Below are 274,981 nucleotides of genomic sequence, written 5' to 3' on the forward strand. Positions count from 1 at the left end.
GGCTGGCTGCGCTCTCTCTGCGCAGGCGGAATACTATGCAGCTGTGAAAGAAAATGAGAATGGATAAAAGCGACACTGAGAACAACAGCTATGCCTGCAGTGCGTGGAATGGATCCGAGTGAGAAAAACAAGGTGCAAAACAGGGTGTATAGGGAGTCACCTTTTGTGCAAAATATTAGGGAGGTATGTACAGACCCATGCTTGATTTTCTAGTATCCTCTTCAAAGGTTTTCAAGAAGATGGTGAGGCTGACGGCAAAGGGCAGGAAAGACACTTCTTTCTTCTTCTCTCTCTCTTTTTTAATGAGTAGATATTACCTTTTAGAGAAGTTTCAGTGTACAGAAAATTGAGCAGATAGTACAGAAAGTTTCCATATGTTCCTTCAGCTCCCCCACCCCCGCCAGTTTTGTCTATTATTAACACTTTGCTTGAGTGAGGTACATTTGTTAAGACTGATGAACCCAAGCCGATACATTACTAACTGAAGTTGGGAGTCCACATGAGGGTTCACTCTTGGTGGTGCACTTTCTGTGGGTTTGGACAGATGTATAAAGACCTGTATCCACCGTCACAGTGTCCCACAGAATAGTCCCACTGCCCAAAGGCCCTCTGTGTTCCGCCTAGCCACCTGCCCCCAGCCCCTTGAGGCCGCCGATCTTTTTGCCGTCCCCCATGGTTTTGCCTTTTCCAAAAGGTGATGCGGTTGGAGCCGTGTGGTGTGCGGCCCTCTTGGACTGGCTTCTTTTACTCAGCAATGTGCAGTTAAGGGGTCTGCACATCTTCTCATGACTTGAGACCTCATTTCCTTTTCTTGCTGAATAATATTCCAGGAGGGGACATTTTGTATCACATCCATTATCACTCAGGCTGCCGAATGGGCTCATAGTCTCCAACCCTTTTGGTGGTTGGCTAACCTGAGGCCACACGAGTTGCTCCAGGTCCCCAGAGCCCTCAGCCTACCTGGCTCCCCAAGACTGGCCCCTCCAATGACTGTCTCTCCATCCGGGTTTGCTGGGCCACCTCTTCCGCCACTGAAGCACAAGTGTGAGTCGACTGTGAGGAGCTCAGGCGGACCTCGCAGGAGCTCTCTCACCGACGGCCCAGCTCCAGGGAGCACCTCGCCTCCTGAGACGGGACTTCAGAGCTGCACCCACCCTAGGAGACAGCGGGGGCTCAGCAGGACCAGGCCACCGCTGACAGGTGGTAGAGTTTGGGTTTGAACCTAGAGTCACTCTTGCACCAAAACCCTTGTTTCCTCCTTCGCGCAGCCTTTTGGAGCTGACAGCAACGATTTGGCCAAAACTCCGTCTTCTAAATTGGACCAGGTTTTCTCAGCTCCGCTCCTTCCTTCCTTCCTTCCTTTTTTTTTTTTTTTTCCCCCTCAAGGAAACTGTTTTATTCTGATTGCTGGTTATGAGCTGATTTTCGGGGGGGGGGGGGGGGGGGCGGGGTTCAGTCTTAATTTGGCTGCTTCTTTCTACCCTTGGTTATAGGAGTTCCATTCAGCTAGTCTTCAGATGGTTCTCCAGGCTGACTATTGTATAAATTAATTGTAATTTTGATGTGGTCGTGGGAGGGAACGCACACAGCGTCCACCTACTCCGCCATCCCAGTTCCTTCCTTTGTGCCTAGAAGACGGCTCTGCCAGGAAAAGGAGACGGCGCTGCGCAGTGGATCGACGCTCGGGTGCCCGGGCTCGAATCCTACGCTTCAGCTCACAAGGCTGGCTTTAAAAGACTTTGGTTTCACACCTGTTGGAATGGCTAAACTAAAAATGCCGACAGTATCAGGTGCTGATGAGGATGTGAAGAAACGACCCCTCAGATGCTGCTGGTGGGAATGCAAAATGGAACAGCGGCTCCGGAAACGTTTGGTGGTTCTTGAAACACAAACCATGTGACCACCACACGACTCCACAATCCCACTGCTGCGTAGTTAGAAGTGAAGGTTTACGTTCAAATAAAAGCCTGTACGTGAACGTATATAGCAGCTTGATTCTTGATCACCAATAGCTGGAAACAACCCAATTGCCCTTCAGTCGGTGAACATAAAACAAACTCTGGTCCACCTGCACAATAGAATATTCTTAGGTAACAAAACAGAACAAACTACTGATACAGGCCACAAAGCGTTATGCTCTAATGCTAGATGCTGCAGTGGAAGAGGCCAGACGTAAAAGGCTACATATTGCAGATTCCATTTAGATAACATTCTCAGGAAGACAGAGCTGCTGTGTGGGATAGATTAGTGCTTGCTTGCTGGGCTGGAGGAGGGGCTGGCTACAGAGGCCCAGCCTGAGGAAATGTGGGAGTGTTGTGGAGTTTTGGAGCTGACTGGCAGGATGGCAGATGGGGCGGTAGTCAGGGCTGTCCTGGAGAGATCCCACTCCTGCAGGAGCCTTGAGGCAATGCCTGACCCAGCCAGAGGGCTTCTCAGAGAAGGGGCCATCTAAGCGAAGACCTAAAGGCTGTGCTGGGTGGAGTGGGACAGGTCAGGACCTTCCAGGCAGTGGGAACAGCATGAGCAGAGGCCCAGAGGAGATGCACTCAGGAAAGCAAGTATTTGACGAGTACAGAGAATTGGTGTGTGGGTGTGAGTGATTAATCCATTTTGGGGATGAAAACTGGAGAAAAAGGAAACTGAATTTGGTGAGGTCTAAGCAGGCTTTAGGGCGCCGGGGAGCCTTGGGAGGGGATTGGAGCAGGAGAGGAAGGGAGCCAGACTTTAAATCTTGTTTTAGAAAGATTGCACTGAATCTAAAGTGGAGGGAGACTTGGAATGGAAGAGATTGGAGGTGGGAAGGAGGAGACGGAGGCGCCTGAAGGAACACAGCCAGGGGCTGGCAGTGGAGGGAAGTGGGCAGACTTGAGAGAGACTCAGAGGCAGAAGAGATGGGACCTATGTTCAATCGAAAGTGCTCTCTCCAGTTGCCTGTTTTGTGGGAAATAAGATTTGCAACGTCTGAAACCAACTAAGGTTTGAGGAACTTCCTGCAGATCAACAAGAACAGGATAGTCCCCCTGCCCCATAGGGAAAATGTGTCAAGAATAGGAATGGGTAACTCACAAAAGAGGATCCCTCTATAAATCATAACTCAATAAAATGGTTTTAAAAAACATGACCAGCCCTGGCTGGTGTGGCCCAGTGGATTGAGTGCTGACCTGTGAACCAAAGGGTCACAGGTTCGATTCCCAGTCAGGGCACATGCCTGGGTTGGGAGCCAGATCCCCAGTAGGGGGCATTCGAGAGGCAACCATACATTGACGTTTCTCTCCCTCTTTTTCTCCCTCCCCTCCCCTCTCTCTAAAAACAAATATATTAAAAACATCTTCAAAAAAACCAAAACACAACCAGAAGGTGCACAAACTTGCAAAGAGATGCGTACACTCACTGATGATCAGAGACATGCAGATTTAAACAGGAGATCACAGTACAGCCACCAGGCTGGCCAAAATCAGCAGGAGAATGCCCTGCCGTGCCCTGCTCCTGTGCTGGGGGAAGGCAAATGTTTGTGACAATATGATTGAAAGCTTTCTTTAGCCAGGAGGTGGGCAGGAAATGATAGCATCTGTAAATAACATTGTATATGGGATACAGGAGTGACCCCTGCCTCCCAACAGCCCAGGGCTGAGCCTATCCGTTCTGCCTTTGGGATCTAACCAGAATCTCAACACTTCTCTCTTCTTCCTCAGCCTCCTACCCTGGGCCAACCTCTTTCATCCTTCCCTTGACTTGCAGTCATCTCTGCCCTGCTTCCATGGCGCCTCCAGCCCTCTCCTCCCCCATGCTGTCTGTCCTGCAGCAATCAGAGGGTGCCCATGAGCACCTGGGCCAGAACACATCTCTCCTCTGCTCAGAACCTTCCAGGGCTACCATCTGACTGTGGGTAAAAAGCCCAAGTCTTCCCCATGGCCCACAAGGCCCTGTACAACCCGCCCCTGCACTCCTGCCTTTCCACCTCCCGCTCTCCCCTTGGGTCATCCAGCTTTAACCACACCAGCCTCCTTGTTCCACACACCGTTCAGCGTGGGGCCTTTGACCTTGCTGTGCCTCTGCCGGGAATGCCCGTCCCCGCAGTGTTCACGGGGCTCCCCCGCATTCTCTTTCAGGTCTCTGTTTAAAGGCCGTATCCCCAGAGACACCTTCTCTGACCACCCAGTAGAAAACGGTGTCCCTCTGCCCTGCTTTATTTTTCTTTATGGCGCACCTCTCCACTTGCCATTTCAAATCACTTTTCACATCTGTTTATCATCGCCTCCCCTCCCCATCTCCCCCTCCCCCACAGCCATGAGGTGTCAGCTCCAGGCAGGAAGGTATGCCTGTCTGCCTTGCCCAGGTCTGTGTCCTAGAACAGAGCTTGCCACATGGTAGTTACTCAATAGATCAATACTAGTGAGGTGAGGTCACCTTTTTAAGGTCACATAGCAGGTAAGTGGCAGAGCTTGGATTTGAACCCAGCCCCCTCTGGGTCCAGCCTGTGTTCATAGTCATCTTGTTTGTGCCTCCTTCCAGGCGGATAAGGGACCCCGCCCTGGGACAGCTCCAGGCTAGGCTAAGCCCTGTGACCTGAGCCCAGCCCAGTTTTATTCTCTTGCTGGTCCATCACTCCCATCTCACAGATGGGAAAACCAAGACTCAGAGAAGTCGTTATTTATCCCCTGACGTGACCTTGGGGACAGCTGTGGCACAGGGTTAAGGTCTCAGATTCTGGGGTCAGACAGGCCTGGGGTTGATGAATGTGTATAAAAAGGGTGGGGAAATCAAGGAAGGCTACGTGTGGAGGTGACACTGGAAGCTGATGGACAAAGAGAAGTTTGGTAGACGTGGACCTTGCCGGCAAGATCCTCCCAGCCTCTGCTCCAACATCCAGACGGCTGTGTCAGACGTTTTCTCTGGAGGCCGCACAGAGCAGGGAAGTGCCTGAGAACTAACGACCCCTGGAGCAGACCTCAGCTAGTGGCTCAGGGTGGGGGTGGAGGGTGGGTGGCTGCTGAATCAGTCCCCAGCTCCCTAGCCTACAGGGACATGTCCTGCCTCCTCTGGGCCATCTCCCAGAGGTCCCAATTGCCCGTGGGCTAACCAGCCCTAAAACTTCTTTTACTGGCTGCCTTCCCTCCAAGTCTCAACATTGTGATGCTCCTCCCCCTACCCTCCAGGACCTCAGAAGGGGACTGTATTTGGAGAGAGGGTCTTTAAAGAAGAGATTAAGTCAAAATGAGTCAAATGAAGGCAAAGCCCTCTCCCATCCACCCCGAGGTCCAGAGGGTGGCGTGGGTACAGCAGAGTCTCAGGGGACTGGGATCGAAAGGCCAGAGCCAGTGATGCAAGAAGAGAGGGGCCTCTGGGGGAGATAGGACCCGACCTCAGGGCAACAGAAGCCCCCAGCGCTCACTCCAAAAACCCGTGAGGAAGAGCTTCTGATGTGGGACAGGAGATCCCACAAAGGGGAACCTCCTCCGTGGTCCCAGGCCACAAAGTAAGGTCATAGACCGCTTCTTTAAGGCCACAAGGGAAATGATTACTAGTTTGGGGCTGAGCTGACCTGACCTCAGCCTTCCGGGCTGGGCGTCTCCTCCCTCCTCAGTCTTTCAAGTTTACTCACATGAGGGACAACTGACCTCAGGCCTGCCTCAGCCAGTAGCTCAGGAGCAAAAGCTATTTAAACAATTAGCTTTACTGAGATATAATTCACAGACCATGCAATGCCCCATTTAAAGTGTACGATCAGGCCCCGGCTGGGTCGCTCAGCTGGTTGGAGCAGCATCTGGTACGCCAAGGTCGTGGGTTCCATGCCTGATCGGGGCACACGCAAGAATCAAGGAATGCATAACTACGGGGAACAACAAACCGATGTTTCTCTCTCTGTCTCTCCCATCCTCTTTCTCTCTAAAAAATAAATAAATAAACAGTAAAGGCTCCAGTTCAATGGCTTTTAGTATATTCACAGACATGTGGAACCTTCATCATCTTCATCCTCTCGAAAATACACACAGCAGCCCTGCAGCTTTCAGCTCTCCGTCTCCTGTCCCTGTCCCTTTACCCGGACCCTAAGCAACCAACAATCTACTATTCTGGGCTTTCATGTGGCTGGAATAATACAATATGTGGTCCTTTGCATCCAGCTTTTTTCACTTAGGGACACGTGTTCTGGTCCATCCTCACCGTAACCTGTGTCAGAACTTCAGTCCTGGCTGTGGGCGAATAACACTCCGGTGTGTGGGTGGACCGCAATTTATTTATCTGCTCATCCGTGAAGGGGCATTGGGCTGTGAATAGTGCCACTGAGTATTTGAGCCCATGGATTTGTGTGGATGTATGTTTTCATTCCTCTTGGGTGCGTATCTAGAGGCTCATATGGTAATTTCTATACTTAATCTTTTGAGGAACTGCCAGACCGGTTTCCAAAGTGGCTGCCCCATTGTATATTCCTACCAGCAGTGCATGAGGGTATCGATTTCTCCACATCTTCATGTGAAAACACTTCTTTCTTGAGCCCTGGCCAGGTAGCTCAGTTGGTTAGAACCGGCCCGATTTGCCAAGGTTGCAGGTTAGATCCCAGTCAGGGCTCATACAAGAATCAACCCATGAACTGTGGCTAGTGTGGCTCAGTGAACTGAGCGCCCGCCTACACACCAAAGGGTTGCTGGTTCGATTCCCAGTCAGGGCACATGCCTGGGTTGCAGGCCAGATGCCCGGTGAGGGGATGCATAAGAGGCAACCATACATTGATGTTTCTCTCCCTCTTTCTCTCTCCCTTACCCTCTCTCTAAAAAAAAGCAAATAAATAAAATCTTTAAAAAAAAAACGAGTGTGTGAATGGGTGGAACAATGAATCAATGCCTTTCTCTCTCCCCCCTTCCTCTCTCTCTAAAATCCATAAATAAAAATTTAAAGAGAGAGCCCTGACTGGTGTAGCTCAATGTATTGAGCGTGTGCCTGCGAACCAAACGGTTGCTGGTTCAATTTCCAGTCAGGGCACATGCCTGGGTTGCAGGCCAGGTCCCCAGCAGGGGGTGAAAGAGAGGCAACCACACATGGATGTTTCTCTCCCCCTCTCTAAAAATAAATAAATAAACTGTTTAAAATAATAAGTAACTAAAAATCAATTTAAAAAATTGAAAGAAAGAAAACATTTCTTGGGCACATTTTATAGGTCAGGTTCAGGTACACTGAGGCCAAACAATGGATCGGGGGCCCAAAGCCAGTGAAGGGCAGAGCTAGGGCTGCACCCAGATTTCTAGACTCCAGACACAGGGTTTTTTCACTTCATTGAAGTTTGAATGAAGAGTCCATAGGCCTTTATTGACCTCCTAGTGTATACCAGGTACTGAAGGCATCAGTGAACAGAGCAGGCAGAAATCCTTGAAATTGTGGAACAGGGGTGACATAATGAGGAAAGACCCAGGTTATTTAAAATAATAATACTTAAAGATTAATACGAGGTAGATAAGTCTGGGGGAATATGTAAAATTTAAAGGGCCTCTCCCTTTCAAGGTTGCTATCAACTTTTATAATGCTTGGATGTTTTAAGACATTTTTATGCTTTTAAAAATTGTGGTAAAATTTTCCATTTTCACTATTTTTAAGTGAACAGTTTTGTGTCATTAGTTGCAGTCACAATGCATGCAATCATCACCACTATTCATTTCCAAAGTTTTTCAGCGTCCCAAGCAGAAATTCTCTACCCACTTAGCAATAATAACTTTCTCCCCTGACCCCTGGTGGCCTTTAGTTTACCTCTGTCTCCATAAGCTTGCCTATTCTAGATATTTCCTGTAAATGGAATCATAGCACAGGCTACTTTTGTGATGAAAAATGGTCAGGTTTCATTTTATTTTTGAATAATGGAAGCTAGACATTGGTGCCAGCTGCTCCACTTGTCCACACTAAACACATAAAAAGGGCCCAGTGATGCCTCAAGGGTCTTCTGATATCCAAAGGGCCAAAGGTGAAGGGTCAAAGCTTACCCCTGGCAGGCTTTGGAAGCCAGGCCCAGGAGGAAGAGACAGCGATCCGTATCTAAAGCTGGACTTCCAAATGGGACAGCTGCTGGCTCAGAGTGCCCCTGGCCTTGTGGAGGACTGAGCACTTCAGCCCAAGGAATAAGGGGGTCAGACAAGAGCCCACCATGTTGCCTTGGCAGGTGGTGAGATCCCCATCACCCAATGTTCTCAGAAAGAAGCCAGGCCCAATAATTGCGTTGTCTCTTTACACATCTGGGTCCCTTAAATATCTGAGTTCAGGACAGCGGACACTGCATCTGTCTTGTTTGGTACAGTGGTTGGCATACCCTGGGCACTCAATGGATGCTCGTTGAATGAATTAGTGAATGGGCAGCCACCACCCATCAGAAAGAAGCCTTGACTTTGGACTCAGAAGACCAGGCTTCAGATCTCAGCAGTGTGTCCTGGGGTGTGAGGTTCTCCCATTGTGCTCTGGTTTTCCATCTGTAAATTGGGTGCAACCACAACACCTACCTCCAAGGATGGGAGGGAAGATTCCATGCTACTTGTTAAGTGCCTGGCACAGAGTAAAGCCTTCAAGAAATGAGCACACGAACTCTTTCAGATCTTTTAAGAGAGAAGCACAGAAAACAGTCTGAATGCAGCCTGCGGAGGAAATTCCTGTGCTGGGTGGGACTGTTTTCCCGACCCCCAGGGTCAGCTAAGTTTCACGTCAGAGCTGGTTTTTGTTTCTGAAAATTCTTTTTTACATGAGGTTGTAGCCTCCAGCACCCCGCCAGGCTCAGCAAGGAGCATCCCCTGAGATGGTGGGAGAGCCTGCCAAGAACGCGGAGGCCCCGGCTCACGACGGGTATTCAGCGCCTTCGATCCTCCAGCCCCCGGTGCCTTTTTGCAAACACTCATAACGCCCCTCCATGTTCTCAACAATTTTTTTCTGTGTGCCAAAGGAACGCATGCCTATTATAGCCAACTTGTGAGCATTTTCAGAAAAGACTACGTACGAACAATAATGTTGCCCTAATACCTGCCCTGCACCCACGTTCCTCCCCCCCCCCCCCCCCCCCATGCTGGCACTTTTTGTAGATTCTCTTCTGGTCATTTTTGTCTAGAGGACAGGTATCTGGACTCTAGACAAAATTTTTCAAAACTGGGATTGCTCTGGAAGCACAACTTTGGAACCTGCTGCCTCCTCTTAGTAACACCTGGGGATCGCGTTTTCCCGCTGTTGAAGCTCCAAGGCCCACTGTGCTTAGGGCCCGCACCCACCCTAAATCCAGAAGGATTTGATCTTGAGATCCTTAACTGATTGCATCCGCAAAGATCCTATTTCCAACTAGGGCCATGTTTATTCCTGAAGTCAGCAGGAATAAAATCCAAGTGGTTTCACGTGGGGACTCTCCTCCTCCGACCGTCTCTCCTCCGATGCACTCACCATCGCCTTTGCTTTTTGATGGAATCGCTGCACTTCCTGGTTCCGAGTTACAGTCCTGGGTAAGGTGGCTCCTGGTTTGGTTTGTGTGATCTTACAGAGCTGTCTGGTTAAATGGGGGAAGAGCCTCTGTTCCGGGAAACAGCCCTTTGGGGAGCCTTTTGGCTGATTGGTTGACCTACCCTCCTCTATGACTAAAAAGAAAATGGTTTTTTATTGTAATAATCTTTGGCTTGTGTGTAATCTGGACTCAGGAGAGTGCTGGCCACTAAATTACTATACTACACTGCAATTAGAGTTCTTTTGTCAAAGATCAGGAGAGTGAGGCAAAATGCCTTACAGACAAGCTTTTATAACTTTACATGAGGAAGAGGCAGGATTAAAAGGAAAGAAAGTTTACCTGTGGCAGACAGCAGAACCTCAGAGAGCGGCCAGGAAGATCGGGATGTTATGGCTGCCGAGAGCATGGTCAAGTTCCCGTGGCCCCGGCAGCCCTGGAGGATCTTCCTCTTCACTCAGCGGAACTGGAGACCAGTTCACTTCCTGAACTGGAGAGCCCAGTTCCATCTCTCTATCCTGAACCTGTCAAGGAACCAAATCCGGTGAGAACAAGCCCCTGCGGAGGCGACCTCCACTGGGAGGAGGGCCAGAGGGCCAGCCCGCTGAGTAATATTGGGCACATATTCCATTTTCTACTTAGGATCTGTTGAACTGGGAAAGCTCAAACCCTTCTCATTGGGATGATCCCGCCAAAATGACTGACTGACTTACATCAGTTTTTGCCGCCCGCCATCCCCTCTGGGCAGGCATACAAGCCTTACTGAATACTTTGCTTATGGGGGGTGTGTGTGAGCGGAGGCTGGTATTGGATAAGGCAAATGAAGAGGCTCAGAGATTGCACCGAGAAAACCCAGGTGGACCTCCCAACCCTGCCAAGGCAGGACTTTTCACTGAGATCAACTGGGACTCTAATGAGAGTGGCCTTCCTCTCTTAGAGCATTATGAGAGGCGCATCCTTGAGGGACCGAAGAAAGGAGTCCCTAAGCAGGAAAGTCTGAATATGGAGCAGGCGGTGCAAAAGCCCAGATGCCGAGGGTCTGACAGAGGAAAGATTTGTTAGTTTTTGTTGACACCTTTTCAGGATGGGTAGAAGCCTATCCTGCTAGAACTGAGAAAAGTGCCCGGAGGTAGTAAAAGCCCTGCTGAAGGAAATAACCCCTTGCTTTGGCTTCCCTGGCAGCATCCAAAGCGATAATGGGCCTGCTTTTGTTTCAGAAATTACACAGAAGGTCAGTACATTTCTAGGAATCAAGTGAAGACTCCACACGGCATGGAGACCTCAGACTTCTGGGAAGGTAGAAAAGATGAATCACACCTTGAAGAAAAATATAGCCAAGCTGTGTCAGGAAGCTCATCTCCATTGGGATCGAGCTTTACCTATTGCCCCGCTCAGGGTAAGGGCGGCATCTTGAAGTGGGATGCAGTTGAGTCCTTACGAAGTTGTGAGTAGACGACCATTTCAGCCTCTGATTGGGGTGGGAGATATATATGTAGATGAAGAAGGGAAGGTACAGAACTTCCTCCAACATCTAAGTCAGACCTTGGCTGTAATTAATGACCTCACTTGTATTAGAGACCTCTCCCTGACAGGTTCGCTACATTCCTTTGAGCCTGGAGATGAGGTGCTACTCAAGACTTGAAAGATGGGAGAGCCACCTAGAAGAGAAGTGGACTGGACCTGGGGACATACTCCTCACCACCCCACCGCGCTGAAGTCGGCAGGAATAAAATCTTGGGTGCATCACACCTGAGTAAAGAAAGCACCGGAGGGACAATGGACCACCGAACCACAAGAAGACCTGAAAGTCGTCTTTTGAGAACAATGACGTATATTCTTTTCATCGCTTTTTGTTTAATTCTATGTTATAGAGAACTTCTTTTTCTTTTTTTAAAAAAGATTTTATTTTAGAGAGAGGGCAAGGGAAGGAGAGAGGGAAGGAAACACCCATGTGTGGTTGCCTTCCACTCACCCTCCACTGGGGACCCAGATGACAACCTAGGCATGTGTCCCGACAGGGAATCGAACCAGCAACCCTTTGGTTTGCAGGCCAGCACTCAATCCACTGAGCCACACCAGGCAGGGCTTATTTCTTTCAAACGAGATGAAAATATTTGGGTATATTTAGCAAAACATGTTCTGAACATCTCTGACTGGAGGAACCTATGTGGAACGAACTGTCTTTCACATCCTGTCTTACAGGTGTTTGTACCCCCCTGGAAAGCCTTACTTTGTTTCAGCATATCAATAAGAAAATGACCTACTCCGATATTTATAACTGGGCAACTGTGGTAACTCTAAAGGACAGGGAGATGTTTTCCTTAAAACTCGCTAATGTAGCCCCAGCTGGAGAGTGTGCAACTTCTGTCAACTGTGCTAAAAACTGTTTTGTGCTCTCAGCAGACGTGGAGACGGATTGCAACACCTCCACTAGTGTATCTCATGCCTTTGGTGGCGTGGAATTGCCTGCAGGATGGTTTCTAATACGCGGAAGGACCGTTTATTCCTATTTTCCAGCAAACAGTTCCGAGGGACCATGCTGTCTGGGAGACTGACAGTGTTTATGCCTCGGAAGCCCCACCCCACCTGGCTCGAGGGAAACGCTCCCCTACTCCTGATTGTAACATTTTTAGCTCTGCCAAGTATGTGTCTTTGACTATATTTGTAATGCCAACCCTGGTAACCTCTTTGAATGTAGAAATAAGTAGATTAACCTGCACTGTGGCAAAAGCTTTGAATGCCACCTCACAAGCCATCAGTGCCATCAGTCAGAATGAGGACAAGTTAGAGAAGCGGTATTAGAAAATCACGCAGCTGTAGACTACCTCCTTTTAAGACAGAATCACGGATGTGAAGAATTTAAAGGACTCTGCCGTGTCAAACTGACTGATGGTTCACAGCTCATAAAGCACAAGTAAAGGAAGTAAATGAAGTAGTGTCCAAGATAAAAGGAAAAGAGGGATTCTTTGGTATTGACTTGTCTAGACTCACCTCCTGGCTGCCTAGCATTACCAGCCTTGGAGAAGCATTTGTTCTTTTCATTCTTTTCACCTTTTCCGGTGTCATAGCTTGTTGTGGCATACAGTGTGCCCCCTTATGTGGATCTCCAATGAAGGGCACTCCTGAAGCCCCTACCAGACCGTCTAATGCTAAGATACGGGCTCGACGGCCACGTGAGCACTTCCGTATGAAACTGATCTCAGAGAAATTAGATAGTTCACACTAACAGTGCAGGAACGATGGGGGAACTCAAGAGGTAGAAAATGTTGGTTTGAAGTAATAGTTAATAAGCTTAGTAATGAATGCCTGTAAAAGCTACTGCTGCAGGAACTGAAGGTATGAGCCACCCTGACTCCAGGAGACCACAGGCAGTTCCACCTTTGTGTCGCAGGAGAGCTGTGAGCCATCTAAATGGTATGTGAGCCACTGTGCTCCAGGGGGAGACGACTGTTGCGCCTGGACACAGATAAAGAATCGCCAGGCGACTGAAGAAAGAATGCTGGGAATATTGCCGGAGTGCAGCTTTTATCTGATTAAACTTTTCCCTGAGCTCCAAGTCTCTTACCTACTTTTCCCTGAATTTCGAGCCCCTTACCTATACTTTTCTTGTTTATAAAGAGTGTCGGTTTGAAAGGAAATGTAAGACAGTCTGTTAGGGTACAAACCTGCTGTCTTCTCACGTCACTGGCCATCTGGATAAAGCGCCCATGAAGATGCAATCCCTCTCTCTACTACGGGTTCCGGCAGTGACAGGCAGCACAAACACTGACTTTTCTGGTTTCACACACACAGGTGAGACCACATGGTATTCATCTTTCCTTGTCTGGCTCATCCCACTTAGCATACTACTCTCCAGCTCCATTCACGGTGTAGCAAATGGCAAGATTTCATTCTTTTTTACGGCTGAGCAATGTTCCATTTGATGTATATGACGTCTTTTGCTGTTTAAGCCAGCCGTCGGTGGTGCTGTGTGAGGGCAGCCCTAGCTGACGAAGGCGGTTGCTTATTTCACTCACCTATTTTCAAAGCTCACCCATGTTGCAGCCGGTGTCAGAATTTCCTTCCTTTTTCAGGCTGAGTGATATTACATTGTAAAGCTATGCCACACTTTGTTTATCCAGAGTGTGGGCGAAAAGGGGGCCACGTACTAAACCTGACAAGCTCAGGGAAGGCTGCCTGGCGGCCTCACAAACTCAGAGACTTAAAGTAACAACATAAGATGGTCTGAGATAAAACTTCCTAACTGAAAGCTAGTCGGGATGGGTACTCATGTCCTAGGTCAGTATCTTTCCTGACAAAGGTCAATCTTTACCTTACCTGAGCCTGTCTCTTGTCTTTTGGCATCTAAGATAACAGAGCTTTGGGAATGTCAGGGTGATTTTCTTTTTCCAGACCCTTCAGGGCACAATCTCCTGCCAGAGCAGGAGACCACAGCCCCTCACTGCTGCTGTTGTCCCATTAATTGTTAACTGTTAGCTATCCTATACCTGCCTATGTAAAAGCAGTTGTGGCTGGCTCTGGTCGGGTAGCTCAGTTGGTTGGAGCATTGTCCTGATACACCAAGCCTATGGGTTCAATCCCCAGTCAGGGCACATGCGAGAATCAACCAATGGATGCATAAATAAGCGGAACAAACAAATTGATGATACTCTCTCAAGTCAATAAATTAAAACTTTAAAAGAATCTATAAAAATAAAGAATATGTGTCCCTTTGCTTTACTTTTCATCCACTCCCAGAGATTTCCCCACTTTCTTTCTCCTACCTCCCTAATCTATCAGCAATGGATTTCATGCAACCCCCTTACGTCTCCTCCTTTGATTGTAATGTGTAAAATAATGTGCAAAACAACCATTCTCTGGAGCATTTTCTCAATCTCTTGAGAGTTTGCTTCCCAGCAACTGTCAGTTTGGCTCAAGTAAACTCATAAAAATTCTCCTGGTTTTAACATTTCCTCGGTGACACCACTGACCCACTGATAGGTGTGGGGCTGTTTCCACCTTGTAGCCCTCGTGAACGGCGCTGCTGTGAACATTGACGCACAGACATCCGAGTCTCTGCTTCCAGTTCTTTTCCTGGATCATATAGTAATTCCATGTTTAGTTCGTGAGGATTATGTTCCTCTCTAAGACAGGAAACAAACCACCAGGTTCATTCTGTGGTTAGAACAGGCCTTGAAAGGGGGGGGGCACTTAGACAGCCATGAGCTGAGCCAAGGAGGGGCCAGGTACAGAGAGTCACCAGGGCGAAAGGCCGGGGTGCCTAGCGAGGAGCAAAACAAGACTCACCCCCAGGGTGACTTTTCTCCCACGGCAAGTCATGCAGTTAGGACCCTCTGATTGACCGTCCCTCCCTTAAAGATAAGGCCTCAATTGTGTTTCAGCTCCAGGCCCAGAAAAGTGACGCCGCTGTGGCTGCCTTAAGACCAGCTGCAATGACCAATGAGCCCCTGCCCTGGCGCTGACCAAACAGTGGAGAGCCCAACCCTGAAAGGGCACATTTGGGAAAGCTGATGAATATTCTATTGGGTCCGCCCCTGAGACCTCCCCTAAGATTCCCACCTGCAAAAGAGAGATAACCCTCAAGACAAAGGACTCATTGCCTGCTTTGCCTCTGGAGAGCACACCCATGCCTTTCCCTTCCCCCTTTCTTCCCCCACAGGTGTGCATCTCCTAAACTCTAAGGGTCCCCACCAGACTTGCAACCAGGGGAGCAGTGGGCAATGGCAGCTCCTCCTGGGCTAACCCCATGAACCTGTCCCCAAGGCCCCCTTTTCTCTGCCTTCCCAGGATGCCGAGGCAGCCCAGCCTCAGCCGGATCTCCTGTTGCTTCTGTGCTAAGCCCTTCCTTCTTTTGTCCTGAGTGTGCTTTTGCTGCGGCCAATAAATTCTTGCTTTGCTGTACTTGTCTCTTGACTGAATTATTTCCTTCAGGAAGACAAGAACCGAGACCTCACCTTCTTGCCATCTCGCCAGTAACCAAAGGATATTCACAATTTTATTTTATATTTTTAAAAGATTTTATTTATTTATTCTTAGGAAAGGAAAGAGAAAGAGAGGCAACCACATCAATGTGCATGCCCCCCAATGCGGGACCTGGCCTGCAACCCAGGCATGTGCCCTGACCGGGAATCGAACCAGGGACTCCCTGGTTCACAGGCTGGCACTCAATCCCCTGAGCCACACCATCCAGGGTGATACTGACAATTTTAAAAAGATGACAATTCTGGCTGGCATTGGCTCAGGTCTTGCCACATGCTAAGCCTATTGGGTGGAGCATATTGGGGACCTTACAGTGACCCGGGAAGCAGATGTCATCATTATCATCTTTTGGCAGGTAAGGAAACTGAGGCCCTGCCAGGTGAGTGCCATGGCTTAAGTCACTTGGCCAGCCAGCAGGGACACAGATCCGAAGAACAAGCACTATAGCCTCCCTCAAAGATCCCCAGCAAGCTCCACCGGTCTGCAGCTGTTTGGGAAAGATCAAAATGTTTCTGTTTTTATAGGGAGAGGTTAGGGTCAGATTTTTTTTTAATTTATTAATGTGAAATTCACACACATACAATTAACCATTTTAAAATGTGCGGTTCAGTGGCATGTAGTACGTTCACGATGTTGTGCAACCCTACCTCTGTCTCGTCCAGACGTTTTCATCACTACAAAAGGAAGATTCGTCCTTACTAGGCAGTCAGCCCCACTTCCCATCCCCAGCCCCTGGCAACGACACCCCTTTCTGCCTCTACGGGTTTGCCGATTCGGGACATTTCACATCAAGAGAATCGTACAACACGTTGCGTTTGGTGTCTGGCTTCTTCCATTCAGCTCGATGTTTTGGAGGTTCGTCCACATTGTGGGGTGTGTCAGAGCTTCATTCCTTCATTCTAAGGCTGAATAAAAATATTCCTTTGCGTGGACAGACCATACTTGTTTATGCATCTGTGCTTTCCATCCACGCAGCTCTGGGCCTTGTTTCTGTACCTAAGAGACTGTCACTTGGAGCTCTTCTCATGCAGGTCCCTGAGTGCTTTGGTGCTCGGCACTCATTTTCTCAGCTACAGAGGATCCCTTGGGTCTGAGTGAGCTTGGACTATTGTAACAAAACACCACAGACTGCGTGGGTTAAACAACAGATATTTATTTCCTTATTGTTTTGGAAGCTAGACGTCCAAGGTCAATGTGCCATGGTTGACTTCTGGGGAGAATCCTCGTCCTGGCTTCTTGCTGTGTCCTCACTTGGAATTTCCTGTCTGCACAGAGGGGTCTCTGGTGTCTCTTCCTCTTCTTATAAGGACGCCAGTCCTATTGGATCAGGGACCCACCTTTAGGACCTCATTTAATCTTTTTTAAAAAATCATTTAGAAAGATTTTATTTTTAAAGGGGAAGGGAGGAAGGAATAGAGGGAGATACACATAGATGTGTGAGAGGAACATTTATCGGGTGCCTCTTGCTCACCCTCAACTGGGGGCCTGGTCCGCAACCCGGGCATGTGCCCTGACTGGGAATCAAACCAGCAACCTTTTGGTTTGACTGAGGCTGGTACTCAATCCACTGAGCCATAACAGCTGGGGCTAGGACCTCATTTAATTTTAATGACTTCCAAATACAGTCACACTGGTGGGATCTGACTATATGAGTTGCGGGTGTGTGACAGTTTGGTCCGTAACACTTTCTATGGTTGGATCCTGTCATAATTAACCAGTCCCCTTGTGAAGGGCGATTAGGTTGTTCGCATTCATTTACCAACTCAAACTAGGCTTTAGAGTAGGTGTTGGTGAAACCACATCCTGCCACCTGCTTTTGTAAACAACATTCCCTTTGTTGTTTCCATCATGGTACGGCCATGCCCATTTGTCTGCATTTATTCGTGTGCTGTTTATTCACATGTTGTTTGGGCTGCAACAGCAGAATGGTAACAAAGATGCTGTGATCTGCAAAGCAAAAACTATTTACTCTGTGGATTTGCCAATTCCTGGATTATATGCATTTGAATAAATCTGTAGTATAAATTTTTTTAAAAGATTTTATTTATTTAATTTTAGAGAAGGGAAGGGAGGGCGAGAGAGAGAGAGAAACTTCAATGTGTGGTTGCCTCTCGTATGCCCCTCACCAGGCACCTGGCCTGCAACCCAAGCGTATGCCCTGACTAGGAATCGAACCAGGGACCCTTGGGTTCACAGGCCGGTGCTCAAGCCTCTGAACCACATTAGCCGGGGATGCAGTACAAATTCCTAGAAGGGGAAACGCTCCTCACATGCTTTAAAAAGTCTCATTTGCAGTTGTTATAGGTTCCTCCTGAGACATCACAGGTGCAGAATCTCTGAAGCTATTTATGAGCTTTTCAGTGGGATGGGAACAGTTTTGGCTGTCCAGGCACAGGCCACCAGGTCAGGAGAGGAAATTATAACCCTGGCCGGCCTGCTCAGTTGGTTAGAATGTCATCCTGCTACGCCAAGGTTGAGGGTTCGATCCCCAGTCAGGGCACATACAGGCGTCAACCAATAAATGCATAAGTAAGCAGAAGAATAGATCAATGTTTCTCTCTCTAAAATCAATTTAAAAAAATTTTAAAGTCGTTTTAAAAAGAAGACCCACATGATAACAAAAGCAGGAGCCTCCTTGAGGAGTGTCACCTGGTCTAGTAGCCACCCTGCCTGAAGTCTCATCAGGATTTCCCAGGCCTCCTAGTCCGGCAGAGTCGACGTCCCCGACACCTTCTGCTCTGTCTGGCTCTCTGCGGCCTGGGCAGTACTTTGTGGCTGAGTATTGTGAATATCATCCTAAATCTCTCGGTGTTCCTTAATTTACTCCCCTCTTTTCCAGAAGCTGAGTCTCTGCTGAGCTAAAGGGGTAGAAATTCTGGGTTTATATGTAGATAGAAAGAGGACAGGAGAACAGTGAGTGTCCCTATAGGATGGGGGTCTTCCTGTCTCCCCCCACCCCATCCCATTCTGCAGGCCCTCAGCACTCAGAGCACAAAGGCTCAAAAGTAAGTCAGAATGTGACAATGATGAAATACCTGGAATTTTTAAAAACCAACCAGCCGAACAAAAAAATCCCTAATGGTGGAAATGCTGTCTGCTTCTTTCTCAATTGGCAGCAATGCTTGTTACTATGATCGTCTACTGTCTTGTCAAAGATTCAGCCCACAGCGTTACAACTTGGCAACATCCATGTGCTCATCCCTGGCCAGGGCTGAGGTCTGCTGCCGGGGAACTCCAGAGTGAGGTAGCCCAGCCTCCGTGTGGACAGGCACCTTTCTTTGTTGAGCTCCAGACTTTTCTGTTGGATGCGGATTCTGATTTGTCACCTCCTCCCCCAATGATTGTTCCTAAAATACCAGAAACCACAAAATGCCTCTTGTCAGAGGTAGATCCAGGTTTTGTGGGCCCTAAACACACAAATATGTCAATGCTGCAAATTTGACGTGAACAGCGACCAGGGGAACCTATCTCCTGAGCCCCCCGTTGCTACTGGTGATGAGAAATCCAGGAATTTAAGGACAGTTCACAGACCAACATGGGCTACTGACATAAATTAACATGTGTGTGTCTCTCTGTGTGTGTATTTGGGACACTCCCTTTTCTTGCAAATTGTGCTTTTAAGAAACATCTTGTAAAATATAAGGAAGGAGACCAGGGATGTGGAGAAATAAACTAGGACTATGTCAACACACCCTTAAGCCCTGTTATTAAGGAAATATTGAAGTGACTCTTGTGTTATTTCTACAATGGAATTTAAACGTCCTCCTAATGGCACCACTTCCAGAGGAGCTTTTAACTGTTTTTCAGAACCTTTAAACTGTCACTGTACTGGTTTTCTGCATTTTTTTTTTACCAAAAGACTTGCCTCTGTAATTTGCAGAATGCTTGCACAATTCTGTCGCATCAATTCAATGGACGTGTGTTGGGGGGCTTATTGGGGTGGGGCTCGTCCCTACATTTTCTCACAAATTACACTGTTGGGGCTTTATGACCCTCACGACGCTCGCAGGTTGAGCCAGGTTGAGCCACAGTCAGGGCACATGTAGGGCCGCGCATCCACTGAAGGCCGCCAGAGGGCGCGCGAGACCGAGACCAGGGCCACTACCTGCTGTGAAGCACGGGGCGCGTAGCGGGAGGGGCGGGGCCTCGGAGGGGTCACCTTGCACAGCGCACAGGGTCCTCCTTTCCCAGTTACCAGCCAGGTTGTTCCCCTTAGACGTAGGCGCTCCTCCGTGTCCGTACAGTAGATCACACCATCCTCCGTCTCCCACCCTCCCAGCCCTTATCCACCCCTCATTCTTCCGCCCTCTGTTGTGTCGCTACTTCCATCCCCAACCCTCCTTTGCGTCCCCCTTTTCTCCACCCTCCTTTGCACCTTGCATTTTCCCATGCTCCCTTTCACTCCCATTTCTTGTCCTCCTCTGTGTCTCCATTTCCCTGACTCTGAGGCTCCTTATTTTATTTTTTTTTAGATTTCATTTTTTTATTCACCTTTAGAGAGAGGAGAGAAACATCAATGTGCAAGACATCAATCAGTTGCTTCTCACAAGCCAGTCATGTGCCCTAACTGGGAATTGAACCAGCGACCTTTTAGTTTGTAGGCAAGTGCTCAATCCACAGAGCCACACCAGTCAGGGTTGACTCTCCTTATTTTAAAAGACCATTTAGAGAAAGATGTGGAAGGACATATTCCTAGCTATGAACATGGCCCATGGGCCTGAGAGGAGCCAGTTCTTCCATGAATATCTTGCTTAGTTCTACCTGTTCCAAGACACAGAAGATTTGAAATTCATTAGATTAATTCAAGTGTAAAGTATTTTCTTCTTTTGAGTTGGGCCCCGGGGGGTCACAGAAGATTCTGAAAGCCCTGAGCCTTCCAGGACCTGCACACAGACACACTCCAGCCCAGGGCCAGACAGAGGGGGCACAGGGCTGGCATAGCGTGAACTCGGATGGTGTGGGGGGCAGGGAGACCATGTGGGTTAGGGGCTGCAGGAGCTGAGCCTGTGGGATTTCTGCCCACACGCACAATTTCTGCCCTGAAATGCTCTCTATGTCTCTGTTATCATAAAGTCCCAGTGATCAACGACACATGAGCTCAAGGACAATCACCTCACCAGCTTTGGCTGAATGAGCCTCAGATGGAAAAGGATGGGTTCTTGGGCAGGAGTCACACATTCCCAACTTCATGACACTGTCTCAGCTTCAATGACCCTGCTTCCTATGTGACCTCAAGCAGTTAGTTCAGCCTCTCTGGGCCCTGTGAGAAGGATGAGCCAAATGAGCTAATGTGTGGGAAGGAGTTTTGGGGACCTGGTGGCTTGTAGATAGATTCCTATGTCATGGTGCCTCTTGATTCATTTGTCCCACACTGGTTTCTTGAGCACCTACTATGGATCAGGCTTTGGGAATACAGCTGTGAACAGGAGAACCAAGTCCCCTTCCCCTTGGACCCCCAAGTCTAGCAGGAAGCATCAACCACATAAGTGGTCAACACTGGGCACTTGACCCACAGGACCCCGGTAGCATCTGGGGGTACCAGGGAGGCAGACCATGTCTTTTTCCACCCCTCGTGCATCCTATTTGGAGGGGCATGCAGGGACACAGTTTGGGGCACCTGGTTCCTTGGCAACGGGAGCCTTGCTCTGGCATCTAATTGTGATGTGATAAAGGCTTATGACTGAAGAGGGGTAGCAGTTGAACCCCTCCCCTGCAGATGGTCAGGCAGCCAGGGCAAAGAAGGGCAGAGAGAGTCAGCTGTGCTGCCCCTCACCCCAGACCTCTGCCATCAAAGGAACCAAGTAGCCCAGAGGGTTAGGAAGATGCTAACTTAAATGTCCGGGGCACCCCAATCTGTTTGAAATGGCTGAAAACCACACTTTCTGTTCTTCCTTGAAGAGACTGTCAGTTTTCCTGAATGGCTTCATAGCTGTAAGTATGTCACAACCCAGGCCCCCAGGCTTTGCAGCCCTTCCTCCATGGCTAACTCCCTCGAAGACAGAAATAAGTTGATCCAAATTCATTGGCATCCAGATCTGTGGTCCCCAGGGAAGCAGCAGGGATGTAGGGCAAACTGACGCGGAGCAGGGCATGCTGGAACAGGCGTAGCCTCTGCTGACCCAGAGCTGGTGGAAATCACAGAGGAGTGTGAGCTGGGAGCTCAGAGGCAGTGGAGGTAGAGCTTGGCTCTAAGTCAAATCTTGCAGAAAACTAAATTGTTTTGGAAGGGTAGGAGGGAGTGGTTGTTTTTGGTCCTTTAAATTTTTCAAAACATTTTTAAAAAAAGACTTGATTTATTTATTTTTATAGAGAGGAGAAAGCGGGGAGAAAGAGAGGGAGAGAAACATCGATGTGAGAAACATCAATTGGTTGCCTCTAGCACTTCTGCAGCTGGGGACCTAGCCTACAACCCAGGCATGTGCCCTGACGGGGAATCCAACTGGGTGACCTTTCAGTTTGCAGGCCGGTGCTCAGTCTGCTGAGCCACATCTGTGAGGTCAACATTTTTTTCTTTCTATAAAAGTAACTTGAAATGTGCACTGTTCAAGAAGTAATTGTTTTTCATAGTAGAACAGTTATAAGGACAGGCTACCAGGAGAGAGAAGAATATTAAGTAACTTACAAGAATCAACCAATGAGTGCTTAAATAAGTGGAGCAACAAAATGATGTTTCTCTCTCTCTAAAATCAATCTAAAAAAATGAACTGTACACCCTTTTGAGTAGACTTTATTTTTTAGAGCAGTTATAGGTTCCCAGCAAACCTGCACAAAAGATAAACAGATCTCCTGTACACCTCCCGGCCCTCTGTGCTCTCACCCCAGCAGAGTGTGTGTGTGGCGACTGACCCGCCTGCACTGACACGTCATTGCCCCGGACGCCCACAGTTCACATGCTGGGTTTGTGCGTTCTACAGCTTTGACGACGTAGCCACCATTTTAGCGCCACGTGCAGCGATGTCCCACCTTTTTCCTCTCACGGCACACGTAAACTAATTACTAAGATTCTGCAACACACCAAAAGATGTGTTCTACATTTTGCCAATCTGACAAAAAATAGGTATAATTTTGTTTCAGTCATACCAGACGGCTATTGTCGTGTTGGCTGTTGTCTTTTTTGTTTGTTTGTTTGACAATCTAAGGGAAAAGAGTCAGTGCCCCTGACCAAACAGTCAGGTATTGCGTGTTTTACAAATTCTTTTGGCACACGGGTTGAAATTGTTGCCCGATAGTTTCCCTGCCCTAAAAAATCCTCTGTGCTCTGCCTGTTCATCCCTCCCTCCCCTCTAACCCCGGCAGCCACTGACCCTTATATTGTCTCCCTAGTTTTGACTTTTCCAGAATTTCGTGCACATAGAACCATGTACCACCTGGCCTTTCCAGATCGGCCTCTTTCACTCAATGACATGCCTGCAAAGCTCCTCCATGCCTTTCCATGGCTTGAAAACTCGTTTTTATTTCCCGCTAATATTCTACCATCTGGACGTACCACAGTTTATTTGCCCGTTCACCTGCTGGAGGGCATCATGGTTGCTTCCAATTTTGGGCAATTATGAATAAAGCTGTTAGAAATATTTTAGTGTTTAAAAGTATTTAGTCACAACATTGCATTAATTGCACTCTCTTAGAAAAACAGGGAACTGTTTATATACCCAATTTGCACATGTAAACCTTTATGCAAATTACGTGCAGCACGTAAAGCCTCTGGTAGGGCGACAATCCTCACGCAGCCATTTGGGAAATCCTGCTGCAGGGCCTCCGGGTTCGTCAAGTCCATGTGTGGGCGTAAGTTTTCAGCTCCGTTGTACCAAAGGGCCTGACCGCTGACAATCCACTTTTTAAAATAAGATTTTATTTATTCACTTTTATTGAGACGGGAAGGAAGGGGGAAAGAGAGGGAGGAGGGAAACACCAAAGTCAGCACTCAGTCCATTGAGCCACACCAACCAGGGTGACAATCCATTTTTTAAAAAACTTATTAAGGCATTTAAAACATATTTTTGTATTAATAAAACATTCCGCTACAGTAGAGGTCAGCAAAGTAGCCAGCCAGCCAGACAGACAGACAGATACATAAAATGTATTTGTAAATTTTAAAAATTGTTTACAAATTGAATATGGCTATTTTTGAGCTACATGGGCTCAAAACAGAACGTACAGCTTGCAAAGCTCAGAATATCTGGGGTTTTTCAGGAAAAAATTGCCATCTCCCTGTCCCACAGCGTCATTTAAAGTGACAGTCTCTGGTCTCGTTGCATCCCATGATTCACCAAGCCACTCTGTCTTATTGATTCCTTCAGTAAGTTTTGATGTTTGTCCTTAATGAACTTCCTGGGACTAAGCCAAATGCATGACTGTTTTCCTTAGGCTGAATATCTAGAAATAGAATTTCTAGGTAAAGATTTTTACCAAAGAACATTTAAGGTTTAAATATAAATTGCAAGTGTCCTCCTCCTCCCTGCCCCCCACACAAAAGTTTGTTGCCTGGCAGCAACGTATCAGAATGTTTTTCTACAGCCTCACTACCACAGGATATTATCATTTTAAAAATGTTTTTGCTAATTTTATTGGCCTTCACTCTCCTCCCCCTTCCCCCCAGACAGTTCTATTTGTGTACAACTAACAAACTGGCTTTCCCTTTCTCATTTCTGTTCTAAAGATGTCTGGCGTGATCCTCATTGGCCTGGGCATCTACGTCAAGTTCAAAGGGGCTGTCCTCACAGAAGTCCTAGGGTTGTCCCCTAGAAACCTGCTCCACGTTGCCCACCTGTGTCTGGTGATGGGCTGCAGTACGGTGTTGCTTGGCCTCGCTGGGTGGTACGGAACAATCAAGGAAAGTAGATGCATTCTCTTGCTTGTAAGTTGGGTTTGTATGCAGACCCCAAAACTCCCCCCTCACATAAAAATCCCTCACTGCTCACGCTGCAAATCTCTCCCATCCCCTGGCTTACAGAGTTTATGGTGTCCCATTTGATGGCATCAAGACATCCATCTTTTCCTTTGTGCTGTGTCTCACTTAGAACTCCTTCCCTGCCCAAGGTCATACATTATACTCTCCTAGGCTTTCTTCCCATAATTTTAAATGTGTTTTCTCACCTTTAGCTCTGTAGCCTTTGGGAGTTTAACCATGTGTGCGGTGTGAGGTAGGGATCTGATTTCATTTTTTCCTAGTTAGTGATATACTTTCCCCCTTACCGAGCGGCCCTTCTGGGGTCCTTCTCCTGTCTGCACGAGTTTCCACTGTGTTTGGGTCTGCTCTGAGCGGGCTGCTCTTTCCACCCCAATAACACAACACTGTTGTAATCATCATACACGCACAAGTACATGTTCAAGTACACAGGGTATAAAAGTTCCATGCGTGATCATGCAGATGGCATGTCTCAGGTTTTTACATGTCTTATTCTCACACACAGCCTTGGCTAAACGGTTCCCCAAATCCAGCTCCCAGCTTCCCCGTTCCCTTGTCCCTTAAAATCTTGTCTGAGCAGATTATCCCACTTTACGTTAAATCTGTCTCCAGTGTGTTTGTTTTCCTCCCTCCACTGCGCAGCTACGAATCTCCAGTTACTTCAGTTTGGGGGGCTCAGGGGGAGTCTTATTCTAGTCATCTCCTAGAGTACCCTGTCCCCACCCTCCTCCTCCCTGAAGCTCCATCATCTCTCATTTCTTTCTTATGTTCAGCAAATATTTATGAGCATTCCCTGTGCCTGCAATATTTTGTTTTATCTTTAATATGACATAGACACTATTTTATCCGTAGTTTAACTTGGAGGAATCCGAGTCCTCTCTCTCACACCCCACATCCAACCCATCTGCAAATCCATCTGTCCCTCCAAAGCCTCTGAGACCTCACTCCGGAAAGCAGTCGTTTTGATGGTGTTGGGACCTACAGAAGGTTCTGAGCAGAGGAGAACGTGCCAGACTTAGATGCTCATGGGCGCCCTCTGCTGTCTGAGGGGGGAACAGTGCAGAGACTCTGTGCTAGTCCAGGCAGCATATGGTGGACCACCCCCTGTGAGCTGTGGGGGACCCCCAGGGTGTATCCACTGCACTTTCCTGCCTCTCTGTGTCAAGGTCAGACAAGCCCTGACATTGGCCAGCCTGGTGACTCAAAACCTAAATTATCAAAAAGGTCTTAATAATCATAATCATAATCATAAATGGAAATAGATAAAACGGAAGCCAGGAGCTGACCTTGCTTTGTCTCCATCTGGCCTCAAGAAGCTCCACAGACTCCGCCATGGCCCCTGGAGCTGTCCCTCCAAATATACAGTCCCCTGGGTCTGTATATTGCACAGATGGGGACACTGAGGTGCAGGGAGGGAGGCAGTTCCTCCTGAGTGGGTAACTTGAAGACCTCCCCTCTGCTTGCCAAATTTCCCATTGTTTTCCACTGCACAAGTGAATTTATTGGAAGTACTAGTCAGCAAATGTCGATATTTTCTCTGGGCATCCCCTGCCCCTCCCCTTCAGTTGTCACCACTGCTCCCACATAGGCGAGTTGCAGGCTCTTCCCTAGTCCCGCCTCTGTTCTGTCCTCCTCACCCTGCCCCGCTCCGATATCTGCAGTGTACAGCCTTTACTTCACCCAGAGGCCCCCACTTAAGCCTCCATGACACCCACAAAGTGTTGGGCATGACATGGAGGTCCAGCCAGCTGGCTCCTAAGAATACGGGATGGCATCCTGGACAACATGTAGGCAAGTGACACATGAAGGAAATAACACCCCCTTACCCCAGTGGATGTGAGGTCTTTCGAACCTGGAGGTCACGTGGCCTGTGGTGGCCAGGTCCACCCAGCAGGCTCCCAGCCTCCATCCACCCCACTCTGTGTCTTCCAGTACTTCTTGTTCATGGTTGTCATCCTCACTGTGGAAATCGTTGTCGGGACAGTGGTCCTCGCCTTCCTCCCAACGGTGAGTCCAGTGCTGCTTCTCCCTCTTCCACATTAGAAAAAAACAGGATCAACAGAAGTCCCCACACCCACACCCCAGGCCAGGAGGCGCTCAGGCTCTGCAGATCCTGTGACAGCGGTTCCCGGGAAGGGAGATTGGGCCTTCAGAAATGAGTGCCTCCCGCTGGGGTGGGGTGGAGGGCTGGGGAGAAAAGGCACACAACTGTAATTGAATAACAATACAAAATTAAAAAAAAGAAAGAAATACAGTACCCAAGACTGGCCTTCCAGGGCAAAGGGGGAAGGAAGGACTGTGTGTGTTTGAAAAAAAAAAAAAGAAATGAGTGCCTCCCAAAACCTCAGCCCTCCCCTTGAAGGCCTCAAGAAACTGGCCAAGTTACTTTGACCATCTCTCCTGCTTTTGGTGGTGGGGTGGTAAGAAGTAGTGGGAACAGCTGTAAAAGTCGTTGGGGCTTTTGAAATGCGCTGAAAACAGAAGGAGCTTTAGCAAAATCCATCCAAATCACAAAGAGATGTTTTGACCCAACCATCCCATTTTTAGGAATTATCCAAAGATGTGCTTGTTCGTGGGCAGAATGGCACACATACTGGCGTGTGCGGATTGCCCCCAGCCTAGTGAACGTTATTGGGGGGTAATTTATAACAACCATCACAAGAGAGCCTGACGCGGGCTGAGGAAGGAAGGAGAAGGCCCTCTGTGAACAAGCTGGTGTGTTCTTCAGGCCCTAGTGATGTCCTCATTTGAGTCCCCCCAGAGGCCAGCTCAGTTGGGAATTTGAAGGCTCCTGTTTTATCTGAGACCTGATCCCAAGAAGCACTTGTAGGGGACAGGGAAGTAAGGCAGGGAGGGGGACACGATCCATAAAAGGTGACATTGTGGGCTTGTGGCTCAGTTCGGCCGGGGGGTGTTGGGGATGCAATGTAGAACACACGCCTGTTTTTCCACTCAAGGGGTCAGGGAGCTGCGGTATTGACCCGCCACCTCCCATCAGCCATTGCTTGAGTGCTGCTCCCAGGACGCATGAGGCTGAAAGGCCACAGAAGGCCCTGGTTGCCGGCAGTGGGAAGCCAGGCACAGCGTGCACAGAAATGACAAAGGCCACTGGGACACGAGCAGGGAACCAAGAGCCGTTGCTACGCTTGTTAGAGAACAGCCAGGTGTAGAACAAGAGTGATGTACAGCAAGGAGAAAAATGACAGAATATACTTGCTTTGACACACATAGAATGTCTCTTTGGGGACACAGGAAACAGTGACAGTTGTCTTTGTGGGGTGGGAGGAACTTGGCTGGGAGGCAAAGGTGGGAGGGAGAGTTTTCATGGTCTGTCCTGCTGTGCTTTGTGAATTTTGAACCATGCGACTGTATCACCTCTTTAGGGGAAATTTTTAAAATTTAGACCTTTACTTAAAAAATAGAAAGTTAAATTTGTTCCTTTTTTGTGTGTGTGCAGAGAGCGAGAGAGGTTCAGTTGCTGACGAGGCTATTCTCGTCTTTAATCGAGTTACGACCGAGTGAGGAGGGTAGTGGGTGTGTGGGCGATAGAAAGGGCAGATGATTCAAACCGGTTTGTGGTGGATGTGACCAGATTCGCTCGACTCCGAGACCCTCCACATGTCCCCCTCAGGGCTGACGGTAGCCTGATTTGTCATCCTCCAGCGCAGACCTACAGCCCAGGGGAGGGATCATGAAGAAGGCAGAAGGGAAGCCCCCACCTCCTCACTCTGTCCTCAAGAAGCCTTACCAAATGGGGCACCTTGCTATTTTTAAAAAAGGTTTTATTCATTTATTTATTTTTAGAGCGAGGGGAAGGGAGGGAGGAAGAGAGGGAGAGAAACATCATGTGTGAGAGTGACATCGATCAGTTGCCTGTTATAAATGCCCTGTCCAGGGACTAAGCCTGCAACCCTAGCATGTGCCCTGATGGGGAATCGAACCAACAACGCTTTGCTTTGTGGGACAATGCCCAGCCAACTGAGCCACGCCAGCCAGGGTGGCACCTTGCTATTTTGTGTGTTCATGGCTTCCTGTTTCATCTTTGAGGCTGAAGAAGAGACCCTGGAACACAACTCTGTGACCTTGAAGAAGAATTACAGAGGTTACAATGAGCCAGATAACTATTCCACGGACTGGAACTTGATCATGGAAAAGGTGAGATTCATATTTTTTTTTTCTTTAAAGCTTTTATATTTTTATTTTCAGAGAGAAGGGAAGGGAGGGAAAAAGAGAGGGAGAGAAACATCAGTGTGTGGTTGCCTCTCATGCACCCCCTCACTGGGCATCTGGCCTGCAACCCAGGCATGTGTCCTGACTGGGAATTGAACCGGCGACCCTTTGGTTCACTGGCTAGCACTCAATCCACTGAGCCACACTAGCCAAGGTTCCCATCTTTTTTTAATGTGGTAAAATGCACATAACATAAAGTTTACCATCTTGACCATTTTTAAGTGGCATTAAGTACGTTCACACCCTTGCGCAGCCACCCCCATCACCCATCTCCAGAACTTTCTCACCTTCCCAAACTGACACTCTGCCCCCATTACACACCAACCCCCACCTCCCCCCGCCCAGTCCCAGCTCCCACCATCTCCTTCCCGTGTCTGTGGATCTGAGTCCTCTGGGGACCTCCCGTGAGTGGGGTCTTACAGTGTCTGTCGCCTTGGGACTGGCGTATTCACTCAGCAAAATGTCCTCAGGGTTCACTCATGGTGCAGCGTGTGTCAGGATTTCCTTCCTTTTTAAGGCTGAAAACTGTTCCATTGTCTGGATACAGCACAGTGTGTTTAACCATTCGTCCATCACAGGACACTTGAGTTGTCCCCGCCTTTTGGCCACTGTGAACAAGGCTGCTGGGAGCGTGGGTGTGCAAGTCCTGCTTGGCTGTCCGAGATCCTGCTTTGAATTCTTTTAGGCGAGTGATTTTCAACCTTTTTCATCTCGTGGCACACATAATTACTAAGACTCTGTAGCGCACCAAAAATAGATATTTTTTGCTGACCTGACAAAAAACTAAGTATAATTTGATGTGTTCACACCAGGCGACTGCGGTCGTGTTGGCTGTTGTCATTCTCTATTTGATGATCTACGGGGAAAGAGATCAGTGCCCCTGACTAAATAGTCAGGCATCGCATGTTGGCATGTTTTAAAAACTCACGCAGCACACCAGCATGCCTGCCATGGCACACTGGCTGAAAAATCGCTGTTTTAGGTATACACCCAAAAGTGGAATTGCTGGATCATATGGCAGTTCTATGCTTAACTTTTTTGAGGAATTTCCACACTGTTTTCCACAGCGGCCGCACCATTTTGCATTCCCATCAACAAAGCACAAGGGTTCCATTTTCTCCACATTCTTGCCAACACCCCCCCCCCTTTTTTTTTATATAGTAGTTGTCTGCCTGGGTGTGAGCTAATGAGACTGACAGTTTGAATCTTGGTTACTTAAGGAGCAGGGCTGGCCTCCTTGTGTCATCTAAGCTCCTCTGAGGTCAAGGGCAGGGAGGGTTTGGAAGGGGAAGCCCTTGCCTGTTCTCAGGGATGCTTCACATCTTTTTTGCATCTTAGTTTTGGGCCCAGGAACTGCTCTGGGGCTTGGGAGCTTGCCTGCATCCCAGTTTTGGCTTCTTAAGCTTGAGACAGTAGAGAACATCTCTCATGCATTCATACAGCCCTTAGACTAATCTTTATTGAGCACTTACTATGTGCTAGGCACTCTTCAGAGTTCTGGTGACACACCTGGGCACAAAAGCAAAATCCTTGCCATTCCTTTGCTGATACTTGAGAGGGGAGACGTTTACCAAGTAAACATTGGCAAAGGGGTGATAAGTGCTATGAGGAAGCCAGGGGAAGGGTGTCGGGAGCAAGGGGCTTTCTGACTTGTAAGTGCTATCTGGCACCTATTTTCAGTGCACAGTAGAATGGCCTGTCCTGGCCTCTTGGAAGTTAGCTGAAGGTCATGTGGTGAGTTCTGGCCAGTAAGCTGTAAGCAGAAGTGATGTGTGTCATTTCCAGGCCAAATCAGTTAACTGTCAGTGCCAGGGTCTTTGAAGCTCTCTTTTATTTTGCCACAATAGTGGAACAATAACTCCACTGTTCCATCCACTTGAGTCCTCGAGTGAAGTTTGATAGAGTTCCCCTGCCAAGTACTAATGGGCATGTGGTATGAAGAGAAACAAACGGTGGAGAGGAGGAACTGTTTGTTATGCAGCATCACTTAGCTCAGCCTGACTGATACAGTGGCTGTGACTAACTTGTTAGGAAGGGTCAGAGCTGATCTTTCTGAGGAGGGACATTTGAACAGAGATCTGAATGAAGTGAAGGAGAGAGTCATGCAGATATTCGAGAAAAGAGCATTCCAAAAAGAGAGAACAGCCCGTTTAAAGGCCTTGAGGCTGGCACTTGCTAACTGTGTTTGAGAAACATCAAGGAGACCAGTGGTGCTAAAGCTGAGTGAGTAAAAGGGAGAGTTGGCAGAGATGGGGGTCCGAGGTGGCAGGGAAGGTCATGTAGGGCCATGTGCACTATGGTGAGAAGTTCGGCTTCGACCCCAAGTAAAACGAGAACCATGAGGGTTTCTGAGCCATGAGGGTGGGGGTGAGGGACGCATTTAGCCCAGGCCCTGGAATATTGTGACTGCTCTAGATAGTAGCCACGGTGACTGTGATTTCTATTGTTTTTTGTTATTTTAATATTTGAAAGGAAGTCTTCAGGTGTTCATTTTCCTCTTTGCAGCTGAAGTGCTGTGGGGTGAAGAACTACACAGATTTTTCTGGCTCCTCCTTTGAAATGAGGACCGGCTACACCTACCCCAGGAGCTGCTGTAAATCCATCAGGGCCGCGGCCTGCAACGGGCACGATGTGTCCACAGACGTCATCTACCAGGAGGTGTGTCAAGGTTTTGTTGGCCGATCCCATGGTAGACCCTGAGGACTGGTGGCTTTGATAAAAATTGCATATTTGTGGGGACTCCAGTCAAAAAGGGCTGGGGGAGAGAAATGCATTCTCATTGGGTGCTCATCTCACTTCGTCCACACAGCCGTGGGACATTGGGTTTCCATCTTTGTGTCACAGATGGGGAGAGTGAAGGTCAAGGAGGGGACGTGAACAGCCCAAGGTCATGTGGCTTTGGGATTTGGGATTTGCTCCTTACATTGGCCTGAGTGCATTGCTTGGGCCACACTGCCTTCAGTACAAAGAATTCAAACTGCAACAGCAATGAGAAGTAATCATCTTAATAATAAGGAAGGCCACATGATTGGGCATTCGCTTTTTGAATTCAATCCCCATCACGTCGTTCCAAGCTCTTCTCCCATTTTACAGATGAGGAAACTGAGGCACAGAGAGCTTCCCACAGTGAGGGAGTGGTAGAGCTGGGCTTTAAACCCCACCCCAGCTTCCTCTTGCCTTATGTCATGGGTCAATGAACACAATGATCTTCTCCGAGGGAAGAAGTAGGAATCATTCATTAATTCCTATTAATGAATGCTGGGAGCCAGATCCCGTGGAATTGGCTGGGTTGAGGCCCAGGCTGGGGCCTCAGAGACAAACATGGGCCACAGGCTGGCCCAGTGGGCCCTGCACAACCTCCTCTCCTCCCACTCACCCCCTCACTCATTCCGATGTAGCCACACCAGCCTCCGCACTGCAGCACACACACCCCAGGCACGTGCCAGCCTCACAGCCTTTGCAAAGGCTGTTCCTTCTGCCTAGAACTCTGTTCCTCTAAATCACTTCCTACCTCACTTCTTTCTAGTCTGCCTCCATTGTCCCTTCCTTGGTGACACTGTTGAGACCCCCTCTCTCTGAAAGGATCTCTCCCCAAATCACCATCCCCTCCAGCTCCTTACCCTGTTTCAGTGTCTGTCCAGCACTTAATCAGCACCTCTTACCTGTCTGCCCCGCTCCAATGCCAGCCCCACCAAGGCAAGAATTTTGTCTGTTTTATACATTGCTGGGTACCCAGCACCCAGTGCCTAGCATTCAGTAGGCACTTAATGTTTATTAAGTGAAGGGTGGGGCACTGAACTGCCACAAGTGAGTTCAAGGTAGCCCAAGCTTCCAGAAACAAGAAGTACCAGGGGCCTAGAAGGTGGGGGCATCTGAGAGGCCACAGGAAGGGAAGTGGAGGCCCCATCACCAGCAGGAGGCTGCTTTGCTCACCCACTGTGTCCAGTCTCTTCATCTGTGTGGGCCTCAGTTTCTTCACTTATGAAATGGAGAAAAAGAGTACCTACCTCATGGGGTAGTTGTGAGACATGAGTGAGAAGGTGCTGGATACATGTTAGCCCTACTGTTCATATATAAAGAACACTCAGAAATAACTAATAGTTCCTGAAGGCTGGCCTTGTGTCAGGCCCCTACTATGTATTTTGTGTAGATTCTTTCTTTCTTTCTTTTTTTTTTTTAAGATTTTATGTATTTATTTTTTGAGAGAGGGGAAGGAAAAGAGAAAGAGAAGGAAACATCGATGTGTGGCTGCCTCTCACATGCCCCCCACTGGGGACTTGGTCCGTAACCCAGGCATGTGCCCTGACTGGGAATCGAACCAGCGACCCTTGGGTTTGTAGGCCAGCACTCAATCCACTTAGCCACACCAGTGAGGACTAGATTCTTTCTTTTAATCCACATTTATAGTTGGGAAACTGAGGCATAGAAGGGATTAGTGACCTCTCCAAAGTCACACAGCTAGTAATACCTCGGGACATGGGGCCATAGTCTTTCTCGCCACCGTTGGATGCCAGCACCAATGGATAGAGGGGAGTGTTCTGGAGGGGGGCGGTGTGGGAAGAATGAGGAGGCTGGGAAGATGCTGGAGTGTAGGGGGGCAGTCAAACGAGGAGCCAAGGTCCTTGTGGCTTGGTCCCTTTATGCTCCCTGAATCTGAGAGCAGTTTGCATGGCCTGAAAAGGGTGGGTAGTGACGGGGCCTGGGAGCCTGTGAACCCCTAACCAGGACCTGCCTGCTATGACATTCATATCCACAGGGCTGTTTTCCCACGCTCCTGAAAATAACCAAGACTCAGAGCTTCAGCCTGAGTTGGGGCTCGCTGGGGGCAGCAGTGGTACAGGTAAGGCCCAGCTTCCCGGGCCACACGGAACTCTTTTCCTGAGTACCTGCTGTGTGCCAAGCACTGTTCTGAGCCCTGGGGACACAGTAGCGACAAAAAGACAAAAATCCCTGCAATGTGGCACTGCTGTTCCAGTGGGGAGGCAGCAAAACATGGTCATAGAGTAGGGAAGATTAGTGAGGGGCTGTCTGAGGAGGTGAGGAAAAGCCATGTGTGTATGGGGGGAAGGCAGAGGGAACAGGTGGTGCAAAGGCCCTGAGGCTGGGATAAGCTTGGCTTATTTGAGGATCAGCAGGGAGGCCCCTGTGGCTGCAGCAGGATGAATGAGAAGGGTAGTAGGGGGAGATGAGGGGATGAGATCATATAAGGCCTTGGGGGTTGCAGGGAGGGGCTTGGCTTGATTCTGAGTATGACAGGAAACCAGCCAGAGGTTTTACCTTCCTTTCTCTTTTCTTTTTTCTTTTTAAATATTTTATTTATTTATTTTTAGACAGAGGGGAAGGGTTGGAAAAAGAGAAGGAGGGAAACATCAATGTGTGATTGCTTCTCATGCACCCCCACTGGGGACCTGGCCCGCAACCCAGGCATATGCCCTGACTGGGAATAGAACCAGCAACCCTTTGGTTCGCAGGCCAGCACTCAGTCCACTGAGCCACACCAGCCAGGTCTAACACTCCTTTTCCTTACTCCCCAAACTTTACTGAGCACTTATTATATTTTGCCATGTATAATGCACACTTTTTGCCCAAATTTTTGAGGGAAAAATAAGGATGTGTTATACATCGATAGTACTAATTTGATATCTATAAAAATGTTTTTAGTTCTTTTACTTATGCTTATGCATTAAAAGTGTAACTCCAGGAAGCAATAATGATATCCACATGCAAAATAATACCCTGGAATACAGTAATTGGTTTTGTTTCTAAATATAAATGAATAATTGAATTTAAAAGTTAAAATGAAAGGGTTTTCTTGAAAGTCTGGGCCAAAGTTGTGTGGGCCGGCGTTATACAGGGGAGTGCGTCATCCGCGGCAAAGCCCGGTACTGTGTCCCGGCCCCGTGGTAGGCTCTCAGGATAGAACTTTGCATTAAAGGAACAAACGTCTCTGCTGTCACGGAGAGAAAAGAAATACGATTTTGAAATTGGAAAATGTATGACAGTGATAAGTGTGCAGGGGAAATACAGAACTGGGGAGGTGATTTGAAGCAGGGTGATCTCATCATTGGTTCACTTAGAAAGCATGGGGAGGGCACATGGGTGCTGGGGCCTTCAGACCAGACTCTGTTGAGAAACAGCTTACCCTGGCGATAAGCCCTCTTCATCCCGCGGATGAGTCTGGCCTACACCTCTCCAGTGCGAGGCCTGGGTGGGCAAGGGCGGGGGCTCCGGACGCTGTCCCAGTCATTCCGCTCACCTGCTGTCTGGCTGTGAGTTGCAACCACAGCCCCCCTCATTTGTGAGATGGGCTGCCCTGTTGTTTGTTGTTAGGCACTCATGTGGTAGAGCGCACCGGGGGCTTTGCACAATGCCCTTTGGTTCTGGGAAGTTACTGCCATCAACTGGAGAGAGAAGTCTTACCCAAGGGACGAGATGAGGAGTTCTTCACGCACCACTACTGACGCTCAGAGGCCACTCACTATGGAAACACGATGCGTGGAGCTATGCTCATCCCTGAGCCTGTCCAGGGAGCAGACCTTTGCTCAGGGCCAAGTTCAGATAAGCCCCAGGGAGAAGAATATATTTTTGTTAAAACTTTTCTTCTCCTATCTCATTTAAAGATAATTGCATAAGGCAATAACTATAAAACTGTGTTGATGACTTATATACAGATGTAATTCACATGAAAATAATAGCACAAAGAAGGTGGAAGTAAACGAACTACATGGGAGCAAAGTTTCTGTAGGCTACTAAAATTAACTTATCTCAATCCAAACCAGACTGTAAAAAGTAAAGATGTTCATTGAAATCCCCAGGGCAACCACTAAGAAAATAACTTTAAAATGTAGTCAGAGAAACAGCACGGGAATGAAAGTGGCGCACTAGGAAATATCTAACGGAAAAGGAGCCATGATGGCCGCATACAGGAAGACGAACAGCAGCAAGAAAGGCAAACAGAAAACGAATAGCAAAATGACAGTTATAAATCCCACCTTCTCAGCAAATACATTTAATGTAAAGGGATTATCCCTGGCTGGTGTGGTTCAGTGGATTGAGCGTGGGCCTTCGAACCAAAGGGTCACCAGTTTGATTCCCAGTCAGGGCACATTCTTGGTTTGCAGGCCAGGTCCTCAGCGTGGGGTGTGCGAGAGGCAACCACACATTGATGTTTCTCTCCCTCTCTTTCTCCTTCCCTTCCCCTCTCTCTAAAAGTAAAATCTTTAAAAAAAAATTTTTTTAAATGAAATAAAAATATTTTTTTAAGTAAAGGGATTAAACCCCTTACCTGTATACTTTAGAAAGGTGAATTGTATGGTATACAAATTACATCTCAATAAACCTGTCATTTAAGAGACGTTCTCCAGCATTTTGAGCCCTTGGGAAGTTTTCCCCGTGCGCTCCCCCCAGGCTGATTTTTCAGGACGCAGCAGGGCTTTTTGGCAGATCACCACCAGCCAAGATATGGATGAGTTTCATCTGTCTGATTTGTAATTTAAAAGTGGGTATTTTTTATTGTACAAATTTATACTAAATATGTGTTTGCAAACTATACCACGGCCTCTTCCACAAGGAGGGAGTAATAGTCAGGGTCCCAGTGGGAATCAGCCCCCACGTGGTCCTTTTATCTCCAACTTGGTCCAAAATTATCTCCAACTTGGCGCTGATGGACTTCGGCCGTCTGTAAAACCCTGCCCCTGACCTTTCTGGAAGGGGGTGCTCTCCATCTCTGTGTAACCAATTTGATTCAGGTTCCAGAAGTCCTTAAAGTCGGTTCAGTGCTTCTTTCTTCTCCATTTCAGCTGCCAGGAATTCTTGCCACCTTGTTGCTGTTTGTCGAGCTGGGGTGACAGGCCTGGGGAGGACGGGATGCCAGGGACCTTGGGGCTGCTGGAGCTGTGGCCTCACTTCTGTTTCTCTGTGTCACTCGCTGCTTTTTGAAGGGAGATTGAGAATACAGATTTGGGAAACGCCCGTCATCCGACTCCTTCCTTCCTCCTTCGCTCCATTTTTCCACACTGGCTGGCAATGATTTTAGTTCTAAGTACCTGAATGAGATGGCATACCTGTCTCCTCGTGCACCAGCACTGTTTTGTAAATTATTATGTGAAAAAAAATTAAAATTTTCACAAAAGGTCACTTGTTCAAAGAAACCCCCATATACGCCTAACTCAGATTCAGCAGTCACCAAGAGTTTGACATTACTTGTTTAATTATCCCATTTTTTACCCTTGATGAATTTAAAACAAATCCCAGACAATGTCATTTTTACCCATTCATACATCAGTACATCTTTCGAAATGTGTATATTTGTGTTCACAACTCTAATGCCGTTACAGTAACAGACTGACTACATGCGTCTCCTCAAAATTCCTATGTTGAGAGCTAATCCCCAAGGTGATGGTGTTAGGAGGTGTGGCTTTGGGAGGTAATTAGTTCGTGAGCGTGGGACCCTCATGAATGGGATTAGTGCCCTTGTAAAAGAGACCCCAGAGAGCTCCCTCACCCCTGCCACCATGTGCGGACATAGTAGGAAAACCATTCACAAACGAACTAAGAAACTGGTCCTCACCAGAATCTGCTGGCGCCTTGATCTTGAACGTCTCAGCCTCTGGATCTGTGAGAAATGAACGCCCGCTGTTTATAAGTGACTCAGTCTGTGGTGCTCTGTGACAGCAGCCCGCATGGACTAAGGCAACAGCTGAGACCCTGAGCAGCCCTTCTTCGGCACCACCGAGCGTGCAGGCCCTCATCAAATGTTCCTGATTAGCTCAAAATGTCTTTTTACATTTGGTTTCTTTGAATTGGGATCCAAATAAGGTCCACACACTATGTTTGTCATGTCTCCTACGTCCCTTGTATTTGAATCCAGTAGTTCTGCAATGGGAGCATGCATTGGAACCCTCTGGATGTTTTGTTAAAGCCCACCTCTCCCCTACCCTCGACCAGGGTTTCTGACTCAGGTGATCTGGAGGGGGCCCAGGGAGCTGCATTCCTTCCAAGTTGCCGGGCAATGCTGCTGGCACAGGGAACACACTTTGAGAAGCACTGGATTCTCCAAATGCTTCGATGCTGCTGTTCTGGATTTCCTCCTCTGCCCCCACCTTCCTTGGATTTGTTGCAGGAAGAGTGTGGAATGCTGGGAATTCCACACCGTCTGGATTTGTGGCTGGTGCTCTATGATGCCTTTACCTAGTTCCTCTCTCCTCCATATTTCCTATAAATCACTTGTTCTCAGCACTGGCTGTCCACTGGAGCTCCCTGGGAGTTTAACAGAATACTCAGGCCTGTACCACATTGTTACCGAGCAAGGCCTAATGGGCATAGAAGCCAATACTATGGCTCGAGCTTTTGAGGAAAGAAAAAAGCTTCTATTGAGAGGTCCACCAACAAAGAGAGAGGAGGCAACGCTCAAATCTGTCTCCTCCATCCAGAGCTTGGAACGAGATTTAAGAGGTTTCAATACTGAATCTTCCTGGACAACAGACCCTTTTCTTCTGAAAGTGTTTCATCGTTCAGGTTCCAATCGTGTCCTGGTCCTTTGTTTCTGTTGTTGGGAGTAGTTAAGAGTTCATCAGTGTTACTTTTGAGTGGTGTTCACAAGTGCTACTTCCAAGTGGTGTATCCAAGGTTTAAACTTCGGTTCTGGGTCTTATATGAAAGCTGGGAAGGAAGACACCTACTAAGAAGGGTTCCTAATGGCTAACTGGACTCAAATTTTTTAAAAGAGCCTAACAGCCACTTCTACACACAAACTGCACTTCGGGGAGAAGCCTGCTCTGTACTACCTGCCTCTGCACTTGACTGCCCGCCTACACTGTGTTCTTGTCAGCCAAGCCAGCCCTTATAAAGGAGTTTCTTGAATACTATTTCAACCAATAACATTGAAGCTTTCCTTGTCTAATTAGAGTTCTGAAGCTCTGACCAATCAGAGCAGCTCTGTTTTGACCGATCAGGACAGTGCCTTTTGGACCTATCAAATTGCAAGGATTTGGAGTCCTTATTTGCATGGGGACAGACTAATCAGGGGCCAGGGCTGGGGATTTCTGTGTGCATAAGCCAGCTTCCCTCTAACTCTGGGGGCACATTTTCTCTTTATATCAAAGGCTGAAGACCGCATTTCCCTGGCTGAGCGGAATGGAGCAGACAAGCACTGACATGGAGCACACCAGGGCAGACTAGCGAGGAACAGAGCTGTCTAGCAGCGAGTGGCCTGGCCCCAGGGCTGTCTCACAGCTGCACTGTTCCACAGTGGAGCTGTTTTGCACTGAATGAAGTGTCCTTCTTCACTGCACTACAAATTGGGGATTCCTATTGGTGTTGAACCGGCACCAACAGCCATCAGCTGACGTTAGGAACATGACAGGACCAGGTGGTGCTGGCTCTGTGGTTCACTGTCTCCCCATCTTCTGACTTGATTGGACTGCGCTGTGGCCTGAGCATAGGGACTTCCTCCATTTACCCAGGGGATTCTAAGGGGTAGCCATGCTTATGGCTGAGACTCAATAAACCAAGGGCTTCGTCCAGTGACCATAGCAGACTGAATTCTTTCAGTAAATTGCAAATGGTAGTTTGTCTAACTCTTCCATCTTTCTTTTGGGGAGATTTTGAGGATAAAATGGGCACGTCATAGTTGTTCTTGCTGCAATCACTTCCCATTTATGGAAAACACATCTCATTTTCTTTGGAACCAGCCCACCTCTCAGATTTCAGTCTCTAAGCTAGGGGTGAGCATCTGCTCCCAGCCAGCCAATCAGCACGTTTCATCTGTCTGACTTCAGTCATTGGTTCAGTCATTGGTTCAGGTGTGGGCATAGAGCCCAAGCTGGCCAAGAGACCTGGCTTGGGGAGGTTAACTTAACTCGGGTGACCAGGAGACAGCAGCTCCCACCCTCCTCTCCATAACTCAGCCTGTTCAGAGGGGCCACCTCATGGGTTCGAGGCTGCAGAGAGCAGAGATGAGAATCCTCGTTCCCTGTGCAAGCCCCTGGACCCAGCTCACTGTTGGGCTTTGCAGTTCATTCATTCACTGAACAAACATCTATCCATATCTTTCTGTATGTTAGAAATAAACTATTTTCACTCACAATTCTGACACCAAATATATGGGGGCTTTCATATCATGGAAGTCTCTGTGGGCACCAGCTGGGTGTCCTACAGTTCAATTCAATTCTGATGCTAACTATCCAGAGTCCACATCAGAAGCCACAGGTTTAAGGGCTCAGTCCCACAGGACTGCTCCAGTTCCAGATGCTGGTCTCCAGTGTCAGGTGCCCAGATGAGACACACTTCTGTCTGAGTTGGCTACAAAATCTGGGGGTTCCCACTACCCTCCTTCCATTTGGGCTGGATAATGAGAATGACTCACAGAACTCAGGAAAGCGCTTTACCCGCTATCACGTTTATTATAAAGGATACAACTCAGGAAGGGGTGGGTGGAAGAGATGCACAAGGCAAGGTATGGGGCAGGCGTGTGGAATTTCCATGCCTCTCTGGGCACACCGCCCTCCCAGTACCTAAGTGTGTTCACTAACCCCGAAGCTCTTGTTGTTTAGGCCTGCAAGCGTGTCCAACCTTTTGGTGTCTCGGCCACACTGGAGGAAGAATTGTCTTGGGCCAAACGTTAAATACATTGGAACATGTAATCACAAAACAATCTCATAATGTTTTAAGCAAATTTACGATTTTGTGTTGGGCCACATCTATAGCCATCCAGGGCCGCATGCAGCCCATGGGCCACGGGTTGGACACCCCTAGTTTTCATGGAGGTTTTATTACATAGGCACGATTGAGTAAATCATTGGCCATCGGTGATTCACTCTATCTCCAGCCCCTCCCCGTTCCCGGAGGTCAGGGGGCTGGACTGACAGTGCCAACACTCTAATCACGGCTAGGCTAGGTCTTCCCGGAGACCAACTCACATCCTGAAGCTACCCACGCCCCTCCCCACCCCACCCCACCCCACCCCTCTTACTAGCACAAAAAAGACACTTAGCACTCCAGAGATAACATGGATTTTAAGAGATGTGTGCCAGGAACCAAAGACAAAGATCAAGTTTTGTTTTGTTTTGTTTTGTTTAAGGTTTGATTTATTTTTAGAGAGGGGGAGGGAGGAAGAAAGAGATGGAGAGAAACATCCATTGGTTGCCTCTCGCATGCCCCCAACAAGGGACCTGGCCTGCAACCCAGGCATGTGCCCTGACTGGAATCGAACTGGTGATGTTTTGGTTCGAAGGCCAGCGCTCAATCTACTGAGCTACACCAGCCAGGGCAAGACAAGTATTTTTTTTATTGTATCAGACAGGACCAGAGCTATATGTGGTGGTGAAATATTTAAAAGCCCCTGCCTTTGAGGAGCTGGCGCTAGATGGAAGGTGACACTTGTTTAAGTTAAACAAGTAAATGATACAGTATTTTACATTCCAGAAGTAAAGGGAAGGAGGGCATAGGGAGGGAGACATCAGAAATGCTGGGACAGGGGTTGCAGTACTAAAGTAGTAAATGTGGCTGGGGATGGGGGGAGGCGAAGAGAAGATGAGATTTTGGAGACAACTGTACTTGAACAACCATAAAAATGTGAAAAAAATTAAAATTCAAAATAATATGAAAAATTAAAAAAGGCAAGATGAAATTTGTGGAAAGCCGTGAAAGAGGAAATAAGTGAGGGGAGCTTTGTGACTACCTGGGATAAGAGGGTTCCAGGCAGAGGAAACAGCCAATGCAAAGGCCCTGAAGCAGGGGCCTGGTGTGTTCAAATAGCAGCAAGGTCACTGTGACTGGAGCAAAGCAAGTGTAGGGGGCAAGTGGGACAGGTGACATCATGCAGTACCTCGTAGGCCCCGGGGAGAACTTTGGCATTTACTCCCAGCCAGGTGGGAGCTAGAGAGGGTTCCAGGCAGAAGGGACCATGAGCAGACTGGGTTGCTCACAGGCGCCCTCTGGCTGCTGTGGGGGAGGACAGACCTTCCTAGGAGGATTAGCTGGGGCAACATTATCCTCCCCGCCCTCCACGCCGAGGAAGTTTCCAGGGTCGAAGCAGTGGTTTTGAGTTCCAGCTAGACACAGCCCCAGGCCTGAGCCTCACTGGCCTCGCACGGGATCTGCTGCATCAGGCATGGCCCTCGACCATCTGCTTGGCTGGGACTCAATGCCCTCTTCCTGGAAATCTCATTTCACTAATGGAAATAAAAGAACAACTGCCTCTGGGCACAATGGCTTTATTATTATTATTTTCTTGTGGAGAAAAGTGCACGTCTCTCCAAGTGGACATCAAAGAATTGCTTGTGCAGGAGAGCCACATCCAGGATGGGAATGAGCAGGCTGTGCGCTCGCTCCGTAGTGTTTTGGGATTGTGGGGGAGAAGCCAGTTAGCAGAATTAGCCCTTCAACACTGAGACCAAATTTCACCCTTGACTTGTTTTTCTAGATCAAATAGGAGAGAAAGACACAGAGTATGGTACCCTGAGAAGCAAAAAAAGAGAAAGAACCACAGCGATCCTGGTCCTTTCCCATCAAACTGCTTGTGAAAAGGCAGGTTCTAAGAGCAAATGGGAAGGGGGGATAGCACCCACGCTGGGCCCAGCCTCAGGCAAAGCTCCAGATGCCAGGCTCTCCGGAGTTGGAAGGTGGTTTTCCCACAGCCTTTGGTTTAATTTTTGTTTGCAAACTCACAAGCCTCGCTCCCCCAGTGACCCCGGAGGACATTGGTTTCTGTGCCCCAGGGACCGTCTTGGGCTAAGCCTGCCCCCAAACATCATATAATAAGAACTTGCATTATTTTTAGTGGAAACAAAAAATAGCATTACTCTCCTATATTATTCCTAGTCTTGAGAGAACCCAGAGGCAGCTGTCTTGGTGCCTACTTGCAGCTGAATTGTTGAGAAATCTTGTGTAAACAGAAAGCTTAGGCCGGGTCAGGTACAAGATACAGCCAAACCATTCGGTAGGTGACAAGTGGCTCATCCCTCAGACAACTGTTTTTTCTGACGGCAGCTTAGGGAGAATGGACTGGCTACCTTGACAGGCCACGGTGCACCTTAAGAAGACTTGTAGCCAACTTGATTTCACTTTTATGCTAAAGCAGCTAACATACTTCACTCCCACCCCAAACATTCCTCTCACTTAACTGGACTTCACCAGTTCTCTACTTTGTTGGCGAACAAAGATATCCTTCCTCTGAAACTCTGTGGGCACACAGACCCTGGTAGGGGGGAAAGAGGACCCTCTAGAAATAGATTCAATCTAGGGCTTCTATAAAGGTGAGAGCTATGTTAAACTTGAACCAGGCCTTTCCTGTGCCCCGAGGAGGAGGCTGCGATCTGTAAGGCTACAGGAGGTCATTTCACCAGCGGGGCCTGGGAGAGTGAAATTGGGAACACAAACTATCCGTTGAGGCTGTTCACAGTGCCTGCCAAGTAATGGGGTGTCAGTGTTCCAGGGCAGAAAGGTGTCGTGCTGCTGCAGTTCGGCCTTCGGTGGGCGGGAAGGGCCCCTGAGCTGTGCGGGATGTGTGTGAGGATGGTAGATCCCCAAACTGCACATAACCCCGGCAGGAGCCCCGGGCAGCTGGGAACCCAAGCCTCAAGCAGGGAGGCGGATCCCAGCCCATCCCCCATCATCAGCCTGCCACTCCCGAGCTGTATCATGAAGTGCAAGTGGCAGCAACAGTTTCATAACCCTACCCTCTCACTCTTCTGGTTCAAACCCCAAACATTCCTTAGAGTGACTCCTCCATTAGCAGAAAAGCGTCCCATTCCTGGGCCCCACTGATGACATGGCTCAGGAAACGGCAGGGGGTCTTTACTGGTCCTCAGGTGAAAGGAGCCCAGGTCCTTACATCAGGAGGTCACAGCGAGGGCAGGCCATGGGAGTGTTGCTCAATTTCCTCCGCTGGCAGGATGTAAGATGGGGAAAGACCTTGCTTAAAACATTACCAGCCAAGTGGGCCCCGGGAGGCAGGTTTGGGAGGGAGGGCCAGGGCTCTGAAGTTAACTCTTGGCAAAAAGCGCTGAGCAGTAAGGCCAGAGGCTGGGCCAGTCTCCTCCTGGCCTACACGGTGCGTAATTCCACAGCTCAGTCCCAGATCAGCGACACCATGGATAAGACAAAACAGTGGCAGGGTCATGGGTGCCATGGAATCCTGGGGAAACTCAGAAGGCACTTCTGGGGCCCCTGAAGCCAGGGGGGTTCTGACTCCCTATCCCTTCACAACAGGTAAAGCTGCTTTAATACTGTTTTCACAGGCAGAGGATCTGCAGGCCAGAAGGGAGGGGTCTGCCAGGGTCAAAGTCACCTCCCGACCCAGGAACCTTGAGATAAGAGGAGGTTTGTGGGCAGGCGCGGGACCATAGCAGGGTACCCTCAGCAAGGAGCCACCTTCCACATCTCCAAGGATGAACTCTTGAGAACCCACATGGCATGAGGAAGAAGGGAAACCATCTCTAGCCAGCCCGTGACTCCAGGCAATGCCGCCAGAGTGGTGTGGACAATGGCTCTGACCCAGGAGGCGCTGTGGGAGCCCCACAGGCTGCCCATGTGCCGCACTAAAATGCCTGAAAAGCCACAAGTTTGTGCACATCAACATCCCCAGACCCTGCCTCTAAGGCAGAGTCCCCAGGGTCTGGAGCTTGTGACAGGGCTGCTTGGACAGGGTGGCGGCTATGGTGAGAAAACGAGCCATGCGGGGAGTGGGGGGGCAGCCGACAGCTGGCAGGAGGGAAGGGGGCGCCCTGAGTTTGGAAACAGCCCTTGTGGCTCATGCCTCAGTCACATTCCCTGCCGAGGGGGTGGGTGAGAGCTGGGGACCATCTCTAGCAGCTGCAGCTGCTGGGCTGTGGAGGTGGGGCATCCCCCAAGGTCTGGCCTTTCCCATTGCTGCCTGGGTTGGAGTTGGGTTCCAGGGACTCATTCATCTTCTCACAAATGATGTCCACCAGGCGCTCGAAGACCTGCTTCACGTTGATGTTCTCCTTCGCACTGGCCTCGAAGAATTCAAAACCTGGAGGGGCATAGGTGGGGACACCTGTGAGACCCTGGGGCGTATAGCCTGGGCTGTGGTATCATCCAGATCTGGGTTCTGAGCCCAGTCGTGCCTGTTATGCAGCTGTGGGACCTTGGCCGAGTGCCTTAGCCTCTCTGAGCCTCAGTGTGCTTGTCTGTAAAATGGGAATCGTGCAGATAAAAACCTGTGACAGCAGCCCTGCTCTGAACTACGCTAAGAATCTCTTTGTCCCAAGGCAGCAGCCGCAAGAAAGACTGAAGGTAGTAACATTCTGGTGCCAAGGGCACGGGTGCCCATGGGTGGCTGCAGCTTACCTTCCACCCAATTGTATCACACAGGAAGGTACAGCGAGGGTGCCCACGAAGCTAGGTGTTTACGTAGACTTTTGAAGTGTTCTGGAAAATGCACTCAAGACCAAATAAAACAGCTGAAGACTGGCTTCAGCCCGGGGCGCTATCAGTCTACGGTCTCTGTTACACAGATAACGGGGGTTTCCCAGTGTTTGTGGAGAGAGTGTGATGTGTGGTTCCTGGCCCACAGAATGCACTAAAAATGGTAATAATGGTGATGATGATGATAAAGAGTGCTTATCAGGTACTTTTCTAAGTGCTTTACATAAATAAATACCTCTAATGATGCTCTGGGGTTCCTCCTGTTGTAACCCATTTTACAGATGAGGAAACCGAGGCACAGAAAGGGCATCTAAATTCACACAGGTAACGTGGCAGGACCAGGATTCACACCCAGGCTGCCTTGCTCAAACAACAACAGTTAATAAACACTAAATAAACATTTTAAATACAAATAATAATAAATATTCCTACTGTACCACATTGGGTCTTGGCTGGCCGACCCCTTCTGGGGAGGGGGAGATATGAGGGAACGTTGAGTATATTCTTAGTGACATCATAACTTGTCTGCCCTTCCAAACGTGGGAGGTGGGGCAAATGCTTTGGGGACTTGCCCAAGGTCCCTCAAAAAGTGTTCAGTCAACTTGAAAATAAGGGATGATCCTTCCTGTACCCCTGAAAGGTCGGCTAAGGATCTGCCTGCAGGGAGCTGTCCCTGAAAGGCCCCTAGTGTGTCCCCACCAATCATACCCGCCAAGGTGGGCCGGAAGTCAGACAAACACCCTCCACATGACACACAGGGCAGTGTAAACCGGCCTCTACCCTGGCACTCGCCAGGCTGCACTATAAAAATGTAACTGTAATTAAGGGTTAGATGTGCAACTATCCGCTTCCCATCCGTCTCTGCTACTAGACCACCAGCTCCAAGGAGACAGGGTTTCTGTCAGTCTTGTCCTCTCTGCAGCCCATGCCGGGCACGGAGCAGGCGCTAGGGACCTACTTGTTCAGCGACTGGATGGATGAATGAATGACAGAGGCCGGACACGAATTCAGATTTTCCATTCTGAACATAGTGATCATCAATGTCGCCCTACTGTTTTCTGGGATAAGTCTGGTATTTCCTTAATGCGTGTGGCTCTGCCTCAAACAATCTGAGTCTTTTTTTTTAAATACATACTTTTTTTCTCATCATAAATATTTGCTTGAGAAGCTAGAAACTGCTGAAAAATATCAAGAGAAATATAAAAGCTATTTGTAATTTCATCACCTAGAAACAATTACTATTGGTGTAAAAATACAAATACAGCCCTAGCTGGTGTGGCTCAGTGGATTAAGCATTGGCCTATGAACCAAAGAATCATGGGTTCGATTCCCAGTCAGGGTACATGCCTGGGTTGTGAGCCAAGTCGTGCCCCTAGTAGGGGGCACTCAAGAGGCAGCCACACATTGATGTTTCTCTCCCTCTCTTTCTCCCTCCCTCCCTACCTATCTAAAAATAAATAAATAAACCTCTTTTAAGAAAACAAATACAACTACAGATGCACAATTGTTGGACTGGGGTTTGTAGGGGTGTGTGCGGGCGCGTGCAGCATGCATGTGGGAGGGGGCGTTTTGGGGGTTTTGTACAAATTGAGATCAAATTCCACTTCCTGCTTTGTACTCTGGTATTTTAAACTTAATGACAGAGTGGAAATCTTCCCTCAGCCCAGTCACTAGATGTTCTCTGCAGAAAGTGTGGTCACCACAAGTATCCCAGCCCACCACTGCATTATAGCTGATTTTACCAGTTCCGGGATAACGGGGCACTAGGCTCCCCAGCACACCTGGAAATGAAACCCAGGCTGAAGTTCCCAGAGAACACAAGGGACAGAGGCACAGGTTAAATGACACCATGAGGGAGCTAACAGCCAAACCTCAAATGGAAGACGTTCGATACAACAAAGACTAAGTTTCTCCAACAAATTGATGACAAGAAAAAAGAGAAGGGGGACTGTTATAGTCCAGAGGTCCTTGGACTTTTTCTGTAAAGGACCAGACAGTAAATATTTGAGGCTTTAGGATGCTTAGAATTTTACATGCAGTCGTCACCAATGGCTCACAATGATGCCAGCGAACACTTAGATGCAACCTACGCGTGTGCCAGACTCTAATTGCTTCACGTGTCGTAACTCATTCAACCCCCATGACAACCCAGTGAGGTGGGGCTGGGAGAGCTCCTTCTGACGCACAGGGAAGTGAGGACCCGGAGAGCAAGCTGGAGTCACCAATAAATACAAGATCACAACTCGATCTAGAATAATATGAGTTAATGTTCAACTGAAGCCAGCACTTGCCTATTTAACCTTTCTAACAGCCCTATGAAGTAGACACTGTTTCACCTCTGTTTCCTAGGTGGAGAAATGGAAGCCCAGAGAGGGGGCAATGTGCCCGAGGTCACACAGCAGTGGGTTGCAGACTGGGATTCTAGCTTGAGTTTGGGTCCTTAGGATGTCCTACCCTACAGGAGTCATACCACCCCTGTAAGGAAAGTCTTGGAGAGCCTAGATTACTAGAATGCTCCAGGACAAGATTTTTGTTGAGCTTAAATTTTGAATAGGTAAGTCTGATAGATAAACCTGATTCAAGATAAACAGGCCCTGACTGGTGTGGCTCAGTGCATTGAGCTCCAGCTGGTGAACCGAAATGTCGCTGGTTCAATTCCCAGTCAGGGCACATGTGTGGGTTGATGGACAGGTCCCCAGGTGGGGGTGTGAGAAGCAACTGACATTGTACATTTATGTTTCTCTTTCTCCCTCCCTTCCCCTCTCTCTATAAGTAAATAAATAAAATCTTAAAAAAAAAAAAAGATCGATAGAAAAGTCCCCCTTCCACCCTGGTTTCCAGCCACCCAGTTCTTAGACACACAGGTCACCATGGTTACTAGATCCTTTTTGTATCCTTCCAGAGTTCCTTTAGGCAAACATAAGTTTATATTCTTAGTTTATATTCTTATTTTCATCCTTTTTACACTAATGCAGGTGTTGGCAAACGTCAAGACGCAGGCCAAAGCTGGCCCATTGCCTGCTTTTGTAAAAGTCTTCCTGGCAGTCACACTCACCCACCCATGTACTGTCTGCGGCTGCTTCCAGGCAGAGTTGAATAGTTGCAACAGAGATCCTGCAACCAAAAATATTTCCTATCTGGCTCTTTAAGCAAATGTTTGCTGACCTCTGTCTGAACTAAAGGAAGTAGCCAGACCCACTATTCTGCATTTTGCTTTTCCCACTTAACCATATAAGCCAGAAATCTTGCCATAGCAGAACATAAAGAACTCCCTCCTCCTTTTTCATGGCTGCACAGTAGTCTACCACGTGAGTGTACTTTATGTTTTGTTGCTTCCTCCACCGTGAGACAACTGGGAGGTTGCAAATGTCCCGCCCCCGCTACTAACAGCACTGCTACCTGACATAATCGCAGCTTCCACCTAGGTGAAGATGTTTGTGGGATAAATTTCTGAGTCTGGGTTCCCAGGGCAGCAGTCAGGGAGAGGGGATCTGTGGGTAAGTCCCCGGGGATTAAATGGAGAAAGTGGCACACGTGGGGGCATGTTGCTGGGTAGTTCCTCCAAGAGCAAAGGGTTGGAGACTGTGGTTGGACCTGGGAGCTGAGCATGGGGATGGGCACTAACCTAGGTCATTGGCGAGCCTCTGGCCATCCTCAGCAAGCACGACACGCTCATCCTCCAGGTCACACTTGTTCCCCACGAGGATGACCTGGGCATTGTCCCAGGAGTAGGTCTTGATCTGTGTGGCCCTGTGGAGTGTGAGGGCTGTTAGTCAAGAGATCTGGGTCAGGAAAGAGAGCAGAGATCAGGGGATCAGTGGTCGGCAAGCACTCACCAGTCTTGCACGGCAGTGAATGACTCCTGGTTGGCAATGTCATACATGAGCAAGAAGCCCATGGCTCCGCGGTAGTAGGCTGTGGTGATTGTGCGGTACCGTTCCTGTCCTGCCGTGTCCTGGGGAAACGGGGGGGTCAGCTGACTAGAAGCCACCCTCTTACCCACTCAACCCCTGCAGGGCATTCTGCCAACAGCCCCAGTCTGATGGCAGAGACATGGACCTGCCCTCACTGCTCCGGTCTGATGGGAGAGACTTCGCCCTGCCCTGCAGGAATTCCCAACCTTAGGGGTCAGCGCCTCTCACAAACTTAGGAGCCCCGTTGAACTCACCTCCAAGAACCAACTTAATGACCACCAACTGGAGCCACATGGGCCAGACACCCTGGCGCTCAATACCATAGTTACCAACAGCTGCTTCGCGGGCCAGACAGTGGCTCTGACACCCAGCAGGCTCAATGGGGGCATCTGTGCTCGCACCTGAGATGTACCCAAACCTCTCTTCCACTAGTCACTAGGACTTTTGATTCCCCCTCATACCTCACAGGGCAGGGCATTGTCCCCTTACCCTGACAAATTCCCCACATAGATAATACTGCCCTACTCCGCACACCTACGCAATGCCCCTCCCTGACTCTGGGCTATTCTCTCTCACCCTCCCATGGGGTTTGGGAGGAACCCCAGGCCCTCCCCAGCTGCAGACCCAGGGACAGCTGCCTGGCCCACCCATATCTGCAGCTTGATCCTCTTGTTGTGGCGGTAGACAGTCTTGACCTTGAAGTCAATGCCCACGGTGCTGACGAAGGCGGGTGAGAAGGAGTCATCTGCATAGCGGAACAGGAAGGACGTTTTGCCCACACTGCTGTTGCCAATGAGCAGGAGCTTGAACATGTAGTCGAAGTTCTGGTCTGCTGCATCACGCGGGCCAGTGTGGGGGTCTCCCGCTGATGCCATCCTGGTGAGAAGCCTCGTGGGGGAGAGGCCAGGAGCCCTGTAGGGAAATACAAGACAAGTAACGGCTCCAGTGTGTACACCAGACCTGGGTTCAAACCCCGGTTCTGCTACTCGGAGGCCAAGTGACCTGGATGCATCACTTGCTCTTCCCAGGACTAGGTGTCCTCCTCTGGAAAATGGGGGTGTTTGGCCAACGCAAGGGCCCAGGCTGGGGTAGCATATGGAGTGCCTCCTCTGGCTGCTGAGGAACCAGACCCTGTGGAAGGTGCAGGTGTGGACTTTGCCCCCTGGTGAGCAGCCAGTGCAGAGCTGGGGGAAGGGGGCCTACCAGCTGGATAGAGCCCCCCCCCTTGCAGCCTGGGTGTTGACTTTGGCAGGTGTGGGCCACTATCAGGGTGTCTGCTCTACCCCGACCCAAGCCAAGTTTAACCCCTTCCCTGATCCCCACAGGGAGAGGATTTCAGTGACCCAGCCCAGGTATAAGCCTAGCTCTGCCCCCAAATGGGTACTGCCACCTTCTGTTTATCAAATGGGCCAGGCCCATCTCATTCTGGGTGCAGCTGACTCAGTCCAGCCCCAGCCCACGGAGGCCAGGGTGATGATCCTCAAACGGAAGGAAACCATCCCAGCCACCAAATAATCAAGAACCCCACTGCCAGGACCACCACTCCCCTCCACCCCTGGTCCTCTTTCCTGGCAATGTATCCCCACAGTGGGGCTGCTTTATCTGGGCCCAAGACACCCCCTCAGGCCTCACAGCCTCCCTAGACCTCAGTTTCCCCAGCTGTCTATGGCTGCTCCCGAAGCCACACAGGGAGGTTCCAGAAGACCTGAGTGAATGGAGGACACACCCTCAAAGGAAACCCTGGCAAGGCTTTCTCAATTGCCTGTGGGTTTTTTTTCCATTTTAAAGGAGGACACAACCGGCCCCCCTTTCCTGCCCAGCCCTCAGCCCCACCCCGTGTTCCGGGAGAACGAGTTGGAGGGGAAGACCAAAGACAGGAAGCTTTTCCCCAAGCTAGGCAGGGCTCCCAGGCTGAGGCTCCCGCCTCATCCCCATCCCACCTGTCAGCCGGTCCCACCTCTTTCTGACAATCTGCCCATCCTCCCTCACGCCTGGCACTTGATAAGGGTCCTGGGATTTGGCCCCGTCCCTCTTTGCTGCATTCGGAGCACCCCACCAGTGCAGGAGAGCTCAGGAGCTTCTTCCCATCGCCATATGGTCCCATCTCAAGTTCCCAGCTGGGCTCTCAGCCCCGCCCGCGCCCCATTAACGTTCCCGATGAGCCCAGCTGGGTGGGGGCGAGGGAAGAGGCGTCCCCAGCCGCCCGTCTTTGTTCCCCCGGGGCCTCCCCCAACCCCCTGTGCCCACAGACCTGCTGGGACGCGGAGGTGAGGGGCAGGACGCTCTCCCTCCGAGAGGGGTCACCTCGCGTGGGGTCGTTGCCCGCGGGGTTTTCGCTTCCGAACTCGCTGCGGCCTGCCCCTGGCCGCGACCCCGGCCCCGCAGCCAAAGCCACCGCTGCTGCTAGCCGCAGCCACCCGGATCCCGAGCGGGCTCCGCCCAGGGTGGGGAGGAGGGGCAGCTCCCAAGGGAGGGCAGGGCGGGGCCGAGCCCAGGGCGGGGCTTGTAGAAAGTGGAGGTAGGGCCTGGAAGCAGCCTCGACTGTGCAGTGGTCTGGAGCCCACTCTCCAACAAACTACCTATAGAGCTCCTACTAAGCGCAGAGCGGTTGACAGCGCGGATTCTGCTGCCAGCTTCGAATCCCAGCTCCACCGGTTACTAGCCCTGTGACTTTGGACAAGTTACTTAAAAACCTCTCTGGGGCATTGGCTGGGTTGCTTAATTGTTTAGAGCGGTGTCCGGATATGCAAAGGTTGCAGGTTCCATTGCGATCAGGGTGCATATACAAGAATCAACCAATTAGTACCTAAAAACGTGGAACAGATCAATGTTTTTTTCTCTCTCCCTCCCCTGCTCTCTTAAACAAACACACAAACACAAACAAGTCTCTCTGGGCCTCACTTTCCTCTACAGTCAATTGGTTGAAAGGAAACTGAGTCTCAGAGAAGGGCAGCCCCTTCACTGGAGCCACACAGTGAAAAAATTTGGCACATCTAGCCCTAGCTGAGGTCGTAGAGTTTTTTCTATGCTAGCAGGAGAGGATCTGCTGTTACAATAGTTCAGGCTTTGCTGGTGTTCAAATCCCGACAACTCCACCTGAAGCCACTTGCTCAACTTCTCTGAGTCCCATAGCTTCATGGGAACAGCAGGTGTCTCTAAGAACTGCCATGAGGATGAACATGACATGCATCAGTCAGGATGGAATGGTATGTGCTCAGTAACAAGCATCCGCAAAACTCCCATGGCACCCAGCACCTAAGGTTTGCTTCTCACTCACACTGGTTATTGTAGAGAAGGAAAAATGTGGGGAATCATGCACTGCCTTGTGTAGTCCTTCTTTATCCACGGTTTCCTCTCCGTGGTTTGTTACACACAGCCAACCATGGTCTGAAAATATCAGGTGGAAATTCTGGGAATAAACAATTTATAAGTAGAAAATTGTGCACCATTCTGAACAGCATAATGAAATCTGGCACCATCCTTCTCCATCACACCTGGACGTGAATCACCCCTTTGTCCAGCATATCCACACTATGAACACTCCCCACCTGTTAGTCACTTAGTAGCAACCTGAGTTACTAGATCGATTATGGTATGACAGTGCTGGTGTTCAAGTAATCCTTATTTTATTTAATAATGGCCCCAAATCACAAAAGTAGTGATGCTGGCAACTGAGATATGCCCGAGAAGCCATAAAGTGCTTTCTTTAATTGAAAAGGTGTGTATGTATAGGAAAAAAACACAGTATATATAGGGTTCGGTACTATCTACGGTTTCAGGCATCCACTAGGGATCTTGGAATATTTTCCCCATGGATAATAAGGGGACCATTGTACCTTCCCTTTGGAAAAGACTGGTGGGATCTCTGCTCACATTTCATGGGCCAAAGCAAGTCACATGGCCACCTCCAGTGTCAATGGGGTGAGAAATATGCTTGTTCCCTAGGGATCAGAACCAGCTATTGTTACAAATAATGTTCAATGATTAGCTCCATGCCTGGTAGGTAACAGTGGGTGCTCAGTGAGTGGGCACCATTATAGGAAGCCTTAGGAGCTGCAATAGCTAACATTCCAAGTCATTACACGTTGTGAATAGGGAAATGGAGACCCTCAGGTCTGGAGCTTGTCCACCAATCTTCCCCCTGCTTCTCGGTTGGAGAAATAGAACAGCAGCCATTTCCAAAGAAGGGTTTATTAACATTTGAGACCCCAGCAGGGACAAAGAGGCAGTGAGTGCTAGAGGCTCCTGAGACCTAGGGCGAGGCCTGCAAGACAGAGCCCATTGCTTAGGAGGCAGCCCAGATTGCAAAGGGAGGACAGGCCATGGTAGCGGAAGAAGATTTGGCGGAGGGCACTGTACTTGGGGTCCTGCTCCCGCAGCTGGCGGTAGGGGTCAGGGCCCTGGTGGCGGCCTGGTACCTCCCCACCCAGGCCCTGCTTCTTCTCCATGGTCTGCAGGGCCCACATGGCAGCTGTGGTTCGGGGTTCCAGCCAACGGGCATTGATAGTGGCAAGCGTGAGGCTCAGGAACAGCAGGCAGAACTGGAGGGGTAGTGGGAGAAGGTGAGCTATGACTGGAAGGCAGGAGGGGCCCTCCAGAGGGTCCTTCTGCATCTTCAAAGTTCAGCGGGGGATGGGGGACAGCATGGGTCAAAGCCAGGCCTCCCACCTCTTTCCCAAATCCAGACTAGGGACCCCAACCAGAACTCTAGCTCTTATACCCTGAAACCAGAAGGAAAGCTCCATATCACCATCTCCTCTATCCCCCTAAAACCTTTTGAGCCTCCTGTCTTCTGACACTTAGACTGGAAGTTTCCAGAACACAGCCTTGTCTCCTCTTCTCCTCCGTTCCCATAAACTGAGGGTATCTTGGGGCAGAACCTCTCTTCTCCAAATTGGGACAAGGTACAATAAATGTCCCCTCATTCCCCCAAAACAGAGAGCCTAAGACAGGGCCTGTCACCTCTGTGGATCCAGGCCAGACCCCAGAAGCTGGCATTGGGAGTGAATAAAAAGTCCTTAAAGTTCTGGTTACCCATAATCCTCTCCTGTCTGTGGGATTATTCTTGAAATCCCTGTCAGGCTTTACCTGCCCACATCTGAGGAACATAATGGGGCCAGAGGGAGGGCAGGACAGAGAAATATGAGATGCATGTGGAGGGGAGGTAAATGCAGACAACTGTACTTGAACAACAATTTTTTTTTTTTTTAAAGAGAAATATGAGATGCAGAGATTGTCCCTTACCTGGTGGCTGGGAAGATGTGTGGATGGGGGTGGGGGACTGTAAATTCCCAGTCCGGCTAGGACTGGGAATTTTAGACAATGAGCTGGGGTCAGTGCCCCAGCCCAGCTGAGTCACTACAGGCTGGCAGATGGCCCAAACAGAGGGAGGACAGGGAGCAACAGGCAGCTGAGAGGCTCTGGGTGGCAGGCAGGGCTGCTGGGAATGGTTGTGCAGGCTGTGCACTGCTCGAAGGTAGCCAGAGCCCAGCTATGTATCCACCAGGAAGAAGGGGCAATTTTTGTTTGTTCGTTTCTTTAATTCTCACAAAAGTGTAGCCATAGGTGCTCAGCAGGGTCCTGAGAATGAGTCTTCAGAGGGTAATGAAGCCCAAGTCCACATACCTGGCTGGCCTCCCAGAATGTGAGCTGAGCCCAGGTGTGTTGTGGAACCAAGATGCAGAAGTTGATGAAGGCACAGCCCATGGAGATGTGAAAATAGAAAGGGAAGAGTTTGCTCTGCACGAGACCGAAGGTATGTCGAGGAAGGCCTCGGAAAAGCAGGAAGCCTGTTGGGGGGTGTAGGGGACACACACCTGTTAGCCTGCTAGGATTCTCCAGATCTCCCTCTCCTTCCTGTCCCCACCCTGGGTATCCATGACGTCCAGATGGAGGGTCCCTACCTGAGACGAATGTCACCCACATTTGCATGCCCCAGGCCCCAGACAAGACCAGTAGATGGACCACCTTAGTCAGGCTTCCTGGGTTCCCGCCTTCCTCCATCTTGCACGCCTAGGAAGGAGGCACAGGGTAGCTCAGTGCTTTACCTTTGGTACGTGGCCTTCAGACCCTGTGGGTCTGCGCGAGGCCAATCCAGCAGATATTCAGGGTCAGCAGTCCAAGAATGAGGGTGGGGAAGACTCAGCAGTCCTGCGACAGCCCCCGACCCCATCTCTCGCTAAGTGTCAGCCCTCAAGATCTCAAGATCTCTGGACCCCAACATCCATGCCACCTCTGACATCCCCAAATTTCAGCCCCAGGACCTCAAGTTCGTAGCCCTAGATCTTCAGAGATCACCTCAGCGACTCCCAAATATCACTTTGGGGTCCCATTTCTAACAGCAAAGACTGCTTCTGTCATAACAAGATCCCGGATATCACCATGAAGATCCCCAAAGCACCCCTCGAGACTCCATTTAATCCTGGGAAACCCCCAAATCTCATATCGAAGACACCGACTCCACCGGTAGAAATTCGGACCTCAACCCACAACACCCAGAAGTCCGAGACCAGAGACGACGGAGCCGGATCTCTGGGGCCAGGCGGCTTACCCCCAAGGCCCTCCTCCACCACCTCTCCTCGTGGGACCAATAGCTCGTCCCGCCTCCCAGCTGTACCCGAGGCCAATCCAATCGTAATCTGCCGCCTCCTGTACCGCCCTATTAGATACTGACTAATCGTTTAGCAGAAACCAGCCTAAAATCCCGCCCCCTTACCAGAATTTTACCCAATTACACGGCGGCTCCTAAGATCTGCGGAAGAGGAAAGGCGCCAATGAGGCCTACGGCTGCATCGGCTGGGGCGGAGCTAAAAGTCAGCCCCACCCCTCTCTGTGACTATCTCTGGGCTCAGCGCGGTTTAAAGGGATGGTGTCCCACAGGATCAAATTTCAGCGTCACAGCTGAGGACTGGCTTCGCGGTCCCTGATGGGAGAGCTTGAGCAGGTGGTATGTGGTAGGTGGGGGTCGAAAGGAGTCGGGAGCCGGACCGGAGCGGGATTCACAGCCCGGGGGGCGGGGCCCTGGATAATGACCCCGCCCCCACACCCAAGAATTCTGCCAGGAGGGTCTTCGCAAGGAACAACTGATGTGGGAGGGGAGGGGGAGGGGGCTTGACTGGGCATCTGCCTGCACTTGGCACTCAGAAAGTGTCTTCCCTTTCCCCTTCCAATCATCTCAGTGTTCCTATGGTCCCCAGGTCCCAAATTCTCAGCGTGACGTTCAAGGACATACACTGAGTTTCCTGCTTCTGTATGTTAGGCACTGGTATGGATTAATTTACTTAATCACAACAACTCAATAATGTGGTAGTATGACATCCCATTGTTATGGGGGGGACACTGAGGCAGGGAAAGTTTCAGTAACTCTTCCAACATCACACAGCTGGGAAGGGGCAGAAGTAGGATTTGAACCCAAGCCCTCCAGCTGGAGGGTCTCCAGTGCCTCTTGAAAAAGTAGTCTAGAGCATTTCAGGTAGAACAATAATAACTCCTTTGTCACAGGATAGGTATGAAGACCCAATGAGTGCTGAGGATGGTGCCCAGCATTCAGTGAGGTGCTCAGAAAATATAAGCTTAAAAAAGGATTAAGGAAATTTACAGAGGAAATGCTGAGTGGGGTTTTTGAAGGGTATGTAGGGATCTTCTAGGAGGACTGGGCAGAGGAAGGACACCAGAGGGCTCAGCAAGGGCAGAACAGAAATGCCTAGAGTGTGGTCTTTCTGGCTGAGTATGACCCAGGGCAAGAAGCCCTTCACCTGGAAGTTTTTCCAGACAGCCCTGCCCCAGGTGACTCTGTGCCAGCTCTGACTACACTGAAAGTGCAGGTAGGGGGCTGTGGACATGAAACACAGAGCTGACTTCTTTCCTGTTTCCAGCCTCATCCACTATGGGCCTGAACCCCAATTTAGCTGCTTTGTTGACTAGATACGCCCTGCCTCTCCTGTTCACACACTATGGCTCCCATTTACCTGTGGAGCCAGGTCTTAACTCCCCTCCTTGGCTTTCAATGCCTTACTTAAGCTGCCCTCTGGGACTCTGCCTCCAACCTGAATTTACCATCACAGAGCACATGGTTCCACACCTCCAAACTTTTGCACATGCTGTTTCCTACTAGGAAAGCTCTTCCTGTAGGGCCCATTGTTAAGATCTTTTCTTCTTTTTTAAAGGTTTTATTTATTTATTTTAGAGATTGGGGAAGGGAGGGAGAAAGAAAAGGAGAGAATCATTGACATTTGAGAGATAACATCGATCGGTTGCCTCTTGCACATCCCCAATGGGGACATGGCCTGCAACCTAGGCATGTGCCCCCACTGGGAATCGAACCGGCGGCAAGATCTTTTTTTTTCTTTTAGACTCTTCCGAGGCTTCACTTTCTCCTGTGGGGTCTTCGGGGTTCTTCTCACTGCCTACCCCAGCCCCTGGGGCTGGGACCATCTTTCATCCTGCTCCTACTATAGCTGGAGGCCCTGTATTCAGGAGGCCTCTCTGGGGTGTCAGGGAGGGTCTGGGAGTGCCGGGACATGGGGGCTCGTCTCAGTGCAGCTCCCTGTCCTCCCTACTCAAAGCGACCCTCTTCTGGCCGGCATACCCCGGGACCCTGACTACTCTGTGCCCTGCTACTGCTCATCTCCCTCGTCCTCCAACTTGTATTTGCTTGCTAACGGGAAGTGTGACAAGTACTGGGGTTCGTTGAGGGGCTGCTCCAGGGCTGGGGAGATGGGAGGGGCTGGAGTGCTCTGGGCTGGTCCTCAGGGAGCGCTCACTCACCTACCCCCAGGCGCTTCCCTGGACAAGACCTTGGACTGTACAACTCACTGGTCCAGAACCCCAGAACCAGAGACCTTGGGGCCGGCTGCTTCAGAGAACACAGTGACGAGTATAGACTGGAAGCGAGGGAGGGACTCAGGGCCTCGGTCGAATGGGTCTCCCCCCTTGCCCAACTCAGACTCCTCGCAGGAGCACTGTAATGACCAGGAGCTTGTGAAGAGGCGTCAGAGCATCACTAAGGTCACCCCCACCCGGGAAACCCCTTCCTGCTGCACTGCAATCTATTGCTGTGGGGCCTAGGGAGGGGGTTTTGGAGGCAGGGTTGTCCTCTTCAAGAACTCTCCTACCATGTGTCTTCAGCACCCAGAACACCTCCCAGCACTCAGCAGGCCTGCAATGAAAGTGTCTTAATGGATGAGGGAATGAATGAAATGGATGTGGGATTGTGTGTCTTACTGGAGTCTCGTCTGTAATTGTCTCTGGGTATAACTGCCTGTGTGTCTGTGTCTGGTTATATACCGGAGACGAGTACGAGTGAGTGCCCTGGGTCTTATGACCTGGGGTGCATGGCTGTGCCTGGGGTTGTGACTGTGTGGCTGCGGCTGTTGTGGAATTAGGTATTATTACCCCTGGGCGGGATTATGTGTGACTGCTGTCAGTGCTGCCTGCAGACATTGTCAATGTAATTTGCCCCTAAGGAGGAGGGCCATTTCCTGATCCCAGGCCAGAGACAGGGCTTTGCATGTGCATGCTGTCGGGGGCAGCCCAGAGGCACACACGTGCAGGGTACAAGCCACATAAGTACACTTCTGAGCATGTACGAGCCAGGGAGGAATACCCACATGTGCCTCAAGGCAGCTTTGCCTGCACTCAGGGTGTGGGACACTCAGAACTCAGCAGACTCAACTCATTTCCAAACCCCCTACACTGGGTTGGGGTGAGCAAGGAGGCAGTTCTTGGATGAATTTCTACTGCCCTCATATTCCCCTACCCTAGAAGCTGCTGGAGACCAGCTCTTCTAAAGTCAAAGGTGAGAACCCTCCTTCCCAACAAGACTGTGTGTGGAAGACCTGCTGGTTCCTACTTTTACCCTCTGCCCCAGCCTTTGTGGAATCCTGCCATTGCCACCCACTCAGTCCTGCCTCAGCATCAGCTGACTCTTGTCTCTGACCTTACCCTCCATGCCTGTCTCTGACCTTGACCCTTACTCTTGCCTTTACCTCAGCCTTGGTCAGTTCCTGCTCCTGACCTTGTGCCCTGACTCTACCCCTACCCTGACCACTCAGCTGACCACTGCCCTGACCTTGCCCCTGCCCCCACCCTTCCCAGCCTGGCTGACCGATAACTCTGCTCACAGTTAAGTCCACCACGATGATTCCTGACACCCAGAAGCTCCTGAGATGTGAACTGGAGGCACTCAAGAACCAGCTACAGGCCCAGACCAAGGTTAGCCTCCTGAGCCAGCCCTCCCCCCAGTGATCTCTGTTCCTGTATTCTGTTCCCCTCCCTCCTCCAGGCATGACCTCTTCCCCAACAGGCTTTTGAGTTCCTAAATCACTCAGTGACCATGTTGGAGAAGGAGAGCTGCCTGCAGCAAATCAAGATCCAACAGCTTGAAGGTGAGGATTGGCCTAGGGTCAAGGACAGGCTGAAGGCTGTCAGGGTCAGCTGGGTCAGAGTGAGAGAAGTGGGTAAGTCTGAGTTCAGGGGCAGGATCCAGCCAGGCTAAGGCAAGGTGGGTGCAAAGCTGAGCTTGGTTTGTTTGGGCCTCAGTCAAGTTCCCACTGTTTCTGTAGAAGTCCTGTGCCCCTTGAGTAGGCAGAAAGAGAAGGATGGAAACAAGTGGGGCATGGAACAGGGACAGCAAGAACTGTATGGGGCCCTGGCAGAAGGCCTGGAGGGGCTGCAGAAGACCCTGAGGGACAGTGAGGAGTTGCAGCGGGCCCGCACTACCCGCTGCCTGCAGCTGCTGGCCCAGGAGATCCGAGACAGGTGGGTGTTGCTAGAGGGGGAGCCTGAATGCTGTGGGAGGGAAGGAAGGCCAGAAGGGGGGAAAGGGGAGAGGCCTGAGTAAGCGGGATGGATGGCTTAGGGGACAAGCAGTGTGTTTGGGGGTGGGGGAGACAGGGAGGCCAGAAGGCAGGGAGGATAGGAAGCTGGAGATGGGATGGGAAGGAGCCCAGGGGAGCAGGAAGCTGAGAGGTGGGGAGGTTGAGGGGGGCAGAGGCTGGGGATATGGGAGGTCAGGAGGGCAGAAGGTGGGGAGATGGAGGCTATAGGAGGCTGAGGGAATTGGAGGCTAGAGGTTGGAAGGAGAGGGCTGGGGGCTAGGGAGGGGAGGTGGGGGAATAGTAGTTGGAGGGGAAAGGTGAGTGGGCAGCTCGGGGAGGGGCTGGAGCCTGTGGGGATAGGTGGTTGAACAGAAGGGTACATGGAAGGTGGAGGAGGCAGGTGGACAAATTAGGAGGCCAGGAGGCCAGGGGCTGGCCAGGGGCTGTAGGTCTAGGCTGCACTACCCCCTCAGCAAGAAATTCCTATGGGAGGAGCTGGAGCTGGTTCGGGAGGAGGTGACCTTCATCTATCAGAAGCTCCGTGAGTGCCTGCAACCGGCAGCTGGGGGTGGGGGATGAGGGTTTGTCCTGCTGTCTGGCCCCCCTGAGTCCCTTCCCCTCACAGAGGCACAGGAGGAGGAGATCACTGAGAACTTGATGAACATCCAGAAGATGCAGAAGACCCAGGTGAAGTGCCGTAAGGTGAGAGGGGAGAACAGGGACCCCACAGGAGTTGGGGGTATGGGGATCTCCGCCAGCCTTCATCGTTGGACTGGAACCAGAAAGCCTGGGCTCAAATCTCAGCTCTGCCACTTACTGCTGTGTGACTGTGGGCAAGTTTCTTCACCTCTCTGGGGCCTCAGTTTCCTCATATGTGTAATGGGTGTAACAACATCCCTACCTGAAGAAGCAGCTGCATGAACTCTTAAGCCCTTTGAAGGCAGCCTGGCATGTAATAAGTGCCTTGTAACTATCACCTTACACCATCATTACTATTACTGCTGCTCTTCTCTCATCACCCCCACCCCTCTCTGGGCCCTAGGTCTTAACCAAGATGAAACAGCAGGGCTGTGAGACATCCAACTGGCTGGAGACAGAGGAGATGCCATCAGGAGGCAATGATTCTTGGAGGGGTGACCTCCAGAAGGAGCTGAGTGACATATGGTGATGCACAGCTCCCACTCTGATCTCTGACCCCTGACCCTTATCTGCCCTGCCCTGCTACCAATCTGATCAAGCAGTGACCACCAAACCTGGAAGCCATCTGAGTCCAGCCCTCCATCTCCAACCAGGACTCACTTCTGCCCCTGCCACCCCAACAGCACCCTTGCCCCAGCCTCAAGCCCAGAGTCACCTGGGTTCCCCAGCTCCCCATCTTCCTGCAGGTCTGCTGTACACATGCTGCAGAACTCTTTTGATGGCCTCACCATTTCCTCGGGGGTCCGCCCCAGGGCTGCGAGCCTCAGGGGTGAGGGGGCTCAGCCATGCTCCAGGGTTGGGGGCGAGTCATTCTTCAGCTTCACACATGATGGAGGTCATGATCATGTTGAGAGGCCATATATATATATTTTTAAGATTTTATTTATTTTTAGAGAGATAGGAAGGGAGGGAGAAAGAGAGGGAGAGAAACATCAATGTGTGGTTGCTTCTCGCACGCCCCCTACTAGGGCCCTGGCCCTCAACCCAGGCATGTGCCCTGACTGGGAGTCAAACCAGTGACCCTTTGGTTTGAAGGCTGGTGCTCAATCCCCTGAGCCATACCAGCCCAGGCCATATTTGTTTTTGTTTTTTTAATTTAATCTTTATTGTATTTTTTCCCATTACCACTTAATCCCCTTAAATCCCTCTTCCCCCTCCATATTTGGAGGTCACCTCTGTTGGGTTTTAATCTGGGGTCACATTAAGGAGTCTCTGGAGATTTCACTCGGGTCACTCATGGTCACCAGGGTCTTTTTTAAGGATCATTGGGGTAAAATTCAAGGGCCATCGAGGTCATACTTTGGTGTCACATTGGGTTATATTCAAGGGACATGATCAAAGGACACTGACCCATATTCGGGGGTCTTTCAGGGGTCACACTCAGGATTGATGCATGGAGCATCAGAACAGCACCTGTTCCTCCTACAGGCTACAAGGAACACCGATGCTTGAGCCCTCCACACCCGTCATGGGACTCAGACTCAGACTCAGACCAGGACCCTTCCCAGCCATTCAGCAAAAGCCACTCCTTCCCGCCCGGTGTGTATCCTCCCCTGCTGCACCCACCCTGCCCTTCCAGTCCAGCCTTGGAATCCCACAGTAGGCACCCTCCCAGCTCCCAACCCTGGGCTCCTGCCCGCCAGCCCTGGGGTTCCCTGGACCAGACCTGGCCCTTACCCATTTTCTCTCCCCACAGCCTGAGCAGCAGGGGCTGCTCTGCCCAGAGACCCCACCAGAGAGAAAATAAACTAGCTGAGACCCTCCACCACCTGTGGACTGTTGCACCTGCTGCTTCTTGTGCCTGAGAGTGACCCACCCTCATTTACTCCCTAGTATTGGGGAGAGACAGGAGACCCCAGTGGGTGTTAGGGTTGTGTGGGCCTAGGATCAGTGGACGGTGTGAAGCCAGATTAGTATATGACAGATCAGAGGTTGGTCTGTCCAGATGTGAGTGGCCAGACAGGCTGTTTCGCACTGCTGCCCCTAGTGCCTAAATGGGGAAACTGAGGCCCAGAGAGGGAGTGTGGTGACCCAGAGTCACACTCTCATACTCCGCCCTCTTCACCCTCCCTTCACCCAGAGTCCTCCCTCTCAATCTCCAGCCTTCATTTCCCCCCATCTGTTCTTACACACCCCGTCCCAAAGGACAACCGAGGCCCCTCCTCATATCACGCTAATGACCATCGCGAGGCCCCGCCTACGTTATTATGCAAATAAAGCTCCTGAAGGCCCCGCCCCTCACTCCACGGAGTCTGCGCGGTAAGGAGCCGAATCAGACCGACTGAATCTTCATTTGTGCCTCCGCCTGCCTGCCAGGCCAGCCATCAGTCTGTCCATTGCGCGGTGCTGGTGACGTCTAGGCGGAGCCGGAGCTCAGACAGCAGCACCCTTGACCCGGTGAGGGGGAGGGGCTTGAAGAGCCCCCTGTACCCTCTCTCACGAGCTTCCGACCCTCCTTGGTTTGTCTGTCCCGCCTGGGGTTCGGATCCTGTTGGTCAGGTCCCCTGCGGGTCCGCGTGGAGAGGGGGAGGGGAGCTGGAGTGTGGGGACTGGGCTGGGGGAGAGGAGCATGGGGAGGGAATCCCGGGCTTGACAAGCCAAGCGGTGGTGGTGAGTGTGACCAGGACTGTATGGTTGTCATTATGTGTCAGTGTGTGGTTGTGTAACTGTCATTGTGTGTCTGTATAGCTGTGATTGTGTGGCTTCTGGGGTGTCTGTGTGGTGTATGTGTGTGACTGTCTCCTGTGGCCGTCATTGTGTGGCTGTCATTGCAGGTGTCACTGATGTTATGTGTATGGCTGTGTCGTTGTGACGGCTATCACTGTGATTGTGTGACTGCCTTGGTATCTATGGTTGTGTGTATGACTGTCGTTGTGTGGCTGTTCTTGTGTGTTCCTTCTGATGGTGTGGGGGAGAGCCATTTTTGCATTCCAGTGTGTGGCTGTGATCATGCATCTCTCTTGTGTGGCTCTGTGTGTGAATCTGTCATGGTCCATGTATGTGCCCCTGTGTGGCCATGTGACTGTGGTAGTGTATAGCACCGTGTCTCCGCGTGGCTCTCCTATGGCTGTCAGTGTGGATGAGAACTGTTAATGTGTGTAGTTGTCACTGAATGCCTTATAATTGGGGGTGTGACACTATGACTGGTCCTGTGACCCCCTATTGTGTGTGGTGACTCTCTTTTTGATGTTACTCTGAAGTGTGTTAGCAGCCCTGAGTCCACATCCCTGAGGGGTGAGGGCTCAGGTGGGGCTGTGTGCAGAGCCATGAGGTATGTGGAGGACTTCCTGTTGTGTCCCTGTGACTGTGTGTTGGTCGGGGGTGTGGGGAGTTGTTTGATCTGTGTGGGTGTCTGTGACAGGCTGCGTGCACACGGTGCCATGTGTGTGTACGAGTACGCAGTTAAGTGTGGGGTGGGTGTTGGGCACCTGTCTGAACAAGGGGCCTGCCTCATTCACCACAAGGCTGGCCCCCAGCACAGTGCCTGGAATGCGGCAGGTGCTTGCTTGGTCCATGTCGGTGAGACGGATGAATGCTGGGCCATGGCTTGGGGGGGGGATTGGGATGGAGGCTGTGGCTGAGTTGTGTGCTCTGGGGATGCCAGTGCAAGTGATTGTGTCTTTGGGAGAGTGAGGGGTCTATGGCCAGGTAGATATCTGGGACCTCTAGCAACCCTCTGCCACATGTCACACTGAAGAACAAGCCTCGTGGATGGAGCACTGGACCCAGAGTGCCTGCCCGCATCTGCCTGCGCCTCAGTTTCCACATCTGTGCAATGGGGGTGACCATCACTGCCCTGCTGGCTTCCAGGGGCGGCTGTGAGTCCATGGGCATGGTGGTTGCCTGTGGGAAGCCGTAGCGCTCTTTCACAGGTGAGGCCAGGCTGGGAGCATGGGTCATGCACTTGTGACTCTGTTAGCCCTTCAGTGCTGGGGGTAGGGGGGAGCACCTGGCGAGCAGACAGCCCCTAATGATACAGGGAGGCAGATGGGCTGGAAGAAGGTAGAGAGAGAGAGGCAGCTGGGAGAGGAGGGCCGTAAGCCACAAACCATAGGGACAGGAGAAAGGCCCTTGTGGGCCATGGGGGGAGTGGCTCAAGGGAGGGGCCTGACAGAGGTGGGGACAAGGACCATGAGGTTTTACTTAGAAGGTAAAAAGCATGTAGGGAAAGAGGATGGGGTCCCCTAAAAACTGGTGAGGGATGAGGACCCTTCTAAATGGATTCTCTTCTGTGGGGGAGCTGTCCCCATTAAGCTGGAGAATTCTCTTCTACAGGCCAAGGGGAGGGGTCCTGCTTGGTAGGGAGGAGAGTCCCTCCTAAAAGGTATGGGGTCATAATCTCCTATGTAGGTTGTAGGGGGTGAAGACCACTAGAGGATCTCTCTCTGGGGTCCCCACCCTGCCCTGCAATAGGCTGAGCTGAGCAGGTCGTGTCAGGGGAGGCTAGTGTCCCCCATGGGCAGAGGCAAGGTTAAGACCTGGATATGCAGAGGTGTGGCCCGAGGACTCTACAGGGACCAGTTACCCTACTTCCCCCTGGGCCCCACCCTGGCCACTCCACTCCCTTCCCACTTCCACAGGCCTGGGCCTTCACCATGGCGGGAGGGAGACCTCAGCTGAAGAGGAGTTTCTCCATCATTCCCTGCTTTGTCTTCGTAGAGGTGAGGAGCCCGGTACCTTGTTCAGACCCTCAATGGGGAAGAGGGTGTACCTGTCTTCCTGTCCCCTCTCTGCCCAACCTCAGTCTCCCTCATCCTTGCCAGGTCCCTACCTAAACCCATTTTTCCATCGTCCTGATTCCAGTCCTGTCTTCTCTCTCCCTGATCTCTCACTCCCTGTCTCGGGGGGGGGGGGGCAGGGGTGAGATTACAGTTCCCTTTCTCTTGAGATGTGGCTATAAGCTTGAACTCAGAAGTGGCACTTCCAGGGTTCCAGTCACGCTCTTCCCATCCTTACTTTGGGACTCTGGGCATGTCACATATCCTCCTGAGCCTCAGTTTCCGCTTCTGTCAAAGAGGCATACTTAGAAGGTAAAATGTATTTATTCACAGAAGAGGTTTAGCATGACACCATGCCCACAGTAAGGGTTATACCTGTGGCAGCTGCTCGTCCTACTAGTAGTAATTCTTTCCCTGGTGCTCTGTCACTCCACCACCCGTTTCTCTGGATCTCTCTCTGGTCAGATCTCAGGCATATCCTCACTCTCTTGCCCCAACCTCATTTCCTCTCTCATTCTCTTTATATTCTACTGTTCAAGTCCCTTCTCTTTCTCTTTCTTCTTCCCTCCTCTCTCCTCTCACCTCCATTCTGTCTTCTCTATTTTTCTATCTCCATCTCCATCTCTTACTGTGTGTCTCCCAGGCCTTGACACTTCTCCAGCCCCATTCCCCACCTCTCTGTCACTTTTACTCCATTTATCTCCCTCAGTCTTGATCTCTCCCCCCACCGCCCCGTCTGTGTGTGTGTGTGTGTGTGTGTGTGTGTGTGTGTGTGTGTCTCCATGTCCCCAGCTCAGGCCTGACCTTCTCTCCTTTCTCTCTGTCTCTCTCCGTCTTTCTCTCCACCCTGGCTGGGCGGCAGTCGGTGCTGCTGGGTGTGGTGGTCCTGCTTGCTTACCGCCTGGAGTTCACAGACACCTTTCCTGTGCACACCCAGGGCTTCTTCTGCTATGACAGTACTTATGCCAAGCCCTATCCGGGGCCTGAGGCTGCCAGCCGAGCACCTCCTGCACTTATCTATGCTCTGGTCACCGCTGGGCCCACCCTCACGGTGAGACTGGGGGTAGCCTTCGTAGACTGTGGGAGAACCTCCTAGGAGGCAGAAAGATCACGGGGAGGTGGGCAGAAGGCTGGGCTTGAAGACCAGGAAGACCCTGTTTGGTCTTACCCACAGGTCTTGCTGGGGGAGCTGGCACGTGCCTTTTTCCCCGCACCACCCTCAGCCATCCCCATCATTGGGGAGAGCACCATTGTGTCTGGGGCCTGCTGCCGCTTCAGCCCCCCGCTGAGAAGGCTGGTCCGCTTCCTGGGTGAGTGATGGGGCCAGGATTCAGCCATGCAAAGAGATATGATCCAGGCTCAGCCACAGTCAGGATTCCAGGGGGAAGAGGGCCTAGAATAGTCATGATGGTGCCTTCAGGGCCAAAAAGGGACTTGGACTCAGGCCATGCATGATGGAGGTTTTAGGGACATAGATGGGGCCTAAGCTAACCGTGGCAACTGGAAGAGGAGGGCCCAAATTGCCACAAGGAGAATCTCAGTCAGAAAAGGGGGACACAGGTGTAGGCCAAACACCATGGGAAATGAGACCTCAGCTGTGCTTTAAATGTAGTCCCAGACACAGAGGGTTGCCATGGGGTAGGGGAAGGGGCACAGCTCACCAATAATGGTGGTCCCTGTGGCAGAGGGCCAGAGGTCTAGCTCTGGCTTATTGGTGATCCAGAGGAAACCAGAATAACTCAGTAGTAGCAAGTCCAGGGCAGGTATAAAGAGGACCAGAAATGCCATCAGGGTGGTCTTAGGAGGTCCCAGGCATGGGTCCACTACTGATTAATGCTGTTGAGGGGTCCCAGCCCAGGTACAATGGGGTTGCAGGGGAGGGCCCACTTCTGACACAGTGGTAATCTGAGAGGGACAGAAGCAAGAGGCCCAGAGTACCATCTTGGTGGCCCAGCTATAATGGGGTACAACATTAAGGGGAGTCCCAGGTGCTATAATGGTGGTCACGGGAACAAGGAGACAAAGGCCCAGATGAGTCATAAGGGGGCTCACAGGAGCAGGGCCACTGCAGCATCCCCGAAATGAATCCCCTTCCTACCCCATCTTCAGGGGTCTACTCCTTCGGCCTCTTCACCACAACCATCTTCGCCAACGCGGGGCAGGTGGTGACCGGCAACCCTACACCACACTTCCTGTCCGTGTGCCGCCCCAATTACACGGCTCTGGGCTGCCTGCCGCCCTCACCAGACCGGCCAGGGCCTGACCGCTTTGTCACCGACCAGGGTGCCTGTGCTGGCAGCCCCAGCCTGGTGGCCGCTGCACGCCGCGCCTTCCCTTGCAAGGATGCCGCTCTTTGCGCCTACGCGGTTACCTACACAGCGGTGAGCCCCAAAATGAGAGCCCTGCAGTGGGGGTTGGGGACCTCGAGGGGCAGCCTGCAGGCTGGAGCCTCTGATTCCACTGGAATGAGGGCACGCCCCAGTGCTGTTACCCCACCCATAAGGCGGAGTCTGCCCAGAGGGAGCTCTGACTGCTCCCCTTTCACCCTGGTCATGCTCTCTCCCCTCCTTCCAGTCTGATTCTACCGCTGTTCTAGACTGCGTCTGTTGGTATCTGGCCCGGCCTCCTGACCCGTAATGCCACACTCAGTGGAGGCTGTTGGCTCCGCCCTGGGGGGTCAGGACACTGTGTCTGGAGACTAGCCACGTCCCCAGGATGCTACAGGTCCTGGATATTGGCTGGGAGAATGGGCGGATGGGCTTTCCTGGAGCTCTCAAGCCTCCCCCTTCTCTGTCCTGGACTTTATTGTTTTGGTCACGCCCATGGCTTGTCTCTGCTGGGACTTCCTGACTTAGCCTTGCTTTTCCCTGGACACACCCCATGTTGCTTGGACTCCTTTTTCTGGAATTTGGGTGTCAAGTTTCTATTCCACTCAGTGGTGCCCTCGAGTTTGGGGATTCTACTTCCTGGAGCTCCTGGACCTGCCCCTTGGGCCCCGACTCCTCCCTCTGGTTCTGCAGCCACAACCTAGCCCAGCAAAGGCTTTTCCCCAACTGTTACTGGTTTCTGGGAGGCACTATCCCAGAGAGCTCCACTGCTCTTTGGTGATCTGGCCACACCCCCAGCCCAGTAAGGGCCCACTGGGGATCCGTGACTCCATCCCCCGAACTCTCATCCTCTAGCTCCGTTCCCTGGAGCCTCTGACCACGTCCTCCAGCTACAATGCAGATCTTGGGGATTCTGGCCACGCCCCCTCGCCCCAAATGCGGTGGACACTTAGGTTCCACAACTGCACTGTCTGTGTAGTCTGACTGGTCTCCGGTTCCCACAGATGTATGTGACGCTGGTGTTCCGGGTGAAGGGCTCCCGTCTGGTCAAACCCTCGCTCTGCCTGGCTTTACTGTGCCCCGCCTTCCTGGTGGGTGTGGTCCGCGTGGCGGAGTACCGTAACCACTGGTCGGATGTGCTGGCCGGCTTCCTGACTGGAGCGGCCATTGCCACCTTTCTGGTGAGCCCCCTTTATACCCATTCTGGTATGGTAGACCCTCCATCAGGTCTCCCTGGCCCGAGAGGGAGGGCTGCATGATTGTGATGGGTGTGGACTTTGTGATCTTGGACAAGATCTTTAACATTAGCTTGTCTGAATATTCATCTGTAAAATGTGCTAACAGGACCTGGATCGGGGTGATGATGCAAGTGAGGTACTTGCTTTGAGCGCAACATTTAAAAGGGTGCTAAAACACTCCCTAATCCAGAAAAATAATGTTTTAATGGAACTCTTAAACCATCAAATTAATGCAAAAATATCAAAAATTTAAATAAAGGCAGGATCAGATCCTGCCCTGGCACAACTTGGCCTTACTTGCCTCCTCCTAGTTCCAGCCAAGTGGAATAAACAATAATAGTAATAGCTACTTAGTTAAGTGGAAAGGACAAAGTAAGTACCATTAAAATGCTAGTTGTCTCTGAAAACCTGAGTCTCAGTTTCCTTATCTGAAAAATGGGGATAGTATTTATACCACTCTTGTCTTACGAGCCTCAACTTGCCTCTCTCCCTCTATCCCAGGTCACCTGCGTAGTGCACAACTTCCAGAGCCGGCCACCCTCCAGCCGAAGGCTCTCCCCTTGGGAGGGCCTGAGCCAAGCCCCTACTGTGGACAGCCCCCTCGAAAAGTTAAGTGTAGCCCAGGTAAGGGGGGCCGGGGACTGTTCCCGGCTGGAGAGGGTGGTGGGTGGAGGGGGACCAAGGAGGCAGGGAGTCAGGCAAGAAGGGGGGGAAGTGTCTCAGGACATTGGGGGATGACTCATCTCAGTGGAGATAAAACCTGGGGGACAGTTCCACAGAATAGAAGGGTGTGCCCCATCTCTTCCTGCCAAGGGGACATGGATAATCCTGAGAATCTGGTTGTCTTTTCCACTGGGCTCTCTGCCCAGTGAGCCCCTTATGTTGTGGCCGGTGGGTCCCGGGGGACTGCTAGCCCCATCCTTCTGCCTCTTTGTCTCAGGAACCCGAGGCCTGCAGGCCGCATTCGACACCGGCACGGCTCACCCCATCCAGTGAGTGTCGAGGGAATGGGGGCAGGGTAAATGGGGGGACTTCCAGGTGGTGGTCACTGCCTGAGGTCTTACCACCTCCCGAGCTTTCTAATTCCCTGATCTCTGATCCCCAGAGCCGCAGAACTGCGCCCGCCGTGGCCACCTGATCCCAAGTTGTGTGTCCTCCAGGGCTCCAGCCATGTGTTCATCACCCCGTGTGCCCCGCCCTCGGTTGAGATCTGAGCCAACGCCCCTGCCACTGCCCCTGCCCCTGCCAGCACCAACCACCAGCCAGGGCCCCTCACCCTCCTCTCCTGGGCCTGGGGGGCCAGGCGGGGGTGGCGGCCGTGGCCGGAAACTGCTGCTGCCCACACCCCTGCTGCGGGACCTGTACACCCTTAGTGGACTCTATCCCTCCCCCTTCCACCGGGACAACTTCAGTCCTTACCTGTTTGCTAGCCGTGACCACCTGCTGTGAAGCCCACCCACCCACCCAGAATCTGCCCAGTTCTCATTTATTCCCTGTCACACGTGTGTGTGTGTGCACCATGTGAGTGCCAAAGCCCCCGTCTCCAAACCAGCCAGGCCCAGATATCAGAGGATGGCTGGAAGGACATTTGGGGGACTCCCTGCCTCTCTTGCCTTCTGGGACATCCAAGTGGGCATAAGTGGGAGGTGGGCCCTTGCCACCTATAATTGCTCTTTTAAGGGCCAAATCCTGACCCCATTGGCTGTTGCCCAGCCAATGGGAGCCTCCAGTTCTTTGAATTCTAACCAACAGGAGTTTACTCCAGCCAATGGGAGCCTCCTCCTCAGTCCTTAGTATCCTCAGGCAAGAGGGCAACTCCAGCCAGGGTTCAGCAAATGAACAACCAATAGGAGTCCTTGGTTTTCAGAATTTCTAGGGTGGGTGGGTATGATTCCAGCCAATGGGGGACCGCCCATGTCTAAGGACGTGCAAAATTGAGGAGGGAGACGTGGTCATTCTTTGTAACTGGGTCCTCTCTCCTCAGGATCAGAATTTAGCCAGAGGGTGGGGGGCAGGCTCCCCCATGGCAGGATCCTTGGGGCACCCTTTCCCCTCTCAGTCCCTCCACCATGTGCACCCTGTCACCCAGTCCCTCTTAACTCCCTACTGATGCAGGGCGTGTCCAGTTCAGAGGTTTTGTTCAGGGTGCTGTCTCCCTTTGCCTGTGCCCAGGTCACCCCAAACCCTTCTGCTACTTACTAGGGCTGTGGTAAAGGACTTTTTCTTCTTGGAACCCACCCCTGTTCTTCACACTGCCCCCATGCCTCAGCCTCATGTAGATGTGCCATCGTGGGGTCATGGGTGGGGCAGAGAGGGCTTTCCCATCCCGGAGGGCAGCCAAAGGCAGTGGGCAGAGGAGATACCAACTCCCTTTCCTGCCCCTCCTTGTCACCTTTAATAAAGACCTGTTTGTAACAGAAGTTTGGTCATATGCCTTCCTTCCCTAGGTGTTGGAGTGTGGAGGACTTTAATTGTGGGTCTAGGTGTGAGTGTATTGTTACAGTGTATCTGAGGGCCATTGTGGAAAGGCATTGTCGGGCTGTGAGCCAGCGACTTGGGTTTAAAGCTTGGCCCAGTAATTTCTTGGCCTCAAGGAAGTTAATTAACCTCACTGTGCCCATGTTTCTTCATGTGAAATGCAGACCCACGGTGAGGGGCCTCACATGACCATCTTCCCCCTGCAGCTGGCCTGTTTCTGACCATGGCCAGGGTGCAGAGGGCACAGTGAATAGGGTGAGGGGACTTCGAGGGTCCTGATAGTGAAGGGGGATGCAGAGGGCAGTAGGAACCTCAAAGTCAAACCCCTAGATGTGTGGGTGAAAGCAGGGGTTCTAGTGTGAGGTTGTGCTGAGGGCCCAGCAGAGACCAGGGAGAGAAGGAGGGGCAAGGAGCCACAGACACATCTCCCACCATGGCTTTGAGGGGCTTCAGGCTATTCAGGGCATGGAGTCATCCAAGGACCAGGGAAAGGAAGGCTGCTTTTCTTCTCTCATTCATTCATTCATTCAACAAACACTGAGGAACACCTACCATGTACCAGGTGCTGTGTAGTTAGACACAGGGACTTGTAGCAGTTAACAGAACAGACACAAATTCATGCCTTCATGGAGTTCGTGTTCTAGTATGTAAGAGACAAACAAGATACATAAGCTATATACAGAACCACAATTCCAAATTTCAAAAAGGTCTGAAAACCTAAAATATTTTTCATAACTCATCTGTGGCAATAACCTGACCTGAACTGACATGAGGTTATTGTAGCTTTTATTTATTTAACTTGATGTGAATATTCTTATGTTTCATTGAAAATAAAGTGTTTGATTCTGAGATATCCCAGACCCCCACCAGGAGTATTATGCAACAGATAGTATTTGCCATAATAACTTTCAAAAATCTAAAATATTCTGAATTCCAAACCTTAGGACAGATTTAGATCTGGGATTGGAATCTCTGACATGTTAGATATTGGTAAGTGATAAGGAGAAAACTCAAGCTAAAGACGACACTGGCACAACTGTGGGATGGAAACACAGTCTGCAATTTAAAGTGGGTGGTCAGGAAAGTTCTTTCTGAGGAGAGGATACTGGAGATGCGGTGTGAAGGAAAGGAGGGAAGAAGCTATTAAAATACCAGGGGTGGCAGGAGGAGCATGCCAGGCGGCAGGAAGAGGAAGCACGAAGTCCCTGAGGTGGGAGTGTGCCTGCTATGTTCAGGGAACGGCGTGGAGGCCTGTGTGGCTGGAGCGGAATGAATGAGGGGGAGATGATAGGCCTGATTGTGGACCACAGGGAATGAGATGGGAGTACGAAAGGGCTGAAAGCAGAGAAGGGACGGATTTATGGAGCCGCCTGCTTCACTGACCAGAGCTCCTGTTTCCAGGGCTCCCACCCCTGAGACCCCCGCTCCCGCCTGTCACACAGCTGCCTCCAAGCGGGCGAGAAAGGAAGCAAAAATTCAGCACGGTGGACAGCAGCTCGGCCAACGCAGTTGGTGCTGTCCACGGTTCTGATATTAAGCGCAGAACAAGAAAGGGTAAACTGGGGACTGCGGGACACAAAGAAGTGTCTAGGCCCGCCAGGGACGGTGGAGGCAACAGCCCGGGCCTTGCCCACATCCCCACCCCAGGATGGATAACTCTAGGTAGAGGGCCCAGACCAAGATGTACTTGGCTTATTCAAAAGCTTTCTTGAAGCCCTGGCTGGTGTAGCTCAGTGGATTGAGCGCAGGCTGCGAACCAAAGGGTCACTGGTTCTATTCCCAGTCCAGGGCACATGCCTGGGTTGCAGGCCAGGTCCCTGGTGGGGGCCACGTGAAAGGCAACCACACATGTATGTTTCTCTCCCTCTCTTTCTCCCTTCCACTCTCTAAAAATAAATAAAATCTTAAAAAAAAAAAAAAAAAAAAAAGCTTTCTCGATGTTCCCCGTGGGTCTCACAGCATCTCAAACTCAGCGCAACCAACACGGAGCTTTAGAATGCAAATCAGACCATGACCCTCCTTTACTCAAACCTTGTGGATCCCCATGACACTCGATGTAAAATCCAAAGTTCTCCTGATGCCGCAGCACCTTTGCAGGTGCAGGTGTCTCCACCTGCAGTGTTTTTCCCCCACATACCTGCATGGTTCACCCCATCATCTCCTTCAAGCCTTTTATCAACTGTCAGTTTCTCATTGAGGTCTGTCCCTACCACGCTATTTACAGTTTCAAAAAAGGCCAAACAATTGATCCTCCCAAATCTCCTTCCCTGTGCAAAAAATTTTTTGGCATGCACTTAAACATCTGTTTGTAGACTATTTAAATTCCTCATTATGCTTAGTGGTCACTATCTTCTCCCTCACAAGAGATGTCAGCTCAGACAGAGACTTTGTCATCTGTTAACTGCTCAGTCCTCAATGCCCAAAGCACACAGTAGGTGCTCAATAAATATTTGTTAAATAAATTAACTTGAATATATCGATAAGTGAGGGAGAAGCACAGACTATCCCTGAGCCATCCTTTCACCCATCGGCCCTCCCTCCTCCAGGAAGCATCTCTATGTTAAGTGTCCTTCCACCAGAACATGAAGACCGGGTTGTGGGAAGTGAGAGAAAGAAGTACTGTGTGCACGAGAGATATGCCAGACATCTGCATCTCTGCCAATGTACTCGCTCAGCCTACATTTAAGAGCACCTACTGAGTGGCAGGTGCTCTTTTAGGAGCTGGGAAACAAAAGAAAGACCCTACCCTGGTGGAACTGACATTCTAGTAGGGAGAGGGGCAATGACATAAATAAATAACATTGGAAATTATAAGTTATTTGAAGATAAACAAAGACAGAAAAGCAGTTCAAGAGTGAAGCATGTTCAATCTCACACAGGCAGGCAGGGAAAGCCTGACTAAGGGACCTGAATGGAGGGGGGAAAAAAACCCACAGGGCTCTCTGGAAGCGGGGTTCTCTAATCAGGGGAACAGTAAATGCAAAAGACCTGAGGCGGGGCTGTGTTCAGCATGCTTCCATGCATGTAACTGTGATACGGTTGTCACTACTGGGTGCTTGTGCATTTGGAGGAGAATCATGGGTTGTATATCTGTTGGAGGAGGCTGAGATGGTGCTTTTGTAACACTGTGCCTCATCTCTGTGTGTGTATCAGAAGAGCTGCAGGCACATCAGCTAAAAGGAAATGTGTGTGTGTGTGTGTGTGTGTGTAAAAAGAGCTGCAGGAATACCAGCTGAAAGGAAATGTGTCTGTGTATGGTGGCAATGGTATGGCTGTATTAGTGTATTCTGGTGTGTGTTCAAAGGAAGGGTGTGGGGGTGTGAAGGTAGGAGAGTGTGTGTATGGGATACATCGTGTCAGGGTAGGATAAGGCTATGAGCGTGTGGGTGATGGGAATTCTGGAAATGGAATATACGCAGAGGTGCCATGGTGAGTGTGTGTGTGTGGGGGGGGGTTGTGGGAGTAACCGGCTGTGTGAGTGGGTGTGTTGGGGGATGTTGCGGAGCTGTGTTCTGGTCCCAGAGGGAAAGAGAAAGCCCAGGAAATCTCAGTTCCGCCCTGCCGCTGGGTCTCCTGGCAACAGCACTAGTTTGAAGTTACCAGGAGACAGAGTTGCCAGGGCAACAGGACCATGAGTGGCAGCTTTGTCAAAGTCAGGGTGAGGAGCCCCAGCCTGCGATCACATGATCACATACCTTGTCCCTCCTTCCCTCCCAGTTTCTCATCAATCCTATTTTCCTTTCTTCATTCATTTATTTAACGAACATACAGGGTGGAGGAAAAGTAGGTTTACAGTTGTGTGTATAGAAAATATAATAATTAATAAATGATAATACTAGAACAAACTGTGTTTCACATACTCATAACTGTAAACCTACTATTTCTCCATCCTGTATATTAAGACTCTACAATGAGCTAGGCACTGTTCTGGGCGCTGGAGCTATGGAGTGAACAAAGCAAAAAAGGTCCCAGTCTCCATGCCCGTTTCTTTGTTTCTCCTGGCCCCTTCTTTGTTCTGTGCTGCTGTCACCTCCCCCACCCCCGGACCCCTAGCGGGACCCGAGGAGCCTCCACGCCAATGAGGAAGCCCGTTGAAACCCCTCGCAGGTCCTCAGAGACAGCTTCTGATGCTTTGCACACGGATACCCTTTAGCCTGCAGCCCCTGACACTCGTGCAGGTGCTCGGACCCAGAGAGACAAGTACACAGCTCCCCACCTCTTACTTCTCAGTTGTCATTGGGTGACACCAGCAGAAACACACAAGAGGGGGGAAACCCCAAAACCTAGGTTTACTTATAAAAAATGTGTATTTATTCTTACATGTTTAAACTTTAATCACCTTTACTCTCCATTTGACGCAATACACTTATCGAGACTTTTTTTCCCACTGCTCAGAACAGTTTTTGAACTCCTCGATTTTAATGCTGCTTTTTTTTCCCCCACCTCTTTCACATGGGCAAAACGTTTCCCTTTGAGGACTTTTTTCACCCAGGGGAACAAACAAAAAAGTCACTCCTGGAAGATCAGGTGAATAGGGAGGGCGGGGCACATGGGCATGCCATTTTTTTGGTCAAAACCTGCTGAACACTCAGCGTGGTGTGGCAGGTGCACTTGTAAATTACCATCATGAAATGGGCAAATGCGTTGGAAGTCTTCAAAAAAAAAAAAAATCACTGAAGCCAAACGCTGCCTCTCACAATGCCAGCTGGTACACTGATACAGATTGGTTCCTAGAACACTCACCTAGCCAGGGAAGCCTGTACTACAAGGGGATCACCTGCCAGAAGATAATTCCATTTTTTTTTTTTGGCGGGGTGTTCCCTCTGCAATAACATGAGTTTCGTTTTACAGCTGAGCAAACTGAAGCTAGGAGACTTCAAGCGCGTCACTGATTCAGGAGGGCCTGCTTCCTCCAACTCTCAACGAATCTTGTGATTTGTTGATTAGCTCACAGTTACAGTATTAGTGCTGCTTCTCTCAGCAGGCAAAATCAAGGGAAGGGCTTTTTCCCTCTCAAACGGCCGCATTCTTCTCTCAGACTATATCAATCCCTCTTCACCATTGTAGGAGCCAGCAAAGCCTTACCTAACTTTGATGAACAGATCCATAGGCCAATGGAGAAGCTAAGTGCACTGTAACCAAAGAGCCCTAGTCTTAGGCGGGACTAAGGGCAGGAAGGAGCCTCCGATTGGACAGAGGTACGTTGTGAATGGCGGAGACGCTGAGGCGGGTGCTAAGCCCGGGTAGGGCGGCGGAGTCCCAGGAGGATAATTCAGCTGAGGCCGGACCACCTTTGCTGCTGCTCGGCTGTCCAGGGTCTGGGAAGACAGCTCTTCTATTCGCGGCGGCCCTGGAGGCGGCAGGGGAGGGCCGAGGCCCCGTCCTCTTTCTGACCCGGAGGCCTCTGCAAAGCCTGCCCGGAAGGACGCCTGCCGCGCTCGACCCCCTGCGGCTACAGGTAACAGGGTGCTGGGACCCAAATCCCACCAGCCCGTGGAGGGGCGGGTCGAGGATTGAGTGACTAGTAGAAAGACCAATGGCGGGGCGAAGGAGTGGCGAGCCGGAACAGCCACTCTAGGGCGGAGTCGGGAGTGAGTGGGGGACGGGACGTGTGGGGGTTTGTTAAAATTGAGAGAAAATCCGATGAAGGGGCGGAGTTAACGAAAGGCGGTGCCCAAAGGGTGGGGGTTCGGTAAGGAAGGGGACTAACTACGGTCGTTTTCTGACATACCTTGCCCTGAGGGCGTGCTATCGCTTTACACTCTAATCTTTCCCCTATCGCTTAAAAACCAAACGACAACAACCAAGACACACCTTCTTCTGAACTAATACCCGGCGGATAGATAGTATGGGGGGGGGGGGGGAGAGGGCAAATGGAAGAATATATTCGACCACTCTGAGCTCCTTCACTCTGGAGCCAGCTGTCTGGGGAGAGCCTCCTACGGGAGAATATGCAAGAAAGCAAGGTTGTTAATAGCTGGGAAGCCTGGCTTCCTGTGCTGAACTTGCCCCTTTGCTTTTTTCCCCTTCCCTCTAGAAGATCCGTTTCCAGTACCCACCCTCAACCCACGAGCTCCTTCAGCTCCTGTGCTCTGCCCACGAGGCCCGCGGGCCAGCTCCCTTCCTTCTGCTGCTTGATGGCCTGGAGGAATACCTAGCTGAAGACCTGGAGCCTCAGGAAGCTGCCTACCTGGCTGCCCTGCTTCTAGACACCGCTGCCCACTTCAGCCACCAGGTTGGGCCTGGCAGAGGCTGTGGGCTCATTGTTGCCCTCCAGACCCAGGAGGAAGGAAACAGTGGGGATGCCCTGCAGCTGTCCATCCTCCAGAGGTATTTCCCTGCCCAGTGCTGGCTGCAGCCAGTTGCCTCAGGCTCAGGAGAACGTTGCTTCAGAGCCTGCCTGGAGCCATGTGGGCTGGTCCCCAGGGCAGAGTGGTGTGTGGCCTTCCAACCAGATGGAAAAATGACAATCACCCCGTGGTCTACCCAGGCTGGTGACCCCAGGGGCTCAGACAAGGGTTCAAGCTTTGGAGGCCAGCCATGAGCTTTGGTGTGTAACAACCTCTCTCTATGCCTGTGTCCCGTGGCTGGAACACTTACCTCGGGGACATGTACAGATTTTAAAACCTAAAGAATGTAAAGTGCTTTTTCTTTTTTAAAAATAACATTATGATATACATATTGTACCCTATCAGCATATTGTTTAGTTTTGCTGTTTTGAACTTTATAAAAAGTTTTATGAGAAATATATTCTTTGAGACTTCCTTCTTCTCCCCCTCAACAATGTTACTAAGAATTGACCACATTTTTTTTTAGTATAAAATTTTTATATTTAGAATTAGCCAGCTGGACTCAGTTGAGATGATCCCACTTTTGTTGGCAACGTCCAAAGCATCATAGTCTGGAGCCAGTCAAACACATGCCTTCTCCCCATCAGGAGTGGTCAGGCTGTTGACCTTGGCCATGTCAATGTCGTAGAGCTTCTTCACAGCCTGTTTGATCCAGTGCTTGTTGGCCCTGACATTCACAGTGAACACAAGTGAGCTGTTGTCTTCTATCCTCTTCATGGCTGACTCTAGTGAAGGGGAACGTGACGGTGGCCTAGCATAGTGGTCAAGCTTGTTCCTCCTGGGGGTGCTCTTCCCAGGATATTGGGGCTGCCTTTGGGGCCACAGTGTTTTAGCCTCTGGAAGGTGGGTGACATGTGGATCTTTTTTTTTGGTGGCCGTGGATGCCTTTTAACACTGCTTTCTTCGCCTTTAAAATGTTTGCCTCGGCTTCAGCTTTGGGAGGGGCAGGGGCTTCCTCCTTCACTTTGGACACCATCTTTGTGAGAAGCTCGGCCACATTTTTTAGTTCATTTCTTTTTCCCTACTGCATATAATTCCATGGGTGACCATACCTCAATTTATTCATCAGATTGATGTATTTTCTGCTATGAACATTCTTGCACACATGTCCTAGTGTGTGTGTGTGTGTGTGTGTGTGCAGGTTCCTACAAGTGGAATTGCTGCAGCCGAAGGTATGCATCTGTTCAGCTTTTGTAAGTTATGTCAAACTTTTAAAAAGTGGTTAAACTTGAACTCCCATCGAGCCACTTGATGACATTTGGTGTCATCAGAATGCTTTCTTAGAATGTGGCCTGATACAGGATAAAGCCCTATGAATTAATATTGTTACTGTTATTATTATTATTCATGGCAGAGACAAGCTAGAGGCCCATTAAGCCACTTTCCTCTCCCCAAGTGCACAGCTAAACTACATTTCTCAGCCATCCGTGATTCTAGGTGGAGTCGTGACCATTTCTAGCCGGTGGAATTTGTGAAGAGATGGAGCCCACTTCTAGGCTAGATCCCTAAAATAACCCACACAGTCTTGTCTCTCCCTTTACTTGTTGGCTGGCAGGATGCAGAGGATCCATCTAAAGACCCCAGGGCAGCCTTGGAGGATGGTGAAGCTACAGACCGGAAGATCTGGGCTTCTGACATCCCAGGGATGGCTGCCCACCTGTTTGAATTGAGATATGAGAGAGAAACTACTAATTCTGTTAAGCCACTCAGATTTAGAACTAGTTTGTTATGGCAGCTAGCATAACTTATAGTGATTAATTAATTTTATTATGATTATTATTCAGATTTCCAGGTCCAGAATTTCAGACTGAGCTCACAGCCTTTTATACTACTCCCCCTATGGCCTGAGCCATATAGAAGCAGCAATATATATACCAAAAAAAAAAAAATTAAAAATAACTGTAAGGTTGTGACTTCCTAAGTTGGATGGATTAGGCACATAGACAAAGTCAGAAATGCCCCTAGTCCTGAGAGAGGCCTCATGACCCTTCCAGATAAGTCTTGGGCCTTGACTAGCACTTGAGGTCATGCTGGATCCCCAAGCACCTGAGTACTAGAGTCCTAGGAGCAGGCCACGTAGCTGTGGGGTGAAGGCTCAGGGGCTGGAATGAGGCTGTTCTCATAAGGGTTGGAGTAGGGGCCATTGGATGAGTCCCCCTTGGCTCCATGGGAGCCCCCTGAGCTGTAGTCAGTTGAGATGCCAGAGTCTGACACCACGAGGTACAGGTACTTTAGGTGGGGTGGGGTTGGGGGCAGCTCAGGGGGCGGTGCCCTTGGGCACAAGAGCTGGGAGCTGGGGTCTAGGATGGTGTACTCAAAGCTGGCAGCTGAGGCCCCCTCTGGCTTTAGGGCCAAAATAGATGAGCAGGAGGAAGCTTCTGAGCCTTCATCCATGGCTACTATGTCCAAACCACCACCAGGCTGTGGAGGGTCCTCGCTCGATGGGCTCCGGGGCAGCAACCACTTGTCCAGCACCAGGTAGGTGTCCTGGGCATGCTCACTGCCCACCGGGTCCAGCAGGGGCCCCTCATCATCTGCCCCTGGTTCCACTGCTTGTGTTACCCCCCAGCGGCGCTCAGAGAGGACTTCCAGGGGCGTGGGTGGGTCCTCCACGAAGGGGGTGCAGGGGCTCCACCACAGACAGCCGTCATTCTGATAAAGCCACAACTGGGGAAACAGTACCAGCCAGTTCAGAGACCTGGGGTTTGGCCAGAGGAGCAGGGAAGCCGTAGGCTCTGAGGAGACAACCAGGACACCTACCTGGAAGTTACCCTTGTGAGTGGTAAAGAGGCCCTCAAACTCACTCTCAGGGCTTGGAATGCCAGGCCAGATCTTCTGCTTCAGAGTCCTGGTGAAACCAAAAGAAACAAGTATATGGGCATATGTCATTGAACACACTATGTCCCCTCTGTGTCCAGTCCCAGGGGCACAGATAATTCTGGTGATCGCAATGACGGCAGAGGAGTACATAGGGGATGGGAAGAAGGGGCTTTGGCTGAATGTGTAGGGCCCTACAGGAGGGTAACAAACAGAGTTTTAAAGGATGTAGAGTTCAATATACAAAGTCTCAAGCCCCCTTAACCTGGCCCAGGCTTGCTGGGAGGTCTCTTATATCACTCTCTCACTCCTTCCCATGGTTCCCCAATGCATTCAGAATAAATTCCAATCTCCTCCCCAGAGCCCTGCAGATGACCCTGCTTATTTTCACCCACATTACTCCATTCTCCTTATCATCACTACTCCCTCTTCACACACTGCTCTAGCCACTGAGCTCTTCCTGCAGCTGCTTCAATGTTCCAAACTCATTACCACCTCAGGGCCTTTGCACTTGTTTCTTCCTGTTTTTCACATGGCTGTTTCCTTCCAACCTTCAGATTTCCACTTTGATGTTCACCTCCCAGTGGTCTTCCCTAACCGTGCTATCATTTTCCCACGTCCCATTTGTTTCTGTGATGTCACTCATCACAATTTATAATCAAATATGTTGGTTCCCTTGTTTGTTAACTGACTCAGCCTTGAGATCCTCAAGGTCAGGGACATGCCTGGCTTGTTTTTCACTTTCTCCCAGTGCCTAATACATTGTTGACACTCAATATGTATTTTCCAACCAAATAAATGAACAGGGCCTTGAAAGACAACTAAGAGAGTGCTAAGTGGACAAGGCAGGAAGAGCATTCCAGGCAGAAGGAACAGCATGTGCCAAGGCTTAGGGTTGAAAACCACCTAGTACATGCTTAGAACTACAAAAACCTCAGGATGGCTGGTCATATCATAAAGCATCTGAGGAGCTTAATAACAGGGACGGGAAGACACTCAGGGGCTTAAATCTTTCCATTAAGCCCATGTCGTTGACTTTACAAAAGCTGATGAAATTGGGAAAAGAAGCTTGCAAAGGAATCTAAACAAGGGTAGCCACTGAGGCAGAAGGAAAACCAGATGACCGTCCCCCAGAGCAGAATATTTTAATTAAGAGCTTGGGTCTGGTCTGCCTTGCATCCCAGCCCTGCCACTGACTTCTGTGTGACCTTGGGCCTCTCTCCGGACCTAGGTGTCCATGGGGGAAAGGGGGGACGCTGGTAGGGAGGGGTCTGGACTAGGTGCCAGAATGGGGTGCTCACCGGCGGTGGGAGAGGAGAGCGAGCACGGCCAGCAGCAGCAGGATGAGCACGAGGATGAGGGAGAGCGTCAGGATAAGTGGGTCCAGGTCTGGAGAGCCGGGAATATGTCAAGGCAGTGGGCTTGCCCCACAGTCAGCCCCAGTCCCGCCTACACCCCTACTTGGGGCCTCACCACTAGCTGTCCTCAGCGACGCAGGCTCCGACCAAGAGCTCCAGAAGCCATCAAAGCTCGGCTCCGCCATACGCGCGCGTACCTTGAAGGTGTAACGCGTTCCGCGCCGCAGATTGCTCAGCACGCACTCAGTGCGACCATCCAGGATCTCCACCTGGGATCCCGGACCGGTTGAAAGGTGTCGACAATACAGACGGGGCGAAGAGACACAGGCATGTAGGGCAAGCCAATCAGAGAAAGGAAGGACAGCAGCCAAGTGGCAATGAAACTAAGAGGCGGGGCTCAGAAGGCTGGAGGCCAATCAGGAGGGGCTCCGAGTAGACCAAGAGGCCAGAGCGCGGAGGGAGCCAGGCCTGATGGCAGTCTAGGGTTTGGGACTAGGATTTTGGTGGGCTGGGAAGGCAGTGAAAAAGGGGCCTTGTCGGTGGGCGTGGAGCTGTCTCCGGCACCTGGGCAATGGGATGTTGGGCGTTAGGGGCTGGACCTGGAGGGGCGGGGCTGTGATGACCATCTAGGTGGGACTTAGAAGGGCTGCAACTTTGGGGCAGTGTTCGGGCTGAAACGCAGGGTTGAGCCTCACCCTCTGCACGCTCCCTGAGGCGCTGCCTGCGGAGATGTTCACCTCGTAGCGGATGAGGCTTGCCATGGGGGCCCCAGGAGGTGGGAGCCAGCGCAGTACCACTTGGCCGCCCTCGTCGGCCCGCCGCGCTTCTAGCCCTGCGGGTGGGTCCAGGAGCACTACCAAGAAGGGTAGCTCAGGTGGGCGGAGACGGAGACCCCCTCCCAAACACTCCCCCTTTCCTGGCAAACTTACCCACTTCATTGACCTGGATGACACGGTGATAGCGTGGAGCACCCGATGAGGCCTCTGTGACACGCAGCTCTAAGGGTACAAAGCTCGACGTGTCGGCCGTAGGCAGCGAGCACCAGAAGCGCACCACTCCGCGGGCAGCGGGCGCCTGGTGCAGGCGGCACGGCTTCCATAGCTCACCTCTGTGTGTGAAGGGACGGGGTAGGGAAGAGCGAGTTGGAAGGTATTGACCGGACTATGAGTTCATTTTGGCCACTACCACCAGGGGGCGACCCAGCCCCACCTACACGGCTCAGACCTGATTCACAGGTTGTCCCAGCCCTGATATTAGGGAGTCCCGCTCCAGCGGTGATCACTGGAGTGTTCCAACTCCGGCCACTAGGGGGTGTGTCAGCCCTGACTCTGCGGGGCTTCCCAACAGCAAGGGAGGTGCCAACACGCCCGGGCCCCGCCCGCCTGCTCCCTCCAACATTGGGGGCGCTCCGCCTGCTTCACTGGACTCACTCGAGCTGGTAGGAGAAGCTGTAGTTGTCCGGCCTGACTCCGGGGCTTGCCGCTTCCTCCCAGAAACACACCAAGTCCTCCAACCGCTCGGTGAAACACAGAAGCTCTTCGGGACCGTGGGCCGCCAGCAGGGCCGCTGGGGGGTAGGGGGCAAGGGGAAGGGGTCAGGGGAGCGGAGCTCTGTTTTCGGACCACAGCGCCCTCCCCCTCTTTCCCGCCGCCTGTGCGGACTGATAAGACAAAAGCCCCACCCAGCTCTGTACCCCAGCGGGGCCCCAGAGGGGTACGCAGAAGTGGTGCCTCCCCAACTCCCAAGCACAGGTTACTTGCCTTACTGTCGCCCCCACACCTACCCGCCCACCCCGCAACCCGCTGAACTGAGTGCAGCCTTCAAGGACTCCGTTTCCCGCTGCCCGGCCCGCCCCAGTCCAGGCCAAGTGAGCCAGTGGGTGTGTGTGGAGGAGGCGGGGCTCCCTATCTGCCCCAGCAGGCTCCCGGCCGCCCGATAGCGCCAACCGTGCCCCCCGCCGCCCTCCCTCAACCCAGCGGCACGAGGGATCTGGTGCCCACACGCAAACCGTGTTTACAGTCTTCTGCCGCCCGGCCCCTCTGACTCGGACCCGGGCTTTTTCCTCCCTCCCCTACTGGAGGGTCCGCTAGGTCCTCTCCCCTTAGGGACTCTAGACCACGGAGTCCAGACCCGGTACCACCCCTACCCCAACAGAATGTAGCATGTCCCAGACTCCCTGAAAAGATAAAACAGGAAAGTTACGTTTCTTTCCAGGGTTCCCCCCAGAACCCAGTCTGGAGGCTTAGACCCAACATACCCCGCCAGAGCCCAGGCTAGGTGTTAGGACACCAGCTTGGTCCCTAGGACCCAGGCTGGAAGTTCAGGCCCCAGCATTACTTTCTAGGACCCAGCGTAGGGGTCCACACAGCTCCATCCTTCCTTACCTTTGCTTTCAAAGTTGGGGCCCGGGGGGCTGGGAGGAGGAGCCAAGGCGGCCCTGGTAAGAAGGAGACAGAGGGAGCCGACTCCAGGCCAGAGGGGCGCCCCGAGGTGATCCATGGTGCAGCCCCCGCCAAGGGGGCCCAGAGCTCCTGCCCCACGCTTCCTTCACCTCTGGCACAGTCCACAGCTGGGTCAGCAGCTGCCTCCGCCGGACACAGCTGACCAGGCCCTTCCCGGCCAGGCGTCTCCAAGTGGCAGCTCCCCCGAGGGGGCGGGACCAGCAGGGAGCCTGGGCTGAGATAAGCAGGAGGCGGCAGCCCTGCCAGGCCCCGTGGGAGGGGACAGAGGCCCTTTCAGGCCCCGCTGCCACTCGTGGACGAGAATAGCTCTGGTTCCTGCGTCAGAAACACTTTCTTGCTGTGTAACCCTGGACAGGTGACCTGCCTTATCTGAGCTTCGGCCTTCTTGTCTGTAAAATTTGGCTTGGCATATGGCAAACATTTCAAAAATGTAAGCTACTGATATTATCGTGTTAATCAACATCTCTACCCAGTCTGGGTAGAAATAAATAATAATCGTAATTGATACTGTATTTGTAAAATTACATATATTCTGGAGTGTGAGATTTTGTGAATTTTTTTCATTAGTTTACATTTGTATACTTGGGATTTTATTTTACAAGGAGTGTGCAGTTTTTTTAATAACGTGGAAAGTAATTATAGAACAAACCGTAAAAGCTTTTTGCTTGGGCTGAGTTTAAACTGGGGTAAACAACCCACAGAGGTACATGCTGAGGAGGGGTGATACCTACCTGATTGCTCCTGCCTGCCCCAGATCAGCCAATTAAATGCTCCATTCCCTAGAGCACAGTGATTGGTCCACAGTGAGCATGTGATCCAAATGCAATCAATGAGCTTCCACCTGGACTTTACCTGGCCTTACTGGGAAAAGGGGTGTCATTTTATCTTGGGTAACAAAGTAGGCAGATGGAGCAACCAGGAACACCTTTGCCATTAGGAGGGAAGAAACTACCAGGTGGTAAAGTTAACGTGGGCTTTTGCAACATCTGTTCCCTCCGCCTGGAAGGCTCTTCCTCAAAATATCAGGGGTCACTCCTTCACTTTATTCAAGCCTCTGCCCAAATGTCACCTCTTCAGTAAAGTCCTCCCTGATCATCCTATTTAAAATAGCAACCCTCCTATCCCACACTCCCCATTGCCCTTAAACGACTTATTATATTTTGCACCTGTTGTGCTTAATATTACCTAACATATATGATGCTTTGTATTGATTCTCTGCTCTCACTACTGGCCCACAGTAGGAGCTCAAGAAATAATTGTGAAGATTAGAGAAAAGCCCAGCTAAGAGATGTAAAGATGTAGTTGAGCTTGTGTTAATCATTGGATACAGCTGTGCCTGTGTACCCTTGCAATTTTGAAAAAGAAGTGATTTGGTAAGAATCTTGTCCTCAGGAAATTGGCACTTGGACTGTGTGCGAGAAAGGCAGAAGCTGTAAGAGATCAACTAGCCCCGTGTGAGTGCACGTTCTGGACATCGCACCCCAGCTTTGCCACGTGCCACGCCACCTTGGGTAAGTTGCTTAATCCTCCCTAGTCTCAGTTTTCCATGTACAAAATGGGTAAAATAATAGTGCCTCCTCTATAGGGCTATTATGAGGATTAAATGAGAGAGATTACGTCAAGTCCTTAGAGTAGAGCCTGGCACATAGTAAGCATTCAGTAAGAATAGCAATTATTTTATTTTTATTGAGATATAATTGACATACTACATTATATAGCAATTATTATTTGTTTCAGCTGGTTCAAGATATTGTTACTTACATCCAGTTAGTACTAAGGTCTTGATACTAATAGCAACCCCTCGCCCCCCCCCCCCCCGCAAAAAAAAACCATATTGTGTACTGCAATCTATCTTTTATCAAACTACACAATGCTTTAAAAAATATTTATTTATTTTTTAGAAATAGGGGAAAAGAGGTTGAAAAACATCAATATGCCAGAGAGACACCCATTGGTTGCCTCTCACACAACCCCAGCTGGCCCACAACCCAGGCATACGCCCTGACTGGGTATTGAACCAGCAACTCCTCAGTTTGCAGGCCAGCACTCAATCCACTGAGCCACACCAGCGAGGGTGAGATGATTAGATTCTTCTATGTCCTCTCCCTGCCCAGACAGGGCCTGAGCATCCTCCATTATTGCTCCAAGGACAATGGTTACAACTCTAGGAATTATTATTTTTTGTGTCCATTCACCATAATTTTCTCTTCTCCTAGTAACAGCACCCAAACGTAATTTCCATTTTTGTGCCCTTCCAGACCTCACTCCTGTGATTTGAAGTTTCTTTGCCAGCTCAAAAGATGGGCACAGGACCCAGGCCTGGCTAATTAGTATGTTACATTCCTGTAAGCAGTGATTGGTTCAGGGGTGGTCATAAGACACAAGTTGTCCCAATGGGTATCTGCTATGGGACTTTTGCTGGACCCGATGGGAAAAAGGGATTAGTTCTCTTTGCATGCATGGGAAGGTGGAGGTGGTAGGATGTAAGCTTGGCCCTGTACCCCAGGAGGGGCAAGCCTGCCTTGAGTGGGGCTGTGTTACTAACAATGACCCAAATAACAGTGATTCAAGTAAGATAGACATTTATCTCTCTTATGTAACAACCCAGGAAGCAGCAATACAATTTAGCAGCTCTGTGGTCTCAGACAGCCATGTTCTTTTCAGTTTGTTGCTCAGTTATTTAGAGGGTGTGAACCACCCAATCCAAAATGATTCACTCTAAACAGCAGGAGGCAGAAAAAGAGAAAGGGGAGGACTACCCTTTGTCTTTAAGGGCAAAACCTAGCATTTGCCCATATTCATTCCCTTTACATTTCATTGTCCAGCACTTAGTCACATGGCTACATTTTGCTGCAAAGGATATTGGAAATACATTTTTAAAAAAATTGTAGGTGACCAGATAAAAATCACTGGTGGTATCACCATAGAAGGTGGTTGGTTTTGAGGGCACAATGGACAATTTTATTCTTAGAGCAAAATTAGAACCAAGAGACAGCAACAAAATCCTGATGACATCTTTTGAGTCCCTGGATCCAACTGTACCTGAAGCTGAACTCACTGGACTTTTCAATCACACAAGCTATTAATTTCCTTTTTGGCACATGCTTATTTGAGTTTGATTTTTGACCACTTGAAATATAAAGAATCCTGACTGATACAGTGAGATATAAAGCTCCTAGTTATTGTCCAGCACAGAGTAGAGTTCATAAGTGGGCATATTATTATTATTGTTATAACTCTGTTGTCAGTGGCCCTATAGCTCACTCCATCTCTGCCTTCTCTACCTGTGTCTTTTCCTACCCCAGTACTGACAGACAGCTCAGCTTCTCCTTTCCTCCCCACAGCCCTTATTGACTCATGGGTGATGATGTTATTTGTCTCTGATTCCAATGGAATTTCACTTCTTCATCTCCCATGTACACAGCAGAAAAGCATACCACCCCAAAAGTGTTGGGGGAGGGAGTTCTGAAACCTGTGTGCATGACAGCCACCATCCCCCAGTGTCTGGTCATGCTTCACACAACCCCTGTCTTAGGGCTCTTAGTTTTTTCTTTTACATTTTTATCTTAATGAAGAGTGAACATGAAGCACAGACACCAAAAAAAGAAGACTGACTCCTTTTTCATAATTTTGGTCACCGTTTTCATCTACTTCTGTCAGTTCTGATGCATCTCCAACAGTTACAATATTTCTCTGGGGAAGAGTCTGACCCCAGCATGTGATGGACTTCTCCACCAGCCACCCTGTGAGCTGATGGCTTTGGAATAGGGATCCAGTGCTGAGAAGGTCAGATGGATGGGGCCCAATAAATTTGGGGGAGAGGGGTGACAGGGTGTGGAGCACAGTGGGCTCAACTGGGGAATGGGAGTGCCCGCCCTGTCCCCATGGTGATAGAGCTGCCTGTGGGACCTGTGTCCTGGAAGCAGCAGAGGGCCAACTCAGGTCGGGGAGACTGAGGTATGCCGGGCCTCCTCCTTCCGCCGTAGCAAGAAGTCTCCAGGGACGGCTGGACTCATGGCATAGAAGACGTTGGCGTTGTCAGGAATCAGGAGCTCTGGCCAGGCGTGGACAGAATAATGAAAGGCCTGCACAACCTCATACTTCTCCCACAAGGGACCTAGGTCACCTTCTGCCATTCACCCTGGGGCCTGAACAACCTCGGGTCTCTTCAGCCAGCGCTAAGACATCTTCATTCTCCTCTCATTGGGAACCTAAACAACTGCCTACTCGAAGCCTGTCCAGCCTCAGGTTTCCTCCCCACCATGAACCTGGGCAATTCCTGCCATCTCCTCTGGAGTCTGGACACCCTATACTACAAGCTTGGGCAAACTCAGGCCACCCATCCCAAACAACTTCCTTCCTACCCAGCCCTCCCCTCCCACCCAATTCCCAGTCAAGTTCATGCTGCCCTTACTGTGAACTTGGATAACTTCTGACTTCCCACTTCCAGCCTGCACAACCTCGGGCCCTTGACACCTGAACCTCATATATTCCTTCCTAATGTCCAGCCTTCAGGTCACATCCTCTGATATAGCAACCTCTTGCCTCTCCCTAGCAAAAACTAGACAACCTCCTACACTGAGCAACCTCATGCTTCCCTAGCTGAATTTCAAAACCTTGTGGCCTTCTCCTATGCCAAGTTCAAATAACTTCAGAGTCCTCATGCTGAGTCTGGACAAACTCATTTCCCCTCAGAGAGAATCCCAGGCCTCCTCCAGTCTTGTACCCCACCAGACTGAGCCTGAACAACAGCATGATCCTATATATTTAAGCCCAGACAACATTCTACAGTCCCTCTCATTTAACCCTGGACAGTCTCATTTCCCCATAAATCCTAGGGAGATACCTTTGGTGGCCCCTTGCCTCACATTGAGCCAGGATAACCACATGATCCATATAACTGAAAAACAAATATTTTACTGCATCTTACCCCCACCCTGCTTCATCTTATCCCTACTCTGTGCCTGTGCCACATCATAGCTCAGCTGTCCCCCAGCCAAGCTGTCCCTGCTCACCCCTGTCCCCAGGAAGGACTTGGAAGAGCTGGTAGTCACGGGCCCAGGACTCGGCCACATTGTGCTTCTGCAAGGCTCTCTGCACCACACTGGGGGCCTTGTCCTGACTAGTGAGCTGGGAAAAGCAAGTGAACGGTAAGGTGTGACGGTCTGACTCCCAAGGGAAGGGCTGCCTGCAGCAGGTCCCTGGCCCAGTTCCTCACCAGGATGCTTCGATACAGGTTCCCATGGTCATTGTCGATGCTGACTCGGATGACTCGGGCCTCTGAGCCCTGCTGCCCCACAACGGGGATTCGAGGACAGCTCAGGGTCAAGGCCAGGGGCAGCTGTAAGCAATGGGGGGGTGGAAGCTGAACAGTGGGAGAGCACTAAGCCCCTTCCTCATTAATGTATTCAGCATATACCCCTACACACCCAGAGTCAGGGGACACACAATTAGGGCACACAAACACACAAACCCACATGTGTCCAATTCCATCACATGCAGACCTTCACCCCCTGTTACATAAGTGTCTACAATTGATTAACACACAAACCCATGTTCACACACAAGAAATCCTGTATACACAGAACAGTGAGTATATACACATGCTCACAGTTGTTTTACACACACAAGTCCAGGTCCATGAACAGACCTGCACATGGTCCTGTGGATGTGTGAATATTCATGCCCACATTTCCCCTCTAGGAACGCAAATTCCTGGTGACACGCTTATTCTCACAAAAGTGTGTGACTGCACCCTGGAGTGCTCTGTGGGTGAGCAGACACAGGGGTCTAGATCTGAGCACAAACCAGATGGAAGGACAATTCCTCAATCAGGACCATGAAAATGTGCATGGTCCCTTGGACAGACACCCAGACTGCTGAGTCAAGCATGAGTACAATCCTCTGTGTACATTCCTGGCCTTAAAATCCCATACACTACACACACACACACACACACACACACACACACAGCCCTAGGCACCCACAGTTCCACAGGCAGTCCTGGTACCTTGGTACTGGGGCTCTGGGGCCCTGGAGAGGCTGGGGGACTTCCAGGAGGAGGGTCCCTCATTCTAGGACTGGATGGGGGAGACCCTGGGGACAGACTGGAAGAGACACAGAGCCTGAGGTGCTGTAGCTACCCCGACCTCTGACCCCATCATCTACAATTCCTTTACTAAGAGGGACACTCACCTGGAGGTGGGGGATGAGGGGTCCCCAGGACTCCCACCAGGGGATGAACCTCTCTCTCGGGACAACTTCCTGAGGATGGGGACAAGGAATGAGGTTAAGGCCAGACTCAGCCCCAGGAGCAGCCCAGCCATCTCAGACCCCATAACCTCACACATGACCCCCTCACCCCTGGCCAAGACTCACGCACTGAGACGCTTGGTGAGGCTGATTCGTCGCCGTACATGTGGGGAGCTGGGACAGGAGGCAGCTGGTGGCTCAATGACACGGGAAACGCGGTAGCTGAGGGATCAAGGTACAGGTGGGGGACATTTGGAAGACAAGAGTTAAAATCAGTTGGGATCTGGGTTTTGGGCATTGCCAAATGTGGGGCACCAAATGTAAGAGTCAGGGTAGTAATGAGATCATAAGGTAATAGGGTCTTATTAGGGATGAGATGGGATGGCTTGGCTGGCAGGTAACTCAGGGATTCACAGGGTGGGACTGAAGAGTGAAATTGGGTCCAGAATAGAATTGGTTCAGTGATTACCTTGAGGTCAGGTAATCACTGGGGTCAACAGTTAGGGTCATGGATTCAACAGAAGAAAGGAAATAATTGGGATAATTGAGTTGGACGGTCAAATATACGTCAAAGTCAGGGTCAGTTATTCCAAATTGGGGGTCAATGATTGGTCTCAGAGTGTCATATTGGGGGTCACAAATGGGTTACAGGTCAGGGTCAGAGGGTGGGAAGAGTACAGATGAGATGGTTGAATATCCAGCTGTACATTAAAGGTTGAAGTCAGAAAGTTAGATGGAGTCAAATTTGAGGTCAGAGGTCACTTGGGGCCCCCAGTTGAGCTGGAGATAATGTAATGTCACAGTTTGGGGGTTAGGGCTCAAGAAGGGGGTTGTCTTAGGTGAATCCAGTGTGTGATCCAGGGTCAGCGAGGTGGGGCTGGGCCAGGCCACAGGGTCACCTCTGTTCCTCACTGAGCTGGCGCTGGGCACGCAGGGCAGCCAGGACAGGTGGGCATGGGCTCAGGCAGTAGCTCCGACAACGCTTCTGTAGCTGCTGGATTCGGGCCAGGATCTCCCACTCCTGAGGGTGTGGCTTCTGAGACCTCACCCCTGCCCTAACCCCACCCTGGTCCCTCCCACACCCACCCCAGTGCCCACTCACCTTCCTTCTCTTCTCAAAGTTGATGAGATCCCCCTGGGGGCAAACTTTATTTGAACTGGAGTCTCCAGGGTCAAGGATTGATTGAGGGTCAAGGTTAGGGGTTGGAATGTCAGAAGCCCCACAGCACTAAGGGGGCTGGGGTCGGGAGTGCAGGCAGGGTCAAGGGTGGGATGTCAGGAGGCCCACTGTGCTGAGGGCAAGTGGTACTGGGTCAAGAGTCAGGAGTCACACCTCTATTATGTCCGGCAGGGCTGTGTCGAGCATAACCAGGTCCGTGAGAAAGGTGCCAAGGTAGGGGACTGGACCTGGGGGCAGTTTCTGTGGCACCCAGAGCTCCAGTCACTCTCAGCAATCACTGACCCCATTAAACTCCATCCCCTTCCATAAGAGTCCCACCTGTCCCCTACCCCAAACAACCATCACTCACTGAAGGCAGGCTTCCTGGGAGAGTATCCTCCTCTTGGGGTCCCTCAGTGGTCTCCTCCTGGGGACAGGGAAAGCCCTGAGCAAACCTGGGGTCTCTTGGACCTCTCCTTCAGGGAAGATACCTCAATACACCCCCATTTTGCTTTTAGCCATCACAAACCAGTTGCAAAGGCCATACTCAAAGGAAAGTGAATAAGGAAGGGGAGGGAGGGAGGGAGCAGACAAGAGGCAGCAGGCAGGCCCCAGTGGGTGACCAGAGGTGGAGCTTGTGGGTACCATGGTCCCCAGGGACAGCCTCCATACAGTTGAGAATCCTTGTCCCAGGCTTGATGGAACAGGCCCTGGGGCAGTCCCCTGGGAATGCCCTGACCCTTGCCTTCATAGCATTGCTCTGCCTGGTAATTAATTATAGCATTGCTGGGGCAGTTGTTACTGTCCTGTGTGTTTCCCCATCTGGAGCCTTAGTCTCCCCAGGGCAGGAACTGTGCCTCTCTGGTTCATGGCCAAGACTCCTGGCAGAGCGCCTGGTATACAGTAGGTGCTCAACGCAAAGCTCCTTGTTCCCTGAGATCATCCCTATGTGAGATATTCATTCACTTGGATGTTTATTGAACACCAACTCTGAGCCAGGCACTGCTCTGAGCCCTGGGGAAGCAGTAGTGACCCTGGGCTCACGGAGCAGACATTAGGGAGAGCAACAGCCGGACTAAGCATGTAATTAAGGACACTCAGAGGTAAGAACAGTAAAGGGGGTGGAGATGCTGAGGCGGTGCATGGAGGGCATCTCCAAGGGGGACATTTGGGTAGAGACCTGCAGGAGGTGAATGTGAAGAATGTTCCATGTGTTCTGGGCTCACCCTAAAACCCAGCACCTAGCTGCATTTAGAACCGCAGTCTTGCTACAATAAGTCTGATCTGTGGACACACGCTTTTTAGTTTTGCTTATTAAAGTCAAGCCCCTTGCATTATTTTTTGTTTCACTCTTTGCCATGATTCTAGCCTTAAGTGAACTTTTTCTTGTAACTTCTGGTATTTGTTGAATGAATAAATAAGGCAGTTACCAAATGTGAGCTATGGTGAGGGCAGCAGAGGCAGTAAAAACGTGGGGCTGCCCACATACAAGGGCAAGGTCATTCCTGCAGTGTAGGGAAAGGACACTGAATGTTAGGACAAGGACAACCTATGCCTTGCCCCGTCCTGGGTCCCCTTCCCGGGCCTCTGTACCTGGGAAAGAATCTCTCTGCTGCTGAGATGATTGTTCTCATCGGAGAAAATCTGCGAAAGTTTCCTGAAAGTGGATAATGGTTCCCTGTGGGGGACAGGAGAGGGGTCAGGGGTCGGTGGCTGGGAGGGTCCGGGCTGGGATCGGGTAGGGAGGAGGTCTCGCCCCAGCTCCTCTCCCCGTTCTTGCTCACCTGCCCACGGCGCCCCAGCAGCTCTTGAGCCGGTATATGGGGTTAGACTGCAGGGCGGACAGGATGGCGCGCAGGGAGGAGAAGTTCCGCAGTTCCCTGCAGCGCTAGGGGGCGGCGTGGGGTCGCTGATTAGACCCCAAGCCTAACCAGGTATAATCCGCCTTCTATGATCTCGTGACTTCTGGCCCCACACCTGACAAGCTACCAAGACTGTTTCTCCTCCAGGAGCTCCTCCCTCTTCCAACCCGCAGCCCCGGCCCCTCCTCCAGCTGCCTCGCTCCCCTACTTCTGCTCTGGACTCCCCTCGTCCCCGCTCTTCCTCTCCCCTGGGCACCACACGCGCCCACAGCACTGCTCCTGGACCCCAAACCTGCCTCCTTGAACCCAAGTCTCGGGCCAGGTTCCCCTGCCTCTTGCCACGTCTCCACTCTCTTCAGATTCCTGCTCCTCCTCTAACCAATCATTTTCGGGACCCCTGCCCCCTTCTCTGGGCTTTGGTTCCTCCTTCAACCCCATTCCCGCCCCACCACCCGCCATCCCTTCCTCTTATCCTAAGACCCACCCAGCGTCCCTAGGCTGCCCCGACCCCAGCCTGGCACAGCTTTCTCCTAGACTTTCCCGTTGGCACCCTCCATCTCAACGCTGTCCGCATTGCCGGACGCCAGTCCTCATTCTTCTCATCCCTGTCCTCTCTCTACACCTCCTCCATGTCCCGCCCCCAGGCCACCTCCCCCGCAGCATGCACCTGGGCAATGCGGATCCACTTTTCCAGCCGCTGAGCCCTCTGAGGGGTGGCGAGGCCTGGCGCCCCGAGCACCGAGCCCAGCACGCAGCCGGTCACCATGTTGAACTGGGTCACAGTGGCGCGCACAGTCGGGGCAGTGCCTGCGGCCCCTGGTCGGTCCCGCTGGGACCACACGGAACCCAGGCACTCCCAGGGCTGCACCCGGGAGAAGAGCTCCTGACAGAGGGGGGTGAGAGGTTGGGGGATTAGCATCTGTGCTAAGGGGGACCTGCCCCGCATCCGCGCCCCTCCGGCATCCTCACCACGTCCATCAGAGTCAACTGCTCAGCCACTTTGTCTACACTGAAGTCCAGGAGCTCAGGGCCTTCTTGGACCAGCCCTCCCTCCTCTTCTAAGCATCCTTCAGGGGAGTCTGGATTGAGGGTCCCGGCAGTTCCAGGAGGTCCTGAGGGAGCATCAGAGGGGGTTTAAAAATTCTCGAGTGTGAATCCAGGCCTGGCGGTGTGATCTAGGGCAAGTCCCTTAGCGCTTCTGAGCCTTGCTTTCCTCCTCTGCGAAATGGAGACCTCCCTGAATGTTTGTGAGGGCTTCAGAGCAACAGTGACATTCACTGGGCACCTAGCGTGGATTAAGTCTGCAATTTAGCACACTTACTAGTGAGCCAGGTCCCATTATCCCCCTTGTACAGGTGGAGAAGCTGAGGCAGGAACAATCTGCCCTAAGTCACCTCAGTGTATGACAGGGCAGGAATTTGAAGCTAGGTGCTCAGAGACTAACACAGAAAATAGAGCTTTATGGCTCTGACCCGATAGGTCAGTTGGTTAAAACAGCATCTCCATGCCCAAGAAGGTTGAGGGCACACACAAGAATCATCCAATAAATGCATTAATAAGCAAAACAACAAATTGATATTTCTCTCTCCCTTCCTCTCTCTAAAATCAACAAGTTAAAAATAACAGTAAGACATTATTATATTAAAAAAAGAAAATAGAGCTTTTTATGACTTTGAGACTTTATTAGGATAAGATCTTCTGCCCTTTTCTTTTGATGAGAGTTCATATGACTTTGTGATTAAGGGAAGGTTATTGTCAGAAAATGCCAAGTTCAAATTCAAACTTGTGCACCAGGCTTGCTGTGCAAACTAAAACAAGCCTTTAAACCTCTCTGTGCCTTGTTTTCTTCATCCACATTTCTTTTTTAAAAATCAAACAAGCCCTGGCTGGTGTAGCTCAGTGGATTGAGCACCAGCCTGCAAACCAAAGCATTGCCGGTTTGATTCCGAGTCAGGGCACATGCCTGGGTTGTGGGCCAGGTCCCCAGTAGAGGACACATGAGAGGCAACCACACATTGATTTTTCTCTCTCTATTTCTCCCTCCCTTCTCCTCTCTCTAAAAATAAATAAAATCTTTTATTTTTAAATAAAAATAAAAGAGATCATGGATACCAAGCTGCTATAAAATATTCACATATGAATGACATTACGGTTAGGGGCTTTCAGTGGTGGCATCCATAGGGATCACTTGAGAAGTTGGAATCTTGCTGCAAGGGGCAGCTGTCATACACTCATAATTGTGCCACCCAGCCTCCAAATGTCCCTCTGAGACATCTGTGTCCTTGTTTCTTTTTGTTTTGTTTTTGTTCCTTCTACATTTATTTTTTTGATCTTATTTATTTATTCTTTCTTTTTTCATTCGTTTGTGTCCTTGAAAAACCTGTTTACAGTAATCTGCACCTAACACCCAACTGTCTTACTCATAAACACTAATTATTTTGACTCCAGGAATTCAAGGACTGTGAAACTCTGAACTTTGTTTTGTTTGGAAATTGCAAGGGGTGTTCAGCATTTTGGAAAATGATGTCACCATCTATGCCACTGCTTCTGTGCCGGTGACCTCCCCTGCATTAGCAGGTGTTTGTGCCTGCCACAATAACCATGGCACTCTTCACCATGTCTCCTAGTGAGGCATGCCCGAGCACCAACACAGCAACAAGCATAGTTCATTGTGTAAATTGCTTTCATTTTATTTTCCTTTGTATTACAGTTACAGCATCATATTATTATTTTAAAACTATCTGTATAAATCTGCTTGATTATTGTCTTTCATTTCAAATTAGGACAGGTGACATTACAAAGTAATAGTTTAAAAAAGTGGCATTGGGAAAAAAATTACACCTATATCTAACCTTCAGGTCTTACAGCAAATATGGGGGATACAGGTACATATCACATGTCACCATGAGAAAGCAAATGGGCAAATGAAGAAGAATGTGAGACGTTGCTCAGAACAAATGAGCGATGTGAGACATTTAATGCCATTTTTTCCTACTGGCATTAAACGAAAGGCAAAGGCGGAATGTCGTAGAATAAAAGGGACCCAAGAAACAACAGAATACCTTAAATGAATCTTTCTGTTTCAAAGGAGCAACTGTAATTAAAAGACAATTTAGGGACCATAGGGGCATTTGACTACAGACTGGGTATTTTTTGATATTAAGTAATTATTGCTGATTTTGTTGGAAATGATTATGGGCATGAAGGTTATATATTTTTTGAAGTTCTTGTCAATTAGAGGAGTAAACCAAAGTATTAATGTGTGAAGTGACAAAAGTCTGGGATTTGCCTTCAAACCATCCTGGACATTTTTTGTCTGACTGATCATCATTGAAGGTGAGTGATGGGTGTTTGGGTCTTCTTATACTATTCTCTCTGCTTTTGTGTATGTCCGAAATTTTCTATGGTCAAAAGTTACCCCAAAATAAAAATGTTAGGTTCCCAGAGCCCGGCACACAGTAGGTATTTAATAAATGTTCATTTTCTCCTCTGACCTCAAGAACTCATAGCTTAGGGCAGCATTTTCAAGAGTTTTCTGTAGTGGTGAAAGTATATTCTACCTGTGCTGTCTGATGTGCCTGCGGAGCTCTAGAAATGTGGCTAGTGCAACGGAAGTACTGAATTTATTTTATTTTATATTTTTTAAGATTTTATTTTTTTACTTTTAGAGAGGAGGAAGGGAGAGAGAAAGGGAGGGAGAGAAACACCCATGTGTGAGAGATACATGGATCTGGCTGCAACCCAGGCATGTGCCCTGCCTGGGAATCACACTCTGAGCCACACCAGCCAGGGCTGAATGTTTGTTTGTTTGTTTTTAAGATTTTATTTATTTATCCTTAGAGGGGAAGGGAGGGAGAAAGAGAGGGAGAGAAGTATCAATGTGTGGTTGCTTCTCGTGCGCCCCCTACTGGGGACCTGGCCCACAACCCAGGCATGTGCCCTGATTGGGAATTGAACAGGCGACCATTTGGTTCACAGGCTGGCACTCAATCCACCGAGCCACATCAGCCAGGACTGAATGTTTATTTTTAACATAATTAACTTAAGTTTACTTTCAATACCACCTGGGGCTGGTGGCTACTGCATTCAACTGTGCAGTTCTAATGACTTGGAATCAGCTGGCGAAATCTTGAAGGCAGAGGAAGAAAGACAATAACTGTGAAGGAAGATGGAGGGTTCCAATATTTTGAAGGATGAGGATTAGGGATATAGATGCTTTTGTGATAAGGATCAGATGGAACACAGATGGGTGAAAGATGATACTTTATAAGCAGGATACAATTATTCGGTCAATGAATCTGCATTGTCCCTGCCCCTGGGGACGGAGGTGGGGACAGAACTGAGTGCTATGCAGATATATAAGGCAGGCTAAAAGGACGCAGAAAGGGGGAACATATTTGTTGGGAAGGGATCAGAGAAAGCATGTCTGAGGAGGTGACAACTGAACAAAGACCTGAATGAAGTATGTGGATGTTTTTCTCTGCCCCCAAAGCTCTCTACAACAGAGGTTGGTAGGTTTTTCTATAAACAACCAGACAAGCTCTGGCCTGGTGGCTCGGTTGGAGCATCATCCCATAAACCAAGAGGTCTAAAGTTCGGTTCCAGGTTAGAGCACATGCCTAGGTTGCAGGTTTGGTTCCTGATCGGGGTGCCTGTGAGAGGCAGCCTCTGTCACATCGATGCCATTTCCCTCTCTCTAAAGTGAGCATGTCCTTACATGAGGATTAAAAAAATTGTTTTAAATAAAATAACTTTTCAAAAGGCACATATTCTTTTTTAAAAAAGAAAAACAAAAATGCAGGGCATCCAGACCTAATGATGGAGTATTTTTGCAGTTAGGATAGAGGGGGGAGGGAGGTGTTAGATAATTGCCAATATGTACGACAAAGGGTCATTATTCCCATTTTACAGGTGAGCAAACTGAGGCTCAGGCAGGATTAAGAAACTTGTCCAAGACCTGCAGCTCCCTGAGGGGAGGAGTCCCCTGGGGGAGGGAGCAAACAGGAAAGGCCTGCTCAGAGCAGGACCAGTTCCCTAATGCCTCACCTGTAGAAGCCTGGTGCTGCTCCTCTTCTTCCTGCTCTTGCTCAGCCTCTTCTAGGAAATCTCCCAGCAGCTTCTCTGCTTCCAGGGCCTCGGCCCCAAATGGGGCAGCCCAGCCCAGAAAGGTACAGACACTGCCCAGGTCTGAGTGGGCAGGGGGGTCCCAGAAGTCCTGAGGGTGGTCCCGCAGCCAGGAGCCCAGCACTGATACCACAGCCCTAGTCAGAACAGCAGGGTCTCAGAGGCTCCCTGGGAGTTCTGCAGCCCCCCACCCCCAACCTCAGGTCCGACCTTTGATCTCTAGGACCTCCCGCTGCTACTCCACTGGAAACCAACCTCAGGTTCTTGTTGAAGCTCAGATCTTGACCCTCTGTCTTCTTCATCTCTACCCTGGAAGGAGCTCCCCAGTCAGGTGAAGAAAGGAGGCAGGGAAGGGGAGGGCTTAGGAAAAGGGTTCTGAATTTGGGGGATTTCCTGATTCTAAAAATGAGGGAAGGCCCAGGTGAGGGTCTGGGGTGGGAGCTTGGAGGTTTCGCCATTCCTACTGACCAGGGCGGCATGGGTGGCGGCGGTGGGGGCAGGAGAAGGCCCAGAACGCGTGCAGTGGGCACAAAGGCTCGGTGGGTGGCCAGGAAGGCAGGCACGAAGCTGGGGTCCTGCTCACGATCTACAGACACCAACTCCCACACCAGCCGCTCCAGTTGCGCCGCTCTCAGCACGCGCACCTTGCTTGTGCGGTAATGGAGGAAGGTGTTGTTGGCATTGGGGCGAGGGACCTGCGAGGCAGGGAGCAGCACTGACCTGAGGAGTGGCCCCCCCAGCACTTTTCTAATCACACCCATTGCTAGCAAGACTGTTGCATCTCATCCTGCCCACTCCGTTGAATCAGGCCCCTGGATTTATTATTCTGCACCACGCACAAATGACCTAGACACCATAGTCCTCCCAAGCCCCGCCCTCTGCCGCCACTCACTCCCCCCCAACTCCCTCCCCCCCTCCCCGCCCCCCAGGCTGCTCTCAGCTCTCCTGCTACGCTTCACTGGCTGTCGGAGTCCCTGCCTTCCGCCCCACTAGCGCTCACCCGGCACTTCTAAGACCACCCTTCCCTCTCCAGCTCCGCCCCATTCACCTGCCTTACCTAGCTTCTGCTGGCAGGTCCCACTCGCGAACTGGGCCCTGACCCGACTGCACGTCACTCACCTACCCCACTCACCTAGACTCCCATCTTACCTGGCTACCCCTAAGCTCCGCCTTTCCCTCGAGCCCCAGCTCCAGCCCTCTACTCCGCCCTCGCCTGCTAACCTCCTGGCCTCTCCTCTCCACCCCGCCCTCACCTGCACTTCGCCCCGCCGCGCCCTTCAATCCCCTTCTCACCTGGCTGTCCCCAGGACCTTCCCTCGGACTCTGGCGCTGACTGCGCTGCCGCCGTAGGGAGACACTGTACACCGCGCCGGCCTCAGTCTCCTCACCCCAGTCCTGCAGCGGCGCCTGGATGTGGAGGGCGTGGAAGTTCAGGGCGCTGCAGGGGGTCGGGTCCCCTCTCCCACGGGGACTCAGGCCAGGCCTTCCCGGAGAAAGACTCAAGCTAGGGAAGTCCCCTCGACGATGCTCGTACCCTCCTCTCTGGTCCTGGGAGGATGGGGTGGCATTTGGGGAGGTCCCAGAGTCCGGTCTCACGGAGTCTGTTTCTGGCCCCCTCTCCTCCATCCCTAAGAGGAACCACTGAGTCGGAGGACAAGAGGCCCGAGGTATAGAATCCCGGGCGAGTCTGAAGGGTCCAGTCTGCTGGGAGATAGGGTCTCGGGGGCGGGCACCTAGGACTTCTGAACCTGGGGGTCTCTGGGTATGTGGGGTCCCCTTACCAGGGCAAGCTCCTTCCCTGCTGTCCGCAGCATGGCCCACGCCCGTCCCGCTCCGTGGCGAGGCTGAGTGAGGCGGAAGGGCCGCTGGCGGCGGGCAGTGTTGGGGCACTTGGGGCCCGCGGGGCGGGGCTGGGCCGCAGCGCGGGGGCGGGGCAGGGAGAGGGGACCGGGACCCGCGGCTCTCGGATGCCCCCAGCTGGACCCCAGTGCCCAGTCCAGGCCCTCGGGGCGGGGCCCTGGTTCTCCCTGTAGGTGTGTGTCATTCTGCGCTCAGGAGAAAGGCCACCTCTCTACCCCGGGGGAAGGCTCTTCTCTGTGTCTCCGGGTGCGCGAGAACCGGTGTCTGTATCAGGCGGGGACAGGCCTGTGTGCCCAGGTGGAGAGCCCTCTGTCCTCAAGTGGGGAGGGCTGACCAGCCCCATTTGCCGGGCGGGGGGGCGGGGATCTCTGGAGGGGCGCAGAGGGCACAATCTGTGTTTCCCGTTGATGGAAGTCATCAACCCCCAGGTCAGAGGGGGCAGAGCCTGCAGCCTGGGTTTCAGGATCAGTCGGTTTTTTTTTGGGGGGGGGGGGGTGCACGGTCAAGGAGAGGCAAAGATCCAGGAGGCTGGTCGGTGACCTTTATTCGTGGTTCCAAGGTCGGCACGGTTGCCTGGGGATATTTACTCTGGGCTCCGATGGCCAGCTCTATTCCCGTTTCCAGGCCTTCCTCAGCCCTCGAAGGGGCCCCGAGGGCAAGTGGCTGCGCCCAGAGGGGTTGGGAGCGTCGATGACGCCCAGACCGGGTGGGCAAGAGGGAAAGTCTAAACCCTCCGAGAGCGACTGCGCCTCTTGCTGCGAGATTCGATTAATTTCTGGGAACGGATCTTGAGCTCCTCTCGAGTAACCACATCGTAGTCTTCCTCCTCTGTCTCCTCTTCGTCTGCGGAGGTGGGGCGGGGGCAGGGGTTGCTGGTAAGGGGATCCAGGTTCCCATCCCTGCCTCAGATTTCCCTGCCCTACCTTGGCCCTTAGCCCCGTCTCGGACCACCTCCCACCAAGCATTTCTCTGCTTGGGTCCCGGGGACCCCAGACCCGCTTTTGCTCCTGCCCGTACTGACCGAAGAACTTGTCCTTGGGACTGGCAAGGGGCAGGGCGATGCGGGTGTTGTACGTGGGCAGTTTTCCCTCTAGGCTGGAGAAAAACTGGGGAGGAGGGACGTGGGAGAGAAGACTGTGGGCGGGACAAGGACTACGGGGAAGTCCTGTTCCCCCTCCTACCCAGAGCATTCCGACATACCCCGATTCCATACAGCCCCTTGGCCAATCACCCTGTTTAATTTCCCTCAGGCCGGTGGCGTCATTTGTTCTCAGCATGCACCCTGATGCCCAGTCCCACATCCTTGTCCTCACTACTAAGTGCCCCATCCCAACCCCGGGACAGCCCCTGGTCTCTGCGGCCCCGCCCCCCGGCGTCTGAAACTGGCCTTCTTCCGGGTCTCCGTGGGTTGTCCCCGGCTCCCCGCTGTCTGTTCCCCTCCCCTTCAGCCCAATCCCCTCCCTACATGGGTACCTCACGATCTGCAATGTGGCGCAGCATCTCTGGCACGTCGAGGCCCTCGAGTTGCGCCTGCAGCTTCAGCAGCTTTTCCTCAAAGAGGCCCAGCAGGTTGGGCAGATAGTCACCTGCCTTGGGATCCAGCTCTTTCCTAGTGGAGTGACCAGCCTCCTGCAGGAGTGGGTGGGGCCTCCGGTGGGTTATACCTGGGCACTGGGCACTTACTCCCAGGGGTCAGGTCTTTAAAGGGAGCCCCCCACAGAGGTTATGCTATTCTCTGTGGGGCGGGGCCTCCCGCAGTCAAGAGCCATGCCTGTGAGGACAGAACCTGGGAACTGGAGATGCAGGACAAGGAGTGCGTGGAGGTCTTTTTGGGAGGGAGAGCACTATCACTCTAGAGAAACCATTGCGGGGATGACCTGAAGAAATAGTACTTTGCTGAGGACAGGGCGGGGCCTCTCGTGTCTCCAGCTGCTCCAGGATTGCAGCAAGGTCTCTATGGGGGCAAGGCGGGACTTTCCTCTGGGGGTGGGACTTGGGGCAGTACAAGGTCTCTGAAGTCCTGGGCCACTTAAAGAGTAAGGGGGTTCCCAAAGGAACGCGGGGTAGGGACTCCCCTGTAGGTGGGCCTCTGACGTCCTGGACAAGGCATGGGGTGGGTTCGAGTGGCCTATAGGGCAGAAACCTCACCTGAGGGGCTGTAGTGCCTCTTAAGTCCTGGGTGGTTCTGAGTGGGGCTTCCTCAGAGACCTGGCTACCCACTGTGACGTGCTCCAGCTTGCCCACCAGGTGCTCCAGGCCCTCCTTCAGCATCTGCATTGCCCGTGCGGCCTGCTCCAGCTGGCCCTGGGCCTTAGCCCTCCTCTGCTCCTCCACCTTGAGGCTACCCTGCAACTCCGCCTGCAGCTTCTGTTCACTACACGGAGTGGGGAGGCAGTGGGGAGGCAGTTCTGGGAGTGCAGGGTCCCCCGCAAGCCCCCACCCTCTCCCTGGGGCACTGGGCCTCACCTGACCAGCCTGGCCTCCCCAGAGTACTTGAGGTCTTCAAGCTCCTGCTGCAGTTGCTGTTTCTCTTGCTTCAACCTCAGCAGCACCTGCTTGTTTTCGCTCTTGAGCGTCTCCAACTGCATGAAGGTGTCACCCTGCGCCAGGAACCGCCGCACCACCGCCTGGGGCCCACCAACTCCAGTCAGAGCCAGGGCCTGGGCAGGCCCAGGTGCCACCCTCTTCCTTACTCCTGGGGCATGAAGCACAGGTTGCCTAAGCTGGTGACTTCTGTATAGCGATGTTTAGGGAGTATGTGAGTAGAACTCAGGGCTCCCTCAAGGGTGGGTAGCCTCAGACAAATAAGTTTTGCTGGGCCCTTCCCACTCCATATCAGGAATTTGAATCAGCCAAAAATCTGTGTGCAGGGCAGGTGGCAGTGGCCATAGCTGCTTTCCAAAATCAAGGTGCCAGCCACGTTCTGGGGGTGAATCTCACTCAATTCTGTGAGGAAATACTGGCCGGCTGTGAAAGTGATCTGCCCACCAGGCCAATTTCTGAAAAGGTGACCAGCCACAGTGCCTCAGATGATGTCATAGATCCAAGTCCTGGAACTTCTCAGGGGTTACCCCACAGGAAGAGTATAGTGGGTTGCAGAGTGCCCAAAGGGGAGAAGCCACACTGAGGTTCAGTGGGATCAGTGCTGGCCAGCAGGGAACATAGGGTCTTAAAAAAATTTCAAAGAAGACATTGCAAAGAGGGGGCTCAGGGCAGGAGTTTGGCTTCCCCTGGGCCTAGGGTGGCACTAGGCAGTGTGCTGGGCACTAGACCATGTTACAGGTGATGGAGACACAGGAGAGGAGGGACAGAACCCCCAGCTCTCACAGAGCCCACATGCCGAAGCAGTCAGCATCACTGGTGTAAGAGTGAACAGGAGGAGGGGGATGGGGGTGAGTATAGACAGTTTGCATGGATTCTGTTGTCAGGGGCAGCAGAAAAATGGGATGGTAGCTGATTCAGGAGGAAGGGGTATCTTTTAAGGGAGCAGGTTTGTGTGCTGAAGAATTGATCCAGGGCACAGAGGGCTGTGGGCAGCACTCACATGTGTTTCGGCCACCCCAGTGGCATCTTTGACCTTGCCGAAGAGCACTTCCATCTGGTACATGTTCCAGCGCAGCTGCAGCTCCTCCTCCTTGGCCCGCTGGCTGTCTTGGATCGTATCATCAGACTGCAGCAGCAAGTGCTCTCGCTGGGTCTGCTCCAGGTTGAGGTCAGGTCCAGGGTCAGGTTTCAGACAAGGGCTTAGGACAGAGGCCAAGAAAGGGTATCTGGACAAGGGTCAGGGAGTGGGTGGGGCCCAGTCCTGGGAGCCAGGGCAAAGGCAACCAAACAAGGGTCAGCACAGGTGGGACAGGGCCTTGGTCCCGGCACTGTTGGGTGCACCCACCTTGCGCTCCATGCGTTCGTTCTGCAGTTTCTTCTCCTCTGCCTGTTTCTTGCACTCACTCACATAGCGCTCACGCTTCTTCCGCTCTCGGAACACAGTCTCCTCCATATATTGCAACTGATTCTGAAGGACAGGTAGGGGAACGGCAGGACCAGCTGGAATCTACCATGGCTTAGGGCTGGAGCTGCAGGCCCAACTGGGCCAGGCCACAAGGTCCTAGGAGATAGATGGGAGGGGCTCTGGGACAGCTGGGATTCAGATTCTGGGGCCAGGAGACCATGGCCTCTGGGCAGGATCCCCAGGGACCAGCGGGCTGGCACCTTGGCAATGTCCCGGGCATTGAGTGCCTCCTGGTTCACCACATGCAGCTCCTCCAGCTCGTGTTTGGTTTTCACCACCTCAGCCTCCATGGAGTCCAGACGGTTCTCCAAGTGAAGACTCTCTTCCTGGGGTGTGAGGAGTGGGGCAGGCCTGTGACTGCTGTCCCTGGCCAGGCTAGCCCTCCCACTTGCCTCCCCCTCCCCAGCCATTGTGGTCCCTACTTGTAGATAGGCCTTGAGTTGCAAGTACACATTGGTGATGTGTTCTGCCTCTTCCGCCTTCATCCGGGCCTTCTCCAGACGGTTCTCCAGGTTCCGCAAGGTCTAAAGGGAAGCAAGGCTGGGCTGAGTTCCCCACTCCTCAATTCCTCCATCCCAGGATTAAGCACCCCCTCTTGCTTCTGCCCACCTCCCACCCCTCCACACCTCACTGGCCTCACCTTGGCCACCTCAGTGTTGCCATCTTGTGCCTCTGCCATCACCAGCTCACGCAGACTGTGCTGCAGCTGGAGCTCCTCCAGCCACTTCTGCTGCAACCTCACCTGGTGCCGCAGAGCATTTAGCTGCTTCACCTTCTCACTCAGCTGGTGGTCCAGGTGTTCCAGGGCCTGCTGGAGGGAGAGGAGCCAGAGCAGGGACCTGAACCACCCCCTAGTCCTTCCTCAGGAGCTTCCTTCTCCCATATTTTAGTTCTCATCTCCCTTGTCTCTGAGCAGCATCTGACCTGGCTGACCCTCCTCCCACAGATTTTCTACTTTGGTGGCTTCAGGAAGCCCATTCCTTGGTTTTCCACCCACCTCCCTATTTGCCCCTTCTTTCTCTCCTTTGCCTTTGGAGAGACAGCCCCAGGGTCTTCTCTCTTTTGTCTACACCCACCCCCAGCATGATCTCCTGTCCAGTCTTGGGGACTTTAAAGATCACCTACCTATACACTGAAGACACCCAAATGCAGCCTTCCCTGAACTGCAGGCTCCTATCTCCACGCTCATATCACTGCCTTCCAGATGTGTGCACAGGCACCTTCCAGATGTGTGCACAGGCACCTTAAAATCGTTGTGGCCAAATCAAGCACTTGCCTTTTCTCCAAACCTGCCCTTCTCAAATCTTCCCAACCTCAGCCCACGGCAGCTCTATTCTTCCAAGCACTCAAGTCCAAAACCTTGATGTCATCCTCACCTTCTTGTTTTCTCTCCCACCTATATTGAATTTGTTAGCAATTCCACTCTATGTCAAAGGTCCCCCTCGAGTGCACTTTCTTCCTATTTCTGGCTTTCATCCTACTGTACCCAATGCCACCTTTCATCAGTGACCTCCTCCTGGCTTCCACTCCTGCTTTCTCACAGTCTGCTTTCCACTTCCCTGAGTCTTCGTATATAAAGTCTGCACCCCTCAGCACAGCTGGCAGGCCTGCTGATGACTTTCCTGCCCTCACCTGCTACCGATCCCCCTCACTCACTCCTGTCCAGCAACACTGGCCTCCCCATGTTTCGAACACTTTACACTTGTTCCCACCCCCAGAGACTTTGCATTTGCTGCTCCCTCTGACTGGAGTGTTTTCCCCCAGATCATTTCCTGGCTGGCCCATTCTCAGTTCAAATATCACCACTTAAAGAGAAGGTCTTTGCTGACCCCCCAACCATCAACCTAAAGTGTGAACCCCCAAGCCTTGGCCAGGTAGTTCAATTGGTTAGGGCACTGTCACAATATGCCAGGGTTGAGGGCTCCAACCGTGGTCAGGGTATATACAAGAAGCAATCAATGATGCATAAATAAGTGGAACAACAAGTCGATGATTCTTTTTCTCTAAAAAAAAAAATTAATAAATGAAAATTTAAAAAGTGTGAATCCCTCTTCCAGTGGGGACTTTGGGTTTTTGTTTTTTTTTCCCACTGTATGATCACTACCACCTAATATCATGCCAAGCACATGGTTGGTGTGATAAAAATTGAGTGAATAAATGAGTAGTGGCTGGTATGGAGAAAGGACTAGAGAGGGAGGGGCAGGAGGTAGGGAGTCCAGTGGGGAGGGGATCCAGGCTGAAAATAAAGGGAGATGGCCCTGGCTGTTGTGGCTCAGTGGATTGAATGCTGGCCTGCAAATCACAGGGTCCCTGGTTGGATTCCCAGTCTAGGGCACAGGCCTGGATTGAGGGCCAGGTCCCCAGTAGGGGGTGTGCAAGAAGCAACCACACACATTGATGTTTCTCTCCCTCTCCTTCTTCCTCCCTTCCCCTTTCTAAAAAAAAAATCTGTAAAAAAAAATTGAAGGGAGATAGTCAGTGGAGGGGGTGTGGGGCAAACCTGTCCTGTCCTGTTCTTCAGGTATGGCTTCTCGGACTTCCATTCCCAAATCAATGCCTGGACCACTTTCTCATCTCCCTGCAAAGAGAGGAGCCCAGTTACCACTTACCCAGGCTACCTGTACATGAGGCAGTGTCCTGCCCCTGGGAATGCTGGCCCTGACCCCTGGAACCTCTTCACCCGCTCCTACACCCTCACCTGGAGCAGGTTTGTCAGCTGTAGTTGCAGCACCCTGGTTTCCTCCAGTAGCTGGTCGATGGTTTCCTGATTCTTCTTGATGTTCCACTGAGTGCTCTCATAAAAGGACTTCCGGTCACCCTCTGGGGTCATGTGACATGGGCAGGTACAAGCAGAGCGTGATGGGGGATGGGCAAGACTTCCCAGAAGGATGATCTTTTCGTAATCATCTTTACTTAATGGTATCACAATACTTTGCTTTGAGCATTTATTATGTGTTGGATGCTGGACTAAGATCTCTCCATGTGTAAAATACTGTGCCACTAGGTGCATATCCATGTCATACCCATTTTATAGGCAAGAAGACTGAGGCTTGTGCTTGTTAGATTGTTTAAGGACACAAGTAGTCTGATTCCTGACCTTTAACCACTATAACAAACCAATAATAACAGTAATGGTTTACACCAAGATTTCCCAACCTTGGCATGACTGACACTTGGGCTGTACAATTATTTGCTGTGGGGGCTGTCCTGTGCATTGTCGGATGTTGAGCAACATTCCTGGACTCCCACCCTCTAGAGGCCAGCAGCCATCCCCACCTGCTGCCACCAATAGTGTGACAACCAAAAATGTCCCCTGGCTTTGCCAAATGTCCCCCCTGAAGCAAAATTGTCCTCTCCCTTTGAGAACCCCTGGTTTACAATGTATAGTGTGCCAGACACTGCTCCAAGCACTTAACACATTTCAACTACCTATGGGGCGGTACTGTCATCCCCATTTTACAGATGGAGAAACTGAGAACAATTAGGTCGCTCTTAGTCCCCCAAGATCAAACCATCAGTATATGCAGAGCCAGGATTTGAACCCAGAAAAATCTGTCTCCAAAACTTTTTTTAAAATCCTCTCCTAAGGATTCTCTATTGATTTTAGAGAAAGAGAAGAAGGGGAACAGAGAGACACAGAAAAATCAATGTGAGATCTGTTGCCTCCCACATGCACACCGTGGGGGGGGGCAGGAAATCCTCAACCTAGGTATGCGTTTGATGGAGGATGGAACTCACAACCTTTTGGTGTACAGGAGCGATGCTCCAACCAACTGAACTACCCGGCCAGGGCTAGAACCAATGTTTTTCACATCATGCATGACTGAAGAGTTGAAATTACACAAAAGCATGAAATACAGTCTAGTTGGCTCTGGGTCCAGGAAGAGTTTTATAAGATAAGAAAAACCATGAACAAAATGAGTTTTTTGACTCCAGAACTAGCCACCTGGATGAATTGTGGTAAAACACTATGTCCAATCGCACCACGTTGCACCACGTCTAATCAGAGGGCTGGGTGGACACTGTTGATTCCTGAGCATTTTATGCCCTTCGGAGCCATCTTACCTAATAGTTGTATCTTCCTTTGTAACTCAGCCACCTGCGTGTGCACAGCAGACTTCCCCACGCTGGCATGGGTGGGTACCTTCTTGGAATGGAGGGGGTGCCAGGCCTGTTCCACGCCCTTGCCTCTAGTGTGGCGGCGTTTGGCCTGAGCTTGACTGCCCTTGGACTTGGAAGAGGTCGAAAGCTGGTCCTGAGAAGGCAGAGCGTTGGTGGAGGCCGCCCAGCACAGGGGAGACGCCATGACTGGGTTAGGGCCAAAGGGGCGACTAGGGATCACCACAGTCCCGGATCTGTCAGTTTGGGTTCCTCTGACTCTGGGAATGCACTTTCCGACGGTTTGGCTGGGCCTCGCAGCATCTACCAATTGCTAGGTAACCTCTTCCCCTCCTCCCTTCCGCGCTCCCATGGAAACCGTTCTGCATCGCTGCTCTCATTGGCTGTTGCTGCGCGGAGGGGTGGTCCCAACAGGGGGCGGAGCAGGGTCGCGCCGACTTTCGAGTCACGTGTTAATCCCTTTTTTTTTTTCCTCCTCCCACCCCAAATCCACCTAGTGTTCACGGGCATTTTTCAGGAACTTTCTGTTGCAACCTTAAAGCCGCCACTCCCAAGATGGAGGCACCTTGCGCCGCCATTAAGCGCGAACCTTCAGAAATATTTCCTGTAAGGCTTCAGCGTCCTAGCCAAGATGGCCGTCCATGTTCCGGCACCCCATTGGCCACTCCCAACATGGTGTCCCTGAACTGCCGTTTTGGTGCACAGCGTGTGCCGGATATAACACATACTTCCGCCTTTTTTTCTGCCGGAAGAACAGTTGGCTGCTGGGTTAGGGGGGCGCGGTGGATATTGATTGACCTTTGCCCCTGCCTCGTGTAAGTGATGAACTAGCGGGCGGGAGGGCACCCCAATTTTCTTTTGGGGTAATCTTGAGAGTGTGCGTCGGGAGTGGGGGAGGCTGTTAACCGGCTCGGCGTATTGGCGGGAATTGGATAGTTCACAATCCCCCGCATAGGGAGCGGAGGTTTTGAGATCTCCACCACTGATATGAGCAAAGTGAGACCCTTCCACTGGGCAGGGTTGGAGAGAGATCTTCCGATATATACCCCTATGACCCTCCATTGCCCGGAAGCGGTGGAGGAATCCAATTGGCTGGAGGAAGAGGCGCTTTCCTTTGGCTGGAAGTAGCCCTCTGCCACTGACCAGCCGCCCCTTTCTTGCAGCGTTGGGGCACAGCGCATCTTCCCGTCGCCTGCTTCCTCCATAGAGCCGGTTTCCGGCCTCCGATCATCTGCCAAGATGTTACTGTTGCTGCTGCTGTTCCCCGTGTGCTGGTCCGTGGAGGTCAAGCGGCCCCGGGGCGTCCCTCTCACCAGTGAGTCTGTCTCTGGATGTGGGTAGGTGGGTGGGGTGTAGAAGGGGTCTACTTTGATTCCTTGGCTAGGCATTTATAGCTTCTGGCCTCAGTTTCCCCGACTCTGGGTAGGGAAGGTGGCAGCGCTCAGCCAGTGGGAGGAAGCAGAGGTGCCATTAGGTTGAGACAGCCTCTTCCTGCCCTGGGCTGATTCTCTTGCCCACCTCCCCAGACCATCATTTCTACGATGAGTCCAAGCCTTTCACTTGTCTGGATGGTTCTACCACCATCCCTTTCGATCAGGTCAACGATGACTACTGTGACTGCAAGGATGGCTCGGATGAGCCAGGTGAGTTTTTCTCCATTCATTCATCCATCATACATTTAGTGAGCACCTGGTCAATGCCAGGTCCTTTGTGGTAATTAAGACAGACCCAGTCCTGCTCCCTGTTGATTGAGTGGGGAAAGCAGGCACAGAAGCAAGTGGTCATGCGTTTGGTGAGGAGAGAGGCCCCCACCCAGCCTGGGGATCAGGAGGTGTGGTCTCAGCTGCATCTTGAAGGGTGCTGCAAATGGAGAGCCCAGCACATGTAAGCATTCAGAGGTGGGAGAGAGAGTGGGAACTAAGGGCAAACAGAGGTGAAGGCGAGGGAGGGAGGAGTTGGTGGCACTGTTCTGGAGGAGGGTCAGGAAGGGAGCACTAGAGAGTTTTGTTTCAGGCCCTGAGTGTGCAGCCGTCTCTTTCCCTTACTCAGCGGTGGTGGTTCTGCTTGTCTTGTGCTCTCTGTGCATGTGTGTCGGGGGTTCTGTCTGGGTGGATGTGATGGGTAAGGCCATGAGCACACTCTGAAAACCCTCTTTTTTCTTCCCACAGGCACGGCTGCCTGTCCTAATGGCAGCTTTCACTGCACCAATACTGGCTATAAGCCCTTGTATATCTCCTCCAGATGGGTCAACGACGGAGTGTGTGGTAAATGAGATCCCATTGGATTTGGGGGAGGAGGTGGTGGGTGGAAGGAGGAAGGAGACACTGCTGGGTCTGATGGTGCCCTTGCCTCTGCCCTCAGACTGCTGCGACGGGACGGATGAGTACAATAGTGGGATCGTCTGTGAGAACACTTGCAAGTACGTGGGTTCCACCCACCCCTTAGGACCTTTCCTTGCCCTGCCTGGTGAATCAGGCCGCCTCTCTTTTCTGCTTTTGAGTATGGAGCACTCACTCTGTGCCAGGTGGCTTGTGAAGGCTCTACCACCAGTTTTTCCTCTGGCCGGGAAGCAGGTGCAATCATTTGTGTGTTCAACAGTTAGGGAAGCTCGAGTTTAGAAAGAATGACTTCCTCAGGGTCATGTAGCTAGTAGATAGCAGAGCGGGGACTCAGTCTAACTCGAGACTCCATGCTTTTAATTGCTGCACGGTGGAGCAGGACCTGAAAACTGAAATGTCCACAGGCAGGTGATCTAAACAGCAGAAGCAGGCTGAGTATAAGGCATTAGGGAGTGAAGGGGGTTGTGGGACCTAAAGGGACAGCTGCCCTTGATTCCTGTTCAGTTGACAACAGGTGACAGGGCCTGATGTGTTTTCCAACAAAATCAAAAGTCCTGATATTTATGTAAGCTGTCCTGATTAAAGATCTTTCATTTATTTTTTTAAATAAGATTTTATTTATTTTTAGACAGAGGGGAAGGGAGAGAGGAGAGGGAAGAAACATCAATGTGTGGTTGCCTCATGCGCCCCCAATTGGGGACCTGGCCCACAACCCTGGCATGTGCCCTGACTAGGAATCAAACCAGCGACCCTTTGGTTCTCAGGTCAGCACTCAATCCACTGAGCCACACCAGCCAGGGCTGAAGATCTTTCCTTCAAGGAGAGGATTGATCATGCACAACACACTTACTAGCCAGATTGTCCAGGAGTCTGTGACAGCTGTGCTTTCCTCTCCTTATTCTTAGCCAACTTCCAGCTCCATATCTCAGCACTCCTTAGTCCCACTCCTGACCCTGAGGGTGGGTGAACTGCTTACTATCTCTCTTTACAGGGGCTCTGAGGCCAAGAGAGCCTGGGGTGGTAGAGGAGGAGGGTTTGCTCTTATTTTTCCCAATGTAGGGGCTGCAGGTGGGGTTGAGCCCTTTTGGAGGAGGCAGATCTGATGGGTCCTAAATGCCCCCTGGTGGTGCCTGTGTGTTCCCTCACCCCAGAGAGAAGGGCCGCAAGGAGAGGGAGACATTGCAGCAGATGGCAGAGGTTACCCGTGAGGGGTTCCGCCTGAAGAAGATCCTTATTGAGGACTGGAAGAAGGCCCGGGAGGAGAAGCAGGTGAGTAGCCTTGTGGGGCTGACACAGGACATTTTGGGCCCTGTGGCCCAGAGACATGGGCGGGCAAGGCCGGGTGGGGTTGACATCTCCCTACAAGTGGATGCCTAGGGCCAGTTACTGCCTACGCCTTGGTTTACTCATTTGTCCTCTTAGCATTTAGTCATTGGGTAAGCTGTTACCAAGTGGTCAGCACAGCGTTGACTAGAGCATTAGGTGGCAGGCTGAAGTGGGCTTGGGGGAGCTCTGCTGCCTCCTAGAACAGGAGGGATGCCGCCCTGCGTCCCAGGTCTGTGGTTTGGTCATCTGTAAATGGGGCTGATGACTGTGTGACTGGGGGAGGACTCAGGATCGTGTCAGTCAGCGGCAGCTGAGTTAGTTCAATAAGGGTGGGTGCTTTGGGAGCCACAGGAGGGTGAACCCCCCAGTGTGTGTCTCCCTCCCTTGCCTATCACCCCTTGGCTATTCGTTGGGTCACAGTCCTCAACACTGCTCCTGGGCTTCTGCTCGACCCACTGAGCAAGGCTTCCAGCTCTGTTTCTCGGCCTAGGGAAGGTTCCAGGTCTTTTTCTCCCATCCCTGTGGCCTGGCTAGTGAGGTCCCTCCCAAATTCATGGGGCAGTGAGCTCCTTCCTGAGTTCAGGGGATAGTGGGATAGTGGGGGAGCTATGTGGTGAGGGTATCTCCAAGTGACCTTTGCCCTTCTGGGGAGTTGGGAGGATCCTAGCAGCAGGCCAGGCTGAGGTGTCATGCAAGTTCTTGGGAGGAAAGTGATCCTGTGGGCACTCGGGCTAAGACCCTACAGCTTAGGACCCCATTCCTAGGCTGGAGCCTGCCCAGCATACTCATTCCTTCTTGAAATATCCACAGAGGCCTAGGATGTGCCATGTCCCGGCCATGAGGCTGGAAGCACACCAGGAACTGCCTCAAGGGTGCATTGCCTGGTAGGAGGGACAGACAAAATAATGCCCATGATGTCTTGGCATAGAGGATATTCTTGCCTGGTTCCCCTCCTTCTGCTGGTCTTGGGGGCAGGAAATGGGAAGGCTTCCTGGAGGAGGAGGCCTTGAAGCTGAATCTGTGGAGTAATTCAGAGATGGCCAGGCAGAGTATTCCAGACAGAAGGAAAGCATGCGTGAAGAACTGGAGGCAGAGAGCGTTAGGGGGTCCGAATGTTGTTAGGGCAGCTGGGTCCTAGAGTTTAAAATAGCAATGGGGCAGGTGGGGCCAGAGGGGCACCAAGGTCACACAGGGCCCTGGGACCACATTAAGGTGTTTGGGTTTCTCTTCAGTGGGCTGCAGGGACCCACAGCAAGGTTGGGGGTCGGGGTGGGGCCCAGCGAGCTGTGAGTTTTGGAAAGATCCTATGGTGCCCTGTGGAGTAGAGGCAGGGAGGTGGCAGCCCATGAGGAAGAAGGTAGAACAGAAGGAAAGTTGGCTGCTTGCCTTCTGCCCACCCAGCAAAAGCTCACTGAGCTACAGGCCGGAAAGAAGTCCCTGGAGGACCAGGTGGAGGTGCTGCGGATAGTGAAGGAGGAGGCTGAGAAGCCAGAAAAGGAGGCCAAAGACCGGCATCAGAAGCTGTGGGAAGGTATGTCGCAGGGTGGCCATGACTTGCCCTGGACTCGTGGCTGGGTCCTGGCCCAGGAGACTTGTTCATCATCTGTTTGTTTTGTCTGCTGAGTTTTTTGATCAGGGTGCCTCAGTTCCCTGCGTGCCTAGTTGTCCTTGACTCTGTGTTGGTCATTGTATTTGACAGTCATTTACAGGAGTAATTTGCAGCCTAGGATGAGAGGTACTTCTCTAGATAGGAAGGGCTTTTCCTTCTGCCAGCCTTGTGGGAATACTAACATTCAGAGATCCCCGAATCCAAATTCAGGTTTGAGCTGAGATCGGAGCGCAGGCTGGGCGGTTTCCAGTCCAGCCTCTTCCCCCTGAGGGGGTAGCCCCGTGGGGTCACAGTGTAGTTACTTGAGGGGGGGGTCTGCTCTTATGCCCCCCAACCTTGGACTTTGACTTTTGTCTCCTTGGCCCCACAAGTTCTCATCAAAACATCCAGTTTTGCCAGGATTGGCAAATCCTTTAAGGCAAAATGAGCTTCTGCATCTCTTACCTTCCCAGGTGTCCCTTTGCCCTGGCAATTCCTACTGCCTTGGGTTTTTTTTGTTGTTATTGTTGTTTGTTTTTTTAAAGATTTTTTTTTCATTTATTTTGAGAGGGGGAGGGAGGGAGAGAAACACTGATGTGTGAGAGAAATATCAGTTGGTCGCCTCTTGCATGCACCCTGACCAGGAACAGGCCATAACCCAGGCATGTGCCCTGACTGGGAATCAAACCAGCAAAATTTTGCTTTGCAGGACGACACTCAACCAACTGAGCCACACCAGTCAGGCCTGCCTTGGTTTTATGATTTTTTATGCTGTGCTCAGCATTTCCTTGCTATTGGCATGTTGTGCCACTGTGATGGGAACTTGGAAGCCTTGGTCTTCGTTCTCAGTGTGCTCTGTAGGGGCCACACTATGGCAGCAGGACAGAAGGGGGAGGCGGGACAGAAACCCTCCACTCCAGACTAGTTAAAGGACAAAGCATTGCTGTAAGGATTTGGACGTGTGGCTCCAGCTGTTCTTATGACTGGTAACCAGGAGCTGTGTGGCCCCAGTTCCATCTCTCTGGGCATCTACTGCATTTTTCCTTCCCTCTCTCTCTCTGCCCTGATTTCTTGTAATCAATAATTCAGTAGTTTATCCAACAAGTGTTTGCTGAGTGGCTGCTGTGTGCCAGGCCTACCGCAGGTGCCATCAATACAGCCCTGAACACGATGGACAGAGCCCTCGCCTACAGAGGGAGCAGCAAGGTGGCGGTGTGGCTGGAGGGAGGGAGAGAGGGCAGTGGAGGAGAGACGAGGGTAGGGACTGAAGGGCAGGCCATACAGGGTGTTAGGGACCATGGGGAGGACTTGAGCTTTTACCCCAAGTGAGAGGGGAGCCATAGAGGATTCTGAGCAGAGGAGGAATGGGAGCCAGGAAACCAGGGAGGAGCTGATTACAGAGAGGCTCCCTGTCCAGAATCGCAGTGGCTCATTGAGTGGAGGTACCTGCAGGGATCCCCCTTCCTTCTCTCCTCAGCGGAGGCCATTTCCCTCCCCTGCTCCCTGTCCCTCCTCCCCCGCCACACCTACACAACACAGAGAGATAACTGAAGGCTTTGGAGACCCCAGGCCTTCAGTTATCTCCTCCTCCTGGGTGGTCCTCTTTGACACCTTCCCTCTACTTAGAAATCCGCTCAGACCCCTACTGCCCAAACAGCTGTCCCCACACTTAGCCTCCCCCTCAAATGCTGTGCAGCTGGTTTGCCTCTTTCTCTGTTTTTGTCCTGATTGAACCTGGCTTCCTTTACTCTTTGTCCTGGTTTCTGAGGCTCGAATTTCCTGTTTCTTAAGTGTGAACTTTCTCTCTGCCTCCTTCATGGAAGCCACTGCTCCAGGATTCTGTTTTCCTCGTGGCGCACACTCTCCTCCTGCTCAGTGGGCACAAGACCCTGGTGCCTCTTCTGGGCTGGGACCCTGACCTCTGGCTGCCTTTGGTTCCCATGCACAAGTCCAGTTGTACCTGAATGTGACTGCCCCTAGATGTCCCCCAGGGACCCCAGGCCCCACTTCCCCCAACCTCCTTCATGTTGGAGAGTGAACCAGGTGGGGTGCTTGGGCCTCTTCTCGTGGGGGCCTCCCAGACATAGTAAACCTAAGGCATGGGCCCCCACCCGCCCCTCTTGTGGTCTCTGCCAGCCCTCACTCAGATCAAAGTCCCAGGGCTGTCCTCGACTGCCCCCAACAGTGGCCTGACTCAGGGCCTCACCGCCCAACACAGGGCTCAGCATACAGTGTTGGCAGAGGGCAGGTTTCAGGGTGGGGGGAGCTGGAGGGCAGAGTGGAGGGTGACAGAGTGGCCCCTCCACAGAGCAGCAGGCTGCCTCCAAGGCCCAGCGAGAGCAGGAGCTGGCGGCCAGCGCCTTCCAGGAACTGGATGACAACATGGACGGGGTGTGAGTGTGCCCAGGCTGTCTGCCCTGCCCGGGCCTGGGGTCCCCCTCTCCCACCTGCCTTTGGAAACCAGCCTCCCCGCCTCCTACCTCCTTGCCCTGGGGCCTGAGCTGGTCCTTGACTCTCTCTGGATGAGCCTCTAGTTGTGTGTAAAATGGGTCAGAACAGGCAGGCGATTGTGGAGGAAATGAGGAAAACTGACCTCCCAAGGAGCTGAGTGAGGGGACCATTACTCTTTGCAAGCCTGCCCTGTGGTCAAAGCCAGAATCCCAGCGGTGCCGCTGCTGCTACACTTGCTGGCTGACCCCAAGCAAACGGCTCAGTGGAGGGTGGGCAGGCACCTCAGTAGTCAGGAGCAGGGGGTTTCACAAGGACCAAGGGAGCAGAATGGGCAGGGTGGGCTGTTCCCTGGTTGGCAGTGGTGATGGGTAGGGGACAGGATGTGGTGCGCAGGCCACTGTGGGTATGGGCTCCTCTGGGTGGAGGGCACAAGGCAGAGGGCAGCTTGGGAGTGTGGGGTTCTGAGAGTGAAAGGAAGTGGATGCTGCCGATGGCTCAGGGGCACAGGGTCTTGGTGGACATGGAGTCCATGTGTCTCCTAGTCCCACTCCTGTCTCTGTCTCTCCTCTGAGCCCCTTCAGTGTTGTGGAGACTTAAGGAAGGGACAGGAGGCAGGGGACTGGGTTGTAGCCAGTACCTATTCTTCCCAGGGTTGGGGGCTGGAAGGGGCCCCAACTCTAGAGCTCACCTCGTACCTGCTGCTCACCCCTGTCGATCTCCACCTGCGCCCCTGCAGAGTGTCAGTGGCTGAGCTGCAGACCCACCCGGAGCTGGACACAGATGGGGACGGGGCGCTGTCAGAAGGGGAAGCCCAGGTATCCCGTGCTGCCTCTTGGCTTTGTATTCCTAGAGGAGACTGCCCCAGGAGACTTTAGGGCCAGGGGCCCGGGGACAAGCTGGGCCACTCCCATGGAAAGCTCCCCTCTGGCCCCAGGCCAGGGCTACTGGGGCGCCTGGTCTCGCCTAGTGAGCCAAGAGGGCAGCCACCCAGCGTCACTTCTCCCTGCCCTTTAGAACCTGGCGGGGTCATGCGGGTGCCACAGGGTGTCTGGTTGGGACAGAGCCAGGTTTCCCACTCACACGCCCCCACTGGCTGCCACGAGTGTGTGTACCCAACTTGCACTCCTCATGTTTGTGCGTTTGCCTCTCTGCATAGGCTGGACCCTGCTCCTCTTTAGTCTGTCCGTCACTGTCCCCTGCTGGGTCCCTTCCCGACCCTCCTCTGCCTCTGCCTTTCCCTCTGAGGACCTGATGATTTCTGGTGCTCTTGCTCTTCCCTGTCTCCTTCCCACTGTCCCTGGTCTCTCCAGGAGGCACCTGCCATCCCACTGGGGAGGGGTTCCTCTTTCCTGCTGGCCTGTGCTGCCCCCTTCTGGCTGCTGCACCTCACTCCTCCTGGCCCAGGCCAGGCCTTGGCTGTCTTCTCGCCCACCCTTGGCGCTGTAACCTGAGGCTCCTCCTGACATGTGGCTGGGGCACAGGAGGGGCACCTGGAGCCCCCTGTCTTGACACTACCCCAACACACGCACATAGACGCTGCTCGGGGGAGACACACAGATGAATGCTGCCTCCTTCCATGACCGAGTTTGGGCTGCCATCAGGGACAAGTACCAGTCTGAGGTCAGTGGTGGAGGGGCGGGGATGCAGTCCTCCCTCTCCCCCCACCTGCCCTGCCCCATGGCTCACAAAGGAACTGCCTCCAGTTCTGGCACCACGCCACCTTGGCCAGCTGGGCCATCCCAGCCCCCTCCCAGCTGTCTGTCCCTCCCTCCAGGTCCCTTAGAAGGAAGGGGTGGAGGCACTGAGGCTGCCCATGTGGTTGGAAAGTGGACCCCCAGTCCACAGCACCAAGCACCCTGCACCCCTCCAGGTGCTGCCCACCAGCCCGCCAGTGCCTTCTGTACCTGACCTGACGGAGCCCAAGGAGGAGCAGCCCCTGGTTCCCCAACCCTCACAGTCTGTGGAGGAAGAAGAGGAAGAAGGGGAGACAGAGGAGGAAGAGGAAGAGGAGGAGGAGGATTTCCAGGTGCAGGGGGAACAACCCCAGGTGTGTGTGGGGGGAGAAGGGGGTTTTGGACTGGGAGCAGGGCCATTTGCTGACTTTGTCCATTTCCCCAGGAGGCCCCGCCCCCACTCACCCCCCCCAAGCCGGCCAGCCCCACCAAGGAGGACGAAATGCCACCCTATGATGAACAGACGCAGGCCTTCATTGATGGCAAGTGCTCACTGGGGGGCCTGGGAGGGAGGGAGCCGTGCCCTTACCTGCCCCTGTGGGTGCCCAAGAACCAGCACCCCCCTGATCCCCCAGTAAGCCAGAGGGGCTGGGGGTATCCTGGAGTGGGTGTCTGGGGCCTGTGGGGGCCAGTACCACCCCACCAGCCCTGTGGGCCCATCTGGCTTCTTACTGGCTGCTGCTTGTTTGTGCCACCCTCTCGGGCAGGGAGCGAGTGGCGCCACAGGGCCCAGGGCCCTGATCCCTTGGGAGCCAAGAGCTTGGGCAGTGGGGTGGGGTCTGTGGCTGGCAACACCCCCAGGGCCTTCTGTGGCGCATTCCTACCCAGAGCAATCCTGGGGGGCGTGGAGCGGATGAGTCCAGGCCCTCCTTCCCATTCTTCTGAATTTAGATAATGGTGCCTCTGACTTTGTCCCCCACTTTGCCCCCACCAGCCGCCCAGGAGGCCCGCAACAAGTTTGAGGAGGTCGAACGGTCCTTGAGGGACATGGAGGAGTCCATCAGGTATGGCCATAGCAGGGTGGAGTCTCCACCTGCCCCGCAGCTGAGCTCCCCAAGAGGTGGTGGTAATAGGGAGTTGTCCAGGCAACCACTGCTACCAAGGCTCAGCAGTGGCTCCTGAGGGGAGGGTCCCAAGTGGCAGGGAGCTGGAGACCAGCCCCCAGGTGGCCCTTCATTAATCACCAGGACTTCCAGCATTGTCCTAAGTCAGTCTGTGCCAGCTAGGCTGTCCCTTCACCACTTGGCCTTCCCTTGCAGGAACCTGGAGCAGGAGATTTCCTTTGACTTCGGCCCAAATGGGGAGTTTGCTTATCTGTACAGCCAGTGCTATGAGCTCACCACCAATGAGTGCGTTCCCCCGCTTTCCCTGCCCCAAGGGTGGGCGGACAGGCCGGGTGAACTTGGAGGGTCTGAGCCTGAGCAAGGTCACAGGGGAATGAGGGCGGCAGCCTTAGGGGCAGTCTGTAGTTTTGAGGGGCTGGTGTGCACCCTACCCACCAGCCCCATCCTATGACAGGTACGTCTACCGGCTCTGTCCCTTCAAGCTTGTCTCACAGAAACCCAAGCTTGGCGGCTCCCCCACCAACCTCGGGTGAGTGGGCTTAGGCTAGCCCCCGTCTCCTTGGTACCCCCAATCCCCCAATCAGCCCACCCTCAGCACCCCTTTCTCCTATATATAGCACCTGGGGCTCGTGGGCCGGCCCTGAACATGACAAGTTCAGCGCCATGAAGTATGAACAGGGCACTGGCTGTTGGCAGGGCCCAAACCGCTCCACCACAGTGAGTGGACAGGGCGGGAAGCCGGGTGGGGGACCCACGCCTGGCTAAGCCCACCTGAGCCCCCACCTGCCCACCCACCCTCCCCAGGTGCGCCTGCTGTGCGGGAAGGAGACTGTGGTGACCAGCACCACAGAGCCCAGCCGTTGCGAGTACCTCATGGAGCTGATGACACCTGCCGCCTGCCCAGAGCCACCCCCCGAACCACTTGCAGACGGCGAGCACGATGAGCTCTAGCCCCACGAGCCCGAGCCCTACCCAGCATAGGTGGGCAGGGAAGTGGGTCTCTGCTGCCTGGACTGGAGTGCACTGGTGTCTAAGTAACAGGTCTAGGTTGGCACCGCCTCTCCTCACCTGTGTCCCTTTGTCTGTCTTTCTTGTTGGGTTGTTCACCGGCCCCAGAACCTCAAGACGTGGAACCAGCTCCCAGTGGTGCTGCCTACCTGCCCCACAGTCTGGATGAAGGCCTGGCCCTCCGAGTCTCCTTGCCCTCCCCACAGGCAGGAACCATGAGGGGCCCCCTGCCCTGTTCTCAGGGGGTCAGGTGGGGCAGAGCCATTTCCAAAGCCTCAGTGGCCCCCAAAGATAGACTGAAGGAGTGCGCCCTCCCCAGGCCCCGAGCCTAGTGGCTCACTGCCTGTCCCACCTGGCCCCCACCCAGGGCATATGCCTCTCTTGCTGGTGGGGATGGTGAATTGACTGTGACCTAGAAACAATAAATGACACCCCCAACCCATCTGTGTCTGTCTTGCTTTTGCTTGGGCCAAGGGTGGGCATAGGGCAGAATGCAGGAGCAAGAGCTGCCTGCAGATGCTGGGCTTGCCTCCTTTGCCATTAGGCTGGCTCCCCAGGTGAGGCCTCATCACATGTGAGATGAACACCTGAGATGCCCACAGCCCGAAAAGTTGGGCGCAAAGAAAGTCTCCCACCCATCCCTGAGTCCCAACTGTGTTGTGGGTAGGCCAAGGAGCTTGAGACCCGGGCCCAGAAGACAGCGGCCTGAGCAAGGCCACACAGCCAGGGCGGATGGCACACACTCCAGCGTTCCCTGCCCACCGGTGCAGACACCCAACTGTGGCCATAAGATTCTGAACTTTTATTTTCTGGCATGAAAAGTACAAATAATTAAACAATTCCATGTAAAAGTCTGTTACCGCGGCCAGGCCTGTAATCCGGTAATAAATAGTCTAAACGCAACGCAAAGTGTTCTTGTTGGGTTCTGGGGGGTTTTTTGTCCTTTTTTTTTTTTCCTTTTTCTTTTTTTGCAGTTCTTTATCATCTCCAACATATGGACTCTGTCGTGATGTGAAACCTTCCGAATAAATAACAGGATGATGAAGGGAGGGCTTGAGGGGCTGAGCCTCCTCCCCATGGGCCCTGCCCCTGTCTTCCAGGGACACGGAAGACCCCAGGTCCCCTCTCCTGGGCTGGCCTCCTGGTAGGAGGCCTGGCTGGCTGGGCTGAGTTCTGTGTTTTAGAAAAAGAAGTGCCCTCCCAGTCTCGGGGGTAGCAGGGGCCTAGGCCTCGGTGTAGGGGGGGTGGGTTGGGGAGGTACCCTCTCCAGAACCCAGCCCCCCAGGGTGGGGGTCAAACCCAGCCCTTATTGCTCACAGATGCCCCCGGCACGCTGCCCGCGAGTCCCCGCGTGCAAGGACGGCAGAGGGGAGAAAGCCCCGAGAAACAGAGGGAGAGGGAGGGACCACTGGGGGTCCTGCCCTGCTGGAGGGGAGTGGGGAGATGGGGAGGACTTAAAAACCACAAGAATAAATAGGTTCGTGTATCAAGAACAAGCTAGGGTTTTCACCAGCTAAATAGGACTGAAAAAATTCTCAAGACGAGCAAAAATAATCCCATTGAGACCGGGCGTCGCTGGCCACGTGGAGGACTGCCCCAAAGAGCGCACATGCCCCCCTGGTGCCACTCCGCTACCGTTACTGTTATTAATAATTATTACTTTAATGATTCCACTTCCCCTTTTATAAATAAATTAGGCATAACCACGTCTCAGCAAAACTTAAAGAAACAAAGAGAACATCGTGGTCCCTTTAAACTTGCAAACTGGATGAAGGAACAGAAATATACACAAATGTCCTTACAGGGCAACAAGAATAAATAGTTAACATAGCAATAAGTTAAAACTACAAGAAGCTAAATTCGGCAAAAAAGTACAAGAAAGTTAACTGGTGCCAGTTTATGTCTGGTTTTTTTTTCCTGTTTTTTTTTTTTTTTTAAATCTCTTCTGTTTTTTTTTTTCTTCCTTTTTTTGTCGCTTTTTTTCCTCTTCTGTTTGTTTTTTTGTTGCTTTTTTGATTTTTTTTCCTTTTGTTCCTTGCAGCAGAAGCTCCACAGACGTTTAATAACAAACACCGGGGAGGGGTGGGGGAGAGAGAGCTGGGCAGTCAGATGGGGCCATAGCCAGACACCAAAGCAGGGACACCGGAGGAAGGTCAACTGAATTTAAAATCGGGGTTAGTAATTTTCAGTTCTTACTGGGCCCACTGTGGGGGTGGGGGGCTGCAAGGGCTCTGGCCTTTGGCTTCTGTTGGAGTTTTTTGTTAACAAAGAATGAAAACTAGGGGGCTGGAAAGTCCAGACAGAAGCCAGGGCTGGGGCTCAGAATGGGGGCTGCGTCCACTGCCCACACTCATCTGGAAAGACGGAAAAACCCAACAAACTGAAAGAGGGTGACGAGTGGATGGGAAGGAAATATGGGGCTGGGCCCCGGGGCCCATCCACCCTGGGCCTGGTGAGGAGGCCCTGGGTTGGGGGAGACTCAGGGCCCGGCCTCCCCCTCAGCCTCATGGGCCAGGGCCTGGGCCCAGGGTAGGCTCAGCCCTAGGGACGGGGGTCCTTTGGCCTCAAGTGTTGGAGGGTGCTGCTTCCCGCCCACCATGATGCCAAAAGTGAACGAGGTATTGTGTGTCTGGATGCATGGACGCTGCGTGTTCACGCCTGTGTTCATGGGTGGCATGGACCACGGATGAGCCAGAAGAGAGCTCTGCAGAGAACCCAGGGCAGGGTTGAGTGGGGCTGAGAACTGGGACAGGGGCCGGGCTGGCCTGGCTGGAGGAATCGGACTGGGGCCTCTTGCCTGGGCCTGAGGGATGCTGCGGGCATCTGCGTGTTGTGTCTCTGCTTCTCTGTGAACAAGTGTCTAGATTTGTGTCTCCAAGCGTCTGTTTCCACTTTCATGTATCCATGCGTGTGCCTGGAAATATTTGCATGTTTGCATGTCTACATGTGCCATGGTCTACGTCCGCCTGTGGCTACATTTGTCCACTTCCGTGTTCAATTGCTACCATGTTTACACGGCCCCATACCAGTATTCTATGTTTTACCCACGTGTTTGTCTACTACGTGTCTGAGTTTGGATGATTCCTAAATGTGTCCAGGTAGTGTCTCTGGGTCTGTTAGCACTGCTGTGTGCCCCTGCGGGGTGTGTCTCTGTGGCCCCACAGCCCACCAGCCCCCAAGCCCTGCTCCCTGTCTTTGCCCCAGTTGGTAAACATAGCCTGTCAAAATATTTCTTTTTTTTTGTCTTTTTTTGTTTTTTTTTTCAAGTTCAAGAATCCCCAGTAAAAATTCTCCACGAGGTCTTTTTCCCTTTTTACAAAAATAGAGTTTTTCTTCCCCTCCCACCCCCCCCTTTTTTTTTCATTTTGTTTCTGTTTCCAGCCCCTCACCCTGCTCCTCACAATCCACCAAGGGGCTCTGGGCCAGGGATGCCCACACCCCTCTCACGTTTTGCTTTGTTGGGGATTTTTAAACCTGTTTCCTCCCCCACTTAGGCTCACCTCAGCACTGGGGAGGCCTGGAGGAAACCACCAGCACCCCCCCAAAGCCATCCCATGGAGGGTGGTTGAGGGTTGGATAGGGGCACATCTCTGCTTTCTTTTTAGCCGAAAAAAGAAACAAAAACCATCGCCATGAACAAAACCAAGACGAGAGAGTGAACAGCCCAGCCTGGGGTAGGGGCAGGAGGACGGGGTGGGGGACCCCCAGGCACCCCCCATTGCCTGCAGACCCTCCCAGCCCGAGTGCTCACCCTGTGGCTTCCGCAGGGGTGCGGGGCCTCGTGCCGTTCGTGGTCTGCCTGTGCTGTCTCTCTCGGGCCCCTTCTTTCTCTCTCTCTCTCTCTCTTTCTCTCTCTCTCTGCTGCCCGGGGAGGGTAGGGAGGGCGGCAGTGGCTCAGGCCTTGTGCTGTTTGCTGGTCTTGAAGGACACCTGCAGCACACGCTCGCCCAGGCGGTAGCCGTTGAGGCTGGCAATGGCCATGGCTGCCTCGTCGTAGTTGGTCATGGTGACAAAGCCGAAGCCCTTACACTTGTTGGTGGTGAAGTCGCGGATGACCTTGACGTTGGTGACTGCCCCAAATGGCCCGAACAGCTGCCACAGCACACTCTCGTCCGCCTCCGGTGACAGGTTGTACACGAAGATGCACCAGCCAGCACCCGTCGCACCCCCCGACAGGCCCACGCCCGCCAGGCCGCTCATGCCGTCGATGGCGATGGGCGAGAACCTGGCGATGAGCGACAGGGGACTACTTTGGGGGTCACGCGGGCTCTGCCCTGACCCCCGGCATGCCCCCGACAATCCCGTGATCCTGTGACCCCTGATACCTCCATGACCTCTGATCATGCCTTGTCCTTGCGACTCTTGCCCTGACCCTGCTGTGTCCTCCATCTGTAATCCCACCTTCAGCCCCACTGGCTCTGGGACACCAGCCCCCAGTCTTCGCCATGACCTTCTCCTGACCTCTGACCATCCCTGAACATTAGGCCCGCACCCATGATCCTGCCCTAAGCCCCAAATTACACCCTGGCCCCATGACCTTTGGCTCTATTTGGTCCTTAGCTCTGTTGACCCTGACTACTTCCCCACACCCCTGGCTACCCCCTTCCCTTGGTACATCTTCCCCTCCAACTCCTGCTCTTACCCTCTCTGACTCCATCCTGACGCTGCCCTCAGCCATGCTGTCCCCTTTGTCCTATTGGCTACCTGGCCATGAGCCTGGAGGGCCACCCCAGAAGGGCAGCGCTGGGAGTCCAGATGTGAGTGTAGCCATTTAAGCATCTCCCTCCTGTTATTCAGGACTAAGCACAATTGAACACCTCCTCTGACCCATAAGGGGGTCACCTCCTCCCTCTACCCCTCTCTCTGGGCTTTTCCTATTTAAATCATGTACTTACAGTCGGCTCCCTCTTCTCTAAAAGCTTTTGTTTTCTGTGGTGCCCCAGCCCAGAACAGCTCCCAGTACACAGTAGGCACATGGCTCCACTCAGATGGGTGGGCTCGGGATTAACTGCTCACTCCCTCCTCTAGGCCTTTGCATGGGCTGCTCCTGCTGTCAGGAGCTCCGCTTGCACTCTGCTGCCTCAGATGGGTCGGCCTCTTCTGGGCCCCCATCACCCCTTCTGCCCACTTCTCCATCCTCATCACTGTTCATTTATCTGTCTCCTTTCCCACTAGACTGAGTTAATTAATAACAGTAACAATAATCATAAGAGCAGCTACCTTTTATTGGGCGCTCACTATGTGGCAAGTACTGTGCTCAATGTCATTCCATCTCCGTGAGGAACCCAGTCTGGCTGGGCCACGCTGGGTACCCAGTCACAAGCCAAGCAGCTGGCACTCAGCCTGCGCTCCACAGCTCATGATTCAATACACTCGGACCTTCACAGGGCCCGGGATGTGGACAATGTCGCGGAGGCCTCGAGGTTCATCCCCGACCACAGGGCAGAGTGGGGCAGTCTGTGACGCTCAGTAAGGATCGCCAACAGTGGCAGGTGGAACTCAGGCTTAACACGGGAACCAGGGGCATGGCTGTGGCCCGGGCAACACTGCCCGCCTTCCACTGGGCTGGAGAGGCCACAGAGAGGTCGTGGACAGGGCTCCTGGGCTCAAATTCCACAGTAGCTCTTTGTAGGCATTTACTAGTCTCCACAGCCCGCAAATCTCTTAATGGACTCCTTGACAGGGGCAGACATGGCTAAACTGGCCATCCCAGGGGCAAGGTGGAGGGGGTATCTGTCAGGGTAAGGGTCTGAGGAGGGACAGCAAGGGGCCAGGGGCAGTGGGGTGGGGGCACTGTTACCTCTTGACTCCGTAGGCCATGTTGAGTAAATTGTCCAGCCTGTGGAGTAGAAAGGGTGGTCACTGGTGGCCTCCAGGCACATCCCGGCTGTGATGCAGGCCAGCCAGCCTGCCCTCCCTGCCCCCACCCTGTAGGCCAGCAGTGCCAGCCCTGCCCCCGCTGCCCGCTCGGCTGGACACTGCCTGGCACGGAGCGTGGGCACTCCAGCACCGCCTCTCGCCAGCCCTGCCACGCCCTCATCCTCCCTCTCCGGGCTGTCCAGCCCCACTTGCCTGCCCCCACCCTGCTGGACTCAGGTCCCCAGAAGGAAGGGTCTGAGTCTCTTCACCACAGTGGCTGGGCTGGGCAAGTGATAAGGCCCCTCTGAGCTTCTGGGTCCCCATCTGTCAGATGAGGACAAGACAAACCGCATTCTCATGGTGATGGTGCAGGATAAATGAGTGTGCCTGGCACGCAGTGAGCACTCGTGAAATCTGCATGAGGAAGCTGAGGCAGACAACTGGAGTCATGTGCCAGAGAAAGGGGCAGTCAGAGCGGACCTGATCGGGTGATTCTAAACGCTGATAATGCCACTCACTCACAGTGCCCTGCACATACCGAACACCTGCTGTATACAAGGGCCTGGCCTCAGCACCTGACAGAAGCCCATGTTTGCCCTCTGCTGCCCTCAGTGACCCCGGCATGTGAGCCTGTGCTAGTGTCCCTCTTCCCTGAGGGAATGGGGCTCAGAGAGGGCGGCTGCAAGCCTTGGGCCTCAGGCCTGGGGGTCTGGGGTATCCAGGGCTAGGGGTAGCAGGGGGCTTACCGGAAGCGTTGTGTCTGATGGTGCAGGGGGCCTGCATAGCGCCGGGCCGATGACTGGTAAAGGTGAGTAAGCAGGGCCTGCCCTGTCTTCTGACTCGGGTTGTTGGCAAACTTGACCGTGATGGGCTCGGCTGCACCCAGCGGCTTCTGCCCATTCAGTCCTTTGATGGCTTCCTCGGCCTCAATCCTCTTGTCAAATCGGATGAACCCCACACCCCGAGACACACCTGCCAGGAGAGAGGGTGGCATGAGGACCCTGCCTCCTCCCAGGCGATCCCCTCCTGTTCCCCCGAGTTTTGCCCTGCCATTTCCCATTTCTCCATTTTGGTCCCACCAAGATGCCTCCACCCAGTGCCCCCGCCAGGTGCATGCTCTCCCCACCCCCATGGTCTGACCTGTGACCTGGTCCACCAGGATTCGGGAAGTGATGATGCGACCATACTGGGAGAAGAGCTGCTCCATTTCCTTCTGGCTCATGGTTTTGGGGAGCCCGCTGACATACAGGTTGGCATCCCGGATGGATGCAGAGCTGGGTCTGGCATAGGACACCTGGGGGAGGGTCAGGCGGATGTGTGTGAGGGGAACACCCATTTTGCACATGAGGAGTGAGAGGCCACATACGAACCACCACTGAGTCACAGAAATGCTTTATCTATTCCCTCAACGAATATCTCTTGAGTGGTCACCACGTTTGCGGCCGACCAGGGCCTGGGGGAGAGGACATGACTGGGGCCCTGCCTGCACAGAGTGATGGAGGACTTGTCACTTGAGGTCAAAGGAGCCACACCCCTGGTTTACATGTCTCCCTGAAGACCTCAGGGACTCTGTGTCCCTAGCTCATGCTCTCATGCTGGACATCCCATCAGCATTGATGTGTCCCATGCCTTCAGAAAGTGAGCCTGGGACACTGGCCCCTTCTTTTCCCAACTACACTGGGTCCCTGAGAGTCATTCAGGTCTTTAGCCACCTGCTCAACCCTGACAGCTCCCAAATGTCCTTTCCCAGCGTGAACCTGGTCCCTGAGCTCTCTACCTAGGTGACACCTGCCTCCGGGCACCTCAGAAGGGGGTTTCATGGGGGTCACCCTCAGCACAGAGGCATCTGGCTTCTGGCTTCCTCCAACTTGCTCCTACTCAGTAATGGCAGCTCTGTTCTCCTGAGCGCTCAGGACCCAGCCTCAGTTGTCCTTGACCCCTCTCTGACTTTCACACTGATATCCAGTCTACCATCAGTCCTGTTGGCTCTACCTTCCTCATTATCCAGAACTTGAATACATCCTCCCACTTTTGTCTCCCCACTCTGGCCTAGTACCCACCATTGCTAACCCTGACCAGTACAGTAGCCTTCTGCCCTGGTCCTCCCTCCCAACCTCACCTCTCGAGGCTGTTCCCACCACAGCAGCCAGAGGGCGCCTGTGAACATCTGAGCCAGGTCACATCCCTCCTCTGCTCAGAACCATCCACAGTTCCCACTTTCTTCAAAGTTCAAGTCCTTCCCATGGTCCACCAGGCCATATACCACCTGCCGCATCGTCCCCGGTACTCATCTCCACCTACTTCCCCCTTGATCACTCTGTTGCAATCACACAGGCCTCCTCCTTGTTTCCCAAGCACCGGGTCCTGCCTCCGGGCCTTTGTGCTAGCTGTTCCTGCTGCCTGGAATCCTCTTCCCCTTTTTTCTTCTCCAGGTCTCAGTTGAAATGTCCTCCCTGTCCTCTTCCATCTGAGTCGGATCCTGAGCCCTACCCCCGCTACTCTCTTTCAAAATATTTCTCCTAGAATTAGTCATGTTTTAGTACGATCATTCGAATCATGTCATTAATTATGGCCCAGCCCAACAATGGAACTCTCTGCAGCTGTTTAAAAAATGGTGGACGTGGATATTGATTTCCCCGGAACAGTGGTGAGTATTGTAAAGTGGAGGAAAGAAAAAGTCCATTTATAGAGCAGCGAGTGTTGTGTGACCCCCCTCTCATTGTGTGTATCAATGTCCTGGAAACACGGACTGAAGGGTCCGCCCCCCAAGTGCTAACAGGGTGACCTATAGCTGGCGGGGCAAGGGGTGTCATGAGGTCCTCTCCCCTCTATTTCCTATTTCTTCTAAATTAACCTCTAGGTAGATAGGGGTCACTGTGAAGGGTCTGGCTTTTGTTTGCAGCTGTGAGTTGTGAGGGCATGTTACTTCATTAGCAATAACTAATTAAAAAACTAACAAAATGAATAAATTGAGCTGGGGTGGATCAGGGGGAGGGTGCTCAGGGAGAGGGTGGGGGAGTTCTAATTAATGCCATTGTGCACACCAGGAAAAAAAGAAAACACATCAGCGGCTATTATTTCTGTAATGATAATTAAAAATCACGGCAATGTCCTTCACAATTTCCACTCTTCCGTAGAGGTCTAGGAGCTTTGAGGGGTGAGGGCTTCTTGGGTTGAAGTTGGAGGTGACTGGAAGAGGGGGGGTCTAAGCTCCTGGGTGGGTGTCTTCAGTCGGGGGTCATCTGAGAAACAGAGGAGGTGTTCAGGGAGCTTTCCTGTTCCTCCATGATGTGCGCTAACCGGGGTCTCTCCCCTCCACACCAGGAAATGCCTGGCACACAATGGGCGGCTGGAAATATTTTGGGCAGATCTGTTGGAACACCGAGTCAGGCCTGACCATACAACACAGCCCCCACCCCGCCCCCCAGCAGACACACACACACACACACACACACACACACACCACGGCCACAGTGTGCTATATGCACAGTCATGGTGGCTACCGAAGCGAGAGCGTAACACAAGGCCTTGGCCACGTTCATGGCAACTCTGAGGATCTTATACAATTACAGTGAGAGCTGCTTGCACACGCCAAACTGCCACAAGCCCACAACATCACACACGCTCCACCCTGCATGGGGCCCGGGTAGACATACCGCACAACTTTACTGTGACACACGAACACCCTGCCACAGCCAGACATACCCGCGAAGCCCCACCCGGTCACAGCTGGAGTCACAGTGTGTGACAAATACCTGCCAAATAGACAGCACGTCCCACAAACACAGTAACACACCCGAAGTCTGTAATAGCTCGACCTATGTGACGACAGCCACTTACATAGGCACGGTGTCCAACAAACACTGTTTCGCAGCCTAGTGTCATACCCACACACACAGGGTCTTACAGTTCATCACTGGGGTCCACCCTCATGCTTGGGGGTTTCTGGGTCTAGTTGGCCACGAGAGACCCATCAAGTCATGACCTCATTCCCACCCCAGGGAGAGGAAAAGATTCCTATACCTCTGTTCCCATGGTGAACTGAGAGTCAAATGGGTGCCTCTCTAGCCCACCTTCCCTCAGGGTTCAGGAGCAGAATTGTGGGGTGGAGTCCAGACACTCCAGGCAAACCTAGAGGGGGGTTTCCATGGCAATCCCAACCCTAGGGAACATGGGCTCCCAGGGTCCCAGCTGCAGCTGCTGAGAGAGGAGGTTGTGGAGGGAGGGGCATTGCATAAAGGTCGGGGAGTGGCCCACCCATAAGCCCACCCTCCTAGACACTAATTAGGCTCCAGATGGCAGATGGGGCCCCGCCCCTCCCCCATTTCCATAACAAAGGCAGGGAGGGGGCTGCCATAGGGCCCTGGTCACTCTCCTCATGCCAGTTTGTGTGGAGGCTAATAGTCTCCCCACTGACAAGTGAGAAAACTGAAGTTCAGAAAGGCAAAGCCATTGGCCCCCAGACTGGCCAGCCAGGAAGCCTTGGGGAGAGATTTAGACCCCTTAGGGGATAAACCATGGGGAGGGATGGATGGCATGAAGGGGGTGCCCCTGGTGGGGACAGTCAGAATGGGTACTAATGCGGGGGTTGGGGGAGGCAAGCAGCACAAGAGAGCAAGGGCACCAACCTTGATGGTCTTTGTCTGCAGTTTGAGGCCGTTGAGGGTGTTGATGGCTTTGTCTGCGTCATTGGGGTCAGAGTAGTTCACAAACCCATAGCCGAGGCTCTGCCCTGTGGGAAGGACCAGACAATGATCTACCTCCCTGGACCTGCCAGTATCTTCCCTGACCCAGGCGCGAGAGGCTGACCACCCCCAGAACACCTTAGACCCCAGGCAAGAGTTTCACCTGTCCCATTACCCCTGAGACAACTCACCTCGAGCCATGCCTTTCTCCCAATCACACCTCAGAAACCTCCAGAGTCCCACCTGGCCCCATTACACTTGTACTACTGAGGCTATCGCCTCTGTTCCCCACCTCCCCACCTGCCAGAAGCCCCACCTGTGATCTTGTCCCGAACCAACTTGCAGGACTCAATGTCACCAATGCTGCCAAAGAGACTCTTGAACTCATCCTGGGTCATGTTCTGGGGCAGGTAGTTGACGATGAGGTTGGTTTTGCTGTCATCAGTGGCTCCGTTTGTACCAAGGAGTGGCCCATTGGGCAGGGCCGGGCCGGCCGGGCCCCCTGCCACCTGAGACTCCATGGCCCCGAGTATCTGCTGGAGACAACAGGCCACACCCGCTCACGGCCCAGTCCCCAGGGGACCAGGGGAGTAAGGAGGGGCTTGGTGGTGTTGGACCAGTCATGTCTGACACGGGTTTGAAGATGGGGAGAGGACAACGTATTATTCTAATAATCCCTTCCACTCTTTGAGCACTGAGCAAAGCACTTAACATATAATTTTACTGTGAAAAATTCCATACATAAATGCCATATATGCCCTTTTGTGTATGTTTGCTTGTTTTTTCAAAAAACAACTTGTGTATTTTCATATTAATAATAGACATCTTTGTCTTCAGAATAAGAAATATAACATTTTTATTAGATTTCAAGCCCTCTCTCAAGTTCCTCCCTCCCCATGTACTTCCTTCCTCCCACCAAAGGCAATTCCTGTCCCAAATGTGTTAACATTTCATGTACAAATTTCCCACTAGGTATTTACTCTCAGTTTTTCCACTAAGTTTTTTTTTTCTTAAGTGTAACATAACATCTGCAAATAAGGACAGTTTTCTTTATCTCCAGTCTATACCTGTTATTTACTTTTCTTGTCTTAGTGCAGGGGCTACAATGTAATAGTGCCTTCCTTATTACTAATTTAAAGGAAATGCCTTAGACATTTCACAGATAAATATGATCTTCACTCTAAGTTTTTTGTAAATGGCCTTTATCAGGTTAAGAATGTTTAATTTTATTCCTAGTATCCTAACCTGATATAATTTTTAAAAATAACAGATGTTGAATTTTATTCAATGTTATTTTCCTAGATCTATTTCTTAAATAGAGATACAATGGACATATTTATATTAGTTTCAGGCATACAACATAATGATTCGACGTTTGTATATATTCCAAAATGATCACTGCAATAAGTCTAGTTAACATCCATTACCATACATAACTACAAACATTTTTTCTTGCGATGAGAACTTTAATATCTATTCTCTTAACAGTTGCAAATACATTCTACATCTATTTTATATCTAAGGGCCACATCAAGAAGGATTTTAAAGCCACATCTGGTGCGGAAGGGAAACAGTGCTGGACCAACTAGTGTCGTCCGTCATGAGCATGGGAAGGGGAAGTAGCCAGCATTTCATTAGGTCTTGTCTCAGGACATCGTTGGTGAATAGGTTGCCCTCACCTGAAAACTCAAATCGATTGGTAGGGTCTTCGAAGAGGGATGAATTAAGAAAGATCTGAAGCCACGTCCAGTTTCAGTAGGGAAGACCACTGATTTATTAGCAATGTCTGCTGTGGCCACAGAATTGTAGAGAGTCAGTAGGTACACATAATCTCAGCCACCCCGATCCAGAATGCAATACCACAGTTGTTCCCAAATAGTGTGCCCTATATGTTAGGCACAGAGCAAAGCCCTCTACAGGCAATTTCTTTTCTTATTCGTAACAGCCTTAAAAAGAGGAGGGTTTTATTCCCTCTGCTTAGCAGATGTTGGAGACTAAATGCTCGTGCCCCCCCACCCCAATTCATATGTTGAAACCCTAACCCCCACAGTGATGGTATTTGGAGGTGAGGACATCGGGAGGCAGTGAGGTCAGGAAGGTGGAACCCTCATGAATGGAATCTGTACCCTGTTCAAAGGGACAGGAGAGAGAGCATCTCTCTCTCCACCATGTGAAGACACAGAAAGTTGACAGCTGTCTGCAAACCAGGAGGTGAGCTCTCACCAGGAACTGAATCAACCAGCACCTTGAACTTGGATTCCCAGCCTCCGGAACTAGGAGAAATAAATGTGTGTTGTTTAAGCCACCTGGTTTATGGTATGTTTTTATGGCAGCACGAGCTAAAACAACAGATAAAGAAAGTGAGATTCAGTGATGTTTGGAAAATCACCGGAGACTATGCAGCCTATACATGGTGGAACAGAGGTTTGCACATGAGCTTTTCTGATCCAGAGTCTGTATTTTCAACTTCTCCTGCCAGCCTAGTGTCAGTTCTAACATTCCCAGCTCTATTTCCTCAGGTATGCTACTTAACGCTTCTGGGCCTCTGCTCCACTTGGCTGCAAGCTTCAAATTACTGTCATAGTGGCCTGGGAAGGATCTAAAGCCACAGTGCAGCCAGAAAGCATTCTGGGATCACTTAGCCATGTCTGCCATGGGTACAACCACAAGAAGTGGAAACAGGTTTGTCACACCCACCATCCTTGCCTCATCATCCTGCTATTACTAATTGTCCCACTCCATTGAGCATCTACCCATGTGTTAGGCATTGGGTGATGTGCTTCAAGGTGTCACGCCACTCATTTCTCTCAACAACTTTGAGGCCCTGGCCAGGTAGCTCAGTTGGTTAGTGTTGTCCTGATACACCAAGGTTGCAGGTTTGATGCCTGGTCAGGGCACATAAACAATCAACCAATGAATGCCTAACTAAGTGGAACAACAAGTTGATGGTTCTCTCTGTCTCTCTCTTGCCCCTAAAATTAATCAATAAAAACCTTTAAAAAACCTACAATTTTGAAAGACAGCAACACATTATCCATTTTATAAGGGAGGAAACTGGGCTCAGAGGTGTGGAGGGATATAAATGGGGGACTCCATTTCAAACCTGTTTGACTTGGACTTCAGAGCTATCTATTTTTAACGACTGTGACCAATGCACTGGGGCAGCTCTGCCCCTTATAGCTGTGTGTCTTCAGGGATAATCTTAGCTCTTCTTTGGTCTGCTCCTTCCTTTCCATTTATTCCTATTAAAAGGATAGCACAGAGGCTCAACTCCTCTACATCTCCAGTAGGCTGAGATTGGCTGCCTGGAGAATTATTTTGAAGCCATATCCGGGCTGAAAAGGAACACATGCTGGGTTGATTAGCAATGCCTGCCACAGGCACCTGCAGGGAAGCAGTAACACACACTCCACAGATCTGCATCCTGTCTCCATGGTATTAATACTTTATTAATAACATGGCCATTTACTGAGTGCCTGTTGTATGCCAGACAAAGTTCTTTATGTGAGAATTTCCAGGCAAATCTCCAAATGTTGAATCTTCGGGGCTCTTTTCTCCATTTAACAGGTGAGGAAATTGGGTGTCAGTGAAGGGTAGGATTTGTATGAGGTAGGGCAGCAGGCAAGTGATAGACCAAAAATTCAAATGCAGAGTTTGGACTCCAGAGCCCACTTGCCTAATGAAAAAGCCAATAATAGTAAAAATAAAAACGGTAAACTGAAGCTGAGCACCCACTCTATGCCAAACCTGGCATCACTCATACAAACCCACTATGTTGGTTGAGTTTACTACTCATTCAACAAATATTTACTGGGTGCTACCATATGAGCTGCTGGCCTCCCTCCCTCCTCACTATGTGTTCTCTGACGCTCACATTGCCTCTCTGGGCCTCTGTTCCTCCACTAAAGGAACAGAGGTCGCCCATGTATGGAGATGGATTCTGAATTCCTGCCCAGGCTGCCCAGGTGAGACAGTTCTTTGATCAGTTGATAATGTCTGCTACGGGAGCCCGACAAGCATTCAGCAGTACACAGCCCTGTTTTAGGACATACCAGGTTCCAGCTTTAGAATGCTTACTGTGTGCCAGGCACTGAGAATGTGCAGTTTTCACTGACTTCCCACAACCACACAGAAAGCTGGAGATACCTTCTCGATTTCTCAGATGGAGAAACTAAGGGACAGAGGGACCTGTGACTTGCCTAGGGTGACTGGGTGAGGCGGTGGCGATGCAGTCAGGGTTTGACTGCTGATCAGACAACTCCAAACCCTACTGGGTTACAGGCTCCCCCATCCCAAATGCTGTCCTCTACTTGGAGGAGGTTAAAAGTTGACTGGGGGTTTTCTACCTGGGATCCTGAGCTTCAGCCTGTGAATCTCACCACCACCCCATCTCCCTCCCATCTGTGCCAGGGCTTAGTGGGATCAGCGTAGCCTGTATTTCCTCCATGGCTGAGCCGTCTAAGCCGATAATGGGGATCAGATTGGTGGAGGTCACACCCACCCCGATCCAGTCCATAGCAAATGGGTGGCCTGGGATGACATGGGGATCACGGGGACTTTGAAAGCTGTCCCAGGCTAGGGATGGAGGGGTGAAGTTAGTGGGGCAGAGGACCTTGGAAGGAAAGGCAGATGCTGACTGGGAGCAATGGAACCTTCCCTCCCACTCTGCAGCTCTTCCTCTTTTTGTTTCTCTCTTTCTTCCCCTCATTTCTCTCTTTCCCCCTCTGTTTATTTTTCCCCTCTGAACCACTCTTTATTTCCTCCTCTCTTAATCTTTCTCCAACTCTTTTGCACCACTGCATACAGCTGGCATATGAATTTTGAGTAAACATACCTATGGTCACTCACTGTGTAGACCCTCCAGTATCTGATCCACTTGGTCCCCAGCTGTACCCTGGGGCCCCAGTCACAGTGACAGATGTCTGGATACCGGTGACAATAGGGCATTGAGAGGCTATGCATGGTAAGGCTGAACCACCACGTGGTGCTAACTGAGCCTCTCACTTCTGTGCCCATCTTCCTCCATGCAGGGCTCTCACCATCTCAATTTATCCCCCTACTTCCTCCCAGTCTGTCCCCATGGGGGGTTCTCGGCCTGGGTGCCCTCCATTGGAGTAATCAAGCCTCCAAGGCCCTCCTGTGACCTCTGACCACACCCTTTCCTCTTTGTGCATCTTCCCCTTTTTCAAATGAGGAAACAGATCAGAGGAATAGATGTAGCGGTTCTGAGGGCCCTCAAGAAGCCACAATCATGTTCCTGGACCTGGGTGGGCAGTGTGAAGCTCAGAGATGGGAAGGAGTTGGCCTGAGGTCACACAGCAGGAAAAATGTGGCCTCTAGGGCCTCATTCCTCAGAGCCAGGTGGGCGGGTCCCAGGGCCCAGGAAGGAGTGCTGAGCATCCCCCACCCACTGTGCTCATCAAGACTCGAAAAAGGCTCAGAAAGAGACACAATGCACAGAGACATACACACAGAGAACCAAGAGACTGGAAGAGCAGAAGAAGGAGGCCCGGGCGCCGGGACCAGACAAAGGACGCACGGCGGCGCGGGGAGCAGAGTAGCTCGGCTGGGGCGGGGGAGGAGCCGGGGTGGGGCTAGAACTGGCCAGCCCCGCCCCCGGGAGACGCCTAGGCTGCCTAGTGGAAATCCGAGGGCTCGGGCGAGGCCGGGCCCCCGGGGCCATGAGGGCGGGGCCTAGATGGGCGGGGCGGGGCGGGGCCAAGTCGGGCGTGGCCGTGTGCTGGGGAGCTGACCAGCTCCGTGGCTGCTGAAAGCACGGGGAGTGGGGCGAGTAGCGCGGGCAGGCAGGCGCGCTCAAGGTCACCCCGCGGCCCAGAGCCTTGGTGGGGTGGGGCTCTTGGACTGGCCTAGGGGGCCTGTCTTAGTCACTTACCCCATCCCCCAGGACGCGAGGGCCCAGCCGCTGGGAAGCCCCTGCGCCGTGGGCCCTCCCCTCCCCCCTCCCCGCAGCCCTAGGCGCCCGCGCGATGCTACGGCCCGCGAAGAAGCGCTGAGAAACAAAGAGACGCGGCGGCGGCGGCGGGCCCGCGGGGCCTCCGGGCGCGCCCCCTCCTCTCCCCTCCCCGCTTGCCGCAAGGTCGACTGGCTTGAGGACGAGACGCCCGGATCCCGGGCGCGGCCGAGGCCCGGGCGCGCGATCCGACGCCACCCGCTCCATGGGTCTCTCAGGGACGCCTTGCCGCCTTGTCCTGGCCCAGTATCAGTGATTGGGGCCCTGCGTTTGCCTAGGCGGCCTGCGGGGTCCGGGCCTGGATGGAGGAGGTATCCTCCGCCGCGGCGGCACCTCCCCCATTCAGCCTGCTTGAGGGGGGCAATCCAGCCCCCTTGGCGTCGTTAGGATGCCACCCGAATTGCAGCTTCGCTCCCTAAGGCCTCTCAGGCCAAACTCTAAGCGTCCTCAGCACTGGGCGAAGCCCTGTGCACTATCAGGCCCGGAGGCTCGGTCCTACTCGCCCCCCACCCCCAACCTGGGCCTAGCTAGGCCTGGTCCTACCCCCCCCCTTCCATCTCCGCGGAACCTGTGCCTAACCCCTTCCCGACCACCCGACCAGATTCCCTCTTAGCGACAGGGGAATACCTACAGTGACCATTCTTGTGTGCCCGGCGGGCGCGGTCCGTGTTGAGGGCGGCTCTGAGGGTCGTGCACTCCTTAGGGGGAACTCGCTGCTTACGCCCGAGTCCTACCCGGGCGGCCTCAGGCGCGGCCGCTGCAAACGTGTCGGTGAAGGCGGCAGCTCCCTCGAGGGCCAGAGACGGGCCCGAGCCCGGGGGCGCGCGGGCGCGCGGATAACCGAGCCCCGGATAGTCTGCGGGCGGCAGAGGATGAAAAGAGGGACCGGGCGCGGGACTGAGAACGCCCCCTGCACGGCCCCGCGGGGCCCGGGGAGTTTGCGCTTCCCAACGGAGATCGCGGCGCTCTGCCTTTCGCTGCTGTCCCTCAGCCCGGCCTGTCCAGTTCCGGGTGCTCAGTCCTCTCCCCTCGCCCGCCCTCCCTCCCACCCTCCGGCCCGCGCAGCGCGCTCCGCGATCTGGGCCGCGCAGCCGCCGCCCCCAGCCCTTTATATCAGCGGCTGCCAGCGCCGCGGCCGCTCATTGGCTGCAACAACAGAGCTCCACCTCCTCGCGGCGCCCGACGGCGCGGCAGGTGGAAGCGAGCGCGCGCTGGGCCAGACTAGCTTCCTGGGGACTTGTGTCGCCAGATTCGGACCCCTTCGACCCCGAGGACTCCGCTTCCTGCCCTGGCGTCCCTTTTCAGGAGGGCTTTCTAGCTGGAAGACAGGGAGGGCTCTCCTCCGATTGTACAACCATCAGGAAGTGCAGTCAACCAAGAAAACTGGAAAGGGACCAGGATCCAAGACTTAAATGAGCAAGGGCCTGGCTCCCCAGGTTTGGCTTAGAGAGGAAAGTGGAGATGGCTGGGGACCTAGCCTGACTGAAGAAGGAACTGGAACCCCGTGGACTAGTTCTCCCTAGAATCCAAAAGCTGGGGACTGGCATCCCACAGTTCGGGAACACTCGGCACTGTTACAGAGGCGGTAAAGAGGTTTGGGGTTTAGGATTCTAAGCAAACCCCGCTGGTGCCCTGCAGCCCCAGGAAACCACTGGGCCTTCTCGGGCACTTTAAACTTGGGGTGGGCATATCTGTCCTGTAAATATACTGGCTTTCCGGGCTCATGATTAGTCCGCCTGCAGAGTCTGCAATAGAAGGTGGTGCATCGACCTTTGGCTCACGTTTACGTCGGGGCGGCCTTTAGAGCCACTAAGGCGAACAACTTCGAGGCTTCAGCACCACAGACAGCGGCCTGACAGCCTTGTTGAGGATGCTGGGGCAAGGGGACCAGGAACCCCTAAACCTGAGAGTCACAGCTCCCACTCTATCTTCGTCCCTGACGCCCTACTAGGCTCCAGACTATCGGAGGGTGCCATCAAACCCGGTGAGGAGAGCCTATTTTGACCAATCACGGACAGCCCTCGCGAGAATGAACTGTGGGAGGACGCCCTCGAGATTGAACCAATAAGAACCCGCGCAGCAGAGTACGATGACACGCTGACGGAGAAGGCAGGCCAATCATAGTGGCCTGCACTGTCTGGGCGGTGTCCCTCTAGGGTTTGCCAGGGCAACGTGGCTGCTGACCCTGGGGACTTCGAGCGAGGGTTTGCTCCCACCTGGTGATGCTCCCGGCCCCAGTGGGATCAGAAGCTGTGCCTTTACCGGGAGGGGGCTATTCCTGGGCGCGCAGGCCCGATTGCAGTTCCCATGGAAACTGCTGGCTCCCGCTGTGTGGAGATAACGAACTGAGTCTGGTGGGGATAGAAGGGGCAGCTAGCAGGTGGGGGGGGGGGCGGCCCCAGCAGCCGGACTCGCTCATCCTCAACGAAACTTCTGCCCTTGGCTGGGCTAGCTCCCGGTTCGAAGGGTAAAACGAGGCTTTAGCTGCGGCTGGCTCCGTGAGCTGGGGCGGAGCTGGCGGAGCCAATCTGCGCGGGGCACCACGGGGCTCCCCAGGGCACGTGCTGGAGCTCGCGGCTGCAGTCCCCAGGGTCACGTGGTCACAGGCCTAACGGCCCATGCGGCTTGTGCGCCACCTGGCGGCCAAACAGCTTGGTCTCACTCCCCACGCCCCTCCCTGACAATTCCCAGTATGAGAAGACTGCCTCAGTGTCCTCCTCCAGGCAATGGGGCCAGAGCAGCCCCCTAGCCGACACCAACTTCCCTCCCCGACGCAGCTTCCTGTTCCAGGAACATGCGGAGCCCATTCTACTTCGGAGTCTTGGCACTCGCTGTTTCTTCAGCCTGGGATTTGCCTCCCCCAGTGGAACCTCGTTGTCATTCTGGTGTATACTCCATGACCACTGGCCTAAAGCACCCCCCAGAAACTAACACACTACTCTTTTCTGCATGGTGCTTGTCACAGCCATAGATGTCTCACTTAAGTGTTTACTGAATATCTCCCCAACTGTTACCTGATTTCTGTAGGGTGGGGAACGAGTGACCCACGAGGGATTAGGACTGAGAGTTAAGATCAAGTCCTGGGAGCTGCCAAGTGTCCTCCCTGGGCCCCCAAGCCCTCAGCCCTGGCACTGAGAGTAGAGGGAGCTTCAGGGTCGCCCAGGCAACCAAAGATGACTTGGCCTGCACTTCCACCACCCCCCCCACCCTGGCCTTGCTCAGGAAGGCACCAGGTTGGAGAAGAGAGGCCCCTTCCCCCACCCTCCCCAGATCATCCAGGCCTAGGGGAAGGGCATCTACTTTCTTGCTCTTTAATCTCACTCTCCTCTCTTCACACAGTTCCAACAGTGCAGCCCCAATCGCCCGCTCCAGAGACAGAGTGGGGTGGGGGACCAGCCCTGGGGTGGGGCAGGGGCACCACCTTCCGGCCTGCGGTCCAGGTGGCCCCTAGGCTGTCCGGGCCACCAGGCCCGGGAGTGGCATTAGAATGGACGAATAAATAGGGGCAGTCTGTCGTTGGGTGGGTCAGGCAGGCTTGTGGTCCGGGTGGCTCTTGAGAGTGTGGAACTTGACGCTGTCCAGCTTCTCAAAACGCTTCCCGCAGCGCTCGCAAGTGAAGTTGTACTGCACCTCTGCCGTGTGTTTCTTCATGTGCCAGTTGAGTGAAGCACGCTGTCGGCACTGGTAGCCGCAGATCTCACACCTGCCAGGAGTCAGGGCACAGTCAGAATGGGCAGGGCCAGCCCCAGAAAGGGGCGGCACCACCAGGGACCAGAGCACAGGTGGAACTGGGCATGGCAACCGCAGCAGTGAAACCTGCTCTGTGTTGGTCCAAGCCTGAATCCCCTCCCTCCCAGTATCCTCACGGGACACCTGTCACTCACTGCAGGGGTGTCTCGCCAGTGTGTGTGCGCCGGTGTACCTCCAGGTGGTTCTTCCTTTTGAAGGATTTACCACATGTCTCACAGGTGAATTCACGAACACCTGGGGGAAAAACAAGGCTGAGGACGCTGCCCTTGAAGAGGGGGCTGTGGAGTGTCTCTGTTGTGCTGTAGAGACCAAGTAGGGTGCAGATGGACCAAACCCCCACATCTCTGGGCTTGAACATCGACTCTAATAACCAGAGGTGGTAATAAGAAGGGAGGCTCATGGCTGTTGCCCAGGAACGCCCAGGGCAGAGGTGGAATGTGAATGTTGGTCCCTGAGGGGCACAGGGTATGGATGGGTCTGGCCCCAATATTTGAACTTTGGAGAGATTTCACATAAAAATCCCAAGTTCTGGTCTCAAAAAATCTTACGCTGTGCCCTCCTGCTGAGCACAGGCACCAGCACTGGCCACTGTGTCGGCAGTCCACACCCTGGGTTGAGGTGCTTGGAGCAGAAGAAACACAGGTCCTTGCTAAGCTTTCTCCCCCTCCCTGCCCAAGTGGGGTGGCTCACTGTCCTTCCTCAGCCCTGGAACTGCTCTGGCATAAGACCTATTTGTAGGAGTGGGAAGGCCAATGGGCCCCAAGTTGAGTAAGAGACAGCCAGCCCCTGCCCAGTTCCACGTGACTTGTAATAGTCAGTGTCACTGTGACTTGTACAGCTCCAGCTTACTGAGCACCAGGGAGATGTCTGGGGGCGCTAGGTTCAGTGCTTTACTTCCACCATCTTAGACCAGTCCATGTGGAGGACAGACAGGAAACTCTGCAAAGGGCAGTCCTGGGCCCAGGTTTGATCCTGCCTGCCCCTGCCCTAGTGCTGAGGCCCAGGCCCCTGTGCCCCAGGGCCTGACCTGAGTGGATGATCATGTGTCGCCGTAGGTGGTTGGATAAATAGAACTTCTTGCCGCAGCCAGGATGAGGGCACACTTTGGTCTTCCCTTTCCGATGCACGAGGTTGACATGGTTCTAGGGGTGAGAGGGGCAGAAGTGGGGCTGTGGGGACAGGTGAAGGCTGCTGGGAGGCAAGGTGGGGCCAACTTCACTGAAGGAGGGAAGAGAGGTGCTCTTGCCCTTGGAATGGACTGCCAGCTCCGAGCTGGGGCCCAGGGGCATGCTGGAATCAAATAGCAGCTTTACTGAGCATTTTACTCCAGCCAGGCTCTTGGCTGGGGCATCAGCGAACCTTGTTATAACCTGTGAAGGACCCAGGGGTTAGCCAGTTTATGGATGGGGAATCTGAGATTCCAGAAGCTCAGTGGTTTGGCTGGTGTCTCACAGGTGGGCAGTGGCAGGGCTGGGACTGGATTCTAGGGCTGTAAGCCCCACAGCAGGCCCTATTGCCACGGTGCCATGCTGCCCCCGGGGCTTGGAGCAGGCAGCGCAGCCATCTCCACCCCCCAGGCATTTATTCCTTTGTTCTTTAACTCACTAGCACATATCTCGCTTCCAAGCCCAGCACCAGGCCTGGCGCTGATAGGTGCTTAATATGTGCTTAATGAAAACATGATTTGGCAAATTCAAGAGCCTAATTATGCCACCTCCTGTGCCTAGAGTGGGGACATGAAAAGAGCCTGTCTCTGCCCTTGGGGTGTCCCATCCAGGCCCAGTGGGCAAACTGCAGGTACGTCTTGGTGGTGCAGTGACTTGAGGGTTGCAGGCCCCACCAGCCCCGGGGGACTGGAGTGGGCTTCCTGGTAGAGGGGCATCCTGAGCTAAGAGGGCAGAGGCAGTATGAGTTTGGGTGGCTGGGAGAACAGAAGTGTGTGAGGGAGCCACCAGGCCATGACCAGGCAGCCACCAGGGATGTGCAGACAGAGGCTGAGGCTGGCTGAGGCAGGGTAGGTAGGCTGGAAAAAGGTGGGAATGTGGGAGGCAGGCCAGTGGCACCTGCTGGGGTCTGGTGGGGCCCTCCACGAGCCTCAATTCCCAGACTCCAGCACACAGGCAGGTGGACACAGAAGCACACCCTGCCCAGTCATTTGGGTGGTAGCCTCACCTGGAAACTACTGAGAGCCACATACACCTGGCTGCAGCCCTCGTAGGGACAGTGGAACATCTCAAGCAGGCCGTCGGCATCCATCACCCGTGATCGCTTGCTCCGCCTCCTCCTACAGAGGAAGGGGCCCATGGTGTTGGGACTCCCACAGGGCCAATGTCCTCATCCCCACCCCTGCCCGCTTGACACCCACTTCTCAGGTTCCTTGGGGATCTCATAGATGATGGCTGACATGTCACTGCCATCCAGCTCCTCCCCGTCTGCCTCTGCCTCAGGCTCTGCACTCTCAGGTACTGTGGCTGCCAGCTCTGTCAGCTCTGGGGCCACTGGCTCCTCCTTCTCCTCCTTCTTGAGGATGTACAAGTCCTCCTTCTCTAAGGGGTAGACACAGGGCAGATGTCTGTGGGGACTAAGGCTAGCGAGGAGCCCACTCTGGGGCCACTCCTCATCCTCCCCCTCCCACGTCCCACCCAGACCCCCCCCCAGACCTTTCTTGGTCTCCATGCCTGCCATGGCGGTGGGGTCCATAGTGCTGGGCTGGCTGCCCTCAGGCTCCGTCTGGGTGTAGGCTGCCACACCCTCCATCATGGTGCAGGGCACCTCATCACCCAGGCCCCCGCTGGGGGTGCTGCTGCCTGCTGCCACGTTGAGGTGGATGCCCTCAGCTGTGAGGGCATCATAGCCTGGGCCTGCGATGATGATCACCTGAGAGCCGGGCACCATGCCTGGCATGGGACAGCTGGCTACCACCTCGCCCAGCGCCTCTTGGGGCATATTCTCAAAAAGGGTGCCCGGGCCTGGGCCCACCTGCACGGGCACTGGCACACACACCACTGTCTCCAGGGCTTCTGGCCCGGTGCCTGCTGGGTTGGGGCACAGCGTGGTGCCCTGCTCGGCCAGGCTCTCCACGTGGTGGACGTCGAAGGGGATGTGCACACCCTCTTGCGTGATGAGCCCACTGCTGCCCACTGGGCTGGTCGGGGTAACTGCCGCTGCTGCTACTGTCACCTTGGCTGGCTGGCCCTCAGGGGTCTCCTCAGAGTCAGAGCCAGAGCAGGAGCTGGACGAGTCAGAGCTGCCGGCCACCAGGCCATTGTCCACTGTGGTGACAGAAGAAAGGGGGTGCTTATAATAGTGGCAGCAATAGTTGGTGTTTGTTATGGGCTCACCAGGGGCTGGGTGCTGTGACTCTTCATTGCCACAAATAGTGGTCACTTCTGAGTCGCCATCCTCCCCAATTACCCCTGCTCTTTAAAGATGCTTTCCTCCCTTGGCCTCTGGCCCACTCCAGTTTCCTGACTCCTCCCTGGTGGCTCCTTCTCAGCCTCTTTTGCTCTTACAGGTCTGGAAGGTTCTGCCTCTACTGAGTGTCCTGATCACACCAGGGTTTCAGCCAGGCTGACAGTGTTAAATGCTGCCCTGATTCTGACCCCAGCTGGGTGTCCGACAGTTCAGTACAATTCTCATGCTATCCACTTGGAGTTAGCATCAGACCCCACAAGAGTGACCCCACTTCAGACCCCACTTGCCAGCTGCAAGTCCCAGGCCACTGGTACTTCTGGCTATAGACTGGGAGTTCCCAAGACCCCCATGTTCAGATTTGATAATTTGTTAGAATGGCTCACAAAAATCAAGAAAGTGCTCCACTTTCAACTATAGTTTTATTATAAAGGACATAACTCAGCAACAGCTGGATGGAAGAGGCACAGGGCAAGGTACAGGCGTGGGGGCACAAAGCTGCCATGCCCCGTCCTGGTATGCCACCCTCTCAGTACCTCCACACCAACCTCAGAGTTGGTACCTCAGAGTCACCAACCTGGAAAGTCTCTGAACCCCATTGTTCAAGAGTTTTTATAACCCAATCTCCAGTCCCTGCCCACTGCCCGGGGCTTGGGAATGGGACTGAGAGACATTGCTCCTCTAATGATGGGTCTGGTCTTTCTGGTGATCAGCTCTCCTCCTGAAGCTATCTCACGGCCCCTCCCTGAGTCACCACGTTAGTACAGAGCCCAGATATGCTCCAGAGGGGTTCCTTAAGAAAGGGACTCAGGATAATGTTAGAAAAGCATTCTCAGGGAATTCCAATGGGTTTAGGAGCTCTGTGCCAGGAACTAAGAACAAAGGTCAAGTATCTATTTTTATGGTGCTGCCACCACCCATACGCTGGTGCCTCCGTTTGGACAGCTCCCACTGGACCTCCTGTGGAGCTGCAGACTGTTACATCCCACTGCCTTCTCTGCTGACACGCCCTCCGTGGGGGTCACACAGGCATCTCACACTCCTCTCAGCGACTCTGGGCTCTGAGTTTTCCCTCAGAAAAAGCCTGCAGCATTCATGGATGTCCCTGTCTCAGCGGATGGCAGCTCTGTTCCCCTAGTTGCTCAGGCCAAGTCCCAGGCCTATCCTTGACCTCTCCGTTTGTCTCACACCCACTTCCAATCTGTCAGCAAAACCTGTTCGCCCTGCATCCAAAATTCACCCGAAGGCTGACGGTTTCTCCCACCTCCCCTGCGCACACCTGGTCATGGTCCCACCATCCCCCTGCCTGGACCATGCAGTCCCTTCTCCATGGTCCCTCAGCTCCCACCCTCAACCCCCGCAGTCTGTCCTTCTGTAGCGTCCAGAGAAAGTCTGTGAACACCTGCTTAGGTCACATCCCTCTTTCACTGAGAACCTGCTCTTCATTTCACTTCCTGTGAAAGAGGCCAGCTGCTCACCAAACCTGAGTTTCTTCCTCCTGGCACCTGAGCAGACTACATTTCCTAGTGTCCCTTGTAGACAGGTGTGACCATGTGGCTGAGTCCCAGTGAAATGTGAGTGGTTGTGAACTCCCAGCCATGAACTTCACCCTCTGTTCCCACCAGCCAGACAAGACTCAGGGAGGCTGGAGCCCTAGCACAGAGAGAACCAGGGTCCTGCATGGAAGACAAGTTGCAGGTACGTCTATTTCAGCAGCTGCCTTACTTTAGTTAATACCCTTCCCAATTCACTGGCACAGCAGCTAAAGCTCTCACTGCAGCCACACAGCCTGTACCTCCTCTCTAGCCCCACTGGTCTCCCTCCCATGCCTAGGGACACTAGACAGCTTTCTGCTTCAGGGCCTTTGCACTTGCCACTTGTTCTGCCTGAACCGTCTTTTTTTTTTTAAGGTTTTATTTATTCTTAGAGAGAGGGGAAGGGAGGGTGAGAGGGAGAGAAACATCGATGTGTGGTGGCCTCTCACGTGGCCCCTGCTGGGGACCCGACCTGCAACCCAGGCATGTACCCTGACTGGGAATTGAACCGGAGACCTCCTGGTTCGCAGCCCGAGCTCAATCCACTGAGCTACACCAGCCAGGGATAAACCCTCTTCTCTCAGACAACTGCGTGGGCTCCCTCCCTTCTCCATCAGACCCTTCATCAATGGTATTTTTCCAAGGAGGCCTCTGGCCACCTTGTCTCAAACAGTACCTTTTTTTTCTCCTTTATTTTCCCCCAAAATACTTCCCACCTTCCAGTCTTCTCTGGATTTTACTTGTCTACCTTGTTTACTGTCTGCTTCCCCTATAGACAGTAAACTCCACAAGGACAGGGGTCCCTGTGCGCAGTCCCTAATGCTCAGAAGGCTATATGGTACACAGTGAGCACACGTTTTCAAAGATGAACAACTCAGATCAAGGCTATGGTGAAGGTCAAAGGGGATGGCATCTTACCCAGGCATTTTGTGCTAAGATCCCCACACAGGGAGAAACTGGGGACAGGAAAAATGTAGGATTGTCCCTTAACTTACACAGTTATGACACAGCTGGGGGCATACTGTCTGGGAACCACATGTCCTACACCCCCAGAGGGTCACATGGAGAGTGCAGGCTCTGCGGCCAGACTGCAGCAGGGAAGGAGATCCCAGCACCTGCTCCTCTAGCTGTGTGAACACAGATGCCTTATGTAACCTCTCTGGGCCTGGGGATAACTTGGTACCTATTTCAGGGGGTATTCTGGGTATTTAGTGAGTAAATATGTGTAAAGGGCTTAGGATAGTACTAGGCTCAGAGTAAGCACCCACTATCTTTATTATCATAATGCCCCATTCCTGAATTAGGCCCTGGGGTAGCAATAGGGGCAGTAGGGGTATCAGCCCCTCCTTGCAACATCCTGTAGTCTGCAGAGGGGGATGAGCCCTGCTTCACCCCGAAGGAGGGCGCAGTCACCTCATGAGGTGGGAGCATGGCTGCGTGTGCGTCTGGGTCCCTAAGTGCAGTGTCTGGCTGCTAAGGCTGACAGTGAATTTTGCTCAAGATGACAATAAAACAAGAGAAATGACTGTGTACCCCTGGCCTCCCACAGTCCCTGGGCAGGGGGTCTTCTTAGTGAGAGGTGGCAGGGCCACCTCATGCACAGAGCAGATAAGGGTGCTGCTTGAGGGACAAGGGCTGGGCCAGGGACACAGCCACTCTCTTACCAGCCCCCAGCAGCCACAGCAGACCTGGAATTGATCCCAATGTTCATTCCCAAGAGCCCAGATCCAGCAGCTGATGGTGTAAGTCATGCTGGGATACAACGGAGCTCCTCTGGGTGTCACCCCCATCCCAGCTGGATCCATCACCAGATGGGCCAGTCACATTGCTCCCAAAACCTTAGTTTCCCCGACTGCTCAGTGAGGCAAATGGCAGGACTGTGCGGAGGACTCAAGGTGGTTTGGGGTGGGCCTGGAGTGGAGCACAGGACAGGATGGCTGAGGGACAGGCTTCACACTGGGGGCCTGACCAACACACAACAGGAGGGCTGTTGGCCAGGGTGCCCACCTGGAACACCTCTCGCCCACGGCTTCCCCTCGCCAGCTGGGATGCCATCTGCTCCACAATGCTTGCCAGTTTGGACTCAGCCCCAGCGACTGACCCCACCCTCAGCCCTGGCAGGGCACCTGGCAGTGGGTCCCACACTCCTTCTTAGAGTTCATGCCAAGCCTCTGAGGCAGGTGGGCAGCATCTCCTTGCTCCCCCAACCAGGTCTCACTGGAACTCCGTAACTGGGTCCCTCCCAGCCCTGAGCTGGCAGCCAGCCCACGGGTGTGACCAACATGAGATGGCAGAAGAGGAGCAGGGACAGTGAGAGATGGGGTGGGTGAGGTGACTGAGGGGCAGAGAATAGAAGACCGAAAGGGTGTGAGAGGGAGGAGAGACAGGGAAAGACAGTGGGGGGAGGCAGGGAATAGGAAGGAGACAGAAGAGAGAGGATGAAGCACGGAGAGGATAAGAGAGACACAGAAAGAGCAAGGAATAGGGAGTAAGGACAAGGACAGCAGGATAGAGAAAGGGAAAGAGACTGGCAAAGACATACCCTGACACCAAGAAAGGACTAGAGAAAATAGAAGAGGAGGAAGAGGCCAGGAGAGAAGAGCCACCCTGGAGAGTCTGAGGCCCAGCACCCTCCCTTCCCTCTCTCCAGCTCTGAGCCAGGATTCCTGGACCTACCTGTGACTGGCCTCAGGCACAGGTAGACAAACTGCCCTGGGCCTCAGCTGTCCCTCTGTAAAATGGGAACTGCGTCTCAGGATCTTTAAAGATCCAAAGACTGCAGCATGGTCGGACGAGTCTGCGCTCTGCCCCTGAAGTCAGCACAAGTGCCATCTAGTTGCTGAGATGTCTGTGACACTGGCCTGAGGCTAGCAAGACTCAGGATGGAGGGAGTCCAGGGTGACTCTCCCCACAAGGAGCTGTAGACCCCCAGACACCAGGGGCCACTGCATGCCCTTACCCCATGGACCCACCTTTCTCACTGTCGGGGTCTGAGTCGCTGAGTGGCTTCAGGGGTGAGTGCAGGTCTTGGAAGTAGCGGTGGCCAGCTTCACACTGCCACACGGCTGTGGTGTACAGACCGAAGGTGGGGTCCAGCTCAGCCAGGTGCGGCTCATACGGACAGCGGTGCTTGTGGTCCTCATACCAGATCACCACATTCTTCAGGCAGTTCACGTTGCGTCGACGCCCTATGCACACAGGGCCGGGGCAGGTATGAGGGGCAGGGCTAGGCCACCAAGGGCAGTACGGCCCCTAGAACCACCTGCGTCTTCTGGCTCTTGGGGGTTGAGACACCCTCCTGAACCCTGTTCAGGTGTGTCCCCAGTTCATAGGTGAAGAAACTGAAGTTCCGAGAGATAGACACACCCTGGAGAGAGCAGAGACTGGCCAGACACTGTCCTCACTGGATGAATTAAGTCAGATAAACAATGGGCCATGGCCACAGGAGGTGCCCAGTCATTGCAGGCTGCTTCTTACTCTAATAATCAGTCCCTCGGCGCTGCCCTGCTCCCAGTCTAGTCCTCTCATAGCAGCTGTGGATGCCTGTGAACACCTGAGTCAGGTCACGTGCCTCCTCTGCTCAAAATCCTCCATGGCTCCCACCTCACCTGTTGGAAAAGTCACAGTCCTCCCAGAAGTTTACGTATTCTGCCCAGTCACCCCATCCTCACCTCCTCCCACCCTTCTCCTTGCTCACTTCACTCCAGGCTCATGGCCTCCTCCTCAGAGCCAGAAATGGCCCAGCCTCAGAGCCTTTGCATTGACTGCCTCCCCTTCAGCCAGGTAACCACCTTACCCCCTCCACCTCCACTCAGGCCTTTCCCTTTGGTCAGCCAACCTCTCTTCCCTGTCCCTCTAGCCAACGTGGCCTGCTGTTCTTTTTCTCTAGGTAGCACCTGGATGCCACCTATGCTTCTTTGTTTTCATGTTTCTTGTCTGTCTCCCACACTAGATGTCAGCTCCTCAAGGGCAGGGACACTTAACTGGGCTGTTCCTCCTGTATACCCAGCACCTACATATAGTACTGCGAGGGGGTGGGAACGGCGGAGCTAGATCTCTGGGTTCAAGTCCTGGCTCCACCACTTCCTGGACAGGTGGCTCCAGGCAAGTGACCTGGCTTCTCTGAACCTCAGTTGCCTGCTCTGGTCAGGGAAGAATAAAGGTCCCCATTCCCTGAAGACTGACAGGGAGGAGGTTAGGGAGTGAAGATATAGACAGGGCACAGATTGTGGCTGCACATACTGTGCGAGCGCCCAAGAATTGGTGCCAGGCCCCTCAGTGAATGGGAAGAAGGTGTACCTTCGACCTTACAGGCTAGGAGATGAGGAGCGTGCCCAGGAAAGGTCCTTGGGCCTGAGGATAGTGCCCAGGTCCTCAAACTGGTTCTAGGGGCCGTACTGCCCTGGGTGGCCTAGCCCTGCCCCTCATGCCTGCCCCGGCCCCTGTGTGCACAGTGACAACCATGGTGGAACCAACAGTAAGCCACCTCCTTAGCTCAGCACTTGCCTCCTTATCTACATTCCCACCCCTTTAAGATTTGGGGTGTCACCGTCTTAGCTCACCTGACCCCAGCCTCTGAGGACTATAAGAACGGGCGGTGCTCACTGCCACCAGAGGGCTGTCCCTGAAGAGCTGGCTCTCACCCTGCTGGACACAGCTCAAGACCCACCGCCCCAGGGCTCAGGGGCAGGAGGGACATGCTCCAGGCCTCTGCTCTGAGTGCCCACGCCTGGCTCCCCTTGAGCCTGGCACACAATATGCCCTTTAGGCCCTGGCACAAGCTGTTCCCTCTGCTCTGCCTGACTCTTCCCTGGCTGACTCCCACACACTGGGCAGGAGGGCAGAGGAGCTAAGGGGACTGCTTTGGAGACCAGAGAACCTGAGTTTGCAGGCTGGCCTTGCCGTTTTCCAGCTGTGCAGCCTGGGGCAGTGACCAGGCCCTCCAGGATGTCTTTATGCTTACGATGGTGATGAGGAGGGCACCCCTGCTGAGCACAGCACAGGTTCAGTCCCACTCCAGACTGGGTCAGGCCTCTCCTCCGGGCCCCAGTACCCTAAGACCGCTTTGGTCACAGCTCTGCTCAGACTGTCCCTTGTCTTTCCCAGGAGACTGTGGGCTCTTTGAGGGAAAGGCTGGGGCTCTCCTATTCGGCACAGTGCCTCGCATATACAGGCTCTCCATAAGCAGTTCCTGAGAGAATGAGGGAGCAAGGTGGGGAGCAACAAAGCCAGGAACTCCCAACACCCACCCCTCCCCCCTGGTTGCAGCCCCACTTACTTTTCTTCCTCTTTGGCTTTTTGGGGACCTGCTCCCAAGGCTTCCTGTAACAGAGAGAGGCAGGGGGGAATGACGCAGGGTCTGACTGACGATGAGAAAATGACAGCAACTCTGGCTACCCCCCATCCTGCTCTGGGGTAAAACGTTAGCTTCTGTTTCCTGAGCCTGTTCTGTTTCTCATGGCCCTTCACTTGGGCTCTCTCCTACGTGGACAACTGCCCTTGGAGGGCGGTCTAGCATCATCACCCCCCTCAGAGAGTGGGAAAACTGAGGCTCAGAGGGGTGAGGCCACCAGTCCAGGGTCCCGTGGCCAGGGAATGGTCAGGAAAGGGTACAGAAAGTCAGCAGCCCTTTCTGACCTCTCTATAGCCCCATAATCCCAACCCTTGGATACATACCCTGTCTAATCCTCTCCCCACGAGTCGGGTACACCTGTGAATATGAAGTGACACCACTCCCATGGCTAGGTGGCTGAACTAATCAAGAGGGAGCCTCATCTAATCGGGGAACCTGTACAGGGATCCTGCTGAAGTCAGAAACCGGAGGCTGAGAATGTGAGGGGGCCTATGGGGGACCAAGTGGCAAGGACCTGAGAACAAATGGCCTGTGAGAGCTCAGAGTAGTCCCATCGACAGCCAGCAAGACTGCAGGAACCTCAGTCCTACAACCCCAAGCATGTGAATTTTGCCCACACTATGAGGGAGTCTGGGAGATCTTTCCCTAGCTGAGCCTCTAGATGAAGACATAGCTGGTTGATACCTTGTTTTCAGCCTTGTGAGACCCTCAGCTGAAGATTCAGCTAAAATGTGCCAGACTCCTGACCCACAGTGAGATAATAAATTTGTGTAGTTTTAAGCCACTGAGTTTGTGATCATTTGTTATACAGCGATATAACCTGGGCTGCCCTATCAAGGGTCCTGCAATGCCTGCCCCCCAGGCTGGCTGAGAGCCCAGTAAAATGGTCAGACACAGCCTGGAGGGCCGGCACTGCTCCCGGACCCTAACTGCCTGCTCTACGAGGGCTTCGGTCCATGACACTGCCCTCCTCCAGCAGTCCTGCCCCTTCAGCCAGCTCAAGCCAGTCAATCACTGCCTCCGGGGCCTTCCCCACCCTGCCTGGGGTCCAACATCCCCACTGACAGCCCCTCAGTGAGCCATGGCCTCGGGGAGCCCAGGGCAGAGCCAAGCCCAAAGGCCAGGGCCCTCATCAGATCTGCCAGGTGGGTTCCTGACCCCTCTTGGGCCACCTGGCTGTGGCCCAGCACTGGCTCTACACAGACCAAGGGCAAGTATGTTGGAGTCATCTCTCTCCGACCTGGCAGGGGCTTCCCTCTACCTTCCTGCCATCATGCTTCCGGGTCTGCCCACCTCACCATGGCTGCTTCCTTATTTTCCTTCTACGCTGCAGCAGCAGGCTCTGTCACTCTGGGTGAGTGACTTTACCTCCCTGTGCCTCAGTTTCCCCATCTGTGGTATGGGATCATAACAGCAACTTGCACATGAGGTTGGTATGAGGTTATGTGCATTGTAAAAAGCTTGGTACAGCTCTGGCGATTAGTAATCACTCAGCAAATGGTGAGAGTGATCATTATGATTATCAGTATTATCACGGAGCCAGGCCCTGGAACACTGACCTCCCTGCTGTGGCCAGGCCCACACTCTTGCCACAAATATCCTGAAAGCCAGTCCTGGGCCTCTCAGCTCCACCGCCCACCCCTTCAGTCCCCCATCCAGCCTGATAACAATTCCCAGAGCCCATACTCCAAGTCTAGGCCCAGGACAGCTCCTCAGGGCTCTTTCGTCCTTCCTGCTCCAGGCTCTGACCTCTGTCTAAAGATCTGCTTCCCTCTGCCCCATCCCAAGAGCCTCTATCCCCTCCAAGGGGCCAGGCTACCAGATCCTCTCCTAAACCCAAGTCCAAACACTCACAGCCACCTCCAATCACTCAAGGTCTTGCCATGGCTGGGGTGCTGGAAACACCATATGGTAGGAACAGGCTTGACATTGGTCAGATCCCAGTTCAAGTCTCATCTCTGGCTGTGTGACCTCAAGCAGGTGTCATCCCCCCTGAGCCTTGGTTTCCTAATCTGTGAAGTAGGGATAACAGCAGTGCCTCCCACACAGAGCTGCTGTGAGATCAGGCCGCATTCTGGCCCTAACGCAGTCTTTTCTCCTTCAATCCAAACTACGTTGCCCCTCTGCCCACTTCTCCAAGCTCTACCATCTCTGTGACTCCTTGCAGTGGCCACCTGCATTGGAGGTCAACCACTGTTAAGGCTTCTCCAGGACCTGGCTGTACTTTCCTTTCAGTGGCCAGCCCCAAAGGGTGGTCAGCAAGAGTCCTTGGGCCTTTGATTTCACTTTTGACTTGATATTCCCACCAGCATCCAAACACACTGGTATTTCTAATATCTTCGATTAAAATAACCTTGCGCCCTGGCTGGTGTGGCTCTGTGGATTGAATGCAGGCCTGAGAAGCAAGGGGTTTCGGGTTTGATTCCTAGTCAGGACACATGCCTGGGTTGCAGGCCAGTACGGGGTACGCAAGAGGCAACCACACATTGATGTTTCTCTCCCTCCCTTCCCCTGTCTAAAAATAAATAAAATCCTAAAAAATAAAATAAAATACCTTGGCCCCTTCGCTGCCAACTTTTGCCCCACTCCTTTACCACTCTTTACCAGAGCTGTCTACACTCTCGGTGTCCATGTCCACTCCTTCATCTCCCTTGAGCCTCTCTGGTCAGCGTTTTTCTTCACCATGCCACCAACTGACCATTATCAGGGATGGCTGCCTCCCTCAGCCCGGCAGTATTTGACCCTTAGATCCTTCCCTTGGCCTCCAAGACACCAACCTGCCTGTTCCTCCACCTGCCTCCCAGGCCGCTGCTTCTCCCACATCTCCCTGACTCGTGGAAGCACTGAGAATGGCACCGGACTCAGACCTGCGTGCTCCGTCCACGAGCATCCCCTTGGAAAACTCCATTCCCTTAACACCACCCTGATGACTCCCACATTTGTATCTCCCCATGGTCCTCTCCCCACAACACCACCTCCACTCCCTCCTTGACACCCCATGTAGGAGCCTCACATGCAAGCTGTCATTTTGTCCCTCCTCAGTTAACAGTAACCACAACTATCCAGGTGCTCAGGCCCAAACTGGGGGCATCTCGCATGTCCACACCCATCAGAGAACTTGCTGGCCCCAAGTTCAATCACTTCTCTCCATTTCCCCATGACCCTGCCCAGGGCCAGCCCCATTATGGCTCACCTGGACCAGTGTAGTCACCTTCTTCCTGGTGTCCCAGCTCCTGCCTCCACCCCCCGCCCCCCCAGGCTCAACATAGGAGTCAGGATGATTCTTTTGATTTTCTTGTTAGGAGTTTAAGATGTGAGAAGAAAACTGCAAGCATGCAATGCTAGAGAGGAGCGTGAAACTCCTTGAACCCATCACTAGCTTTAGTAACTGTCAACTCTTGGCCAGCTCATAGCCTACCCATTCCTCTTGCCACACACACCCCCTGGGAAGTGCTTCTTTTTACAGCTAAGCCAGATATATGGCTTCTCTGCACTTATGACAGGGACTCAAAATTCTGCACTTAAGGAAGGCAAAAAATCCAACCAGAGCTCCCACTTCATTAGGAGGAAAAATCAGAGCCCTCCTTGCAGCCCGGAAGGCCCTGGCACCTCCCTGCCCTCATCTTCTCCCACTCCTCTCCTTTGTTCATTGTGCTCCAACCACACGTTCCCTTTACTGTCCCTGTCCGGTGCACACATCAGGACACTAGACAGGGTGCTGCCTCAGGGCTTTTGCACTTGCTATTCCTTCTTCCTCTAACACTCTTCCTCTGGATCTCTGCATGGCTCTCCCTGGCCTCCTTCATGTATTTACTCAAATGCTATCTTCTCAAGGTGGCCCCACTCTGATACCTTATTTAAACCTCTTTGACTCCTGATTCCTCTTTGCTCATTTCACTTTTGTTTTATTCCACAGTCCCTATCAATCTCTCACATACTACATAATTTATTTGTTATGTTTCTTGTCTGCAGTAGACAAGCCTTTGCACACTAGATAAGCCTCCGCCCTCTGCCCTTTAAAATGTCAGCTCCACAATTTATATATGTGCCTGGCACACAGTAGGCGCTCAGTAAGTGTTCCTTAAACAAATGGATAAAGAAACACTGGAAATTTCTCATTGATCTTTGTTTCCTTTTTCCCACAGGCTGCTAGAAAGTGCCAGGACAAATTCATGGTCCATTTGCCATTCCCACTTCATGTCTCTTGCATCCCTCTGGTCAGATCTTTACCTCCCTATGCCCCGAGACTGCGCTCGTCACATCCCCTGTGACCTACGCTTCAATCTAACAGCACTGATTCTGGCCCCACTGTGCTGCTCATTTTTTCTCTTTTCAGCCTAACTTTAACTTCTGCTTTCTTGTCCATGTTTTACAGCCCTTGAACTGAAATCCTTCCAAGCACAAAACAGGTTATAAATAATGGAACAACTGAAACACTGGTCATGCCTGTTTCCCCATAGGATAACCCTCACCTAGGTTAGTGTACTTTCCCAATTACCTGTGGGCCCTGGAGCCAGGTTTTTGCTACAAACTGCCTGGGTTTTCTTAGTGTCCCTGCCCAGTCCTGCAGGCCGACACAGCTCCTGCTCAGCCAAACCAAGCTTCCGCAAATACCATTTTCAGCTTAGGGACCTCCAGGGGCTCCCTCTGGCCAGTGGTTCTCCAGCTGCACATCAAGTCTTCCATGGAAGCTTTGCAATAAAAAAATACAGGGTCTGCAACTTCACTCTAACTAACTGAATCAGAAACTCCAACAGTGGGACACTGGCTTCTGGTTTTTTAAGTACCCACCATTTCCTGATCTGCTCTCAGGCATATATAAACCAGCCTGCCACCCTGAGGAGCACCAGGTGGGTGCAGTTCAGCAGGATCTGGTTGACTGTTGACCCTCAGAACCTCCCCCACGTGAGGGGGAACATACGAACATGTGCCAACAAAACCAGGGCAGAACGAGGATTTTGTCGCAGAACTGTTTGTGATACAGAACAAACATCACCTAACAGTTAATACCTGGAGTGCTCACTAAGTGCTAGCACTGGTCTAAGCCCTTTGAGGTAGTTTAACTCTTTTAATCAGTACATCAACGAATTAGGCTGGAAGTGAAAAATTCCACCAACAGTGGTCATTCTCAAGGTAGAGACTACAGAGGCCTCTGCCTTCCACCTGCGCGGCTAACTCAGGGCTTCCTAATCACCTGAGTCTCCCTGCACTGATGTGCTCCTCAGGAGCCAAGAGGTTTAGGGCGATTGGATCTGGATTGTAGGGGGTCCTCAGGGTACGTGGGGTCTAGGGTTGTGGGAATGAGGCCACTCAGAGTCCAAGCTGGGGCACCGGAACCTCATGAGGTTAGGGCTGTGTGCAGTCACAATCTCAGGGTATATTGTGGGAGATGAGGCCTGTGAGATTTGAGGGATCAGTAGGACGGGGCCGCCCCTCCACGAACCGGGCAGTTAGAAGGCTTGGAGGTGGGGCCCGTACCAGAATTGGTCAGCCAGAGCTCTAGCGGGCGGTGCCAAGCGCCCAGGAGGCGGGTCGAAGCTGGACGCATCCTAGGATTGGGCGGTCAGAGCGACTGGAGGCGGGGCCGCGAGCCAGGCACGTCCCAGGACCGGCAGTAGGAGACCCAGGCTGGCACCAGGGCCGCTGGGCGGAGCTCAGAGGTACGAGGGGGCAGAGCCTGGACGGAGGGGGCGGGACCAGGCTCAGCGGGGGGATGGGGGCGTCTCCTCCCTCGCTCCCTCCCTCCTTCGGGCCGGGCCCCCTCACCCGTGGCGACCGCTCCGCTGGCCGCGCTCCAGAGAGATGAGGTAGGCGGCGAGTTTGGCGTCGCTCCAGCCACTGCGGCGCCGCAGGTCCACCCAGGGCCCGTGCGCCTCACCCAGGTACACGCGCCGCACGTCGTACTTCTTCCGGGACTCGAGCCGCCGCCGGGCCCGGTCTGACTCCGTGAGCCGCGGCCGACCCCGCGCCTTGCGGCCCGCCGCGCCCTCCTCGGCCACCACCTCCCCGCCTGCGCCCGCCTCAGCCTCCGCCTCTGCCTCAGGCTCCCGCTCCGCCATCCCCCCCTCCCTGGTTACCAACCTCCCCCGTTGTTAAGAGCCCGGCCGGAAGTGGCGTGCATCTTCCGCGCCGCCGGGAAATTTCTCATGGACTCTCAGTGCCCCGCAGCGTCGGACAGAAAGTGGAGATTGCGCATGCGCGAGACAAACGCGACAACCCACTTCTCTTACTTTTTTTCTGTTAAAACTTTCTAACTTCGTCGAGACGGAGGAAAGAGCTAAAGGTTTGAAGACAACCCTGGGAAGAAAGCGACAGATGAACCCGTAGACCTTGGGAGGGGGGCGAGGGGGATTTCTCCCTTCACGCCGTAAAGGTGGGAATTGTCAAATGAAGGCAGAGGGAAGGCCAGGGGTCTGACCTTTCTGTCATTCCTGGATGCTGGAGAGCCCTTGAGAAGCCATGCTACCAGGCATTAAAGGGGCAGGGATGTTACACTGCCAGAGAGGAGGGAAGGCAGCCCCAATCCGGAAAACTTTTATTTGCTCTACATTCAAAGGTAATCTCATGCTTTCACACCAAGCTTATGCCTGCTCAGGCCTCAGCTCTGGCCCTGCTGGTGTTGCTGTGGATCGTCTTCCTCTTCTTCCTGCCCATTGAGTGGTTGTGGGAACGGCTCCTCCAGGCCTGAGGAGGATGCCTGGAGCTCCCCAGTGGATGCTGCCAGGCGGAAGACCACAGGGATCTGGGCCAGGGCTGGATTGGTCTCCTGCAGGCCCTGAATCCACTTGGCCATTGTGGCCTGGTCATGGGCACCTGCCATACATATAGCGAAAACAGGGCCTTCCTCCACTGTTGGGAGAAACAGGCTCTCAGAATTGGTGCAGTGGGGACTGTGGCAGCCCCCACACCTCATGCCTACACTGCTTACTGGAAAAGGGCAGGGGCTTTAAGCTCCCTTTCAGTGTGTCCAAGCCTTTGCCCAGGATATGTACTCTGCATAGTCTGCCCATTCCATTCTTCACCTGTGTGATACCTCCTGGTTCTTCAAGATTCCACCAGAAAGTCCTCTTGCTCCCCATCTGAGGCTGGGTGGTATGCTACTCCTCTGAAACTCCAAGAATGTAACTTGCCTGTTCCCCCACTGGCCCTGTCCTGGTCATACTCAGGAGCCAGCAGAGGTATTCCATGACGGAGAAATGACAGGCCTGTGTATGTATGGACTTGGGCATCTGCTGGGTCTGTGATTCGTAATGAGGCGGGGTCTCAGCCTGGGCCCCGCTCTTGGACCCCACAGGCCACACCGATCCTACTGTGTGCACCCCTGCTCATCCTAGTTTTTACCTTCATTGATGTCAAACTCATAGTCATCCCAGCCACTCCTCCCGTAGTCCAAGTCCAGCTGCATCGGGTAGTGGAGGTTCCATTCCTCTGGAATTTCTTCCACTTCCTACTCGGGGGAGGAGGTATACAAGCAGAGTCAGAGGCCCAGGATCTTGCAGCCACCTGTAGCCTCCCCCCTACCATCACCAGGAACTGCATCCCCTCACAATCTGTGAGCCCCCACCATCCCTCAGGGCAGTGCCAGCCCACCGCACACCACTCCCCATTCAAGATTTGGGTCCTTACCCTCTCCTCAGGGGGCACCAATTCTGCTCTGAGGATGTGGTAGTAGACACATTTGTTGCGGAGCCACAGGGAGAAGGGGCCCTCGACAAAGATAGGCTGGGCTGGGTTGTGGCGGGCCAGGGCAGCCTGTTGATCGGGACTCTGGATACCTGGTGTGGTTAACATGCATGCCCAAGGGGCCCTGGCTGAGGCGCTGTGTCCAAAGGCCCAAGGAGTCCACCAAGCAGGCTCAGTGAGAACCCATGCACAGGGCCTTACCTACAATATACTGCTCAGTGGGATCCGCTGTACCTGTGGAGTCTTTGGATGGAGGCATCTGCAAAAAAGTGTAGGGGTGGGCCCTGACGGGGTTGCTCAGTTGGTTAGAGCTTTATCCTGACAGGCCAAAGTTGTGGTTCGATCCCTGGTCAGGGCAGATACAAGAGTCAACCAATGAATGCATAAATAAGTGGAACAACAAATCAATGTTTCTCCCTTTCTCTCTAAAACCAATAAATAAAAAAGAGTAGGGGGTGGAAGTTTGCGGCCCCCAGCCTCTACAGAGGAGCTGGGGAGAAATGGGGAAGGATGGGTCCCAGCAAATTTTGGAGTTGCCTAGCAGGCAACCTACATGTCACTCAAGCCCACTCCACACTCTTCATGTCTATACAGTTTAGCATAATAGCTGCTAACATTGAAGAATGCTCACACATCAGGAACCCTGGAGCCCACCCACCTGCAGTAAAATCTGGGCTCTGCCAGTCTGTATGACCTTGGCCAAGTTGCTGTACCTGTGCCTCAGTTTCTCCAATTCAAATGGGGGTAATAGCACTTGAGATGGTTCTAAAATGCCAAGAGCAGTGCCTGGCAAGTCGTAGGTGCTCAGTGCTTGTGAAACTTAGAGAAGAAAAAAAAATCACACAAAACATTCCAGGAAGACGACCCAAGAAGTCACAGTGTTTGCCTTTGTGAAGGACAGGGAGGGAAGGAATGCCCTTTTGTATATTCTTAATTTTACTGAATGTGATTCAAAAAAACTAAATGAAATTTAATTGTTTTAAAAGTGCACATACACTTTGACCGAAATACCTGAGAGTGGACACTGTTGGCACACATATTGTCCATTCTTTTAGGTTAAAAAGAATTCAGGTGAATCATGGGTACAAACAGAATGAACCACCAACCATATAATTCAGTGAAATCAGCCAAAGGTAAATGCAGGAGGTATGTAATGCTCTGCCATTGGAGAAACACTTTTTTAAAAAAATTAAATTTTTTAGGGTGACGTTGGTTGATAAAATTATATAGGCTTCAAGTGCACAACTCTATGGTACATCACCTGTGTATAGCATTGTTTATCACCCAAGTTCAGATCTCCCATCACCATATATATGACCTCTTTCAGGAGAAACATTTTCAAAAGTATATTTTGGGAGGTGGAAAAAGTATATGTTTTACTCTTGGACAATAAATGATACTGACTTTTCATTTCAAATTTAACAACATGGACTTAAAAAAATATTTAAAAAATAAAAAAAACCCAAGGGGAGTGGGGAGGGGATAGTGGGGAGAGGGGTCTATAGGAGCTACTATAAAGGACACAAGGACAAAATCAAGGGGGAGGGTAGAGGTGGGAGAGGGAGGTGGGACTGGCTGGGGTGGGGTGGAGGGAAGGGGAGAAAATGCAGACAATTGTAACTGAATAAAAATAAATAAAATAAAATAAAATACTAACCCCCCCAAACCCATATGATTATATATCTTTTTCTTTCATGCTAAAAATCTTGGTTCCTATCAGTAGTAATACATGCTATTTGACTTACCCATTGATGTACATAAACGGTTTTGATATTACTACTATCTAACGCGGTGGGATTAAATAAAGGGTTTCTCTGCAGATCTTATTTCTTAGAATACATGCCACTAAGGATGGACAGTCAGATGACAGTGACTTAGAAGATTTTTTCCTGTCATTGGTTATACTATCAGATATTTAGCTACATCTATTTTTTTGTTTTCCATTTTGGTATTTTTTCTTTTCTTTTTTTTTTTAGATTTTATTTATTTTTAGACAGGGGAAGTGAGGGAGAAAGAGAGGGAGAGAAACATCAATGTGTGGTTGCCTCTCACACACCTGTACTGGGGACCTGGCCCTCAACCCAGGCATGTGCCCTGACTGGGAATTGAACTGATGACCCTTTGGTTCACAGGCCAGTGCTCAATCCATTCAGCTACACCAGCCAGGGCTTTTATTTTTAAAAATACACTATACATTTGCATAGTTTAAAAGCCAACCCATTTTAAATAAAACCATGTCTGTCTTCTATTCCTGTTCTCTCTACCCATCTCCTCTGCCTGCCCAGAGATGAACATTTCTATCCATCTCTGACTTGTCCTTGCATTATTTATTTTTGTGAAAATAGGTAAACAGGTTTATTCACTTTAATTTCCCTTCCCTTCTCACACTGAAGATAGCTGACTATCCCACTGTGTATACTTCATCCTTTCACTTTGCATTTTTCATGAATCTTTGATTGCGGTGTCACAGTCTATATGCACAGTTCGCTCTTGATGGATACTTGGATTGTTTCCGTTCTAAATCTGGGTGGTGTCAGTGATTTTACCATGCTTTCAACCTTTCTGTATGTATTTTTCATAGTGAGGCCCGGGAAGATAGAATATTTATATATACAGGATACATATGCAAAAAAAGTGTATATTTGCTTGCAAACACATAGGGTTTCTGGAAGGGGACATGGAAGTGATCACCTCTGGGGGGACTGGGGACTAAAGGGCCAGAAGAGGAGAGAACTCTTCACTGTGTGCTCTTGTTTACTCTTTGGCTTTTTAATGCATTACTTTAAAAAATGAAGAACTGAGTTAAACACTGAGTTCTCTCACTGAGTACCCCATCACACACTATCCTACACCCTCTCTGCTCTCCCACCATCCAACACCATCCAACACCATCCACATGGCTTCTAGAGAGCACTTTGGCGATCACAACTCTCCAGAAACATGACTTTTACCCCATGCCTCCTCTAGGCTCTCTCCTCACCAACAGGTTCAAAAACAAGCTCTTTAATCCATTGTACTCCTAGCGTCTTCTCCCCAACCCCAACCCCTGCACCAAAGGAAGACCTTTCAGCATCTCCTCAGACCCTGGCCCATGCTGCTCCCTCTGCCTGGAATACTCTCCTTGCCCTTCCTGTCCTGCCTAAGCCCAGCTCACCTTCACCTCCTTCAAGATGCCTTCCATGGCTGCCCCTTCTGGGCTACCATGGCCTCCTGAGCTTCTCCATCTTAGTGGCTCTGAGGGGAACTGTTACCAGGGTTGGCCTCCATAACCAGACAAGTGCTGTGAGAGGCTCTCTTTGGATCCCCTGTGTGGCCTGGCATGAGTGGGGCCCTCAGGACATGAGGGTGGAGTGTGGAATCTTTCATTCACAGTGACTGAGCAATCAACTTAGAATTGTGGCCTGTTAGGCTGAGTAAAGGGGGGCCCAGCCCAGGGTGGCAGCTGAGGGTATGGACAGGGGTAGATACCTGGTAGACGGTGACTCTGGCACTGAGGTCAGGCTCTATGTGTCGCAGGCCCAACCTGGCCAGGTCAACTGGGTCCTGAGGCAGGTCCCGGGGCACAGGGAAGGGGTTGACGTTCTTGAAGCGGGAGAACCACAGCCTCATGCGCACGAACTTGAGCATGGGGTAGCTTTTGCGCCCAAATATCTGAATCAGCAGGAACTCCGTCTCCTTGTTGGGCATCACCCCTGTGCCAGGTGGATGGCAGCAGAGCCTCAGGGAGGGGACAGAGAGGGGAGACATCGGAGACAGAGAGAAGGGAGCCCATTGGAGGGGCCCAGGACCAAGAGGAAATTATGGTGAGGACCAGGTGGAAAGAATCAGAGACAGAGAGAATTGAGTTAGGAAATTGATGCCAGAGAGGGAGGAGAGAGTCCAAGAGAATTTAAAGGGAAAGTCAGAGGGAGAGAGGAAAGAGATGAGAGGCAAAAAGAGAGATGGAGAGAGAGGGGGAGGTGGAGCAGGCCAGACAGCGAGGACACACATCAGAACCAGAGTGATGGAGGGGCCCAGACCTTGGAGGGAGGCAGCCACTCCCACACCCTGAGCCTGCTGGCCTCACCGTGGTTCTCCATCTGCTCCAGCACAGCAACCCCACACTCCTGCTGCCGTGGGTAGTGGATGAAGATTTCCTGGAAGATGTTGCGAGGACGGAAGACCTCCTTGGGGAAGACGTCAAGCAGCAGGTTGTAGATGGCCAAGTCCTTCTCGACGCCATACTCCTGCATCTTGCGCAGGGCCAGGTAGATGAAGTCCACGTGGCCCCGCTTGTGCACGTTGTGCTGCCCAAAGTTCTGCACGGCTTGCACAAAGCTGGCCTTGTTCCGGGCCCCATCTGGTGACTGCCTAAACAGTTCTTCGTGGGGTGACAGGGCCTTGGTGGGCCCCCGCAGGGGCTCAGGTGGACTTGGGACCAGAGATGAGTCAGAGCTGTGGGTGGCGGTGCTGCAGTGGAGGCCTCGAGGGCCCTGGGAGGGTACCTGGGGACAGAGAACCACTGCTCAAATCTGGTACCTCCCAGCTGTCTCTCAGGGACTGCCTGCTGGCTCTTTCCTGGGAAAGGTGCCAAGGGGCAGCCCTAAGGGCCTCTGAGGAGGTGTTCTGTGGTTACAAACCCAAGATCAGGTACCATTACGGACTGGAGAACACAATGGTAAACCCCCCCCCCCAGAGACAATTCAACAATATTCACCATGAGGACAATCACACCCTCTGTTGCAACAATCTTGCATCTGGTATTTAAATCTGACACCTCTAAACACACCTGCACCTAATGACTTTTGTGCATCTGCCGTATCAGTGGAAATGGACCCAATGTGCAGAGGTAAGGAAATGATAAAGCAAATGGCTGTGAACTTGGGGAAGGAGCACCTGCTGTTCTAAGACACACTGAGGAGGTCTCGTGTTACCTGGGGTGGGCTTCAAGGTATATACAGTAGATCCCCATTATCTGAAGATCCTGTATTTCTGAATTTGCCTACTTGCTGACATTTATTTGTAATCCCCAAGTCAATACTCATGGCACTTCCCTGGTCCTTCATGGACACGTGTGGTGGAGGCTGAACAAGTTGATGCTCTGCCTTCTTATTCTGGCTTTAGTGCCTGTTTCTTGCATTATTTCTTTTTATTTTTTATTTTTTGGTGATTTTGCTTTTGAATATGGCCCCCAAGTGTGTTTCAGAAGTGCTGCCTAGAGTTCCTACCTGCAAGAAGGCTCTGCTGTTGCTTACAGAAAAAAATGCATGTGGTAGATAAGCTTCATTTCGGCATGAGTTATAATGCAGTTGGCTGTGAGTTCAATGTTAATTAACCGACTACATAGATATCTTTAAAGATTTTATTTATTTACCTATTTATTTTTAGAAAGAGGGGAAGAGAGGGAGAGAAACACTGATATGACAGAGAAACATCGATGGGTTGCCTCTCGTATGCACCCCAACCTAACCCAGGCACGTGCCCTGACTGGCCTGACTGGGCATTGAACCTACGACGTTTTGCTTTGCAGGATGATGCCCAACTAACAGAGCCACACCAGTCAGGGCAAAAATATGTATTAAATGAGATGTCTTTAAACAGAAACATGCATACAGTAAGGTCATGTATTGATGGTCTGAGGAAAATGTGACAAGAGGCTCACAGGAGCCCTACCTCATTCTTCACCCAGGAGCAGAGTGTGGGCTCACCAGTTCAGTGCGTGAGGTAACTTCACAGACCGCAGCTGTGGGAGTACCAGGGACTGACTGCGTGTGTGTGTTTTGTATCTGTGACATATCTTTGGGAGGAAGTACAGTAAGCGGGTAGCATAGCTTGTTGCCTCTAGAGCTCAGCAGTGGCCAGACAGGAGGACAGACCCTTGTCACAATGTAGCCTCAGAACTGTTTGAATTTTGAGCTATGATGTCCATTGTAACTGACTGTATTAATCTGTTCAAAAGATAAATTTCCAAAACTGAGTTAAAGACAGGTAAAAACACCAAAAGGACAAAAACTAAGATTGAAAAGTGCAGATTTTGGAGTCACCAGGAATCTCAGCTTGACTGTTCTTGCCAGGTGACACCCACTTTACTACTCAGGCCTCAGTTTCCTCATCTGTTTTGATGGCATCTGCCTTGGGTTAAGGAGATCTTGTTTCTAGAATAGGGAGTCCATGGTGCTGGGAGCAGACCAGATCCCTCCAGAACAGAAGTCAGCAAACCACTGCCTGAGGGCAAACTGCCTGCATTTGTCCACAAAATTTTATTGGAATACAGGCATGCTCATTCATTATGTCTGGCCTGTGGCAGACGTAATGGCCCACAAAGCTCACAATATTTACTATCTGACCCTTTAAGAAAAAGTGTGCCGACCCCTGCTATAGATGATAAACTAACAAATTTCTTATTTTAATTTGAACGGAATGTTTACTGAATAGTCTTATGTGCCAGGCATTGTTGAGAACTTACTGTACCCATTTTCCAGATGAAGAAACTGAGGCCCAGAGCGGGGAAGTGTGGCTGCGTGGTGTAACACAGCTGCAGAGCAGCAGAACTGGGACTGGAATCTCTGCTCTCCTGCCCCACAGCCACCGTGAAGTCTTGCTTACATAAAGCGACATCAAACAGGCACTCATTTAAAAGTGAAAATGTAGGCAACTAGGTGGCATGGGCTTAAAGCAAAAATTGGAAAGGAAACTCTGGAATACCTAAAAAAAGGAGAGAGCCCACCAGGGAGATGATGTAAATGAAATGCACAGCACAGAGCCTGGCACACAGGAAGGACTCTACAAGAGAGCATTTAATAGTATCACTACCACCACCGCTGTTCTTGTTGCAGTCTATGGCCATTGATCAGCCTGGGCCATCTGGTCACTTTGGGTGAGGGATAATCAGTTTTCTGCCCACATCCTTACAAGTAGATGTGGGAGTTACTCAGAGGCACAACCCAAATCCAGTTAGCTCATACATCCTTCTTTTCTTATTTTAAATGTTATTTATTTACTTTTAGAGAGAAGGGAAGGAAGGGAGAGAAACAGCAATATGTGAGAGATACATCCATACGTCGATCTGTTGCCTCTCACACGTCCCCAACTGGGCACCTGGCCCACAACCCAGCCATGTGCCCTGACTGGGAATCGCACCAATGACCTTTCAGTTCTCAGACCAGCGCTCAATCCACTGAGCCACATCAACCAAGGCTACATCCTTGTTTTCAAACTCAACCCCCTGATACATGTGGGCACCAGCACTTTTTAAAATGAGTAAGAAACATTCAGTAGGCCCTCAGAGCAGATAGAACAGCCCACATCTGTCTCCACCACCCCCCGCCCCCCGCAAGCTGGCTTCACCACAGGGTGGATTCTGAAGGGCTTGGGAGCAAATCCCAGGCCTGTCTGCCTGCCTTTCTCCACCCTGATGGCTGCTTGGCTGGCAGTTACCTGAGAGAAGGGGGCTCCCGTGAGGGCAGCGCCACAGATGCCCCTCCAGCCCCGAGAGAGGCTCCGGGCTAGCAGCATGCCTTGGACCCAGCTCATGCCTCTGTTTGTTGGACAACCACCTGGATGAGGGTGAAGAGACAGCGTCAGTCTAGCACCCCACCCACTAATGGAGATGAGACCCCCCTCTTCTCCATGAGACCCCTCCAGTGGAGGCCACATTCCAGACTGCATAGCTAAGTCACCAGCCCCACTGGTTTCCTCACCTGCAAGAGGGAGCTTAAATGACTGCTACAGTCAGGGTCCTTGCTTCACTATCTGAAGGAATTTGCTATGATGGTTCCCTGCCCTACCAGGTCATTTTTTGAATAGTTTTCAATTTTTAAATATATAATCGTATTATATTTTTTCCATTACCATTTAGTCCCCTATACCCCCTTCCCCCAGCAATCATCACCTTGTTGTCCATGTCCACGAGTCCTTTTTCTTTTTTGCTCAATCCCTCCACTCCCTAACCTCCCCCCGCCACTAGCTGTTCTCCATACCAGGTCATTTTTTAACTTTAGTCATATACTATACAGTCCACCTTTTAAAGTTCAGTTTTGTTAAGTATATTCAGAGTTGTGCAACCATCACTGTAATCTAATTTTAGAAATTTCTTTCACCCTGCAAATAAACTAACCACCACTCTCATTTCCCCTCATCCTCAGCCCTAGACAACCAGTATCCTTCCATCTCTATAAACTTGCCTACTCTGGGTGTTTCATATAAATGGAATCATACGACACACATTCTTTTGTGGCTAGCACCTTTCTATTTCTTTTTGTAAGATTTTATTTTTAGAGGGGAGGGGAGGGAGAAAGAGGAGTAAAGCATCGATGTGAGAAACATTGATTGGTTGCCTCTTATAAGTTCCCTGACTGGGGACTGAACCTGCACCCCAGGCATGTGCCCTGACTGGGAATTGAACCCATGACCCATCACTTTGCAGGACGATGTCCAACCAACTAAGCCACACTGATCAGGGCATGACTAGCAGCTTTCATTGAGCATGTTTTCAAGGTTATCCATGTTGTAGCATGTATCCAACTTCATTCCTTTTAATTGCCAAGAAATTTCCATTGTATAGAAATATTGTTTTATTTATCCGTCCGTCAACTGATGGACATTTGGGTTGTTCCCACTTTTTTTTTTTTTTACTATTACGACTAACGCTGCTATAAACACTCATGTAGAAGCTTCTGTGTGAACATGTATGTACACTTCTCTTGGGTATATACTTAGAAGTCATATCGCTGGCATATATGGTAACTCTATGTTTAACATTTTGAGAAACCTCGAAACTGTTTTCCAAAGTAGCTGTACCATTTTACATCCCCACCAGCAATGTATAAGGGTTCCGATTTCTCCACATCCTTGCCAATCGTTATCGTCTATCTTTTTGAGTACGGACATCCTATTGAGTGTGAAATGGTATCTCCTTGAGGTTTGGACTTGCACTTCCCTAATGAATGATGATGATGAGCTTTTCATGTGCTTATTGGCCATTGTGCATCTTCATTGGAGAAATGTCTGTTTAGATCCTTTGTCTATTTTTTAAGTTGGGTTATTTCTCTTTTTATTATTGAGTTGTAAGAGTTCTTTATATATTCTGGATACTAGAGCCCGATGATTTAAAACTAATTTCTCCCATTCCTTGGGTCGCCTTTGTACTTCCTTGTCATCACTGCGGCACAAGTTTTACGTTCTGATGAAGTCCAACTTATGTTTTTCTTTCACAGCTCCGCTTTTGTTGTTGTATCTGCAGAACCATTGCTAAGCCACGGTCATGAAGATTTACTTCTATGTTTCCTTCTAAGATTTTAGCTCTTATATTTAGGTCTATGACCTGCTTTGAGTTTTTGTGTATTGTGAGATAAAGGGGGTCACTTCATGTGGATGTCCAGTCATCCTAATACTGTTTGCTAAAGAGATTATTCCTTCCCCATTTTATTGTCTTACCACTCGCTGAAAATCAATTGACCATAAATGTAAAGGGTTTATTATTATTGTTTTAAGCCACCAAGTTTGGTGCCATTTTTATCTAACAAATAGATAACCAGAGTACACGCACAGGGGAAGCTGGTAAGAACCAAGGTCCCTGCCCACAGTACAGGGCTGGTTCCCATAATCCAGTTGCCCCATCCTTCACAGCCCTTCATGTCTCCTGGGGATCTGGGGAATTGTGGAAGGAGCCCTTGCCTCCCAACTCCTACAGAACACAGCACTTGTACATCAGTCAGGAGTGCCTGGAGAGATTCTCCAACCCAAGAACTTCATCATACAAAGAATGTGAAGCTCAGAGATAAAGGGATTTATTGGCAACAGGGCCAGGGCTTCAGCTTGGCTCTCTAGGTACCATGCTCCAGTTATAGCGCCATGCTGCCTTCCCACGTGTCCTGGAACAGGGCAGGTAGAATCTTTAAACCAGATTCTGCCAAGCATAACTGCTTTACTAGCAGAGTTACTCCGAGAACCACAGGAATGCTGCTTGCAAGAGACCTCAGAATTAGTCTGCTCTCCACGAGCTCACCATACTGCCTAGAAGGGCAGACTGACAAATGATGCCCCTTAACATTTACTCATTACACCTGCTTTGAGCCTCTACCATGGGCCAGGAAATGAGTTAGGCATAGATATAAGGGACACAGGTGAATAAAAGAGTGACTTTCTTAAAGCTATCAGCCTTGGCCTGGTCACAGACACGACCTGTTGCAATGCTATATGAAGTGAGTGTTCTTACAGCATTATCAATAAGTGCCATAGGGTCATCAATAGGCCGTTTCTGGAAGAGTAAAGCAAGGTGTCACAGAGTGGTGGCACTTGAGCTGGCCTCGAAGAATAAGTAGGAAAAGACCAAGCAGGCATGGGATAAGAGTGCAGGCAGAAGGAGAGATAAGACAGAGGTATGAAGGAAGAGTCAAAGTCCAAAGCATGCTTCAGACCTTCAAGTATTCTGGATGGCAAATGAGTCAGGGTTATGGTGGAGGGAAATGGGAATGAGAAGCTGAAGGGGTTTATTTCTGGGCTTTCAGTTCTATTCCCTTGACTCCATGTTGAGCCTTACACCAGTAACACACTATTTTGCTTATTGTGGTTTTATAAGTTTTAAAGTCAGGAAGTGTAAGTCCTCCAACTTTATTCTCCTTTTACCAGATTGTTTCAGCTATTCCCAGTCCCTTGCAATTACATATACATTTTAGAATCAGCTGTAAATTTCTGCAAAGAGCCAGAAGGACTCTGACAGGGATTGTGTTGATTCTGTAGATCAATTTGGGGAATACAGGTGCCTTAATAATAATAATAATATTAAGTCTTCGGATCCATGAACACGGGCTACCTCTGCATTTATTTAGATCTCTTCTATTGTATTTTTTCCATTACCATTTATTTAGATCTTTAATTTTTTTCAACAATATTTTATAGTTTTCAGTGTATGAATCTTATTTCTTTTGTAAATTTATGTATATTTCATTATTTATGAAGCTATTATATATGGGAGTATTTTCTTAATTTCTGCACTGGTCACTGCTAGTATATAGAAATATAATTTACTTTTACATGTTGATCTTGTGTGTATACTGCAACTTTGCACAATTCGCTTATTAGCTCTAGTAGCTTTTTATTGGATTCCTTGGTATGATCATGCCATCTGCAAATAGATTTACTTTTTTCTTTTTAACCTGGATGCCTTAGTATTTTATTTTTAGAACATTTTCTTTCTTCATTTTAGAGAGGAGAAGGGAGGGAGAAAGAGAGGCAGAAAAACATCATTGTGTGGTTGCCTCTTGCGCACCCCCTACTGGGGACCTGGCCTGAAACCCAGGCATGTGCCCTAGACTGGGAATCGAATGGGCAACCCTTTGGTTTGCAAGCTGACACTCAATCCACTGAGCCACACCAGCTAGGGCTGCATGCCTTTTATTTCTTTATCCTGCTCAAGTGCCCTTGCTGGTACTTTCAGTACAATGTTGAATAGAAGTGGCAAGAGCCACTTCCTTGTCTTGCTCTAGATCTTAGTGGGAAAAGCATCCAGTCTTTCATCATTAAGTCTGATGTGACCTGTGAGTTTTTCATATATGTCCTTTATCAGGTTCAGGAAATTCCCTTATATACCTACATGTTGAATGTTTTTATCAGAAAAGGTCCTGGATTTTGCAAAAGCTTTTTGATGCATCCATTGAAATAATCATGTGGCTTTTGTCCTTTCTTCTATTATTACAGTATATTAACTGATTTTCAGATTTTAAACTTATCTTGCATTTTGGGAATAAGTTTCACTTGATTATGATATGTAATCCTTTTAATATGTTAGAACAATTTGGTTAGCTAGTATTTTGTTGAGGATTTTTGTGTCCATATTCATAGGAAATACTGGTCTGTAGTTTTCTTTCAGTGTTTGTTTGGTTTAGTATCAGGGTAATACTGGCCTTAAAAAAATGAACTGGGGAGTGTTGGATCATTCTTAGCATTACTTAAACTTTCTCTAGCATCTCCCATCTTGACCTGAAGCCTCCTTCCAGCCTCCGCTTCATATCTCTGCTACCTTTATAGCAAAGCTTTTCCTGAGAGGTGTCTACACACTATGCTCCACCCCAACTTGGCTGCTGCCCCAACCACTCCACTATCACCACCCTTGTGTGTTCTCTACTTAACCAAAGCCAGTAATTACTTCTCAGACCTCATTTTGCTCGATTTCTCAGAAGCGTGTGGCACTGGTAAGGCCGTCCTCCCACCTTCTTGACACTGATTTTCTTCCTAGCATCCTGGTGTGTTTCTCAGTTAATCAACAAGACCCACTTCTTTCTCTAACGTTTACAATGTTTGCAAACTTGAATGTGCAGACAAATCACCTGGGAACTTGTTAAAAGGCAGATTCTGATTCAGCAGTTCTGGGGTGGAGCCAGACTCTGCCGCATATCTAACAAGCTAAGCTTCCAAGTGATGGTGCTGCTGCTGGTCTGGAAACCACACTTTGAGTAATAAGGCTGTGGAATCCCACATTCTGGATTTGTCTGTCTACTCCCCTGAGATGTGTCATCAACTTGTTCCTCTCTTCTTTGTATTCCTGTAGGCAGCTCTAATGGTTCTCAAACTTTGTTCACGTTAGAGTCATCTAGGGAGCTTTTTAAAATCCGCACGCCTAGGCCATACCCTAGATATATTAAATCAAAATATCTAGAGGCAGGGCCCGGGCATCAACATTTTAGCACACTCCGATGACTCCCATGTGAAGCGAAGATTAAGACCTTAATTTAAACCTTCATTACTCAAAGTGTGTTGCAGGGATCAGCCACATTGGCATCAGTATCTGGGAGCTTATTAGAAATGCAAAATATCAGCCCTAACCCACACCTACTGAATCAGAATCTGCATTTCTATCAGAGTCCAGGCTTCCTCTCTGTGTGTTCAAGTCAGAAATGATGATCTATATGCTGATGGATCCAAATGTTTATCGCCAGCCCTGAGCTCCAGTCTTCACACCTCACTACCACTTTGGCATATATGCAGTCGTTTCAAACTTAATTTGCTTCAAGCTGACATCCCTGCTTAAACTTGTTCCTCTGCATCCCAGACAATAATACCACCATTCCTAGTCATTCAGGCCTAAAAGCTAGGAGTCATTGCTGAGTCCCCTGTGTTCCTCTCTCTCCCCGCCCATTCAGTCCATCAAATGATCCTGGTGACTACTTCCAAATCCACCCCAAATGCATCCATTTCTCACCATCTGAAGGTACCTCAGTGACCTCTTTGCCAGCCTCCCACTTCTTTCCTTACTTGCTTCCAGTCTGTCCTCCCCACCTTGGCCAGAGGGAGCTTTTTAAAATGTGAATTAAATTCAGTGTTCTCTGCCTGAAATTGTTAATGCTATTATCACACTTAAGGTAAAATCAGATAGGGTCTACCCTTCCAAACTCAATTCTTATTACTGGCAGCTCCATCTGCCCTGTTTCTTGAACAAGCTAAGTTATTCCAGTCTCAGAGCCTTTGCACTTGCTTTTCCTTCTGTTTGGAGATTTCTTTTCCCCTGATCAGTTCCTAGCTGTCTCTGGTCATTCAGGCTTATATTCAAATGCATGGCTTTTCCTGACAGCTTCCCCACTCCCTTTCTAAAGCCCCCACGATCCCGATGAATGCATTTTTTTTTTTTAAGCAACTACTAGCATCTGAAATCACCCGTTCCTTTTATTTCAGACTTGATCAATGTCTGGTTCCCCCAGTGGACAGAGGATTTTTGTCTGTCTTCCTCTACTGTGTCTCCAGCACCCGGGCAGTGCCTGGTATATGGTAGGCGCCCAGCAAATACCACTGGAACAGGAAGGAGAGCCAAATTTCTACAAAACGTCAGTAAGCTTTAAATCTGAACCCCGCGGTGGGGTGTACCTACGGCAACTCTGAGGCTGGCTGCCAGGACTCTGGGTTCGTTGGGAGAAAAAGGCAGACGCGGGTTCGAATTCCAGCCTAGCTGTCCACCTGCGGCGTGACCTCAGGAGAGAGCCTCAACCTCTCTGGGCCTCAGCTGTCTCTTCTGCAAAATGGGAGATTAAAGACGTGAGAAGGTGGATACACGAAGGGCGGCTTTTCCCAGCACGTCCCCGACCCGTAATCCAAAAGGTCATGGGTCCCTGGGCCAGCAGCCGGGTCCCTCTGGGGCCGTCCTCCCCCGCTGCCGGCTTAGAATGGGCCGCTCAGGGGCCCTGCAGTTTGCAATTGCCTCCCGACACGCGACCTACTTACTAACGCGGGCGGCCACGGACTCTGAGCCGGCTGCTTCTTGCCACCGGGCGCCGCCATGTTGCCCGAAGAGTTTCCGGGTCACGGGCCACCAGGGGGACAGTAATTCTAGAACACCGATTTAAAGAGGTCCCACCCAAAAGGGAGGAGCACCAATAGGAAGAGGGAGCAACATTGGTACAGCCTCACAACGAGCCAGGCCCCGCCCCTAATAAGGCAAACCACATCCCTGACCTGGGAATTTAGTTTGTCCCTGGACAGAGTGACTGGGTATTTCCCGAGCTGTAGTGGGACTTGGGGGGCCGCGGGGCGGGGGAACGTTAATCCAACTGAAGGCCCTGGTTTTCCTGCCTGAAATGTGGCAATGAAGTAGTAAGGGTGGAAGCACTCCCAATGTGTGAGAAATGCGATGTCTGGGTCCCTGGATTTGTATCCTTCCCTTCTGTGCTGCAGGTCCGTGATCCCCGGATAATCCCTTTGCCTTTGAGCTTGGCGGCTTGAGAGACGGTGCAGCTGGTATCCACCCGGATGGCCGTAGGAGCTGGGCACAATCTGCTCTCCGTGAAGACAATCAGCCTCACTCCATGAGTCAGCTGGGCCAGGGTGGATATTTCCACTTCACTCTTACTCCTATTCCGAGCTCCTGTGGGGGCGGGGAGCCGGTAGCAGGTGGAAGTGGGGGGGGAGGGGTGGACGCTGTAGAGGGTTTTCAGTTGAGGAAGGGACCCCTCCAGGAAGGTTCTCCGAGCAAGGATTGCACCATTAAGGAGCCTCGTGGGCCAACCCGCTTTCTCTCTTTACTCCAGCCCAGGCAGAAGTCGACCCAGGGCCTTGACCTCTCCATGCCGCGTCTCCAGCTACCTTGTATAGAGCTGTCCAGAAGTGGTGTGGGGGTGTCAGTGATCTACCTGCTCCCCTTGACGTACAGACTTTGGTTGATACCTCTGGTAACCTGCTCCATGGCAGATGGGGTCCAGCTGGGTGGATCCTGGGTCTCATTCACTCAATCCCGTGCCCACCTCCCTCAGCACCTGGTTTTGATCCACTGCAACTAGGGCATCAGATGTCCCTGGGTTACCATGCAGTTTCTCTCCTCAGCTTTCACCACTTTGAGAAAAAATCCTTGGTGTTAGGGTGGTTGCTGATGCGAGCTGTGAAAGAGTTCACAAAGAGAAGAAAGTGCAGAGAGTAAAAGTTTTTATTTTACTTTCCTGGGGAGAGAAAGGGCTAGGTGCAGAGATATGTACCAGCACCAGCCCTGCTGGGTCGGGGCTTTGAGCTTTTAGTAGGTGACTGAGGTGGTTGGGAGCAGGATACTTCGGTTGGCCTGGTATAGTCTGTAACGTGTTTCAATGTTATCTTTGGGCGCAGGGTCTGGTCTTCTGGTTGTCGTGGTCTGGTTTTGTCAATTCCTGGAGACTTTTTGCCCTCGGGACACTTCCAGTAGTTTTTCTAGTCCTGAGGATAAGGGCTCATAAAATAATTAGGGTCAGTCATGCTCTATGGGGTCCAGCCAGCTCTGGGAAAGAGGGCCTGAGAAAGTGGCTTTTGTCCTATTACCTGGGACACCACCTCTCTCCCTCTTTCCATTGTGTACTGAACATCTCCTGTGAGCTCTGTTATAAGCTCCATGAGGAGAGGAAGATTTTGTTTGTTACATGTATTGTCCCTTTCATTAGAGACAGAGCCTGGAGCATGGTAGGTGCTCAATAGGTGTTAGTTACAAAATAACTAAATGAGCCCTGGCCAGTGTGGCTCGGTGGGAGCATTGTCCCATGACTGAAGGGTTGCAGGTTTGATTCCTGGTTTGGGTGCATATGGGAGGCAACCAATCAATGTTTCTCTCTCGCATCGAGGTTTCTTATTCTCTCCCTTCCTCTCTCTCTAAATTTAATGAAAAATATGTCCTTGGGTGAGGATTAAAAAACATCAATGAATGAATGATTGTTCCTGATGCTCATTCCAATATTTAAACCCTAGAAACTGTCCCTTGTGACAACTGTCGCAACTGCCCTGATGCTCATTCCAACTTTTAACCCCCAGCAAGTGTCCCTTGTGACAGCCCCATGTGACTGCCTGTCTTGTGCCTAATTACCCCACCTCTGCCTTCTCCCATCTTTCCCCAGCCCCAAGGTAGGCTGCACTACTTCGAAGAGCTCTTTGCCAATTTGTGTCTGCCCTCAGCCCTTTGTCAGTTTGGGTACTTGGGTCTGCAGACATGTGAGCGTCTTCCAGCTCCTCTCCTGCATTCCCCTTTCCCTCCCTCACCCAGTCCCCCACTCTCCTGGCCACAATAGGTTGCTGACTATAGCCTGCTGGCCCTGAAAGTTGTTAGTGGCCTTACTGAGTGGTGTGCCTATGGCTATGGTCTGCGTAGCTGGCATCACTATGATGTTGTTTTAAAATTTGAAGGGTGTTGACTTCGGCCCCATTGGAGCTGGACATCCTCGACACTCTATGGATGCACCACATCACGCTGTCTAGGGTCTGAGGTGGGGGGGCCCTCATGTCCCAAAGCACAGTGTGGGAAGGGATTGGAGAGATGTGGAAGAGCTCCCCTAAACCCTGCTCCAGACTTGGACTCAGGGCCAAAGTAGGGGAGGTTGTGCAGAGGAGCCTGAGGCTGTGCCCATCCCACAACCAGAAGGCTCAGATTCACTCAACGAGCCTTCACTGAGTGCCTCCTTTGTACCAGTCACTGTTCTCACCCTCAAAGAACAGCAGTGAGCAAGAAAAGGGGAGCTGGCATTCTAGTAAGGGAGGCAGACAAACGACCCATGTTCTATAGAAATATTTTCTAGCTATTTGCAGCTTGTAAAAAATTAACTGCAACTGTAAAGCTGTTTAGGGTATGATTTTGTCTATTTTCTTGTTAACTTTAATCCACTTTTGAACTTCAAATATGTTTCTATAACTAACATTTTTAGTCCCTTTTTGCGGTGTGTAGAACTTTTCTGTGTTCTGTGTATTAATTTAGGTATTTTTATTTATGTCTTCTGTCATCCTGCCATCTCAAACAAACATCAAAATACATTCATTAATTCTACAAGTATTTATATGTATTTTAAAACAAATATGGGATCTGTGCTAGATCCAAAAGGAAATATAAAATTAATTCGAGGAAGGAAAAGAAATTTATGTTCTCCAAGTGCTTGGAATTTATTTCCAAATTCATGAAGTAAAAATGGAAAATGCTATATGTGATTAACAAAATGGTTGATATTAATAGACTAAGAATTTTTTTAAGTGTTTTATAGCTTGAGCTGTGTGGCAATTACATGGTGCATATATATGTAAAAATTCATTGAGCTATCCATTAATATTTGTGCATTTTACTTTAATATCTCAATTAAAAAGTTTTAAAAACTGATAATTGATTCATTGATTCATTGCACTATACATTTTACACGTTTTTAAAAAAAGATTTTATTTATTTATTTTTAGAGAGAGGTGAAGAGAGGGAGAAAGAGAGAGAAACATCAATGTGTGGTTGAGTCTCAGGTGTCCCCTACTGGGGACCTGGCCAGCCCAGGCATGTGCCCTGACTGGGAATCAAACCCATGGCCATTTGGTTTGTAGTCAGGCGCTCAATCCACTGAGCCACACCAGCCAGAATGTTGTATGCTTTTCTATGTGCATGATATAGTTTAAAAGTCTTTTTAAGCCCTGGCTGGTGTGGCTCAGTGTATTGAGTGCCGGCCTCAACCTGAAAGTTGGCTGGTTCAATTCTTAGGGCACATGCCTGGATTGCAGGCTGTGTCCCCAGTTGGGGGCACATTAATGTTTCTCTCCTCTTTCCCCGTCTCTTCCCGTCTCTTTCTAAAAAATAAAATAAAATATTTTTTAAAAGTCTATTTAAACACTTCATACCAATTAGGATGGCTATTGTTTAAGAAAAACAACAAAAAACAGAATCTAGCAAGTAAGGGTGTGAAGAAAGTGGAACCCTTGTGCACTGTTGGTCTGAATGTAGAATGTTTCAGTCACTATAGAAAGCAGCACAGTGGCTCCACAAAAAATTAAAATAGAGCTACTATATGATTCAGCAATTCGACTTCTGGGAATATACACAGAAAAATTGAAAGCAGGGACTCAAACAGATAGGTACTCACTATATTCATAACAGCATGAGTCACAGTTGTGAAATCAACTCAGGTATCCATTGCCAGATGAGCTCATAAACAAAATGTGGTATGTACGTATAAGAAAATTCTTTTCTCTTGTGAATAAACCATTCACAAAAGGACAAGTACTGTATGATTCCACTTATACGAGGTCCATAAAGGAGTCAAATTAGCATACAAACAGAAAGCAGAATGGTGGGTGCCAGGGACGGAGGGAGAGGGAATGGTCACAGAGTTTCAGTCTTGGAGGGTGGTACATGACATAATTGTCCTTAATCCCACAGACTTGTGCACTTAAAATGGTAAATTTTATGTTATATACTTTATTGCAATTTTTAAAAAAGTGTACTAAAAAAGATGTGTTAAGAAATAGGGTTAGATTAGAGTGGGGGGCGGGCTTCTGGATTCCCCAAATACGCTATTAATAACCTAAGTGGATAATCACATAAAATGGGGGCTTGGCAGTAGCAGAGGCTCTAGGCGAGGGCAGTTATTCGTCCCTATAAAGCCATTTCTGTAATCCCTTCGCTTCTGTGACACAGGGAGCTGACTAGGAGACGCAGCAACCTTTAGGATGCCTCAACAACTCCGCGCAACCACAGGAGGGCAGCCTCATAAAGATTCCTGTGATTGGCCGAGCTGACAGGCACTGCAGCCAATCAGCTACCGGAAGGGCTTGCACACCCCCTCCCTAGCACGTTGACAGCCACGTGGGCAGCTCCTATGGACTCTACTGCCCTCTGCAGGGTGTGCCTAGCTACGGCACAGGCTCAGTTAGCTCTGTTCAGCTTGGTCGTGGATCAGGACTCACGTGGGCAGTGGTGGGGTCGCTGATCTGACAACCTGGCTTCAGAGCTCCCAATGCCTATTTCCCTCTTGGGGCAGTCAGTTACAACTCTTATTTTCTTATTTACTTTACAGAAGTACAAACACAAGCATTTACATTTAAAAAAATTATTAACACAGACCACAATGGTAATGTATGAATTATGTAGGACCGTTAATATGCAGTCCTCAAAACAGCCCTAGAGAAAATACCAGCTTCACAGTGGAGGATCCTAGCAGACACCAGCTTAATCAAGGGACCAAGGTTAACATCACCAGCGGTGAGTCATGGTAACATCATAAACTCCCCCACCCCACCCTCAAGGGAACATCACTTCTCTGGTATCCTAATATCCTTCCCAGTAATGCCAAAACCCTCAATCTAATCAAGGCAAAGCAAACTGAGAGACAATACAAAATTACTGACCAGTACTTTACTTTTCAAATTGTCAAGGTCGTGAAAGACAAAGGGACTGTCACAGACTGGAGTTTAGGGACACACGAAAACTAAATGCAATGAGGGACCTTGGATTGCATCCTGGAACCGAAAGAGGGCATGAGTAGGAAAATGAGAAATCTAAATCACGCCTGTAGTTTATTAATAGTACTGTACCAAGGTTAATTTCTTAGTTTTAATAAATGTACTATGGCTATGATGTTAACAGTAGGGGCAGTTGGATGAAGGGTATATGGGAAATCTTTATGCCTTTTGCATCTTTTCTGTAAGTCTTAAATTACCTTTAAAAAAGTAATAAAGTAGTAAATAAATAAAAGTGCAAAGCAGGCATGGTAGTTAATACGCCCATTTTTCAGAGGAGAAAACTGAGGCACAGAGAAGTTCAGACACCTGTAGAAAGTCACACAGCCAGGAAACACCAGGTTATGTCTCAAACCCATGGAGAATGGACCCAAAGCACCCACTCTTAACCACAGCACCACAGTGCCTTTATTTAAATCAAACAAAGTACTGCATATTCCGCCTCCATCTTTGTCTAGCTCACTTGTTCCTTGTTGATAGAGCTGTAGTGTGACTTGTTATTAAAAGGCCATTAAAATCAATGTTCTTGCACATATCTCATTCTTCACACCTACACTTGTACTTCTAAGGACTAGTCCAAAGAAGACAAGGTATGCTGGTTCAGAAAGTGTGTTAGACAGACAGGGCTCTCCAGAGAAATGAAACCAATAGAATACATACACGCCCACAGGATGGGGCAAAAGTCGGTCTACAGTTTATATGGAAAATACTATAATAATAATAATACAGGAATAAACTGTGTTTTGCATACACACAACTATATACCTACTTTTGCCCCACCCCGTATATATGATTCATTATGTATAATATGTTATAACAGAATATACATGAGTTATTATAAGGAACTGAGTCACACGATTACGGAGGCTGAGAAGTCCCAGATCTGTAGTTGGCGAGCTGGAGACCCAGGAGAGCCAATGGTACAAGTTCCAGTCTGAAAGCTGGCGCAGGCTTGAGACCCAAGCTTTGACGTTTCAGTTCTAGACTGAAGGCAGGAAAAGACCAAAATCCCAGCTGAAGGCACTCAGGCAGGAAAATTCTCTTTTACTCCATGCAGGGTCGGCTTTTCTGTTCTATTCAGGCCTCCAACTTGAACTGGAAGAGGCCCACCTGTATTGAGGAGTGCAACCTGCTTTCCTCAATCTACCAATTCGAACGTTAATCTCATCCAAAAATACCCCCATAGAAACACCCAGAATAATGTTTGACCAAATATCTGGACACCTTGTAGGCCAATCGAGTTTCCACATAAAGAACCACCAGAAAAGGTAAGGACATTCGTCATTTTGAAACCTATGACCAGATTGCCCACTGTCATCAACAACTTTCCCACTGCCTCCTAGGTACTGGCGTGTGGCCCAGTATTCTGATTTTTGCCAAGCTTATCATCACCTGTGCACTGTTTTAAAAAAGCTCTCTTGCCCTGGCCAATGTGGCTCAATTGGTTGGAGCGTTGTCCCATAAATTGGAAGATCCCAGGTTCAGTCCACAGTCGGGGTGCATACGAGAGGCAGCCCATCAATGTTTCTCTCTTGTGTTGATGTTTCTCTTCCTCTCTGTCTCTCCCTCCCCCTCTCTTTAAAATCAATAAGCATGTCTTCCAGTGAGGATAAAATAAACAAATAAAATTAAAATTAAAAGGCTCTCTTGCTCTAGATGTTTTTCCCTCAAAACTTACAAAGCTGAGGCTGGACAAGGCAGCTATAGAATGGCCTGTAATAACTGCAGCCATAGACAGTGGCCCAACCCCCTCTCTGCCCTCCAATTGGTTTTCTCGGGAGGGTTGGAAGGCAAATGCAAAGATGACCCCCACCTCAACTGTCCTACCTCCTAGAGGTGCTGGGAAATTGTGCCCTTAATCTGTGAGTGGTTAAGCACCAACATTTCAGACAGTCATGGGTCTGAGTCACCTGGCTCACCCCCTGTAACTCTATTTACACACTGGGCACCTTTTGAACCCCTGCTATGTACAGGTACTGTACTGGGCACTGGGGACAGAGCAGTGGACAAGCAAAGTCCTGCCCCTGTGGAGTTTCTGTTCTTGCTGGATGAGAGAGATAGCAAGCAAATAGGAGATAATAAGAAAAAGAAAGCAAGGAAAGGAGATAGAGAGCGTGGGGTGCTTTTCAAAATCAAAGTTTTATATGGAGGCTTTAAAATGAAAGTTTTTATGGAGGTAGACATTTTATGCCAGAAGCAAACACTTAAGTGAACAGCTCCCCTCCCTTGTGCCCACCCTCTGACAGGCTGGTGGTGGGGGACGCTATTCTTTTAGAGCAGGTGGTCAGAGAGGGCCTTTCTGAAAAGATGACATTTGAGCAGAGGACACGAGGAAGGCCATGTAGGCATCTTGTGGAAATGTGTCCAAGTGGAAGGAACTGCCAGTGCAAAGGTCCTGAGGTGGGAGCCTGCTTGGGCACTCAAAAAACGCATGCGGGAGGATCTGGGAGCTGTGGGAACAGCATGACCATGGGAGGGTGGCTCGGCCTTGCTGAACCTTCTGTTTTCCTATCCGTAAAATGGGCCCAAGAGTTTCAACCCTGAGAGGGGGGTGACAAGGATTAAATGAGATTGTGCCTGGCACAGTGCCTGGAGTGGAGCAGGAACTCCAAAAACAGAAGCCATCATGAACAGCAGCTTCTTCCTGTTTTCCAGAGAGGAAAGCTGGGTGGGGATGAGGCTGGCTCAGCGAGGCTGCCAAGACAGGCAGTTGCAGGGGGAAGGGGGCTTCGGATCTCTGCTGCAGACACACAAGTACAGAGCTGTGTGTGTGTGTTCTGAGAGTTGCACAAGTTTTATGGGCCTCTGAGGATTGAAAAAAGGCAGGGCTTTTCTTTTATGACTGACCTGAACCATTTGGGAAACTGTTCTTTACCAGAGCCCATCTTTTCATTTAGATGAGAAACTGAGGCACAGAGGGTCTGATGCCTGGGAAAAGCCAGATAGGAGCTGAGTGGACTGCACACCAGGCAGACAATGATGGGAAGTCCCCTGAGGTGGGGGCCTCAGGATGGCAGCAGCCCCCTTTTTCTGTCTCTATGCCCATCTACCAGACAGAGACACAGAGAGAGACAGAGACAATACAGAGACACCAAGACACATGAAACAGAAACAGAGACACAGAGATGGAGAGGTAACAGAGAGGAGACATGGGGACAGAGAAAGACAGGCAAATTTAGAGAGACACAGAGACAAAGGCTGAGACAGAAAAAGGCTAGGCGACGCAGAGGGATGGACACAGGGCGACCTAGAGACAAAGGATAAGGTACAAAGCCACAGACCCAGAACTGGAGAGACAGGACAGACCCAAAAGGAGCCACCATCTAGGGAGACCCCGGGCTGCCCCTTGAGGGGAGCGCCAAGTGCTTCCCCACTCCGCCCCCGTCGTGCCTGGGCTGTGACTTCAGAGCCCGCGCGGATTCTATAAATGGCCAGGCGGCAGCGGGCCCGGAGGCTGGGTGGAGTGAGTCACCGTGCGCGTCACCGCCGCGGGGGTACGGGCCAGGCCCAGCCCCCGCCCATCCTGGGCCGCCAGGGGGCGCCATCCGTGAGCTCCGCTGGGGCGCGGGTCCCCGCATGCGCAGTAGCGACGTGTGGCTTGCGGAAGGCTGCTCTCTGGGGGCAGGATCTCTTAATCTCAGTGTTCGAATCCTGGCTCTGCCACCCTCATGTTGTGTGACCCCCCTGGAAGTTCCAGGCAGTCAGCTTCTACTGCCGCATATCGACTCCACCCATAAAGCTTGTTGTAAGGAATGAATGAACAGATCCAATGCTCTTAGTACATACCGGGAGCTAATTGTTAGTTCATTTATGTGTTTTAGTGTATCTTCAACATATCATGACATGCCGCAACTTGTCCGTAGTTGCCTTAGCCCAGTCTTTCTCAAATGGGGGAACCCGCCCTTCCCATCCCCTGGGATCATTTGTCAATGTCTGGACACATTTCTGTTTGTCAAGACTAGGGGGGTGTTGCTGATATCTGGTAGGCAGAGACCCAGATGCTGCTTAAAGCACTACAATGCACAGAACAGCCCCCCACCACACAGAATTATCCAGCCCCGATGTCAACAGTGCCGAGATTGAGAAACCTGCCTTTGCCTGTTAGCATTAAGGGCAGGGACCTGGGGTCAAATTCTGCTCTGCCCATTGGCAAGTTGTGTGACACCGCGGAAGTGATTCTACACCCTTGTGCCTCAGTTTCCCCATCTTTACTTTGCGTATAATATTGGCGTCCATTTGTGAGGGTTGAGTTAATACATGTGCAGTGCTTGGAACAGGGCCTGACATAGCGCTGTTGTCATAGTAGCATATCACAGCTGTGCCCTTGGCATGTGGTGAGGAAATTGCACGTCCTTAACATACTAGTGGGTGGCAGTTTGCTGACATATCATCCAAGTGTCACTAGTATGGCCTTGACATATGTGGCATAATGTGGGCATGTCACTCTGTGGTCCAGGGATGAGATCTGGCTAGCTGGGACTTCTCACATTATTCCCTCCAGGCAGGCCATCGTGGCTGGGGCAGGGATATGTGGGGACTCCATGGCCTGAAACCTGCTAACACAGGTCACCTCGTGGCTCAGGCAACCCATAGACAGATGGGGAGGGTGAGATCCAGGATCTCTGTTCCCCCAGGATCTTATAAAAGGGGCTGGAGGGGACAGAAGAGTGGGGTGCCAGATTCCCAGCAGAAGTACTGCTATTCCCTGGGTTCCCCCCAGTGCCAGGCACTGCACTGGGCAAGTCAGAGGCCTTGTTTCTTTCGATCCTCACAACCTTCTCACAAGGCTACCATTAGCCCATTGTACAAATGTGATGACAAAGGCTCAGAGAGCAGAAGGGACTTGTCTACAGTTATGGACGGTTGGTTTCTGGAATTAAGCCTGGGATGGTGCTCGATAAACTACCACATGCAGCAGTCCTTCCTCAAGACTAGAGACAGACACGAAAAGATGGACTCAGAGACACAGATAGCCTCAGAGACAGACATAAAGAGACTGGGAGACCCAGCCGGAGGCCCAGTGAACAGTGGGGGCTGGGGAACAGTGGGGAAAGGTTGCTCTATCTGGCTAAGTATCCCCCCAAAAGAATAACCCAGGCCACCCCCCTAGGTGGAAACAATGACACAATCAGCTCCCAATACCAAGGCCCTGACATCACGAAAGGGGGGTGGCTGAGGTGGGGGGCGCCCCGCCCCTTGGCAGGCCCCTGTGGCCAATGGGACAGCCTTGGAAGAGGCCCGGGCAGCCTCTGTAGCTTCAAAAACCTGTGAGGAGGGAAGAGAGTACAGACGGAGCCTCAGCTGCTGCCGCTGTCCTCAGAGCCACTGTCACCACTGCCCACCACCGGCCAGCATGTCCTCTGCTCACTTCAACCGAGGCCCCGCCTACGGTCTGTCAGCCGAGGTCAAGAACAAGGTAGGGTTAGAGGGCCTCCCTCCGTCTGGCCCACACATGCTGCCAGGCCAGAGGCCCTGCTCTTGGGGTTCCCTGGACACCCTCCTGCCTATCCCAGGTGACTTGGAGCCTGAGAGGGAAGAGGGACAAGTATTCTGTAGAGACCACCTTCCTCCCCCTCTTGAGCATCCTAGAGTCCTCAGGATGCTAGACCAATGCTGGGGGTGGAGTGCGGGGGCATGCAGACAACCGCAGATAAACAGGGGGGGTCATTCCATTGTGAAGACCCTACTTGATCAGAATCCCCTGTTAACCCTTTGTTTTTACGGGGGCTAGGGGAGACTTGTTGATCTTTCCCACTCCCCCAGACTGACAAAGGGGTTCCTGGGGTTCCTGGGAGGTGAGGCCTAGAAAGTGAAGGGAGAAGGAGGCAGCTGAGGAGGGCAGAGGGCAGGCATTAGAAACAGTTCAGGGGTCTCCTACTTTCAGCATTAGGAAGACACTGAGACCTGACCTCCATGCTATGAATGGGTAAACTGAGGTTCCGAGTGGAGAGGCAAGTAGCTAGGGTCCTACCAAAGGGAGGTGCAGAGCTAGGCCCCTGGCCTAGCCCCCTTTCTACACCAGAATGGGGTCAGCTTCTTCAGGGCAGCACACTTGAAGCCCCCAATTCACTGGAATGCTCCGCAGTAAGTCCCTGCCAGGGGAGGAGTCCCAGCCCCAATTGACAGAGGGGAACGCTGAGGCCAGGGTGGTTTTTGCTAGGGTCCCGCAGCAAGGACTTGGGGAGCTGATATTGGGACCTGGGTTGGGGATCCTCGTGTCTGGAGGAGGGGGAGGATGGGGGGCGGGTGCTCAGACCGGAGACACATCCCAGCACTCCCCGCCCCGTCCCCCAAGCCCCCCCTCTCCTCAGCGCCGGCCCCAGAGTCCAGCGGAGCCGCCACACCATATAAGGTGGCCTCGGGGAGCCCGGCCCGCGCTATATAAGGGCCGGTTTGCTTTATAAAGCCGGGCTGGTTGGGAGGGGGGTGGCAGGGCCGGGGCCAGGTGAGGGGGCTGTTCCTTCCCACCGCCCCCTCCCACAGGAGAAGGGGCAGCCGTGTCCCCCGGGGGTTGGGGGCCTGTCTGGGCAGGGGGACGGAGGGTTCTAGAGAAATGAAGACTCTGGGAGACTGAGACAGGAGAGACACAGATGGGGGCAGTGAGCCAGGAGCAAAATAAGAGTGAGATGTGGATGGAGGGGTGGGGGGGAGGTGAGCCCCACCCCCACCAGAGGTGGGGAACCTGTAGTCCAAAATAGAGAGTGACCCACAGATAGACGAGCCAGGAGCCCCGCCCCCAGCCAGACATGGAGAGATGGGGAACGGAAGACAGGGTCAAGGAAAGACAGACATAACTGGGGGAGAGAGCCAGAGGCTGAGGGAGGGGGAATGGGGAGAGAGACAGAGAAATACAGACAGAGCACTTGGGGCCAGAGGTAAGACCAAGCCCAGCCAAGCCCCTGACCCACTGCCAGACCCAGAGCCCAGAGGAGAACCTGGAGCCCATCAAAGATGCAAGGCTGAGCCGTCCCCTACAAGGCAGCACTCAGGGGCACCCCCTCGGGGCTCCTCCTCCTTGTCCAAGGCCACCTAGTCTTCCAGCAGGGGGTGGATGGGGGCAGGGCCCCAGAGAGCGAAGCCCCAAGTTTGGCCTGGTTGGGGAACCAGGAGGCCAGACACCACCCCCAGCTCAGAGTATCTCCCTCTCCACCCACTCTTGTCTACGTTCTCTGGTGCCAAACCTCGGAATGCCCGGAATGGCCCCCTGGGCAGGTGCCACCTCAGCCCTGGCCCTCAGCCCCCTCAGGAACCCCCCCCTCAATGGATACTGTGGCCAAATTGCCTTAGTTGGGAAGGGATGAGGAAGATCAGGCTTAGGGAGCAAAGCCTGCCTCCCCCAACATTCTCACCATCGTCTTTGTGCCCTCTGCCCCCAGCTGGCCCAGAAGTATGACCTCCAGAGGGAGCAGGAGCTTCGAGAGTGGATGGAGGGGGTGACGGGACGCCGCATAGGCAACAACTTCATGGATGGCCTCAAAGACGGCGTCATTCTTTGCGAGTGAGTGGGGCACCTTCGGCCCAGACTCTGCCTAGGACTGCCCCAGTCGGTATTTGCCTCTCCCCTCCGCCCCTTCACCGACCATGAGCTGGGTTGGACACTTTATATCTCAGACCCTGAAACAGTCCTCAGAGGTGCCATACAATCATTGCGCCCATTGAACAGGAAAGAAAACTGAGACTCAGGTAAAACGCGTCATCCACATTCCCATGCAGTTCTAGCAGAAGTAACTCCAGGTTCTAGCGTCTTAACCACTGTGCATAAAGGGCACACGGGCCCATTTATGGCCTTCAGTGTCCCAAGAAAGAGAGGTCGCAGCTAACAGACAACAGTGGCTGTCCATCCCTGGCTTGGTGACGTGAGTGCCACCGTAATTTAAGTAGGCTTCAATTTTCTCCTCTTCTTAGAACTTAAATCACTGAAGGAAATGCAAACCTTCCCAAGCTCCCGAGCCCTGATTCCAGAAGTGACCACAATTCTAATGCTGGGTGGAGCCTGAGCCCGGCAGAGGTCCTGTCTGTATCTCTTGACCACGGAGCCTGAGAGTGCCCTTTGGAATGTTCCTGACCAAGCTCTAGGTGCTAGAAAGGCGGGCAGGCAGGAGGGTATCTTGTTCTACAATATCCACTGGGAGCCAGAAATAGGGAGACAGCCTAGTGTCCCAGCTCAGTCAAGCCTGATAGGCCTTAAAGAGTGCAGGGCCACCCAGGCCTTCGCACATCAAGCACTTCTGGAGCTCCTGCTGTGTGCCGGTCTAGGCACTGGGGATATTGAACAAACAGCCTCGGAGCTCACTGGGAGCTTCGTGGAGGCGATGGAGCAAACAATCGATGAAATCAGCACATACTTGCCTGTGGTGGGAAGTGACGTGGAGAAGAGAGTCAGTGCTTAAGGATGGGGTGCTGGGTGAGGTGAAGGGTTGCTGCTTTGTACAGGATGGTCTGGGAGGTCTTCCTGAAGAAGTGACATTTGCACAGAACCTTGGGCGAAGTGAGGGAGGAAGCTGGGTGGGTATCTGAGGAAGAGTGGGCCAGGCAAGGGGGCAACCAGTGCACAGGCCCTGAGGTGGGAATGTGCCTGGTGTGTTCAGCGAGTGGCTGGCACAGGATGATTCCAGGAAGTGGAGGGAGTTAGCTGGGGGCCAGGTGACATGGGGCCTTTTAGTTATGCTAAGCAGTTAGGAAACCAGGGGAGCATTTTGAAGTGGGGAGTAACGAATTGTCTTAAAAAGGCCATTCTCGCTGAGAGATGAACGCTCTGTAGGGGATGAGGTGGAAGCTGGGAGCCCATGGCGAGGTCATTGCAAAAGCCCAGGAGAACCCTGGCTGGTGTGGCTCAGTTAGTTCAGTATAAGCTTCATTCGTAAACCAAAAAGTCGAGGATTTGATTCCTGGTCAGGGCATGTTCTGGTTTTGTCCCAGTCGGGACCTGGGTAAGAGGCAACTGATCAGTGTTTCTCTCCTTCCTTTCCCCTTGCTCTAAATCAATAAGCGAGTCCTTGAGTGAGGATTTAAAAATAAACAACAACCCAGCAGGAGAGAGAAGGCGACCGTGGGGTCCCAGAGCAGGGTGGTTTCTCTCTGGATGTCTTCTGAAGGCAGAGCTGGAGGCCTCGCTAAGGGATTGGGTGTGGGTGTGGAGGTGAGAGAAGGCAGAGGAGAGTCAAGGACAAGTCTGAGGGCTTTGCCTGCACCCCTGGGAGGGTGGGTTTCCTGAGCAGGGGAGGAAGGAGAAAGTTCTGTGCGGCCAGATGGTTATCTGGAGTCTAGGGTGGGTGCATTTGATTTGACACACCCCTGTAGGCAGCTGGGTGGGAGAGTGAGAGGCCTGGGCTCCAGGGAGACACTGGGGAGTGGTCGGCATAGCAGCAGCATGTCGGGTCAAGTGGCTGGATAAGGTCAAGGGGTGAGTGTGGCAGAGAATTTGGACGCCTGGGCTGCAGGCTCTCCATGGTCCCAAAGGAGACTGAAACTCAGCCTCCAGGGAGGTGGGCACAGCAGGGGACTCTCCCACACCAGGAAAGTCTAGCTCCTGTGCTTTGTTTCCCATCTTGGACCTGCCTGTGTTCTGGGGATGCATTGTGGTGGGGGTGGGGTTGGGGCTCTGGCTGAGAGAGGACTGCAGTGGGAAACAGCAAAATGGATGTCGCTTACCTAAGGTCATCTTGGCCCCTTACCCTGTGGGGTTGGGCCTGCGTGGGGCAGTGGGGGTCGCCTTTGTCACTCCTCTCCCCTGCTCCTTTCAGGTTCATCAATAAGCTCCAGCCAGGCTCCGTGAAGAAGATCAATGAGTCAACACAAAATTGGCACCAGGTGAGCCCAGGCTCTTTACACCTTTCAACCCCTCGCCAGAGCCCCTCAGACACCACCCCCACCCCGACCACTGACTGCCGCCTGCTCCCCTCCAGCTGGAGAACATAGGCAACTTCATCAAGGCCATCACCAAGTACGGGGTGAAGCCCCATGACATCTTTGAGGCAAATGACCTGTTCGAGAACACCAACCACACCCAGGTGCAGTCCACCCTCCTGGCCCTGGCCAGCATGGTGAGTGTAGTTCAAGGGTGGGCATGGGGCAAAGGGACTGTGGACTGTCTGTGCTAGGATGTGAATGGGGCCACTCATGTCCCTGAGACCAGTGTGGGTGGGAGGGGCAGAGCAGGTGCAGGAAGGGGACAGTGCAGCTAGAGACTCCCTCATCAGTCCCTGCCCTCCTCCCTCTCTCCCAGGCCAAGACAAAAGGGAACAAGGTGAATGTGGGGGTAAAGTATGCGGAGAAGCAGGAGCGGAAATTTGAGCCAGAGAAGCTTCGAGAAGGGCGGAACATCATTGGGCTGCAGGTACTGCCCCTTCCCCACCTGGGTCTCACTGTTGCTCAGTAGAGGTGGGCAGTTGAGGGGGCCAGGAAGGGTCCTGGTCCCTGCTAGCTTTGGGGGACAGCATATTTGGCCTTAATTAAACTCTATGTTAGGCACTGTGCTCTAACTCTGTACCGTAATTCACTCCTCCAAAAGCTCTAGAGGGTAGGTACTGTTAACGTCATTCCATGTGTATAGAAACTGAGGCCTGGAGAAGCCAGCTCGCTTGTCAGCGTCACCCAGGTAGTGAGGGATCAAGCTGGGACTTGAACCCTGGAAGTCACACCTGGGTGCTCTGAGCAACTTACTGGGCGGTGACAGTTCTCTGGGCCTCAGTTTCCAGTCTGTAGCCTGAGGGTAGAAACAGTACATGGTTAGAGGACATGTCCCCTGGTAGTGGCACATTTGTGGTCCATGGTGAGGCTCTGTGACCCTCCAGGTGACTATCCTTCTGGCTCCCTAGATGGGCACCAACAAGTTTGCCAGCCAGCAGGGCATGACGGCCTATGGCACCCGGCGCCACCTCTACGACCCCAAGCTGGGCACGGACCAGCCCCTGGACCAGGCCACCATCAGCCTGCAGATGGGCACCAACAAGGGAGCCAGCCAGGTGTGTGTGGGGGGCCATGGGGCAGGCTGGTGGGGCTCTTGCCCCTCGCCAGGCCCATGGCCTGATTGCATCACCTTCCACAGGCCGGCATGACAGCTCCTGGGACCAAGCGGCAGATCTTCGAGCCCAGCCTGGGCATGGAGCACTGTGACACTCTCAACATCAGCCTGCAGATGGGCAGCAATAAGGGGGCCTCGCAGCGGGGCATGACAGTGTACGGGCTCCCGCGCCAGGTCTACGACCCCAAGTACTGCCTGACGCCTGAGTACCCGGAGCTGGGCGAGCCTGCCCATAACCACCACCCACACAACTACTACAACTCCGCCTAGGGCCCTGGGCCTCGTGCCTTCCCCCAGGGAGGCTGGCTGCTGCTATCGGCAGGGCCTAGCCTGGCCCCGCTGCCCCCTGCCCCCTGCATGGCGCCCTTCAGCCCCTGGCACCTGCCTACAGGGTTAGCATTTAGGGGGAGCAGACTGGGGGGTTCCTATGGGGGGGAAGGGAGCCCTCCTCCCTGGAGTGCTGCAGGGTCCAACACTGAGCCGGGTGTCCCCAACAGCACCCAAAGGACGCACTGAGCAAAGCTACCCCGCTATCCCCCCGTTCCCTCCCAGGTGGGTTCCCTCCAGGACAAGCAGCTCCCCAAGCAAAGCCCCCAGAGCCCAGGCTCAGCCTGCCCCCACCCCATTCCCAGGGTGGGAGCCAACTGCATGCCCAGAGACCCAGCGGACACACGCGGTTTGGTTTGCAGCGACTGGTGTATGGATGTGACAGCAGTGTTTGTAACGCGAGCACTTTTTCTACTTCACTGGAGCACAATAAATGGCTGTAGAATCACCTGAAGACTCGGGTTGCTCTGCCCTGGAGCCTGTGTGGCTCTTGCACATGTGCAAACAGCCCTGCTCAGATACGTTTCATCGCCGAACACATGTCTGTACAGGCACAGATACTCCCACCCACCCTCAGACACAGACGAGGGGCTCACAGCCAGTCGGCTGGACTCAGGGCAGACATGCACTCACATAAAATCCACACACACATCACTGGGTCAGTGTGGTGTGCACACGCTCTCTGCAGCCTTAGAGGTACACAGATACACCCACAGAGACACATAACAATGCACCTCACAAATGTACACAACACTCACAAACACATGCTCAGTACCCACGTGCTCTCCCAGGGGCTATGAGTGGTGAGGAAGAGCCCACATGCTGGGATGGGCTCAATGGGACAGGTGACCTTAGACAAGTCACTTCCCCTTTCTAGACCTGTTTTTCCATCAGGAAAATGGGGACAGCAAAGCTTGTAGCATCACGGGGACGCTTAAATGATGCCTCTAGACAGGATGCCATTTGGCACTGACCAGTAAGAATGAACAAGCTGGGCCCTGGGTGCCTGTGGGCAGGGGCACCCTTTAGTGGTGGTGAGAGGGGGTAGGGTGGTGGGTGAGGGTGGGCAATGGCCCTTTACTGGCTGGCACCAAGCAGTGGAGTAGCTGACTGCAGGGAACGGCTGCCTTGTGGACCCAGCTCACTTCGCCCTCTCCTTGGGGCTGACCCCCCAGTCTCGCCTGTCATTCCAGGACCCAACAAGTTTGGACAGGCCCCCAACCACCCTGTTTTAGAGGGGGCCCTGATCTTCTGTGACATGGGCCCTAGTCACCCCTCTCACATGCCGCCGACCATCAGGCTTCTAAGGTGAGGAGGCAGCCATGCAGGGAAAGCAGCCTTCTCCCCTCCCCTCCCCAGGGCAGGTGGTGCGGCTGGAACGTGGGGGACCTGCAGGGACAGACACCAGAAGACCCACATGCACAGATGCACACAGCCCCTTGGGCCTCATAAACTGGATTCCAGGCGCTCTTGGCCTGGCTACTGTGAGTCCTGTTCCCTCAGGGCCAGCTTGGGAAGCTATACTGAAGATCCATGCCTGGCTCTGGTCCCTGCCTCCTCTGGAAAACAGCACCATATTAGCACTCGGCTTATGAGACTGGGGAGGGTGGGCCCTGGATGCCAGAGGACTAAGCCCCCTTTCCCTGGACCCCAGAGGCAACCCAACCCAGGCCTGTCTGCCACTCTGACCATGTCCACTGGCTTCTTACCTGGGGTCTTGGAGGGGAGGTGGGAGCACCAGGAAGGGCATCTCAGGGCAGGGTATACCTCAGAGGGCACATGCCAGACTCAGTGGTTTCCTGCAAACTCAGCATCTTCTTCGACTGTTCACATCCCTCAGTGCCCAGGGTGTGGCCCAGAGCTGCTCAAATCATGCTAGGCACCTGCACCCTCAGCACAGCCCTGGGAGGAAGGTTCTATCATCCCTCCTAATGGTACCAATAAGAAATCCAAGCACAGGTTCCCTGCTGCTCAGGGACAGGAGGCCCGGAGGCAGAGCTGGACCTGCCCCAGGCTGCTGAGTGTCACGACCTCTGTACCCAGGAGAGCATCTGAGGGGGTATGCAGCTGTGGGCCTTTTCCAACGCTACCAAGCAATGAACTCAGTTCTGACGCTATCTACCTGGAGATAGTGACAGATGCCACAGAATAAGGGCTCAGTCCTGCAAGGCGGTCCTACCCTGCTTCAGCTGCAGCTCCAAGTCCAGGTGCTTCTGACCAAAGGGCTGTAGATTATTTCCTACGATTCCCTCCTCGGGCTTGATTAACTCACTAGAGTAGTTCACAGAACTCAGAGAAGCATTTTATTTATTAGGTTACGGGTTTATTATAAAAGGATGCGACTCAGAGACAAGCATACGGAAGGGCAGCACGGGGCCAGGCACACCCTCTCTGTGTGCGCCACCCTCCTCGCACCTCCCTGTGTTCACCACCCCGGAAGCTCATCAACTCTTTCATTTTTAAAAAATTGAATTTATTGGGGTGACACTGGCTAATAAGATTATATAAGTTTCAGGCGTCCATCAAATCTTGTTGAAGTTTTTAGAGAGCTTAATAGTCTCCCCTATTCCGGTCCCAGAGGTTGGCGGGTGTGGCTCCAAGTTCCAAGCAGCCCCATCTGGGGTGACCATCCTGGAAATTCCAAGGATTTTAGGAGCTCTGTGCCAGGAACAGGTACAAAGACCAACATACACTGTACCAGTCCTGCATCTGGCACCATTTCCAGCCTTTGAGACTCCTTACCAGCCTTGGACGAAGGTTCCTGTTGTAGACCCTTACTCCAGAGCTCCCCAGCCCCCACAAAACCCAGAGCTGTTCCCTCAGCCTGGACCCTGGGTTGTGAAGCCAGGTGCCTGGTGTCCTGGGTTTAAGGACCAGATGTGCTGCCTTCTGGCTGTGGGGCCTTGGGCCAGTGACCTCCCGTCTCTGGCCTGTTTCCTCATCTGTGAGCCTGCGCACTTGCCTCACAGGGTGGCTGTTGGGACAAAGGGGCAGGTAGGCCTGAGAGCAGCAACTGGCACAGGTGGCCCTTGGGCATTACCTCCCTTAGGCCAGGAAGCCTTCCCTGACCACCCTGTCCCCCACCCCCAGGCTCTGGTGGCCCTCTTTCTCACTGGAACTAAATGCTTGCCCAGATCCCGGGTCACTGGTATCCCCTGTGCCCAGCAATGGCCTAGTTTTACCCTGAATGCTTGACTAGTGGACAAGTGTTGGACAGTTTGAAGGACTGACCAAACCCCACTTCTAATGGCCTGCCAGGTCAGTCTTCCTCTCCCCTCTCACTGAGCCCTGGGGCTGAGCAGAACCCAGGAAATCAGAAAGCCAGGAGTTGGAATCAGCTGCTTTATTTAAGGGCTCGTGACTAACAGTTGACCCAACTCAGCTCCTTCATCCTCTATAAAAGCAATTAAACATCAACCAGAGCCGCCCTGCGAGCCAGCCAAAGGGCTCATGGCTTTGACTCCCAGGCCACAGTCCTTGGAAGGCAGAGGGCAGGCGGCCCAGTTCAAATGGGCAAGGTGCTGGGGAGGTGGGTGAGGAGGCTGGAGAGTCTCGAGGCTGTCTCTGCAGGGCTTGCCCTCACCCAGGATGTTAGGACATTAACCCCTGGAGAAACCAGGGCCCTAGAGCCAGGGCAGTCAGGGGCCAGAAGAGAGAGCAAGTCAAAGGCTTCTGGACCCAAAGGAGGCAGTTCAGGCCCCCGGAGCCCAGCAACCCCTCAACTCCAGCCCCTGCCCATGAGCACACACCCAAGGCCACACTTGCAGCCACACATTCACACTCACATCCACTTCACACACACACACACACACACAGAGAAGGCTGTGAGGGCCCTGGACCCACACCCTGGACCTCAGGAATGTCTCTGGAATGGTACCCAGTGGGCGGGTCCATGGCAGTGTGGCTGCCAAGGGGGTGGGTCCTCTGCATTGCTACTGATTGGCCGCCTCGCAGGCATCTATCCAATCGCTGTACACGTCCACTGGTTCTGACAGATCTAAGCCACTGAAGTCAAGGGTGACTGCCAACATCGGACCCCTTCCCATACACAGCTCTGCTGCTCATGCTGGTGTCAGCCAGGCCCCTGCCCCGCACACCGTCACCCCACCTAAGCAAGCAGGTTGTATCCATTCCTATGGGTGGCCGCAGCCTGGCACAGAGCAGGGGGAGAGCTGCATTCTACCCTCTTCCCCTTAGCCCAGTGCCCTCGAGCAGCCCACCCCAGGCAGGGCAGCCCTGACCACCCCACCCCCAGAAAACAGTAAGTTTCCCAAGGATACATGTGATGGGAGTCTGGAATTCCTCTAGGCACACAGTACAAGAGATGACTCCGGTGTTACGGGCACGGTCCCTGGAATGAGAGAAGATGAAGGGATTGGTGAGCGAAGAGGCCTGTGTCTATGAGGGAGCCAAGTGCCAACTGAGGGCGGGGGAGCCCAGTGAGGCAGGATTCCTGGCCCCCACCCCCTACTCACATTTTCACGTCACAAGATTTCTCATGGTTGCAGAAGGGGCAGGTGAACTGGGTCTCTAGGGTGCCTGTCATCTTCTTCTTTGGGGGCGGCTTCCGTTTTGACTTTCTGCGCCCCATGTCTGCAGGAGGGTGAACCTGTGGGGGGAGGGAAAAGTCAGCGACTCATGAGACCCATGAGGAGTCCTCCAGATTCTCTGGGAAGCAGGCTGGGAAGACGATCCTGTCGGCCCACGGGGAAGGGAGAACCTGCACAATGGCACCCTCTGGGGACAGCAGACAACCCCAGTGCACTCTGGGTAGAATGGGTGAGAACAGGTTCTGGATTCTAACTCTGGCACCCTCACTTACTACATGACCTCAGGTAGGTTATTTAATCTGTGCACCCCAGTTCCCTTCTTTATAAAATAGAAATGAGGTCGCTACCATCAAGGGGCTGGCATGACAAATTGTAAGTGCCCTCATAGTGTATGGCCCATCCATTTTCAGCACCTGAACCCAGTGTTCCTGGGAAGGGTGACACAAGGGACTCTCTGACAGGACAGTTGCCCAGGGTTGGGCAGAGCCTAAGTGCTCAGGAGCCAGTGGCTTTATTGATTTTAGAAGCAGCTGATCCTCTTGTCGAGGGACATGCAAGTGCCACCCACGAGGAATGGCACTCAAGGGACTTGATGGAACATGCCTCCGGTGTGTTCCCGGGTGGCCTGACCACAGAAGAGGGGCCACTGAACAGAGAAGGGCTTCCAGCAGAGAAATGCCATGTGCAAGGCTGAGGGGCAGGTATCTGAGTGCTGGGCTGGCATCGTGGGGACCACTCAGGTGGGAGAGGGGGCAGGCTGAAGAGGGAGCGGGTGGGGTTTCAAATGTTTAGCTGGATCTGACAGCCATGGGAGAGAAGCAACATTGCTGTGTTTTTAAGGGACTGAGGAGTATGGGTCAAAAGTCTGGATGAAGATGAAGTAAGAACTGGGACAGGACTGTTTGGGATGGAGAGCGGGCAGCTGGCCAGACTGCGGAGACAAGTCGGCGGAGTGAGTATGGCTAGAGAAGGAAGTGTCCAGAATGACCTCCAAAGCTGTGGTGGCCAACAGAGTTGGTGACCAGGGGGAGAAGGTAGCATCACTCTGAAGTTTATCAGAGAGGGAGAATAAAAATGATGGGGCCAGGTGCCATTGGGACATAGGTCTTGGAGGCAGCGACCACTGAGCACATCTCCATGCCAGGCACTGGGCTCAGGGCTCTGTGTTCACCATCTCTGAACCTCCCAAGGAGCACCCTCCACCCCAATCACACTCTGTCCTCCTCTCTCCCGCTGCCGGTTCTAGCATCATCCCTTCATGACGGGGGAGGCCAGCAGTCTGCCGGAAGAAAGACCAGGGCTTCATTCATGTTGAAAAATCACTTTCTATGTGACATCCTTATTCTTAATTTAAAACTTTTTCAATTATAGTTTACATTCAATATTATTCTGTATTAGTTTCAAGTGTACAGCACGGTGGTTAGACAATTATATACTTTACAAAGTGTCCCCCTGATATTTCCAGTACCCACCTGGCACCACACATATGTATTACAATATTATTGACTATATTTCCTATGCTGTACTTTACATCCCCATAATTATTTTGTAACTACCAATCTATACTTCTCAATCCCTTCACCTGTTCCACTCATCTTCCACCTCCCCTTCCCTCTGCCAACCATCAGTCTGTTCTCTGCATTTAGGAGTCTGTTTCTGTTGTGTTTGTTCGTTTATTTTGTTCTTTAGAGTCCACATATAAGTGAAATCATATGGTATTTGCCTTTCTCTGACTGGCTTATTTCACTTAGCATAATACCCTCTAGGTCCATCCATGCTGTTTCAACATCCTCATTTTTTTTTTTTTAAAGATTTTATTTATTTATTTTTGGAGAGGGGAAGGGAGGGAGAAAGAGAGGTAGAGAAACATCAGTGTGCAGTTGCCCCTCACACGCCCCCCACTGGGGACCTGGCCCGCCACCCGGGCATGTGCCCTGACTGGGAATCAAACAAGCAAACCTTTGGTTTGTAGGCTGGCACTCAGTCCACTGAGCCACACCAGCCAAGGCTCAACATCCTCAGTCTTAACTGAGGATGCTTCCAAGTCACTGAGTAAACAGAATTAGTTGGCAAAGAACATCCACAGGCCCCCAGGACCACCCATTTGGCCTTTCCTTCTTTGCCTTGGAAAAATGTCGGTGGTGCCTACAGGAACAATCTGTGTCCTGGATCCCTACCTCACATTCTCTCTCTATTGGATCAATGACAAACACATTCTTTACTACCTCTCCCATCATTAAAAAAACAAAAACAAAACACCTCTTTCTCTGCAGCCTTTTCTGGTATAGCTGCCTGCATTTACCCTTGGTGTTCCCTCCCATTCTCTCTCCACCACTTGCCCCATGCTGCCCACCCCAAGGGGCAGTCCCCACTCCTCAGGGCACTGGACACACATACTGGTTCCTTGCTGCCCTTCCCTCATGGCCCTTAGAACCCTGTACTCTCATGCCCCTGACTCATTGGCAGTTCCTTTCACTCTCTGCTGCTGACCCCCCCCCCCCCCCAATGATATGAGTCCATAAGCTCAATCTTTGGGCCCCTCCCCTCTCCATCTACATGTATCTCCATGGAGATCTCACTCTGCCTCAGGGCTTTAAATGCCTCCTCTCCACTGATGCCACCTGCCTCTCTGGCCTTGATGTCTCCTTTGAACCACAGACTTGCCCACATACGTGTCTTAGTTACATTTCCACCTTATGTTAACAAATGTTTAAATGCAACCTGTCCAAAACTGAGCTCCTGAAACCTCAACCTGATCTCTCGCAGTCTTCTCCATCTCAGCAGATGGCAAACCCACCTTTGCCAAAACCTTGGACTCATCCTTGATTCCTCCCTCTTTCACACAGCCCTTACCTGACCCTGATCTTGCTGACCACTTCTCACCACCTCCAGGGCCAGTGCCCAGTCTGAGTCTGGAGCCCCGGTCATCTCTGGCCTTGATTATCACAACAGCCTCCTCAGCGGTCTCCTTGCATCTCCAATCTGCGTTCCACAGGTAAATTCCACAAGGGTGGGGACTTTTGTCTTTTTTTTTTTTTGTATCCTCAGGGCCAAGAACTGCTCATGGCACAGAGCTGGCACTCAGCAAATGAATGAAAAAACAATGCCAGGCCCTACACCAAGCCACAGCAATGCTGCAATCAAAGCAGGCGAGGTATCTGCTCTTGTGAAACTTTATTGTAGTGGATGAAGAGAGACTCTTATCAAGTTAACTAATAAGTGAAATCATTCCAAATATTATTAAGTCCTATGAGGTGAATACCAGGGCTAGGTGAACACTTCCAGAATGAGGCTACTTCAGATGAGGGTAGAGTGGGAAGGACCCTCTGGGTAAGTCACAAGCTGAGGCCTGAATGGGGAGAGAAGGCACCATGCAAGGTAGTGCAGGCAGAGGGAACAACAACTGCAAAGGCTCTGAGGCAGAAGCTTTCCTTGAGAAGGAGCAAGAAGACTGTATAGCTGAAGCTGGGTGAGCAGTGGGGAGATGGATATGAGATGTGACAGAAGGGGTAAGAAACAGACCCCACAAGAACTCGCAGGCTTTTGTATGGTGCAGTCAGTTCTGTAGCCCATGCTTTCACTGGCCAGGGCTGTTTTTTCCCCAAAGCCCGGCCCTGGGTACCATCTACAACAGAATCACCTGGGGAGGGGGTGGTCTTCAGAAAAGGCTAACTTCTTAACATCCCCCCGCCAGAGCTCCCCGCACTGGAATGTCAGTTCTGGAAGGCGGGGATGGGGCATCATTTGCACACTTTGAAGCCCCAGCACGCATAGTGCCTAGTATGCATTAAGTGCTTAATAACTACTTTTTAAATTTATTGATTTGAGAGAGAAGGGGGAGCGGAGAGAGAGAGACATCAATTTGTTGTTTCACTTATTTATGCATTCCTTGGTTGATTCTTGTATGTGCCCTGAACAGAGACAGAATCCGCAACCTTGGCGTGTTGAGACGACACTTTAACTAACTGCGCTACCTGGCCAAGGCCTCAGTAACAATTTGTTTAATGAAAAAAGAGTCACCTGAAACAGAAGCTACAGATGGGCCCCCAAATGTCATTTTACCCGGTGACTACAATATCCCACCCCCACACTAGAAAAGGAGGCTGGCCAGCCTATAAAACCCCAGGGGTCTCGGACCGTCCCTTCGGTAACAGCGACGTAATTCCAAGCCCGCCAAGGGAGGGATGGAAGAGGGGTCGACTCCCGATCCTGCCGTGATTCAAGAGGCGGGAGTGTGGGCGGTCCCACCTGGCTCTCCAAAGCTTTGGAAGCGCCTCCCGCCGGTAGAAGCCAGGCCTCCGAGCAGCCGCGCTTAGCCGGCTAGGACCCGGAGGAGTCAGGCTCCCTGACGGACCACCCTCCAAGCACGGGGCCCTCGGCTCCTCCTCCAGGACCCCGTGAACGGCCCGGAGTCGAAGAGCACCCACACCCGCTCGGCCCCAAAACCCTCGCGCGCGAACACTCACCAGCACTCCCCCTCCCTCGTTGCGACAGCCGCGTTCACCCAGGAGACAGTGACTTCCGGCCCTCAGCGGAAGCGGAACCTCCTCCCCTCCCTTCAAGACCTACCCACCAGCAGCCAGGACAGCCCAGCTAGCAGAACCCGCCTTCTCCATCTCTGTGCGCACACGTACTCTCATCGCGGTGGGAGGGGTTGCCCGGCGGGAGGTTTGCAGTGCGCCTGCGCCAGGGCTGGGTTTGTAGCAGTGCAGGAGAGTAGTGCTTCTGGTCATCTCCCGGGGGTGGCCATTCGTGCGTTTCTAGGAGCGATGGACCAGGCCATCCCACAGGTGGAAATGTATCCTTGTCCGCGATCGCATCATCTTCCTGGGGATTCTCACTTGACTTTCCCGATTCAAACACCAGCCCCTCGCAGCCCACCCAAGTCTCTCCAACGTGGGATACATTTAATATATACCGGTGCTAAGGAATTGTGAATACTAGTATGCCTGAATCAGGGTGAGGGGGAAGCTTGTAAGACCCTCTTCTTAAGATTTAACAAGGACCTGCGGATCTTACTACAATTCAACGTTTGGTCACTGGTGACCTTGATAACAGCTGTTTCCTTAGTGTTCAGGAATATAACTTGTAAAAGAGATGTATATTAATAGGCCTATCTCCAGAACTTCCACTAGGGGGCAGCGTTAGCCTTGGAAGTGGCTTTCTGGCAGACCCCCTTCGAAGTGCTGGTTACAAACCTGGATTCACACAGGATGGGATCATACAATAAACGGTGCTTTGCAACTTGCTGTTTTCACTTAATGGTCAATACACATACAGGTAACTCTTGTTTTCAGTAGCTACACATCATAGTGCAACTCTGCCACAGTATACGGGCAATCCTCTATTTGCTGAAGATTGCCAGGTTAGTTCTTCCCTCCCTCCCTCCCTTCCTTCCTTCACAGCTTTATTGATACATAATTGACAATGAACTGCATGTAGTTAAACCATGAAATTTTATGTCTTGACATATGCATATACCCGTGAAACCACCACCACAATCAAAATAGTGAATGTTTCCATCACCCCAAGAAGTTTCCTCCTGTCTCTTTGTAGTCAATTCCTTCCCTGCCCCCAGCCCCTGGCACCAACCAATGCTTTTAGTTCTTATAGCTTTGTATTTTTTTCAGAAAGTCACATAAACGGAATAACACAATGTTTAGCCTTTCAAGTTTGGCTTCTTTTACTCAGCTTACTACCTTCAAGTCCAGGTTGTGTCTCCGTAGTTTGTTCCTTTTTATTGTTGAGTTGTATTCCATTATGAGGACATATCAGCTTGTTCATCCTCTCAACTGTTGATGGACATTTGGGTTGGTCTTCAGTTTGGGGACAATGATGAACAGAGCTCCTGTGATCCGTCTCATACAGATCTTTGTGGGGATGCTCATGTTCATCTCCTATTCTGTTATATTTTTGCACTGCAATATGTGATCCCTCTGGAATTTATTCTTGTATATGTTTGGAAGTAGGGTTCAGGCTCGGTCTCCCACTGGGCAAATCAACAAGGCAAATTATATCTTTTCTGTGAAATTGCAATACCACCTTCAACCTACATCATGCTCTGGCGTGTTCTTGAGTTTTTTTCTGGATTCCCTCTGGATGTTTTCCAGGAGCCAAGTAGTACAGGTCTTTCACCTTCTTATTCATAATTCTTGGCCTTGGAAGCAGGTGAGGAGGTGGGTGTGGCATGATTCTCCTGGGAAAACCTGCTTGCTGCTTGAGGGTGCTGGTGCCCACACCAGCACGTGGTGTGAAGAGTAGGGTGGGGATATGATAATAGTTGTGATGATTGAATCAGATGTGCTCACTTGGGAAGAGCGAGAAGAGATGAGTCCCTGCGACTGGCCTTGAGGGACTCTGTCAGTTTAGGAGGCATCTTTATAACAATGGCTAGGTGCTGGTTGGCGCTGTTCCCTGAGCCAGACAGAAGTCGTCTGAGGGTTAATGTCTACTCTGCCTTATTGTTTTTTGTGCTCCTGTGTCCCCTGTCTGGCATGGGCCTTGGTCCTTGGTGTTTGGTAGAAGTGCTTGGTCGTCGTGGAGGAGGGGGCCAACCCCTTCCCTGCCACGCATTCCCAGTGTCAGCGTTGATGTGTCACTTCTCCTTTCCAAGCTCTGGGCCCTGTGAACTGGGACATCGGGCTGATTCCACGCTTTGGGCACTGCCAGTGGGGATATTGGGCTGACCTCTGATTCAGACGCCTTCCTGCTCAGAACCTCTGAGTCAGTGGGAAGAGGCAGTGTGGCTGTGAGCTGCTTTGACGGCTGCGGTGAAGACTGAGAGTCTGACACTTCCTGGACATGACCTTGGGCACTTAATCTGTTCAGTTTCTGTAATGTCCTTTGAGAAGCAAGGTTGATTATGGCCCTTCCCTCGTGGGTCAGAATTAGAAATGATGGTGGTTGGTTGGTTGGTTGTTTGCATAGAGTGTGGCTGGTAGTGATGCCAGTCAGGTAAACTACACCTGGAAAGAACTCAGGGCTGGTCTTTGGGTAAGATAACTTTGCTTAATTTTAGCAGTAACACTTGCACCTTGTAACAAATTCGACACTATGGACATCTAAAGTAGCGAATGGAAAGAGCCCCTTCACCAAGTTCCTCTCCCCAGCAGTAACCTCAGTTAGGTTTTATCCAGGCGATTTCATTTCATTCAGCTGGGCTGGCAGCTGAAGTGGCAGTTGAGGGCGGACCAAGGGAAAGGTTTCTGTGACTCATCTGTTGCTGTGGGTGGGTGTTACTCAACTCTCCCCAGAAGGGGAACTGGGCTTCTCTGCAGTCTCAGCTCAGGATGCACATTCTGCTTTCAACATTCATCGTAAGGAACAGGCCCTGAAATAATTCCTCTTCTGGAAGTTTTCCTACACACATAGTTGCACAGGCGTACAAAAGCATGGGTCCAGGAATGCCCACTCTAGCTATGCTGGCAAAAGGGAAAGACTGGAGATTTCAACAGGCCCCAGCAAGGAGGCAGAGACATAGGTGGAAGCTCCACAGCTGTTAAAAAGAAGAGCAGTCTTACTCTTGTTTATCCTACAAACATACCTGCCTATGTGGGACACAGGGACAGGACCATTTGTTTCAGCATTGTTTGAGGATAGCAAAATTACTGGAAGCAACCCTGGTGGTCCTTACAGGTGTGTCCAACCCACAGTCTGTGGGCCACATGCAGCCCAGGATGGCTATGAATATGGCCCAACACAACATCATAAATTCACTTAAAGCTTTTTTTTTTTGCTCATCAGTTTTCGTTTATGTTTGTATATATAATGTGTGGCCCAAGACAACTCTTCTTCTTCCAGCGTGGCCCCGAGGCGCCAAAAGTTTGGACACCCCTGTTAGGAGATGTCTGGTCAGATAGGCAGAGGGTCAGGCACACGGTGGGGCCTCCGTAGCTGCAGAGGAGCCAGAAGCCACGGAGAGCTGATGGACGATCTCCAGGGAAAACAGGCAGGAACAGGAAAGTACAGAGAGTACTTTTGGGGGTGTGGGCATACTTATATCTTAATTGTGGTAAGAGTTTGTGGTTGTGTCTCGTCAAAACTTATGGAACTGTACGCTTTAAATGTGTCAATTACAGCTAAATAAAGTTGTTTTGAAAAACAAAAACAAAAAAGCAAGGTGCGGATCAGTGAGAAGGGAGGGAAAAAACCATTCACGTTTGCTTTTATTTGCACGGAGAAATACTAGAAGGGAAATAAAAGCATTTATATAAAGTTATTTCTTTTTAAGAGAGGGGGAGGGAAAGACAGGGAAGGGGTGAGAGGTCTCACCTCACTATAGAAGCCATATAATCATGTTAACAATCCCATGCTGAAATGAACAAAATGAGCATCTTATGAACAGTTGAGGTGTGGTTCGAGTAGAAAGGAGAGTTGTGGTTAAACACGTGCAGTGGATATTGTGTTGCTTTGCATAAAGAAGGGATGTTTCTGTGATGGAGACACTCAGCTGGGGAGGAAAGGAAATGCTGGTGGTGGCTGTCCTGAGAGAGGTGGGCTGGGAGAGGAAGGCTTGTGTGTAGTACCCTTTTTCTGTTTGGTCTTTACTTAAAGTCACGTCCCGGTATGGGGTCAGTTGGTTGTAGAAAGCGGGTTAAGGGTGGAGGTGCAGGCCAGCAAGGTGGGGAGCCAGACAGTCTAGAACCCAAGTGTCACAACTTGCCAGAGAGGTGAGCAAAGGGACACCCATGACACACTTGCAGCCTTGCATCTGTTCTTTTATTGAATGTTTGGCAATGACAGAAGGATGTCAGGTTCAAAAGCATATGTGGTTTTCCTTCTGGCTCAGCTGGACCACAGGCCCCTGAGAAGGCCTGTCAAGGGGCGAGGGTCTCAGCGGGGCCCCCTGCCCCACAGGCAGGGAAGCCCCTTTACTGCAAGCCCCTCACAGGTGCTAGAGCCTGGCTCGCCTTGGCAGCTTGGTCTTGAAGAGGGACTTGCCGGAGGCCTCAATATAAGTGACGCTCATCTCTTTGGGGTTGATCTCCACGTAGGCGAAGCCGCCCAGTGAGTTCTCCACCCCGTAGTGGAAGCGCAGGTAGCCACTGGGAACCTTGCGGAAGTGCCTCTTCGAGGGGTCCATGAAGTTCCCAGCCCCGCTCAGTACATAGCCGACGCCATTCTCATCCTGAAGGTACTGGGGATGGAGGACTCAGGGTTAGTGGAGCCCCAGCCCCTCAGTGAGGTCGATCCTGGTCTCTGTGCCCACCTGTCTTGAGTCCAGGGTCTCGAGTCACCTTGGGCAAGGAACATAAATCCCCTTTGGGTCTCAGTTTCCCCACCCATAGAAGTGTATTGATCCTGCCTCACAAGTCTGCACTAAGCAAGTTACTGGCAACCGATGGCTATTGTGATAGCTTTTAGGGAACTTTGGGTTGTTTTCCTGGTTAAAGAGCATGCAGTTTGAGGGGGAGTGACATGTGGGAGATCTCCAAACACCAGGAGGATCCCAATGTGCCCTATGACACATCAACTGGGGTGGGACACCTTACCTGGCTCCCCACACCAACCACTTGCAGGCCCCTCACCTGCAGGTTGTGGTCATGGCCACACAGGTAGGCGGTGACCTTGTACGTGGCCAGCAGTGGCAGCAGCTGATGGACCAGGCAGTGGGTGGGCCCGTGCTCGGCAATGGACCACACTGGGTAGTGGCCAGCCACCAGCACATAGTCCTCCTTGGCCGCTGCCAGCTGCTTCTTGAGCCAGGACAGCTGCGAACGGGCCATCTTTGGGTCACGGGGCCTCTGCGGCTGCTGGCTGAGGAAGTCATCCGAGTTGCCACACAATGTCACTGTGTCCAGCATGAAGATGGCCACGGTCACATTGGACCGTGGGATCTTGAAGTGCAGGCGGTAGTAAGGGCTGGGGAAGTTCCTGTGGAGGAGATGCAGATGGTGGGCACACATGCTGGGCAGAGAGGCCCGGGGGTCAGCTCAGGCCAGTGAGCCCCTTTGTCCACGAAGCTTGGGAGATGGGAGGGGAGCATGCTCACCAGCGCTTGGAGATCTTGGAGTAGGCAATTTGTGCTGAGACGTTGCCCAGATGGTCATGGTTGCCAGCCAGCACGTACCAGGGCACGCTGCGGAGGGAGGGGGCAGAGAACACATCCTCAAAGGTCTCCTGCAGCAGACAGAAAGGGCATCCCCACCCCAGGGTCAAGCAGCCACTTCAATGCTCCCAGCAAGTCAGGAGCCGGGGACAAGAGAGATGCTGAGTGCTCTAGGTCCCCACGAGTGTCAGCTTCCCTCTGCCTTCTTCAGTCAAAAGGTTGAGTGGCTTCTCCCATGTCCCCACCCCCGCTCCAGTGGCACACACCTGGAACCTCTTGTCATTGGCATCCTGCACGCCCGTGAAGTAGAAGTTGTCCCCCAGTGACAGGATGAAGTCTGCGCCCAGGATCTTCGCCGTCCTAGCAATCTCCTTGGCATTGGCCGTTTCCCGGGCTGTATAGAAGGGGGCATTGGGGACCCCTCCCCAGTCACCCACAGCCACAAAGCGCAGGACGGGGGCAGTGCCATCAGCCAGGGGGAGCACCAGCAAGGCTTGCAGGATGAGTAGCACTGTCCTTGTGTCCATCTGAGGGGGGAGAGACAAGCGTCTGGGGGCCTGGGGCTGAAGCGTGGGCAGGAGGCTCTTGAGACACCCACTTGCCCTGCTCTGGCCCAGCGGGAAACCCCCAGGGGTGCCCTAGTTCCCAGGACTTCAGGGCAAAGTTGGTTGGGAGGGTGAGTGTCCAGTGGGGTCCAGCCAGGGGCCAGGAAGGGTGGCCATGCAGGCTCACCCTGCCCTCCCTCATCCCGGACCCAGCACTCACCCTGGCGGAGGCACAAGCGTCAGCTGGGCGCTCCAAGAGGCAGGTGAGTTACAGGGCAGAGCTGGCAAGGGTCGCTGAGCCTTTATTCTCTGGGACGGCACTGGATCATCAGTGGGGATGATGCAGTTTCTCCGGGGACTGTAGCCCTCCCCTTGGGTCATGTGAGCCTTGGAGTTCCCCAGCCCTGGATGATGGACTGGGGTTGGGGTCTGGCACACATGTGCTGCCCTGCCCACCTGAGCTCGTTTGTGTGGTGGGTTGCGCGCCGTTACCTGCGCGGGCTGTGTGTGTCCCAGCCAGACGCATCTGTTGTGTGTCCCCGTTCTCCAAGGACGTGTCTGTCTGCCTATGTCTGGGTGTGTCTGAGCTGCTTGCTTTGTGTAGCCGGTGTGCCTGCCTGGGTCACATGCCTGCTGTGTCCCTGTGGATGTGGATGCTGAGCCCGCAAGGCCCCTGTGTCCAAGGTGTGCACTGGAATTCTCACCCAAAACTGTGTGGGATGACGACTTGGGTGTCCCAGTTCTGTGCCTGGTCCTGTTGTGTTGTCTGTGTTGTGTCTCAACGTGAGTTGTGTGTATGGTGTGTGTGGTGTGTTTGACAACATCTAGGTGTGTGTCCCAGGGTCACCCCCCAGGCCCCTCCCCCCAATCAGCAGGGTCTCCCTTTTCCAGGAAGTCCTGCCCACACCTTCCTCTGCTCCCCACCCCCATTCCTGCAGGAGGAACCCAAACAAGAGGCAGCAGATGACTCTGGCATGTGACCACAGACTTTTGACTTTGATCCCCGCCCTCAGCAGCTGCCTGTAGGCTCTCCAAGTGGCTCCAGCCTCTGAGGGTACTTGGACAGATGCTGGGCACTGAGACCCCCGCACGTGTGGCCTGTCGGACCTGCCCCTCACCTCCCTGTCTCCCTCTTCCCTCCTTATTAGTGCCCTGCACACTTATGCTGGTCCCTACAGTCCCTTTCCGGGGTGGATAGGGGCCCCTCATTCAGCGCCTGGGTCACCCAGCACCGGCGGGCTGTCCCTCGCTGCAGCCTAGTAAAACAGGAAGTGGGTCAGGAGAACAGGGGGCAGACCCCTCCCACTGGAGGCGGCCAGCACGTCTGCACCTGCAGGACCAGTCTCACCTTAGGTTGGCCGCGGCCCCGGGTCGAGGTCAACGCCAGGCGCCAGGGGAGCCGAGCTGCCGAAGTGCGGGGCGTTCACAGTCAGAGGCTGCCCCGCTTTCAGGTGGCAGTGGCCCACCTGCCCTGCTCGCGGGCTCAGGGCCGACCCAGGTGACCTCTGGGGCCCGGCGCTCCCCACCTGGCCGAGCTGGCCACGCCCCGGAATCCTGCTGGGCCACTCAGCGCCGCTCCACCCCTCCCAGCTCAGTTGGAAAATCGGGTGAGCCCCTCAGAGGGCGGCCCATACCCAACTACTGGGGCCCGCGACCAAGCTCGGGGAACCTAACTTCCTCCCCTTTCCCCCACCCAGGCCCAGAGTCACTACCTGCCTTCACACTCGGGGCGCCACAGCCCTGATCCAGCTCTGGGTGGGGCTTCACCCTGGGCTGGGCCACCCTCTAATGAGGAAGCCCGTCGTCTTCAACCTCAGTCTCCGGGTCTTTAAAATGGGTGTGAGGGCAAAAAGAGACAAATCTTCCTTACGAAGAATTTGAAATGTTAAGTTGAAAGGCCCGTCTAGGAGCTAGAACTCAGTCCTTCCAGCCTCCTTTTGAGTGTGGACAGGAATGAAAAGTTATTGACTCTCATCCAATGAATCAAGTATGGAAAAGGAAAAGGTGGGACCTTTACGGTGGAGACAGCTGGCAGACACCACTTAACCAGAGGGCCCTGCCTAACATGTAGTAGTGAGTCGGCTTGGTATCACGTGGCCCCAATGTAATGAAGTGAGAGGGGCATCTCACCTCTGTGGGTGTCTTCCAGCAACAGGTAACCACAGGTTAATGATGAGAACAATACCAGGTACACCCCACCTGAGGGACATTCTACAGAAGACCTGCTCCGTGCTCTGCAAAATGTGTACCAGCCATGAAGAAGAGGAGGTCTGAGGAGCTGTCGCAGGCTGGGTGAGACCAGTGCAATGTGGAATCCTGGGCCAGGAAGGGAGCATTGCTGCAAAAACTGGTGACACCCAAAGAAAGCCGGTAGTGCTGAGATTTGTAACACAGCTAAGAAACCTAATTTCTTAGTAGTTACGGAGGGATCGAGGTCCGGATAAATGAGACACAGAGCAAACCAAAGCAGGGAGCATGAGGGATACATGCCCCACCCACTGACTCAGCAGTCCTTGAAATTCTACCTGTCTTTTCCATCATCTGGGAAAGAAAGCCTTTGAAACTGTGCTTTATCCCAAGGCCTGAAAGGGCCCGTAGTGCCTAAAGGAAGAGGCCCATTGATACCTTTGGGTGTTCACGCCCCTTCCAGGAAAGCTAGCCCCACCTTTACCCGTCAACCAATATGAAACTTCTTCCCCCTCACCCCATCCCGCCAACTATATAAGTCCTCAGGACAAAGGGCTTGGAGGGCTGGGAGCTCTCGGCTCTCTGGCCTCTGGCAGAGGGTGTGCTCGCCACCCCAGCCTTTGGCTGCCCTTACCTTCGCCACCCTTACCCTGCTTCACCCTGAAACTGTGCCTTTCAGCCTCCCACCTCCACCTTAGCTGGGAGAGAACAGATCACCAATAAACCCTGCTTGCACGCTAATAGACTCGCTGAGCTTTAATTCTTTACTGCATTGGTGAGAAGAACTTCGTGTCTCGGAGTTTCTCCCGGAACCGTTCTAGGACATGTTAGCCACAGGGGAAACAGCGACGAGCATGTCCGAGCTCTGTGTACTGTTCTTTGCAACTTTTCTGTAAATCAAAAAATTCCAAATTAAAGAAATTTACTTGAAAATGAATATAATCCAAGAAACTGACAAATGTTTTCAACAAGTATTGAGCACCCACTGCTGGCCCAGTGCTGGTTGACACAGGACAGACAAGAAAACCCCCCTGCTGGGGCTGGGCCGACATGCTCGAGAAATCTGCGTGATAGCTATTAATTACTCCCCTTTCTTTGGAGGTCGGGTGGGGCGTTCTTTCTCTATTTTATAATTTATGCCCTGTTCAGAGTTTTGTGAGAAAGCGCTGTCGGTTATTTTGCCAGCACAACAAGTACAGAGTTCCTCTTAACAGGATTGTGGTCAGATGCAAATACAGGAGATGGGACCTCACTACAGACTCAGGGCAGTGGTTGTTTTTGGGGGGTGGGAATAGAATTGGGGCTTGGGGACAAAGGGGGTTGGGAAAGGGGCTTCAACTTCATTCTTACTGTTTCCTTTCACAAAAAAGGAAAAAAATGACCAGAGCCAATTAGGACCAGATGTTATCATTTGCTTCTTCATGTGGCTGGTACAGGAGTGTTTTAGGGGTAATCTATGCTTTCTATACATTTTTAACATCTTATTGTAATATGTCGTTTTTATAGAAAAGTTGCAAAATGCTGAAAAGTGCAAAGATAACAATTATACTTTCCAGTAATATTTCTGCCTGGAGAGTAACTAACTATCCATAAATTTTTCTTTTCTGTTGCTTTTTCTATACTGACATTTGTCTTCAGAAAAATGGGATACTAGTGATATCATTTTATAAAATCTTAAGGTGTTCATATTTTCTCTCTCTGTATTTTTTAATTGTTATTTTTTTCACCCTGGCTGGTATGGCTTAGTGAATTGAGTGCCGGCCTGCGAACCAAAGGGTCACCAGTGTGATTCCCAGAGTCAGGGTACGTGCCTGGGTTGCAGGTCAGGTCCTGTGCGAGAGGCAACCACACATTGATGTTTCTGTCCCTGTCCCTCCCTCCCCTTCTCTCTAAAAATAAACAAATAAAAAAATAAAGTTAAAAAATATTTTTTCATCACCCAAGGACTTTTTTTTTCTTTTAGAAAAAGAGGAAGGGAAAGAGGAAGGGAGAGAGAGAAATATTGATGCGAGAGAGAAGTATCAATTGGCTGCCTCCTGGACACGCCCTGACCTCCAGGAATACACCCTTTAGTTCCTGGAAGATGCTCCAACCAACTGAGCCACACGGGCCAGGGCCTTTATATTTTTTAAATTAAAAACTTTACGAAACAGCTCTGGCCAGTGTGGGTCAGTGGATTGAGTGCTGGCCTGTGAAGCAAAAGGTTGCCAGTTTGATTCCCAATTTCCAGTCGGGGCACATGCCTGAGGTGTGGACCAGGTCCCCAGTGTGGGTGTGTGTGTGTGTGTGTGTGTGCCAGAGGCAACCACACATTGATGTTTCTCTCCCTCTCTTTCTCTCTTCCTTTCCCTCTCTCTAAAAATAAATCAATAAAATCTTAAAAACAAAACAAAACTTTATGAAAGCATGTGCACATGATTAAAATAGATTAGATTTTGTGCGGAGCATTCAGTGAAATTTGTGAATTTTTGGCTATATCTCTCTGGTCTTCTCCAGGGTACTGAAGAAGCTATTCTCCCTGCGTCTGCCCAGGGGAGCCCTGCTCTGCTGATTTTCTGTGCAGGGGATGGGGGGTGGGGGGGCGGGGATCAGGATTTGGCTCAGAGCCTCCCTTCCCTTCCAACCCTGCTTTGCTCCTCAATAGCAAGGTCAATCCCACAGCTGAGTGGCACCCCTGTGCCCTGCCCACTCTGCCCTCTCCTCTTGCTCTTACCACTTCTCCGGCCTTTCTGGAATAGGAGCACGCTCTGACCTCGGGGTCTTGGCACTTGCTGGTCCACTTGTCTAGAAGGCTCTTCCTTCTCCAGATTCTGCCCACCTCAGCCCTGTGGCTCCCTTCCCGTTGTATGCAAGTTTCTCTAATTTATCTAACAGGCACACCCCTCCACCCACATCTGACTCCCTCTCCAGCTGCATTTTTTTTTTTGTCACCCTTATCACAACCTGACAAAACACATCTTTTTGGTTTGTCTCCCACCAGAGTGATCTCCAAGGGGACGAGAACTTTTTGGTCTGGTTCCCTGTCGTGTTCCTCTGGCATCTACAATCCACGCACACAAAGGTGGTTGTTCAGGACTTATTTGGGGGGCGATGGAGTGAAAGGATGCCCTCTGAGGACCCCTCTTCCTTCTGGTGTGAATGTGAAGCCTCCTGCACCCCTCCTGGCTTCATCCCTTGAATGGATTCCACCAACTCCTTTACAGCTGGCTGCAGTTCTAACGCTGGTGGTGTTGTGGTTGATAATCTGCCCCAGACACAACTCTCAGAGAGACAGGCGATCCCTGATTAGATTATGCGTCTCTCTCCCATCCTGGTCACAGCTCTCAGGCCTCACTAAGGACAGCATACTCCCGCCTTGGGCCTTTGCACTTGCCGCTCTCTCCACAGGACCACGCTCCCCCACCTTCTTGTCATCAAGTACTTGGCTTAAACGCCACCTCCTCAGACTACCCTGACACAATTGCACTCCACCCCTACTCCTCAGTCTCTTCCACTGTCAAGCACCGCTTCCCTGCCGTCCCCACCGAGAGTTCCCGTAAAAGCAGGTCTGAGTGGACAAACACTGCACACTCAGTGCGGGCGGGAGTGGACATGGGGCTAACATCGCCTCTGACAAGCAAGCGCAGGTCAGAGGGAGGGGGGCAACAGACTGGTACCTTGGTGTGAGGAGAGCCTGAGGGCGGAGGCCAGTAGAAGGGATCAGGGGCTGGGGAGCGGAGCTAAAGGGGCACAGGAACAAAGGCCTGGAGCTGTGGAGTGGGGATTTGATCTGGAGGGTGACAGGTTTGGAAGATGAGGCCCAAGCTGTGCTTTTAAAAGATCAGTCTGGAAAAAAACAAATTAGAGACAAATCTATATCATTGTCTGTCTATATCTCTTTCTATCTACCTACCTGCATATCTCTGTCTACCTCTATATCTATCACCGTCTACATCTACCTACCCACCTACCTATCACTCAGTCACACGGTATCTTGATGCAAAGCTACACGTGCTCAGTTCTACACACCAAGAAGAAATTCTGGTGCCGACGGGAACCAAATTGAGAGTGGTAGCCTCTGGGGAGCGCTGCCCTGAGAAATTATTTCTTTCTACTTTATCGATTTCTTTATTGAATTCCTCTTTAAAAATTGTAAGCTGGTAATATTTTTGTAACCAGGAAAACGGTATTTACCTAAGTAATCATTCTGATGAAGGCGTGGATGGTTGTTGAGGGAGGGGAAGCCTGGCACCCGGAGTAGGCACTCTGAGTGGCCGCTCAAAGCTGGTCGAGCCTGGGTGCTCTGCAGCCGTCTGCCTGGGTTCAGATTCCAGCTCCTCTGTGTGATTTATCAGTAAGACGGTTGGTTAAGGACCCTACCTGTCTGGGCCTTATTTCTTCCTCTCTGACATGGATGATATTACAGTCATCCAATGCAGGGTGTTGTGTGGATAAAAAGACCTGCCACAGATGGAACAGGACTGGAGCAATCACTTTCTATAAGCCAGCTGCTTCTCCTTCTCCTTCTCCTTCTCCTTCTCCTTCTTCTTCTTCTTCTTCTTCTTCTTCTTCTTCTTCTTCTTCTTCTTTTTCTCCTCCTTCTTCTTATTATGACTATCACAATTATGTGTATTATTTTTAAAGACTAGAGCAGCAGAAACTTGAATAAACTGAACATGTCAAAAGAAGCAGAAATGATGGTTGGGAAATCAGCTCATGCCAGCTCGCCCGGGACTTTCCTGGTTTTAGTGTAGAAGGTCTCACATTCCCGGAACCCTCTCAGTCTTGGGTAAACTGGAGGATGGTTGGTCACCCTAAGATAAATTTTTGGACCCAATGGTGACAGGGAGGAATCTCTGGCAACTTCCAGCTTTCGGGCCTGGTGAATCAGAACCCACCTCAAGGAGGACGCTCCGGAGACAAACCATTCTTTGGGAAGTAGATGAACCCAAGTGTGGATGCATCGAATTTGAGGGACCTGTTGCCTGTCCAGGTGGGAGAAGATAGATTTTCCTGTGGGAAGTTCAGGACAGACGTTTCAGTATTTTATTCTGGCATATTTTAAATATACAGCAAAGTTGAAAGAATTATATAGTGAACACCCACATCCCCCTGGGCACTACAATAATGATGTGAATGTATTTGCTTTAATATCTATCCATTCATTCATTTTACTTTTTACCTGTGTTAGTATTAGTCACAGACATCTGCACACTTTCCTCTCAGCATTTCAGTGCTCATCCCATTAACTAGAGTTTAATATTTGTTTGCAGTTCTTTTCCCTGATGTAAATTTACATATAATGACGTGCACAACTCTGAAGTGTACTCTGGCTGAGTTCTGATCAACCTTAAGTAGAGCCACTAAGGAAATTAATATTGTTATTTCACTTAGACAGAGAGGAACGAGAGGGAGAGAAACATCGATGTGAGAGAGAAACATCGATCGGTTGCCTCCTGCACGTGAACTGAACCTGCAACCCAGCTATATGCCCTGACCGGGAATTGAACCCACGACCCTTTGCCTTGCTGGATGACACCCAACCCACTGAGCGACACCGGTCAGGGCTACAGAAGTTATTTACTCATTCCTGGTGAGGTTCAAGCCAAACCGAAAGTTACCGGAGGCAGCTCAGGCTCTACCAGGCGCAAAGCTCTTCAATGTGGAACACGTGGCTTACCCTTTCTGGGCCTCAGCTCCCCCTCTCTGAAACGGGAACAGTAAGGGTGCCTCTCAGAGACCTGATGTGGTTGTTGTGGGTATTAAACTAGCTAATCCACGTACAAAGACTGAGGGGCGCCCAGCACCTAGGAAGTGCCTTAAAAACACTCACCTTTTGTATTACCCATCTGGAACTGTCAAAAAAATTACAGTTGGTGGAAGAAGAAAGTAAAGGGCAAAGCATGTTGCTGAAAAATTTCAAAGATGGCCAGAATCTACACCAGTGTGGGGAGACAGGTCGGAGAGAGGGAGGCTGTGAGCTAAGTCCTGATCCCCTGACACAGAAAAGCAGCAGACCGGGTAAGGAGAGGAAAAAGAGCACAGTCAGAGCCTTGGAGATGACCAGAGAGAGAAGGCCGAGACTCTGCAGGTCACGCCCTGCAAAATGGCTTTTAATCATGTGCACATGCCTTTGTATTTTTAATTTAAATTTAACTTGAAAAACACAGACAAGATTCTGACACGTGCTGCCACATGGATGACCCTCAAGGACATTATGCGGAGTGAAATAAGCCAGTCACAAAAGGCCTGTGTGATTCCACTTACATGAGGTCGCTATGGTGGTCAAATTCACAGAACAGAAAGCCTATGATGGGTTACAGGGGCTGGGGAGGGGCGCATGGGGACAGAGTTTCAGTTTGGGAAGATGAGAAAGTTCTGGAGATGGATGGTGGTGATGGTTGCCATGGAACTGGGCACTGAAAAATGAGAAAGATGGTAAATTTTATATATATCCTAAATTAAAAAAAAAATCAGATAGCACAGAAAATAATCCCTAGAACACCCCTGTACCACCACATGAAGAATCAGATTTATCATTTGGTTCTAATTGCTTCAGATATGTTTTCCTTTTAAAGATTTTATTTATTTATTTTAGAGCGGAAGGGAGGGAGAAAGAGGAAGAGAAACATCAATGCATGGTTGCCTCTCGCGCGCCCCCTACTGGGCACCAGACCTGGCCCGCAAGCCAGGAATGTGCCCTGACTGGAAATTGTACTGGCGACCCTTTGGTTCTCAGGCTGGCACTCAATTCACTGAGCCACACCAGTCAGGGCTGTTTTCCTTTTAGTGAAAGAAAACAGTAGGGACAAAGTTGAAGGCCCTCTCCCGCCCCATAATTTCAATCCAAAAACTTCCAAATAGTTCACAGTGAGAAGCCTCTCTCCCACTCTGGTCCCCCAACTTACCCCTGCTACCACTTTGGAGGGAACAAGCTTACTAGCTTTTTGTGTCTCCTTCCAGAGATGACTAATTGATTTCAGGCTGGTAACTTTAAGTTGGAAAGTGTACGATAATTTGACTGAGTTTAGAAGCAGCACCAGAATGTTTAAGAGAACACATTTCCTCCATTTATATGTTTAATTTTTGAATTTATAATAACTGTTAAGGACCTCAGAAGGGTTTGCATGGTGGAGGCATTTAACAGATGAAAGAATAAAGTATATCACTTTAAGAAATGCCATCTACAATATTTAAGGGATTTCAAGCCACTATATTTCTATTTTTAAATTTTTATTTACTTTTAGAGAGAGGGGAAGTGAGGGAAAAAGGGAAGGAGAGCAACACCACAGGATACCCAACAGGCAACCCAGGCATGGGCCCAGACAGGGAATCGAACCAGTAACCTCTTGATTTGCAGGCCGGTGCGCAGTGCCCTGAGCAACATCAGCCAGGGATCAAAATACTACATTTCTAAATGGACCCAAATATGGATCCAATGCCCTCTAGGAAAGCGACGGTCCACTTTGCCAGGTGTTAAAGTAACATAATAGCTGTAATTGGAACTACGGGCAGAAGGGAAACCGTGTTTCTCAAGGTATAATGTAAGTGGACTATACATATTTACAAAGTAACTGCAAAGATGGATTTCTCTAGGCACCAAAGCTGTCCCCCAACCCAGACACTGATTTGAGGACCTGGGAGGCTAGTGTGGCTGGAGCAGAGGTAGCGAGGGGCAGAGTGGGGGGAGGTGAAAGCAGGGAGGTGAAGAGGGGGCAGATTGCCCCCTCTTCTGTGGGTTTGGGGGGCTGCAGGGAAATGAGCTTTTATCCCCAGAGAGGTGGCTTAGTGGAGAATTGAGAGTAGAGGAGGGACTGATCTAATTTAGATTTTGCAATAACTTCCACTTGCTGTTACGCTGCGGGGTACCAGCACTGGGTAGCTGGAGCAGATGGGAAAAATTGGGTCGTGGGTTTTTTTCTCCCTCTTCCTTCTTACAAAAGGAAAGAAAGAAAAAGAGAGAGAGAGAGGGAGAGGGGGAGGGGGAGGGGGAGGGGGAGGGGGGAGGGGAGGAGGGGAGGGGGGAGGGGAGGGGAGGGGAGGAGAAGGGAGGGGGAGGGAGGGAGAAAAAGAAAAGAAAGAAAGAAAAAGAAAAGAAAGAAAGAAAAAGAAAGGCGCGGAAAGCCGGAGTGCCTTTGGCATCCTTGACCTGTTCGTTGCTGGCCTCGCGTGGCCATAGCCTGAACTGCAGCAACATTCTGCAGACCTCCCTTCTTTTTTTGAGGAGCAAAGGCTCTTCCCAGGCCAACTGTGCGAGGCATGGAGGGTCCGGCACTGGATCCAGCCAAAGAGAAACTCTAAGAGGAGAGATAAGTGAGATACGTGGGGAATCAGAGGTTTCCAGGATAACCTGATGAGCTGCGATCTTCTCAGGAAATTGCAAATTGTGTTGGTCCCAGAGAGATTTTCAGAGGAGTGGTCTCCAGCAGCATCTTCAAGGACCAGCAGGAGTTTTTCAGGAAGGCCCAATAGGAAAATTCATCATAGGCAGAAGTAGGTAAAAACTGAACTTCTGACATACCTTCCATCTCCCTAAACCTCTCCTTTTAACCTGGGTCGTGGGGTTACTTTTTGAGGACCACACCTAGTACCCAAACACTTGAGCCACACTGGCTGTGGCATATTTTTAATCATTTTTCTCTTCCCCTCGCCCCCCACCCCGCCCCGCCCCCAGTCTCCTCCTCCTTCACCCTTTTAACATTTCATGTAATGCCGGTTTGGTGGTGATGAACTCCTTTAACTTTTTCTTGTCTGGGAAGCTCTTTATATATCCTTTGATCCTAAATCATAGCTTTGCTGGGTGGAATAATCTCGGTCATATTTCTCTGCTTTTCATCACTTGGAATATTTCTTGCCAATCCCTTGTGGTGTGTAAATTTTTGTTGAAAATAAGCTGACAGTCTTATGGGAGCTTCCTTGCAGATAACTAACTGCTTTTCTTTTGCTTCTTTTAAGATTTTCTGTCTTTGACCTTTTGCATTTTAATTATGATGTGTCTTGGTGTGGGTCTCTTTGGGTTCATCTTGTCTGGGACTTTCTGTCCTTCTTGGACTTGTATGTCTAGTTCCTTCACCAGCTTAGAAAAGTTTTTCATCATTTTTTCAAGTAGTTTTTCAATTTCTTGCTCTTTCCCCTCTACTTCTGGCACCTCCATGGTGTGAATGTTGGTGTGCTTGAAGTTGTCCCAGAGGCTCCTTACACTGTCTTAATTTTTTTGGCTTCTTTTTTTCATTTGGTGTTCTGATTGGGTGTTCTTTGCTTCCTTGTATTCCAAATTGCTGTTTGGATTCTTGCTATTCTACTGTTGATTCTTCATTTCAGTTGGTTTATCTTTCATCTCTGACTGGATCTTTTTATGGTTTCCATGCCCTTCTTTATGTTGTTGAAGTTCTAAGTTCATCTACTCTTTCCTCCTGTTGGTTGTACCCATTGTTTTGGGTACATCTTTATACCCAGTGTTTTGAATTCTGCATCTAGCACATTGCTTGTCTCCATTTTGTTTAGTTCTTCTGGAGTTTTGTTCTGTTCTCTCATTTGGGACGTGTTTGTCTCCTCATGTTTGCTATCTCCCTGTGTTTGTTTCTGTGTATTAGGTAGAGTTACGTGTCCTGGGCTTTGTAGAACGGCCTAATGTAGTAGGTGACATTTAGGGCCCAGTGGGCACTCCAGGTGCACCCCCTCCAATGTGGGCTGTGTGCACCCTCCTGTCGTAGTTGAGCCTTGATTGCTGTTGGCATGTCAGTGGGTAGGGTTGACCCTCAGGCTGACTGGCTGCTAGGATTGGCCATAACCACAGTGGTGCTGATCCCACAGAGTGGGATTCACCCCTGTGGGGCTTTGGTGCCTTCAGAGACCACCCTTTGGGTGTGCTGTTTCTGTAGTTATTTGGGTAGTGCTTGTTGTGTCTGAATGGCTTACTGGGTCTGTTGGTTCTGAGGCCTCTTGGTAGGGGATCTAGGGTAGGCTGAGGTTGGTTGCTGCCTGTGCCTGGCCCGGGGGCATCTGGTAGGAGCTACAAAGCAATCTGCAGTTGGTAGCTTCCTGTGCTGAGATCAGAGGCATGTGAAAGAGGCCACCCTGCAACCCAAGGCTGACTGACAGTCACAGTGCCAGGCCTGGGGCCACTTAGCAAGAGGCACAGGGCACACCAAAACCAGTAACCATCAGCCTGGGTCCTGCAGACCTAGGAGAGTTATACAGAAATTTTTCAGTGCAGGACAAGGCTGGGTGCCCATGAGACACAGGTGCGGAAAGAGCGAAGTGCAATGGGTGGAGCGGGGTCTCAGGGGGTCACCAGGGTGGTGTGAGTGGTATTCACCAGGCTAGTGCACATTGAGAATTGGTGCCCACCTGTGCCTGCAGGCTGTGTCGGGGAGGTCTCAACACAGGGATAGTGGCACATGTCCATCTAGTCTTTGCCCTGAAGCCACACAATTTAATTTCTCCCAAAGACAGTCTCTGGCACCTCTCCAGCTGCTGTCCCTTTGCTGGAGCTTAGGGTGAGTGTTTATGAGTGAGTGAGTCTGTGTGTGGGCAGAATCTCCACCAGCTCTTCCTGGCACTGGGGAGCCCTGTATGGGGCTGGGACCCCTCGCTCCTCAGGGGAGACCTCTGCAGCTGAGACATCCCTCCTGATTCTTAACCTCCACAAGTGGGTTTGGGAACAGTCTGTTTTATGTTTCTGTCTCTCCTAGCAGTTTCAACATGGCTTTTTCTTTATATCCTTAGTTATAGGAGTTTGTTCAGCTAGTCTTCAGATGGTTCTCCAGGCTGACTGTTGTATAATTTAGTTGTAGTTTTGATGCAGTCTTGGGAGGTGGCGAGTACTCTGCCAAACTGGCCAGAAAAACAAACAAACAAACAATTAGATTTTGAAATTAGAAACACAATACCATTTGCAATAGTATAAAAAAACCCCTTAGGTATAAATCTAACAAAATGTATATAAGATCTATGTGAGGAAAACTATGAAACTGATAAAAAATCAAAGAAGATCCAAATAAGTATAGATATTCTGTGTGTATGTATAGGAAGGCTCACCATTGTTAAGATGTCGGTTATTTCCAGTTTGGTATATAGATAGCTATTTTGTGGATATTGGCAAATTGATTTTAAAATTTATAAGACAGAGTACTTAGAATACTCAGCACAATGCTGTAGGAAATAAAACAATCTGAGGATTGACACCAGCTGACTTCAATACTAACTCTAAAGCTACAGAAATCAAGAAAGTGGGGGGAGACTTCTGACCAAGATGGATGAGTAGGTGCACACACTGTGCCTCCTTGAACAAAAGAAGGACAACAACAAATTTAAAAACAAAAAACAACCAGAACTGACAGAAAATCGAACTGCATGGAAGTCCGACAACCAAGGAGTTAAAGAAGAAACATTCATCCAGACTGGTAGGAGGGGAGGAGACAGGCAGCCTGGCGGAGAGGACTCGTGGCAAGGCAGCAGCTAGCAGACCGAGCGGTCCCACATCTGCATGCAGATAAACTGGGAGCAACAACTGGGGAGTGAGACAGACCTCGAAACTCAGGGTTCTAGCTCGGGGAAATAAAGCCCCAAACCTCTGATTGAAAACACCTGTGGAGGTTGAGGTGGCGGGAGAAACTCCTGGCCTCACAGGAGAGTTCATTGGAGAGACCCACAGGGTCCTGGAACATACACAAACCCACCCACCTGGGAATTAGCACCAGAAGGACCCAATTTGATTGTGAGTAGTGGGGAAAATGACCAAAAATCAGCAGAGTGGAGCAGGCCTCATTGTTTCCTTTTGGACCCCTCCCCTGCATACAGCATCACAATGCAGTGATGTGGGTTGCCCCATCTTGGTGAACACCTAAGGCTCCACCCCTTATATGTAACAGGTGCGCCAAAACAAACAAACAAAATGGCCCAAATGAAAGAACAGATCAAAGATCCAGAAAAAATACAACTAAGCGACGAAAAGATAACCAACCTATCAGATGCACAGTTCAAAACACTGGTAATCAGGATGCTCACAGAATTGGTTGAGTATGGTCATAAATTAGATGAAAAAATGAAGGCTATGAAGAGTGAAATAAAGAAAAAATGTACAGGGAACCAACAGTGACGGGAAGGAAACTGGGACTCAAATCAACTGTGTGGACCAGAAGGAAGAAAGAAACATTCAACCAGAACAGAATGAAGAAACAAGAATTCAAAAAAATGAGGAGAGGCTTAGAAACCTCCAGGACATCTTTAAACATTCCAACATCTGAATCATAGGGATACCAGAAGGAGAAGAGGAAGAGCAAAAAATTGAAAACTTATTTGAAAACATAATGAAGGAGAACTTCCCCCATATGGCAAAGGAAATAGACTTCCAGGAAGTCCGGGAAGCTCAGAGAGTCCCAAAGAAGTTGGACCCAAGGAGGAACACACCAAGGCACATCATTATTACATTACCCAAGATTAAACAGAAGAAGAGGATCTTAAAAGCAGCAAGAGAAAAGGAGACAGTTACCTACAAAGGAGTTCCCATAAGATTGTTAGCTGATTTCTCAAAAGAAACCTTACAGGCAAGAAGGGGCTGGAAAGAAGTATTCCAAGTCATGAAGGGCAAGGACATACATCCAAGATGACTCTATCCAGAAAAACTTTCAATTAGAATGGAAGGGCAGATAAAGTGCTTCCCAGATAAGGTCAAGTTAAAGGAGTTCATCATCACCCAGCCCTTATTATATGAAATGTTAAAGGGACTTATCTAAGAAAAAGAAGATAAAAAATATGAACAGTAAAATGACAACAAACTCACAGTTATTAACAACCACACCAAAAACTAAAACAAAAACCAAGCAAACAACTAGAACAGGAACAGAATCACAGAAATGGAGCTCACATGGAGGGTTTCAATAGGGGAGTGAGAGGGGAAGAGAAGAGGAAAAGGTACAGAGAATAAGTAGCATAAATGATAGGTGGAAAATAGACAAGGGGAGGTTAAGAATAATATAGGAAATGTAGAAGCCAAAGAACTTATATGTATGACCCATGGACATGAACTAAAGAGGGGGGGAATGCAGGTGGGAGGGGGTGTGCAGGGCAGAGGGGAGTAAAGGGGGGGGAAATGGGACAACTGTAATATCATAATCAATAAAATATATTTTAAAAAATTTAAAAAAAAGAAAGAAAGTGGGGGTGTTACTGAAAGAACAGACACATAGATCGGTGGAACAGAATAGAGAGCCCAGCAATAGAACCCCACAAAAATAATCAACTGATCTTTGAAAACGAGCCAAAGGCTATTCAATGGGGAAAGAACAATTTTTTCAACAACTGGTGCTGGAACAGTTGGATATCTACATGGAAAGAAATGAATCTAGACATAGACTTTACAATTTTCAGAAGAAGTAACTCAAAATATATCCTACACTGAAATGTAAAATGCAAAACGAATAAACTTCCAGAATATAACCTAGTAGAAAATCCAGGAAACTTTGGCTTTGGTAATGAGGTTTTAGATATTAAGATACAAGATCGAAAGCAAGAGTCAAGAAAGAAGAGTTGATAAGATGAACCTCATTAAAATTAAAAACTTTGATTTTGAAAAAATCATTGTTGAGCGAATGGAAAGTCAAGCCAGACATTGGAAGAAAATATTTGCAAAACACATAAAGGACTTGAATCCCAAATATTTTGAACAGTATTTACTGAACAGTAATAAAACAACTCACACACATATGAGATCTGAACAGATATCTTACCCCAGAAGATATACCGATGGCAAATCCAACATATGAAAAGATCGTTGACATTACCATTAATGTTATTAGGGAATTGCAAATTAGGGAATCTTTTGTTAGGAGCAAATAGATTAATACTTATTATGTGTTATTGAAGAATTGGTCCTTTTCTCACTATGTAATGTCCATTTTTATCCCTGATTCTTTTCTTTGTTTTGCTTTCTGTGAAGTTAAATTCTTGTTCTGTTCCTTCCAAAGTCTCTGCCGTATGTGTTGACTTGTTTGTTAAGTTGCTGTTGGGGCCTTGCCAGTGTACCTACCCACAGGCAGCAAGCGGCCCTTTTATGGGAACAGAACTCTCTCTGGCTGCTGACAGTCCAAAGCCAAGTGGTCATCAGCCCCCATGGCTGCCCCGGGAGACTTTCCTGTCATGAAAAGCCTCTTAAACATTAGCTGTCTGCTGCATGTTTAGTGTTTTGGATGTTTCTTGATTGGGATCAATGATGCAAGCTGGTTGGATGGCGTTGAACAATGCCCAGGGAAGCGCCGGCACCTCCCATGACAACTGGTAGGACAACAGCACATTTGTGTTGAGATGGGCCAGAGGGTGTTTTGAAGGTGGGTGCCTAAAATGACATATTGACACCTAGGGCACAGAACACAGGAGATGTTAGGAGAAAGGTCCAGGGCTGGGATGAAAGGGTGTATGCCACTGGGCATTATTATAATAAACAAAAGACTCGTGATAATGACCACTTTGACAGAAGAGTCTGGTAGACTAAGCCTGGTGATCAGAACAGAGTAGTGGGTCCATACGTGGAGGCCGGGGTGGGAGGGGTCTGACTGGTGCCTCACATAGTGGAAGACTTGTTTAGAAGTTAGCGTGGTTTGTCTTAGGAAGCCATTCCAGCTCTGTGAGGGCTGTAGCCTGGGGTCATTAAGAGGCAAAAGTCTTACTGAATGCTTTTTTATAGAACTCTCTGTTTTGTTTTGTTTTTTAGAAATGGGCTGATCACATCAATGCCTAGAATGTCTTGGTGAGTCCTTGCATTTTGGCTTCATTGGTGGCAAGTTTGATAGGTAAGTAATGTCTATGTAAGGATATACCACAGTCACAGCATGGTGAGTAGCCCTGCCGAAGGGGTGAGGGGCCCTATAAAGTCTCTTTTCCATCAGTTGTTGGGATCCCTTCCTCAGCCTGGGAATTATGTTCATCGATTATATTACCAGTAGCATTTTCTCACGTCGGGTGCATTAGTCACTAAGTTAGCCACAGCAAAGGAGGGAAGTAGTTCCTTATATTTTGCCTTGAGTTTTAGGTAGAGATATCTAAATAATTTTGTATTTCATGGGCTCACAGGGCCATGGTTAATACCATCAGGTCTGAGCTGTTGGCATTAGTTTCAGGAATCTGAATCAGTTAATCACCCTGAGCCTTGAAATGAGCCTCTGCAGTTTGAGGTTTATTTTAATATGTGCAGTTAGGAGTCACCTTGGTTAATTATGAGGAGTGAACTTTGATGAGTTTTTTGCTATTGGGACCTCAGAGCAAGATCATTGGCAATGGCCAGTTTCCTTAAAAACAAGCAGATGAGCCCTGGCTGTAGCTCAGTGGATTGAGCACGGACCTGCGAACCAAAGGGTGTAGGTTCGATTCCCAGTCAGGACACATGCCTGGGTTGCTGGTCAGGTACCCAGTAGGGGGCATGCAAGAGGCAACCACATACTGATGTTTCTCTCCATCTCTTTCTGCTTCCCTTCCCCTCTCTCTAAAAATAAATAAATATAATTAAAAAAGCAGATGAGTGTGACTTGTGGCCGCTGGCATCCTGTAGTGCAAGCATAGTTGCAGGAACCTAAGTGAGCTGATGCTTGGGTGCAACCTTTGACCAGGGATGGCCTGTTTGGTCTGGGGACAGAACACACCATCTGTCCATTGGACTCCATCAGGTGTGGTGGTGGCACAGGGTTCGTAAAGGATGTGAACTCTCCTGGTCACTCCTGTGATCCCAAGGAACTTCCCAAATGGCCAGTGAGTCCAGAAAATGGGTGATTCCCTCCAGAACAATTGCATCTGAGGACAGGGGAACCCACTTCCTTCTGTAGGAGGGATAGAGTGGAGGCCCCATTTTTGGCTCTATCCTGTAACAGTATCTTTTCAACAAGGAGGCCTCTGTGGTGAAGTCAGGACCATATAAGTATATATATGAGGAGTCCTGACTTCATGACCCAAGGCAAAGTGAAAGGCTGGCTGCACTGGATCATCAGCTCAGGGCCAGTGACAGCCTGCATTTCCAGAATTTCGTTGCCGGCAGGGGCTGCTCTAAATGTGTTCAGCCCTAGGCTGAGCTGAGTTTCTTGGGCCTGAGTTCCGTGGCCATCACGGGTGGCTCTGGGAGGCATGAGAGGAGGCTGCTGAAGCATCTGTGGGGTAGGAGTCCGAGCAGGGAGACACTAAGGGAGGGCCCATTATTTGGTCAGATTCTAGGGTCACTTGTTTCCCAAAGTCAATTTTAATTTAGTTGGTGACAAAGCTAGCAGAGCTGCTAATTACACAATACCTAGGACTGTTGTGGCCAAGAGGCACGTGTCCCACAATATGATTTCTTCTACTGGTCCTTCCACCCTCTCACCGCACAGCCCCCTGGGGTTGCCACCACAGAGAAATTTTCTGGAGTAGAACAGGTGTGGATTTCTAATGATGCTTCCCAGTAAGCTGGCACAGAGTGGGCTGGAGATGAGAAACAGCTGTAACAACCTCAAGACGGTCACAGGAAGACATGATGCTGATGCCCATGAACTAGGGTGGCCTTCTTGGGGAAAATTATGATATGCCTTTCAGAACCACGTGACTTAAAACCACTGAACCACAGTATCTCCAAAGATCTGACCAAGGAATCTGATTTAAATGCAAAGATTCTGGGAGGCTTCTCACTTCTCTCCTGTTATGAGTTGAGGGCAAGTGCAGATGTAGAGGGTGTTTTCTAAATTAGGATGGGATTTCAAGAAAGGCCCACTGGGGACGGAGTCCTCCTTCCCCCATCATTCAATTCTTCAGTTGTATCCCAAGGTGGTGGAAGGAAGTGCCGCACATGTGAAAATCAAGGTTTGGCAAAGTCTAGCATCCTCCTGGCATATGAAAGCATTCTTGTTGTTTTCTACTGATCATTTTGAATATATACACATATACTAATTTGTGTGAATTTTCACAAAGGTACAGTAATTCTATCAAAGATGGAGAATACTCCATCACCCCTAAAGAACACTCTTGTGATGCCCCTTTGTACCAAAACTGATGTTTTAGGTCCCTGTTTGCTCTTTCCAGAATGTAATATAAATAGAACATATTACCATGAGTCAGTTGTGAAACTTGTAAAAGTGCATAATCTCCTGCAGTGTTCTTCTGAGTTCAAAATTCTGACAGTGCTCAGTTAGGTAGGTGGCATGTAGCAGGCTCTCAAAACCCAGATTCCATCTCTGTGAGCTCTGTGAGTTGGGGTACCAACCTGTTCTGTGCTGAACTTCCTCATTTGTAAGATGGAAGGAAGGACTGGCACAAGCATCAAGGGAGAGACTAATCACTGTGAAATGACAATCTCTATAGTGCTAACAAAATAGAAGTTGGTGCTAAAAAATGGACTAGGATCAACTTTCCTTTGATCTTTAATAAAACTCAAAGCTGTTCCTTTTGTGTCCTCCTTGCCTATGTCGTGTGCTGGAGGCCAAGCACATACAAATGGTAGCTGTGAACAGGAAGGCGGGCTACGGGGCTGTGGGGATCATTGAAACAGAAAGCTCCCGGCTACGCGTCTTACAGAAAGGCATCACAAACTTCCCTATCTCCTTCTATGTTAAATTAGGACAGTCCCCCAAATGATACCCTCTCTCTACAGGTCACCTCACTTACTCCTTGGATGATTGCCTTCTAAACATTTGAAGCTCTTTTTGGTGTTTCTAGGAAATCATAGAGAATTTGCATAAGTATCCATTTATTCACAGAATAAATTCAGGGTGGGCCACAACAGTGCAGAAAAACATAACCTTTCCCCCAATTGGAACTCTAGGGCTTAATGGGGTCCATATTGTGTGAGTCAGTATAGAAGCAAAATGAAAATGCCAAAAGCTACTAGAAAACTTGTAAGTAGTTAAAGGTGAATTAAAATGCTCTTAACTGTTAAACACAAAAAGACACTGCAAATATCTGTGGCCTAAATCAATGGGAAGTCTCAAGTCCCCGATACCCATGTCCAAACTCATGACCACATTTTTTTGAAACTGCAAAAAGTAACGATGAACCATGTCTGTATCTTTATAGGGAACCTTTCCTGTTAATCACAGGAATGCAGGACTATCTACATTGCTTCCCTCTATTCTTCTCCACACCCGGGTGTTCCTGAAACAAAGTGATAATGGCCCTGCCACTCAGAGGCTCCTACCTTCATAGCAAAGATATATACACACCCCAGCTGCCCTAATAGCTCACATTTCACATTCCATCAAAGCCCTCACTCCCATCTTATAAACCAAAGCGTTTCCATTTGTTAACCATCTCTCCTTTCTCACAAAAGTATGAGCACCAGGACTGCAAGAGTTACTTGTTTTGTGCCTCTCTATCCAAGTCCTACAGGGCCTTGATTATTTGTGCTAAACTGGATGTTTTGAATCTACAGTGTCTGGTAGATGAGGCATGCCGAAAAATTACAATCAAGAGTACAGTCTCTGAGCAAGAAAGGCTTGATTGCAATAGTGGTCCTGTCTTTCTCCCTTGCTAGGCTTGTGTTCTCACACAATTTACCTCAACAGATAGGTCTCATCTGAGTCATAAAGGAGACAACAAAGGTTTTATGTACTTTACTAACAGCAATTTATATATTTTTACTGCGGTACTTTATAATAAATGGTGTCCATCTAATACCCCATTGGAAGTATATCAGTACTTAGATAATGAGTAGACAAAAGCTGTTCCAGTGGACTGGGAGCTGGCCCTGCATGCTCTTATGGTATTAAAGAGAAAAATGTCAAACAATTCCATCAGCAGACAAAGCTATTCAGTGATCATGATGAGTCAAGACAAAAATAAGGGCATTTTGTAACCATCCTTCTAAAATTAGTAAGATTGCTAAGAGAAGCATTTCAAATCAGCAGTGACCAAAATTCTCCACCTAATACAATGACTGACTGGAGCTTTTATGAGCTAGGTTCACCTCTACTACAGTTTTTGCCTTTTAGAAAACAGTGGTCATGGTTGTCAACGACAGAATTAAGTTCACCTCTTCACAGCATCACGTACCTCCAGAAATGTCGTTTCCTTGAACAGCAAGCAAATCACCTGCAAAAGCCCAAATCATGTATGTCATCTTGAGTACCCTCTTATTGACAAATCCATTTAGGGTTTTCATTCTTTTTTAAAATTATTTTTAAAGATTTTATTTATTTTTTAGAGAGGGGAAGGGAGGGAGAAAGAGAGGGAGAGCAACATCAATGTATGGTTGTCTCTCATGCACCCCGTACTGGGGACCTGGCCTGCAACCCAGGCATGTGCCCTGACTGGGAATTGAACCAGCGACCCTTTGCTTCTCAGTCCAGTGCTCAATCCACTGAGCCACACCAGCCAGGGCTCATATTTCTTTTAAAAGATTTTATTTTTAGAGAGAAGGGAAGGGAGGGAGAAAAAAGGAAACATCAGTGTGAGAGAGAAACATTGATCTGTTGCCTCTCATACATGCCCCACCTGGGGACCACACCTGCAACCCAGGCATGTGCCCTGACCAGGATTTGAACCAGCAACCTTTCGTTTTGAGGGATGATGCCCAACCGAGCCACACCAGACAGGGCTTCAGTCACTCTTAATAGTAAAATATACACCACTCTTGTTGACTGCTGGTGTGATCCTGGCGGGTTTTGACAAGATGGTGCTGACAAAACAAATGAACGAAAAATTAGTTTTAAGGCAAAAACTATAAGAGGATAAAAAAACATAATTTACCTAAGGAAAAAAAACAATTAAACACGTATACACAAGATAATATTGAATGAGAATATAGGACTACTAACTTGACAAAATTACACAGTTGATCTGAAAATCCATAATTACAATGGGGTATTTTAATATACTGTGTGCTCAGGAAATGAAAATCACAATTGTTATATACAAATTGTATAAAGAGTTAATGAAATATTTCTAAGAACTTACAAAAGATTTTGTTTGACAAAAATGCACTGTTTTTAATCACAAACACACAATTGAAAATGTACTGCAGAATCACATACAGCTGTGAGCATTGGGAAACATCCATAATTTGCCTGATATGAGAAAGGTGTTTTTTCTCACACGGATGGAATGAGTTAGAGAAAGTACTGCACAGGGCAGCAGAGGATCAAACTCCAGAGTGGTTCTTTTGGACCGCATCACTGCAGCTGTCAGAGTGGAATCAGGAACACGTGGTCGCTAGCTGTATCAACTGAACAAGGTGTCTACTAATTAGACCTCATATGAATACACTTTAGAGATGATGGAAGTCCAAACATCACAATACTCCAAACCATGAAAGTTCAAATTAGTTGCCTGGTGGACACACAGAAGATTACAGGAAAACTGAAACAATGGGTTTTCACATAGACCTTAGGAAGATATGTGTGGAAACCTACATCTCTGAGAAAATGGGACTCATGCAGTTGATTGTGGTTTTGAGAACACTCTTTATTGGCAGAGCAAGAAGTCAGAAAAAGGCTGGAAGCAGATGTCCTCACAGCTCCTGTGCATCTGTCTCCTTGCCTGTATGGCGGCTCCAAAACCTGACTAATGCCTCCTGTACTTCTGTATTCCAAATCTCACCCAAGTGAGGATTTCGGTTAATTCTAACATGGAACCTGTTTTCCTGTAAAAAACCCCAACAAAACCAGATCCTAGAAAATGTCATGTTACCCAGGTGATTAAACACAATTTAGGATAGCCATCTCCAATTCTACATTTTATTGTCCAGTAACAGGTCTATCCTAATGCAAAGTCTATTATTCAAGGCCTAGCCCAAAGGAATGACAAAGAGCAAATAGCCAAAGATGTAAATACAGTTCACCCTTGAACAACATAGGTTTGAATTGTGCAGGTCCACTTATTCGTGGATTTTTTCCAAGTGACCCACACAGTCCACACATTAGCTCTGCAGCTGGGAATCGATGTATGCAGAGGGCTGACGGTAGTTATACTCGGATTTTCAACTGTGCAGTAGGTCAGCACCCATAAACCCTGCATCCCGTCATTCACATCAGACTCTATGATAAACTCTGCAATATTTACAAACTTATATCATCTTTTATTAGCAAGAAAAATGGAATAAGGGTCTTCCTGCCAAAACAAAAAAGTAGATTTTCTCATAAGATGGACTATACAAGGGCCTGGCACAAATAATGCCCCCTTTTTATTACAAAATTGTAAGCATATAACTCTGTAACATAATAATATCACACTCAGGCACACCACATGACATTTTAGGTGACACAGTCAAATTGCTGTCCATCTCATGTGAGACATTCACGTACCCTACCAACCACACTCAGGCAAGCCTTACTTCTGCTGGGCCCTGTATAATGGCTAAGGGATATACAGTACTTGGCCAGGAGGCCAGTAGGAAAATCCCAACAAATCCCAAAATAGCATTTATTTATTTATTGACAGCTCCTTATTTACAAACAATGGAAACATAAAAATTAAACCTACCTGTTTATTAGAAATACACTTGAATTTACCTATAGATCAGCCTTCAAAATGGAAAGAGAAAATGTTATTAACTGATCTAAAATGAAAATACCTATTAATCTTATGTAGTATTGCTTAAATAGTATCGCCTCAATGTTCATTTTTGGAAGTAGTAAACATCCACAGTTCAGAGGTCCACCTTAAAAATGAGGCACTGATAAAGAGAATATAGTTATGACTTCATATTATAGTTCTGGAACATTATACATGGATTAACTTGTATCAGGCTTTCTCATAGTACTTATATTCATAGGGTTTCATTCCAATGGGAGTTTCCACATTGAGGATGAAGGCCAGCTGATGTCTTTTCCACAGTCTACATTCAAGAGGTTTTTACGCAGTATGAGTCCTTTCATGCCTCCTGAAGGAACTAGGACGACTAAAGGCTTTCCCACATTCTTTACATTTGTATGGTTTCTCACCAGTATGCATTCTCACGTGTCCTCGAAAGGTAGTACGGTAAGTGAAGGCTTTCCCACATTCTTTACATTCAAAGGGCTTCTCTCCAGTGTGAGTATTTTCATGTGTTCGAAAGGATGTGTAACAACTGAAGGCTCTACCACACTGTTTACATTCATAGGGCTTCTCTCCAGTGTGAGTTCTTTCATGTATTCGAAATGAACTGGGAAAATTGAAGGCTTTCCCACACTCCTTACACTTATAAGGCCCATCTCCAGTGTGCACTATCATGTGTGTTCGAACACTTGAGGGAGAAATGAAGGCTTTCCCACATTCTTTACATTTATAGGGTTTCTCTCCAGTGTGCTTTCTCATGTGTCCTTGAAAGGTTGTGCGATAAATGAAGGTTTTCCCACATTCTGTACATTCGTAGGGTTTCTCTCCAGTGTGAGTTCTTTCATGTATTCGAAAGGAACTGGGCCAGCTGAAGGTTTTACCACACTGTTTACATTCATATGGCTTTTCTCCAGTGTGAGTCCTTTCATGTGATCGAAAAGAACTGGGACAACTGAGGGCTTTGCCACATTGCTTACATTTATAAGGTCCATCTCCTGTGTGTGTTATCATGTGTGTTCGAATGCTTGAGAGAGAAATGAAGGCTTTACCACATTCCTTACATTCATAGGGCTTCTCTCCAGTGTGAATTCTTTCATGTATTCGTAAACCTAGAGGAGAACTGAAGGTTTTGTCACACTGTTTACATTCATATTGTTTATCTGTGGTGTGGGTCCTTTCATGTCTTCGAAAAGAACTGGGACAACTGAGGGCTTTACCACATTGCTTACATTCATATGGTTTTTCTCCAGTATGATTTCGTTCATGTATTCGCAAACCTAGAGGAGATCTCAGAGATTTACCACACTCTTTACACTCATAGGGTTTCTCTCCAGTGTGAGTTCTTTCATGTGCTCGAAATGAGGTGGAACAACTAAAGGCTTTCCCACATTCCTTACACTTATAAGGAGCATCTCCAGTGTGTGTTATCATGTGTCTTCGAAAGGTTGTGAGCCACGTGAAGGCTTTCCCACACTCATTGCATTCATAGGGCTTCTCTCCAGTGTGAGTCCTTTCATGTCTATAAACAGATTTGTGGTAACTGAAGGCTTTCCCACATTCCTTACATTTATATGGCTTTTCTTCGTATTCGTGATACTCATAAGGTTTGTGTCCAGTGTGAGATCGGATGTGCCTATTAAAGGATGAAGGACGCACAAAGACTTTTCCACACACACTGCATTTAAATGGTTTTACTCCAGAAGAAATCTGCTCGTTCAGATTAAGATTTAGAATCTGGCTGATGGTTTCTCCACACTGACTACCTTCTTTGCTTTCATAGAGTTTTTCTACCATATGATCTCTGTAAAAACCAAAAAAGCACATTATTAACAATTTCTTGTTAATTTCCTATTTACTAGTAGGGTATTGGAATTATATTTTTATAGTTTACAACAGAAGTGAAAGTCATCTGACCTAGGACTTGAGGATAGCTATCATGGAAACAGTGATATTAATATATGAGGTTAAAGGAAATAAATCTGAAGTAGGAGTTGTTTTATTTGTTCATTTTTAAAAGTTCATGACATTCTAGAATCCTCATGTGGAACAGTGCTGTCTGTTGAGTGACTCACCTTAGTTTTCTCCCTTGGGTTTTATACTGATTTTCAATGTTATGATCTTCCCATTTTTCCCCTAAATGAAGACCTAGAAAAACAATTCCACATTATTACAAACTGGAGAAAAATTATTAGATTCTAGGTGTATGGTGAGTTGTAACCATGCTTAGTTTATTTACTAATATATTCCTTTTCCACATGTTGAAATAATACTGATGTATAAGAAATATTTGTTCTTAGTTAGAGGAATGGTGGTATGAGAGGTCCCCTTGAAGTTTCCACAATTTGAACAGCTATAATTCAAGAAAGGATTCCCTGCTCACTGCACGAACACATCTGTGAGACCAAGTAATGAAACATGAAGGTGGGCAAGTGGAAGCAAACTGAGGGGTTAGAAGGGAGAAGAGCTGAGATGGTCCCAGGGACAAAGCCCAGAGCTCACAGCCCGGAGAGGCCAGGAATCAGATTGTCACTAGTACTCCCTTCACCAGGGAGGGCCAAAGAGATTCAATGAGAATCCTGCAGGAGTGGGCAGTACATGCTGCGGCTGAACTCAGTGACCTGGGCAGGGATAAAGCACAGAGGTACAGCCACAGTTGTCTGGCAATCGACATTCCAGACAGAGAGACAAAGCCACAGAGCCTGGCTGCCTGCCCTCACCCTCCCTTCATCCTCCAAGAGCTAGCGACAGAAGTAGCTGTAGCAGTGAGTGTCAGGTTGCAGAGCACATTATCTGCAAACCTGAGAACTGGTACTACAGAAACACTTTTCCTCTGCAACTCATCCCAGGGTCGGGTGGAGATACAGAGGGGAAGCTGCTAAGATCTGCCAGACAACATTACTGGGAGAGCAAAGCAACCAAGGCAGCAGCTAGCTTCCCCCAGCTCACCCCACCCCCACTCATCATGACTACATTGCCCCAGTGTTGGGCTACAGGGGACGGCACTGAGATTTCGTTACATTTCCCTGCAGGGTTAGTCCCTAAGACCAGGGTGAACACAGAGGAAAGCCCACCTTCCTAGGGAACACATTTTCCACCACTCTGAAGAAATCTTAAAAGCCAGAGCAGTGCAAGAGATCTAAAAAACTTGTGCTTCGGCATCACCTACTAGAAAACAATAGAAACGCCTCTTATCAATCCTGCTAGAGGAGTGACACTCATACACACATGCTTACACAGAGACGGAATCCATCAAATGCCAAGGTAACAAGGCAGCTCAGGAAGAAAATGAAAAATCTTCAGAAAATAAACTTAAAGGCATGGAAATGTGATTTAAATGACAGAGAATTCAAGACTGCAATTCTGAAAAAACTCAACAAATTACAAAAAAACACAGGCAGTTTAATTAACTCGAAATAATATCAGTAAACAAAAAGAGTACTTTACCAAAGAGACCGAAACTTTAAAAAAGAATCAAATAGAAATTCTGGAGATGAAGAATTCAATAAAAGAGATAAAGACCAGTGAGGCCCTGGCTGGTGTGGCTCAATGAATTGAGCACTGGCTTGCTTCCAATCCAAAAGAGCGCTGGTTTGATTCCCTGGCAGGGCACATGCCTGGGTTGTGGGCTAGGTCCCTGGTTGGGGGTGTGTGAGAGGCAACTGATCTATGTTTCTCTCACACATTAACGTTTCATTCCATCTTTTTCTCCCTTCCTTCCCCTCTCTCTAAAAATAAATAAATAAAATCTTTAAAAAAAGTAAAAAAGAACCAGCGAATTTAGGAAATAGAAATGACTGGATGGGGGAAAGAATCACTGACATGTAAGACAGAAACCTAGAGATGACACAGAGAAAAGAGACTTGAGCATTATGAAAATTAAAGCACTCTACAAGAACTATATGACTCCCTCAGAAGCAATATAAGAATAATAGTCATACCAGAAGAAAAGAAGGAGAAGGGAATGGAAAGCCTAGTCAGAAAAATAATCAATGTGAACTTTCCAAACCTATGGGAAAGAGCTAGATACTTGAATCCAAGAAGCAAACAGAACACCAAATTACCTCAATTCAAAAAGACTTTCTCCAATGCACATTGTAGTAAAACTGTTAAAAATTAACAACAAAGAATTCTTAAGGTAGGCTGGGAAAAGAAGACAGTAACCTATAAAGGAAATAAAGGAAAGCCCATTAGATTATCATTGGATTTTTCAGCAGAAACCCTTCAAGCTAGGAAAGAGTGTAATCAAATATTCAAATTACTGAAAAGAGAGAAATACCAGCCCAAAATAACATATCCAGCAAAGTTATCCTTTAGATACAAAGGAGAAATAAAGACTTTGAGGACCTCTGTTGCAGGAAATAATCAAGGGGGTTATTCTACATGAAACAAAGAACAAAAGGTTACAAATCTACAAGCAAGATCACTAACAGGAGACAGAAGCAGGATATTATAACCCTTTTTTATAATAGTGTACTATACACTTAAATATCACATAAAGGCTAAAGGAGGTGATAACATTAAAAAAGAGGAAGAGCCCTGGTTGGGTGGCTCAGTTGGCTGGAGCATTGTACCATATACCAAAAGGTTGGAGGTTCAATCCCTGGTCAGGGCACACACCTAGGTTGTTTGTTCAATTCCCAGTCAGGGCGCATACTAGAGGCAACCAATCAGTATTTCTTTCTCTCTCTCTCTCTCTCTCTCTCTCTCTCTGAAATCAGTAAGCATATCCTTAGGTGAGGATTTTAAAAAAAGAAGATGAAGGCAATAGCTACTGCAAGTTGGAAGTAAGCTCACAGCTTAAATAGGGATTATTTGTGACAACAAAAATACAAAGGGGGAGTGGGTAAAGGTCTGAATTTACAAAGGGGGACAGAGATTAGATGCATTCAGAAGAAAGAGGACTAGTATATGCATGTATATGAAACTTTCTTTTACATAAACCAAATGGGAACCAAACACAAAAACCCAAAACAGACATGTAACTTAAAGGAACAGGAAACAGAGGGAAAAAGTATAGAATATCACCAAACAAAAACAACAGATAGAAACACAAAGGAGAAGAACCAATGGGGAAACAGAGTTATCAGACAACAAAAGACAAATGACTATAGGAAATCCACATACAATCAATAATTACCCTAAATGTAAACAGACTGAATTCACCAATAAAGAGGCACAGAGTAGCAGACTGGATAAAAAAATGAAACCCAACCATATGCTGCCTCCAAGAGACATATCTAAGCTGCAGAGACAAAGGCAGATTCAAAGTGAAAGGGTGGGAAATGATTCTTCAAGCAAATACCATCCACAGAAAAGCAGGTGTAGCCATACTTACACCTGACAAAATAGATTTCAAGATAACAAAGGTAACAAGAGACAAAGGTGGGCATTTTACAATAATAAAGGGGACACTATGTCCAGAAGATATAATGCTTCTTCTTAGTATATATGCACCCAATCACAGAGCAATGAATTATATAAAACAACTACTCATAGAACTGAAGGGAGAAAGAGACTAAAACACAGTAACAGTTGGAGACTTTGATACTCCCTTGACAGCTCTAGATAGATCATCCAAACAGAAAATCAGTAAAGAAATATTGGCCTAAATGACACAGTAGACCACATGGATGTGATTGACATTTACAGAGCCTTCTGTCCCAGGACACCAGATTACACGTTCTTCTGTAGTGTACATGGAAAATTCTCAAGGATAGACAATATGTTGGGACACAAAACTAGCCCCAACAAATCAAGAAGACTGGACTTATACCAACATATCCTCCTATGATAATGCTTTGAAATTAGAAATCAACTGCAAAAACAAAGCAAGAAAACCCACAAATATGTGGAGATTAAACAACATGCTACTAAAAAATAATGGGGTCAAAGAAGAAATAAAAGGTGAGCTCAAAAGATACATAGAGGCAAATAAGAATGACAATACAACATATCAAAACTTCTGGGATGCAGGGAAAGCAGTAATTAAAAAATGCTTGTTCTCTAATTGACAAATTAAGTAAGAATGTCATAATCCCTACCTATTGAGGCCAGGTTCCTGTAGGTTTCCCGCATCACATTTCTATAGAGTTTCTTCTGTGAAGGATCTAGTAAAGCCCACTCCTCCAGGGTGAAGTCCACAGCCACATCTTCAAAGGTCACTGAGTCCTAAAACATTGCAAATATGTGTATAGTAGGATTCATGAATCTGACAGCACCAGAGATTTATACTCAACTTATACGAAGGTTACATATGATTCTGTGGTCTCTGAACATTGTTTTATGCCTTGCTCAATAGAAACCTACTCTGCCCACACTTACTTCCTCATAAATTTAACAGCATCACGAATACATGCAATTTATGCATTTTTGCTGGGATCACTTTAAATATTATTGTTCTCTACTGGCAGGGTCTACAGCATCTTGGAAAAATGACAGAAATTCTACACAAATGAAACAAATATCATTTTAAGCACATCACTTCCTTGTGAGAAAAACTCACCTCCTCATTACCTACTACTTACTCAGCACTCCAATATATACAGGGTCAAATCTACGTAAAGTTTTAATGAATAAAAAAAGTGAAAAACTGGAAGCTTTTTCTTCTGTTCCCATCACCAAACACGAGAGTCCAGGCAGCCTGTGTAAATCCAACTTGTAACAAGGATTAGCTTGCCATATCAGCCTGAAATATTCTAGCCATTAAAAGTAGCCAGATCCAGTTGACTAAATGAAAATATTCTTGTAAAGAAGTAATACTTTTAACTTTTGTAATATTTATTACAGACTCATTTTCCCATTCTTTGTTCTATTTCATGGAACTAGAAGTTATTCAGAAGTTAGGGCTCAGACAACTTAGCATGATATGGCATGCTAAAAGAGCAAGGCAACTTAGACATCCACAAACATCCTACACACACGAACCTCGGGGCTGCTTCACACCAGCTTTTAGCACACATCCTGAGATGACAAGGTGCTAGAAGAGCTCTTTTGGTCAAACCCTAACAGCGTTCCCTGGCTCTTGCTGACCTGGAAGAACAGGTTAAGAGCTGCACATTGCAATGGAGTTCACTGAAGTCCACAATGGTTTGATGGGCTACCTGTAATTATAAAATCTTATTAAAAAATTGTTTGCCAAGGACAAATACAAATCTTAAAGGATTCTCTAAAAATGGTAGAAGCCTTAGTCATCTGAACAAATAAACTTATTTCAACTGTAATAAATTAGTGAACTTTTTGCCTTATTCTACCTGTCTCATGGCTGAATTTTAAAAAATTTTATTTATTTATTTTTTAGAGAGAGGGGAAGGGAGGGAGAAAGAGAGGGAGAGAAGCACTGTCGTGTGAGATACTTGCACGCCCCCAACAAGGGACCTGGCTCATAACCTAGGTATGTGCCCTGACTGAGAAACAAACCAGTGACCTTCTTGTTCACAGGCCACTGCTCAAGCCACTGAGCCACACCAGCCAGGGCTCATGGCTGAAATTTTAAAAATGAAATGATCAGATCTCTGGTTGCATTTCACTATATATGTGGATGTGTGTCTACTTTCAGAATATACTAACAAAATTGGTTTGTAAAAAGTTCTGTTTAATTAACTTAAACTAATCCAAATGTTTTTGTCCGTTTCTGGAATAATACTTGGTATTAAAGTTCATTAAAATAGGCAGGTCTTTAGAGTTATCAACAAAAACAAATTAGAATGATGGGTGACTTTGTTTAACATCTCATAAAAATTTTTGTGGGTAATCTAAACATATTATTGAGAACAAGTAAAATAAAAAGACATAGGTATGGACAAAAAGTTTTTAGGTGAAACTTTTTAGCAACAATTATATGTATTTAAAAATAATTTCCTAAAATCTTCTGCTAACTTGGCAATCTTTTTGTTTTTGGGATGGCACCCAACCCACTGAGCCACACCAGTCAGGGTGAAAGATTGTACTATTAAAAGGGGCACATGTTTCTTGAAATTATGAAATATATTCATAAATTTGCCAATCTAAAAATAAAAACTGATGTAACAGTTCACAATAGCTTACTTAATTTTCATTAGAAACTGAGATTTTTAAGGGTGGAAATTCCAAGATATGTAATTGAAACTACTAGGAATAATAAGGGAAACAATTTTGAATGCAAGAAAAAAATATGTTTTCAGTAAAAGAAAGTATAAGGTATGGAAATGTGTTTTTGAGGGAATTACAAGGAAAGTTGTAGAAGATTTGGGATGCCCATTGCATAGTATTACAATTCTTAGCCAGAGTAATCAGGCAAGAAAAAGAAAAAGACATCCAAATTAGAGAGAAATAAAACTGTTACTATTTGCAGATTGCATAATATTATTATAGTGTAAGCCCTGACAGTTTAAAAAAATTTTTTTGTAATGAAAGTGCCAGATGTAAAGCTTTGGTTGCCGAGGCATCCATATCAAAAAATTATCCACTTAGAGAGAGCTATCTCTAAGTGCCTAATTTATACATTAAACTTGCTATACTCTATGAATTCCCAGAGTGATCTTGGATTCCTTCAGATGTTTACATAGAAAATCATGTCATATTCAACAAAGTCTCATCATTTCATACCTTAAAAAACTACTAGACTTCTGGCCAAGGTGGAGGTATAGGTAGATACACTTTGCCTCCTTGTAAATCCAAAAGAAGGACAACAAATTTAAACCAAAAAATAACCAGAACTTCCAGCAAATCAAACTCTATGGAAGTCTGACAACCAAGTTAAAGAAGAAACATTCATTTAGACTGGTGGGAGGGGTGGAGTCAGGCAGCCAGGGAGGAGAGGACACCTGGCATGGTGGCAGACGGAAGACCAAGTGGGCAAGGGGGCAGCTGGCAGACTGGGTAATCCCACATTTGTGTGGGGATAAACTGGGAGTAACAACTGGGGAGAGAGACAGACTACACTCGCAAGCAACCTAGGGTTCCAGTGCAGGAAAAGAAAGCCTCAAAACCTCTGGCTGTAAAAACCTGTGGGGGATACAGTGGGAGAAACTCCCAGCCTCACAGGAGAGTTCACTGGAGAGGCCCACAGGGTCCTAAAACGTACACAAACTCACCCACCTGGGAGTCAGCAGCAGAAGGGCCCAAATTGCTTGTGGGTAGCGGGGGAAGTGACTGAAAGCCTGCTGAGAGCCGAACAAGTGGTACTGATTCCTCTCTGACCTCTCCCCGACAGAGTGCCACAATCCAACTGCATGGGTTGCCCCACCCTGGTGAATACCTAAGGATCTGCTCATTACAATGCCGAGACAAAGAAATATAGCCCAAATAAAGGAAAAGATCAAAACTCCAAATATAGAACTAGGTGAAGAGATAGCCAACCTATCAGATGCACAGTTCAAAACAAGGTAATCAAGGTGCTCACAGAATTGGTTGAGTATGGTCGAAAAATAGAGGAAAAAGTGAAGGCTATGAAAAGTGAAATAAAGGAAAATGTACAGGGAACCAACAGTGAAGGAAAGGAAACTAGGACTCAAATCAACAGTTTGGAGCAGAAGGCAGAAATAAACATTCAACCAGAACAGAATGAAGAGACAAGAATTCAAAAAAATGAGGAGAGGCTTAGGAACCTTTGGGACAACTTTAAATGTACCAACATCCAAATCATAGGGGTGCCAGAAGGAGGAGAGGAAGAGCAAAAATTGAAAACTTATCTGAAAACACAACGATGGAGAACTTCGCCAATATGGCAAAGGAAATAGGAAGTCCAGGAAGCTCACAGAGTCCCAAAGAAGTTGGACCCAAGGAAGCATATACCAAGACACATCATAATGACATTAGCCAAGATGAAAGATAAGGAGAGAATCTTAAAAGCAGGAGAAGAGGAGACAGTTACCTACAAAGGAGTTCCTGTAAAACTATCAGCTGATCTCAAAAGAAGCCTTACAGGCAAGAAGGAGCTGGAAAGAAGTATTCAAAATCATGAAAGGCAAAGACCTATATCCAAGATTACTCTATCCAGAAAAGCTTCCGTTTAGAATGGAAGGGCAGATAAAGTGCTTCCAGATAAAGTCAAGTTAAAGGAATTCATCATCACCAAACCCTTATTATATGAATTGTTAAAGGCACTTGTCTCAGAAAAAGAAGATCATCAAAAACTATGAACAGTAAAATGAGAACAAACTCGCAACTATCATCAACTGAACCTAAAAAACAAAGCAAACTAAGGAAACAACTAGGACAGGAACAGAATCACAGAAATGGAGATCACATGGAGGGTTTTCAGTTGGGGGGGGAGGGGATGGGGGAAAAGGTATGGGGAATAAGAAGCATAATTGGTAAGTACAAAATAGACAAGGGGAGGTTAAGAATAGTATAGGAAATGGAGAAGTCAAAGAACTTATATATATGACCCATGGACATGAACAAAGGTGGGGGGTTGGAATGCTGGTGGGGGGGGAGAGGAGAGGAAAAAAATGGGATAACTGTAATAGCATAATCAATAAAATATATTTAAAAAAACTACTAGACTTCAAAAAAAAGTATCTGACTTCTTAATTCTTCATATATAGTTTATTTAAAAGAAACAAATTTATATATACCACATTTTACTTTGTTTTTAATTAAGTTTTGCTACTTTAAATTTAACTTTTCTCAGATTAAATTATTTAAACATGAGTTTAATAAGTGTTTAACTCTAAGATTTAATTATTTAAACATGAATAAGTATAGAAGTACAAACTATAAAATATAAAAATTTTCAGTTCTTTTTGTAGCAACTAAAATGGAAGAGACATAGCTTGTTTCTTCAGTTTATTCACATTGGGGATATTGTGTAGTTCAGGGGTTTGCATTTAATCCTGAAACCTACTAGGAGTTTCAAAGATTTACAAAGTTCAAGTTGTTTTTCTCAATCAATTCAAATAAAAATTCATTTGCTTTAAGAATAGTATAGTCTTTTAAATATTGAAGTTCTTTAGGGCCATGCACATACAAAAAATGATCTGAAACTGAAAAATGTGCCAGGGAACTTATATATGCCCATCTCATAGCCTGAGATTCTGTTGCCTAAAATGAAACAATAATTCTTTTGGTTCCAGGATTTCATTGTCTTACAAACTTATTTCTCAATCAACGTACATTTTCAAAGCCTAAGAAACCAAAAATCTTACATATCACACAGGAAATAAAACTGTGTACTGCTAAAAGAAACTACAGTTAAATGACTGATATATTCAATAGACAGAGATACCTAGTGAAAAGAAATGCAAATATTAAAATCAGCTCAGATAAAGCAACCAGCAGTTAAGAAGAAAAATCCACATTCAGAAAGTTAAACACACTCCCAAGCTTGGAGTCTAGACACTGCTGGTTGAGTTAGGACCCCTAAAGTAGGTGAGTCCCTGCGGAAGGACCACAGGTGACATCTGAGCCCCAGGAGTTAACTCTGGGAGCTCCATCCACACCCTTCCCTCTCTCCTAAGCGCTGAAGCCCTCCCTCCCCCCAGGCTTCCATTCTCGGGAATGAGGAACCTCTCAGCCTGGTTCTGTTTAAGGGTCTGACCTAAATGAAGTCCTAAATTCATAAACCCTTTGTCCAGGAAACAGAACTCCTGACCTTCACATACTTTCTCCAGTATCACTATTGGGTAGAGCCAGGTACTTATACACAGACTTTGTCAATGTCATGGATGCAAAAAATGTCAAAAAAGGCTAGGCCTCAAGGAGGGGGTGGTGGTGTCTTGGTTTGGAGTCACTGGTCTCAGGCCTCTGCTTTCCAGTAACAATGTTTTGGACACCATTTGTATTTTAAATGACATTAACCCAGTGTTCCAAGAATCCAGCAAAATCACTTAAGCCAAAGATTCCTGTGTAAGGAGGAAATAAAGTTGTAGGGGACTTTTACTAGTCCAAGAAGGAAACCCACAAATACGTATTCCTATCAGAAATAAAAATGTCAGTTAATTATTATGTCGAAGAAACTGATTTGTAAACAACCATATTGGAACACTTCCAGGTGCTGTAATTCTAAGCCCTGACATGCCATTTGAAATCACCCAAAAGACAAGGACATCAGAATATTACTACACCCATTGGGGGGTGGGGGTGGGGAGGGAAACAAAAATGTTAACTAACATTTATTTTGTTAACTAACAAAATAACGAAATATTTTATGTTTTGCCCTTAAGTTCACCTCTTTCTTGCCTCTTTGGAAATGCTTTTTACTGTACCCCAAGCTCTAATTTATTGAAAAGCTAGTAAATAAATCTTTTCCAAGTGACAAATGTAGGGAGGGGCAGTCCTGGCCTGGACTTGTGCTGAAAGCACTCATCACCCAGCAGCTTCCCAGGGGGGACCCCCAACGGACTTCCCAGAAGGTGCCTGTTCCTACAGGAACGATTGGGGTTTGAGGGTGGGGGGCTCGGGGATTACATACAACGTATTCCAGGTGGTTATTCCCGGCTTTCCTCTCATGTAAAATATACACAAAAAGAAATCTTTGAAAAGAGCCATCTGTGACTCAGTGGACAAATGATAAAACACTGCGTCTCTGTGAAATGCACTGCGGAGGACAAACAGTTAATAATGATGCTCGGAGCTGCAGAGGGGAAGAAGATGGCGTCTGGGAATGCGGGGAAAGATCCGGAAATTTAGGGCTTCACTGCCAGCCTTAGGAAGAGCTACGCTGGGGGACGGGTCGTGGATTTGAGCCCCCGCTTCCTAAACACTTGGAAAAGTGAAGGGAAACAAGTCCCCTGGGGAGAAAAGAGGAACTGGGGACCCCATAGACCATAGTTCCTCCACACAGAACGCTGGAGACTGAGTCACAACGGCCCCGTTGACCCTTCCCGTGGTCACCGCACAATCTAGCGGTGACGCGACAGGCGCAGCGATCGGATGGGTTGCCTGGGTCCCGGCTGCCAGCAGAGCCCGACGCTGCGTGCCGGAGGAGCGGCCGTCGGAGCCGACGTGGGTCCTCAGACTCCAGAGTGGGGTCTGGGAGGCCGACTCACCTCAGCGGCTTCCAACCAGCTCCTCGTCCCGTCTCCCGACACCTGCCCCTTGCCCACTCACCATTTCTCGGTTCCTGGGGTTCGCCTTCCACATGACAACTCCCTCCCGCGGCAAGTTCAGGCCACAACCACCAGATGTGTGGTAGCCACTTGAAGCCTTTGAGAGAATCGTAGAGGACCAGATCGTGGCAGGATCGTGGAGCCAGGAGGCCGGAGCCTCCAGCCCGCAGTTCAAGCGGTCCACGCCATCCTCAAAGCGCCGCCCCCACAAACGGTACCAAGGACTCCCCTGATTGGACAGTTGCAAGGCTCCGCCCTATCATGACTGGGGGACCGCAGCCGAAGTCTCGTCTGGGAGCCGAGGCTGTCTTGGCACAGGGTCAGTATCTGTCCTTTCAAGGGGACACTGCGTTTAACCATTAGGCCACCAGGCTACTCATGGAACTGTGACCTTTCTTTGCAAACTCAGACTCTTATAAGTGACCTGTCCATATGTAATGATGACTCTGGCTCCATTTTGATGGTGGACCATTTTCAGCGGGGAGACGCACGCCCTTCTGTCCCCCACCCCCACTCATCTGGGCACTTAGCTTTGGTGAGAGGTTTGAACCCCATAGTCCTGGACCAGGCCTCCAGCCTCAGATGCCAGCATGTGTGAAACATATGGGGCAAAGTAGCCACCGGAAAACCTCTTCAAGGAACTCCATTAATACCCATTTGGTGAGAGATCAAAGGAGGCAAAACTGAAAGAACACTGCTTGGTGAGGAATAATAGATGGCGGAGGTATGAAGAACAAAGAATCAGGACAGTGGCCGTCCATGGGGCAGGGCAGATGAGTCAAGGACAAGAATATCAGGAGACTCTCACCACTGCCCATAGGTTCCACAGGTGTTCATATTGTTATTACTAAGTTGTACCATAACACAATTTGTATATTCATTTCTGAATATATCTGATGATAAAATTTTTAAAAAGTTCAGTTTTGAAAACAATTTAATTTGTATGTTTGTTTCCCTGTAAAGTGGAAATATGTTTCCTGCCAAAATATGATGTTGCTAATTGTGTCATTGGCTTTTCCCTCATCCAGTATCAAAGTTTAGAAAAGCCTTGATTGAACAGAAGACGGGATTTTTTTTTTTTAAGATTTTATTTATTTATTTTTAGAGAGAGGGGAAAGGAGGGAGAAAAAGAGGGAGAGAAACAACAATATGTGGTTGTCTCTCACACACCCCCTACTGGGGACCTGGCCCACAACCCAGGAATGTGCTCTGACTGCGAATCCAACCAGCGACCCTTTGCTTTGCACTCCGGTGCTCAATCTACTGAGCCACACCAGCCAGGGCTTTCTTTTTCTTTCTTTCTTTCTTTTTGTTTTTTTAAGGAAATCTCAAAAAATCTAGCATGGACTGGTTTACATCAGATCCTGGCAGATAATAGGGAGGGAAAAAAACTTATGAAATACGTGACTTCAGTAAAAAACTATAGCCCAGGCATGTTTTTGTAAGAATGCTGTAAGGACAATGGGTCTTGTTCCTGCCTTTCCCTACAGTCTATTTTTAATTCTTAATGTCACCCTTCCCTTTCCTTTCTGCCCCCAAATATATAACATTTAAACATAAAAGCGGCCAGAGAGTCAGTGACTTAATAAAAGAAAGAATAAATGACTTAGAGAAAAGGATTGTTAAATTTGGTTACCCCCAACTACAATTTATTTCCTCACTCTTCTCACGGGCAGGAATTTTCAACACACTGCCCTACCAGAACACTGTTCACCCCATCCAAGCAGCTCTAAGGGCCACAGCAGAGAGATCAGCAAAAAGAAATGTGTAGATTGGTGGGTGTGTCCTGTCCTTGGTTACGGGCCCCACCTCATTTCTTTCTCTCTTCTGACCCAGCTGCTTTCTGTATGTTTTCTTAGAGAGTTGGAGCTAGAGTTTAATATAAATAAAATATATGACATTATCATATAATGTAATGGGGCATGTAATGGGATTAACATTTGTATGTGTGTCTGGCATTGAAGAAAATGGTAAGAACTCTGTTATATACATGAAATTGATGGATCATTGAGATCCTGTGTTACTTAAAAAAATTTTTTTTAAAGATTTTACTTTATTTTTAGAGAGAGGGGAAGGGAGGGAGAAAGAGAGGGAGAGAAAAATCGTTAAGTTGCCTCTTGCACGCCCCTGACTAGGGACCTGACTGGCAACCCAGGCATGTGCCCTGATTGGGAATCGAACCAGTGACACTTTGTCTCAGGCTGGCACTCAATCTTCTGAGCCACACCAGCCAGGGCTCCTACATTACTTTTTAAATGGAAAGCTATCCTGGCAAGTGATTTTTACCAGAAGACTAGATCTCTAGATTAAATTTTACAGACACTCACATACAAACTTCAAAACAGATACACAGCAATATCACAGACAAGGCTCTGCTCTTAGCCCTCCCTCCCACTTAGGCACACACACACAGGCTAGCACAGGAGCTTCTCTGGCAGTACTCTGAGAACAGAGTAGTCAAAGTTAGCTGAGCCCATCAACCAACTAGGCCATCTTCCTGGGATCCTAACTCTTCTCTGAGCACTTCCTAGCTCACAACCTAACACTTGACCGTGCACCATATCATCGACTTTGAGTGCATGTGTTTGAAGTTCTCTTACCTGACCAGACTAGAAGATTTTTAAAAGCAGGACATCTCACAGTTGGCTTATTTTCTCCTCTGTGCCTAGCACAAAACTCAACAAGAGATTGTTAGGTATTAATCAAAACAGGGCCCTGACTGGGGTGGCTCAGTTGATTGAGTGCCAGCCTGTGAACCAGAGCGTCACTGGTTCAATGCCCAGTCAGGGCGCATGTCTAGGTTGCAGGCCAGGTCCCCCATAGGGGGTGTGCAAGAAGCAACTACACATTGATGTTTCTCTCCCTCTCTTTCTCCCTCCCTTCCCCTCTCTCTAAAAATAAATAAAATCTTAAAGAAAAAAAAAAAAGAAAAAAACAGAGATGACTGTCTTAGACTGAATCCAAAAAACAGAGCCATTCTTGGCTCAGGTTACCAGTTATATCACTTCCTCAGGGGTTTGACTGGCCCATTGGTAAAGCTTCTCTGCTACCCAGAAGTCGTATTTATGTCTGTATTTCAGATTACTGTCATGTAAAGTGAAGGTAATTCTATAAATTTCCACCACAGCCAGAGTAAGGCCAACTGCCTATATCTTTTATCAGAATCTAACTCATTCCAAAATGGGGTTGGAAAGAGACTTTGCTTGGGGCAATGGGTGCACGATGCAGCGTGCAGATGAGGTTCCATTGAGTTGTACCCTTGAAGCCTGTATGGTTTTGGGAACCAGTGCAATCCCAGTAATTTCAATAAGAAAATCCAAAAAGATCAATAAAGTAGAGATCTGAGCTTTCACTCATGGTTTCACAGCAGAAATTGCTAACAAGCCAAGTAGTGTCTATTTAGGAAAATGGGTTACATAAATTCACCACCATATGTACCTTTTAAGAACAAAGGGTGATAATGTATTGATTATGTAAAGATCTGGAGTATTTATTAACAGAACAATTAAGTAAAGTGTACTGCAACATACAGGGTCTGGCAGAAGTAACGCCTGCTTGAGTGTGGTTGGTGGGGTACATGAATGTCTCACACGAGACAGACAGAATTTAAACATTTCACTTACAATGTCATATGGTGTGCTTGTGTGTGATAGTTATGTTACAGAATTATATGCTTATGATTTTGTAATAAAAGATTTTATAGTAAAAAGGGGGTGTTATTTGTGCTGGATCCTGTATATACCACATAACTTTCTCTACATCTGTTATGGTCACCTGCAGACTCAGCTGAGCCCCTACTCTAGGATTGCTTGACAACGTATTACCACCAGGACCGTATGAAAGGGTTAATGACTTCCATAACGGATGTGTCTGGGGGGAGCAGGGCAGGCCTCTCAAGCGGGTGGGAAATGCCTTGAGAGAGCAAAGAAAGGAGCCAGGCCTGGTTTTTGTTTGTTTGTTTGTTTTTAAATTGAGGCTTGGGGTGGGCTAGGGTGAGATTTTGTACACAGGGCAGGGGCTTCCAGGGATCAACTATCTTGCCAGTGCTAAAGGAGGGAGTGCTCAGGCTTCCTCATCACCTGTACAGATGTGGGGCACAGGGGAAGGAGGAGGAGGAGGCTTTTAAAGCTCTCAGCTGTCAATCACTCACTAATGGAGCCAGAGACTTCTGATTAATCCTCCAGCATGAAAGGAGCATAAAAAGTGACATTCCCATCCTCACCAGGAAAAAAACTAACAAATTTAAAACCAACAACTAAGCTCTGTCAAAGCATTAATTCCAGGGGCAAACTCCTGTCCCGTAAAATTGGAAAGGAGAGAAAAATAGCCAGATTGAAATATGCCCACAATATTCTGTTCTTCTTAACACGACCTGTGTCAAAGATTCTGTTTCACCAGTGCCTGACTGACTGGGTTTTACCAGCCAAACTGACATGGGGAGGGAAACAGGCAACTCGCCTCTAGTCTTTCTGCCTGCACTAAGCTGACATGGGCAGAACTTTGAAACACTTGTGAGGTTGAGAAGTCTTTTTTAAACTCCTGAGAGCAAGTAAGTGGTATGTCTTCCAAAATCACTTGTCCACCTCTCTGACACCAGTTGGGTGGCCTATAGTTCAGTTCAATTCTAACACTAACCAGAGTTAACATCAGACTCTATGGTTTGAAGACTCAGGCCCACAAGACAGCTTCCACTTCGGACGCTAGCCACAAGGAGGGAGGCCCAGGCCACACATGTGTCTCTGGATGGTGGACTAAAATTTGGAGGTTCACTGGACACACCCTCATGCTTGTTAATTCAATAGAACCACTCTTAGAACTATGAAAAGTGCTCTATTATTATTGGTTGATTGTAAAAGATACAAGTCAGAAACAGCTAAATGGAAAGTAAGCTCAGGGCAAAGCGAGGGTGGGAGGCTGAGAGTTTCCGTGCCCGGGGCGGATATGAGAGCCCTCAGCACAATGATGTGCTCAAAGTGAGAGCCATACAAAGGAAAATCTCCAACCTCTGGCTGACCAAGAGGGCACGGAGTGTCGTTTTCCCCTCCCTAGTCTCCCAAGTATTTTCAGAAATAAGCACGTTATGATGCAACAGGGGTTTCAGTTTAGCCCCTTGAAAGGGGTAGGATTTTAAAGATTTGCAAAAGCTTTGACTAGTTTTTACATCAATTTAACAGAAATTCAGCTGCTTTAGCCTTTAAAATTTTAATATTCCCTAGGGGCACATACATACAAATGCTGATCTGAAAATGAAAAACATGTCCCCAAACTTAAGTGCATTCATCTCATATCTTCATCTGCTCTTTCCTAACAGGAACAAAAATTCTACTTGTTTCCATAATTTTCTTGCTTTCCTCACCTTGTACCTCTCCATCGTATTACAGTCTCAGAGCCCAAGTGCTCGGGGAAACTGGACCGAAGGGCTGCACTATTCAGTGGATAAAGGATCCAAAGGAAAGAAACAAGTTTGGAATCAGCTCAGATGAGCCACCTGCTTCCCACAGGACAGGAGGAAAGTCACTTTCAGGAGGTTCCACATTCTAGACTCTCCAGATTGAGACAGAGCCCCTGGATGGGACAGTGCCTGGGGACAAATGGGCGGGACATGTGGGCAGCCCCAGGAGTGAACTCTGGGAGCTGCAACACCCTCCTCTCCCAGAGAATAATGGAAACGCTCCCTCTCTCAGGCTTCAGCTCACAGCAAAGAAATGCTCAGCTGGATTCAGTGTCAGGTTTTGACCCAAATGAACTCCAAGTTCACAGACCCTAACCCAGGTCACAGACTCCTGACTTTCACAGACTTTCTCAATGTGCACGAATTACACCGAGTGCACCCACACTGGGATGCAAAACTCCACTCTATGTCTAGAAACAGGCCCAGGGGAGCCACAGCTAAAACCTCAGGCATCGCCTCTCCCCCACATGCTCGTGCGCCCCAGCTTTCCAGGGCTGTAGCTTCACAGTGTACAGGCTCCTTCCATGGGGGGTGTGAGCAGGTAGGACACCCAGGAAGAATAACTGAGCCTTTAAGTGCATACTTCTTTTGGCAGGTCAGGGTGGGGGGAGGGTTCTTAGCTTAGTGACACAGACCTCAGGCTCTACTTCCCAATGGGGTAGCTCTAGACCACCATTGATATTTTAAATACACGAACCCAGTGTTTGAACAATTCAGCAAAATTTAAATTCAAACCCAGAATTTATATGTAAAGGAGGGAGTAAAATCGTAAGGTGTTTTACTAGCTCAACAAAAAAACCCCTCAAGTGTCTACTGCTTTCAGAAAATAATGTTTATTCATTATTATTGCCATGCCAAGAAACTGTTCTTTAAACAATTGATTATGGTATAATTATACACTCTGGTGTTGCAAGTCTAAGCTCTGGGATTCATTTTTGAAATCACCCAGAAAAAATGAACAGCCCCAGAATCACACCATACCCCTAGGGAAAGAAAGAGAAACAAATTGAACTCATGTAATGCAATGCTGTCTCAATGTAAGAAATGCCCAACCCCGCGGAGAATTTTTATGAGTTTATTTAAGCCAAACTCACAATGCATCTGTGGAACAAGAACTCAAGTGCTCCTTCTTTTGTGCAGCTTTTTAATGCATTTTAAATTAAGGAGGGGATGTAAGGAAGATTGGAGAAAGTAAGGTGGGGATTGGATTACAGGATAGTTAACAAGATCATGGGCTCTCTTGAGGGATAATACTCCCACTTCTGGAATTTCAAAGGTGTGTTAACCTAGATGCAGGAGAACAATGGGCAGAGCTGCCTTAAAACCTTTCACTAAAGAAGTTGTAGGCCTGGATTGTGACCAACCACCAAGACTTACCCAGTTAGGAATTTATGACATCACCCTGTGAGGTAACTCTTCAGAAAACCCCCTTTTTCCTCCACAGTTCCCTTTTGGTCAAAAATCAATCCTAAAGATGCATTGATTACCAGCCTTTTGCTCGGACAGTGTGGTCTCACAGCACTAGGAAGGCTCATTCCTAGGAAATCTCAATAATGACATTGTCTTGTTGATGACTGGGGATGGGGCAATAATACTGTAATCACAGGATCTGAGTTGAGGCAGGATTTTTCCCAAAAACGGGAAGGGCAGGGCAATGGAAGGCTGTGGCCTTCATTCTGAAAAAACACTCGGGATCATTTCTGTCCTAGGAGCCATCACAGTCCGAGTTTTGCCTTCTCATCTTTCTCTATTTGGCATCTAGTATAACATTTACATGAGCATGAAAATAGCATTAAAGATTATCTTACAAATGTGCAATAATCATAAACAGTTGGACTATATGGAAAAACCCAAAGAACAAGTATAACTATTGTTATGACTAATACATTAGCAGACAAAGACAATCAAACAAAATGGATTCTGAGTTCAGTATCAGTCTGTAGATGTACAGGTGACAGTCAACGATCTGTAAAATCTTTGTCTTCCGGGAGCTCGCCATGAAAGAAAACAGTTACTAACTTGGCATATTCTTGAAATAACTTTATCAAGACAGGGCATTAGTATAAGATGTTCCTTTTAATAATTTCAGCTCATAAGTCCCTCCGTCTAAGTTCAGCTTAAATGCTCTGTGATGTATGAAGGAATGAAAACACTTAAAAATGAGGAGGCGGGGAGCAGGGAAGAACCAAGCTGCCGTCTTGGGTTTCCCATGGCTCCAACCATTCTGTGATTTGCAACCACTGTTTACCCATATCATACACCCTAGGAGTTTTTCATCAGTTATTTTAAATGATCCCCATGCAATTTCAAATCCTGAGGTGTTCCAGGGGCTTTTTTGAAACACTGCAAAGTTACTCCTAACATATAATTGAGATCTTAACCCTTAAAACCTCAATTTCTACTGAAGACTAAGAAGTAATCATTTAGCATTCTTAGCTTGGACATTTCATAACCTCTAGAAACACTTTTCATAGACACAAAAGTCATTATTAACATGGACTTATTTTTGTAAAACCTAGGCAAAATGAACACATGTCTGTCTTACTTAAACCAACAAATGTAAGTCAGCTTTTATTTACTAAGATTTAATCTTAGATCACACGAACTTGAAAAGCTTTTGAGTTAGCTTCTGTATTTCTGAGAACAGTATTTGTTTATTTTAAATTTTTATTGGATTTATTGGTGTGACATGGATTAATAAAATTACCTGGGTTTCAGGCATACAATTCTATATACATCACCCGTATGTTGTCTTGACCACCCAAAGTCAAGTCTCCCTGTGTCACCATTTATCTTCCATTTACCCTCTTCTTCCTCCTCCCACCCCCTCCTTTCCTCTGGCAATCACCACACCAGTTGTTTGCATCTCTGAGTTTTTTGCTTAATCCCTTCACCTTTTTCTCCCAACCCTCCAACACACCTCCCCTCTGACAGCTGTCAGTCTGTTTATTTTTGAGAATTTTGAAGTACAAGATTCTTGCAAGAGCTTGCCTTTAAATGAATTTTGACAATACCATCTGGAGGTAGAAAATTATCTTATATTTACAACACACGTATATAGACATACGCAGGCAGACAAACAGAGCACAGTTGGATTCAAATTTTGTTTCGGAGGCAATTTACATCTGCCCTTGACAAGTCAAATTTCAAATGACCTTCCCCCTTTTCAAATAAGGACAGTAAAATACCCCAAAGAATTGGGTTGACACCCAAACAGCATCATACATTGATCCATTTATCTAAATGGAAGCTGAGAGACCAATTCAATGTTTTCCATTCATTCTGCCTAATTTTATAGCTACCTTTTTTCAACTGTGCATGCAAAAATTAATTTGGAGAATCAGAGGATCCTCATCTTGGCCATCTTAGTATTAATGGGAGGCTGACTGCCATGGGGCTTGTCAGGCTAGGAGACACAATTTCCCATGTTAATTTTGAGATTTGAAGGGCCAGAACAAACTTCTAGGGAAAACCAGCCCTCACATGCATGTCCCCAGATGAGCCAAATGCTGTGGATGTCCCTATAGGATCGCTTTACACCCTAGAAGAAACTTTTCCTCAGGTAACCCCACAAAGATTCTTAGTCACCTAGGAATACCTGAGCAAGGCCAGCAAGAGCTTACTGGACACCACCTAAACTGCGACGCTTCCCAAGGCATGGGACCCTCTCTCAGGCGTCACCCATTCTAGCACGCCCTGCCCTTCTCCCCAGGCTCCCGTCCGCTTCTCTGAGTTCAGCTGTGTTACCACACTGGATAATTTGCGGTACCCATCTCCGCCACTCCAGATTCGGGGCTCTGAACAGGTATTGTTACCCCGCTGGCTATTGACATTGGGGAAGCTAGTGTCCTTTCTCTTTTGCAGCTAAAGAGAGTTCGGTCTCTCATTTAACCAGCAAAGATTATGTTCAGCTTCTCAGTATGCAATTCTGAGAAGGCAAAAATAAAAGCAGCGAACCATTCCCCCCTCACCCCCCTTTCCCTGGGTTATTTCAACCCTCATATACCTTGAGGATTTTCTAAGAACAGCTTAAATAAAGTCATGGATTGCTACTTAAAGCAAGGAGACCCACAATTCTGAGAGGAGCTCAACCAAATTCACCTGATGCAAAGTAAGGAGCCAGTGAGGCACAAAGGGCCCTTGCTTGTACCCAGCACTGGGCCCAGGTCCATGGGGTGGCCCTGGGTGGGCTTCTTCGAATTCCTGCCAGCTACCAAATAATGCTGACGCAAAACCTGTGGAGAATTTTTACAATAGTTTATCTGAGCGGTTGCGATTTGATCCCAAGTCGGGGTGTGTGTGGGAGGCAACTGATCCATGCCTGTCTGTCTGTCTGTCTTTTCTCTCTCCCTCTTCTCTGTAAAATCAATAAATATATCCTCAGATGAGGATTAAGAAAATTAAAAAAAAATTTATTTTAACCAAACTGATGATAGGTACTGTGGAGTAAGATCTCAAATACTCCCAAGAATAACAGCTTTGAAGTTTCTTTTATGCATTTGAAATTAAGGAGAGAAGTAAGAAAGATTACACAGAAGTGGGAGAAAGCAAGGTGGGGATTGGATTACAAGATAGTTAACAAGATTACATGCTCTTTTGAGGGTTAATGCCTCCCCACCCAGGGGTATTATTTCTGACATTTCAGAGGTGTGTTAACATGGATGCCCATGAACACAATAGGCTGGCTTAAAACCCTTCACTAAAGAAGTTAGAGGGCTGGACTTTGAATTCCTGTCAAGATGGAGGCATAGCTAAACACGATTTGCCTCCTCACACAACTACAACAAAAAATACAACTAGAGTACAACACCAATATCACCCAGATGCATCAGAAAGTTGAGCTGTGTTCAAGTCCGACAACCAAGGATTTCAAGAAGCCACATTCAGGGCTGCCCTACCCTGGAGAATACCTAAGGCTCCACCCCTTACAACCTAACAGGTACACTGAGACAAAGAAATATGGCCCAAATGAGAGAAAAGATCAAAACTCCAGAAAAAGAACTAAGTGACAAGGAGATAGCCAACCTATCAGATGTAAAATTCAAAACACTGGTAATCAGGATGCTCACAGAAATGATTGAGTATAGCTGCAAAATAAAGGAAGACGTGAAGGCTATACAAAGTGAAATAAAGAAAAATGAACAGGGAACCAACAGTGAAAGTAAGGAACTGGGACTCAAATCAACTATTTGGAAGAGAATGAAGAAATTAACATTCAACTGGAACAGAATGAAGAAACAAAAATTCAAAAAAATGAGGAGAGGCTCATGGAACCTCTGGGACACTTTAAACATTCCAATATCTGAATCATAGGGGTACCAGAAGGAGAAAAGAAAGATCAAGAAATTGAAAACTTATTTGAAAAAATATTAGAGACCTGGCTGGTATAGCTCAGTGGTTTGAGCACAGGCTGCCAACCAAAGGGTCGCCAGTTCGATTCCCAGTCAGGGCACATGCCTGGGTTGCAGGCCAGGTCCCCAATGGGGGTCACATTAGAGGCAACCATACATTGATGTTTCTCTCCCTCTCTTTCTCCCTGACTTCCCCTCTCTCTAAAAATAAATAAATATTTTAAAAAATCCTTAAAAAAAATAGAGAAAACTTCCCCAAGCTGGCAAAGGAACTAGACATACAAGTTCAGGAAGCTCAGAGAGTCCCAAACCAGTTGGACCCAAAGAGATCGCACCAAGACACATCATAATTAAATTACCCAAGATTAAAGATAAGGAGAGAGTTGTAAATGCAGCCAGAGGAGAGAGGTACTTACAAAGGAGTTCCGGTAAGACTATCAGCTGATTTCTCAAAAGAAACCTTACAGGCAAGAAGGGGCTAGAAGGAAATATTCAAAGTTATGAAAGGCAAGGACCTACATCCAAGATTACTCTATCCAGCAAAGCTATCATTTAGAATGGAAGGGCAGATAAAGTGCTTCCCAGATAAGGTAAAATTAAAGGAGTTCATCATCGCCAAGCCCTTATTATATAAAAAGTTAAAGGGAACTATATAAGAAAAAGAAGATAAAAAATAAGAACATTAAAATGGCAATAAATTCACAATTATCAATAACTGAATCTAAAAAACAAACTAAGCAAACAAGCAAAACAGGAACAGAATCACAGAAATGGAGATCACATGGAGGGTTATCAGCTGCGAGGGGGAAGGGGGAGAATGGGGGAAAAGGTACAGGGATTAAGAAGTACAGATTGGTAGGTACACAAAAGACAGGGAGATGTTACCAACAGTATAGGAAATGGAATAGCCAAAGAGCTTTTATGCATGACCCACAGACATGAACTAAGTGGGCGGATTGCTGGAAGGAAAGGGAGTACTGGGCGGAGGGGGGCAAAGGGGGTAAAACTAGGACAACTGTAATAGCATAATCGATATATTAAAAAAAAAAAGAAGAAGAAGAAGTTAGAGGCCTGGGTGTGTCTATCCACCTTGACCTACTCAGTTAGGAATTTATGATCAGATACCCTGTGAGGTTACTTTCCTTTTTGTCACCCACACTGAAATAATTTTTTCTGAAATTCACTTTTGGTGTGTTTTGGAAGTGTTTTATACTGTCTAAGATCAGCTGATTAAATACATTTTACATATATTGTTTAACGTTGACGTAAAAAAAAAAAGTGAATGAATCTTTTAAAGGTGAAAGACCCAGGGAACGGGCCGTGCTGACAGGAAAGATCACCCAAAGAGGAACCTCCCCACCATCCCCTTCGGCTGTCTGTGCCCAGGAACGATCGTAGGTGATAGGAACAGGGATGTTATACAATGTGTTCCAGGTGGTTACCCTCCTGTAAAATATCCACAAACAATATATAACCTTTAAAAACCTGGCATTCATTAACTGTGGGAAAATGATAAACAATTAAAATACTGCGTTTGTTTGAAATGCATCGCTAAGGACAAACAGTTGATAACGATGCTGTAACTGGAAGCTGTAATTGAAGTTTGGGAACGCCTAGAGGTTCTGGAAATTTAGGGATTACCCGTCCTAGGAAGAGCCAGGCTGGGGGGACAGCATCGTGGATTCATTGAGGCTTCGCTTCTTACACACTGGGAAAACTCGGGAGAAAAGGAGTCCCCGGGCGTGAAAGGAGGGACTGGGATGGCCACCGGCCACAGCTCCTCCCAGGAACCAACCCGCAGAATGAGTCGCGACAGTCCCCCCACCGCAATGACTTTTCCGTAGGTCACCGTACCAACTGGGGTGAGGCGGGCTGCTGGCTTAGAGCTGCCCAAAGAAACTCCGGTTCGGGACCCAACCACCACGCGCAGCGACGAGACAGGACGCCGGGAGTCCTGGCTGCCGGCCCAGCCCCTGAGCTGCGAGCGGGAGGAGACAGAGGTCGGAGCGGCGGCCCGGGGAGGGCTCAGACTCCGGAGGTGACCGCGGGAAGGCCGGGTCCCGCCCTCAGGCCCTCGACCCGTCTGGGGCCACCGCGTTATTTGCACTCACCATTTCCCGGTCTCTGGAATACCCCGCTGTCCTCCGAGCAGCTTCCGCGGCTGGTACAAGTCGACCCGGACGGAAACCGCAGGCGAGGAGCTGGGCGAGGAAAGGCAGGTGAAACCCCATCCCGAGGGGCCAGGAGCCAACGCGCGGTTGGCTGAGCGTCGCCCCACCCACCCGGCCTGCGGCGCCGCTGATTAGTCTTTGGGAAGGGCCCGCCTCCCTGCTTTCTGAGTGCGGACCTGAGCGGCAGGTCGGAGGCCTTGGGCAGAACCAGCTTCCGTTCTAGGGCGGGAGCACGTCTCTGTCAGGGACCTGTGCTTTTCATCAAAATTTGTTTTTGGCCCGTTAAAGGGGCAGTGGTGTCTTCCTGTAGCTATTTATGCGTTGGAAATTCCAGACCTGAAACCAGAAAAGTCTGTGTTCCAGCTTCCTGTCACAACCAGTAAGTAGAGACAGGGAATGAATCTTTATGGGCGTTTTATTTTTTTTTTATTATTTTAAAAGATTTTATTCATTTATTCATTTACTTTAGACAGAGGGGAAGGGAAGGAGAGAGGGAAACATCAATCTGTGGTTGCCTCTCGCGCGCCCCCTACTGGGGACCTGGCCAGCAACCCAGGCTTGTGCCCTGACTGGGAATCCACGCTGGATCCACTGAGCTACACCAGCCATGGAAATAGGCTTTTTATTCAGATGGCCAGGGAGCTGAGAAGACGGTGGGTTATGTACCCTAAAAGACCATCTTACATTCCATTTCCAACCACCCCTTTTTATAAGGAGATGAAGAGTGTAGTTAAGGAGTTTGGAATTCAGTAAAAAAGTAGGCAAGGGGTTTGGAATTCAGGGAAAGGTTAATGAGATAAAAGCTGCAGTCTGCCACTTCTCCTAGCACCCTTTAATCTGTTCATCTGTGGTTCTTTATCTGTGTCCTGGGTGGTGAACAGATGTCCCTCACTGGAGCACAGTGGCTCAGATACCACCTGATTGCTCACAGTGCTCCTGGGGCACAAAGGTCGAATTGCTGTGGTCTCCTGGAGTCCGGTGGGTCATACCTTCAGTTCCTGAAACAATAGCTTTTTACATGCATTAATTACTAAGTTTATTAACTATTACTTAAAACTAAAATTTTCCAGCTCTTGAGTTCTTCCATCAGACTCATTTTCTGGATAGAGGGATGCCCTTGTCCTCTCAGCAAGAGGGGTGTCCAGGCCAGGCCAGCCTGGAACCAGAGGGTCTGAGGTCGTCCCCAGATTAGGTGTTGACATAGAATGCAAGGCCACTCCTGGAATTGTGATCTTTGTTTACACACCCATTTAAAAATGACCTTACCACATGTAATGAAGAGTCTGGCTTCATTTTGATCTTTGCTTAGAGTGCTGGGGCTTTCACCCCTCCCTTCTCCACCTCCATACATGTGGTAGGTACTTAAGTGAAAGCAGCCCATGGCAGTCAAGGTATGGTTCTGGGGGCAAGTTTGAAACTCCCAGCCCTCACTGGGCACAGGGACCCTTCGCCAACTCTAAGCTGAAGTGTATCCAATAAAACCCTCATTTCTTTTTGCTATTCTGTGTTTTTTTTGCTTCCTTATATTCTAAATCGCTGATTTAATTCTTGGCTTCATCTACTGTTGATTCCCTGTAAATTGTTCTTCATTCCAGTTAGTGTATCCTTCCTATCTGACTGGTTCTTTTTTAAGGTTTCCTTGTCCTTATTTATGCTGTTGAAGTTCTAAGTGCAGGTACTCTTCCACTGCATAAATTCAACGAGCATCCTTATTACCAGTGTTTTGAACTCTGCATCTAGTGGATTGCTTCTCTCCATTTTGTTTAGTTTTCAGGAATTCTGTTCTGTTCTTTCATTTGGGACGTGTTTCCTGTCTCCTCATCTTGGCAGCCTCCCCTGTGTTTGTTTCTGTGTATTAGGTAGAGCTGCTACATGTCCTGGACTTGGTGGAGTGGCCTAATGTAGTAAGTGTCCTGTAGGGTCCATTAGGTCAGCCTCCCCTGTTACCCAACATGGGCATTCCAGGTGCACCCCAACCTCCATTGTGTGCAGTGTACACTCCTGTTGTAGTTAAGCCTAGATTGCAGTTAACAAGTCAACAGGAGGTATTTACCCTCAGGCTGATCAGCCTGGGACTGCAGAAGCCCTCCATCTGACTAGACCTCAGTCACTGAGCCTTAGCCCCCTCTTTTTTTTTAATATCCTCATCCCAGTCTATATCCATTGATTCTAGAGGAAGGGGGAGGAAGAGGGGGGGGGAGAGAGGGAGAGAGGAAGAGAGAGAGAGAGAGAGAGAGAGAGAGAGAGAGAGAGAGACAGACACCATTGGCTGCTTCCCAAATGCACCCTGATAGGGGCTGAACACGTAACTAGGCATATGCCCTCCCTGATCAGGAATCAAACCCACGACCTTTTGATTTACAGGACAATGCTCCAATCAACTGAGCTACACTAGCTAGAGTCCTGCTGATTTTTACAGCCAGAAATTATGGGGACTTCTCTTCCCAGCACTGGAACCCTGGGCTTGGGAGCCTGGTGTGGGGCTGATACCCTTGCTCATTAATTAGGTGGGACCACCAAAGCAGATATATCCTTCCCTATTTTTATTCACCACACCTGGGACCAGCCCTTTCAGCATCTCCAACCGGTGTCAGTGAGGTTTCTTCTTTAAATCTCGAGTTGCAGGACTTCTATTTGACTAGATTTCAGGCAGTTCTAAATGATGGCTGTTCTGTAGTTTAGTTCGAATATTGACATGATTGTGGGAGGATGCGAGTACTGCTTACCTATGCCACTGCATCTCAACCAGAGGTCCCATTTCATTCACTTTTATGGCTGAATAATATTCCACTCTATGGATAAAACACATTTTGCTTATCTATTCATTTGTAAATGGATATTTGGATTGTTTTTGCTTTTTGGCTATTATGAATACCACTGCAGTAAACATTGGTGTACAAGTTTTTTAGTGAACAGGTATTTTCATTTCTCTTGGGCATACACCTAGGGGTGAATTGTTGGGTCCTATGGTAATTCTCAGTTCAAAGTTGAGGAACTGCCAGACTGTTTTCCAAAGTGGCTGCACCATTTTATATTTCTACCAGCAGTGTATCAATGTCCAATGTCTACATATCCTCCACAAAATTTGTTATCTCACTTTTTGATTCGTGAAGTGGTACCTCACTGGGGTTTTGATTTACCTTTTCTTGATGACTAATGGTGTCCATCATCATTTCATATGCTCTTGGCCATTTGTACATCTTTGGAAAGTGTCTATTTACATCCTTTGACAATTTAAAATTATATATATGACATTTTATTATTGAGGTATAAGTGCTCTTTATTATTTTTGCCAAGAGTCATATTTATTTTACTACAAAGGTATTTGAAATACAACTTCAACTTAGTCATTTTTCCTGATTTTCATATACTTTAAATTATGTTTAAAGTTTCGTTGATAGCTTGGGAGAAAATGCTTAGTTTGATCTTTTTTCCTTCCTTTTTTTCTCGTCTTACATGATTTAATTTACTGTATATGTGCAGATGTTTTCTGTACAATGCTTAGTTCTATCAGATAATCATACCAAGGCAATCTTTCCCAAAACAGATTCAGGTAAAATAAATATTTCTGCAGTTCATGGACTATCAAAACTTGAGACTTCATTACTGATTTCAATTTTGAGGCCATACACAGCATTCAAAATATACATAAAATAAGTTAAGGCCATAAAAGTGGGCCAAACGATACCACAGAATTCAGAACAATTAAACTGTGTATTTAGCTTGCGTCAGAGCCACAGTGATGTTTCTCATAGCTCTTTTATTTTAGCGTGAGCAGCTTCTGAAATCTACCTTAATTGCACAGCAGGTAGGCAAACGTGTCCTGCTGAAGGCTTCATCAAAGGCTCCTTTCTTTCCTGTCTTTCCTTTCTTGGGTTTTTGTTTCAGCTTGTAATTGGCCAGGGTGGCCTTGGTTGCATCTTCAGCCAGCAGGGAGCAGGAGGAAAGCATAGTTCCTTGGCGATATCTTTCTTTTTTTTTTTTAATCCTCATCCAAAAATATGTTTTTTGATTTTAGAGAGAAAGGAAGGGAGAGAGGAGACAGAAATATCGATGTGAGAAACATCGATCGGTTGTCTTCCATACGCACCCTGACTGGGGATCGAACCAGCAACATTTTTGGTGTAGGGGACAATGTTTCAACTAACTGAGCCACCTGGCCAGAGTGCTGATCTGTATTTTTGACGGTCAAGGCTTCCTTCACCATCTTCCCTTTCACCCATTTAATGGCTGGCTGGCTAATGAACTGGAGGCAATTGCAGAACCACAGCCAAGTGTTTTAAATCTGACATCCATTGATCTTCCCCTTTTAATCCACTTGAATCTGCAATTTCATTACATCACCACATGCTGAAGACCCCACCTATCCTGTTCCTGCATTTTCAGGTGTCGAGATCCCATTTCTAGTATCTTCATAATAATCAACAACCTGCTTGTGATAGAGCTGGGCTGGAACTGGTAAAGCCCCCCCGGCTGGCAAGTGGTGGCTCGGGGCAACAAACTGCATGCATGCTCAGCCCCCACCATCCTGTGGGACAGCGCCTGCGAGGCCAAGCAGGGCAGGGCTCCTTCCTTCCTCCTTGCTTCTGCTTGTCCTTTTTTAAAAAATTAAACTGATTTTGGATGATATTGGTTAAAAACAAAAGTTTCAAGTGTACTATTCTATAATACATTATCTGTACCTTTGCATTGTGTGCTCACCACCCAAAGTTGAATCTCCTTCCATCACCATATACTTGACCCCCTTCACCCTGTTCACCCCCCTCTCATCCCTCTCCCCCTCTGATAACCACCATTCCGTTGTGTCTGTGAATTTGTCTGTTTTGTTTGTTCACTTGTTGCTTTTTGTTTTATATCCCACGTATGAGTGAAGTCATGTGGTTCTTGTTCTTTTTAATCTTTTTTCTTTTTTCTTAGCATGATACTCTGAAGATCCATCCATGTTGTCACAAATGGCAGTATTTCGTCTTTTCTTATGGCTGAGTAGTATTCCATTGTATGTGTACCACATCTTCTATACCCAATCGTCCATCAAAGGACACTTAGGTTGTTTCCATGTCTTGGCCACCATCAATAATGCTGAGATGAACACAGGGATCCATATATCTTTATGATAAATGTTTTTAAATTTTTCAGGTCGATACCCAGAAGAGGGATTGCTAGGTCATATCATAGCTCTAGTCTTAATTATTTACTTTCAATCACAGTTTACATTCTATATTATCTTGTATTAGTTTCAGGTGTACAGCACAGTGGTTAGACAATCACATACTTTATAAAGTGTTCCTTCTGATATTTCCAGTACCCACCCACCTTGCACCATACATAGTTATTACAATATTATTGACTGTATTTCCTATACTGTACTTTACATCCCTCTATTTTGTAACTACCAATCCGTACTTCTCAATCCCTTCACCTTTTTTCATCCAGTCCCCCAATTCCCCTCCGTCTGCCTATCATCAATCTGTTCTCTGTACCTGTGAGTCTATTTCTGTTTTTTGTTATTTAGATTTCACTATAAGTGAAATCATATGGTATTTGTCTTACTCTGATTGACTTATTTCACTTAGCATAATACCCTTTAGGTCCATCCATGCTATTCCAAATGGTAAGATTTTCTTTTCTTTTCTTTCTTTCTTTTTTTTTTTTTTGAGAGATTTTATTTATTTTTAGAGAGAGGGGAAGGGAGGGAGAAACATCAATGTGTGGTTGCCTTTCATGTGTCCCATACTGGGGGCTGGGCCTGCAACCCAGGCATGTGCCCTGACTAGGAATTGAACTGGAGACCCTTTGGTTCACAGACCAGTGCTCAATCCACTGGGCCACATCAGCCAGGTCAGATTTTGTTTTTTTCATGAAAAAAAAAAAATTCCATTGTATATATGTACCACAGCTTTTTTAATCCACTCATCTATTGATGGGCACTGGTTGCTTCCATATTTTGGCTATTGTAAATAATGCTGCAATAAATATAGGGGTACATATATTCTTTTGAATGAGTGTTTTGGTTTCTTCAGATATACACCCAGAAGTGTAATTGCTGAATTGCTGGGTCATAAGGCAGTTCCATTTTAAATTTTTTGAGGAAACTCCATACTGCTTTCCACAGTGGCTGCATCAATCTGCATTCCCACCAACAGTGCAAAAGGGTTCCCTCTTCCCCACATCCTCACCAGCACTTGTGATTGATTTATTGATGATAGCTATTCTGACAGCTGTGAGGTGATGTCATTGTGGTTTTAATGTGCATTTCTCTGAGTAGTGACATTGAGCATCTTTTCATACGTCTAGTGGCCATCCATAAAGCATGTTCTTAGCCTTGACTCCTCCCTGTTTGTCAGAGAATAAACCTGAAGGGTCTAGATGATGTCTGACCACTCTTTCGCCATGCAAAGGCTTTGGCAAAGTAGTTTTCTTTGAGGGATAGCCTGTCTTACAGAGAACAGAATGCTTTGTGTGTGTATATAAAAATATTTTCCCATTACTTGCAAGAAGCATAAGGCAATTTTTTCCCAAGATTCACTATTAGAGCCTGTTTGGGTTCCTGAAAAAAAATTCATGAACTGTGGGGAGCACTCTAAAGACAGGCCCCCACTTTGAGTTTGTAAATCTTAAGCTAGTTTTTACTGCGTCAGCAATTCATCTATTACAGTTCACACATTCCTGGTGGTTGCTGGCTCCATTGGCCTCTGCTTTCAGTAAGAGCAATTCTCCATAGTTGCCAGTCTCTCATTTTGGGGGCACTGCTTTGTCATATAACCTCAAACTTCTCAGGGATCTAAGAAGAAATGATGCTCTTAAGGTTTTTCAGTTTTTTATTGTTGTGAAGATGAGAATGGGCACTCCAAGCTATTCACGTGTTGGGGCAGAAACCATTCATTCACTGGTGTTGCTCTTTATTTCCCTTATAACACTATACCATTTTTAATGGTTAATTCTACTGCTAGTGCCCTTGTGGGTGGTATCAAAGGTTTTCTTTTGTAGACACTGAATCTGAAAATATGATAATAGAATCTCTGCATTTTGATTTTTTTTCCCTCATCTTCTCAAAATTCCCCACAGTGAACAGCTATTTGTCACCTGAAAAACCTTTCCCATTGATTACCTTGTTTTATCATTGCCCTTCAAAAACGTATTTTACGTATTTATTTTTAGGGATATGGGAAGGGAAGGAGAAAGAGAGGGAGAGAAACATTGATGTGTGAGAGATACTTCGATGGGTTGCCTCTCACACACCCCCAACTGGGCGCATGGCCGGCCACCCAGGCATGTGCCCTGATGGGGAATTGAACCAGTGACCTTCTGGTTCACAGGTGCTTAATCCACTGAGCCACACCAACCAGAGCTATCATTTCCCTTTTAAAAAAGAGATTTTATTTATTATTAGAGAGAGGGGAATGGCAGGAGAAAGGGAGGATGAGAAACATTGATGCAATAAAGATCAATTGGTTGCCTCCTGTACGCACCCTGACCAGGTATCAAACCAGCGACTCTTTACTTTGCAGGATGATGCTCAACCAACTGAGCACACTGGTCAGGGCTATCATTGCCCTTTTGAGGGCTGGATTAACACCTTACTTAAAATAGGACCAAATGTCAAGACTGTCACCACATGCATCAAATGAAGAGAAAAATTATTACTCAAAAGTACCTTCTAAAAGGTAACTTCATATGGGTGGCTTCCACAAAGAATGGGTCGGCCCTTTAAGATGTGTAGGAATAGAGGCTGGAAATATTCAAGGTTTGACTCTTTTACCTGCTCATTCAAAGAGAGATGTGTGAACATCATAGGTTTCCTTACGTGGGTCGGGCAGGGTGTGCAGGTGTCTATACTGATTAAAGGCCAAATATCAAAAGTGAGCTCAGCACCTTTATTAAAGCTCTCTCCTGGGCTTTTTTTTCCTCCTGAGCTTTGTTGACTGAACTGTGTCACACCTTTAAATGAATTTGAACATAAGTTAAAAGGCATGTAAAAAGCACAAATGATGTATTATAACTAAACTGGCAAACCTAACAAAACTCATTTGAGTCCAGTCATCCTCGGATGCTGGAGAGATCCAGAAGAGTATGGTTTAATTGCTTAGTAATGTTACTTTGTCTGTGTTGTGTTTTTGGTGGCACCTTCCTAGGGTAGCCTACCCACGTGCAGCCAGCAGCCGTTTAGGGGAACACAACTCTCTCTGGTTGCTCCTAAATACACCAAAGCCAAGATGTCATCAGCTACTGCAGGGTTTTCCGTCAAGGAAACCATCTGAATCATTAGCTGTGATATGTATTTTTTTTTAGTGTTTTTGACGTTACCACATTGGCATTAATGGGTTGCTTGTTGAATGAGTGTCGCATGTGCCCAGGTCAGCGCCAGTGCCTGTCAGGACAATGAGTGCATGAGCGTAATTGGTAGGAAGTCAGCCCATTTGTGGTGGATGCACGGAGGGGTTTTGAAGAAATGTGCCAAAAATGAAATAGATACATGGGAAATCCCAGGAGTGGGATGTAGGAGTTGTGGCTGGGACACACTGTTCCAATAAACCAAAGATCTGTAGGAGAGACCAATCTGACAGAAATGTCTGGTAAGCCTGACGATCAGAACAACAGCACAGGCCCTAACGACTGAGCACTGAATCTAAGTAATGCCTCGAACAGCAGGAAGACCCATTTAGAAGCAAGGTTCCTCCAAGCAGTTAGGCCAACCTATGAGAGTGGAGGAGGGTCATAAGAGAGATGCAAGGTCCATGGAAGGCCTTCTTTTAAGAGCCCAGTGTTTTGTTTTAATTTCTAGAGTTTCTTTGTTAAGTGCCTGCTTTTTGGCTTCAGTAGGATCACGTATGATAGGACGAGTAATTTGTCTATGAGTTTCTCCCATGGTGTGAGCATAGCAAGCAGCCTAGCAGATGGGGTGAGGGGCTGCTAAAAAGTGTAGGGACCCTTTCCTTGGTATGGAAAGTATGTTGATTATATTACCAGTGGTGCATTTTCTCACATGGGTGCATTTGTCAGTCACTAAATGAGCCATGGGAAAGAAGGAGGTTTCTTCAGTTTTGCCTAGAACTTTAGGTAAGAGGCCTCTAAATGGCTTAGTATTATGTGGGCCCACAGAGCCAAGGTTAATAGCATCAAATCTGAGGTGTCAGTGTATGTGTCAGAAATCTGACTCAATTTATTTCCCTGAGCATTAAAATGAGCCTCTGCAGACTGAGGTTTAATGTGTGCAGACTTACAAGTGGACTTGACTTGTACTTGGTTATTGTGAAGCAAGATATTCCCAGAGCCCTGGGCAGTGTGGTTCAGTTGGTTGGAGCATCGTCCCGTAACTGAAAGGTTATGGGTTTGATTCCTGGTCAGGGCACATACCTAGGTTGTAGGTTTGATCCTTGATCCCCAATTCCGGGTCCAGGCACATATGGGAGGCAACCGATCGATGCTTCTCTCTCGCATCAATGTTTCTCTGACTCTCCTTTCCTCTCTTTCTAAAAGCAGTGAAACAGAAAAGATATTCCCAGAGTTTGTTGCCAAAGAAGTGACATTAGATAACGACTTGCTGCTATTGGTGGGATGAGATAGCTACATATTGGCAGAAGCTAAAGGAGCCATAAAATTGTGTAAATGAGTTCAATTCTTGGCCAGGGAGTTCTCTAATCCTAACATGATTGCCTGGAGTTTAACTAATAGATCTGCTGTTTGTGTCCAATCTTTGATCAGGGATGGCCTGTTTGAACTAGGGACAAAATACAGCATCTCTGCAAGGAGTCCATCAGGTGTGGTGGGAGCACACTGTCTACAAAATTTATGAATTTTCTGGTCATTCATGTACTCCTAAGAGACTCCCAAAGTGGCTAATATGTCTAGAAAAGTGACCTTCAGAACAGACTGCCTGAATGTGAAGGAAACACGCTTCCCGCTGTAGGTAGGATATACCAGGGGCACCGTTTTCAGCTCTGTGTTGTAAGCACTAGCATCTCTTTAATTAGGAGAACTATAGTTAGAAAGCCTGAGGGTCCTTCATTCGTGACCCAAGGCAAAATTGGTGGAAGGCAACAGAGCAGACCAACTCAGGGCCTGGGAGGGACTCCATGACAAAAAGATCTTGTCAGTTGTCAGGGGTGGCTGCTCTAACAGCATGTAGCATGGGTGGGGGGAAAACAGTCTCTGAATAAGAATGCCCTGGGTAATTTATGTCCACCATGGCTGGTCTGCAGAGTCTTGGACGCCTCTATAGTAAAAGGGTGTGGGGAGAAAGACTAATGTCAACAAATTCTAGAGCCATTTGTAAGTGTTGTGGGATTAAGTGAGGAAGCACATCTGATAAACATATGACAGCTGTGGCTCAAGGGAATCAGCTCATCACCCATGTTCTGCCACTGACTGTCATTCTTCTAGCTCTCAACCCCCTGGTGTTGCCAAGGAGAAATCAGTATGAAAACAGTAATTCACATAAAACTGTCATATACTTGCACACATAAAAAATGTACTACAATGGTTTCTTAGTGTCAAAAGCGAAAAAAGGCTCCTATACCCACCACTCCCCAAAAGCAGCTTTCTCAGTAAGAAAGGTAGAATATATGCATAATCGACTAAAGATATCTAGAAACTGTCACAAAACCAGTAGGAAAATCTCAATAAAAACTAAACTTCGATTTTTCAATGTCCCCTCAACACACAACAAACAGAACATTATCAAAAAATTAAACTGTATATTAGAAATACACTTCAATTTACCTATGAATCTAACAGGTTTCAAAATGGAAATATAAAATACTATTCACTGATTTAAAGAAGAAATACTACCTATAATCTTATATATTATTTATTGTTGAATGATGACTCACAGAATTATCTGAATATCCAGCTCTGAAAATAATTAGTAGAAATCCACAGTCCAACAATGCACTTTAAAGAGGCTTGATAAACACCATATACTTACATTTATAACTTTTTCATGTTGAAAGTTTTCTAGAACATTACACATGAATTTCCATCGAGCTTTCTCATGTTACATTTATATCTCTCTCTTTTTTTTTTTTTCACATGTAGGAATGCGGATCAGATTTTCTTATGCTGTTTACATTCAAGAAGATGAATCCTGTGAGTCTTTTTATGCCTTCGGAAGGAACTGGGATAATTAAAGGATTTCCCACATTCTTTGCATTCATATGGTTTCTCTCCAGTGTGACTTCTTGTATGTACTTGGAAACCTAGCTGAGAAGAAAAAGCTTTGCCACATTGCTTACATTCATAGGGTTTCTCTCCAGTGTGACTTCTCTCATGTATTTTTAAGTAACTGTGATCTCTGAAGGCTTTACCACAGTGTATACATTTACAGGGTTTCTCTCCAGTGTGAGTCATTTCATGCCTGCGTAATGTACTGGGAAAATAAAATGCTAACCCACATTCCTTACATTGATAGGGTCTGTTTACATTATGTACTCGCATGTGTGCTCGAACGCGTGATGGGTAAATGAAAGCTTTCCCACACTCCTTACACTGATATGGTCTATTTCCAGCATGTATTTTCACATGTGACCGAAACCCAGATGGATTCCTGAAGGCTTTGCCACACTGCATACATTCATAGGGTTTCTCTCCTGTGTGCAGTCTCTCGTGTATCTTTAAGGCTTTGCTACTGCCTAGGGCTTTCCCACATTCTTTGCATTCATAGGGTTTCTCTCCAGTATGAGTTCCTCTGTGTAATTGTAAGTAATGGTAATAACCAAAAACTTTACCGCATTTACTTTCAGAGGATTTCTCTCTCTTGTGATTTCTTTCATGCAATTGGAAACCTCGATGACAAATGAAACCTTTACCACATTGCTTACACTCATAGGGTTTCTCTCCCTTGTGATTTCTTCTTACATGTATTTCGAAACCTTGATGAGAACTGAAGGCATTACCACATTTCTTACATTCATAGGGCTTCTTTCCTTTGTGATATCTTTCATGTACTTGGAAACCCCGACGAGAATTGAAAATTTTATCACATTGCTTACATTCATAGAGTTTCTCTCCTGTGTGAATCTTTTCATGTGCTTGAAAAGTATGAGGATATCTAAAGACTTTTCCACATTGTTTACACTCATAGGGATTCTCTCCTTGATGATATCTTTGATGTGCTTGGAAACCTCGTAGAGAATTGAAAGCTTTTCCACATTGCTTACATTTATAGGATTTCTCTCCTGTGTGAGTCCTTTCATGTGACTGAAAAGCACGGTGATATCTAAAGACTTTTCCACATCGTTTGCATTTATAAGGACCATATATATTGTGCATTGCCATGTGTCTTCGAAAACTTGTGAGCCACATGAAAGGTTTCCCGCATTCCTCACATTCATATTGTTTTTCTCCCGTGTGAATCCTTCCATGTATTTGCAAAGTTGCACGAAAACGGAAGGCTTTCCCACATTCCTTACAATGATAGGTTTTCTCTTCAGTGTGCATCCTTTGATGTATTTTAAATAAACTTGAAAAAATAAAAGCTTTCCCACAAAGCTTACATTTATATGGCCTGTCTCCATATTTCAGATACTCATATGGTTTCTGTCCAGTGTGACACCTGATGTGCCAATTAAGGGAAAAATGATGTGTGAAGACTTTTCCGCATGTATCGCACTCATGTGGTTTTACTCCAGTGGTTTTCTTGTTCAGACTGAGATTTGAGATAAGGCTGAAATTTTCTCCACATTGACTATCCTCTTTACTTTCATAGAGTCTTTCTACCATTTGACTTCTGCAAAAAATGAGAAGCACATTATAAATAATTTTTTAAATAATATTTTTCAAAATATTTATTAGGGTTTTAGGAAAAGTGTAAGTTTCCTGCCTTGTCTGAATTCTCCGAAGTTGAATATACTAAATGCTCTCCACGAGGACTTCACCCTTGCAATTATCAAAACAGTGATATTCATATATAAAGCATTTCTGGTAAAAATTCTTAAAATAACTAAATTTGGCCCTGGTGGGGTGGCTCAGTTGGTTGGAGCATCGTCCCGTACACCAAAAGATTGCGGGTTGGATCCCCGGTCAGGGCATATACCTCAGTGGCAGTTTCAATCCCCGATATAAGGCATATATAGCAGGCAACCGAAGGATGTTTCTCTCCCACATAGATGTTTCTCTTTCTCTCTCCCCCTTCCTCTCACTTTAAAATCAGTAAGCATATGGTTGGGTGAGGATTAAAAAAGAACAACAACAAAAAAACCCAACTAAATTTGAAGCAGGAGTTATTTATTTTGTTTCTTTTTAAAAAAAGTTCACACCAGGATTCTCCCATGAGACTGTACTTCCTGTTGTGACTGTCACTCACCTTAGTTTTCTCCCCTGGTTTTTGTCCTGATCTTCAATGTCATGATCTTCCCATTTTTTGCCTAAAATGTAGACCCAGAATAATGATTACAAATATTAAAAATTATTATAAAATTGTTAGATTCTATGTTCATTGTTAGCCGTGACCATGCCCAGTTTATTTATCAATGTCCTTTTCCACATTTCACATCTTGGAAAAAAGATGATGAGCAAAGAATACTTGTTCTCTAATTGACCAAGTCAAGGAAAAGTTGTCATCCTTACCTACTGAGTCCAGGTTCTTGAAAGTTTCCTGCATCACATCTCTAAACAGTTTCTTCTGTGGTGGATCCAGTAAGGCCCACTCCTCCAGGGTAAAGTCCACAGCCACGTCTTCAATGGCCACAGCGTCCTAAAACATCCCAAGCATGCTTACAGTAGGATGCGTGAGACTGACTGCACATGACATCTGGACTCCACTTATTGGAAGCTTATGTGTGGTTCTGTCATCTCCAAAAACTTATGCTATGACTTGATCACCAGAAGCTTACCCTCTGTCCACACTTACTTCCTTATAAATTTAACAGCATGATGAACACAGTGAAATGATTTACACACTTTTTTCTGTGATTGCATTACATCTTATTTTTCACTAATGGCAGGGTACAGAGCATGCTAAGAAGTGACAGAAATACTATACAAATAAAACAAATATTTTAAGACCATTGTGAGAAAAACTCTTTCATCTCCTTCCTCATTACCCATCATTTATAGTCCTGCATGAGGCAGAGGATCAAATCTGTATTAAAGTTTAATGAATAAAAAAAAAGGAAGCCCTTTCTTCTATTCTCATCACCAAACATGACAGTCCAAGGGACCAGTAGAAATCCAACATTTAATGAGGTGCAGCTGGCCATTATCACCCCTAAAGTACGCCAGGCCTATAGAAGTAGTCAGACACAGCTGGCAAAATAGAAATATTTTTGAGAAAAAGTATTGTTTTTGCCTTGTATAATCTTTACCCCAGACTCAGTTCTGCTTTCTCAGTCCAATTTGATGGGCTAGAAAGTTAATGGGAACTTTGAGTTCAGACACTAGGAAAAAGGAACAACAACTGAGACTACAAAATCCCTATGCTCGTGTCTCAGGGCTGCTTGGACACAATTTTTGGCAGACATGGGCACACACAGTAACAAATATGCCAGAAGTGCTCTTTACGGCAGAAACAGAACACTGCCCTGCACCTTGACCTTGTGGATCAGATTGAGATTTAATGATTGCAATTGTGTTCTGTGAAATCCACAAAGGTTTGACAGCAAATCTGCCTGTGAGTATAGCATACATGGATGGGAGGATTCAGCAGTGCTTTCCTTCAAAAGAACATAAGATCTCCATTTTTATTTTGCAGGAGTGTTTCCCAACCAGCCAGCCTAGAGGCTGCACCCCCAATGTTTCTAGTTCCCAAGTTCCCACGTGCAGTGAGGCAGCACGGTACCTCGAGCCCTGAGCACATGTCTCATCCCTTCGGTGATGACAGCACACATGGCCAAGAGTGTATGAAGGGCTTATTACTTCCACAACTGAGGTATGTGGGGAAGACAAGGCAGGCCTCTCCAGCAGTCATGAAATGACTTGAGAGCGCAGGAAGAGATGCCTGGACTTGTAAAGTTGAGGTCAGGGGTTGGGTTAGTTATAGTTCACATGCAAGATCAGGACCTCAAAGGGCTGAATCTCCTGCCATGTTTAAAGGAAGGAGCACCAAGGCACTCATCACTTTGTGTACATGTGGGTCAAAGGGGAATAAGGAGGAATGAGACTGAAAAATTTTCACCTGTCAATCATCAACTGAAGTCAGAGAATTCTGGTTTCTGATTGGACGTTTAAGGAACTTGGAAGCCATCATTACTGACCTCATAGGAAAAACTTGAACAACTTTTCTTAGATCCAGCAGAGCATTGAGGTCACAATCAAACCACTCTTTTCAAAATTGCCAAAGAGAAAATAAAACAGCATTTTATGTTATACATATATTTATTGGTTTTAGAGAGAGAGGAAGGGGGAGTGAGAGAGAGAAACATCCATCAGTTGCCTCCTGTATGCTCCCCAATTGGGGATTGAATGGCAACCTTTTGGTTTATAGGACAATGCTCCAATCAGCTGAGCCATCTGGCAGAGCAAAACAGCATCTTAAAATATGCCCAAAATATTTTGTTCTTATCAAGGCCTGTAATGCAAAGACAAAAAGAAAAAACAACCCTAAACTCAATACCCATGAACTACAGAGCAATTATACAAGATTGAAATACACATAATGGGGATACTTGAAGGAAAATACAAAGGAACAGAACAAAATAGGTAAGTAGCAATCACTGAGCTTTTAAAACTAATCATAGTCAGCAGATCGTACAATTAAGCAGCTCAGTGAACTAAACATGAAAAACACCAGAAATGCAAATCAAGTATATCATGTTCAAACTAGAGAAAAATCAAAGATGGAAATATATTGAGAAAAGCCAGAGGGGAAAACCTACTTTAGGTATAGAGAAGAAAGATTAAAATTAAATCAGACTTCTCAGAAACCATGCAAGGAAGAAGAGAGTAAAGTGTTTAAAGTGTGAAAGAAAAAAAAACACAAAACTTTCCTAGTTTGGAAAACCAAAAGTTGGTCCACTGAAAAACATTAGTAAAATGATAATATCTAGTCAAGATAATTGAGAAAAGAGAAAAGACAGAGATTACTAACATCAGAAGTAAAAGGGCAAATGAACAAGAAAAAGAATTTTATACCATCCAACATCCATTTATAATAATAATCTAGTAACAGAGGAAGAATTCTCTCTTCTTGAGAAAACATCACAATACCTATTGCTAATATCATATTTAATCATGAGAAACTAAATGCTTTTCTGGTAAGATGGGGAGAAAGGCAAGGTTTCCTCTCACCAGTCCTACTCAACACTGTACTGGAAGCCCTGGCCATGTAACAAGAAAAGGATATAAAAGGTACACAGAGTGGGAAGCAACAAACAAAAATGTCTTTGTTCCATATGACATGACTGTCTAGGTAAAACATCTGAAAAAAACCCACAATAACAGAGATGATGGATGAAATAGCCAGGTGACTGATCTTTGACAAATAAATAAAAGTAATTATAAGAAAAAAAAGAAAGTCATTTAAACAAACCATACTGGACATAATAGATACACACACACAAGACAATGAGTGTAGATGTAGAACTTAAACTTTGCACAACAATTAACTCAAAATAGATCATATATCCAAATGTATAATGCTAAAGTAAAAACAATTCCTAGAATGTAACATATGAGAAAATTTAGCCCTGGCTGGTGTGGCTCAGTGGATTGAGTGCTGGCTTGTGAACCAGAAGATCTCCAGTTCGATTCCCAGTCAGGGCACATGCTTGGGTTGTGGGCCAGGTCTCCAGTGGGGGGCGCACAAGAGCCACACATTGATGTTTCCTCTTTCTCCCCACTTCCCCTCTCTAAAAATAAATAAATAAAATCCTTTTTAAAAAAGAAAGAAAGAAAATCTAGGTGACCTTGTATTTAGTAATACATTTTTAGATAAGAACTAAAAAAAAAAAGTTTCACTTCATTAATATGAAAAACTCCTGTGTGTGGAGTGTTAATTGAATGAAAAGACAAGTCACAGAGTAGGAGTAGGATAAAATCTTTTGTAACTTACCTAAGGAATGATGGGTATCCAAAATTTTCAAAGAACTCTTAAAACAGAACAATGAGAATACAAATAAGCCAATTAAAAATGGACAAAATACCCTGTCTGGGTAGCTCAGTTGGTTAGAGCGTGTCCAGATATGCAAAGGTTGCGGGTTCAATTCCTGGAGCAGGGCACATTCAGGATCAACCAATGAATTCATAAATCATTGAGCAACAAATCAAGGCCTGCCTGTCTGTCTGTCTCTCCAATGAACAAATTTTAAAAAGTGGACAATTCACTAAAGAAAAATACAAGTGGGAAATAAGCAATATGAAAACATGGTCATTGCATTGGGGGGTTACAAATAAAACAATGAGATATCACCATATACTTATTTTCTGGCTTTATTCACATCGTCTCTCTCATTCAACTACATTATAAAAGCCCAATTTCTAATGAAAACTAGAATCAAACAGCTGCAATATTCCAGGGAGAAAGGAATTTAATGGAACCCTGCTCAAAAATATGAGAATGAAAGCAGGTAAGCAGCCTGCTTCCCTACATTTCAGAAGGAAACTCACACTCAGATAGGCGAACATAATTGCTAACTTGGGGTCTAGGTGCCCCTGCTTGAGACAGAACCACTGGAGTGTGTCTATCCCTGGGGAAGGAGGGGAAGGACACCTGTGCGGCCCCAGGAATAAACACAGGCGCTCCACACACCCTCCCCTCTCCTGCAAGCATGGATGTGCTCCCTCCCTCAGGCTTCCATTCTCACAAGTGAGGCAACTCTCAGTTTGGTATTATTTAATGTTTTGACCTAAATGAACTCCCTAATTCATAAACTCCATTGTCTACCTGATCTTCATAGACTCCTCCATGTGCAAAAAATACGCCTTGAGCGCACCTAAACTGTTGTTGCAAGATTCAAACATAAGTTCTAAAAATGTCTAGACTTAAGAAACAACAACCTCAGAAAGGGTGTCATCCTTACTCCCCCTCCTTGGGCATGTGCATTCCCAGCTTTCCAGGTGTCTGCAGCTTCCCTCAGTGTACCAGCTCCTTCCATGGTGGGTGTGAGCAGGTAGGATACCTGCAAGGGGGAGGCTCCCCAGGAAGATCAACTGGGCCTTCAAGTACTTTTCTGTGCAGGCTCACAAGGGAAGGCGCACTCCCCTGTGCAGCGTCACTGACCAAGGGCCTCCGCTCCCCACTGAGAAGCCTGGTACCACCCGATCGATATGTAAATTACATAAACCCGACATTTGAACAATCCAGCAAAATCACTCAAACCCAGTGATAATGTGGAAAGGAGGGAAGAAAACAGTAACTCATTTTTCTTAGTTAAACCAGAAATGCCCAAGTATCTGTTCCATTCTGGAAAAAAAGGTGTCGGTTAATTCTATTTCCATGGCAAGACATTGTTTTGTAATAACTAATCACACTTGAACACGTCTGCTCTGCAAGTCTACGCTCTGGAATTTCATTTGAAAGCGCCAAAAGGTAAAGAACATACCTCAGAAACTTACTACATGCTGAAGGGAAGAAAACAGTGAAACCAGAATTCTTTTTTTTTTAAAATATATTTATTGATTATGCTATTACAGTTATCCCATTCCCCCCCCTCACTCCACTCCATCCTGCCCACCCCCCTCCCTCCCACATTCCCCCCCTATAGTTCATGTCCATGGGTCATACTTATAAGTTCTTTGGCTTCTACATTTCCTACACTATTCCTACCCTCCCCCTGTCTATTTTCCACCTATCATCTATGCTACTTATTCTCTGTACCTTTCCCCCCCTCTCCCCCTCCCACTCCCCTATTGACAACTCTCCATGTGATCTCCATCTCTATGGTTCTGTTCCTGTTCTAGTTGTTTGCCTAGTTTGCTCTTGTTTTTGTTTTAGGTGTGGTCGTTAATAACTGTGAGTTTGCTGTCATTTTTACTGTTCCTATTTTTGATCTTCTTTTCCTTAGGTAACTCCCTTTAACATTTTTTATAATAAGGGCTTGGAAACCAGAATTCTTAACAAATGAATTGGTAATACTGGATTTTTTTTTCTGAACTTCATCATTCTCTTGCCTCTTTGAAACTATTTTATACTATCTTTCAAGCTCCATTGATTAAATATATTCTACCCTCACCAAAAAAAGAAAACTTAAATAAATCAATAAATTTCATCAGGGTGTCACACCTAGGGAGAAGCAGTGCTAACAGGGTAGATTACCCAGGAAAGATTTTAAAAGATCCTCCACCCGAGGACTTCCCACAGGATGTCTGTCTGTGTCCCGGGAAGGTCCTGGGGGTGAGGAACAGGGATCTCCCCTCATGCAAAATATTCAGAGAAGAAATTATGTCTTTAAGAAATAGCTATTCATAACTACGTGGAAAAAAGGATAAGTAAAATACTGGACTCTTTCGGATGCACCACGAATGACCTTGTGGATAAGAGAAGGGACGTGCCATTTGGGAAGGAGGAGAGGGATTTGGAAATTTAGGGATTTATTGCCAGCCCCAGATAGAGCTTAGGTGGGGGAACTGGGTCGTGGATTTGGTACCCTGCTCCCTTAACCTTTCGAAAACTCAGGAAAATACAAGTGTCAGTGGGAGAAAGCAGGAACTCAGGATGCCACACACCGCAGCTCCTCCCACGCGCAAACTCGGGAGTCGGACTTAACGACGGTCCCCTTTTGACCCTCTCCCTCACCGCACCATCTGGGAAGAAGCTGGGCTGCGCGCGTAGAGCTGCCAAGGCAGCTTCTAGGCTGGGCCGAGTTTGACACGAAGGGACGGGACAGGATGCCCGGGGTCTGGGCCCGCTGCCAGCCAGATAAGATACAGGTACCGGCGGTGGCGCGGGACACGGAGGTGGGCAGACTCGACCCTGACCACTGGGAGGCCGGTCCGCTCGGCAGGTTCCAGCGGTTCCGACCAGCCCCAGGTCTCCATCTCCGAACCCTGCCCCCATACTCACCATTTCTAGGTTTCCTGGGTCTCCCTGAGTCCTGTGTACGCCCGGTGCAGACCACAGCGCCACAGAGGCTGCGGCAGAGCCACCAAGAACCGTTCACAGTAGCGGAGCAACGTTGCGGACTAGAGCGTGGCCTGAGGGTGAAGGGACCGTTTGAGGCCTGTACGGGCCGTCGCCCCACCCATCTGTCCCAGAGAGGCCTCTGATTGGTCAGTTTGTAAGTCCCTGCCCCCACGCGCCTGAGTGACAACCACGGGGAGGACCTGTGGCTTTGCTGAACTAGCGCTGTCGAAGGCCTAGAATCTGTCTGCTCCCTCCCTCCCCATTCTGGGCCCCACCAACAGGAGCTTTTAAACAGAAGTTGTTCCTGGCCTGGGACTTACTCCTTTGTCTTTTCCACTGTTCCGTCGGAAGGCGTGGTCAGAGTTGCTAGCAGAATTCCTGATTCAGTTTCAAGATGGAGCGAGAACACACGAAGGTGGGGCAGGCCAGCCCACCGAGGCACAAGAGGGTCTGATATCTTGTAGAGGGTCCAGGATTTGGCGTAAGGCTGCGACCTCACTCATGGAACTGTGACCCTTGTTTAGAAACACAGACAATCTGACCTCACCGTCTGTAACAGAGTCTGGCTCCGTTTTAGTCTTGATCCTTCCAAACCTTGAACTTTCCACCCATCCGTCTCAGCCCTTCTCATTTGGCCCTTAAGAGAAAGAATCCCAGAGCTCTAGGCTCTGGTGGGAAGCTGGAACCCCGCTGGGCACGGGGACTCTTCTCAACCTAATCACACGGTGAGAGGCGTGTTCATCACATTCTCAGGTGTATGCTGGACACTAAAGGAAATTAATTTTAGATCAGTTTTTCCCTGTGCCCCTAGAAAACTTCAAAATGTAAACAGATTTAATATATCTAACGTTTAATTTCTATTTTTACTGATATAAGCAAAACTATTATAAATCATCATGT

The 274,981-nt window shown here is 49.6% G+C and overlaps 18 protein-coding genes across 55 annotated transcripts; 6 read left to right on the forward strand and 12 right to left on the reverse strand.

Moving 5' to 3' along the window:
* The first annotated feature begins 21,292 nt into the window (after nt 1-21,292).
* TSPAN16 (tetraspanin 16) lies at nt 21,293-36,755 on the forward strand. 2 transcript variants are annotated; one of them, XM_024557046.2, is made up of 7 exons: nt 21,293-21,361; nt 24,087-24,284; nt 26,268-26,342; nt 28,383-28,490; nt 31,071-31,223; nt 33,322-33,405; nt 36,365-36,755. In XM_024557046.2, exons 1-7 carry the CDS (start codon nt 21,293-21,295, stop codon nt 36,410-36,412), a joined length of 735 nt encoding a protein of 244 aa, XP_024412814.1. In that variant the 3' UTR covers nt 36,413-36,755. The 2 variants fall into 2 exon arrangements, with proteins under 2 accessions (XP_024412814.1, XP_024412815.1); XM_024557047.2 differs by lacking the exon at nt 26,268-26,342.
* A 5,008-nt stretch (nt 36,756-41,763) lies between these two features.
* On the reverse strand, nt 41,764-51,312 carry RAB3D (RAB3D, member RAS oncogene family). Its single transcript, XM_024556903.4, has 5 exons — nt 51,120-51,312; nt 49,516-49,780; nt 48,791-48,909; nt 48,580-48,704; nt 41,764-44,559 (listed from the first exon to the last, which is right to left on the reverse strand). The coding sequence occupies exons 2-5, from the start codon at nt 49,741-49,743 to the stop codon at nt 44,372-44,374; spliced, it is 660 nt and encodes a 219-aa protein (XP_024412671.1). The 5' UTR covers nt 49,744-49,780; nt 51,120-51,312; the 3' UTR covers nt 41,764-44,371.
* Nucleotides 51,313-53,041: 1,729 nt separating this feature from the next.
* Nucleotides 53,042-55,485, reverse strand: TMEM205 (transmembrane protein 205). Of its 4 annotated transcripts, none has more exons than XM_045192564.2 (4): nt 55,419-55,485; nt 54,772-54,880; nt 54,494-54,657; nt 53,042-53,409 (listed from the first exon to the last, which is right to left on the reverse strand). In XM_045192564.2, exons 2-4 carry the CDS (start codon nt 54,869-54,871, stop codon nt 53,104-53,106), a joined length of 570 nt encoding a protein of 189 aa, XP_045048499.1. In that variant the 5' UTR covers nt 54,872-54,880; nt 55,419-55,485; the 3' UTR covers nt 53,042-53,103. The 4 variants fall into 4 exon arrangements, with proteins under 4 accessions (XP_045048499.1, XP_024412766.1, XP_053766805.1 ...); XM_024556998.3 differs by having other exon boundaries at nt 55,348-55,458; XM_053910830.2 differs by lacking the exon at nt 55,419-55,485 and adding an exon at nt 55,269-55,288.
* On the forward strand, nt 55,235-62,661 carry CCDC159 (coiled-coil domain containing 159). Its single transcript, XM_045192561.3, has 13 exons — nt 55,235-55,821; nt 57,433-57,551; nt 57,645-57,874; nt 58,631-58,664; nt 58,992-59,080; nt 59,172-59,253; nt 59,431-59,626; nt 60,159-60,226; nt 60,311-60,387; nt 60,728-60,849; nt 61,071-61,153; nt 61,813-61,923; nt 62,530-62,661. Exons 1-13 carry the CDS (start codon nt 55,817-55,819, stop codon nt 62,559-62,561), a joined length of 1,248 nt encoding a protein of 415 aa, XP_045048496.2. The 5' UTR covers nt 55,235-55,816; the 3' UTR covers nt 62,562-62,661.
* Nucleotides 62,662-62,691: 30 nt separating this feature from the next.
* Nucleotides 62,692-71,087, forward strand: PLPPR2 (phospholipid phosphatase related 2). 6 transcript variants are annotated; one of them, XM_053910829.2, is made up of 11 exons: nt 62,692-62,781; nt 64,082-64,256; nt 64,660-64,708; nt 64,965-65,045; nt 65,965-66,153; nt 66,277-66,412; nt 67,212-67,483; nt 68,434-68,610; nt 69,169-69,291; nt 69,608-69,659; nt 69,773-71,087. In XM_053910829.2, exons 4-11 carry the CDS (start codon nt 64,980-64,982, stop codon nt 70,114-70,116), a joined length of 1,359 nt encoding a protein of 452 aa, XP_053766804.1. In that variant the 5' UTR covers nt 62,692-62,781; nt 64,082-64,256; nt 64,660-64,708; nt 64,965-64,979; the 3' UTR covers nt 70,117-71,087. The 6 variants fall into 6 exon arrangements, with proteins under 6 accessions (XP_053766804.1, XP_045048490.2, XP_024412761.1 ...); XM_045192555.3 differs by lacking the exon at nt 64,660-64,708; XM_024556993.4 differs by lacking the exon at nt 64,660-64,708 and having other exon boundaries at nt 69,169-69,275.
* A 5,228-nt stretch (nt 71,088-76,315) lies between these two features.
* On the forward strand, nt 76,316-77,895 carry SWSAP1 (SWIM-type zinc finger 7 associated protein 1). Its single transcript, XM_024557078.3, has 2 exons — nt 76,316-76,603; nt 77,183-77,895. The coding sequence occupies exons 1-2, from the start codon at nt 76,355-76,357 to the stop codon at nt 77,687-77,689; spliced, it is 756 nt and encodes a 251-aa protein (XP_024412846.1). The 5' UTR covers nt 76,316-76,354; the 3' UTR covers nt 77,690-77,895.
* Nucleotides 77,896-78,375: 480 nt separating this feature from the next.
* Nucleotides 78,376-84,319, reverse strand: EPOR (erythropoietin receptor). 5 transcript variants are annotated; one of them, XM_045192585.3, is made up of 8 exons: nt 84,055-84,319; nt 83,101-83,236; nt 82,600-82,670; nt 82,366-82,502; nt 81,786-81,939; nt 81,614-81,701; nt 80,256-80,343; nt 78,376-80,162 (listed from the first exon to the last, which is right to left on the reverse strand). In XM_045192585.3, exons 1-8 carry the CDS (start codon nt 84,167-84,169, stop codon nt 79,557-79,559), a joined length of 1,395 nt encoding a protein of 464 aa, XP_045048520.2. In that variant the 5' UTR covers nt 84,170-84,319; the 3' UTR covers nt 78,376-79,556. The 5 variants fall into 5 exon arrangements, with proteins under 5 accessions (XP_045048520.2, XP_045048519.2, XP_045048518.2 ...); XM_045192584.3 differs by having other exon boundaries at nt 82,366-82,523; XM_045192583.3 differs by having other exon boundaries at nt 82,600-82,778.
* Nucleotides 84,320-87,237: 2,918 nt separating this feature from the next.
* RGL3 (ral guanine nucleotide dissociation stimulator like 3) lies at nt 87,238-100,793 on the reverse strand. Of its 9 annotated transcripts, XM_053910446.2 has the most exons (20): nt 100,311-100,793; nt 100,064-100,157; nt 99,823-99,936; nt 98,998-99,224; nt 98,785-98,838; nt 98,452-98,666; nt 94,375-94,517; nt 94,073-94,288; nt 93,328-93,431; nt 93,137-93,221; nt 91,914-91,970; nt 91,718-91,804; nt 91,487-91,519; nt 91,284-91,405; nt 90,511-90,606; nt 90,328-90,396; nt 90,143-90,239; nt 89,351-89,473; nt 89,148-89,262; nt 87,238-88,186 (listed from the first exon to the last, which is right to left on the reverse strand). In XM_053910446.2, the coding sequence occupies exons 1-20, from the start codon at nt 100,571-100,573 to the stop codon at nt 88,071-88,073; spliced, it is 2,430 nt and encodes an 809-aa protein (XP_053766421.1). In that variant the 5' UTR covers nt 100,574-100,793; the 3' UTR covers nt 87,238-88,070. The 9 variants fall into 9 exon arrangements, 5 of the variants coding, with proteins under 5 accessions (XP_053766421.1, XP_053766422.1, XP_071075301.1 ...); XM_053910447.2 differs by lacking the exon at nt 89,148-89,262; XM_071219200.1 differs by lacking the exon at nt 91,284-91,405 and having other exon boundaries at nt 91,487-91,548.
* Nucleotides 100,794-100,874: 81 nt separating this feature from the next.
* On the reverse strand, nt 100,875-109,041 carry ODAD3 (outer dynein arm docking complex subunit 3). 2 transcript variants are annotated; one of them, XM_024556864.3, is made up of 13 exons: nt 108,464-109,041; nt 107,097-107,218; nt 106,899-106,976; nt 105,039-105,209; nt 104,821-104,922; nt 104,599-104,724; nt 104,279-104,401; nt 103,934-104,086; nt 102,856-103,016; nt 102,538-102,763; nt 101,863-102,018; nt 101,411-101,495; nt 100,875-101,232 (listed from the first exon to the last, which is right to left on the reverse strand). In XM_024556864.3, exons 1-13 carry the CDS (start codon nt 108,702-108,704, stop codon nt 101,114-101,116), a joined length of 1,863 nt encoding a protein of 620 aa, XP_024412632.1. In that variant the 5' UTR covers nt 108,705-109,041; the 3' UTR covers nt 100,875-101,113. The 2 variants fall into 2 exon arrangements, with proteins under 2 accessions (XP_024412632.1, XP_045048434.1); XM_045192499.2 differs by lacking the exons at nt 100,875-101,232; nt 101,411-101,495; nt 101,863-102,018 and having other exon boundaries at nt 102,025-102,763.
* A 133-nt stretch (nt 109,042-109,174) lies between these two features.
* Nucleotides 109,175-120,468, forward strand: PRKCSH (PRKCSH beta subunit of glucosidase II). 4 transcript variants are annotated; one of them, XM_045192496.2, is made up of 18 exons: nt 109,175-109,332; nt 109,681-109,832; nt 110,044-110,160; nt 110,686-110,781; nt 110,879-110,936; nt 112,008-112,125; nt 113,584-113,713; nt 116,079-116,163; nt 116,958-117,036; nt 117,755-117,841; nt 118,092-118,268; nt 118,340-118,436; nt 118,889-118,958; nt 119,214-119,303; nt 119,473-119,547; nt 119,636-119,735; nt 119,823-119,999; nt 120,135-120,468. In XM_045192496.2, the coding sequence occupies exons 1-17, from the start codon at nt 109,190-109,192 to the stop codon at nt 119,967-119,969; spliced, it is 1,821 nt and encodes a 606-aa protein (XP_045048431.2). In that variant the 5' UTR covers nt 109,175-109,189; the 3' UTR covers nt 119,970-119,999; nt 120,135-120,468. The 4 variants fall into 4 exon arrangements, with proteins under 4 accessions (XP_045048431.2, XP_024412841.3, XP_045048432.2 ...); XM_024557073.3 differs by having other exon boundaries at nt 118,092-118,247; XM_045192497.2 differs by lacking the exon at nt 117,755-117,841.
* A 1,827-nt stretch (nt 120,469-122,295) lies between these two features.
* On the reverse strand, nt 122,296-137,569 carry ELAVL3 (ELAV like RNA binding protein 3). 3 transcript variants are annotated; one of them, XM_024556948.4, is made up of 7 exons: nt 137,173-137,569; nt 130,887-131,103; nt 130,514-130,617; nt 127,026-127,179; nt 126,632-126,857; nt 125,827-125,865; nt 122,296-124,272 (listed from the first exon to the last, which is right to left on the reverse strand). In XM_024556948.4, exons 1-7 carry the CDS (start codon nt 137,179-137,181, stop codon nt 123,921-123,923), a joined length of 1,101 nt encoding a protein of 366 aa, XP_024412716.2. In that variant the 5' UTR covers nt 137,182-137,569; the 3' UTR covers nt 122,296-123,920. The 3 variants fall into 3 exon arrangements, with proteins under 3 accessions (XP_024412716.2, XP_045048436.1, XP_045048435.1); XM_045192501.3 differs by having other exon boundaries at nt 122,296-124,251; nt 130,887-131,106; XM_045192500.3 differs by having other exon boundaries at nt 130,887-131,106.
* A 2,267-nt stretch (nt 137,570-139,836) lies between these two features.
* Nucleotides 139,837-157,012, reverse strand: ZNF653 (zinc finger protein 653). 2 transcript variants are annotated; one of them, XM_024557085.3, is made up of 9 exons: nt 156,357-157,012; nt 150,516-150,559; nt 148,210-148,425; nt 142,952-143,563; nt 142,657-142,837; nt 142,464-142,575; nt 141,319-141,433; nt 140,426-140,525; nt 139,837-140,244 (listed from the first exon to the last, which is right to left on the reverse strand). In XM_024557085.3, exons 1-9 carry the CDS (start codon nt 156,647-156,649, stop codon nt 140,067-140,069), a joined length of 1,851 nt encoding a protein of 616 aa, XP_024412853.2. In that variant the 5' UTR covers nt 156,650-157,012; the 3' UTR covers nt 139,837-140,066. The 2 variants fall into 2 exon arrangements, with proteins under 2 accessions (XP_024412853.2, XP_053766721.1); XM_053910746.2 differs by lacking the exon at nt 141,319-141,433 and having other exon boundaries at nt 156,357-156,649.
* A 96-nt stretch (nt 157,013-157,108) lies between these two features.
* On the reverse strand, nt 157,109-172,613 carry ECSIT (ECSIT signaling integrator). Of its 4 annotated transcripts, none has more exons than XM_024557038.3 (9): nt 172,464-172,613; nt 172,114-172,254; nt 165,690-165,808; nt 162,340-162,757; nt 161,742-161,965; nt 158,475-158,532; nt 158,217-158,365; nt 157,932-158,037; nt 157,109-157,439 (listed from the first exon to the last, which is right to left on the reverse strand). In XM_024557038.3, exons 3-9 carry the CDS (start codon nt 165,783-165,785, stop codon nt 157,189-157,191), a joined length of 1,302 nt encoding a protein of 433 aa, XP_024412806.1. In that variant the 5' UTR covers nt 165,786-165,808; nt 172,114-172,254; nt 172,464-172,613; the 3' UTR covers nt 157,109-157,188. The 4 variants fall into 4 exon arrangements, with proteins under 4 accessions (XP_024412806.1, XP_045048438.1, XP_045048437.1 ...); XM_045192503.2 differs by having other exon boundaries at nt 172,110-172,254; XM_045192502.2 differs by having other exon boundaries at nt 172,460-172,560.
* A 10,538-nt stretch (nt 172,614-183,151) lies between these two features.
* Nucleotides 183,152-189,744, forward strand: CNN1 (calponin 1). Of its 2 annotated transcripts, none has more exons than XM_024556907.3 (7): nt 183,152-183,363; nt 185,324-185,445; nt 187,691-187,757; nt 187,853-187,990; nt 188,173-188,283; nt 188,765-188,911; nt 188,995-189,744. In XM_024556907.3, the coding sequence occupies exons 1-7, from the start codon at nt 183,301-183,303 to the stop codon at nt 189,238-189,240; spliced, it is 894 nt and encodes a 297-aa protein (XP_024412675.1). In that variant the 5' UTR covers nt 183,152-183,300; the 3' UTR covers nt 189,241-189,744. The 2 variants fall into 2 exon arrangements, with proteins under 2 accessions (XP_024412675.1, XP_045048549.1); XM_045192614.3 differs by lacking the exon at nt 183,152-183,363 and adding an exon at nt 184,436-184,568.
* A 1,833-nt stretch (nt 189,745-191,577) lies between these two features.
* ELOF1 (elongation factor 1) lies at nt 191,578-198,412 on the reverse strand. Its single transcript, XM_024557041.3, has 4 exons — nt 198,314-198,412; nt 193,773-193,906; nt 193,578-193,648; nt 191,578-193,294 (listed from the first exon to the last, which is right to left on the reverse strand). Exons 2-4 carry the CDS (start codon nt 193,886-193,888, stop codon nt 193,230-193,232), a joined length of 252 nt encoding a protein of 83 aa, XP_024412809.1. The 5' UTR covers nt 193,889-193,906; nt 198,314-198,412; the 3' UTR covers nt 191,578-193,229.
* Nucleotides 198,413-202,526: 4,114 nt separating this feature from the next.
* ACP5 (acid phosphatase 5, tartrate resistant) lies at nt 202,527-209,485 on the reverse strand. Of its 6 annotated transcripts, XM_045192622.2 has the most exons (7): nt 206,153-206,170; nt 205,789-205,844; nt 204,661-204,844; nt 204,162-204,422; nt 203,839-203,966; nt 203,375-203,720; nt 202,528-202,983 (listed from the first exon to the last, which is right to left on the reverse strand). In XM_045192622.2, the coding sequence occupies exons 4-7, from the start codon at nt 204,420-204,422 to the stop codon at nt 202,741-202,743; spliced, it is 978 nt and encodes a 325-aa protein (XP_045048557.2). In that variant the 5' UTR covers nt 204,661-204,844; nt 205,789-205,844; nt 206,153-206,170; the 3' UTR covers nt 202,528-202,740. The 6 variants fall into 6 exon arrangements, with proteins under 6 accessions (XP_024412794.2, XP_045048557.2, XP_045048558.2 ...); XM_045192623.3 differs by lacking the exons at nt 205,789-205,844; nt 206,153-206,170 and adding an exon at nt 209,341-209,444; XM_045192624.2 differs by lacking the exon at nt 205,789-205,844.
* Nucleotides 209,486-225,938: 16,453 nt separating this feature from the next.
* On the reverse strand, nt 225,939-254,233 carry LOC112301368 (zinc finger protein 791). The gene is made up of 5 exons (XM_053911859.2): nt 254,029-254,233; nt 241,116-241,211; nt 234,128-234,254; nt 230,159-230,231; nt 225,939-229,887 (listed from the first exon to the last, which is right to left on the reverse strand). Exons 1-5 carry the CDS (start codon nt 254,146-254,148, stop codon nt 228,405-228,407), a joined length of 1,899 nt encoding a protein of 632 aa, XP_053767834.1. The 5' UTR covers nt 254,149-254,233; the 3' UTR covers nt 225,939-228,404.
* Nucleotides 254,234-265,131: 10,898 nt separating this feature from the next.
* Nucleotides 265,132-274,157, reverse strand: LOC112301366 (zinc finger protein 709). The gene is made up of 4 exons (XM_024556808.3): nt 274,022-274,157; nt 267,652-267,778; nt 267,389-267,449; nt 265,132-266,812 (listed from the first exon to the last, which is right to left on the reverse strand). Exons 1-4 carry the CDS (start codon nt 274,022-274,024, stop codon nt 265,132-265,134), a joined length of 1,872 nt encoding a protein of 623 aa, XP_024412576.3. The 5' UTR covers nt 274,025-274,157.
* Nucleotides 274,158-274,981: the final 824 nt, after the last annotated feature.

This window comes from Desmodus rotundus, chromosome 9 (assembly GCF_022682495.2).
Source record: "Desmodus rotundus isolate HL8 chromosome 9, HLdesRot8A.1, whole genome shotgun sequence".
Classification (NCBI taxonomy): Eukaryota; Metazoa; Chordata; class Mammalia; order Chiroptera; family Phyllostomidae; genus Desmodus; species Desmodus rotundus.

What these genes read in the sequence shown, in the direction of transcription:
- TSPAN16 (XM_024557046.2), top strand. Translation starts at nt 21,293, where the DNA reads ATGGCTGAAAACCACACTTTCTGTTCTTCCTTGAAGAGACTGTCAGTT. An exon ending in GTAGATGCATTCTCTTGCTT is followed by an intron (nt 24,285 to 26,267) that starts GTAAGTTGGGTT and finishes TGTGTCTTCCAG; the next exon opens with TACTTCTTGTTCATGGTTGT. An exon ending in TCCTCGCCTTCCTCCCAACG is followed by an intron (nt 26,343 to 28,382) that starts GTGAGTCCAGTG and finishes TTCATCTTTGAG; the next exon opens with GCTGAAGAAGAGACCCTGGA.
- PRKCSH (XM_045192496.2), top strand. Translation starts at nt 109,190, where the DNA reads ATGGTGTCCCTGAACTGCCGTTTTGGTGCACAGCGTGTGCCGGATATA. An exon ending in GACGCAGGCCTTCATTGATG is followed by an intron (nt 118,437 to 118,888) that starts GCAAGTGCTCAC and finishes TGCCCCCACCAG; the next exon opens with CCGCCCAGGAGGCCCGCAAC. An exon ending in GCCCAAACCGCTCCACCACA is followed by an intron (nt 119,736 to 119,822) that starts GTGAGTGGACAG and finishes CACCCTCCCCAG; the next exon opens with GTGCGCCTGCTGTGCGGGAA.
- ODAD3 (XM_045192499.2), bottom strand. Translation starts at nt 108,704, where the DNA reads ATGGCGTCTCCCCTGTGCTGGGCGGCCTCCACCAACGCTCTGCCTTCT. An exon ending in GCAACACTGAGGTGGCCAAG is followed by an intron (nt 104,923 to 105,038) that starts GTGAGGCCAGTG and finishes GCTTCCCTTTAG; the next exon opens with ACCTTGCGGAACCTGGAGAA. An exon ending in ACGAACGCATGGAGCGCAAG is followed by an intron (nt 104,087 to 104,278) that starts GTGGGTGCACCC and finishes AACCTGGAGCAG; the next exon opens with ACCCAGCGAGAGCACTTGCT.
- ZNF653 (XM_024557085.3), bottom strand. Translation starts at nt 156,649, where the DNA reads ATGGCGGAGCGGGAGCCTGAGGCAGAGGCGGAGGCTGAGGCGGGCGCA. An exon ending in AAAGCCAAAGAGGAAGAAAA is followed by an intron (nt 148,426 to 150,515) that starts GTAAGTGGGGCT and finishes CTGTGTGCATAG; the next exon opens with GGCGTCGACGCAACGTGAAC. An exon ending in AGACCCCGACAGTGAGAAAG is followed by an intron (nt 143,564 to 148,209) that starts GTGGGTCCATGG and finishes CTGTCACCACAG; the next exon opens with TGGACAATGGCCTGGTGGCC.
- CNN1 (XM_024556907.3), top strand. Translation starts at nt 183,301, where the DNA reads ATGTCCTCTGCTCACTTCAACCGAGGCCCCGCCTACGGTCTGTCAGCC. An exon ending in CAACACAAAATTGGCACCAG is followed by an intron (nt 187,758 to 187,852) that starts GTGAGCCCAGGC and finishes GCTCCCCTCCAG; the next exon opens with CTGGAGAACATAGGCAACTT. An exon ending in CCAACAAGGGAGCCAGCCAG is followed by an intron (nt 188,912 to 188,994) that starts GTGTGTGTGGGG and finishes CACCTTCCACAG; the next exon opens with GCCGGCATGACAGCTCCTGG.
- LOC112301366 (XM_024556808.3), bottom strand. An exon ending in CAAGAACCTGGACTCAGTAG is followed by an intron (nt 267,450 to 267,651) that starts GTAAGGATGACA and finishes TCTACATTTTAG; the next exon opens with GCAAAAAATGGGAAGATCAT. An exon ending in AACCAGGGGAGAAAACTAAG is followed by an intron (nt 266,813 to 267,388) that starts GTGAGTGACAGT and finishes CATTTTTTGCAG; the next exon opens with AAGTCAAATGGTAGAAAGAC.
- ECSIT (XM_024557038.3), bottom strand. Translation starts at nt 165,785, where the DNA reads ATGAGCTGGGTCCAAGGCATGCTGCTAGCCCGGAGCCTCTCTCGGGGC. An exon ending in CCAGAGTCACCGTCTACCAG is followed by an intron (nt 158,533 to 161,741) that starts GTATCTACCCCT and finishes ACTTTTTTGCAG; the next exon opens with ATGCCTCCATCCAAAGACTC. An exon ending in TGAGTTTGACATCAATGAAG is followed by an intron (nt 157,440 to 157,931) that starts GTAAAAACTAGG and finishes TTCTCCCAACAG; the next exon opens with TGGAGGAAGGCCCTGTTTTC.
- PLPPR2 (XM_053910829.2), top strand. Translation starts at nt 64,980, where the DNA reads ATGGCGGGAGGGAGACCTCAGCTGAAGAGGAGTTTCTCCATCATTCCC. An exon ending in ACGCGGTTACCTACACAGCG is followed by an intron (nt 67,484 to 68,433) that starts GTGAGCCCCAAA and finishes CGGTTCCCACAG; the next exon opens with ATGTATGTGACGCTGGTGTT. An exon ending in CGGCCATTGCCACCTTTCTG is followed by an intron (nt 68,611 to 69,168) that starts GTGAGCCCCCTT and finishes CCTCTATCCCAG; the next exon opens with GTCACCTGCGTAGTGCACAA.
- ELOF1 (XM_024557041.3), bottom strand. Translation starts at nt 193,888, where the DNA reads ATGGGGCGCAGAAAGTCAAAACGGAAGCCGCCCCCAAAGAAGAAGATG. An exon ending in AAATCTTGTGACGTGAAAAT is followed by an intron (nt 193,649 to 193,772) that starts GTGAGTAGGGGG and finishes CTCTCATTCCAG; the next exon opens with GGACCGTGCCCGTAACACCG. An exon ending in ATTCCAGACTCCCATCACAT is followed by an intron (nt 193,295 to 193,577) that starts GTATCCTTGGGA and finishes TCAGTGGCTTAG; the next exon opens with ATCTGTCAGAACCAGTGGAC.
- ACP5 (XM_024557026.4), bottom strand. Translation starts at nt 204,422, where the DNA reads ATGGACACAAGGACAGTGCTACTCATCCTGCAAGCCTTGCTGGTGCTC. An exon ending in TCCAAGATCTCCAAGCGCTG is followed by an intron (nt 203,721 to 203,838) that starts GTGAGCATGCTC and finishes TCTCCTCCACAG; the next exon opens with GAACTTCCCCAGCCCTTACT. An exon ending in GCCATGACCACAACCTGCAG is followed by an intron (nt 202,984 to 203,374) that starts GTGAGGGGCCTG and finishes CTCCATCCCCAG; the next exon opens with TACCTTCAGGATGAGAATGG.
- TMEM205 (XM_053910830.2), bottom strand. An exon ending in GTGGGTGACATTCGTCTCAG is followed by an intron (nt 54,658 to 54,771) that starts GTAGGGACCCTC and finishes ACCCCCCAACAG; the next exon opens with GCTTCCTGCTTTTCCGAGGC. An exon ending in CATTCTGGGAGGCCAGCCAG is followed by an intron (nt 53,410 to 54,493) that starts GTATGTGGACTT and finishes CTACCCCTCCAG; the next exon opens with TTCTGCCTGCTGTTCCTGAG.
- RGL3 (XM_053910446.2), bottom strand. Translation starts at nt 100,573, where the DNA reads ATGACACACACCTACAGGGAGAACCAGGGCCCCGCCCCGAGGGCCTGG. An exon ending in AAGGTCCTGGGGACAGCCAG is followed by an intron (nt 99,225 to 99,822) that starts GTGAGAAGGGGA and finishes CCTGCCTCGCAG; the next exon opens with GTCCCTCGCCCCAATGCCAA. An exon ending in TCCCAGGAAGCCTGCCTTCA is followed by an intron (nt 91,805 to 91,913) that starts GTGAGTGATGGT and finishes TGGGTGCCACAG; the next exon opens with AAACTGCCCCCAGGTCCAGT.
- EPOR (XM_045192581.3), bottom strand. Translation starts at nt 84,169, where the DNA reads ATGGATCACCTCGGGGCGCCCCTCTGGCCTGGAGTCGGCTCCCTCTGT. An exon ending in CATCCAGGTCAATGAAGTGG is followed by an intron (nt 82,524 to 82,599) that starts GTAAGTTTGCCA and finishes CCTTCTTGGTAG; the next exon opens with TGCTCCTGGACCCACCCGCA. An exon ending in GTCGCTGAGGACAGCTAGTG is followed by an intron (nt 81,702 to 81,785) that starts GTGAGGCCCCAA and finishes CCGGCTCTCCAG; the next exon opens with ACCTGGACCCACTTATCCTG.
- RAB3D (XM_024556903.4), bottom strand. Translation starts at nt 49,743, where the DNA reads ATGGCATCAGCGGGAGACCCCCACACTGGCCCGCGTGATGCAGCAGAC. An exon ending in GGATCAAGCTGCAGATATGG is followed by an intron (nt 48,910 to 49,515) that starts GTGGGCCAGGCA and finishes CCGTTTCCCCAG; the next exon opens with GACACGGCAGGACAGGAACG. An exon ending in TTCACTGCCGTGCAAGACTG is followed by an intron (nt 48,705 to 48,790) that starts GTGAGTGCTTGC and finishes CACACTCCACAG; the next exon opens with GGCCACACAGATCAAGACCT.
- SWSAP1 (XM_024557078.3), top strand. Translation starts at nt 76,355, where the DNA reads ATGGCGGAGACGCTGAGGCGGGTGCTAAGCCCGGGTAGGGCGGCGGAG. An exon ending in TCGACCCCCTGCGGCTACAG is followed by an intron (nt 76,604 to 77,182) that starts GTAACAGGGTGC and finishes CCTTCCCTCTAG; the next exon opens with AAGATCCGTTTCCAGTACCC.
- LOC112301368 (XM_053911859.2), bottom strand. Translation starts at nt 254,148, where the DNA reads ATGGGGTTTCACCTGCCTTTCCTCGCCCAGCTCCTCGCCTGCGGTTTC. An exon ending in ATTCCAGAGACCGGGAAATG is followed by an intron (nt 241,212 to 254,028) that starts GTGAGTGCAAAT and finishes ATTCTCTCAAAG; the next exon opens with GCTTCAAGTGGCTACCACAC. An exon ending in ACCCAAGGGAGAAAACTAAG is followed by an intron (nt 229,888 to 230,158) that starts GTGAGTCACTCA and finishes TGGTTTTTACAG; the next exon opens with AGATCATATGGTAGAAAAAC.
- ELAVL3 (XM_045192500.3), bottom strand. An exon ending in CATCAGACACAACGCTTCCG is followed by an intron (nt 125,866 to 126,631) that starts GTAAGCCCCCTG and finishes TCTACTCCACAG; the next exon opens with GCTGGACAATTTACTCAACA. An exon ending in ATGGCCTACGGAGTCAAGAG is followed by an intron (nt 124,273 to 125,826) that starts GTAACAGTGCCC and finishes CCCCCAAAGTAG; the next exon opens with TCCCCTGTCGCTCATCGCCA.
- CCDC159 (XM_045192561.3), top strand. An exon ending in GGCGTCAGAGCATCACTAAG is followed by an intron (nt 57,875 to 58,630) that starts GTCACCCCCACC and finishes CCCCTACCCTAG; the next exon opens with AAGCTGCTGGAGACCAGCTC. An exon ending in CAGGGCTGCGAGCCTCAGGG is followed by an intron (nt 61,154 to 61,812) that starts GTGAGGGGGCTC and finishes TTCCTCCTACAG; the next exon opens with GCTACAAGGAACACCGATGC.